A 258747-nucleotide genomic window follows, 5' to 3' on the forward strand; every position below is an offset into this window, starting at 1 on the left:
CCAAGAGTTAAATATCATTCACACTTTATCCCCCAAGAATTATATACCATTCACTGTGCATCCCCAAGAATTATATACCATTCAAACTGTATCCCCAAGAATTATATAGCATTCATTCTGTATCCCCAAGAGTTAAATATCATTCACACTTTATCCCCCAAGAATTATATACCATTCAAACTGTATCCCCAAGAATTATATACCATTCAAACTGTATCTCCAAGAGTTAAATATCATTCACACTTTATCCCCCAAGTATTATATACCATTCACTGTGCATCCCCAAGAATTATATACCATTCAAACTGTATCCCCAAGAATTATATAGCATTCACTCTGTATCCCCAAGAGTTAAATATCATTCACACTTTATCCCCCAAGAATTATATACCATTCACTGTGCATCCCCAAGAATTATATACCATTCAAACTGTATCTCCAAGAGTTAAATATCATTCACACTTTATCCCCCAAGAATTATATACCATTCAAACTGTATCTCCAAGAGTTAAATATCATTCACACTTTATCCCCCAAGAATTATATACCATTCAAACTGTATCCCCAAGAATTATATACCATTCAAACTGTATCTCCAAGAGTTAAATATCATTCACACTTTATCCCCCAAGTATTATATACCATTCACTGTGCATCCCCAAGAATTATATACCATTCAAACTGTATCCCCAAGAATTATATACCATTCAAACTGTATCTCCAAGAGTTAAATATCATTCACACTTTATCCCCCAAGTATTATATACTATTCACTGTGCATCCCCAAGAATTATATACCATTCAAACTGTATCCCCAAGAATTATATAGCATTCACTCTGTATCCCCAAGAGTTAAATATCATTCACACTTTATCCCCCAAGAATTATATACCATTCACTGTGCATCCCCAAGAATTATATACCATTCAAACTGTATCTCCAAGAGTTAAATATCATTCACACTTTATCCCCCAAGAATTATATACCATTCAAACTGTATCCCCAAGAATTATATACCATTCAAACTGTATCCCCAAGAATTATATAGCATTCACTCTGTATCCCCAAGAGTTATATATAATTCATACTATATGCCCAACAATTATATATCATTCATACTGTACCTCCAAGAATTCTATCATTTTCACTGTATCCCCAAGAATTATACACCATTCAGCCTGTGCCCTAAGAATTCCATACCATTCACTTTGTATCCCCAATAATATATACTATTCATTCTGTGTCTGAGAATTCTATACCATTCACACTGTATCATCAATAATATGTACCATTCACCATGTCCCCAAGAATTCTATACCATTTAATTTGTATCTCCAAGAATCATATACCATTCACACTGTATCCCCATTAATATTTACCATTCACACTGTATGCCCAATAATTATATATAATTCATACTGTACCTCCAAGAATTCTATCATTTTCACTGTATCCCCAAGAATTATACACCATTCACTGTATCCCCAATAATTATACACAGTCACACTGTATCCCCAATAATTATATATCATTCAGTGTTCCCAATAATATTCACCATTCACACTGTATCCCCAAGAATTATATATCATTCAAACTGTATTCCCAAGAATATGACCATTCACCTTGTATCCCCAAGAATTATACACCATTCACACTGTATCCCCAAGAAATATATACCATTCACACTGTATCCCCAATTATATACCATTCACTCTGTATCCCCAAGAATTCTACATCCTTCACTCTGTATCCCCAATAACATATATCATTTACACCATATCCCCAAGAATTATATACCATTCACTCTGTATCCTAATATTATTTACCAATCACACTGTATCCCCAATAGTACATACCATTCAGCCTGTGCCCTAAGAATTCTATACCATTCACTTTGTATCCCCAATAATATATACTATTCATTCTGTGTCTGAGAATTCTATACTGTTCACACTGTATCCTCAATAATATGTACCATTCACCATGCCCCCAAGAATTCTATACCATTTAATTTGTATCTCCAAGAATCATATACCATTCACACTGTATCCCCATTAATATTTATCATTCACACTGTATGCCCAATAATTATATCCATTCACACTGTATCCCCCAAAATTATATACCACTCACAATGTATCCCCAAAAGTGCAATACCATTCACTTCATCTCCCCAATAATTACATATCATCCATTCTGTATCCCCAATAATTCAATACTATTCACTCTATATCACCAATAATTCAATATCATTTACACTTTATCCGTAATAATTGCATACCATTTATGCTTTAGCCCCAATAATTCAATATCATTTACATTGCAGCATTATATTCCCAATAATTACATACCATTCACTCAGTAATGCTGATTCTCTATAAACTTTGAGTGGTGGGGATTGCACAATTCTAATGTGACTGGATTAGTAAGCCAGAACCCCAGAGTGTGTTCTATAGACATCAGTTTAAATCTGAACATGGCAGATGGTAACATTTTAATTAAATTTAAAAGTCTGAATGCAAAACTAGTCTTATGATGACCATGTAACCATTGTTAATGCCTGTTAAATCTCATTTAGGAAAGAAAATCTATCATCCTAACCTGACATCAGAGCCACAGTAATGCAGTTGACTCTCAACTGCTCCCTGAGTGATTACAGATGGGTTATAAACAATTGCTCAGCCATTGATGCCCTAAATGAATAAAAAAAAAGTGTACAAGTAATTTTAATGCATGGGGTGAGGAAAGAGATGCTTTGTGCAACTATTTAGTTGTGTTACCCATAAATCTGATTTTTGGTAAAATTCAATCCATTGGAAGTTCAAATAAAACTAAGTAAACTTTGCAATATTTACTTTCTGATTTAAAAAAAAATCCTTTTCCAATGCAAAAATTGGATTTTAAAGATGTGTAGAAAATGCACACTGTGAAGTAACAACTTTGAAGAAGATGCAATATTCCATAAAGTTTCCAATAAGTGCCTTGTAATTTCATTTTTAAAATGGAAAACTTTATCCAAACTGGCAAACTGAAATTTAAAAGAAAATAGAAAACTCGCCACTGTCAAATTAAACATTATAATAAACTTAGTGAAAGTTTACAACATGTATTTATTTGTGGTTCAAAATCAAAATCAAATGCTTTGCCAAGAGTGTGAATCTGAGTTGTTTCTGATAAAAAAACAGGAGTGTACATTGTCAGGTCAGAGCATGGAAAGGAGGGTTAATACCCTTGCATTCTCAATCAGATACAATCTACAATAAAAACAGAAAACATTAAACCAAATTTGAAAGTAAACAGTTAACTTTGAGTGTAACCTGAGATCTCCTGTGCACAAATTCTTATTTATCCTCTGGGAGCTGGAAAACTCATCTGACTTGTAAGTGTGATATTCCTATTGGATTAAATAAACGTCAATACACAAACAGGCCATTTGGCTCAGCCAGTCATTGTGAAGGTTTATTATTAAACAAGCAGCAGCGCTCCATGTGCTCATCTGTTTCTCCTATCCTGTTATTTATTCTCTTATCCTTCAACTACCTAACTAAGCAATTCTTGACATGCTGTTGATGTCAATCCTTAAATTTTGTAGTGCATTCCAGACCTTCATAATGCTCAACCTGAAAAAGGGTTCTACTGCTTTCTGTTAATTTTAACTTTTTTTTGTTCCCTCAGTCTCAATCTCTCAATTACTGGAAATAAATCTGTCTTTAATTTTACAAAATTTGCTAGATTCAGGTGTTTCCCATTAGTTTGGAAGATAATGAATGTAACTCCTTTATTCAAAAAAAAAGATGTAAACAGAAGCAGGAAACTGCAGGTAAGTTTGTTTAACATCTGTCAGAGGGAAAATGTTTGGACCTATTCTCAAACAGCAGTGCATTTAGAATGACTCAAAATTATCAGAGTCGACATGGTCATGAGGAAGGGAAATCATGTTTGTTGCAGTTCTTTGAAGAAGTAAAGGGTAGGCAAAGGCTTAGTACTGGATTAGGGGTGCTGGAAGAGCACAGCAGTTCAGGCAGCATCCAACGAGCAGCGAAATCGACGTTTCAGACAAAAGCCCTTCATCAGGAATAAGTGGCATTATCAATGGGCTGTAAATCCAGAGACCCAGGGAATATCGTGAGAACTCTGATTTGAATCCTGCTATGGCAAATGGCGGGATTTGAATTCAACAAATACCTGGAATTAAGAGTTTAATGATGACCATGAATCTATTGTCTATATTCAAGAAAATCCCATCCCAAATGTCCCATACGAAAGGAAACTGCCATCTTTACCTGGTCTGGCCTACACATGACTCCAGACCCACAGCAATTTGGATGACTCTTAACTGCCCTCTGGGCAATTAGAGATGGGTAATAAATGCTGGCCTAACCAGTGATGCCTGCATTCCGTGAATGAATTTTAAAAAGTAACTATGTCATGTGGGAATAAATGGAACCAGTGTATTTAGATTTCAGACATTGTATAGGATGTCATGCCAAAGGTTACAACAAAATTAAAAGTTCATGGTGTTGGGGATAACATGTGGCACAGATAGAACATTGGCAAAAGCAGAAAGTAGACATGAATCGGCCATTTTCTGGTTGGCAAGGTGTAACAAGTAATGTGTCACAGTTAACAGTACTGGGGCAACATTTTACAATTTTTATAAATGACATGTATGAAGAGATGGTATAGTTGCTAAATTTGCTGATGACACAGTTAGGCCAAAAATTTGGGAAGGTAAGGAAGGCATGAAGGGATAGATCAGTAAATTAAGTGAACGGGCAAAGATGTGGCTTATTGAGTATGAATTAAGAAAATATTAAATTGTGTATTTGGGCAGGAAGAATTAAAAGTAAATACATTATCTAAATGGTGAAAGATTGCAGAGCTCTGAGATGCAGAGAGATCCAAATGTGTCTGTGTGTGAATTGAAGAAAGTTTGTATGCAGGAACAGCACAGGTAATTGGAAAAGCTAGTAGAATATTATTGTTTATTGAGCATGGAATGAAATGCAAAACTAGGGAGATTACGCTTCAGTTTTAAAGAGCAATGGTGAGACCACATCAGGAATACTGTGCACAATATTGGCTACTTTGTTCAAGAAAGGATGTTAGTGTATTGTAACTAACTAAGAAAAGATGTATTTGACTAATATTTGGAATTGTTTTGTGACAAAAAGATGGATACGCTACACTCATATCCACTGCACTGAGAGGCAACTTGATTAAAAATATGCAGGATCTTGAGAGGTCTTGTCAATGTGGAGAAACCCTTTTGGAGAATTTACAACCAGGGGATTACAGTTTAGGCATCACTCATTTAAAACCGAGATTAGGTCAATTCTTTTCTCTCAGAGGGTCATGAGTCTTTGGAACTTTCCTCCTCAAAAGGCAGTGGAAACAGAGTCCATGAATATTTTTCAGGCAATGATAGATTCTTGGTAAGCAGGGGAAAGGTTATCAGGAGCTGAGAGTCTGGAGTTCAGGTTACAATCACATCAGCCAATATCTTCTCACATGGAGCAGATTGAAGGGGTCGAATGGCCAAATCCTGCTTCTAACTTAACTGTTTGTTTTAAGTTTGGAAGTTTATATCTCTATTGTACAATCCCTTCTTGATTTTAAATAACAAATCTCAACATATGTTCCCTATTCTAAGGAAAACCAGCCCCAATTTTCAATTATTTTACTGTGTTTGCATTTCCTTAGACCTTGCAGTATGTGGCAAGGCTTACACGATACAATGGGTTAAAAGTAAAGTTAAGTAGATTCACTGGCAACAATGCATCCATCCCTGATGAACTCAAAGCATTTCATGCTCATTTTGAACAGAACATCAATGAAATGATGTCACCTGCTCCGACAGCCTTGGGTGCCCTTGTACCCATGGTCACTGCCGCAGACGCCAAATCGGCCTTCTTGAGAGTGAACCCAAGGAAAGCAACTGAACTGGATGGAGTCCCCAACCATGCACTTAGATCCCATGCAGACCAGCTGGCAGGAGTATTTGCAGACATCTCTAACCTCTCCATACTCAAATGTGAGGTTCCCACATGCTTCAAGAAGACTACTATCATCCCAGTGTCAAAGAAAAATCAGATAGTGTGCCTCAATGACTAGCGCCCAGTGGTGCTGACAGCCATCATTATGAAACGCTTCAAGAAGTTAGTAATGGTACACCTCAACTTCAGCCTCAAAATTCCCCTGATCCACTACAATATACCCATCATCGCAATAGGTCCACAGTAGACACCATCTTCCTGGCCATACACTCTTCCTAGAACATCTGGATAAAAGGGTACCTATGTCAGAGACCTATTTATTGACTTTAGCTCCACCCTCAACACTATAATTCCAACTAAACTCACCTCCAAACTCCCACTTCTGCAACTGGATTCTTCACTTCCTAACCCGCAGATTGCAATCAGCGAGGATAGGTGACAACACCTACTCAACCATAATTCCCAATACCAGTGCCCTGCAAGGCTACATACTCAGCCAGCTACTATGCTCCTTAAATCCATAACTATGTGTCCAAATTCAGTTCTAACTCCATTTACAGATTTGCTGATGATTCCACCATTGTGGATCGGGTCTCAAATAACGACAAGAGCACAGAAAAGAAATAGCTTAGTAGTATGGTGTAAAGACAACATTCTCTCCCTCAATGTTATCAAAGTGAAGATGCTGGTGATTGACTTCAAGAAGTGGAGTGGAGGACGTGCCCCTGATTGTATCAATGGTCCTGAGGTGGAGATGGTATCAAGCTTCGAGGAGTAATATCATAAATAATCTGTCCAGGTCCATCTACATCGGAGCTACAACCAAGAAAGCACACCAATGTCTCTACTTCTTCAGAATGCTAAGGACATTCACCATGTCCATAATGATTCTTACGAATTTTTATAGATGCACCACAGAAAGTAACCTCTCTGGATCATCACAATTAAGTATGACAAATGCTCTGCCCAAGACCACAAGAAATTACAGAGAGTTGTGAATACAGCCCAGTCCATCACGAAAACTAGCCTTCCATCCATTGACTCTATCTACACTTCCGGTTTCCTCCAGAAAGCAGCCAACATAGCGAAAGAGCCCTCCCGCCCTGGGTATACTCTCTTCCACCCTCTTCCATTGGGCAGAAGATACAAAAGTTTGAAAATATATCCCTAAATATTCAAGAAGAACTTCTTCCCTGTTGTATTCAGACTTATGAATGGACCTCTCATATATTACAGTTGCTTTTTCTCTGCACCTTCTATGTGGCTGTAACACCATATTCTGCATTCTATCCTATTACCCTGATGTACTGATGTAAGGTATGATTTGTCTGGTTAACACACAAAACAATACTTTTCATTGTATCTCGGTACATGTGACAATAATAAATCAAATCAAATGAAATCTTAATTGCCTCACTGTGAACGAAAAGTTTTACATCATGGTCATTTTTATCCCTGCCAGTTCTTTAAGATTAATCCAATAGATCCCAACATTGTGATCTCTCCACATAACCTGCTATTGGTGACTTCAAACATCTATCTATGTTTCCTTTAAAAGATGGAATTACTGTTTCCAGTATCCACTGGGATTGTTCTCTAGGATTGTTCTATGTGAAAAGAAAATGATTACCAATGTTCACAAAGTAAGGTCACAGACAACAGTGAGCTGGATAAACAACAAATTTGATTTTGGTGGTATGATCAAGTTACAAAGAAAATTTCCAATTCTTCAGTCAACTGATGGTATCTATCTGAAACAAGGAAAGTAAAACTTGATGTAAATACATATTTCATCAATCATCAATTTGGAGCGGCACGGTGGCTCAGTGGTTAGCACTGCTGCCTCACAGTGCCAGGGACCCGGGTTCGATTCCAGCTTTGGGTGACCGTCTGTGTGGAGTGTGGACATTCTCCCCTTATCTGCGTGTGTTTCCTCCGGGTGCTCCGGTTTCCTCCCACAATCCAAAGATGCGCAGGTTAGGTAAGTTAGCCATGCTAAATTGCCCACAGTGTTCAGGGATGTGTAGGGTAGGGGAATGGGTCTGGGTGGGTTACTCTTGGAGAGTTGGTGTCAACGTTTGGGCCAAAGGGCCTGTTTCCACACTGTAGGGATTCTATGATTCAATCATTTGCGAATGAGTATGTTGGCCACCTAGGAGATTCTGAGTCACTGGTCATGGACTCCATGGATACTTGGGCCACTGATGAGCCTGATCCTAGAGCCACATCTGTGACCACATATTTGGCTGGTGTTTCCGGGAGATGGAATTGGCTCTTATCCTTGAGATTGTTGGTGTTCCTTCCTCCGGTTCCTTTTCTGTACTTCCCCTTGACTATAGGTGTTCTTAAAGAATTTTGTCTCTTCATACAGGAGCTTCCTCTAAATTGGCTTCTTCTGAACAAGGGTCTCCTACATGTTGACATCTATGTAGCAGTTCTTGAGGGAAGCTTTCAAAGAGTCTTTGAAACATTTCCTTTGTCCTCCTCTCCTTCAACTATTCATTCAGCAAATCAATTTTATATTGACTTTCACTGGATTGATTTTTGCTGCCTTTGAAAAATATAAACACTCTCAAGATCTTGACAAAATGAGCCAGAATGAAAGTTTGAATTTTAAGCTTTGAGAAGAAACGGTCTGATTTTCCACTGAAGGTTGTAGTGGCTGGTCATGAATCTCATTAGTGAGCAGAAAGGGGCTTATCCCTTCTTATTCTTATCTAACCTCACCACTCTTACATGCAGGTTGCTATTTTCCAGATACTGTAGTGGAGAGCAACTGGTCAACACCAAATCCCAACTTGAAAGTGGTTGCAGCTTGCCGGCACTTTCTCCATCTTAGCCGGCGTAGCCTCATAAGGTACACTCCTGGGCATTGCCTTTTGAGGAAGGAAATTCCAAAGACTTACAACCCTCTGGGGCTTTCACTGAATACAAGGTACTCATGAATAATTTTTTAGGGACAAGAACTATACCTGAAGACAAGAAAGTTTGCTAAAGGTGCCAAGTTTTCCTTTACAACAGATGTAGTCTTCAGAACCATGAATAGCAATTGGGATGATGGTCAAAGGACTGAAAACAGGGATCACATGATGAAGGAAATGCACTGAAGGTCAGGTAAAGTTATCTAACTCCCAGAGGACAATGGGATTGCTGTCATGTTAGAGATAGACAACTGGTGGTAGTTTAACAAGACATTCACCACATTTCAGGCAAGGGAGGAGATTGAGAAGGAGAGGCCTTTAGTGAAAGCTCAACTGATGTGGGAATTAAGCCCAAATTATTGGCATCACTGCGACACTGTTCAGCTAACTGAGACCTAAGATAAAGTTACTGTCGTCCTACCAGACTGGATGGCTGCTTTATCAGTACAGTGAGAAAACTGGTGGTGTCTCAACCTGAGAATCACAATGCCTCTGGTGAGAGGAGAGGTTGAGAAGAATTTGATTTGATTTATTGCTGTCACATCTGAGGAGTGTTTTTTTGCTTGTTCTATAAGCAGATTGTACCATACAAAGTACATCAGAATAGCAGAACAGATTGGAGAATACAGTGTTACAGCCGCAAAGACGGTGCAAGGACAGAGATCAACATTAACATTTGAGAGGTCAGATCAAAAGTCCGGTAGCAATGGGGAAGAAACTGTTCTTGAATCTGATCATATGTGTATTTAAACTTCTTCAACTTCTGTCTGATGAAGAGGGTGGAAGAGGGTATAACCGGACTGGGAGGGGTCATTGATTCTGTTGGTTGCTTTCCCGAGACAGTGGGAAGAATAGACAGAGTCAATGCATTGAAAGCTGATTTGTGTGATGAACTGGGCTGTGTTCATGACTCTGTAATTTCTTGTGATCTTGGGCAAAGCAGTTGCCATACCATGCTATGATGCATCCAGATAGGATGCTTTCTATAGTTTTTTTTAAAGAATGTATTCATTTGTGGGATTTGGGTGTCACTGGCTGGCCAGCATTGATAGCCTGTCTCTATTTGCCCTTGAGAAGGTGGTGGTGAGCTGCCTTCTTGAAACACTGCAGTCCACTTGCTGTGGGTTGACCCACAATGCCGGTAGAGAGGGAATTCCAGGATTTTGATTCAACAACTGTGAAGGAATGGAGATATATTTCCAAGTCAGGGTGGTGACTGGCTTGAAGGGGAACTTGCAGGTGTTGGTGTTCCCAAGAACCTGCTGCCCTTGTCCTTCTAGGTGGAAGTGGTCATGTGTTTGGAAGCTGCTGTCTAAGGATCTTTGGTGAATTTTTGCAGTGCATCTTGTAGATAGTAGACATTGCTGCTCCTGAGCACTAGAGGTGGAGGGATTGAGTGTTTGTAGATGTGGTGCCAATCAAGCGGGTTGCTTTGTCCTGGATGGTGTCAAGCTTCTTAAGTGATGTTGGAGCTGCACCCATCCAGGCAAGTAGGGAGTATTCCATCATACTCCTGATTTGTGTCTTGTAGATGGTGGGTAGACTTTGGGATGTCAGGAGGTGAGTTACTCATTGCAGTATCCATGGTCTCTGACCTGCTCTTTTAGCCACTGTGTTTATATGGAGAGTCCAGTTGAGTTTCTGGTCAATGGTGACAGTGGGGGATTCAGTGATGGTAATACCATTGAATGTCAAGGGGCGGTGGTTAGAGTGTCTCTTATTAGTGATGATCATTGTCTGCCATTTGTGTGGCACGAATGTTACTTGCCACTTGTTGGTCCAAGCCTGGATATTGTCCAGATCTTGTTCCATTTGCACACGCATCTGAGGAGTCGTGAATGATGCTGAACACTGTGCAATCATCGACAAACATCCCCACTTCTGACCTGATGACAGAGGAAGGTCATGGATGAAGCAGCTGAAGATTGTTGGGCCTATGACACTACCCTGAGGGACTCCTGCAGAGGTGTCCTAGAGCTGACCCTCCACAACCACAGCCATCTTCCTTTGTGCCAGGTATGCCTCTAAGCAGGGGAGTGTTTGCCATCTGATACCCATTGATTCTAGTTTTGCCAAGGCTCCTTGATGCCATACTCGGTCACATGCGACCTTGATGTCAAAGGCTGTCACTCTCACCTCACCTCTGGAATTCAGCTCTTCTGTCCATGTTTGAGCCAAGGCTGACATGAGATCAGGAGCTGAGTGACCCCAGCAAATCTTAAACTGGACTTCACTGAGCAGGGTATTGCTGAGCAGGTGCTACTTGATAGCCCTGTTGAGGACCCCTTCCATCACTTTATTGATGATCGAGAGTAGACTGATTGGACGGCAATTGGCCAGTTAGATTGGTCCTGCTTTCTGCGCACAGGACATGCTTGGGCAATTTCCCACATTATTGGGTAAATGCCAGTGTTGTAACTGTACTGGAAGAGCTTGGCTAGGGGAGCTGCAAGTTCTAGAGCACACGTCTTTAGTACTATTGCCAGAATGTTATGAGGGCCCATTGCTGTTGCAGTATCCAATATCTCCAGCTGTTTCTTGATATCATGTTGAGTGATTAAGGTTGGCTGGAAACTGGTATCTGTGATGCTGGGGACCACTGGAAGAGCCCGAGATGGGTCATCCATTCGGCACTTCTGACTGAAGATCGTTGCGAATGCATTAATCTGACCTTTTGCACTGATGTGCTGGGCTCCTTCATCATTGAGGATGGGAATATTTGTGGAGCCTCCTCCTCCTCCAGTGAGTTGTTTAATTGTCCACCAATAGTCACAACTGGATGTAGAAGGACTGCAGAGCTTAGATCTGATCCATTGGTTATGGGATTGTTTAGCTCTGTCTATCACTTGCTGTTTATGCATTTGGCATACAATTAATCCTGTTTGGTAGCTTCACCAGGTTTACACCCCATTTTTAGGTATGGCTGATGCTGCTCTTGGCATGCCCTCCTGCGCTCTCCATTGAACCAGGGTTGATCTCCTGGCTTGATGGTAATGGTTGAGTGGGGGCATATGCCTGGCCATGAGATTGCAGATTGTGCTGGAGTACGGTTCTGCTGCTGTTGATGGCCCACAGTGCCTCTTGGATGCCCAGTCTTGAGCTGCTAGATCAGCTTGAAGTCTGTCCCATTTAGCACGGTGCCACGCAACACGATGGAGGTTATTTGCAATGTGAAGGTGAGACTTCATCTCCACAAGGACAGTGTGGTGGTCACTTTTACCTATACTGTCATGGACAGATGCTTCTGCAGCCAGCAAATTAGTAAGGATGAGGTTAAGTACGTATTTTCCTCTAGGTGGTTCCTTCACCACCTGACGTAGACCCAGTCTAGCAGTTATATCCTTTAGGACCTGACTATCTCGATCAGTAATGCGGCTGCTGAGCTCCTGTTGGTGATGCACATTGAAACCCCCCACCCAGAGAACATTTTGCATCCTTGCCACCCTCAGTGTTTCCTCCAAGTGTTGTTCAACATGGAGGAGTACTGATTCATCAGCCAAAGGAGGAAGTTACATGGTAACCAGTAAGCGGTTTCCTTGCTCATGTTTAACCTGAAGCCATGAGACTTCATGGAGTCTGGAATCAATGTCAAGGACTCCCGGAGCAACTCCCTCCCGACTGTATACCACTGTGCTGCCTCCACTGCAGGTGAGACAGGACATATCCAGGGATGGTAATGGTGGTATCTGGTGTATTAACTGTAAGGTATGATTCCTTAAGGATGACTATGTCAGGTTGTTGCTTGACTAATCTGTGAGACAGCCCTCGCAATTTCAGCACTAGCTCCCAGATGTTGATAAGGAGCACCTTGCATGGGTGACAGGGCTGTTTGTGTTTTTGCCGTTGTCTTTTCCGATTCCAAGATTGATGCCAGGTGGTCCGTCTGGTTTCATTTCTTTGTTGTGACTTTCTAGCGATTGATGCAACTGAGTGGGTTGCCAGGCTATTTCAGAGTTTGAAGCGTGGAGAGATAAGCTAGAAGAGGGTGGGGGTGGGGAGAAAGTAGTATAGAGTACAATGGGTGAGTGGGGGAGGGGATGAAGGTGATAGGTCAGGGAGGAGAGGGTGGAGTGGATAGGTGGAAAAGGAGAAAGGCAGGTAGGACAAGTCCGGACAAGTCATGGGGACAGTGCTGAGCTGGAAGTTTGGAACTAGGGTGAGGTGGGGGAAGGGGAAATGAGCAAACTGTTGAAGTCCACATTGATGCCCTGGGGTTGAAGTGTTCCGAGTTGGAAGATGAGGCGTTCTTCCTCCAGGCGTCTGGTGGTGAGGGAGCGGCGGTGAAGGAGGCCCAGGACCTCCATGTCCTTGGCAGAGTGGGAGGGGGAGTTGAAATGTTGGGCAACAGGGCGGTGTGGTCGATTGGTGCGGGTGTCCCGGAGATGTTCCCTAAAGCGCTCTGCTAGGAAGCGCCCAGTCTCCCCAATGTAGAGGAGACCGCATCAGGAGCAACGGATATAATAAATGATATTAGTGCGATGTGCAAGTAAAACTTTGATGGATGTGGAAGGCTCCTTTAGGGCCTTGGATAGAGGTGAGGGAGGAGTTGTGGGCGCAGGTTTTACAGTTCCTGCGGTGGCAGGGGAAAGTGCCAGGATGGGAGGGTGGCCACATCCCGCACCTCCGCCCTCAGACTCCACCCTTCCAACCGTAACGAGGACAGAACACCCCTGGTGCTCACCTTCCACCCTACCAACCTTCGCATAAACCAAATCATCTGCCGACATTTCCGCCACCTCCAAACAAACTCCACCACCAGGAATATATTTCCCTCCCCACCCCTTTCCGCCTTCCGCAAAGACCGTTCCCTCAGTGACTACCTGGTCAGGTCCACGCCCCCTACAACCCACCCTCCCATCCTGGCACTTTCCCCTGCCACCGCAGGAACTGTAAAACCTGCGCCCACACCTCCTCCCTCACTTCTATCCAATGCCCTAAAGGAGCCTTCCACAGCCATCAAAGTTTTACTTGCACATCCACTAATATCAATTATTGTATCCGTTGCTCCCGATGCGGTCTCGTCTACATTGGGGAGACTGGGCGCTTCCTAGCAGAGCGCTTTAGGGAACATCTCCGGGACACCCGCACCAATCAACCACATCGACCCGTTGCCCAACATTTCAACTCCCCCTCCCACTCTGCCGAGGACATGGAGGTCCTGGGCCTCCTTCACCGCCGCTCCCTCACCACCAGACGCCTGGAGGAAGAACGCCTCATATTCCGCCTCGGAACACTTCAACCCCAGGGCACCAATGTGGACTTCAACAGTTTGCTCATTTCCCCTTCCCCCACCTCACCCTAGTTCCAAACTTCCAGCTCAGCACTGTCCTCATGACTTGTCCTACCTGCCTATCTCCTTTTCCATCTATCCACTCCACCCTCTCCTCCCTGACCTATCACCTTCATCCCCTCCCCCACTCACCCATTGTACTCTATGCTACTTTCTCCCCAACCCCACCCCTCCTCTAGCTTATCTCTCCACACTTCAGGCTCACTGCCTTTATTCCTGATGAAGGGCTTTTGCCCGAAACGTCGATTTCGAAGCTCTATGGATGCTGCCTGAACTGCTGTGCTCTTCCAGCACCACGAATCCAGAATCTGGTTTCCAGCATCTGCAGTCATTGTTTTTACCAGGCTATTTCAGAGGGCACTTGAGAGTTAACCACATTGCTGTGGCTCTGGATTCACATATAGGATGGCAAAATTCCTTCCCTAAAGGACATTAGTGAACCAGGTGGAATTTTCTGACAATGGTTTCATGGTCATCAGTCAACTCTTAATTGCAGATTTTTTAAAATTAGTGAATTCAAATTCCACCATCTACTTTGGCAGGATTCGAACCCAGGTCCCCAGAACATTATTCTGGGTTTCTAGATTAATAGTCGAGCGATGATACCACTGATCTTTGTAGACATGCTGAATTTCTTTCGCCTTCACAGTAACCTCAACTGGTCAGATGTCACATGACACCAGTTTATAGTCCAACAGGGTTATTTGCAATCACAAGCTTTCAGAGCGCTGCTCCTTTGTCAGGTGAAGTTACTGCGGACTTTGTCCACCCAGTCCATCAACAACATCTCCACATCACCTCAACTGGTTAGAGAATTGACCCTGTGTTGTTTGGCACACTCTGCATTACAAACCAGCCATCCAACCCACCCACCCACAGAACTAAGGATAAAAGATCATAGAAAAGGAACAGAGTGATTTCTGGAGAAGGGTCACGAAACATTAACTCTGTTTTCTCTGCTCACAGATGCTGCCAGATCTGCTGAGTTTCTCCAGCAATCTCTGTTTTTGATTCAGATTTCCAGCATCTGCATTGACTTACTTTACCAGAATGGTTTGCCTTTGAGAATTAAGGTCAATGTAGCCCAGGACTACAACTCCCATCGTGCCTCGGTTCTGGGTAATGTTTCCGGTGCCGACACGTTACTTCCGGCGGGGTGACCTTGCCCGAGGAGATGGAAATGGCGGCCGTTGTCAGGCTGAGTCTGATCTGTGGACGCGGCTTTAAGCGTGAGTGACCGTTCCACTACCCCCACTCCCACTCCCTCACTCCCACTCCCCTCACTCACTCTCACCCCCCCACTCACTCCCAACCCTCTCACTCCCACTCTCACTCTCACCCCCCCCTCACTCTCACCCCCCCCTCACTCCCACCCCCCCCTCACTCCCACCCCCCCCTCACTCCCACCCCCCCCTCACTCCCACCCACCCCTCACTCCCACCCACCCCCCACTCACTCCCAACCCTCTCACTCCCACTCCCACCCACCCCCCACTCACTCCCAACCCTCTCACTCCCACTCTCACTCCCACCCCCCCTCACTCCCACCCACCCCCCACTCACTCCCAACCCTCTCACTCCCACTCTCACTCCCACTCACTCCCACTCTCACTCCCACTCTCACTCTCACCCACCCTCACTCCCACCCACCCCCACTCCCACCCCCACCCACCCCCCCTCCAACTCCCACCCACCCCCCCTCCCACTCCCACCCACCCCCCTCACTCCCACTCACCCCCCTCACTCCCACTCACCCCCCTCACTCCCACTCACCCCCCTCACTCCCACTCACCCCCCCTCACTCCCACTCACCCCCCCTCACTCCCACTCACCCCCCCTCACTCCCACTCCCACTCTCACTCCCACCCACCCCCCCTCACTCCCACCCACCCCCCCTCACTCCCACCCACCCCCCACTCACTCCCACCCACCCCCCACTCACTCCCAACCCTCTCACTCCCACTCTCACTCCCACTCTCACTCCCACTCTCACTCCCACTCCCACCCACCCCCCCTCACTCCCACCCACCCCCCCTCACTCCCACTCACCCCCCCCCCACTCCCACTCCCCCCCCCCCACTCCCACTCCCACTCCCACTCCCACTCTCACTCTCACTCTCACTCTCACTCTCACTCCCACTCCCACCCACCCCCCCTCACTCTCACTCTCACTCTCACTCCCACCCACCCCCCCTCACTCCCACCCACCCCCCCTCACTCCCACTCTCACTCTCACCCCCCCCTCACTCCCACTCTCACCCCCCCCTCACTCTCACTCTCACCCCCCCCTCACTCCCACTCTCCCCCCCCCCTCACTCCCACTCTCCCCCCCCCCTCACTCCCACTCTCCCCCCCCCTCACTCCCACTCTCACTCTCACCCCCCCCCTCACTCCCACTCTTCCCCCCCCCTCACTCCCACTCCCACTCTCACCCCCCCCTCACTCCCACTCTTCCCCCCCCCCCCCTCACTCCCACTCTCACTCTCACCCCCCCCCCTCACTCCCACTCTCCCCCCCCCTCGCCCCCTCACTGTGGCTCGGGGAGGATGGAGAGTTTTCAGATGGGTTTGGGTTTAATGTGGTCTTGGTGTGCGCCGCCGGACTGAGAGTTTAATGTTAATTCCGAATCATGATGTGGCTGTGCTGGGAGCGGACAGAGTTAAAACTCACACAAACACGAGTAATGATGGTGGCTCAGTGGTTAGCACTACTGCCTCACAGCACCAGGGACCTGGGTTTGATTCTAGCGTTGGATGACTGTGTGACATTTGTAGTTCTTTTGCACTGGATGCTCTGGTTTCCTCCCACAGTCTAAAGGTATACAGGTTAGGTGGATTGACCATGCTAAGTTGCCCTGTAGTGCCCAGTGATGTGCGGACTAGGTGGGTTAGCCATGGGAAATGAAGGGATAGGATGCCACAGTGGGTCTGGGTCTGAGGTAGTTTGGACAGTTGGTGTCAAGTTGACGGGCTGCATGACCCTCCATGCTGTCGTAATTCTAAGAAGGGGCAGGGTAAGTGTGTATGTGGTGGGGTGGTGGGCATGGGGGATGGGGTGCTTGAAAGATGAGGGAGTAAGAGGGGTGGGGGTAGTGGGGTAAGAGTGGTGCTGTTGCAGTAAGAGAATGTTCCAGCATGAGGTGAAAGGGTGTATGTGAAGAGAGTTTGTAAAGAAGTGAAGAGGGGTTTCTTGCTGAGCAAGGTAATGAAAGAAGTCCTGTAATGGATCAAACAAATGAAACTTTTCATTGTAATAAAGCAAAGAGCTGCAGATGCTGAAGATCTGAAATAAAAATAGAAAATACTGGAGAAACTCAGCAGGTCTGGCAGTGTCTGTGGATAGAAAATGGAGTTAGTGTTTTGAGTCCAGTGACCTTCCAAACTACTTGGCGTTTGGAGTTTCCATCTGAGGAGTTGCTATTACTTTATCAGCACTCGGCTTGGCTTGAACTATTTGCACCTTGCAAAAGAATTGCCATTGTGTCAGCTGCATAATGATTTTGTCTGCATTTAGCTTGATCCCAGCTTTGCTGATTCTGTCTCTTAATGCAGGTAGTGGTCTGATCTCTTTTCACTCACATCATAGATCTGGGATATCATCAACTATGCTGTTTTCCTTTACATCGTCTCTCTTGTTTCATTTATTACTGGATCAATTGGATGGATCACTTTAAGGTCAAAAGATACTGGAGTGTGTATTGAATGTTAACAGCAAGATTCCTTATCGCGCTTCACGTTCTGCAGTTGCACTTCACAAAATGCTTGTTGTAGAAACGTGAAAGTACGATTTAAAAAAATATATTTTTAACTGTCAAAACACAGTCTTCAGATGAGTTAGAGCGAGAGATAAGGGTAATTGGACTCATGCATGCAGGTATAATTCACCCCTATTATATTTTATGTTATAAATTATAGACCCAGATTTATAACTGAGTTTTGTGACATAACCTCTCGGATGTATGCAGGTTTTTTCTGAGATTAAATAGAGTGCATTGTACATACATTATGAAGAAATTAGCAAGATGACTGTTCTGTTGAGGACATAGAACAGGTGTAGATCACTCAGCCCTTCAAGCCTGTTCTGCTGCTCGATGAGATCATGTCTGATCTGTGACCTAACTCCGTACACCTGTGTTGGGCCAGAGATGTGGTGCCCAGATTTACTGTCAGTTCTCCATGTGTGTTGTGACCAGGGTTTTATGTAGTGGCAGCATGATTCTATCATTAAGCTCTTGTGCTCTAGATGTAAAAGCCAGCATTCCATTAGCTACCTTGATTATTTATTGCGCCTGTTTGTGGGTTTTTAAAGATCTATGCACCTGGCTGCTCAAGTCTCTTTGGATATTCACTGTGTCATCTTGTTCCAGCCTCAGCTGAAGCAAAACGCTCAGAGACGGTACAGTATTACCTCCTTCGTCTTTATTCCGGGCCCTCGAGGGAGCGAGAACGATCGCCCATGTGCACAGAGACATGAGTTCTCTGTCTTCTCTCAAACATCAGTTTCTTAATGAATTATATAGTCATTTGCAGAGAGGAGCATCAGATAAGGCAACATGCATATTGATTGGGTGACCGTTTCAATCAGCGAGCGTCAATAGTAAAGATTAAGCCACCTGCTGTTACACAATAAATGTTCTTTACCTTGTTAACTGGCTTCACATCATGAATACTTTTCACCTTGTTAACTGACTTCACATACTGAATGCTTCTTCATCTTGTTAAATGGCTTTACATAATGAATGCTTTTCCACCTTGTTAATCCACTGCCCTTCACTCCAGCACCTCATTGTTTACTGCAAGCTCTTAGCTGATCCGAGTCATGCTAGCTGAACATTTTGTTTCACAAAAACTCAACTTAACTCTTTCCCCACCTGCTCCTACCCTATACACTTTCTCAACCATATTTAACTTCATGCCATCAAGAAAGTATGCTAATCTATAGCTTTTTGGTTTAAAATGGATTCCCTCACATTCTGTTGAACTCCATCTGCCAGAATTTTGCTCATTTATCTAGTCTCTCAATATCCCTTTGTAATTTTATGCTATCATCTGCACTGTCTACAATGCTGTCTAATTTTGTCATCAGCAAAATATGACTATGGCATTCTTCAAATCATTAATAAATAATGTGAATAATTGAGGCCCTGACGCATCCATCTGGGATGCCACTGGTCACATCCTGACAATCTGAGTAAGACCGTAAGAGACAGGAGCAGAAATTAGGCCATGCAGCCCATTGAGTCTGCTCTGCCATTCAATCCTGGCTGATAAGTTTCTGAACCCCATTCTCCCACTTTCTCCCCTTAAACTTTGATACCCTTGAATCTAAAGATCTATCTATCTCCGTGTTAAATATACTCAATGACCTGGCCTCCAGTCTTCTGTGGCAATGAATTCCATAGATTCATCACTCTCTCGCTGAAGAAGTTTCTCCTTAGCTCCATTCTGAAAGACCTTCCTTTTACTCTAAAGCTATGCCCTTGGGACCTAATCTCACCTACAAAAAGAAACATCTTCCCAACATCTACTCTGTCCAGGCCATTTAGTATTCTGTAAGTTTCAATTAGATCCCCATTATCCTTCTAAACTCGATCGAATATAAACCCAGAGTCTTCAAATGTTCCTCATACGTTAAGCTTTTCATTCCAGGGACCATTCTTGTAAACCCCCTCTGAACATGCTCCAGGGCCAGTACATCCATCCTGAGACATGGAGCCCAAAACTGCACAATATTCCAAATATGGTCTGACCAGAGCCTTAGAGCCTCAGCAGTACGTCCCTGCTTTTATATTCAAGTCCCCTCAAAATAACTGCCATCATTGCATTTGCCTTTCTAACTACTGACTCACACTTTGAGGAGGATCCTTCAGACTTCTGAATTTTCTCCCCATTTAGAAAATAGTCCATGCCTCTATTCTTCCTATCAAACTGCATAATCTCATACTTTCCCACATTGTACTCCATTTGCCACTTGTTTGCCCAGTCTCCTAACCTGCCTAAATCCTTTTGCAGCCTTCCTGCCACCTCAATTCTACCTGTCCCTCTACCTTTATTTCTGCAAGGTTAGCCCAAATGCTGTCAGTTCCTTCATCTAGATCATTAATGTATAAAGTGAAAAGGAGTGGTCCCAACACTGAGCCTTGAGGAACACCACTTGTCACCAGCTGCCATCCTGAGAAGGACCCTTTTATCCCCACTCTCTGCTTTCTGTCAGACAGCCAAGTTTCTATCCATGCTAGCACCTTGCCTCTAACACCATGGGCCATTAGCCACCTGTGTGGCACCTTGGCAAAGGCCTTTTTGAAGTCCAGGTGGATTATATCTGTTGGCTGTCCTTGGTCTAACCTGCATATTATGTTCCCAACTAATTCTAACAGATTTGTCAAGCATGACCTCCCCTTGATGAAACCATGCTGACTCTGCCCTATTTTACCGTACACTTCCAAATATTCAGAAATCTCACCCTTCATAATGGATTCCAGGATCTTACCTGTGACCAAGGTTAGGCTAATCGGTCTGTAATTTTCCATCTTTTGCCTTACTCCGTTTTCAAACAGGGATGTCACCTCAGCAATTTTCCAGTCCTCTGGGACCCTCCCTGATTGAAGCAATTCTTGAAAGATCACCACTAATGCCTCAGCTATCTCTTCAGATAGCTCCCTTAGAACTTTGGGAGTGTAGTCCATCTAGTCCAGGTGATTATTTCACTTTCCAACCATTCAGTTTCTCGAGCTCCTTCTCCTTGTTGATGGCTACCATACTCAGCTCTGCCCCCTCACACTCTCAAATTGTTTGGATGTTACTTCCACTGTGAAGACTGACACTAAGTTCCTCAGCCATTTCCTTGTTCTGCACTGCCGTCTCTCCAGCATCATTTTCCAGTGGCCCAATGCTCACTTTTGTCTCTTTTGCCCTTTATATATCTAAAGAAACTCTTACAATATTCCCTTATATTACTGGCTAGTTTACCCTAATATTTAATTTCCTCCCTCGTTATTTCTTTGTTGCCCGTTGTTGGTTTTTGTAAGCTTCCCAATCCTCTGCTTTCCCACTGCCCTTTGCCACATTATATGCTTTCTCTTTTGCCTTTATGCTATCCCTGATTTCCCTAGTCAGCCATGGTTGCCTCATCCTCCCCATAGTGTGCTGCTTTTTCCTCAGAATCAATCTCTGCTGTGTCTCCTGAATTACTCCCAGAAAGTCCTGTCTGCACTACAAGCTCATTTACCTTATTCCTTATACTGCGCGCATTCTGATATAACACCATTAGTTGTGTATTAACTGTCCCTCTTCTCATTGTCATTTGTTTGTCCAGTGTGCTTGAAGTTTGTTTGCTAACCCTTTCCATTCACTCTGTCCTATTTGTGTCTGTGCTGGAGATTTTGGTTTTCTAATTTCCCCTATTTTCAAATTCAAACCCATTTCTCCGACACCAGTCTATGAGCCACACATTTACCTGCTTAACCTTATTTAGCCTGTGCCAATTAGCTTGTGGTTCAAGTAGTAATCCAGAGATTATCTTTTTGAGTACTGACTCAGTATCCCTACTTTCTGCTGCCTGCCACTTAACCAGTTTCCCAGCTATGCCAGTAATGTGTCCTCAGTTATGTGGATTTCTACATTTTAGTTAACAATCTCTTATGTGAGACTTTATCGAATGCCTTCTGGAAGTCTGTAGACACTGTCTATCTGCTACCTTGTTATTTGTCTGGCACTATTATAGCACGCAGTTGTGTGCTCATGTGATGTTGACTCGTATGTTTGCCTGTTTTATTGATCAGAATCCTTATTTGTGCATGGTATCCTAGAGTGTTATTGGCAACTTACACTTGGAGTTAAGTATAGAGTCAATTCTGATCTCCTGATACAATCAGCATTATGTTAACATTATCCAAAGGTATAAGGTTTGGGGAGGTGTTAATCTGGCAAGCTTCCATCTGGCAAAGTAAGAAACAGGTCTTGCCTGCCTGCCAAGAAAAAAGTCACGTTCTATTCAGTGTAGTAGCAGCACACAGTTAGTCCTATCCTATGACTGCACTTTGAATCTGGTCCAGAAGGTGGGGCATTTCCACTAACTCTGAGGAAGGGTGACTCGACCAGAAACATTTACTGATTTCTGCCAGATGCTGCCAGACTTGCAGAGCTTTTCCAACAATTTTTGTTTCTGATTTACAGCATCCCCAGTATTTTACTTCATTTAAATGTAATTGCTAGCCACTCATTCTGATCCAGAAACCTGCTAGTTCAGAGTCCAGATAAGTTGCTGATTTTAAAAAGTTTCTTTATTTTATGTGTTGAATTTTTGCAGTCACACTGAGATTAACTTTGTGTTGTGTTAGAATAGCCTAGTCAGGAAGTGTCGATGTTCATACATTCGAAACATGAAAAAAGTCGATAGTTTTTGCAGGATAAAGAAGGGCAGTGGTAAGTTCAGGAAGGTGTTTGTTGTGACTCAGTTTTCTATGTTAGGTGTTGATGCTTTGATCCTATGCCTCCACTAACAACACAGTGCACCTGTAGGAGATTATTACAAACAACTTTACATGGATTGAGGAGAAATACAGAGCGGGTTGAGAGAAATAACAGTATAGGGATGATGCTAAGGTGCTGATGTTGGACTTGGTCAGACAAAGTCAAAAATCACGACACCGGGTTATAGTCCAACTGGTTTATTTGAAACTGCAAGCTTTCGGAGCCCCAACTCCTTCCTCATTCAGCTCGGGATATAAATGGAGACAATGAGCATAGTTCGAGTGATTTTGGAAAATTGACTGAAAGCTTGGTTGAGACATTAGGTTTTGAGAATTCTTTTACAGATAGTGTGGAGAAAGCAAGGGAGCTGTATATCATTAGAAAAGTGTTATTTCACAAAGGAAGAGAGATGGGGAAGGAGCAGATTAGTAGAGACTGAGCCCAGAGACAGAAAGAAAGTTAGGTGCACGAAGGGATGGGGTTGACAGTAAGCCAGTGGGAAAGAAAAGCTGATAATGGGGCCATGAGTGGGTGAAAATAGGTTGGCTGTGCAAGTGCTTATTTCATGGAGTTTGCTCATCAAGTGAGTCATGCTTGGACACTACTGGCTCATTTAGATCCTTTGAGCCTAGGTATTTTCTAATCCATCTGTTCAGAGATATTATTACACACTTGGTGGGATTTGAACCTGGACCACCTGGCTCAGAAATAGGGGCAGTATCACTGTGCCACAAGAACCCTTCTCCTTTGAACCTATCACCAGCATTATAGTTGGAAGCAGTTGTGATTCCCCTTTTTCCTCCATTCCAGAGCAAGTTTTGGTTACTCTCTTGGAAGCACAACTATTTATTTTGGGAATCTTCAGAAGAAAAGTTGAGTTGTTAGGTACTGCTCTTCAGCCACATCTGTAACCCTCTCCCTACAGCAACCTAAAACCAAGTATATTCAACATGTAACACTCATGTATAACTCTCTGTTTTGTTGATAGCAGATAGTAAACGGAGTTAAAATAGCTCAACTCCATTTAACTTTGTAAGCATCACAAAATCACTGAACCATGATATCATATTTGATTAAACTCTTGTGGCTTGTTTATCTATCCTAGAACAAGAACCACTCGAGTTAAATTATTTCCCTTAGCATGGCAATCTACCACAAGAGGGTGTATTTATTGGAATTCAGACCACTCGATGATGAGGTCAAAAACGTTTCTTCACCCCAAATAATGGTGGGAATGTGGAATTGCATCCCCAAAAAGCCATTGAGAGTGTGCGGATTTGTCAATTAAAATGATTAAAATCAAAATTTGGAGACTTTTGTTAGCTAAAGCTGTTGAAAGGTTTGAAACAAGGATGAATAAAGTCACAACAAAAGTAATCTAATTGAATGGCATGAGAAAATTGAGGGACTAACTAAAATTTACTGACAATATACATGTATTTCATTTCATCATTCCTTCAATCTAAAGAGGAATAACAAGTGGATAAGTAAAGTATGAAAGTGTCTTTAATTTTGCAGCTGGCATTAATGTATAGATTAATTTCCTGTTCCTCTTTGCTTCTCTCCAGCAATGATCTTCAGTAGATCATTAGTGGTTGGACCTCTGATTGCTTCCAGAAAGATCCATCAGCCTCCAGTGCTTCTGACGTCACAGATTCACACGTCTCCTAGCCATTTGAGTAAGTATTGTACCTGGATGGTTCTGTTATATCAGACGTAGTCAAGCCTTTTATCTTTAATAACTATTTCAGAGGCAGGAAGGGGAATCTGCATGTAGAATTTCTTCCCATGGCAATACAACTGTGGTGCAGACATGTGGAAAGTGAATGGGACATTTGTAGGTGGCACGTAGCTCAGTTGTTAGCACTGCTGCCTCGCAGCACTAGGAACCTGGTTTCATTTCCACTCTGTCTGTGTGGGTATCCCTTGGGTGTTCCGATTTCCTCCCACAGTCCAAAGATCTGTTGGTTAGGTGGATTGGCCACGCTAGAAGTTGCCTATAGTTTGTAAAGAGGTGTATGTTAGTTGGGTTAGCCGTGGTAAATGTGGGGTTACGGGGATAAGGTGGGTTGCCAAATCTGGGTGGAAGCTCTTCAGAGAGTCGGTACAGACTTGAAGACCGTAATGGCCACCTTTCTGCAATCTTGGGATTCTATGATGTTTGCTAGAAGTTGAGATCACGTTGGGGCTAGATAGCATTTGGGTTCATAAACTGCCCCCTACTTTGAGACAGCAATGGCACTTGTGAAGAGGTAACATTAGATCTATTGGATGAATGCCAAGAGCCCAACACACTTAGGAAGTGCTTCCAGTGGCACATACTGGGATGTTTGTGGATCAGCTTGGTGTGGGCATGCATAACTCTGTCCCTGGCTAAGTGCAGGAAAAAAACAGGTGGTCATTGTGGCTCAGCAGTGAAGATGAGTGGTTGCTTCACACTTTACTCTGTTTCTGAACGTGTGTGCTTGTTGCATAGGCTCCTTACCCCAGACTGACAACTCTGCTTCACAACATTGGTAAGGGTTGCTCTTACTGTGTTTGTGGAGGGGAGGGAGAAGGACTGATTACTGGGTGTACGAAGGAGGGGAAAGGGGCTTCACGTTTGTCAGGAATTAACAATAGTATATCTTGAACCTTTATCTGGCTCCATAAATGCTGCCTGACCAGATGGGTATTACCAAAACTGTTTTTATTTCATATTTCCAACATCTACAATATATTTTTTGAAATTGAAAGACCTGCTTGGGCAGATAGACTCAGTCCTTTACTGAAGAGTGCAGAGTAGTTAAGAGCATAAATTAAAAATAAGAGCCGGGCTGTTCAAGCGTGATTTTCAGAAGCACTTCTTCACAGAACGGGTAGCAAAAATCTTTTTTTAAAATTCATCATCCAAAAAAGCTTGATTGGGCACATTTGAAAATTTCAAGACGCTAATTTTTTTTATTCAATGAGGATATTAAGAGCTACCAAAACTAGACAGAGAGAATTAAGGTGGAGACCAGCCATGATCTAATTGAATGAAGAAACAGAATTAAGGGACTGCATTTCTGCCTCCTATTTCTATCTTGTTTCCTGTTTAGGAATCCGAAACACAACAAAACAAAATGTCAGCGCAATCGGCAGCTTTGGATAGAGCACATCAGGTCATTAGTGGAAAAACTTCCTTCAGAGAGTCCAACCTTATTAAGGATCCCCATTTTGTATGTCAGCATATGCATTTACTGAGCAGCTTTGATTTTATTTTATGCTTTTTCAGCTGCACTTTTCTGATTAAAACTGAAAAGATAAATGGTTGTGCAATCACAAAATAATTTGTAGCTAGGCAAAGTTCCCAATTATTTATTGTTGTTTAGTTTTCTATATTTTTATTCTTTCATGGATTGTGGACAAAGCAATACTGCCCGTAACCTTTTCTGGGGTGTAAACCCTTGTAGGCTGAAACTAGTCATCAATGCGTTGGAACACCGATTGGTGTGTGTGAAATCTTGGAGCAGCCACGTAGCTTCAAGGGAATACTCTTGCCAAGGACAGATGCTGCCCATCTCTACTTACTCTTGAACTCAGTTATTATTAGACCATTTGAGGGCAGGAAGAGTTAATCAGGTTACTGTGGGTCTGGAGTCGCATGTAGGCCAGAATACATGAGGGTGGCAGATTTTCATGAACCAGACAGACTTTATAATGTAATGGTCGAGTCACTAAGAGTAGCTTTCAGTTTCTGGTGTTTATTACCTGGATATAAATTCAACAGCCACTGTGGTGAGCTTTGAGCCCATGCCTTTGGGGCATTAGACTGAGCCTTTGCTTTGCTAATCAGCAACCCCCCAACAGTAGGTTTTATTGATGAGATCAAAGAACCTTTAAGTGAATTTACAATTTGAGATACTTGGGTGGAGTGTGTTGATGTTGTAAACAGCAGATGGCAATAGAAGCATTAAAATGAGCTGGTTTTAACAAGCAAGACTTGCATTTCTGTAGTTACACCTTTTCAAAAGATGTCATAGCACGGAAACAGATCTGACATCTTTAATGCAATGGAGGGGGATATAGAATATGTAACAAATGGCAAATGAAGTGAGATTGATGGGATTAACAGTGGAAACAGAATATTAATTTCTTTTTTCTTGGGATGTGGGCATTGCTGTCAATCCAGCATTTGATACCAATCTCTAATTGCCCTTGAACTGAGTGGCTTCCTTGACCATTAGGAAGGTAGTTAAGAATCAACAATTTTATTGTGGGTCTGGAGTCATGAGTGAACTGCATGAGTTTTACATGACCTTTTGATTTTTTTTATATTGCCCACTGTTTATTGATTTTAATGTAAATTCCACTAGCTGCCATGGTGGGATTTGAACCTGCATTCACACAGTAATAGCCTGGGCCTGCAGATTACTAGTCCAGGGATATTATCTCCTCCTGAGAGATGTTTTGAGGAGACTTATCCAAGGAACAGAGGTGAAAATGAGGAATTTTTGGAAGGAGAAATGTTGAGTGTTAAGCAAGAAATGGCTCATGCAGGGTTTTCCAGTAGCACCTTTTCTAACGTTTGTTAAAATTGTAGCAAGGTTTATAGCACAAAAAGAGGTCCATTCTCATCAACTAAAAAAAACTCATCCATAGTCCTAAAGTTACAGCTCCTTGAATGCATATCTGAGAGCTCTCTCTAATGAAATCAGGATTTCTGCTTCAATCACCCTTTCAAACAGTGAATTTTCTACCATTTACCATCCTCCAGGTGAAACAATTACTCAGAGGTATCCTCCATTTTTTCCACCAATTACTTGACCTGTCTGCTTGTGAAAATGGGTCATTTCAGTGCACCACATTTAGGCCCCTCATTTTTTTACACCTCAATTAAATCTTCAATTAACCACCTCTGTTTTAGAGAAAACATGCATCTTACTGGAGAGATGGTAGCATATTGGTAATGTCACTGGGTGAATAATGCAGAAGTCCAGACTATTAGGAGGGTAGTACTTAGGAGCGCAATTTGTCCATTCGATCCTTTTGAGTAATAGGATTCTAGGCGAGGGTCTTAGCTCCACTTCCTGTTGTGTGCACCTCCCGTAACTTCAACTTCCTTGACCCTTAACTAAGTGAAGAAATCTCAGTGCGAGTATGAGCATTAGCTTCACGACAAGTATTAGCAAAAAGAGGAAATGATATGATCATTAACAAAGATATTGTAACTTATTAAAATCTATTTGTAGGCCTTCAGATAAACTATAGCAATAGTGAGGGAATATTTGTTTATCCACAGTCTAAAAATAAATTTTTGCTTTTTGAGCATCCTACCTGATCTGCACTAACTTATTGACAATTATTGTTGTTATTTTAATTCTCTGGGGACCACTGATGCAAATCCTACCATAGCAACTGGTGTAATGTAAATTTAATTAAGAAAAGCTGTCTGAAATTGAAGTTCATCTTAGTGATGGTGACTGTCAAACATCATTGATGAACAAAATCCATCTGGTTCACTAATGAAAGGGAAGGAAATCCACTATCTTTACCTGTTCTGGCCTACGTGTGAATCCAGACCTATGGCAATATGCTTGACTCTTAACTGAAATGGCCAAACAAACCATTCTGTTGAAAGCAGTTAGTGATGGGTGACAATTGCTGGCCTTGTCAGCAATGCTCACATCCAACAAAAGAATAAAAATCTCAGTTAAAATTCCCATTTGTGGAAAACCTTTTTCAATCTCTTTTTTCTAAGGTGATCACATCTTCCTGTAATATTATGACCAGGGCTGAGTTGTGCTTTCTTAATAATATGTTCCTATTCCACTTACCCTAATGTGGTGGAGCCATTCATTTGGATCTTTTAGTGCTGTTACTTTCTACAGTGACTCTCTTTCTGTCAGCTCTGTTTCTTCAGGTCCATATCATTATTATAACGAGTTGTTTCTTAATTCTCCCTAAGTCATTCAACTGAGTAATGTATATAAATAACTCAGTGATGATCAAAACCTTTCTCTTCCCATCTTCATGTGAATTACTTCTGCTCAATGCCAATGGTAGTGGTATTGCTGCCAGGAGCAAACTCTGAGAATTAGGGAACTGAATCTATCATGTAATAAATGTATATTCTGCCTCTATTAATCTGCCCTAAACTGGGAATTGAGACAAGACGTTTAAACATATATCGGAATAGCATCTCCCCATACTCACAATTCGTTGTTGCAGATTTGCTTTTAATTGGTTTCTAAAGGCTTCTGTCTTGGCTGTTGATCTCTGCTGGGTGAGCAATTGGGACACTATGACACCTGGAAAATCAGTTAATGTTTCTACTGGAAAGGACAGATGTGGTTCAAGGAGGACACTGGCTTGGCTGTAATCTCGCACACAGTTTAATTGCCGTTTGCAACTCAGTCTGACTTACACAATGGTTCTTGTGTATGTATACTCAGCTAGGTTAGCATGACAAGAAGCAAATCCATTGCAGCAAAAGTATGATTGATTCCAATATAAACCACATTAACATGCCCCAACATAAAATAATGAGTTAGATCTGTTGCCATGGTTTCTAATGAGCTGAGCACCTGATCTCAAACAAGTATGGAGTGGCATCATATCGCAAACAGTTTTGTCCAACTTGTGTTCCCTGGGCCTCTATCTCACTGGATCAGCATTTCATTTAGTTTTTTTGTAACCTAATTCTCTTTTGTGACCCCTCTTTTTCCTCATGAATAATGATGATTCCTTTCTGACCTGCCTTTTTGATGGGTGGCATTTTCCATCAGTTAACCAATGAAAGTGCTTACTTTTTGTGTTCACCTAGGCAGTATGTATGGACCTTGTCGTCTTCTCTGATGCTTTCCTCCCAGAATAGCCAAGTCCCATTCAAAACCATGTAGGCCACCTTGTTGCTGACAGAGTTCCTGCACTTCCCATCTTCTTATCCTGTGCAAATTCCAATGTGCCTTAAAGTGAATACGCGATCGAAATTCCCTCTTCCACTGTCACCACGGCTGCTTGTTCTCTCTCCACCATCTGCTGTTTCCCCATCCTCAAACTGTGTGCTCACAACTGCTGCCACTCAACAGTTTAATTGCAGCTCCATGGATCATGAGTCTGGCCTCTGAATCAGGAAGTTTTAGGTTTTGGCTCACTGGACAAATATGAGCACTAAACTTGGGGAGTGCTGCACTGTTGGAGGTAGCATCTGCCAGAGATGACCTGAAAGGAAAGCTCTGTTTGCGCTCTCTCTATCTCTCCCTCTCTCTCTCTCTCTCTCTTTCTCTCTCTCTCTCTCTCTCTCGCTCGCTCGCCCTTTTTGCTTGTGCCCTTTCTTACTATCGTTCCCCATCTTCTCTCTCCAGCCCCCAAAATGTGTGTATAAACATCTGGTATCACTATTTTGAAGAACAGTGGAAGTGTTCTCTGTGATGCTCATTTATCCTTCCATCACCACTTAGAGGTTGTCTCTTGGTTAGCTTTTTGTGGTGAGTTTTCTTTGTGCAAATTGGCTGTCTCATTGTGTACACCACAGTGACACTTCAAAATGGTTTAACTCTTACGAAAGTGTTTTAGGATTCTCGGAGTCATTATGTAAATGTACGTCTGTTTTCCTATAGCACTGGAGTCTTCCTTGTCCCAAATTTTCAGTACTGTCCTCCATGGCCACAGTACCCAGTCTCCTGTTCTCTCTTCCAGTTTGCCATCTCTGTTACTATTTTCAGAAATGTACTTAAAACATGGCTGTAGGAGGAGTTTTAGATCACATACCCAATTCTGCTCATGTCTTCCTTTTTTCCTGTTGCTTCACTGTGTCGATGCACTTACCGTCAGTGAAAAGCTTTGAGTTAATTTTCTGTAAGAGAAGCTGGACAGAATACAATACATCGCACTGCATTTGTGTACTTTTGACATTTTTAAGAAAAAGAGGAAGCAATTCATTTCCATTCTACAGAGTGTGTTTCCAAGCAACCTAAACACTAGTTTCTAACTGACTTTAGAAACCACATCGGGGGAGAGAGAAAACAATTACCTTTAACCACAAAGAGGTGTAGGGTCTAGAATTTGTGATCATAAAAACACTACAGGTCATGCACACAACCATATTAACAGGAAATGGCATTAAGAGTCACAAATATACAACATGAAAGCATTCCCTTTGGTCCAACTCATCCATGCTGACCAGATATCCAAAATAAATCTAGTTCCACTTGTCAGCATTTGGTACATACCATTCCTATTCATATACCCATCCATATGTCTTTTAAATGTTGTAATTGTACCAGCCTCCATCATAGAGTCATAGAGATGTACAGCATGGAAACAGAACCTTCGGTCCAACTTGTCAATGCCGGCCAGATATCTAAACCTAATCTAGTTCCATTTGCGCACTTGGCTCATATCTCTCCAAACCCTTCCTATTTGTATACCCATCCAGATGCCTTTTAAATGTTGCAATTGTACCAGCTTCCACAACTTCCTCTGGCAGCTCATTCCATATATGCACCACCCTCTGCATGAAAACATTGCCTCTTAGGTCCCTTTTATATCTTTCCCCTCTCACCCTAAACCTATGCCCTCTAGATCTGGACTCCCCAACCCCAGGGAAAAGACTTTGTCTATTTACCATATCCATGCCACTCATGATTTTATAAACCTTTATGAGGTCACCCCTCAACTTCCAACACTCCAGGGAAAACAGCCCCAGCCTGTTCAGCTTCTCCCTGTAGCTCAAAGCCTCCAACCCTGGCAACATCCTTGTAAATCTTTTCTGAACCCTTTCAAGTCTCCCTTCTTTCCAATAGGAAGAAGACCAGAATTGCACACAGTATTCCAACAGAGGCCTAACCAATGTTCTGTACAGCCGCAACATGGCCTCCCAACTCCTATACTCAATACTCCTGACCAATAAAGGAAAGCATGTCAAACGCCCACCTTCACTATCCTATCTACCTGCGACTCCACTTTCAAGACGCTATGAACCTGCACTCCAAGGTCTCTTTGTTCAGCAACACTCCCTAGGACCTTACCATTAAGTGTATAAGTCCTGCTAAGATTTGTTTTCCCAAAATGCAGCACCTCGCATTTATCTGAATTAAACTCCATTTGCCACTTCTCAGCCCATTGGCCCATCTGATCCAGATCCTGTTGTAATCTGAGGTAACCCTCTTCGCTGTCCACTACACCTCCAATTTTAGTGTCATCTGCAAACTTGCTAACTGTAGTTCTTATGCTCACATCCAAATCATTTATGTAAATGACAAAAAGTAGAGGGCCCAGCACCGATCCTTGTGGCACTCCACTGGTCACAGGCCTCCAATTTAAATTGCAGATCACTTAAAATTCATTGCTGACCTGCAGAACACAAAATATTTTCCAAAAATTCTTTGAAGTTATATGAAAGGAATGGAGTTAAGAAAGTTAACTAAAAGCCACTTCGCTCATGAGTAGTGGGAGACTTTTTAGAACCATAAAGAAAGCCAACATTTGTAGACTGATAGTCATATGATAGGACTTGACAGTTTTTGTAGACTGAAACTTCAGTGCAATACTGCTCACCCTCTTTGGTGAATGTAAAGGATCTGATAGTACTATTTGCAAAGTGGTGGAGTTCTCCTAGTTTCTAGATAATATTTATGCCTCAGTTAAAAGCACTGGGACAGAGTACCTGACCAGTAACGGGAAAGTTGCTTGGGGACTTTGTTCTACACAAACTGGGTTCGACATTTGTCGATACTTTAACAATCGAAATTCCCATCATGCTGAATCCAAGGAAGGGCCTGAATTACAAGCTCAAATCTTGCAAGGGGATTTGAATACGCAACTTTCTAGTTTACAGGTAAGCTTACCTTCAATTGAGCAAAGCTAACACTAAGTGCAGGTAGGGTTTAGATCAGAGTGGGGCTGGAAAAGCACAGCAGGTCAGGAGGAGCAGGAAAATTGACATTTCGGCAAAAGTCCTTCATCAGGAAAGGTAAGTGCAGGTAGCCAAAACGTGGTATGGTTTCATGGATACGACAATTGTGCTTCTACAAACAGGATAGCCGGCAGACAGAGGGCGTTTTGACTATATTTGGTGTCTGTCATCAAAAGAAGTGTAACCATGTAGGAGACAGAAATCAAGATCATATCGGTTCACACATTCTCCTTCGCATAAGTGATGCTGCTGCAGTGGTTGCAACTTATATATGGCAGAAGCAGCAATTCTAATTTGAAATTTACAACTATTCTTCATCGTCGTCGTCGTCATCATCATCATCATCATCCCTCCCCGTCCTGTCCAGATACAACCAGACAACATCGAGGGGACATGGAAACAATAACCAGCAGAAATGTCGTTCCTTAATATACTTAGTGTCCGAGCCGGGAAATGATCCTTTATATCCCCAATACCAAAAAATATTAAGCAGCTTAAGAGAATCTTAAGATAAAGCAAAGTTAAAATTGTGAATCTCAAAAATTTCAATATTACCACTTCCTCTGGCAATTCAGTCCATACACACCTCACCTTCTGCGTGAAAAAGCTTCCCCTTCGATCCCTTTTACATTTTTCCCCTCGCCCTTTAAACCTATGTCCTCTAGTTTTGGACTCCTCTACTCTGGGGGGAAAAAAACAGTGGCTATTCACCCTGTATACATAGCACAGTAACATAATGTGAAGCCATGTTGTGTGAGCAAGAATATTCAGTCGTTGGTGCATTCCATTTTTTTGTTTATTTGGAAAGTTGGTCCTGTGGAAATACAAACGTCTGAAATTTAAAGTATAACTTGATCAAGGTAAAAAGGTGCTGACAAATTTAAACTGATACAGTTTTATAAAATTTTCTTCTCTTCTGGGTAGTTTCCTCAAATGGTTAATACAGCAGCTGAAATTAACACCTGAAAGTCCACATGAAATTCAAAAGTTGCACAATTTCTATGCAATGGCATATTTTCTGTTTGGGTCAGAAATAACTATAATCAATTGTGTTTTTCCATTCTAATTGTTTGATTGTTTTGCACAAAATCACTGATCTTATTAGGGTTTTTTTAACCCACTTCTGCAAATCAGGTTCTAATTTGCAAATTGAAATTGTGGGGCTATTCATGTTGCTTCTGTTGTACAGTTATATTAGTGTGATTTAGAGATTTTACCTGGTGTTATGCGTTATGTCATTTTATTCCTTTGTCAGATGGTTCAAAAGCTGCCTCGCTACATTGGACGAGTGAACGGATCCTAAGTGTCACCTTATTGGGACTTTTTCCTGCTGCGTATTTCTACCCAGGAACTGTCATGGATTACTCATTGGCTGCAGCTGTTACTCTCCATAGTCATTGGTACGGTCGCTTCTGATTGTAATTTACCTTCCATTAATTTTGTTTTAATTACTGGAACGGGGTAGACAATTTGGTTTGATAGATCTAATTGATAGGGGGTATGAAAGGCTTCAGTTATGTGAAGATATTAGAAAGTTGGGATTTTGGGTTTTGTCGTTCTTCAGTGGGATGTGGCTGTCACTGACATGGCCAGAATTTGACACCTATCTCAAACTGCCCCTGAACTAAGTAGCTTGCTTATAGTGAACAATGAAGAATGAGCCACATTGTTGTTTGTTCAAATGAAGCCCAGAGCAGGTTAGAATTTCCTTCCCTTCAAGGATATTATTGAACCATACTCAGTTGTTTTTAATGACATTTGACTATGAATATTATTGTCACCTTTGTATTAATGGAATGTAAAGTTTTACCACCTGCCACAATGGTATTTGAACCTGTGTGCCCAGAGCATTCGTCTTGCCTCTGGGTTACTTGTCTAATGACATCATCACTGCAGTACCATCTCTCCTCAATTGTTCTCTGTATGTTGGATCATTGGCTAGACTAGCATTTATTGCTCATCCCAGTTATTTGAAGGGCATCTTCCTGTGCTGTAGAACTCCTACTCCTGAGCAGGTGGCAGTGAGTTCCTTCTTGAACCATTGCAGCCCATGAGATGTGAAGCAAAGTAAAGTCACTGTAGTCTGAGAGCCATAGGACTGCTCTCACGTTAGACTGAGCTGACTGGTGGTGATTTTAATTTTAGGGGAGCCATGACTCCAGCGAGGTTGAGAAGGTAGGATCTTCGTGGTAACCAAGTCCATGCAATTCTAGGACATCCCTTCTAAACATCCATAGTGTTATTTGGAAGGGATCTCCTAGAATTTAGACCTAGTGACATTGAAGAAATGACAATATCTTCAAAGTTAAAAGGTTATGGATTATAGTGTTTTCTCTAGGTCTGCAACCCTTGTCCTTCTAGATGGTAGTGAATACTTGAGTTTTTGTATATAATCTTGTTAATAGTATACACTAGAGCTAGAAAATGGAATATTTAAGGTACCTTTGTTGGTAAAGGCAGAGACTGAGCTATTTGGAGTTGAGCATCTCTGGTTTCAATTTGTTTGCTGCTGCCTTTCTCAAATAAGGTAATGGTCCTCTGTCTGAAAGTACCACAGAGAAAGTTCAGCCAAACTTCCCGGGCCTGATTACTATTCAGGTCACTGCTTGAAGTGACTAACAGTATGCTTGTGGGAATTGGGTTAGAAGAAGTTTGATTGTGGTTGCAGTAGCATCAGGGTTCTTGTGAAATATGACCATTTGGCCAAGACAAAGCAAAATGGAGTTGTATCCTCAACACAGATCAGTGACCCTTGGAATAGCAGTGCAGAAACATGGAGGGAAAATGACGATGTCCAGTGTCTGTCTGAGCTCAGCACTGTATACTGAGGACGTCTATTCGCAGACTGTGCTTTGTCCACTAGAAACCAAGTGAATGTGGTGGATGATTTACTCCTGATCTGGTTGGGGTCAGAGTGGCTCACGTCTTCTTCTCAGCTCGTTTCATGATTATCTCAAATATTTTTGTTTTCAACCGTCTTTTATTGGTCAGTGTATTGAGTACAGGAGTTGGGAGGTCATGTTGCAGACGTTGGTTAAGCCACTGTTGGAATATTGCGTGCAATTCTGGTCTCCTTCCTATCAGAAAGATGGTGTGAAACTTGAAAGGGTTCAGAAAAGATTTACAAAGATGCTGCCAGGGTTGGAGGATTTGAGCTACAGGGAGAGGCTGAACAGGCTGTTTTCCCTGGAGTGTCGGAGGCTGAGGGGTGACCAATAGACCAGGTCTTTTCCCTGTGGTGGGGGAGTCCAGAACTAGAGGGCATAGGTTTAGGGTGAGAGGGGAAAGATATAAAAGAGACCAAAGGGGCAACATTTTCACGCAGAGGGTGATATGTGTATGGAATGAGCTGCCAGAGGAAGTGGTGGAGGCTGGTACAATTGCAACATTTAACAGGCATTTGGATGGGTATATGAATAGGGAGGGTTTGGAGGGATATGGGCCGGGTGCTGGCAGGGACTAGATTGGGTTGGGATATCTGTTCAGCATGGACGGGTTGGACCGAAGGGTTGGCTTCCATGCTGGACATCTCTATGATTCTGCTTTCCCTTTCTCTGCTTCCTCTCCACGCCCGCCCCCCCCCCCCCCCAAAAAAACAAAAACCAACATCACAGACCTCTTTCCTTTAAGTTGCTAATGAAAGCCTTCCTGTCTGGATAAATTCTTGGCCACCTGTTACAACATTTCCTTACATGGCTCAGAATCAAAGTTGGTTTGATAAAACAATTGCTGTGCTCAGAAACATTCATTGTGTTGTAAGAAACTGTATAAATGCACATTGTTATTTTTCTGCAAATTCAAATCATGTCACACATTGTGGCAGCTAACTGAACAATTTAAAAATGTAGTGGCTGATGCAATTTTCCTCCTGGTGTTGGCTGGAACATAACGGGAATTGCTAGCTAAATCTGTTTACAATAAATATACGTCTGTGATGTGGTGGCAGGAAAGAATTAGTTTATTTTACAAAGCCTGACCCAATATTACTCTGATCTTTGAGGCACTGATCTGAAACTAGACTTTGTTGAGGTTAACGCAGGCACCTACACATTTACTGAAAGATAATTGTCTGAGATTGTGTTTTGCTTAATTTCTTGGTTTGAAAAATGTTGAAAATAAATTCACCACCTGTTTTTCCGTTAGGGAAATTTGAGTTTACAGTAACTGGCTTAAAATAGCAGGGTGATCATCAGACAAGTCAGTTCTGAAGTCCGATTTGAACTCAAACCAATAACTCTGTTCCTGTCTCCACGTGATTTGGAGGTGCCAGGATTGGGCTGAGGTGTACAAAGTCAAAAATTCTTCCATCCTGAAGAAGGGCTTATGCCTGAAACGTTGATTCTCCTATTCCTTGGATGCTGCCTGACCTGCTGCGCTTTTCCAGCAACACATTTTTCAGCAAAGTTAAAAATCTCACAACACCATGTTATAGTCCAAAAGGTTTATTTGGAAGCACTAGCTTTCAGAGCATTGCTCCTTCAGGTGGTTGTGGAGTATAAGATTGTAAGACACAGAATTTATAGCAAAAGTTTATAGTGTGATGCAACTGAAATTATATATTGAAAAAGACCTAGATTGGTCTTTTGCTTTTATTGTTAGTCAAATGTTCCTTGCACGTGCAAGGGCAGGGTAAAGTGAGCAAAAGGGAAACTAAGATGTAAAAGCAAATGGGTGAGTTATGTTTGTGAGGTGACATTGGTTTACCCGTCACAATTTATTCTGTCCACCCTAGCAAATTGCGTGTGGGATCAGACTTGTTATCACCTTTGATTAAATGGCTTGACTCTGCTTGTTGTGTAGGCTTCCTTGCTGAACATATTCAATTGAGTAAGATGTCTTGACTCGGCTAGCTGAGGAAGAGTTGTTGTCAAACCTCAATTTGCATCTTTGGGATTGCAAGTATTGAAAGAAAAATTGAACAAAGAAATTTATGAGATGGAAACTGATTTGTAATTGATATGTTTGTGGCACATCTTGTTGAACGTTTTGGACAGACATGTGGTGTTGGGTGTTTTTTACATTTAAAAATAGATTTGTGGCCACCTGCTCGGAGATGTTTGCTGGGTTGATAAGCTGCCTGTACCCACACCCCACAACCTGTGATGCTTTTAGTTAGACTTGATAAACCACAAACGTTTTAATATCTAATGTCCTTTTGCAATTTTTTCATTCTGTATCCCTAGTCAAAAGATGTTGTATCCTTCATTTTGTCAACAAGGTGCAAGACTTGCAGGGAAGGATGAGAGTAAACTGAGGGACCTAAACTAACCTGGCAAGCAAAGGATTTCAGAATTGCAGCAGTGACATTTGTGTCTGATAACATTTAGGTCACAGTTGGAGATCTGCATACATCTTTGGATATCCCGTGGTAGAAGGGGCATAGGCTTATTTTCCATTTTTACTTAAAACGTGATGTGCTCAGGGCAGTGGAAGAAAGATAGAAACACTTCAAAGGAATGGAATCACTGCAGTTAAATGTGATCACTATAATATTACTTTGTGTGTTCCGATATCTAAACTCTGACTTTGATACTCAGTTTTAGTTTCTTAAAATTGTCTGGTGGTTAGTTCTGAAAGTACAGTATCACTCTAGATCATTCTTCAGATTTCCCCCTCTACTTGCTGTTGCATAATATTTTTGTTCACTCGAATCTTTCTGGTTTAATGTTGAATCAGTTGACTTAGATTTGTTGAAGATGGTTGCAAAAACATCTACGATTGTAAAAGTATTGGAATTGGTTGTTAAGAACATAGCAGAACATTTGGAAAATTATAATCTAAGCAAGTAGCCAGAGTAGCTTCGTGAAAGGAAAATTGTATCTAACTAATGTAGAGTTTGTTGAAAAAGTCTCATCCAGAGTGGACCGAGGGGAACCAGTAAATGTGTACTTCACAAAAGATTAATTTGTAAGTTAAGAGTCCGTGGTTTTGGAGGCACGGATAGAGAATTCAACTCATGGGTGGGAAACAGCAAGTGGGAATGAGGGGCTCTTTCCAGTTTGTGACCTATGACTAGTGGGGTTCCACTACTGGGGCCATAACTATCCACATTATATGGTAATGACTCGGAGAAGGAAATGAATATACTGTAGCCATATTTACAGACAACACAATAGATGGAAAGGTAGGTTGCAAGAGGGGTATAAACATCTTAGGGAGGTACTTGTTAGGTTAATAAAGTGGCCAAGAAGTTGGCAAATGGAGTATGATGGGGGAAAATACAAAGTTGAACATTGTGGAAGGAGAAGACAAGAATAATATTATTTAAATGGAGGAAAACTATAGAAACTTGCAGCACAAAGGCACTAGTGGGGACTTGTGCATGAAACACAGAAGCAGCAGGTAACCAGGAAGACTAATGGAACATTATTTTAAGGAGGTTGGAGTGTCAGAGTATGGAGATCTTATGTGTTGGTGAGAACACATCTGGAGTACTGTGAACAGTTTTGGTCCCCTTGTTAAAGGAAAGAATTTTACTGGAGGTGCTTCAGAGAAGGTTCACTAGGATTATCCCAGTATGGGAGATTGAACAGGCTGGTTCTCTACTGACTGGACTGAGAGGTGATCTCATTGAAACATAAGATTCTGAAGGGGTTTGAGAGGGTACATCCTGATTTTTTTTTCCCTTATGGGAGAGTTTAGGGTCAAAGGGCATCTCCAAATAAAGGGGTGCCAATTTAAGACTGGGATGAAGAGGAAGTCCTTCTGAGGATTGTGTGTCTTTGGAACTCATTGCCAAAGAGAGAATGGGCAGAATTATTGTGTATATATTTACAGCTGAGATAGATTCTCAATCGGTCAGAAATTCGAGCATTATGGGGAAGGGGCAGGGAAGTAGATGTTAGAAATGTCAGATCAGCCCTGATCCTATTGTGTTCTGGAGCAGACTCGAGGGGCTGAATGGCCTGTTCCTGTTCCTATTTCTTTTGGTTCCAAATTCCTACCAACATTTGCATGAAGGAACATTTCCTAATTTCCAAAAATATCTGACTGTTAAGTTTAATCATTGATCCCTAACATGCTAAATGTATTTATAGCAGCTTAATATCAGTCTGATTATGCTGAAGATTTCAAAAAATATTCATTTTCTTCATGGAGAGGAAGATGGTCACTGTTACACTTGGGGTGGTTGGACTGTTCATGGTCTTTGGCAAACATGGGCATTCACTGAGCAATGGTTTTGGATTTTGTGTGCAAGTTCACTGCCTTTTATCTGTTCTCTGTTCTCTTTCAGGGGTCTTGGACAAATACTCATAGATTACGTACACGGGGATACCAAGGTGAAGCTGGCCCAGGCAGGCCTCCATGTCCTGTCAGCAATCACTTTTGCTGGCCTGTGCTACTTCAATTACCACGATGTGGGAATCTGCAAGGCTATTGCAATGCTCTGGAGCCTCTAACACATTAACTGATTGTGGTAGCGTCCTTTCAGCTGAACCATTTCTGGGCTGACTTTGATTTTTAAACGTATATATTAATTTTCTTGACAAATCACTATTTCTTTCAAAAAGAGCTGACAGAATGGAAATGTTTTCCGAATGTATCTTTAAAATCCTTGTTTACACTGATTGTAGATGTTGCCTTATGTCAACCAGTCATACCACCAGCCTTGTAAATAAACCGTACTTCTGTGCTTTTCCACAGCCTCCATACCATTCTCCCCCATGTGTGCAAATTCCCATTGTATATAACTGCAATAATTTTCAAAATCCTGTCCAAAGGGGCTTGTTTTGCAAAAGTGTACAAACCAGTATTGATTTGATTCAGCTGTACAGATATCATCATTTATTGACCCCAAATTGTTTTATCACGCATTTACAACATAGCAGCTATTCGGTCCATTTGGTCAATGCTTGTTTATGCTGCGCACATGCCTCCTTCCAACCATTTCATCTTATTCTTGTAGTTATACAGTTTCCCATTAAATGCATCCTTGCTAAATGCCACAGCCAGTCCACATGAAAGTGAGTTCCACGTTTTAATTATCATGGTAAAGATGTTTCACAATTATTCATTTTTCACAATTTATTTTCATTTTTGTCTGATGGTAAAATTTCCCTTTTTGCTCCCTTATCACTTTGTCTTGTGAAGTCTGCTCATTACTGGAGACTAAAACCCACAAGTGTCTTTTTTATTGTTTAGCAACAGTTAATTACAACAGAATCCGAATGCTTTGTAAGGCGTGTTGCTGTTTCAAGTGATGAAACTTATTGATTTTCATCACTGGGATGTTTTTGATACAATGAGGATGTGTGAGTCAGCAATTCTTGTTTCATCATTGGATCCTGACAGGATGTGGGCAAACCAAAGTGGTACTCTTTCCACCTTGTGAGATGGCTTTGGCAAGGCCCACATTTCTCAATTTGTTGCAGTTCAGTGCTGATTAAAACAATTATTCCAATTCCCTTTCATTTTAACAAGCAATTAAAATGGGATGAGAGAGGATTACTGTGATGGGCAAGGGGATATCTGGTTGTTTGCTTGATCTGCAGGGGAGAGCCAGGTGATCTCTGTTTGGGGGCAGATGCATTGCAGAAAAAGTGAATTTTAGTCTCTACTTGGCACTGTCGCACCTGTTGAGCGAGTCTTTCTTTATAATATTTGAATACCAGAGCTAAATTATAAGATATACAATCTGCAACACTGACTTCACATGCTGTACACATTTCAATGAAAATATTTAAAGGGTGTTTGTATGATCAATTTTGAATTTAGTTTCTAAAAATAATTCTTAATTTACTAGTAGGTTATCTAATCATAAACAATGAGATTGTGGAAATCTGTTGATAGAAATTTAGGGTGTTGTAATTTCTATGCTACATCAACTTCAAAAGTATTTAATTGCATGCAGAGCCTTGTAATATCGGAACAGTGCTATAACAAGCAAGTCTTCCAGTATTAAAACTGAGGACAGAGGGTATATGCAGGCCAGGAATTCACCCATCCCCTTCTGTACCAGTAAAGCAGACTGCAGTCTATAGTCATCTACACAATTGACTGTCACAATAGAACCTGCTGCTAACATTAAAAAAAAAACCATTGTAGAATAAAATAATGTGGAGTATCAGCTGTCATTTTGGGAAATGGGGAGTGGACATCTTGAGCTTTCCTCCATACTTTTGAGTAGAGCTACAACATGTATCTGAGTCTTAACCAAGAGTGAAATTTTGTTTGGCTGTGATATTTTTCTGTAGTTGAGTGAGCAAATCATATCCCTGTCCAGGCAAATATTAGAAGAAAGATTTGGTTGAGGGGCATATCCTGGATTCATATCTGAGAACATTTCCCTTCCTTGCAAAGGATATGGATGTTTAAAATATGGTATTCCACCTTTATGATGCAGTGTTTGGAAATGGCACCCTTTGGGTCAGATACTAACCAGTTTCATTGTCATGTGTTGGGATGTTTTCTGTATCATTTAATTACAATAACACCTTATTGATTACCCCGTAAAAGCTGCCATGACTTGAAGTTTGAAAGTGGGGGACAGCCATGTAGCCTATAAAGTTTGCAGCACCATCTACCATGATCATGGCTGCTTATGCCTCAATTCTTCCGACCTGCTCCCATGTCCTTCGATTCCCAGCAAAAATCTATCTTCAGTGATGGACTATTCAAAACCTACTGGGAAGGAAATTCCAAAGATTTGCTATCTTTGAGTGATTTCTCCTCCTCTTGAGACGCTGATCCCATATTCGAGGTTCCTTTGCCCATGGGAAGCAGTCCCATCCGTGTGGCAGAATATCATTTCCGTTCTAGTGTGGTGCTACTGAATATAGCAAAAAAAACTTCTGGAAATAGATATCCAATTAGATGGTATAAATGATGGGTATAAGTAGCAAATTGGACTCGTAATTTCCGGTGTCATTCCAGTATAGATTACATTTGGTGCAATTCAATCCCTTGGTCCAATTGCACTGTATTTTTTCTGTCTTGAGAATCATCAGTCTTTCTAAGAGGTGCAGTCAAACTAGCTGCTCTTGATACATGGCTAAGTTTGAACAATTTCTTTTTCAATTTCTAGTGCTGCAGATTACAAAACTGCAAAAATGCTTCCACCATAATTCATTATAATTTAGAGGCTCAGCTGTTATTTCACTGTCCACTTTATGCCATCAGTGCTATGCATGTGGCAAAGCGGATTAGTAAATTTGCAGAGTTTGGTTTAGACTGACTTGCAATCTGTGATTTCAACATGCAGCACAAATGCTGTTAGCATTGGAGGGAATTGTGAGAAAGGAATGTGCCCCACCCCCTGAGTTCACAGCACACTCGCAGGGAACTTGTACCAATTGCTTTTTGCTGTGATATATTCTCCTCTTCCCCTGTGTTTGATACACAAGCAAACATCTGACTGCAGCCACTAGTTTTTTGAGTAGATCAGTGAATCTCAGGTGGTAGTGCTTGCAGTATGGCTAAGAGCGGTGAGTATTATAAGGATTGAAATTTTCCATAATGCGCAATCTATTGTTCTGCAGTGAAGCTGGAATAGTGAGACCTGGTATCTATAAGACTGTGCAATTGTACTCTCCAATTTGCAGTCTAAATTTAGAGGTCAATTAGATCCTAAAGACAAGCTTTTCTTATGCATTTAATGAAAAGACTATGATTGTGCCACTGAAGTATGACAGATATGTATCTCAAATATAAATGAATGAAAAGTCAGCAGTGAATACTGGTCAATACAGCATACATTTTCTATGTAGTGGGTCAGCTGAACTCTATGACTACATCATGACAAAGCCAGTGAAATCTCTATTCAATATTACCCTTCCTTCAATTGAATATAATCAGTTCCAACTGCAGTTTCCACAGATGCGCAATGCCATGTTGTACTGGAATCAAACTGGTCAAATTAAATTGCAAGCAGAGCAATTTCACTTTGCTTGTCTGAAGATGTGGGATTTGTTCAAATGTTATAACATTTTGTATATTGAGTACAGTCAGTATCTCAACCAGTGTAAGTGCATAGTATGTTCTTTTACAACTGTTTAAAAACAATTGTTTAAGTCATTACTATTTGTTAATATGTAATGATATAGAAATCAGCAATCCTGGATGTTTCAAATATTGAAGAATCTGTTTCAATGATGTTTATTATTGGACATTTCTACATTCATACAAATTGTTAATTTGTACATAATATGTAATTTACAGCTTTAAGCAATTACCTTAAGTAGTACTCTAGTAAAAGTTGAAACCTAGTTAGAATAAACCTATGCACTCAATTAAAACAAACGACTTTTTATTGCAGTGTTTTGGGTCAGGCCACGACTTGTAAAACTTTGCATGAGATATCCTTGAGTAACTTAGCTAAGAAGAACAACTAGTTTCCCATTTTTATTTCCTCCTCCCACCCTGCCCCCTGTAAAAACGCCATCCCATATTCCCAATTTCTTCGCCTCTGCCACATCCGCTCCCAGGAGGACCAATTCCAATACCGAACAACACAGATGGCCTCCTTCAAAGGTCGCAATTTCCCCTCAGACGTGTTTGACAATGCTGTCCACCGCATCTCCTCCACTTCCCGCTCCTCTGCCCTTGAACCCCGCCCCTCCAATCGCCACCAGGACAGAACCCCTCTGGTCCTCACCTATCACCCCGCCAACCTCTAGATACTTGTGCCCACCCCCCCCCCCCACTTCCCTCCAAGGCCCCAAGGGATCCTTCCATATCCGTCACAAATTCACCTGCACCTCCACACACACCATTTACTGCATCCGATGTGGCCTCCTATACATTGGAGAGACAGGCTGCCTACTTGCGGAACGTTTCAGAGAACACCTCTGGGACACCCGCACCAACCAACCCAACCGCCCCGTGGCTGAACACTTCAACTCCCCCTACCACTCCGCCAAGGACATGCAGGTCCTTGGCCTCCTCCATCGCCAGACCATGGCAACACGACACCTGGAGGAAGAGCGCCTCATCTTCCGCCTAGGAACCCTCCAACCACAAGGGATAAATGCAGATTTCTACAGCTTCCTCAGTTCCCCTCCCCCCCACCTTCTCTCAGTCCCAACCCTCGGCCTCCGCACCGCCTTCTTGACCTGCGATCTTCTTCCTGACCTCTCCGGCCTATCACCCTCCCCTTAACCTCCTTCCACCTATCGCATTCCCAACACCCTCTCCCCCAAGTCCCTCCTCCCTACCTTTTATCTTAGCCTTGGCACACCCCCCTCATTCCTGAAGAAGGGCTTATGCTCAAAACGTTGATTCTCTTGTTCCTTTGATGCTGCCTGACCTGCTGTGCTTTTCCAGCAACACATTTTTTTAGCTCTGATCTCCAGCATCTGCAGTCCTCACTTTCTCCTCCATTCTAGACAGACTAGTCAGTCCACTCTTGGTCCTCTGTTCCTTTGGCCTAAAATAGAAATAATACTCCTGACCCACTGGTCACTCTAAATAGAGATGACCCTCTCACTGGAAGGCAACCCAGTATTTAGAATCCATATTCTAGTCTTGACTTGCCTTGCCAGGACTGTCTGAAACAATATCAGTATTCATCAGCTTTTGACCGAGACATAATGTTACCACTAAACTAGACTCTCCACTCCAACCCAGCTCTCAAATCTACTTGAGGCTTTTTTTAATGAAACAGCAAGTTATTTGACAGCAAAAGTGTATTTTTGAACCCCTCGACACTGATAAAATATCACCTCAACCTGAAAAATTAACCTTTTGCAATCAAAGCTGAGAATTTCCAGAAATTTGTTTTATTTATATAATATATATGCATACATACTCGCCATTTGTTCTAATGAGCATGGAAACCAGATTCTTAGTTATAAACATTTTCCTTGATTGTTATTTTTGCCTCAAGAAATTTCAAAGTATTTACAGGTCTTAAATCCATCACAAACCACAGGGTGACAGCTGAAAATGTCTTGACCAGACTGCATTATAACAATCAAATGATAGGTTGTTTGCCCCTCTGTCACCCCTGCCTGGTCTCACCCAACAAACATGATTAGTTCAATCCAAAAATGTTACATGAGTATAGCGTTGGTTAGAGGACCTGACTATCTGTTATAAATGAATATCAATGATGAGGACACTTACTGTGTTGGAGGATTGTTACAGAAAAACCATGCTGGGTAGGGTTTATTGCCCCACACAAGGTTGCCAAAGGTAAAGGGTCCAGCTTCCCTGAGTAGACCTCAGTTTGAATCTATTTCAATTGCGTTTGAACAAATTTGAACAAGTATAAGTGACAGGCATCATAGATTTTTTTAAAAAAAAGTAATTCTGTAGCAGGTAAACCTACCTGCAAGTGTTTCCACAATGACAAAAGGATGGTAAAATGCACTAAATATAGTTAAGCAACTTTACAGGTAGATAAGCAACTTTGTTCCATATGTAAGAATAATTGTGCAACTCTCGATCTTCATCAGATCTGATTATTCAAACAAAATGTTAACTTGTTCCTTCTCTGCTTAAGCAACTATTTCTAAAAATATCCTTACACTCGTAAAGTTACAGATTAACCCCATAGCAAATCAAAACATTTGCTTGACTACATTTTCCCTGAGGCAACTACTCTATGTACATTTCTTTTTACAAACCACTGATAATTATAATCAATTTGGGGGGAAAATGGTGATGCAATGCCTAAAATAACTGCAGTGTGAATTAAAATGTACAGGTCACTAATGTAAAATGTCAGCTTAAAGTCATTCTCAATGTTGCACATTTTTAGGGGGGTGTGGGAGGCATCAGCTTAATTTTGGGGTTCTAGTTGGTCTGTTCTTCCCAGTATTCTATTTTTTGCTACACGGTGCCAACCTCAGCAGGGTTCCTTCGTCAACATCTACTTTCACCTCCTTCAATGCTAATTTATAAAGTCCCTTTTCATCTTCTGCACACAACCAGTAACCACGTGCCAACTCCGATTCAAACATTGAAAATTGTCCCTCGAGAACTTTCCTGTAGAATATGATGTTGCGTTTGCTCCTATCCACTATTTCTTCTGCTGTGGTATTCTGCTCCTGATTTTTAAAAAGAAAAGAAATAAAAATCAAAATTTGTCACAGCATATTTATTCTAGTAGTTTATTCTAAGTGCAATATTTCCCCTAAGAAACTAAACATAATAAGGAGCAAAGAAACCAGAGAATGCAGATACAGAAATTATTAAAATTCATGAAACAAGTTCTTACGGCCATAAAGGATACTGCGTTCACTTCCAGAGGAAGAGAATATTTCCTTTATTTTATAATGTTATACTTTGAGTACCTGGGAGTCTGAAATGACAAATGCCTACTGTGACCCTGTAAAGTCCTCCTTATGAACATCTGCCAAAACTTGGAGAGCTGTGGCTATACCAACACCACATGGACTGGTGCAGTTCAACAAGTGGTTTCCCATCACCCTCTTCCCTTACCAGTAGCATGTATCTCCCATGAATGAATTAAAAGACATGGATGTATTAAAGCTAAGGACGTGCAACCCATTGCTATGTGGAGTGGAAATTTGTGTTTCCTCAACTATATCTGCCTGAGAGGTTATTTTTGACTCCAAGTATTTTAAAAGCAATTGTAGCGCCCCATAGCCTATTAAATGTCAAGCTGAGCTTGAGACCCTTTTTGTACAGCTTTCCAGCTGGCTGCTGATCGTGAGTGAGAGAAGGGTAACATGTTCTGTTTCTCAACCTGTTATCCCTCCTGGTCAGTATGGGAAAGCATGCCTTGAGGTGAAGATTTATTATAATAATCTTAGAACTGCACTCACTAGAAATTCAATACATTTGGACTCGCTGCATGACATTTGATATGTCTTTGAGTTGTAATGAACTACAAAGGAGACTGGAAATGAATCCTTGAATCCACATGTTTTGCAGTTTGTTAACTCGTGGTAAATTACGTCAAACTTGATGCCTATGAAGAGGACAAAAACAAAGCATAAGCAATCATTTTTGTAACTTGAATCAAACTGGTCCCCGTGAACCTGGGAATGTACATATGCACAGAAGTTTAGGATATATTAGAATGCTGATTAACAAAAACATGCAAATCTTAACTTTATAAATAGAAGCACAGATTACAAAAGCAAGAAACTTAGGCTAGACCTTTATAGAAGTATGGTTGGGCCCTGACCAGAGCACTGTCCAATTTTGGCTTTGCATTGTTAGAAGGATGTCCAAGCTGTAATACGGAGAAGCTTTATTAGAATAGTGCCAGGTGAGAGACTTCAGTCATGTTGGGATGCTGGCAAATTTGAGATTGTTTCCCTTATATTAGAAAAGATTAAAATAAGATTTTATAGAGTTGTTCACAGTTCTGTAACATTTTGACATAGTAAGTCAGGAGTAACTTCTAAGTTTTAAAGGTCAGCACAGTTTAGACTAATTGAACTAAGTTAATTCCATCCCCCCAAAATGGAGAATTCATTATTTTAATATGATAACTTTTAAAAATCTTTACTCCCATCCAAAGATGTGCGGGTCAGGTGAACTGGCCATGCTAAATTGCCCGTAGTGTTAGGTAAGGGGTAGATGTAGGGGTATGGGTGGGTTTCGCTTCGGCGGGGCGGTGTGGACTTGTTGGGCCGAAGGGCCTGTTTCCACACTGTTAGTAATCTAATCTAATCTAATCACCAGCCATTCCACATTTTGCAATTACCCCTTCCATGAAGACGTGTTCATGAGGTGGTATTGAGATCTGGTTGAACTGTGATGCTTTTGCTGATCAAATTGCCCTTCTATATCAATGACCTAGGGTCAAATGCTATTTGGAAGAGATATTGGGGAGAGCCATGGAGCCAGTACAAACTGGCGTTAAGGCCTAGTTCTGGATGTAGGTTCTTTTTCAGACGTTTTATTACTATACTAGGTAACATCTTCAGTGAGCCTCCGGGCGGAGCTCAGTTTCAGATGTTAAGAAATTGGATCTGCTCTAAGATGTAGTATAATCTGACTTAGCTCAGATGCAAAATCACTCCCGTGTCCTACTTTGTGGGGCTCCACACCACCCCTAGATGGCAAAAGTTAGGACTGCAGGTACTGGAAATCAGAGTCTTGATTAGAGTGGTGCTGGAAAAACACAGCAGGTCAGGCAGCATCCGAGGAGCAGGAAAATCGATATTTCAGGCAAAAGTCCTTCATCAGGACTTTTGCCCAAAATATCGATCTTCCTGTTCCTCGGATGCTGCCTGACCTGCTGTGCTTTTCCAACACCACTCGAATCAAGACAACCCCTAGATGATGCAATTAGCCACAAAGCCATCAGGTTATCTGGTCAGTTTTAATCTCCTGCTCCAAATCAGCCCTAGGCAGGACTCCTGAGAGACAGAGAGTTAATTTTGATCTAACACACATGAGGTGTCACCAGTCTCGTGAGTTATGTTCTGCTAACTAATGATTGAAGTTTAAGAGAGCTGAAAGACCATCTTTCCCTTGAAAAGCCCAAATTTACTTTCTTGTTGAAAGTTAGTCACGAAGCTGCCTGGTACAATTGTAGACATTATTGTTTTTTATAAATGTGTTTGGCTATGTCATAACACGAGGAGAAAGTGAGGACTGCAGATGCTGGAGATCAGAGCTGAAAATGTGTTGGTGGAAAAGCGCAGCAGGTCAGACAGGAATCCTGAAGAAGGGCTCATGCCCGAAACGTCGATTCTCCTGCTCCTTGGATGCTGCCTGACCTGCGCTTTTCCAGCAACACATTTTCAGCTCTGTCATAACACCTCTGGAACAGGATGGGACTTGAATCTGGATTTTCTAACTCAGAGGTAGACACTACCACTATGCCACAAGAGCTTTAACCTTTGCCTTTTCACTGGGTTGATTTGCAAAGAAACCCTAAATGTTGCAGATTGGAGAATGACCACTTTCACAAAACTTCTAATTGTAATTTCTGTGTATTTCTAGATATTCAGTTCCGAATAACTTACCATTCACTAAGTTGTCAGGCCTCATTGCTGATCACAGAGGGATTTAAAAAAATCAAATTAGTGACTAAGAGTCAGCAGCTAATTTCTATCTAGTCACACCACCCTTCCATTTTATTATAATTAAATAATTATTTTGCAAATATGAGAGACTAGGTGAGGAGAAGATCAGAAGGAGTTGGGAGCTCAGATGCACAACTACTTAAAAACAACAGCAGAAATGTATTTGGTCAGATGAGAATGTAATAGAATCTCGGGTTTTCGAGCAAGTGTTTGGGTACAGAAACTTCATGATTTGTTCATGGCATTTTGACAGTCTAAGCAAGACCAGTGTTTATTGCTTATTCCTAATTGTCTCTTGAGAAGATGGTGATGAACAGGCTTCTTGAACTGTTATAGTCCAGGTAATGAAGGGACACTCTCAGTGCTGCTAGAAAGGGGATTCCATGATTTTTACCCCAGCAACAGATAAATGGACTCTGTGTCTCATGGCTGTCAGACAGGGATTGGGTGGGGTTTGTAATTGTAGAGTCTGTTGCCTGGCAAATCAGTACTGACATTAGGAGTTTGAGTTATCGGAGGGTAGAAGCAACTTTGGACAGTGGGCAGTGTAGCTGGGATAAGAATGAACCATGGCACAGGGAGTGAGTTAGCAGTGGCTATGGGATACGCGGCAAGTTTCATAATCAGCATTGTACCAACAAAGTTAGAGAATGAACAGGTGGGACTTTCTGACCCAAGTTACTCAACATTATTTGGATTGGTAAATGGTCACTTCTAGGCACCACAATTTAAGAAGAATTTAAAGGCATTCAGTTCTGTTTATAAACAGGAGTAGTTGGGACTATTTTCCTTAGAAAAGAGGATACTTGATAGATGTGTTCAAAACCATTATGAGGTTTTGTTGAGTAAGAAAGTGAGAAACTTCCCTATGGTGCAAAATTGATGATCAGAAGGAAAGAGGGAATGGTGATAGGAGGAAATGTTTTCATTGCAAAAGATGGTTCAGATCTGGAGGCCACTGCCTGAGATTGTGGTGCAGAGAGGGAGCTGGATCACCCATCTAACAAAGTCAAAATATATAGGTCCATGGGGAATGGGTTGGGAGTGTATGAGGAGGTGAATTCCTTTCCCACAGCCTCTTGCTATGCTGTAATCATTCTGCAGTTTTTTTTATACATTGACCCAATACAGCAAAACACTAAACCCAACAGGCACACAGTATGTGCTTTACCCTGTTAATTATAGATTCTATTGCAATTGCTCAGCCTCTTTCAGTACATACGTAAACATCTAACAAACAAGAAAATAAATTGAATCAGAACTTCAAAATGGCACATGTTCATTGATTATTCATTTGTTAAATTTCCCAACAAAAAAATACCATCAGCCTTTTCTTTCTTATTCAGATCACGAAATTTTGCTTCTCCGCAACTTTGTTTTCCTGTGAATACCAATAGTTTCTGATGAAAATCCTTCACAAACACACTGTCCTTGTGTGAAAATTCGAGACAGTCTTCCTCGAAATCTAAACAAAAATGAAGTATTTTACAGACAGGTGACAACATCAAAAAGGTCTTTTCTAAAATCACAATTCCCATAGAATTCGAAATAGGAACCTGCTCCTGAGCCTGTGACATCATCACAACCAATAACAATGGGAACACCATCACTTACGCAGATAACCTTCCTATGATAGTTCTGCACTGTGGAAATTATCAGAATGGAATTATGGCTCCACACTTTTGAAGGAATCTTGATTGGAATGTGTAGGGTTCTCACTTCTTGGAAAATCAGGCCCATAATTTAAAAACTTTAATGCATTATCAGAATTTTGGGATGGCATACTTCCTTAAAAGTCTTTCCACTGTTCCCTACATCCTTATCTCTAATAAATGTAAAAAGCTAGTGGTTTTGTTTATTACTCAGCTAGAGAGAACTGGGGTGACACTGGCTCAGTGGTTAGCACTGTTGCCTCACAGCACCATGGATCTGGGTTTGATTCCAGCGTCAGATAACTGTCTGTGTAGGTATCCTCTGGGTGCTCCAGTTTCCTTCCACAGTCCAAAGATGTGCAAGTTAGGTTGATTGGTCATGCTAAATTGACCCATAGTGTCCAGTGTTGTGCAGGTTGATGGGTTAGCCATAGTAAATGTGGGGTTATGGGGGTGGAGTGGGATGCTCTTCAGAAGGTCAGTGTAGACTCAATGGGCCAAATGGCCTCTTTCTGCACTGTATGGATTCTATGATTCTCTGACAAGTCATGAATTGTTCAAAATCTATCCCACTAAGTGCTGTAGTAGTGCCACACATCATGATGGAGGCATTCAGTGTGAAGATGGGATACTGACAGATGCATCTGTTACTAGTAGATTGGGACATCAAGAAATGTTTCCCTCACCACCAGCTACAGATCCAGTCTCACAATGTTTTCCTTTGGGACTCGGTTGTCTCAGTCAGTACTAGTGCTACTGAGTGTCTCTTGGTGGTGGAGTCCCCCACTCAGAGTACATTCTGTTCCTTAATGCCCTCAGTGCTTCTTGCAAGATGTGTTCAGATTCATCAGTCAAGAGGCAAGGGTTTGATATGTAGTAATCAGGAGAAGATTTCCTTGTCCATGTTTGACTTGATGTCATGAGACATCAATATTGCGGACTCCCAAGGCCACGCCCTCCTAACTGTATACCACTGTTATATCAATCTGTCCTGTCACATTAGCAGTACAGACCAAGTAATGGTGTTTGGGTCACCATCTGTAAGGTACAATTCCATGAGTATGGCTATTGCTTGACTAGTCAGTGAGAAGGTTCACCCTACCTTGGCTGTAGTCTGTGAGATAGTAAAGCCAATAATATTAAAAGCTAATAAGGTCAGCAGGGTTGAGTCTGTTGTCATCATTTCCAGTTTGGCTTCATTGCTTTGAGACTTTTGAGATGTTTACACAACTGGCCCTGCTGGGCCATTTTAGAGACCAATTAAGAGTCAACTGTATTGCTATGGGTCTGGAATCAAGATATTAGGTAAGGATGGCAGATTTCCTTCCTTAAGAAAGGCAGTAGTGAGCCAAATGGGTTTTACCACATCTAGCCAGATAGCCATTTAGTTTGCAATTTTTTTCAGTTTTAAAAAATTAAAAAATTTTGGAAGGCAATGAACCTGGGTCTCCAGAGAAATACCACAATCTCTGGAATACAAGTCCAGCAACAACAACTCAAATGTCATCACCTGCCTGGATTCTCTTTGCTGAAACTGTAATCTCTCCAGCATGCACCCCAGTTCTTTTAGCTTCTCAGTATCTCCTCACCAACGCTTGACTCCCTCCATCATTCCCTTAGCCATTCCCTGAATTGTCAGCTGTGGCTCAGTAGCTCTCCTCTTGGACCGAGAAGGTCATGACTTCTAATCCCACTTCAAAGCAAATGATCTTAGTTAGTGCTGTGCTGGCCAAACAGCTCTTTCGGATGAGCTGTCAAGCCAATGATCCTGTACACCCTCCCAGCAGAATGGTAAGGACTCTATAGGCACTATTCCAAACAATGGATTTAACATTAAAAAGCACAGATGATCCTGTCATTATCATACAGCCATTTGCAGGGACTTGCTGTGTATATATTGGTTGTCCTGCTTCATTTATTTCAGGGACTATGCTTCAATAGTATTTTAATGATGTCATGCAAGGTGCTATAGAAATGCAAGTTATTTTTTAAACGTATTTACACAAGGATTTAAATGGATCATCAACTGCATTACAATAGAGAAAAGAAACTTTATGCCGAGATGTCAAGGAGAGGGAAGGAAGTGTCTGACAGTATTGGAGAATGGAACCACAAAAATAGACTCTTCAACATTTAAATATTTGGAAGTTTCCATATCTTACCTCTTGGAGATTCTTCATGTTTCCGCACGGGTTATAAAAGAAAAGAAAGAATTAATTCTTGACTACTTGCTGTATTGGTTGTTATTGATAAGTATCATTCAAAAATTAATCATAAAATAAAACTGAGCTGTATATTGTCAGTTATGGATCAGTGGGTAGCACTTTCACCTCCTACTGAAAAGACTCCACCTCAGAGTATTGAGCTAGGCAGACACTTTTATTGCAGAGTGCTGCATTGTGTGGATTGCCATCTCTCAGATGTGATGTTAAACTGAGGCACCAACCAATAGTTCCAGTACTTCACTTTACAGTGCGGGGAAAGTCCTTCAGGCACTCAAGACTGTCTGCATTAATTCTGTCATAAGAGACTCCACGCCAAAAGTAAAAGGAACAGTAAAGTGTTTTGGGAATTTGTGAATAGCATTCAACATCCCATCTGAAAGACAGCATTCCCTCAGTCCTGGTTTCTGAGCTCAGCTCTGCTGAATGGGACTTGAACCCATGGCTTTTTGACCCGTAGTGTCACCCACAACTGATGGCTAAATATAAAGTTAACATCTCATATCATTTCCTGGGCTGAACTGATACTTAACACACCAGGCGAGTAGTGTTTAACCTACGCTGAGTATTCACGGAGTAGTGAGTACCTGACTGAGGTGTGCCACAACAAATTATTCAAAATTATCAGCATTGACTAAAAACAATTCTTTTAAGGAATGGTTTTTTTGGTCTTCTGAACCTTAAACAACATTTGGTGATCAATTTGCAAGATGTAAAGGTCTGAGATTGTTCAGTGGGTTTGTTCTTTGCATTCTGAGCAATGTTATGGCTCTTGCTGAATTACCACACCAGGAAGTCTGTGGGTTTATGTTTAAGAATTAGTCTGCTACCTAGTCACCAGAGAGCAGTTTGGTTATGCCTCAGACTTTGGGATGAGGGTATGGGAAATTAATAGTTGAAATTATGTCATCTATAACTTAAACCAAGGTTGATATCAGATTGTCCAAGAGAACTAACTGAAGGAAATGAGAAAATTAAATCCCTAATCATTTCAGATCCATATAATCCCTTAAAAAAGCCAAAAGAACCACAAATGCTGGAAATCAGAAGCAAAACAAAAAAGTTGTTGGAAAAACCCAGCAGGTCTAGACCTGCATTCATGAGAAGGGTCAATAGACCTGGAACGTTAATTTTGCTTTCTTTCCACAGATGCTGCCTGACAATTTCCAACAATTTCTGATTTTGATTCCATATAATGCCTTGGCCAGTTCAGAACAATGGATTGTATGTGGATGAGTACTAGAAATGTCATAACATTCAATGTTGGAACATAAGCCACGTGATGGAAAGTGAGATTAGTGTAGAAAGATCAGTGCAAAGTCGATAGGTCAGAAGGGACTCTCCTGTGTGGTATAATTTCAATTGTCCAAATAGCCAAAAATGCTCAAGCTACTGATCAAAAAGTTAAAATGTTTAATTTCAGTCTTAATGGAAACAGTTATGCCTCTCTATCTTCTCTCTATCTCTGAGCAGGTTAGATTTGTAGATAATCATATTTTTCCATTCACACCCAGCATCTGATCAGATATTGATATTTTCAAGAGCTGGGGCTTTTCAAAGTAAATTTCAATAGTTTTTCAGACTTGGTCATGTTCACATCCTGCATATGCAAAGTGGATAAGATTTCAATGTTCCAAAAGTTGTAATGTGTTAGTGGCTGCATGAAGGTCACTAAGGGCAGCACAAAGATGTAGAAGCAAGTTCTGGTTAAATTGTAAGGAGCCCCAGTTGCCCCCATGAGAATCTAACCTTCTGAATTTTTAACACGTATGGATGGCGATGTGTTACAGTTCACTGAGAATCCAAGTTATTGTGGTGACAAGTACCTTTAATTGCATGTTATAATCAACATTCCCTGAAATTTGAAACAAAACCAGAAATTGCTAGAGAAACTTGGCAGGTCTCACAGAACCTGTGGAGAGAGAGAGAGAAACAGATTTAATGTTTCAGTTCCAGTTCTGGAGAAGGGTCACTGGAACCAAAACATGAAATCTGGGACATCCCTACTGCTGAACTCAAATCCCTCTTGTACTGAAGGTACAGTATACCATTTGCCTTCCTAATTGCTTGATGCAGTTGCCTGTTATTTTCATTTACTGGTGTACAAGAAAACATAGATCATTTTGTGCTCTACACTCCCCAATATATTGCCATTTAAATACTTTATATTTCTTTTTTCCATACTAAACTTCACATCTAACCTTGTTGTACTGCATTTGTCATGTGTTTGCCCACCCACTCAACTTGTCTAAATCATGTTAAGACTCCTTGCATTTCGTGAAAACTCACAATCTTACCCTGTTTTGTGTCATCAGTAAACTTGGAAATGTTGCAGTTCTAGGTCATTAATATATAATGTGAATAGTGGGGTCTAAGTACCGATCCTTGCAGTACCCTACCAAACATTACGTGCCATTTAGAAAAGACCAATTTATTCCCACTCTGTTTCCTGTCTGTCAAACAATTCTTAATCCATGCCAATATATTACTCTGTATCCCATGTGCTTTAAGCTTGTCTCCTAAACTCTAATGAAGGAGCTTATCAAAAGCCCTCTGAAAATCTAAATGCATCTACTCTGGTAATTACATCCTCAAAGAATTCCAGTGGGTTTGTAAAGCATGATTTACCTTTCATCAATCCAGATCTCATTTAATGCGTTCAAAATGTTCTATTATCGCATCTTTTATTATAGGCTGTAGTATTTTCCCCATCTGTTAGTCTAACAGGTCTGTAATTGTCTGTTTTATTGCTTCTCTTTTTAAAATCGTGGTTAAAACAGCCACCGTTTAATCTGTAGGAATTCTCCAGTGTGTGTAGAACTTTGGAAGATGACAAGCAATATATCCAATATTTACAGGGCCACTTCCTTTAGTAGGAGAAAGTGAGGACTGCAGATGCTGGAGATCAGAGCTGAAAATGTGTTTCTGGAAAAGCGCAGCAGGTCAGGCAGCATCCAAGGAGCAGGAAAATCGACGTTTCGGGCATGAGCCCTTCTTCAGGAATGAGGAGAGTGTGCCAAGCAGGCTCAGATAAAAAGTAGGGAGGAGGGACTTGGGGGAGGGGCATTGGAAATGCGATAGGTAGAAGGAGGTTAAGGTGAGGGTGATAGGCCGGAGTGGGGGTGGGGGTGGAGAGGTCAGGAAGAAGATTGCAGGTTATGAAGGCGGTGCTGAGTTCGAGGGATTTGACTGAGACAAGGTGGGGGGAGGGGAAATAAGGAAACTGGAGAAATCTGAGTTCATCCCTTGTGGTTGGAGGGTTCCTAGGCGGAAGATGAGGCACTTTTCCTCCAACCGTCGTGTTGCCATGGTCTGGCGATGGAGGCGGCCAAGGACCTGCATGTCCTTGGCGGAGTGGGAGGGGGATTAAAGTGTTGAGCCACGGGGTGGTTGGGTTGGTTGGTCCGGGTGTCCCAGAGGTGTTCTCTGAAACGTTCAGCAAGTAGGCGGCCTGTCTCTCCAATACAGAGAAGGCCACATCGGGTGCAGTGGATGCAGTAAATTTGTGGCGGATATGGAAGGATATCTGCCACACATTTTCCAGCAACACATTTTCAGCACTTCCTTTCGTAGTCTTGGATGTAGATTATCAGGCCCTGGGGATTTGTCAGCCTTTAATCCCATTAATTTTCCGAAGAATTTTCTCACTAATACTGATTTTCATTAATTCTGTTCTCTCACTAGACCTAGACCTATTTCCAGGAGGTTATTTGTTCCCACTTTTGTGTTCAATTCTTGTTATTTCTTTGTTCCCCATTAAAATTTGACAGTGAGGGGCTTGTATTTGTCCTTAGTAATCATTTTCTCTTCTCATTTTTCTATAAGATTTTATGATCAGTTTCTATGTTCCCTGCAATTTTACTCTTGTCCTCTATTTCACCCCTCTTGTCGTTAGGCTTGCTAAATTTTGCAATTCTCCAAATCCTCAAACTTGCTACATATATGGGCAACTCTAAATGTCTCCTCTTTAAATCTGATATCCCAAATTTAATGTGTTTTATTTATTTTTATTACGTTTTATTTTTTATGTCAAACAGGAATTAATCATTGTTGTCTTTCATGCACATGTTTTTTTAAATACGCAGTGTTGCCAATTTGCTCTTAACCCCTGTAACACATTTCTGCAACCCATCCTTGCCAACCTGTGCCTCATACTCTGATGGTTCCTTTTTCTTCAAATTTAGGACCCTGTTTCAGCTATGACCATTTCAATAATTATGTTAAACCTGCATTGAACTTATGCAACACTTGGAACACTGTGTGGAGTTGTGTTATATTTATATTTAAAAGTTTATTTAGAGATGATAGGACAGTGTAGTAAAGGTTTTCAAGGATGATGCCTGAAATGTTTGGGAATGATTCAGTCTTTTCCCTTGAAAACAAAATAAGGCTGAGAGGTAATCTAATCGAGGTGAAGGGTTTTGGAAATTTATAATAGAGCTTGATAGAATGGAAACCAAGAGAACATTTTCTCTTGTGGATAAAACAACGCCACAGGGGCCGGTATCCTGTCACCAAGTCACCCTTTACTTAGAGAGTCATAGAGATGTACAGCATGGAAACAGACCCTTCGGTTCAACCCGTCCATGCCGACCAGATATCCCAACCCAATCTAGTCCCACCTGCCAGCACCCGGCCCATATCACTCCAAACCCTTCCAATTCATATACCCATCCAGATGCCTCTTAAATGTTGCAGTTGTACCAGCGTCCACCATTTCCTTTAGCAGCTCATTCCATACACGTACCACCCTCTGTGTGAAGAAGTTGCCCCTTAAGTTTCTTTTATCTTTCTCCTCTCACCCTAAACCTATGCCCTCTAGTTCTGGACTCCCCTACCCCAGGGAAAAGACTTTGTCTTTTTATCCTATTCATGCCCCTCAATTTTGTAAGCCTCTATAAGGTCACCCCTCAGCCTCCAACACTCCAGGGAAAACAGCCCCAGTCTGTTCAGCCTCTCCCTATAGCTCAAATCCTCCAACCCTGGCAACATCTTTGTAAATCTTTTCTGAACGCTTTCAAGTTTCACAAAATCTTTCCGATATGAAGGAGACCAGAATTGCACGCAATATTCCAACAGTGGCCTAACCTGTACAGCCGCAACATGACCTCTCAACTCCTGTACTCAATACTCTGACCAATAAAAGAAAGCATACCAAACGCCTTCTTTACTATCCTATCTACCTATGACTTCATTTTCAAGGAGCTATGAACCTGCACTCCAAGGTCTCTTTGTTCAGCAACACGCCCTAGGACCTTACCATTAAGTGTATAAGTCCTGCTAGGATTTGCTTTCCCAAAATGCAGCACCTCGCATTTATCGGAGTTAAACTTCATCTGCCACTTCTCGGCCCATTGGCCCATCTGGTGAAGTTCCTGTTGTAATCTGAGGTAACCCTCCAATTTTAGTGTCATCTGGAAACTTACTAATTGTACCTCTTATGCTCACATCCAAATCATTTATGTAGATGACAAAAAGTAGAGGACCCAGCACCGATCTTTGTGGCACTCCACTGGTCACAGGCCTCCAGTCTGAAAAACAACCCTCCACCACCACTTTGTCTTCTACCTTTGAGCCAGTTCTGTATCCTAATGGCTAGTTATCCCTTTTTTCCGTGAGACCTAACCTTGCTAACCAGTCTTCCATGGGGAACCTTGTAGAACGCCTTACTGAAGTCCAAATGGATCACATCTACTGCTCTGCCCTCATCAATTCCCCTTTGTTACTTCTTCAAAAACGCAATCAGGTTTGAGAGACATGATTTCCCATGCACAAAGCCATGTTGACTATCCCTCATCAGTCCTTGCCTTTCCAAATAACTGTACATCCTGTCCCTCAGGATTCCCTCCAGCAACTTGCCCATAACTGATGTCAGGCTCACTGGTCTATAGTTCCCTGGCTTGTCCTTACTCCCCTTCTTAAAGCATGGCACCACATTAGCCAACCTCCAGTCTTCCGGCACCTCACCTGTGACTATCGATGATACAAATATCTCAGCAAGAGGCCTAGCAATCGCTTCTCTAGCTTCTCACAGAGTTCTTGGGTACACCTGATCAGGTCCTGGGGATTTATCCACCTTTATGCATTTCAAGACATCCATCATTTCCTCCTCTGTAATATGGACATTTTGCAAGATGTCACCACCTATTTCACTACTTCCTATCTCTTTCATATCCTTTTCCACAGTAAATACTGATGCAAAATACTCGTTTAGTATCTCTCCCATTTTCTGCGGCTCCAGACAAAGGCCACCTTGCTGATCTTTGAGAGGTCCTATTCTCTCCCTAGTTATCCTTTTGTCCTTAATGTATTAGTAAAAACCCTTTGGATTCTCCTTAACTCTATTTGCCAAAGCTATCTCATGTCTCCTTTTTGCCCTCCTGATTTCCCTCTTAAGTATACTCCTGCTTCCTTTATACTCTTAAGGATTCACTCGATCTAGCCTGTCTATACCTGACATATGCTTCCTTCTTTTTCTTAACCAAACCCTCAATTTCTTTCGTCATCCAGCATTCTCTATATCTACCAGCCTTTCCTTTCACCCTGACAGGAAATTACTTTCTCTGGATTCTGGTTATCTCATTTACACATGGACAGTCCTTCACACTGATCCAGGTCCCTCAGTCTTTTTGTGTGTGTGTGTGTGTGTGTGTGTGTGTGTGTGTGTGTGTGTGTGTGTGTGTGTGTGTGTGTGTGTGTGTGTGTGTGTGTGTAGGACACAGTGAAGAACAATGAGTGTGTAAATCTTTATTTATATTCCACCACCAGGATGAAAGGAAACACACGAATGGCAAGTGCCCTTCTCAACAAAGGGCAATGCTGTGTGATCAAAAAGTAAAGGGTAGGGCAGGGATTAAATCAAAGACACTCCTGTTTTTTTTCCGGTTATGTCTTTCCCCCCTCTTTCTCTTTGCCCCCACACTACCACCTAACTGTGGTAGTGCTTATATTTTCCTCTGCACCCATGTTGTGTGTGTGTGCAGGTGTGAGACACAGTGAAAGACAGCAGGCGTACAATCTTCATATCAATTTCCACCAGCAGGAAGAAAGGAAATACCCGGGTGGCCAGTGACAAGCAGTGCCCTTCTCAACAAAGGGCAATGCTGCATGATCAAAAAGTGAAGGGGAGGGCAGGGATTAAATCAAAGACACTGCTGTTCTTTTTTTTTATGCCCTCAGGTCCTAGTCTCTCCTACCAATGGAAATATCTTCCCAACATCTAATCTGACGGGGCCATTCAGTATTCCGTATATTTCCATATGGACAGTCCTTGACTCTGGTGCAGCTCCCTCAGAGCCAGCTCTCAGATTGAACAGGATGTCTGACATTCCTGTTCTTTTTTCTTTTTTCTTCTTTTTTTTTGTGTGTGAGCAGGTGTGAGACACAGTGAGAGACACAAGGTGCACAAATCTTTATTCAGTTTCCACCACCAGGAAGAAAGGATACCCCCGAGTGGCCAGTGACAAGCAGTGCCCTTCTCAACAAAGGGCAATGCTGCATGATCAAAAAGTGAAGGGGAGGGCAGGGATTAAATCAAAGACACTGCTGTTCTTATCTATCAGCTACTGCTCTCTGATTGGACTGGATTAACAGCCCCAGTCAGACAATGCTTATTCTATGAGGTCCACCTGGGCTGAACTTGTCACAATTATTTAATTGGGGTAATTTTACATGAGGGAAAATATGAGGTATGAGTGGAGTATTATCACCCACATGCACGGGTTGGACCAAATGACTATTTCAGGTTGTATATCGTATATAACCAGAACTTTATCTCAATTCCTTCTAATTATTTTTTTCTGCTGCATAGTCCTCATGAAGCTATGCAGCTTAGAGGAAGATTATTTAACAATACAGTTCAATTGAGTTTAATTACATCTTCCAGATAAAGAACAGTCATTTCCATGGTTACATTCGAGCCTAAAGAAGAAGCACGCGGTGTCTACCAACACCCTCAACTGTTCAGGGAGAGGTGGGCGCCGCAGGGAGTGGAGAGTTTTATTTCCCCCTCTAACTCTATTTTGGTTTAATCCCTGCCCTCCCCTTCACTGTTTGATCATGCAACATTGCCCTTTGTTGAGAAGGGCATTACTTGTCACACTGACCACTCGGCAAGTGGAAAATGAATAAACATTTCTACACCTGTTGTCTTTCACTGCGTCTCACACCTGCATATACACACACACAGGTGCTGGGGCAAATTAGAAGCACTACCGCTGTGAGGTGGTTGTGTGGGGAAATAAGGGGGAAAAAGAGACAAAGGAAAAAAGAACAGGCATTTGCTAATTTGCCCCCAGCCTAATTTTCCATTAACTTTCAAAATTCTGCTCATTTTGCAATTCCAGCAAATGGAATATTAACACAAAACCCTCAGTACCAGATGAGAGGCTGTTGAATCTGTTTCTGCTAGCCTTCTCCTTGGAAGCAGATCCTCCCTCAATAAGGATGTGGTGAAATATTCACTCTGCAAATGAGACCACCTCACTGAGCCCTCATTGTGATTCAGTGAGTTTACTGAGTGGATAACTAACTCTGCCACATACTCCAGTGAGTGTGCAATCGGAGAACTGCAGCTGGCCCCCATGCCCCAGAATAGGAAAGGAAAATCAGTCAGGGTGCCTGATTCTGAAATAAAGAACAAAGAACTGCAAATGCTGGAAATCTGAAACAAAAACAAATTGCTGTAGAAACTCAGCAGGTCTGGCATCATCTTTGGGGACAGCAAAACAAATTTAATGTGTCTGTTCCAGCAACCCTTCTGCAGAACAAAAACATTAAATCTGTTTCTCTCTCCACAGGTGCTATCAGACCTGTTGAGCTTCTCCAGCAATTTCCATTCTTGTTTCAAATTACAGGGAACATGTACTTTTAAATGCATGTTGTAGTCAATGTCACCATAACAACTTAGATTCGGAGTGAACTGTAACACATCACCATCCACATGTGTTAAAATTGACAAAACTAAAACCCTCCAGACTGGGGAGAAGAACAGATTTGGAATTTAAACCCTATGTGCCCAAGACATTAATCTGGGACACTCGATTATTTGATCTGTGACAGTTTACTATGCCACCATTTCCCCCATTCTTGTTTCAAGAGAATTGAATTCAAGATTGAATTCAAGAGTCGTGAAGTGATGTTGCAGCTGTACAGGACTTTGGTTAGGCCACAGTTGGAGTACTGTGTGCAGTTCTGGTCGCCTCATTTTAGGAAAGATGTGGAAGTTTTGGAGAGGGTGCAGAGAAGATTTACCAGGATGTTGCCTGGAATGGAGAGTAGGTCGTACGAGGATAGGTTGAGAGTTCTCGGCCTTTTCTCGTTGGAACGGCGAAGGATGAGGGGTGACTTGATAGAGGTTTATAAGATGATCAGAGGAATAGATAGAGTAGACAGTCAGAAACTTTTTCCCCGGGTACAACAGAGTGTTACAAGGGGACATAAATTTAAGGTGAAGGGTGGAAGGTATAGGGGAGATGTCAGGGGTGGGTTCTTTACCCAGAGAGTGGTGGGGGCATGGAATGCGCTGCCCGTGGGAGTGGTAGAGTCAGAATCATTGGCGACCTTTAAGCGGCATTTGGATAGGTACATGGATGGGTGCTTAATCTAGGATAGAAGTTCGGCACAACATCGTGGGCCGAAGGGCCTGTTCTGTGCTGTATTGTTCTATGTTCTATGTTCTATTGTCTGTGTCTGGGTTTGTATGCTTGTGTTTGCACGTATGCACACATATTGCAGTCATCCAGCTTGTGTCTATGTTGATCTATGTTAGGTTAATTTTGTAAAAGAATAAAGAGCTTTGATGGAAGAGGCAAGAGAGTTAAGTCTGTGTGACTTCAAATTCCCCAGAATTCAGAGAGGGTGAACAGAGACCTCAATGAGTGGGGAGTTTTCTAATCCAACATTGGGTTCAGAATTTGCGTCTTTATTTTTCTTCCCAAATATCAAAAGTGAATCATTCAAAAAAGACCTACCTTCAAGCCACAAGATGCCATTCTCGAACTCAACTGGTCTCAGTTTCCGCCACTTTTCCATTTCTTGTAGGATAAGAGACTGAGGAATAACAACAATAAATCATGAAACTTATTTGCAAACGAGTCATTATATTATCAATTGAATGAAGAAACTGAGGGCAATCTGGCTAAGTTTGCAGACGATACAAAGATAGGTAGAGGGACAGGTGACATTGAGGAAGCAGGGAGGTTGCAAAAGGATTTGGACAGGTTAGGAGAGTGGACAAAGAAGTGGCAGATGGAGTACACCGTGGGAAATTGTGAGGTCATGCACTTTGGTAGGAAGAATAGAGGCATGGACTTTTTTGTAAATGGGGAGAAAATTTAGAAATCTGAAATGCAAAGTGACTTGGGAGTTCTCATCCAGGATTCTCTCAAGGTAAACTTGCAGATTGAGTCAGTAGTTAGGAAGGCAAATCCAATGATAGCGTTTATTTTGAGAGGACTTGAATGTATTAGCAGGGATGTACTTCTGAGGCTCTGGAAGGCTCTGGTTAGACCACATTTGAAGTATTGTGCACAGTTTTGGGTCCCATACCTCAGGAAGAATGTACTGGTCCTGCAGCATGTTCAGAAGAAGTTCACAAGAATGGTCTTGGGAATGAAAAGCTTAACATATGAGGCGTGTTTGAGGACTGGGTCTATACTCAATGGAGTTTAGAAGGGACCTAATTGAAACTTGCAGAATACTCAATGGCTTGGACAGAGTAGATGTTGGGAAGATGTTTCCATTGGTAGAGATTAGGACCTGAGGGCACAGCCTTCGAGTAAAGGGAAGGCTTTTTAGAATGGAGATAAGGAGAAACTTCTTCAGCCAGAGAGTGGGGAATCTGTGGAATTCATTGCTACAGGAGACTGTGGAGGCCAGGTCATTGAGTATATTTAAGACTGAGAGATTGGTTCTTGAATATCAAGGCAACCAAGGGTTACAGGGAGAAAGCAAGAGAATGGGGTTGAGAAACTTATCAGCCATGATTGAATGGCAGAACAGACCTGATGGGCTGAATGGCCTAATTTCTGCTCCCATGTCTTATGGTCTTAATCAGTTACCAGTCCAGATTACTTCCCCCAGGGATCACCTGTCCTGGAATCATCCAAAGTGTGTCTAATAATTCCCGACAGGACACCAATTTTATCAATAAAAATATCAAAATATCCCAACCTGAGGAGTCAACATACCAATAATTAGCCAAAGTCAAAAATAATTATGGACAATGGTTTTATGATCACAGGGACTTGGTTGAAGGAAGAGCATGATTGGCAACTAAATGTTGCAGGATATAGATGCTTCAGACAGGACAGGGAGGGAAGTAAGGGGAGGGTTAGGAGTTGCATTGCTGGTCACGGATGATATCAGACTGTGCTAAAGGTGGACAATATGGAGGGCTTGAGCAGTGAGGCATTATGGGTAGAACTTAGAAATAAGGGTGCAGTTACATTGGTGGGGCTGTATTACAGGCCTCCCAACAACAAGGGACATGCCAATCCTGCACTATCTTCAACCTAGCTTTTTAAAGCCTCCCACATATCAAAATGTGGACTTTCCTTCAAATAGCTGTGTACAATCCCCATTTCCCAGCTCCTACCTAATTTTGATATAATTGGCCTTGGCCTAGTTTAGTACTTGTCCCTAGAAGAACAAATAGGTAAACAGATTATGGAAAGCGGTAGAGGCAACAGGGTGGTGGTGATGGGAGATTTTAATTTTCCCAACATTGACTGGGATACACTTAGGTGTCAGAGTTCTGGATGGGACAGCATCCAGGAGTTTTCTAGAGCAGTAGGTCAATAGTTCGACGAGAGAAGGAGCCATATTGGACCTGGTACTGGGGAAATAGCCAGGACAGGTGGTAGAAGTTGCAGTGAGGGATTTCTTTGGGAATAGTGATTACAATTCTATAAGTTTTAGAATACTCGTAGACAACGATGAGAGTGGTCCTAAGGGACAAGTACTAAACCAGGCCAAGGCCAATTATATCAAAATTAGACAGGAGCTGGGAAATGGGGATTGGACACAGCTATTTGAAGGAAAGTCCACATTTGATATGTGGGAGGCTTTAAAGAGCTAGGTTGAAGATAGTGCAGGATAGGCATGTCCCTTTCAAAACAAGGGAGAGGAAAGGCAAGGTTTGTGAACCGTGGATGACAGGAGAAATTGTGTGACTAGCCAAGAGGAAAAGGGAAGCGTACATAGGTCCAGGCAGCTAAGAACAGGATGGGCCCTGGAGGAATATTAGGAGAGTAGGACCAATCTTAAGTGAGGAATCAAGTGGTCTAAAAGGGGTCATGAAATAACTTTAGTGAGCAGAATTAAGGAGAATCCCAAGGCCTTTTATTCTTATATAAGGAGAAAGATGGTAACCAGAGTAAGGGTTGGTCCACTAAAAGATAAGGAAGGAAGGTTGTGTGTCAAACCTGAGAAAACGGGTGAGATTCTCAATGATTACTTTGCATCAATGTTCATTGAAGAGTGGGAGGTGATGAATGCTGAGATTAGAGATAAAAATTTGTTTACTCTGGATCATGTTGACATAAGGAGGGAAGATGTTTTGGGTAGGCTAAAGGATATTAAGGTGAACAAATTCCCAGGACCAGATGGGATCTATCCCAGGTTGCTGAGGGAGGAGAAAGAGGAAATAGCTGGGGCCCTGACAGATATCTTTGTAGCATCCTTAAACACAGGTGAAGTGCCAGAGGACTAGAGGGTTGCTCATGTTGTCTGCCTGCACAAGAAGGATAGTAGGAATATTCTAGGTAACTAAGACCAGTGAGCCTGACGTCAGTGGTGGGGAAGTTGCTGGAGAAGGTACTGAGTTATAAAATCTATTTATATTTGGAAAAGAATGAGCTTATCAGTGATAGGCAACATGGTTTTATGTGGTGTAGATTGTGCCTTATCAACTTAGAGTTCTTTGAGGAAATGACCAAGTTGATAGATGAAGGAATGGCTGTAGATGTCATATGTTAAAATTGGTTCAACCGCATTTAGAATATTGTGTGCAGTTCTGATCACCACATTACCAAAAGGATGTGGCTGCTTGAAGAGGGTGCAGAGAAGGTTTACAAGGATGTTGCCTGGTATGGAAGATGCTAGCTATGAAGAGAGGTTGAGTCGATTAGAATTATTTTCATTAGAAAACATGGAGATTGAGGGGGAACCTGATTGAGGTCTACAAAATCATGAAGGGTATAGACAGGGTAGATAGAGATAAGCTTTTTCCCCCAGGGTGAGGGGTTCAATAACAAGAGGTCATGCATTCAAGATTAAAGGTGAAAAGTTTAAGGAGATGTACACAGCAAGTACTTTACACAGAGGGTGATAGGTGCCTGGAACGCGTTGCCAGCAGAGGTAGTAGAAGCAGGCACAGTAGATTCATTTAAGGTGCGTTTGAATAGTTGCATGAGTAGGTGGGGAGCAGAGGGATACAGATACTTAGGAATTGGGCAAAAGGTCTAGACAGTGGATTTGGATCAGTTCAAGCTTGGAGGGCCGAAGGGCCTGTTCCTGGGGAGTAAATTTTCTTTGTTCTTTACCTGTTTCACAGATGTAGTGAGGTCTTTTATAAATCCTAGTGTTTAGCTTATTTCTTCTTGGTGTGTCGAACTTGATTGGATGTTAATTTTCTCATCTGAATTATTTTCAGTATTCTTTCTGGCTCAATAAACACAGTCAGCATTGATCCACAGGACAATGGGGAATAAAAACCCACAGTCTCACCCAAAAGAACACGCTTTCAACAGTGTATTATTCCTTCAGGACTGCATTGACAATCTCAGTCTGGATGATGGACACAAGAGCTGGGCTGAACACCTTCTGGCTCAAAGACAGAGATTTCGAAGCTACTTGGATGCTGCCTGAACTGCTGTGCTCTTCCAGCACCACTAATCCAGAATCTGGTTTCCAGCATCTGCAGTCATTGTTTTTACCTTGCTATTCAGCAGAGAAGAGTTCTGAAGAAGTCATATCAGACTTGAAACACTGTTTGTCTCTACAGATGCTGCCAGACCTGCTGAGTTTCTTCAGCTGTTTTTATTTCAGATTTATTTTGTTTTTATGCTATATAATCAACTTTGCCTGAGAACAGAGGGCAGAGGCTGAATGACCATTGGACACCTCAGACCTGAATCCACCTTTGGTTCCTGTGTTTCATTAAACTCATCACAGAAACTTAAGTCTAGTAGCTATCAGCATAAGTACATTTTCTAATACATGAGAAATGAGAATGTGGATCTTGCTGTTACAGAGGAAGTGGGTGAAGTTAATCATTTCAATGTATTTTAAGGGGAAGCTGGGCAGACGACTCAGGTAACTCATGGTTTGCAATGCAGGATGATACCAACTGTGTGGTTTGGGTAGATTGGCCTTGCTAAATTTCCCATATTGTTCAGGGATGTGCAGGGTAGGTGGATTAGCCATGGTAAAAACCCTCATGTAGGGTTACAGGGATGGGGTGGGTATGGGTGAGATGTTCTTTGGAGATCAGTGCCTCTTCTTACACTGTAGGGATTCTGTGATTCTCTATGGAGAGAATGAGACTCAGATAGTCTACTCCTGCCCCTCATTGCTATGTTTTGTCAGATTGTGGGTTGGGACCTATCAGAAGAGGGTGGAGCCTGGTCCCTTCAGGGACACCTTGCCTTTCACAGAATGTTTTTCTTGTCTAGTCGTAGGTTTGGTGTCTAATGTTAGTGAGACTTGTACATTCAATTATGGTGATTTTTACAGCACAGAAAGGCCAGAAGACATAGGAGCAGAAATTAGGCCATTCAGCCCATCAAGTCTGCTTTAGCATTCGATCATGACTGATCAGTTTTTCAACCCCATTTTCCCCACTTTCTCCCCATAACCTTTGATCCCCTGGGCAATTATCCATCTCTGTTTTAAATATACTCAGTGACCTGGCCTTCACAGCCTTCAGTGGCTAGCTGAAGAAGTTTCTCCTTATCTCCCTTTACCCCAAGGCTGTGCTCTCAAATCCTAGTCTCTCCTGCCAACAGGAACACCTTCACAACATCCACTCTGTCTCGGCCATCTGCTCCATAGTGGTGCTAATGCTGCACATAAACCTCTTCCCAATCTCACCCCAACATCAGCATAATGCTTTCTCCCTCATAGTTTAACCAGATTTTCCTTGATATTCACTACTGGCTGTGGGAGCGAGTTCTATACTCGCCACACTCTCTGGGTGAAGACATTTCTCCTGAATTCCAAATAGGATTCATCAGTGGTTATTGCGTTTCCCAGCTTCGGTCAGCTGCCCACCACACAGGTGGAAATATATTTACTATATTGACTCCTGTATTCCCTCCAAGCTGCACAGTAGCAGGAAACATGAGAGGAAACTTAGGTTGAACCGATCAAAATTTTCCAGAAATGTAAACACTTTCAGTAGATCAATCCTCCGGCATAAAGAGTATCAGCCTAACTCTAGCTGGGTGTGTACGCCAAACTCCAATCCTGTAATACCTATGTATTCTTTTTTGTCAAAGTAGATCTGTTTCACAATTTAGCGGTAGTCTAACCAAGAGTCACCTAATCAGCCTCCTATTCGCTTCCATCACTTCAGAAATAAACATGAACGTTAATTATTAGAAAACCAAAAAAAAAACACTTACTTTAGTGAGAATCACTCTGGTGACCAAGTCCACCCTCCACCTTGCAAACACAGATTGTGTATTCTGCTGCTTCTGTACAAGCTGAGCTTTTTATCCACCCACAGCTGACAGATGATTCATTTCCTTCAGTGATGTCATTTATTGCACTTTCTCCCTCGGCATATTTCTAAATTTGAAGGAAGTGCGATCACGGGTTAAACCAGTATTTATTACCCAGACCTAATTACTCTCGAGGCAGTAGTGTTGAGCTGCAGCCTTGGAGACAGCCGGACAAAGTGTCAGGATTTCGGCAGAAGTTTTATCAGCTTTCAAACTCTTCATTGACTGTTTCAAGTGAGATTGATCCGACCAGCCTCCACCACTCAGACACTGCCCTCACCTCACCTCCCACCACACCTCCACCCCGAACACACCCCGAACACAACCCCAACCCCTCATCCACTCCCTCTAAATGCTCTAAACCCGCTCCCCCATCCTTCATGCACTCATTACACTCTGTGAGATCTCATATTCTTAATGAGAGTCCGAGTCTTTATTGCGATTTACATATCAGGTATAGCACAGCAAAAAGCTTCACAATGTCTTATATAAGTTAGAGTGCACACATCAACAACCCCACCTTGTTCAAATACAGTTGGTCAGCAGCCCGCGGCACTGAATTACCCCTCTGTCATCAGCTTACAGCATCTTATACCATTTAAACTTGCCTCAGCAAAACGACAGAGATTGACACGCTTGTGGTCCACCCCCCAAATCACTCCTGATGTTTTCCAGACTGTCATCTCCTTTTTTGAGGCTTTTCACAATGGATACTGTATTCAAATAACATTTGTCAACTGCATGTGTTAACTGCCAATTAATTAGATATTGCCTATCACTTCAGGAACTGTTTAAATCCCTCACTACAGGAAATACAAAGGGATATTAATTTTTGATCAGATCCAACAAAGTTATGTGGTTATTAATGTTGAATTCTTTAGAAATTGTTTGGAATGTGGATTGAATAAACACATTAAGAATGTCTGCTAATCTCTGTATTCATTTCTCCCTGTAATGATAAGGGGTTGCTTTTATTGTCCGAAACCGGATTGGATATTTCTCTTCAATGCTTTGAGTGCTATGACTAATTTGGAATCTAGATCTATAAATTATTGATTAAACAATTAGTTAGTGTATTATGCATTAACTGCAATCTTGTGTTGCTATTGTTATTAAATGAGAAATCTATGTCTTAGCACATTCAACACCCTTGAGTAAATATTAGTCAGCTGTGTTCTGCTGTACTAACCATGGGAGCTGTCAGTCATTTTGTGCTGCTGAGTCAAAGGGAGACCTAACACACAACACTCCCCACCCATCACCCCATCCCTCTCACACTCCCCAACTCCTCAGACACACCCCCCCATGTCTCACACACCCCCCATCCCTCACAGTCTCTCACACCCCCCCCAACCCTCACACCCTCCCACACACTCTCCATCCCTCACACAATACCCCACAGCTACACCCCCAAAGAACCTGCATCACACATACCCCCGTGACCTATGCCTGTTATCGTGCACCTGCCTCACACACACACTGGGTGGTGTAGTCAGGAGTTATAATTCAGCATATGTCCTGGACACATGGGGAATCCCACTGTGGCAAATGGGGAAATTTTTATTTGGTAGGGGAATAGCATTTAAGAGTCACTGAGTCATAGAGATGTACAGCACGGAAACAGACCCTTTGGTCCAACTCGTCCATGTCGACCAGATATCCCAACGCAATCTAGTCCCACCTGCCAGCACCTGGCCATATCCCTCCAAACCCTTCCTATTCATATACCCATCCAAATGCCTCTTAAATGTTGCAATTGTACTCGCCTCCACCACTTCCTCTGGCAGCTCATTCCATACATGGACCACCCTCTGAGTGAAAAAGGTGTCCCTTAGGTCTCTTTTATATATTTCCCCTCTAACCCTAAACCTATGCCCTCTAGTTCTGGATTCCCTGACCCCAAGGAAAAGACTTTGTATTTATCCTATCCATGCCCCTCATGATTTAAAAAACCTCTATAAGGCCACCCCTCAACCTTCAACGTTCCAGGGAAAAAAGGGTTCAGAAAAGATTTACAAGGATGTTGCCAGGGTTGGAGGATTTGAGCTACAGGGAGAGGCTGAACAGACTGGGGCTGTTTTCCCTGGAGCGTCGGAGGCTGAGGGGTGACCTTATAGAGGTTGACAAAATCATGACAAATAGACAACATCATTTCCCTGGGGTCGGGGAGTCCAGAACTAGAGGGCATAGGTTTAGGGTGAGAGGGGAAAGATACAAAAGAGACCTAAGGGGCAACTTTTTCATGCAGAGGGTGGTACGTGTACGGAATGAGCTGACAGAGAAAGTGGTGGAGGCTGGTACAATTGCAACATTTAAAAGGCATTTGGATGGGTATATGAATAGGAAAGGTTTGGAGGGATATGGACCGGGTACTGGCAGGTGGGACTAGATTGGGTTCGGATATCTGGTCGGCATGGACGGATTGGATTGAAGGGTCTGTTTCCATGCTGTACATCTCTATGACTCTATGGCTATTCCTGCTCCTATATTTCATGGCTTTGAGAGCAATGAGCCTTTAAGATCCACATGCTCATCAAACTCCAGGCTTCACGCTGTGCACCTCTTCATCACCTTTTCAAGTGCAACTAGAGACAGGTCGTAAAAATGCTCACCCAGCTAGCAATGCCCACGTCCCATGAATGAATAAAAATGAACTTAAGCAGGAGCCAGTGAGGGTCAGCCAGACTTGGATGATAAAGAAGAGGGACTTGAGGGCAAGTTAAAACACAGGCAGCAGATCTTTGGCTGACCTCAAGTTTATGAGGTTTTCATATCCTCGAGTTTCCATAAGCCCCAATCTCACAAACGCTGATGAGCAGGAGAGGATATGAATGTGTCCTACCCTCAGGGGACAGCAGGAGGTGTTGGACCAACTAGTTTCATGTTGTCAATGGGTCTGGGGCAAACATATTGGGCTGAATGGCCTCCTCCTGCAATACGAGATGTGATGATTTTATGAACAGGAGTCCATTGGAAGAAGCTTCCTGCATAGAGTCAACGTAACCTCAGCCCAAGATATGTACCTGGTTTAAACCAGGCATCGTCTGAGATGTATGTTTTACAAACACAAAAATAATAGTGCAGAGAAACAAGGCTGTTCAGACAATTGTGTCTGATTCAGTTCATTGAGGATTCCATTCAATTAGGCCCACTTCCCCATTTCATATGCACAACCCTGCAACGTTTCCCCCTTCAAGTATTCTATTGAAAGCTTCCACTGAATCTTTCTCCATAAGAGCATAAAATGCTGAAGCAAAAGTAGGCCACTCAGCCCCTCAGGTCTGTTCTACCATTCAGTGACACCTGGACTGATCTGTGGCCTAACTCCACACCCCTCCCTTTGGCCCATATCCTTTCATATATTTGCTTAACAAAAAAATTTTATCTCAGAGTTAAAGTCCAATGCCATTTGTGAAAAAATGTTTCAAACGTTGACCAGCCTTTGTGTATAGCAGCATTCTTAACATCTCTCCTGAATGGTCTGGCCCTAATACTCACACTTTGTCCCCTGGTGCTAGAATTCCCATCTTCTAGAAATAGCTAATCTTTATCTACCCTGTCTTTTCTTGTTACTACCTTGAAGACTTTGATTAGATTAGCACTTAGCTGTCTAAATTCTACAGAAAACAGGCCTAGTTTGTATTATCTCTACTGGTAACTCAACCACTGATGTACAGAAATCATTCATGTAAACCTACTTTGTATTCCTTCCAATGCCAATATACCTTTCTTGTGAAGTGTTACCGTGAGCTGCCAACAGTCCTCTAAATGGGGTCAAACCAGAGTTTTGTGTAGCTGCAGCATAACCTCTGCATTCTTGAACTCCAATCCTCTGAATATAAAGGCCAGCATTTCATTAGTCATCTTGATTATTTTCTGCATTTGATCATGGCATTATAACAACCTATGCATCTGAACCCCCAAGTCTCTTTGGACAGCCACTGTAGTTTACTTCACACCACCTAGAAACTACCCTGATCTATCCTTGCTTACTCCAATAGATAACCTCACACTTGGTTACACTGAATTCCATCTGCCACAGTTTTGCCTATTCACCCGATCTATCAACATCCCTTTGTAATTATATTCAATCGCTATCAACAATGCTGCCCAACACTGTGTCATCAACAAATTTGGATTTATGACCTTCTATGTGCTTATCCAAGTCTTTAATAAATAATGTAAATAATTTAAGCCCTAACACAGATCCTTTGGGGCACCATTGACCATACCCTGCCAACTTGAGTAGCTGTCCATTATCCCTATTTCCTGTCACCTGCCACTCAGCCGATTTCCAAGCCATGTCAGTAATTTGCCCTCAATTCCATGCGCTTCTACCTTAGGTAACAATCTCTTGTATGAGACTTTATCAAATGCCTTCTGAAACTCCAAATGCACAACATCTAAAGACATTCCCCTGTCCACTACCTTAGTCACCTCTTCAAAAAATTCACTAAGGTCTTGTCAGGAATGACCTACCTGTCACAAATCCATGCTGGCTCTCCCATTCTCAAGGTGTTCAATTACCCATCCTTGGTTATAGACTACAACAATCTCATCACCACAGATGTAAAGCCAACTGATCTCTAATTCCCTGGTTTTTCACTTTCACCCTTTTAAAAGGCAGAGTGTGTGTTAATTTCCAAACCAGAAGGACAAATATCTGGGCAGCTCTGAAAGATGATAGTAAGGGCTCTATAATGTGCTGCGCTACTTCCTTTAACACCCCTCGGATGGAAACCATCAGATCATAGTCACAGAGTCATGGAGATGTACAGCACAGAAACAGACCCTTCGGTCCAACCTGTCCATGCCGACCAGATATCCCAACCCAATTCAGTCCCACCTGCCAGCACCCAGCCCATATCCCTCCAAACCCTTCCTATTCATATACCCATCCAGATGCCTTTTAAATGTTGCAATTGTACCAGCCTCCATCACTTCCTCTGGCAGCTCATTTCATACACATACTACCCTCTGTATGAAAAGGTTGCCTCTTAGTTCTCTTTTATATCTTTCCCCTCTCACTCTAAACCTATGCCCTCTAGTTCTGGACTCCCTCACCCCAGGGAAAAGACTTTGTCTATTTATCCTATCCGTGCCCCTCATAATTTTGTAAACCTGTATAAGGTCACCCCTCAGCCTCCGATGTTCCAGGGAAAACAGCCTTAGCCTATTCAACTCCCCCCTCCTCCCCAAAAAATCAAATCCTCCAACCCTGGCAACATGCTTGTAAATCTTTTCTGAACCCTTTCAAGTTTCACAACATCTTTCTGATGGGAAGGAGACCAGAATTGCACGCAGTATTCCAACAGTGGCCTTACCACTTTGTCTTGGGGCTTTATCACTCTTTAGTTCCATTCATTTCCTCATTATCAATATTGTCCTGACATTAAATTTATTCAGTCTCTGCCTGTGATCGTCCAATAATTTTCTCAGGATTTTGAGCAAGCAATCTTCCTTATCTACAATAATACTATAAATAAATACTAAATCCTCAACTCCACTTTCCTGCCTTTGCCCTTGATTCCCTTACTAATTAAATATTTGTCCATTGCAGCCCTCAATATACCAAATGACCCAACCTCAACAGCTCTCTGTGGTAAAGAGTTCCACATATTCACTGCCTTCTTCCTCAGCTCTGTCTTAAAAATGTAACCCAATCGTATGAGCATATTCCTTTTGGTCAGGGACTCTCCCACAACCGGCATCAACCCTGTCAAATCCCCAAAAAATCTTATCTGTTAAAATTAGGTTACCGCTCACTCTTCTAAACCTTAACAAGTACAAGACCAACCTACGCAATCTTTCCTCGTAAGCCAGTTCATCTATAACTCAGATCAACTGAGTGAACCTCCTCTGGGCTGCCAGTAAGTCTTTGCTTAGATAGGACCTCAAAATTGTTCATAGTATTCCAGAAAATCACTATGGAAAACAAACTTTTCTCATCTCTCTCGCTGGTTCTTTTGCTGATAATCATAATTCTCTGTGTCACACCCTGGTTTCCAACCCACCAACAAGTCAATTTGATATTTAGTTTATCAAAGCCTATTACAAGGTGCAAGTGCTCTAACAATTATGAAAGGACAGTGAAGTGTAAGTTCCATCCAGTTAATCCTCATCCCACCCCTTTCCCCATCTTCTTTATTCACTCGTGGGTGTCGTTGGCTGGCCCAGTGTTTATTGCCCGTCCCTAGTTGCCCCTTGAGAAGGTGAGAGTGAGCTGCCTTCTTGAACTGCTGCAGTCCTCCTGCTGTGAGTTGACCCATAATGCCCTTATGGAGGGAATTCCAGGATTTTGACCCAGCGACAGTGAAGGAACGCTAACATATTTCCTAGTCAGAATGGTGAAGGGCTTGGAGGGGAACTTGCAGTGGCTGGTGTTCCCATGTATCTGTTGCCCTTGTCCTTCTAGATGGAAGTGGTCGTGGGTTTAGAAGCTGCGGTCTGAAGATCTTTCGTGAATTTCTGCAGTACATCTTGTAGATAATGCACACTGCTGCTACTGAGTATCGGTGGCTGGACATTCCAAAGCAATCTCCCCCTCGTCCCAGGAACTAATTTAGTGAACTTTTGTTGTACAGCCTGCAATGCAGATGAACATACAAATTAATGGTGAGAGTAGGTGTTTGTGGACGTAGTGCCAATCATGCAGCCACTTTGTCCTGGATGCTGTTGAGCTTCTTGAGTGTTGTTGGAGCTACACTCATCCAGGCAAGTGGGGAGTAGTCCATTCACACTCCTGATTCGTGTTTTGTAGGGGGTAGTCAGGCTTTGGAGAGTAGCTCGCTGCAGTTTTCCGACCTACTTTGTAGCCACCATGTTTCTGTGATGAAATCCAGTTCAATTTCTGACCAATACTAATCCCCAGAGTTTTGATAGTGGGAAATTTAGCAACGGTAACACCATTGAATATCAAGGGCCATTTCCCCTTCAAGTATTTATCCAACTCTCTTTTGGAAGTTACTGTTGAACCTGCTTCCATTGTTCTTTCAGGCAACACGTTCCAAACTCTGCCAACTCACAGCATCCTCTCTGTTGTTATTATTGCATTGGGTGATGACTGACCCTCTTTCAAACAGAAACTTTCTCTCTTTCTTTATATTATCACAACTCAGCTTGCCACAAGGTGCATTCATTCAATATATCAACCAGATATTCAGAGGTTTGAAGAGAGTTTTACCCTTTGTTTCCATTTTCTCTTGTATCGTGCTTGTGTTTGTACTCTGTGGATGAGGTCACATATCCCACTGATCATATCATTCCTCAATCTATTAGACCATAAGACACAGTAGTGGACGTAAGGCCATTCAGCCCATCGAGTCCACTCCATCATTTAATCGTGGCTGATGGGCATTTCCACTTACCCGCACTCTCCCCGTATCCCTTAATTCCTTGCAAGATTAAGAATTTATCAATCTCTGACTTGAAGACATTTAACATCCCGGCCTTCACTGTGCTCCGTGGCAATGAATTCCAAGGCCCACCACTCTCTGGCTGAAGGAATGTCTCATCATTTCCGTTCTAAATTTGGCCCCTCTAACTCTAAGGCTGTGCCCTAGTCTCCTCGCCTAACGGAAACAACTTTCCAGCGTCCACCCTTTTTAAGCCATGTATTATTTTGTAAGTTTCTATTAGATCTCCCCTCAACCTTCTAAACTCTAATGAATACAATCCCAGGATCCTCAGCTGTTCATCATATGTTAGGACCATTCCAGGGATCATCCGTGTGAATCTCCGCTGGACACGCTCCAGTGCCACTATGTCCTTCCTGAGGCGTGGGGCCCAAAATTGGACACAGTATTCTAAATGGAGCCTAACTAGAGCTTTATAAAGTCTCAGAAGCACATTACTGCTTTTATTATTCAACCCTCATGAGATAAATGACAACATTACATTCGCTTTCTTAATCATGGATTCAACATGCAAGTTGACCTTTAGAGAATCCTGGACTAGCACTCCCAGATCCCTTTGTACTTTGGCTTTATGAATTTTCTCACTGTTTAGAAAATAGTCCATGTCTGTATTCTTTTTTCCAAAATGCAAGACCTCACATTTGCTCACATTGAATTTCATTGGCCTTTTCCTGGACCACTCTCCTAAACTGTCTAAATCTTTCTGCAGCCTCCCCACCTCCTCAGTACTACCTGCCTGTCCACCTAACTTTGTACCATTGGCGATCTTCACCAGAATGCCCCCAGTCTCTTCATCCAGATCATTAATATATAAAGTGAACAGCTGTAGTCCCAACACTGAACCGTGCAGAACACCACTTGTCACTGGCTGCCATTCCAAAAAAAAACCTTTTATCCCAACTCTCTGCCTTCTGTCAGCCAATCCTCAGTCCATGCCAGTAGCTCACCTTGAACACCAGGGGCCGTCATCTACTCAGCAGCCTCCTGTGAGGCACCTTATCAAAGGCCTTTTGGAAGTCTGGATGGAAAACATCCACTGGGGTTCCCTGGTCTAACCTACTTGTTACCTCTTCAAAGAATTCGAACAGGTTTGTTGGACATGATCTCCCCTTACTAAATCCATGCTGACTTGTTCTAACCTGACCCTGCACTTCCAAGAATTTAGAAATCTCATCCTTGATGATGGATTCTAGAATTTTATCTACAACCGAGGTTAGGCTAATCGGCCTATAATTTTCCATCTTTTGTCTTGATCCTGTCTTGAGCAAGGGTATTACAATAAGTCAATAAAGTGAGAAGGGAAAGATTTAAAAGGGACCTAAAGGGCAACTCTTTCACACCTGTATGAAATGAGCTGCCAGAGGAAGTGTTGGAGGCTGGTACAATTACAACATTTAAAAGGCATCTGGATGGGTATATGAATAGGAAGGGTTTAGAGGGATATAGGCCAAGTGCTGGCAAATGGGATTAGATTAATTTAAGACATCTGCTCGGCATAGACAGGTTGGACCAAAGGATCTGTTTCCGTGCTGTACATCTGTATCACTCTACTAATCTATAATAGTCGTACGGATTATCCTCACTGAGGCCTGAGGAAATTGCTGCACAAACCTTTCTCACAACTTTCCATGGGCCTTCTCAGAAAAAGACAGCACTTGTTCCACATCCCCCATCTCCCCACACCACATGGTAGAAATATTGGCTGGAGCAGATGCCCAGTTTTGGGAACATTGCTGGATGAATCATTCCTCGTCTTTCAGAATTCCCTCTTTTTAGCTGGACGTCACAAGAATACCCTGAGTGCCATCTGCTGGAGAGCCAAAAAAACTGCAGATGCTGGAATCCAAAATCCTGCCTTTGTATCTGCTTGGAGAGCTGCAGAATGGCTCAGGCCCAATCTATTTACAGAGGAGGATTAGACATTTAAAACTTTAATTCCTGGGGTATGGGTGTCACCAACCGGGCCACCATTTATAGCCCATCCCTAATTGCGCCTTGAAAAGGTGGCCATGAGCTGCCTCCTTGAACCGCTGCAGTCTCTGTGCTCTAGGTTGACCTCCAGTGGTAATGCAGGGGGAATTGCAGGATTTTGACCCAGCAACATATAAGTCAGGATGGTGAGTGGCTCAGAGGGGAACTTGCAGGTGATGGTGTTCCCATGTGAGGAGGGGAGGCAGCGGAAATAATCTGGATGTCATTGTGCCTGCACCATCACCCACTGACCCCTACAAAAAATGGATTCCAGATGGTGCTGACACCGGGTGACTCTGTGAACTCTGACAGCAAATTTTATTCTAACATTTCTTATGATCATTCTGCACTTTTAAACTTAATCTTGCTTTGCGCACCTTCTTTGCAGCTGTAACCTATATGTCTCTCTCTCGAAGCACCCTATGATCTGTGGGTCCTTGTTTGCTATGATCTACCTGCACTGCTTGCAAAATAAAGCTTTTCACTGTACTTAGGTACATGTGACTACAATAAATCAAGCAAATCTTATTTAGATGGCTTTTGGAGTCGAGATTGAGGAGGAGGAACCCATCCTGAGCACCCATAGCCCATCACCAGTAACTGGAGAGTATCAGAGTTTCTGGCAACTTAAATGGAGTGGTACATCAGCGCTGGCAATCTGTTCAAGACTGGCACAGGAATCCATCAGCCCCATGTCTGAGTATATCATTCCTGAAGAAGGGCTCATGCCCGAAACATCGATTCTCCTGCTCCTTGGATGCTGCCTGATCTGCTGCGCTTTTCCAGCAACACATTTTCAGCCCATGTCTGAGGACGCCAACCAAGGGGTAGCCGTGGCTCAGACGGGAAGATTACCACCCTGGAACAGAAGGTAATGGGTTCAATCCAAGCCTAAACCGTCAGGCTGACACTCAGTGATGAGTGCGTGCTGCACTGCTGAAGACGCCAACAGTGACGATGATAAATGATGGCCCAACTGCTTCTTCAGTAAATATGAACGGTCCCGGCGCAATGTTTCACAGAAGAGTGTTTGCCCAGACCAAAGTATACATCACTGCTCATTAGCACACTGCTGTTTGTGCCATTCAGCTATGCACATGATGACTGCACTTCCAAAGTACATACTTGGTTGTAACTATGGCTGGATTAGACATACTGAGCCCTTAAACGATGCCGAGTTTAAGGGACCCCATAGCATTACTAAACAACAGTATTATATTTGCTTAATTATGTAGAGAAAAGCACAGTTAGAAGTGTCTAAATGGATCTTGTGACTGTCGGAAGTTCACAGACTGGGGGCAGCACTGCAGAGAGGTTTTGATCTGTGACATTGTGGCTACAGTTCACCAGCGAGAGACACAGGAGCCTGGCAGTTAGGGTCCATTTCCTGGGAGTAAATCAAAGTTTTCTGACTGTGTTTAATACTGTGTTGCCTTACAGGTATATCTGAGGTATATTAAAACAAAAGTGCTGATTTAGGGAGTCTTTGTTCCCGGCCTCATTTATTTTTCAAACAATTATGTAAAACTTGAAATTTAAATGATTTGTTTTCATGCTTAGATTTCCTTGACAGTAGGAAGTACTTAAGTATCGCTTTCACAGCTGATACCTAAATCTGCACTTGATGTATTGGACAATGAGATGTGCTGAGAATGTGAAGGATGCCATATAAATGCAAGTCGATGGGAAAAGGGTCTTCTGGAAATGGCACTCTTCACCAAAGGATTCATTATCCCTGTCCTCACATTCTCTTGTAATGAAGATTTGGAGATGCTGGTGTTGGACTGGGGTGTACAAAGTTAAAAATCACACAACACCAGGTTATAGTCCAACAGGAATTGGAAGCACTAGCTTTCGGAGTGCACAACCACCTGATGAAGGAGCAGCGCTCCGAAAGCTAGTGCTTCCAAATAAACCTGTTGGACTGTAAGCTGCTGTTGTAAAGAAGGTTATCAATCCAATAGCCTTCCTCACAAGCTTCCTTCTCTGTCAGTTATCATTCAGTGACTTATTGATAAGGACACATAAATCCCTTTGCATATCTGTACATTCCAATCTCTCATCATTTCATACTCTGTACATCTGTTTCTCCTACTAAAGTGAGTAACCTCATATTTTTCCACATTGTCATCCATCTGCTGTGTTCTTGCCCAATCACTGAGCCTGTCAGATTCTTCTGAAAACATTCAATGTTTTCCTCAGATTCTCACTTAGCTTTGATCATCTGCAAATTTAGAAATCTTATGTTTGTCCTCAATCCTAATTTTATATATACATGTGTGAACAGTTGGGGACAAGTACTGATCCTTCTGGTACCCACACTAGTGACAGCCTGCCAATCTGAGAGTGACCCACTTATTCCTATGCTTTGTTTTCTGTTTGTTAGCCAATCATTAACCCACACCAGGACATTACCTCCTATCCCATGTGTTTTAGATTAGATTAGATTAGATTAGATTACTTACAGTGTGGAAACAGGCCCTTCGGCCCAACAAGTCCACACCGCCCCGCCGAAGCGCAACCCACCCATACCCCTACATCTTACCCCTTACCTAACACTACGGGCAATTTAGCATGGCCAATTCACCTGACCTGCACATCTTTGGACTGTGGGAGGAAACCGGAGCACCCGGACAAAACCCACGCAGACACGGGGAGAACGTGCAAACTCCACACAGTCAGTCGCCTGAGGCGGGAATTGAACCCGGGTCTCTGGCGCTGTGAGGCAGCAGTGCTAACCACTGTGCCACCGTGCCACCGTTTTACTAATCTTCTGTGGGGGACTTTATCAAAATTCTCATCAAAAATACAAATAGGATTAGATTACTTACAGTGTGGAAACAAGTCCACACTGACCCTCCGAATAGCAACCCACCCAGACCCATTCCCCTACACCTAACAGTATGGGCAATTTTGCATGGCCAATTCACCTAACCTGCACATCTTTGGACTGTGGGAGGAAACCAGAGCACCTGGAGGAAACCCACGCAGACAAAGTGCAAACTCCACACAGACAATTGCCTGAGGCAGGAATTGAACCCGGGTCTCTGATTCTATGAGGCAGCAGTGCTAACTACTGTGCCGCCCCACTACTTTCAACTCCCATTTATCAATTTTGTGAGTACATTTTCAAAACACTCTGACGCATTTGTCAAACATGATTTTCCATTCAAAACTCCTTGCTGACTATGTCCAATCAGATCCCTTTTATCCAAGTGTCAAAGTAAATATTTCACACAAGTGCAATGTTAATGCTGAGCCACTATGACACCAGGACAGATGACAAAAAGCTTGGCCACAGAGATTGGTCTAAAAGAGCTTCTTAAAGGTGGAGAAACATGTGGAGAATTGGACAGGTTCAGGGAGGGAATTCCAGAGCTAATGGTCAAAGCAGTGACCAGGAAAGTAAGAAGCAGTGAAAAACAATGGCAGGGATTTTGGGGTAAAGTGTTAGAGAGAAGGTCATGACAAGGGGCAATAGGATATAAGGAAGGCAGCGGAGAGAAGGGGCTGAACAGGATCAAGGGGAATGAAAGATGAAAGGTTAAACATACTTCTAGTTCACAAGGTTGAATAGAACTTTCCAGGCCACATTTCCTCATTCCTCAGTTCACATTCCAGCATCTAGATTGTGCAGAAGATGGGGATACAGTGGTTGTACAAGACCAGTGCTCACCTCACAGGGGAAAAAAAATTCATACAATTGCAGAATGGCTACAGCACAGATGGAGGTCATTTAGCTCATCAAGTCCATTTTGACTCTGCAAGAGTGATTCAGCTAGTCTCTATCCTCCACTATTTCTAATTCTGGAATTGTATTCTCTTCAGACACTAATCCATTTCTCTAGTAGGACAAGGGCAGCAGATACATGGGAGCACCGCCACCTGCAAATTTCACCCCCCCCAGCCACTCACTGACTTGGAAATCCTGACTTGGAAATATATCACCATTTGTTTAGTGTTGCCGGGTCAAAATCCTGGCATTCCCTCTCCAAAGGCATTGTCAATGTACCATAGAGGTTCAGGAAGGCAGCTCAAGGGCAACATGAAATGGGCAATAAAGGCTAGACCAGCCAGCAACACCCATCTCCCATGAGTGAATTTAAAAAGTCCTACTTGTTTAGAATTGCTCATTGATTTAGAACAGAGCCTACACTTCCCTCAGGTTTTAGCACCACCAGTAAATATTACAATATTGATAAAACAATACAATACTTACAATCCTGACAAAACTTATAGTTTTTAATAATACCAGTTACTGATTTATCATGTGATATTATGAACTTCAGAATTTTAGGAACGGTTCATAAATTGAATAAATCGACAAAATATAAATTGTTACACATCAGAAGCAGCAGCAATAGTTCTGCCTGGAATAAACTATTAAAGTCAGGGACAAATTTATACAGGAATTGAAAGCAATTAGCCATGCTTGGGAGTTGAAATTGTTTTGCTATTTACTTAATAACTGGATGCCACAGGACATATGATTGTCCAGCAAAAGAATTTAAGGAGTTAACTGTAGGAAAGCTGTGTCTTTAAATAGATATTTAAGGCCAAATGTAACAAAGAATAGGGAAGCTACTTCTGATAGGAAGATAAGCTGCAGATTTGCAATCATTTGGATGAAAGGACTTTTTAAAAAAGCATCAATAATATCACACATATACCTGAAAGATGAAAATTTGTATAAGAATCGAACACCAGAACTCCCCCTTTAGCAGAACTTCGAAGAACAACTTTGCATAAGGATCGAACACTGGACATATCCAAAGACAGGCACTCAAGTGAGAATGCAGCTGAGTTCCAACATTAATTGCATAATAGCCAAGTTGAGTTGTGAGGCTTAACCTGCTTACTTGAGGTATCTTACTATACTTGCTACATGCAATAAAGTTGAATTATGGTTTTGGTACTGGACTGTCTGTGAGATTTCTTAACACGTAGCCAAATTAAAGATTACTTGTGGTGACTTACCCACAGTAATCTGCTCCTTCGGCTGTACAAAAGTAGAAATTAAATGCTTGAGAGAGAGAAAAGATTAGCAGAGAAAAACACCTCCTGCCAACCCTTCACTAACACAAACCCTTGAATTCTCCACTCAGCCCAATTTACATATTGCAGTAAATCTTATTTAGAACACTTCTTTATCCCTCTGTGCCAAATTCTCATTTGGAACCAAATTTCTAGATGCTAACTCAGCCTTTTCTCAGTCAGGTCAATTCTCCCTCGCACTGATTATATGTCCTTAAACTATGTCACTATTATTACGCTGTGGCCGGGCCAAAATCCTGCAACGGTTTGAGAACACAGCTCACCACCACCTTCTTGAGGGCAATTAGCAAAGGGCAATAAGTGCTTGCCCAGTCAGCAATACCCACACTCCATAAATTAATATTAAAAAGTCCCTTACTACCAACCTCCAAACTCACCGGGGCGGGGGGGGGGGGCAGCACAAGTTCCAGCCCCGGGTTACTGAGTCAAACTCAAACTTCTCAAGGGCAATTAGGTATGGGAAACTCTATTCCCAAAACCAAACAAAACACACAAGGGGTCCAGGTTCTTTGAGACTCTGAGGGAATGGTACAGGAGCAGAAAGAAAAGCTACTGGATGAGATTCTGATTTTAATTCAATGTGTCAGAATAATGGATCAAGATGAGGTCAGCGCCACCAACTGGTGAAGCTTTGAAGGAGATGTTATGGTTCAAATAGTGCCATTGGTTGCAGACAGGTTAAGAAGGAAGGGTAAGTTTATAGAGTCAAGAGTATTTCAGTATGGGAAGAGGCCCTTGGGCCATTACACACTGTATAGCTATACTTCAGCCCATTGTGCCCATGCTGGTCAATCCATTTCCCAGCACTTGGGTAGCCTGAGTGTATGGTATTTCAAATGCTCATCAAAAAGCTTCTTCAATGTTTTCATTTTTCATGTTTCTACCATCCTTTCAGGCAGTAACTTCCTCTTTCCTAAACCTCCTACCCTTTACCTTAAATATGTTGTCTAATAATTTACTCTCTATTAAAAGGTAAAGTTCCTTCCTATTGATTCTATCTGTACCCCTCATTATTTTGTACACTTTGATGAGGTCCCCTCTCATCCAAGGAGAACAACCTCAAGCCTATCTCACCTCTCTTCACAGTTTCCAGCCCAAGCAATGCCTTGGTGAATCTCCTCTGTATTTATTTTACTCGGTTCAGTGATTCTAATACCCACCTCCGGAGCAGGTGGGACTTGAACCAAGGCCTCCTGGCTCAGAGGTAGGGACACTGCCTCTTTACTACAGAAGCTCCTGAATTGCCTCTGTACCCTCTCTAGTGCAGAGAGCTGTGGCTGTGATCAGGATGAAGTTGTGAGTGAACTGGTCTTTTCCTGTTTCGACTAGACCTTACAGTGTGGCACCAAAAGAGGGCTCCCCAATCCACATTAAAGTGATCTCTGTGCTGAGTTCTGTCACTGACAACTCTGGGCTTCACCTCCTCATTCTGCCCCTGAATGTGGCTTTAGCTCCAAGTCTGGTTTATCTACCAAGTGTGACATGTAGCTGACAAAGCAGTTTGCACTATCTGGAGCGAGGTAAGTGAGGGTGAAACCTGCTGTCTGTGGACTTGTACTGAACATGCTGGGAAGGGGGGTGGGGGGGGGAAGGTGATCATATAGACAGAGAAATAGGTTGCAGAGAACAGGCTTATAATCCCCCCCGAGTACAGAAGATTAAAGAATGCTTTAGTTGAGACGCGCAGAATCACAGAATTCTTACAGCACAGAGGAATGCCATTCAGCCCATCATGCCTGCAACAGCACGGTAAATGAGCATCTTTACCTTGTGGCACTCCCCTGCCTTTTCTCCACACCCTTGCACATTATTTTTATCCAAATAATCATGGAATACCCTCACAAATGCCTCAATTTAACTTGCTTCCACTACATGTCAAGTTGTGCCTAAATGCTTGCTGTGTGAAAATACTTGTTTGATGTCTGACATCACCCTTGCTTCACTTGCAAACCACTTTAAATCAATGCCCTCTCGGTCTTGATCTTTTTACGAATGAGAACAGGTTCTACCTATTTACTCTGTCTAGCCTGCTCATGATTTTACAAAGCTCTATCAGATCTCCTCTCAGTCTTCAGCTCTCCAATGAGATAAGTTCCAACTTCTTTAATCTATCCTCATCACTGAAGATCTGCATTCCTGGACCATTCTTGAGTGCTGCTTTTGCACTTTCTCCAGTGCATTTACATCTAGTACACAATACTCCAGCTGAGATCTAAGATTACTAAAGAATTTATGAATGCAAATTTATAATTATAAATTTTAGCGTCTTTTGGCCGTGTTTTGGTTTCCTTACCCCTGGGCTAGAAGATCTGGGTTCAAGTCCTACCTGCCACAGACACTCAGCATTTGATGATGATTCAAATATCTTTATATACAGTGTGAGTGACTGGAATGCACTCAGCTTCTAGCTTCTGGGTAGGGTTGACTACATACACATTGTGCTGAGCCCCTGGTTTGTGCACAAATATGGAATAGGTGATGAGGGGAATCTGGGTGATTATGGGCCATGTTCATTAAAACATTCCAGCTGATAGACAGGTTGGGTAATCTATATCTGACCCCAATGATTAATCAGTGATGTGAGCATGCTGCAAGGAATGCCCTTTCCTCTGTAGAACTGTCATTGATCTTACTGTCTGCATGTCACTGAAAATAAATGTGTGGGTGCAGGGGGTAGTAAAAAAGGCAAATTGTATGTTGGCCTTGATAGTATTTGAATACAAGAACAAGAATGTCTTAAAATATTGTGTGCAGTTTTGGTCTCTTTATCTGAGGAAGGATGTTCTTGCTATACAGGGAGTGTCACAAAGGTTTACCAAGTTGATTTCTGGGATGGCGGGGCTGACGTATAAAGAGAGATTGGATTGGTTAAAACTATATTCAGTGGAGTTTTGAAGAACGAGGAGGGAGGATATCATAGAAAACTATAAAATTCTAACAGGACTAGACAGATTAGATGGAGGAGGGATGTTCTGATAGTGAAGGAATCCAGAACCAGGGGTCACAGTTTAAGGATAAGGGGTAAACCTTTGCAGACTGAGATGATGAGAGATATCTTTGCCCAGAGAGTGGTGAGCATGTGGAATTCACTCTCATTGAAAGTGGTTGAGGCCAAAACATTGTGTTTTCAAGAAAGAGTTAGATACAGCTCATGCAACTAAAGGAATCAAGGGATATGGGTGGAGGGTGGGATTAGGGTATTGAGCTTGATGATCAGCCATGATTATATTGAACGGCAGAACAGGCTTGAAGGATCGAATGATCTACTCCTGTGTTTCTCTGAATGGAAATGGCAGGGACTCGAGGAGCACCTTTCACAATCCCAAGATTCCCAAAGTGCTTTATAGTGTGTGTGTGTGTGCGCTGTTCTCAGTATCAGGGATGAGTCAATATTGACAATGTCTTTTAAACAGCAGGGAGGGTATGGCCAAAGAACAACAGAGAAGAGATGAGTGAGCCCTGGAACATAGGAACAAGATGAGGCTATTCACCCCATTGAGCCTGTTCTGCCCCTCAGTGGCAGATTGCAACCTAACTCTGTATTGCCTACAACCCACTTTGTCTTATATTCCTTGAGGCTGTTGGTTATATTAATCCCTGATTTAAAATGGACGCTTGGTCCATCATCATTTACCACAAAGACACATTTTTTGCATGTTCTGTTTTCTGCTAGCTAGCAAATTATCTTTCCATGCTAATGTTACCCACTACAATGTGAGCTTGCACAATAACCGTCTGATGTGGCACCTTTATCGATTCACTTACCCATACTATTCTCTTCTACCCTGTAATTCTTTGTTCCTTTCTCCTGCTCCCATTTGAATGGCTTTCCGTACTATGGTGCCATGATCAGTTTGCTCATCTACCCTGCAGGCCTGCTGTCATTTGAACAAACTCAGAGAACCTCAAACTTGTTGGACAACTGCAGAGGCTGATACTTCTGCTGTCTGTGTTCCCTTATCTACATCACTTGTAGCCATGCATTCCTGCCCCTACTACTGACCAGATGACTCTCTCCTAAGTGGTCTGACTGTCTCCGAATACAAAGACTCTACTAATTCTCTCTCACAGTGTCTGACTTAGCTTCCCTCTCAAACTTTGAGCCAGACTTGCATAAAGTTCAAACACTTGCTGCCGATATTATTGCCCTGGATCATGATGGTTTCCATAAGTTTTCACATGCTGCGGCCTTGATACATCACCTTTCCTAAGTGAGTTTTAGTTAACTATTATTCACTTCATAGAATCATAGAATCCCTACAGTGTGGAAACAGGTCATTCGGCCCAACAGGTCCAGACTGACCCTCCGAAGAGTAACCCACTCAGACTCATTCCCACTACCCTAATACTCTACATTTGCCCCTGATGCATGCACCTAACCCACGCTATGGGCAATTTAGCATGGCCAATTCATCTGACCTGCACATCTTTGGACTGTGGCAGTAAACCAGAGGAAACCCACGCAGACACGGGGAAAATGAGCAAACACCACACACACAGTTGCCCGAGGCTGGAATTGAACCTGAGTCCCTGGCACAGTGAGGTAGCAGTGCTAATCACTGAGCCACCGTAACTTATTTAAGTTTTTATATATTAACTTTACCATCAATTTGTAGACCGTTAAATCACTGAGACCTGAACCACTTGCCAAATACACAATAAATGGTTATCTCCTTTTCATAAATCGAGCAACAGCACACATTAATTGTTCAAAGAAATCCAATAACCTCATCAAGTGTGTCTCAGACCAGAAGGCACAAGTTTCAGGTGAGGAGTAAATGGTTTAGAGGAGATTTGAGGAAAACTGTTTTCACCAGAAGGTGGTAGGAATATGGAATGCCTGCCTGAGAGGGTGATGGAGGCATATACTCTCTCAACATTTAAGAAGCATCTGGATGAGCACTTAAAATACCAGGGCATGTTAGTTATGGACTAAATGCAGGTAGTTTGGTGTTCATTGGTTGGCATAGACATGGTTGGCTGAAGGGCCTGTTTCTGTGCTGTATGACTCTAATCTACTTGCAGAATAAGATTCCAATATACTCCCATCCTGTTGAAGTTTTCTTTCTATGTTTTCCTCTATAGTTTATGTTTTAATAGCCCCAGTCAAAGATTTACCAGGATGCTATCAGGACTGAAGGATTTGATTAATAAAGGGAGGCTGGATCAGCTGGGAATTTTTTCACTGGAGCATAGGAGATTGAGGGGTGACCTTACAGAAGTTTATAAAATCAGGAGGGGCATACATACAGTGAATGGCAAAGGTATTTTCCCTAGGGTAAGGGAGTTCAAAACTAGAGACCATATTTTTAAAGTGAGAGGGAGCTGAGGATCAACTTTTTCACACAGAGTGTGGAAAGAACAATCAGAGGAAGTAGTGGATGCAAGTACAGTTACAACATTTAAAAGATACTTGAATAGGTACATGCATAGGAAAAATGTAGAGGAATATGGGCCAAACACAGGCAAGAGGGATTAGTTTAGTTTGGGAAACTTGGTTGACGAGGACAATTTGGACCAAAGGGTCTGTTTCCATGCTGTATGACTCTAGTCCTAGATTTCTCAAACAGATTTCTCCTTAGAAACCCTGATTGTTTCCCCCTCAATAACTTGAAATTTTTAATCGGATCGCCCTTGACTTTCTAAAGTCCCTAACTGTGTAATTATGCCCCATGATTTAATGCCTTGTTAAATCTATTGCGGTGAAGGGGTTTTAATCAAGATGGTCACAGCCTGTCCAATGATTTGCTGAGAATGTCCGGGTACTGGAGTGTGGACAGGAGGGAAATCAATGCAGAAGTGTTCAGCCTCCATACTCACACCTGTCGAATTGGCCTCTCAAATGAGGGTCCTTTAGGTGCTGACAGACAGTGATATTAGATGCTAAGTCAGTGCCGTCAGAGATGGGATTGTTCGGCATACATCACACCCAGTGCTCCTAATCTATTGCTCCACGTGTGGGCATCACTCAGGAATGGCAAGTAGCTGACTGCCACCCCACCCATCCCCAGTTGATTCAATCCCATTCTGCTTTATGGAACCAAAATAATGAAGGAAAAGTTATTGGAGACACAGTGAGGGTTTTATTTAGTTTTATTGGAATGGTCAATAGTGAAGGATCAAGGAACAGAGACAATAATGAAAAGAAATAAAGAAGAACTTGCATTTCTATAGTGGCCTTCATAATCTCAAGTAATCCAAATGGACCTCAGCAATGAAGTAATTTTTGAAATGTTGCTCATAAATGCACCCGCCTGATTGAGCATAGCAAGCTCCCACTAATGGATGAATGACCCGAAGTTCTATATCACAGATATTGGCCAGGACATCTTGAAAAATCCTCTCCCCATCAAGCTTTCACACTGCTCTTCCCACAGCTCTTCTTCAAGTGCAGCTTAACAAAGAGTTTGATACATTTTTAGATGTTCAAAGCATCAAACACTATGGAGCGAAAGCACAAATATGGTATTAAGACAGTGAATTAACCATGATCATACTGAATAGTGGAGCAGGCTTGAAGGACTGAATGGTCTACTCCTGCTCCGAGGCAGCTCACTACTACCTTCTCAAGAGCAACTAAGAATGGGCAATAAATGCTGGCCTAGCCAGCAATGTCCACATCCCACAAAAGAACAACTAAAGTATTTTTCTATGTTTCTATATGTATAAGAGAGCAGGAATCCTTCATAGTTAAGGAGAAGCCAAAGGGATTTTATAAATACATTCAGGACTAAAGGGTAACTAGGAAGAGAATAGGACCCCTCAAAGATCAGCAAGGCAGCCTATTTGTGGAACTGCGGGAGATGGGCAAGATAATAAATGAGTAATTTGCATCAGTGTTTACTGTGGAGGAGGACATGGGGAAATAGATGGTGATATTTTGAAAATGTCCATATTATAGAGGAGGTGGTACTGGACGTTTTAAAACACATAAAGGTGGATAAATCCCCAGGACCTGTTCAGGTGTACCGTAGAACTCTGTGGGAAGCCAGCGAAGTGATTGCTGGGCCCCTTACTGAGATATTTGGATCATCGATAGTCACAGGTGAGGTGTTGGAAGACTGGAGGTTGGCTAACATGGTGCCACTCTTTAAGAAAGGTGGTAAGGAAAAGCCAGGGAACTATAGACCAGTGAGCCTGACATTGGTGGTGGGAAAGTTGTTGGAGGGAATCCTGAGGGAGGGGTTTTACATGTATTTGGATAAGCAAGGACAGATTAGGGATAGTCAACATGTCTTTGTGTGTGGGAAATCATGTCTCAATAACTTGATTGAGTTTTTTGAAGAAGTAACAAAGAAGACTGATGAGGGCAGAGTGGGAGAAGTGATCTATATGGACTTCAGTAAGGCATTTGACAAGGTTCCTCATGGTAGATGGTTAGCAAGTTTATATCTCATGGAATACAGGGAGAACTAGCCATTTGGATACAGAACTGGCTCAAAGGTAATAGACAGAGGGTGGTGGTGGTGGAGGGTTGTTTTTTAGACTGGAGGCCTGTGACCAGTGGAGTGTCACAAGGATCGGTGCTGAGTCCACTGCTTTTCATCATTTATATAAATTTTTTGGATATGAACATAGTAGGTATAGTTAGTAAGTTTATGTATGACATCAAAATTGGAGGTGTAGTGGACAGCCAAGATGGTTACCTCAGAATACAATGGGGTCTTGATTAGATGGGCCAATGGGCCAAGGAGTGGCAGGTGGATTTTAATTTAAATAAATGTGAGGTGCTGCATCTTGGAAAGGCAAATCAGGGCAAGGCTTATGCACTTAAATGGTAAGGCCCTGGAGAGTGTTGCTGAATAAACAGACCTTGGAGTGTAGGTACATGGTTCCTTGAAAGCAGAGTCTCAGGTAGATAGGATAGTGAAGAAGGCATTTAGTATACTTTCCTTATTGGTCTGAGCATTGAGTATAGGAGTTGGGAGGTCATGTTGCAGCTGTACAGGACATTGTTTCGGCCACTTTTGGAATATTGCGTGCAATTCTGGTCTCCCTCCTATATGAAGGATGTTGTAAAACTTGAAAGGGTTCAGAAAAGATGTACAAGGATGTTGCCAGGTTGGAGAATTTGAGCTATAGTGAGAGGCTGAATAGGCTGGGGCTGTTTTCCCTGAAGTATCGGAGGCTGAAGGGTGACTTTATAGAGATATAAAGGGCATAGATTGGGCATAGAATAGACAAGATCTTTTCCCCGGGTTGGGGGGAGTCCAGAACTAGAGGGCACAGCTTTAGATGAGAGGGGAAAGATTTAAAAAGGACATAAGGGGCAACTTTTTCATGCAGAGGATGGTGCATATATGGAATGAGCTGTTAGAGGAAGCGGTGGAGGCTGGTACAATTATAACATTTAAAAGGCACCTGGATGGTTATATGAATAGGAAGGGTTTGAAGGGATATGGACTCAGTGCTGGCAAATGGGGCTAGATTAATTTAGGATATCTGGTCAGCATGGACGAGTTGGACTATTTCCGTGCTGTACATCTCTATGGCTCTATGATTCTATGCAAAAGTCAGTATTGCACTGGAAGGTATCAGTATTTTTGTTCAAGCTTCTAGAGTGGATCAAGAAGCCATAAGCTTCAAGCTCAGGTGTGAAAATGATAAGTTTTGAGTTATGAGAGACCCTGCCAGGAAACAAGGCAAAATGAAGAGGAGAAAAACCTGTTGAGGGTTGTGGTGAGAAAGAGAAGATTCAGTTCACTGGTTGTTAATTACAAGAGGAGGGGAAGAGGGACAGAAACATCAAAACATAGGAAATAGGATCAGGAGCAGGCCATCCAGCCCTTTGAGCCTGCTCCACCATTTAATATGATCATGGCCGATCATCCAACTCAATTGAGAGTGTGGTGCTAGAAAAGCACAGCAGGTCAGGCAGCATCCGAGGAGCAGAAAAATCAATATTTCAGGTCAGAGAAAATTCCTGATGAAGGGCTCCGGCCCGAAACGTCAATTCTCCTGCTCCTTGGATGCTGCCTGACCGACTGTGCTTTTCCAGCAACACCCTCTCAACTCTGATCTCCAGCATCTGCAGACCTCACTGTCTCCAAGTTGATCATCCAACTCAGTCCCCTGTTCCTGCTTTCTCTTCATACCCTTTGATCTCTTTAACTCGAAGAACTAGAAGGGAAGCAAATAGGTGTAAGCTCATCCAAAATGTCATCACTAACTTGTATTCACCCATCACCTAATGCTCACTCATTAATAGTGGCTCCCTGTACAACAACGCCTTGACTGAAAAATTCTTATATTTGTTCTGAAATACTTCCATTCCTTCAAACCCTTCCAGTCTGTGTAGTTCCCTCCACCTTCACATCCCTTTAAGGTCTCTGCAATGCTCCTCTGGCCTCTTGCACATTCCCAGTTTTAGCTGATCTTCCTTTAGCAATTGTGCTTTCAGCTGCCTGGGCCCTAAACTCTGGAATTCCCTCGCTAAACCACTCTGTGTCTCTCTCTCTGTTTTTAAGAGGCTCCTTAAGACCAAAGTGATTTGGTTTTTGATCCTATTATCTCTTTGTGTGACTTGGCATTGAAGTCTGTTGAATAACCTCAGCCTGTGAAGTGAGACCCTGGAAACTCTTCATTACATTAAAGGTGTTATGAAAATTCAGACAGTTGTTGTTTGAAGAGAGTTGACTGATTGATTGAATGCTCATAATTTGAGCTAAAACATGGATTACATCAGAAAGATACTGGCAGATTGTCAGCAACTAGAAACTTCATACTACCTTCATGAGAAGAAGAAAAATTGGGAGAGAGCAGATGTGTGAACTGATCAGAATATTGAATTATAGAGCTGACCCAGGTATGAAAGGCTGAATGGTCTTCTCCTGTTCTGTAAGGTTCCCTGATTGTATTAATTGCTAAAGTAGGAAGGTGGGAAAACAGTGGGTGGTATGTTTGATACCATGTCTCCCTCTAATACAAGGCCATGGAGCTTGGAGCTTTTCTCATCTCCCAGTTCAGTGTCACTGTGATATGGAAGGTGGTGCAAGAAGCAGTGGAAATTATTGTGCATGTGACCGTGGATTGGAAAGAACCTGCTGAGCGGAGCTGTTTCACAGGAAGGTCTGTGTGAGGACTTGAATTTATTGGCAGGCATTTGACCACAGCACATGGCCCAGTGTTTATCCATTTACTGAAACAGCTGGGGAGAAGTAACAGCAGCAGCTGCCTTTCTCAATATGGCAAATAAATAATAGCATTAAAGGGGCAGTGTGACATTGGAATAGGACGTCAGCAGCACAAAGAAAGGAATAAAGAGAGACTTGTGCCTTATTGTCTCATTCAGTAATAATTCACAGAGTTTCACATCTCTTCAATTGAATAGACATAAAACAACTGCTGTGATGAAGACAGGAAACTGATGAATGTGCAATGAGAATGGAACTGTAGAGCCTCTTGCGTTTTTATAATGGGTGGGATCTATAGAGCTGAACAGCCTCGATTTTAGCATCTACAACAGGACAGGAAGAAAACCGATGGAGAGAGACAGGATGAACAGTATCTTTGTGCTGTGTGTAGGTTCTTTGTGTAATTCTTATTGTCTGATGATTGTTGATGGTTCACGCCATAAGAAAAATAACGACGGAGGGGCCCAAGAATCACCTTCGCAGAGCCAAGGATTACACCTGTCCTGTCAGTGCTCTTTTGCATTACATTTCAGTCATCTAGCCAAGACTTTTGTAAATGCTCAGTGACAAAGTGTCTAAATCCAGGACCAATCTAGCCCTGTGCCCATTCAGTTGAGGCTTGTATGTTAGAGACACAATATGTTTCTCACCAGCTGCTTCTGCAATAATTATAGAACTACAAAAGGACAGCCCTCCTCTAATGTGAACATACCCTTCACAATCTCTTGACATCCAGAGCACTTTACAGTGAACCCACAAGCTACGAATCAGATCTAAGCTCTGCAGTCCTGCCATACTCAGTCATAACCAAAATACAAGGCTGCATCAAAACTTAACTCTTTAACTGTGGGAGAGCCTAGCACCTCAGAGCAAAAGACAGGCTGAATCATTTGTATCCATCTTCAGCCAGAAGTGCTGGATGGATGATCCATCTTAACATCTTCCAGGGATCCCCAGTATCACAGGTGCTTGTCTTTAGCTGATCCAATTCACGCTACATGATATCAAAAAACATCTGGAGGCTCTGGATATTGCAAAGGTTATGGACCCTGACAACATTCTAGCAATAGTATTGAAGAGTTATGTTCCAGAGGTAGCTGTGCCTCTAGCCAATCTGCTTTGGTACAGCTACAACACTGATAATCTACCTGACAATATGAATTTGATTCATGCAACAATATACTATATTCATAAAATATCTAATATTTCAAAGCATTACAAATTTGACATTATTGTAATTGCATTAAAATTCAACTTTTGTCCATTGAATTCTTTTGCCTTATTCCAACTGAAACACACATGGAATTTATTCTATACATTCAGCCACAAGCATCCAGCCTGAGAGATTCTGTGGGTTTCCAGTGTCTTGTTACATTATGGCAAAAAGACCTTAGGAGCTGGTCTTTCCCGTTGCACTTCTGCAATGACTGTTCCAAGTTTTAGCACATCCCTCAGTATATAGTCCTGAACCTTGAAATTTTAGATTAGATTTAGATTTTTTAGATTAGATTTACATTACAGTGTGGAAACAGGCCCTTCGGCCCAACAAGTCCACACCGAAGCGCAACCCACCCATACCCCTACATTTACCCCTTACCTAACACTACGGGCAATTTAGCATGGCCAATTCACCTGCACATCTTTGGACTGTGGGAGGAAACCGGAGCACCCGGAGGAAACCGGAGCACCCGGAGGAAACCCACGCAGACACGGGGAGAACGTGCAAACTCCACACAGTCAGTCGCCTGAGGCGGGAATTGAACTCGGGTCTCCGGCGTTGTGAGGCAGCAGTGCTAACCACTGTACCACCGTGCCGCCCACAAATGTGCCAGTCTGCATTGTGTCCTCTACTTTTTGTCATTTACATAAACAATTGGGTGTGAGCATAAGAGGTACAGTTAGTAAGTTTGCAGATGACACCAAAATTGGAGGTGTAGTGGACAGTGAAGTGGACCTCAGATTACAATGGGATCTTCACCAGATGGGCCAATGGGCTGAGAAGTAGCAGATGGAATTTAATTCAGATAAATGCAAGGTGCTGCATTTTGGGAAAACAAATCTTAGCAGGACTTATACACTTAATGGTAAGGTCCTAGGGAGTGTTGCTGAACAAAGAGACCTTGGAGTGCAGGTTCATAGCTCCTTGAAAGTGGAGTCTCAGGTGGATAGGATAGTGAAGAAGGTGTTTGGTATGCTTTCCTTTATTGGTCAGAGTATTGAGTACAGGAGTAGGGATGTCATGTTGCGGCTGTACAGGACATTGGTTAGGCCATTGTTGGAATATTACATGCAATTCTGGTCTCCTTACTATCAGAAAGATGTTGTGAAACTTGAAAGGGTTCAGAAAAGATTTACAAGGATGTGGCCAGGGTTGGAGGATTTGAGCTACAGGGAGAGGCTGAACAGGCTGGGGCTATTTTCCCTGGAGCGTCGGAGGCTGAGGGGTGACCTTATAGAGGTTTACAAAATTATGAGGGGCATGGATAGGATAAATAGGCAAAGTCTTTTCCCTGGGGTTGGGGATTCCAGAACTAGAGGGCATAGGTTTAGGGTGAGAGGGGAAAGATATAAAAGAGACCTACAGGGCAACTTTTTAGCATAGAGGGTGGGATGTGTATGGAATGAGCTGCCAGAGGAAGTGATGGAGGCTGGTACAATTGCAACATTTAAAAGGCATCTGGATGGGTATATGAATAGGAAGGATTTGGAGGGATATGGGCCGAGTGCTGGCAGGTGGGACTAGATTGGGTTGGGATATCTGGTCAGCATGGATAGGTTGGACCAAAGGGTCTGTTTCCACGCTGTACATCTCTGTGACTCTATGACTCAGTCAAGGATAAGTCTGTGGACTGGAAGACAAGCAGGTTTCAGGCAGTCTTTTACAGAAGTCATGTCCTTACAGTTTGTATCCCTGGTAAAAATTACCCAGGTATGACCTGTCCACAAGAAAGCAAGCAAATCCAATCCCACCAAATATCACCCCATCAGTCTCCTCTGAAGCATCAGCGAAGTCATAGAAAGTATCAACTTTTTTTTGTATTTTTTAATGGGATGTGAGTTTTGCTGGCTGGGCATTTATTAGCCATCCTTCATTTCCCCGTGACAAGATGACGACGAGGTGCCTCTTTAAGCCACTGCAGTTCATCAGCGTATGACTTGGATGGAAACTTGCAGTGGTGTTCCTATGTACATGCTGTCCTTGTCTTTCTAGATGGCGCTTTCGAGTGGCATTTAAGCAGTAAAATCCTTATTCAATTATGGCATCAAGGAGCTCAAGCAAAGAGGAGTGAATAGGAAATGAAGGAATTCTGTATTCTGAAGAAATGCCACTGAACCTGAAAGGATAACTCTGCTTTCTCTCTGCAGATGCTGCCAGACCTGCTGAGTTTTCCCAGGAATTTCTGATTTTGTTTCTGATTTCCAGCATCTGCAGGTCTTTGAGGTTTTTTTGGGTAAAATTCTAAGCTTCTGACCTGTTCTTATAACCGCATCATTTATGTATCTGGCCTAATTTAATTCCTCTTCAATGACAACCCCTAGGATGTTGATGGTGGGGAATTCAGCAATCGTAATACCATTGAATATCAAGTGGGCAAGGTTAGTTTCTCTCTTGTTTTGGATTCTGGGTAATCCAAGATGGAGGATGGGAAAAATTTCTGGCTGTAAGAGCTGCTCCTTTTTTTTGAGGTATTTTAGGTGCTGGAGGTGATTTCCTCGAATTCCAGGAGCAGCAATTACTGTTTTATATGCTGGTGCATTGTTTTGGAACTTTGGAAAAAAAAAGTCAAAACAACAGCAGTTTTAAAAGGGAGAAGAGCAGACAAAGGAAGCATATGGTGAGGACAGTGCAGGAGACAGAGAGAGAGAGAGAGAGAGAACCTGCACAGTTACCGCCTTTGCTGTTTGAATTTGTGTATCGCTGGACATCGGAGTACATCTGGGAAAATTAACAAACAGTGACGTGTATGGAATGAGCTGCCAGAGGATGTGGTGGAGACTGGTACAATTGCAACATTTAAAGGCATTTGGATGGGTATATGAATAGGAAGGGTTTGGAGGGATATGGGCCGGGTGCTGGCAGGTGGGACTAGATTGGGTTGGGATATCTGGTCGACATGGACGGGTTGGACCGAAGGGTCTGTTTCCATGCCATACATCTCTATGACTCTATGACTCTTGTTTGGATTAGTCATTGCCTATACAAATGTAGAACCTTGCATAGAGTGAATATATCTTGGCATTTATTTATCCAAGCCTGAATGTTGTCCAAGTCTTATTGCATATGGACTGCTTCAGTTTCTGAAGTATTGCAAATGATGTTGAACACTTTGCAATCACCTGTGAACATTGCAATGTCTGACCTTATGTTTGAAAGGAAGCACATTAATGAAGCAGCTGAAGAAAGTTGGGCCAAGGACACATACCTGAGGAACTCCTACAGTGATGTCTGACATCTCAGCTAATTGGCCTCTGAGAACAACAAGTTTTGTATGAGGAATGATTTCAACCAATAAAGTGTTTTTCTTCAATTTCCAGTGACTCCTCTTTTGCTGGGATTCCTTGGTGCCATAAATGAATAAGTGCTGCCTTGATGTGAAGGGCGATCATTCTCACCTCACCTGTGGAGTTTAGCCCTTTTGTTCATGTTTACACAGGACTATAATGAATTGCCCTGGTGGATTTCAAACTCAGCTTCAATAACCAGGATCTTAAGAAGGGTCACTTGACCCAAAACATTAATTCTGTTTTCTGTCCCTGCAGACCTGCTGAGTTTTTCTCGCAAATTCTGATTTTGGAATTTTATGTCATGTAACTCAACTCTTAACTCCCCCAAACCTGTCTACCCTCCCCCAGGCACAAGTCAGGAGTGTGAGAAAATTCTCCCCACTTGCCTGGATGGGGTGCAGCTCCAACAACACTCAAGAATTTGACATGATCAAATTTGACTGGCACTCTATCCACCAACTTAAATATTCACTCCATTCACCATTGATGCTCTGTAGCAGAGAGTTCACTATCTACAAGATGCATTGCAGTAACTCATCAAGGCTCCCTTCACAACTTGTTCCAAACCTGCAACCTCCAATACCAAGAAGAATAAGGGCAACGGACACGCGGGAACACAACCACCTATAAGTATCTGCATACAGCATTTTGACTTGGAACTGTATCACCATTTCTTCACTTGGGGAAGTTGCTGAGTCAAAATTATGCTCCGTACCTACACAACATGGAAAGCAGTGGATCACAATGGCATCTCACCACCATTATTATTCCCCTAAAAATATAATTTATTCATAAAAGTCATAAAGATTTTAGAAAATTATTTTGACTTGGATATACAATCCTATTGCACTCAATAGGATTGTATTAGATTTAATACTTACAAAATGCATTCCACGTCAAATATACAGCCCAGGGATGAAAACATTTCAAATAGGAAATTAGAGAAAGTGTAAAAGTTGCAAAATTACCCTCAATCCACTATTGTTCACTCTGAGGTGCATCAATACATTGCCAATACTCTTAATTTACTTTCTTTGTAAGGCACACAGCCTAAGGATTTATGCAGTTCCAATTCAATTAGTATAAAGTGCTTAAAATGCTTTAATCTGCAAACTATCCCCATTACACCTTTGTGGTGGCTGCCCCAAGCTTTAATGCAACCCTCAGTGTTGTCACCTGCCTTCTCAACGGCCATTAGCAACGGGTAATAAAATGTTAGTCATGCCAACAATGTTCATATCCCACCAAGGAATTAACAAAAAGAGGTCAGAGGCTAGGAATCCTGCAATGAGCAACTCACCTCTTGACTCACGAAAACCTTTCCACCATCTACATGACACAAGGCAGGTATTCTGTACTTGACTTTCAATTCAGCTCCAAAAATACTCAAAGGGCTCAACACCATCCAGGACAAAGCAGCTCGCTTGATTGGCACCACATCCACAAACATTTACTTCCTCCACCATGGAGGCTCAGTAGCAGCAATGTGTGCTATCTACAACCTAGACAGCACTGACCATATCACAACCACTTCCATCGAGAAGGACAAGGGCAGCAGGTAATGGGAATACCACTAACTACAAGTTCCCCTCCACACCACTCACCATCCTGACTTGGAAATATATCTCCTTTCCTTCAGTGTCACTTGGACAGAATCATGGAATTCCCTCCCTAAGGACATTGTGGGTCCATCTACAGCACATGGAATATGTGGTTCAAGAAAACAACTTACCACCATCTTTGGGGGCAACTAGGGATTGACAGTAAATGCTGGCCGAAACAGTGACACTTATGCCCACAACTGAAGAAAGAAAGCGCCTTCAAAATGCTATGACTGTAGCAATGTGACAAAATTCAACCAAATTGCTTACAAGCTGTTTACATACGTTGTTAGCAGATAATGAAGGAACAAGGCACCAGAGACCTTTACCCTGCTCTGTTTCAGATAGTGTTGATAAAGTGTGGCCAACGGGGCAGGCAGCATCTGAGGAGCAAAAGAATCCTGATGAAGGGTTAAGCCCGAAATGTCAATTCCCTTGCTCCTCAGATGTTGCCTGACCTGCGCCACACTTCATCCACTCTGACTTCTCCAGCATCTGTCGTCCTCATTATCTCCTTTTTCAGATAGTCCCATGGGATCTGAGACTGTAAAACAGGCCTCAGTTTTTACATTTTAACACATCCAAAAAACCGCATGTCTGACTGTGCAGCACTCCTTCAGTTTTTCCAGAACTAGAGGGCATAGGTTTAGGGTGAGAGGGGAAAGATATAAAAGGGGCAACTTTTTCACTTGGATGTGAAAAGGGTGGTATGTGTATGGAATGAGCTGCCAGAGGAAGTGGTGGAGGCTGATACAATTGCAACATTTAAGAGGCATTTGGATGGGTATATGAATAGGAAGGGTTTGGAGGGATATGGGCCAGGTGCTGGCAGGTGGAACTAGATAGAACATAGAGAACATAGAACATAGAACAATACAGCACAGAACAGACCCTTCGGCCCACGATGTTGTGCCGAACTTCTATCCTAGATTAAGCACCCATCCATGTACCTATCCAAATGCCGCTTAAAGGTCGCCAATGAATCTGACTCTACCACTCCCTCGGGCAGCGCATTCCATGCCCCCACCACTCTCTGGGTAAAGAACCCACCCCTGACATCTCCCCTATACCTTCCACCCTTCACCTTAAATTTATGTCCCCTTGTAACACTCTGTTGTACCCGGGGAAAAAGTTTCTGACTGTCTACTCTATCTATTCCTCTGATCATCTTATAAACCTCGATCAAGTCACCCCTCATCCTTCGCCGTTCCAACGAGAAAAGGCCGAGAACTCTCAACCTATCCTCGTACGACCTACTCTCCATTCCAGGCAACATCCTGGTAAATCTTCTCTGCACCCTCTCCAAAGCTTCCACATCTTTCCTAAAGTGAGGCGACCAGAACTGCACACAGTACTCCAAATGTGGCCTAACCAAAGTCCTGTACAGCTGCAACATCACCTCACGACTCTTGAATTCAATCCCTCTGCTAATGAACGATAATACTCCATAGGCCTTCTTACAAACTCTATCCACCTGAGTGGCAACCTTCAAAGATCTATGTACATAGACCCCAAGATCCCTCTGTTCCTCCACCTGACCAAGAACCCTACCATTAACCCTGTATTCCGCATTCTGATTTGTTCTTCCAAAATGGACAACCTCACACTTGGCAGGGTTGAACTCCATCTGCCACTCCTCAGCCCAGCTCTGCATCCTATCTAAGTCCCTCTGCAGCCGACAACAGCCCTCCTCACTGTCCACAACTCCACCTATCTTTGTATCATCTGCAAATTTACTGACCCACCCTTCGACTCCCTCCTCTAAGTCATTAATAAAAATTACAAACAGCAGAGGACCCAGAACTGATCCCTGCGGAACTCCACTTGTAACTGGACTCCATGCTGAATATTTACCATCTACCACCACTCTCTGACTTCTACCGGTTAGCCAGTTTTCTATCCAATTGGCCAAATTTCCCTCTATCCCATGCCTCCTGACTTTCCGCATAACCCTACCATGGGGAACCTTATCAAATGCCTTACTAAAATCCATGTACTCTACCCTCATCCACATGCTTGGTCACCTCCTCGAAGAATTCAATAAGACTTGTAAGGCAAGACCTACCCTTCACAAATCCGTGCTGGCTGTCCCTAATCAAGCAGTGTCTTTCCAGATACTCGTAAATCCTATCCCTCAGTACCCTTTCCATTACTTTGCCTGCCACAGAAGTAAGACTAACTGGCCTGTAATTCCCGGGGTTATCCCTATTCCCTTTTTTGAACAGGGGCACAACATTCGCTACTCTCCAGTCCCCTGGTACCACCCCAGTTGCCAGTGAAGACGAGAAGATCATTGCCAACGGTACTGCAATTTCCTCTCTTGCTTCCCACATAATCCTAGGATATATCCCGTCAGGCCCGGGGGACTTGTCTATCCTCAAGTTGTTCAAAATGTCCAACACATCTTCCTTCCTAACAGGTATCTCTTCTAGCTTATCAGTCCGTTTCACACTCTCCTCTTCAACAATACGGTCCCTCTCGTTCGTAAATACTGAAGAGAAGTACTTGTTCAAGACCTCTCCTATCTCTTCCGACTCAATACACAGTCTCCCACCACTGTCCTTGATCGGACCTACCCTCGTTCTCGTCATTCTCAGGTTTCTCACATACGCATAGAATGCCTTGGGGTTATCCTTGATCCTATCCGCCAGGGATTTTTCATGCCCTCTCTTAGCTCTCCTAATCCCTTTCTTCAGGTCCCTTCTGGCTATCCTGTATCCCTCCACTGCTCTGTCTGAACCTTGTTTCCTCAACCTTATGTAAGCCTCCTTCTTCCTCTTTACTAGACATTCAACCTCCCTCGTCAACCAAGGCTCCCTCACACGACCATTTCTTCCCTGCCTGATCGGTACATACATATCAAGGACACGTCGTATCTGCTCCTTGAAAAAGTCCCACATTTCCACCACATCCTTCCCTAACAGCCTATGCTCCCAACGTATGCTCCTCAAATCCTGTCTTACAGCATCGTAATTTCCCTTCCCCCAATTGTAAAATCTACCTTGTTGTGCGCACCTATCTCTCTCCATAACCAAGGTGAAAGTCACAGAATTGTGGTCGCCATCACCAAAATGTTCACCCACCAACAAGCCCACCACTTGTCCCGGTTCGTTACCGAGTACCAAATCCAATATGGCCTCCCCTCTGGTTGGACAATCTACATACTGCGTTAGAAAAGCTTCCTGGACACACTGCACAAACACCGCCCCATCCAATCTACTTGATCTAAAGAGCTTCCAATCAATATTTGGGAAGTTGAAGTCGCCCATGACTACGACCCTGTGGCTTCTGCACCTTTCCAAAATCTGTTTCCCAATCTGTTTCTCCACATCTCTGCTGCTATTGGGGGGCCTATAATAAACACCCAATAAGGTGACTGCACCTTTCCTATTTCTGACTTCAGCCCATACTACCTCCAGAGGCAGATCCCCCTCAAACTTCCTTTCTGCAGCCGTTATACCATTTCTAATTAGCAATGCCACCCCCCCTCCTTTTTTACCACCCTCCCTAATCTTACTGAAACATCTGTAACCAGGAACCTCCAACAGCCATTCCTGTCCCTCATCTATCCATGTTTCCGTGATGGCCACAACATCGTAGTCCCAGGTACCGATCCACGCCTTAAGTTCACCCACCTTATTTCTGATACTCCTTGCATTGAAGTATACGCACTTGAGCCCATCTCTGTGTCCGCAAGTAGTCCCTGTCAGTGCTACCTTCTCCACAGCCTCCCTACAGTCTTGGACATCCTGACACACAGCTAGCTTACTTGCTGGACTACAAGTCCGGATCCCATCCCCCTACCAAATTAGTTTAAACCCCCCCAAAGAGTGCTAGCAAACCTACCCCCCAGGATATTGGTGCCCTTCTGGTTCAGGTGCAACCCGTCCTGTTTATACAGGTCCCACCTTCCCCAGAATGCAGTCCAATTGTCCAAATATCTGAAGCCCTCCCTCCTACACCATCCTTGCAGCCACGTGTTCAACTGCACTCTCTCCCTATTCTTTGCCTCTCTGTCACGTGGCACCGGCAACAACCCAGAGATGACGACTCTGTCTGTCCTAGCTTTTAGCTTCCAGCCTAACTCCTTGAGCTCTTGAATGACCTCTTGAATGATTGGTTTGGGATATCTGGTCGGCATGGACGGGTTGGACCGAAGGGTCTGTTTCCATGCTGTACATCTCTATGACTCTATGCTGCACTTTGTGCTGAAATCTCTGGCATGGGATCTGAACTCAGTCCCAGATGCTTCATTTTGAAACCCATTCAAACAGCCTCCATGAGCTCAATTCACTATTGAAAAATGTATGCAAAAACGTTCATAGCATTAAATTGTTAATAAACTCATCCGGAATAGTCCAGGGATTTTTTGTTAAATCAAAACTTCATGTCTTAATGGATAGGTGGTTAATTAATGCTCCTGAACTTTTCTCTAAGATCCAGATCCGGCAGCGTGGGTTGGGAGCTCCATATAAGGGAGAGAGGGAGGGAAGCTGATTATACTGTCCCAGACCCATTCATAAATTAGTCAGTCACAGAGCAGACTCCAATTCGAGTGCTACAGTAGCAGCGTTTTCTTGTTGCTTCCATGCTCGCTTGTGTAATATTTTAAGGAGGGGATGGTTAGACTTCCGACCGACGTGTGCTTGAAGTGAAAATCGCCTGAGTGACTTTAGATCCTGTGTATGTACCAGGAAGTCGATTCTTTACGTTGTTGAGCTGTGGTTCTGTGAAACACGCTGTCTGCATTCTGTAGGACGGATTTATCTGGAATGGCACTTTGATCTCGCATACAATGGCCACTAAAGAAGAGCTTTACAGCAAAGTTGTGCCCCGAAAGAATAGGCAGAACCGACCCGGGACCGTTAAACATGGATCAACACTCGAGGTCTTCTTATCAATGGGATTCCCTAAAGCTCGGGCGTAAGTTGGATGAGTTCAGATGTATTTATTTATTTCTTTGTTTCCTTTTATTTTGTAGCTTCCCACATTGTTACTGTATCTAAATGGCGTTTGCTCTGATTGTGTGTGTTTCCATTCTATGTAACGTTTCTTTCTATAACAGATCTTGCTACATTGTTGAAGAGGGAGTTGTCACATGGCCTAGAAATTCAAAATATGTTTAAAACAGGGAATAGTGTTTGTTCAAAACGCCCGGTGTTCAGTAGGGATATGACAGGCGAACGTTTCACGGTCTATCCCTCCTTCGTATTTAAGACAAAAAAAAATATAAACGCGCCACACTCACCCTTTCACACACACAATAACACAACTGCAGTGTAAGGCCTGCAGGCTGGAAGGTGGGTGATGGTCCGGGTTTGTTCTGGAACTGAATGGAGTGGTTCCGTTGCAGTTTTATTGTCGGTCACCCAAAGGCTGCGGAATGGTTTTAGAAAGTAAACAGTCCCGGGGCTGTGAGGATTTCCCAATTGGGGATGTGTCTGTTTCAGTCACATTCCTTTCCCCCTCCCATTTTTGTAAAAAGACTGATTGAAAGCTGCTTTTTTAAAAAAAAAATCAAGCGTGAAATTTTAACAAAGCAAACATATTGCTGTAAGTGTAACAGAAAATGCTGTAAATACTTAGATTGGCAGCATCTAAGGAGAGAAAGTAGAGTGAATATTTTCAGGTGTCGATGACCTTTCATGAACCCCCTGCGTACTTCTAATATATTTGTTTTTTTACAATGAGCTGGCTCTGCATTCGGTCCAGAATGAACATACAACCCCGTGCACGGTACTGTTTTCCTAAACCACTAATGGAAGCCACTTTCTCTCTCTCTCTCTCTCTCTCCCCCCGCAAGCCGCTCTTACAAAGGTGAATGCGGCAAAATCCTTTTCCCTAACTGGACACGATTTTCTAAAGCAAACACTCTTGAGTACATAGCACAGAAAGGCTCCTTTACTCTTATTTTACTGTGTTACAGAACAACGCGTTGACGTCCTGTACTAATATTCCCTATACTAAAATTCAATTTTAAAAAATTAGACTGTTTCTCTCCCCTCCCTGTATTATTCTGGAATACCACTACTTTTTTATAATTATCCTCAAATGGAGAACTTTGTTGGTGTGCTTCATTGTGGTCATGTCCATAGACTGTTAGAGACTGTTTCCACTGGCAGGAGAGTCAGTAACCAGATCATTCAAGTCAAAAGCGCCGAGGGGAGGAAAAACATTTTGAAATATAGTAAGTTACAATCTGGAATGTGTTGTCTTTTTTTTTAAAAAAGTGATAGTAGCAGATTATTCAATTTTCAGAACTGGAGGTGGGGAGAGACAACTGCAGGGGAGAGAGTCCAATTGCCCAGACTCAGCACAAACTAGATGGACTGAATGGCCTCATTCTCTGCTACAAAGGCAGAATTTTTTTCTAATGTTACCAGTTATTGAGCTTGCATTCTGTGATTATATCCAATCATTTATTTCAGTGGAAAACTGAAAACAAATGCCTTTGCCTGAGCAAGAAGGAACAAACTTATTTTTCTACAACATCCGGCATTACTTTTAGAATGCCCCTATTTCATAATTATTGATTCAATTTTTTAAAATTAAAAATGCAGTCACTGTGGTAATGGGATTTTTTTTGTCTGCTGACCAGCTTTGTTGGGTACAATCACAACTCCATTGACCTTAATTTCCCTGTTTGGAGTATTTTGGTGTAGGTTTAGTGCATCCTCTGTTTGTAACAAGGGACGTGAAGCTGCAATCATACAGCTTCTGCAGAATTTGGAATCCCATTGGGACTTCAGTCAGATAGATATTTAGAGGAAGGCAGCATTATTTATCCATCATAGAATAATAAGATCACCACTGTGTGGCAGAAGGCCACTCAGCCCATCAAGTCCACACTCACCCTCTGAACAGCATCCCACCCAGACCTAACCCCCCTACCATATCCCTGTTACCCTGCATTTCCTATGGCTAATCCACCTAACCTGCACATCTTTGGACTGTGGAAGAAAACCAGAGCACCCGGAGGAAACCACGCAGACATTAGGAGAATGTGCAAACTCCACATGGACAATCGCCTGAGGGTGGAATCGAATCCAGGTCCCTGGCACTGTAAGTCAGCAGCACTGAGCCATCATGCCACCTCCAGTTTTTCAGTTTTTTGATTAGTTTTTTTTTTGATGAGGTAACAGAGGGTTGGTGAGAGCAATACAGTTGCTCCAAAAGGTTTTTGATAAAGTGCCACATTAATGTTGTCAACAAAGTTGAAATCCATGGAAGTAAGGGGACAGTGATAACCTGGATATGTGGTTGATTGAGTGACAGAGAACAGGACCCTGTAAATGAATGTTTTTGGACTGGAGGACTGTATTAAGTGGAGTTCCCTAGGGATCAGTGATTAGGATTATTGCTTTTCTTGATGTATATAAATGATTTAGATTTGGATGAGCGCAGCTTGATGATACAGAATTTGGAATGATTGTGAACTGTGAGGAGGGCAGTGATACTCTTCAAGGGTCTGGAGATAACAATTACTTGTTGCACCAGTTTTTGAGATTAATTTAATGCAGGCAATAGGAAGAAATGCATTTGGTAGGATAGGATAGGAAAATATTAGAATACAATTCTTTAAAAAGGGTGCAGGAGCAGGGGGTCCTGGGCATATATTGAATACAAATCAATGAAGGTGGCGAGGCAGGTCGAGAAAACAGTTAAGCAATACATTTTCTGCAGAGAGCTCTGTCAGGTGGACCTCAAAAATCCCATGACACTATCCTAAAGAAGATCAGCGGAACTTTTCCAGCACCTAGCTGACATTTACCTTTCAAACCGAATCAATTTTTTTTATGATTGCAAGAACTTGCCTTTAATTGCCTGTCAGAGAACCAGCGCCATTTTAAATGTAGCCACTTGATCATTTCCATATTGCTGTATGTGGAAGCTTGCTGTGTGCAAGTTTAGCTGAGCTTTATAAATAGAGACATTTAAGTATAAACACAATAAATTTATGGTGAACCTTTGTATAAAACACTGGTTCAGCCTTAACTAGAGTATTGTCCAATTTTGGGCAGCACACTTTAGGAAGGACATGAAGATATAGAGAGGATGCAAAAAAAATTTACCAGAATGATTCCAGTTTTGTGGACAGATTGGAAAAGTGGAAGCTGCTTTTTAGAAAAGAGAAAGTGGAGAGGAGATTTGATTGAGGTGTTAAAAATCATGAGAAGTCTTGAATGTGTAGGCAGGGTAAAACTGTTCCCATTGACAAGAGGATTAATACCAGAAAGCACCAATTAAACGTGATTTGCAAAGGAAGCAATGGCGACATGAGGAAAGACCTTATCATGTTGCAAATGATTAGGGTCTGGAATGCACAGCCTGAGAATGTGGTAGAAACTTTCAAAAGGAAATTATAAACAATCACCTGAAAAAATAATGTGTAGGGTTACTGTGAAAGGGCCAGGAATGACTTGAGCTGTGTGACTCCTACAGAGAGCCACCAGCATGGCTACAAGCATTCAGCTCCCCTCACTTTTTTGAGCTGTATAAATTCCATAATAAAGAAAAAGGAGTTAGTTTCCCCTCATAGCAGTGCACCTGTCAAGGCAAGCTAAAGATTATTAGCTCAGGGTACAGGGAGTCATGGAGGTCTATAGCACAGAAAAAGGTCCTTTGGCCCAATGAATCTGCACTGGTCAAAAACAACTGCCTAACCAATCTAATCCTGTTTTCCAGCACTTGGCCCATAGCCTTGTATGCCTTGGCATCACAAATGCACATCTAAATACTTCTTAAATATTATGAGGGTTTCTACATCTACCACCCTTACATGCAGTGAGTTCCAGATTTCCACTATACTCTGAAAATATTTTTCCTTGCATCTCGTCTAAACTTCCTGTACCTTACCCCCAGTCATTGGTCCTTCCAGCAAGGGGTAAAGTTCCATTCTGTCTATGCCCCTCATAATTTTAGACATTTTAATCACATGCCCCTCAGTCGTCTTTGAAGCAACAAAAACAATACCAGTCTGTCCAATCCCTCTTCAGAACTACAATTTTCCAATGCAAGCAAACTCCTGGTAAATTTTCATCTTCACTGTGTCACTTGCAATCACATAGCTCCTATAATGTGGATTTCAGGACTATCAAATACAATCTTTTGGCTTGGTTACATCTCAGTACCAGTCTCACCTCCTGAATCAGAAGGTTCTGTGTTCAAGTCCCACTCCAGAGGCTTGAGCACAAGATTTAGGATGACATTCCTACTGCAGTACTGAGGGAGTGCTTCATTACCATATGAACCCTGTTTCAGGTGCAGCTTTAAACCAGCCCCCCTCAGATGGACCTCAAAAATCACATGGCACACAAGAACAGGAGAATTTCTCCCTACTGCCTGTGTGGTATTTATATTTTTAACCAGTGTCACTTAAAATCAAATCATTTTCAGGTTTGTGGGAGCTTCCTGTGTGTAAATTAGCTACTGCCATTTCTGTTATAGCAGTGATAATATTTAATTATCTGTAAAGCACTTCGGAAAATTCTGTGGTGATCAAATACACTATAGAAATGTGAGTCTTTTTCACTTCTGAGAGTGATGTGTATTTATGATCTCCTATAACTAGCCAGCCCAAAAACTGTATTGGAAAGATTGCACTTAAACCAATGCATTCGCTGCACTCTCTCAATCTTTGTGATGCTGCTAATGCATTAATTTTAAACTGCTCCCAGTGCTTATAGCTCTTGCACTTCACATTGACAATATACAGCTCAAAATTCTTCTTGCTAGATTACAACCCAAGGTTACTGGGGTAAAATCTAAATTGGGTACTGCAGCAGGTTTTTTTTTGGCAATCAAGTGGCTTGCATTTCATGTAAAAACTGACATCCCACTGACACCATTGATGTGTCGACATGAAAGCATGAATATTCTTAATACATGCAGTGGCTGAAGAACTTTCTGGCACTCGATTGCATATTAATTGCAGCAAAAAAAAAGTCAGCTCTATTTGAATCTTTCAGCATGAATGTCATCAAACATCAAGAGTGCTACAGGCCCAAAACCAAGTAAGACCAAAATGAAACATTTACGTACACAAGAAAGAAATGAGCAATTTTTGTGGGAGAATTGCAAGTATGGGTACTGGAAATAAATCTAAGCAGCAACTCCAGAATGATAGGAACAGCAGGTTTATCAGCCTTGGAGAAATAATAGACTGAATGGTGTCTTCCTGTCTGATGCTACGTGAAATATACTTTAATGAGAGGTATTTGGCCCCTCAATTTGTTATTTTGACATTGGTTATAATCCTCCATTTTGTTTCTAGCTCTTCCAAATAAAAAATTCATTTTTTTTTTTGCAAAGGAAGTACGATGATCATGGCACATATCAATATGTCGCACAGAACATCAATCAGAAAACTTAATGGAATGCAGGCTGGTATCTCAATGGAGCTGGAATGCAAAGTGGAGGAAACTGTGCTCTAGTTCTCCAAAGCCTTGATTACATCCCATTGGAGTAGTGTTCTGTTCTGCTCACTGAGCCTCAGAATATACCAGTGTAACAGATTCACCAGAATGAAACCAGGCACAAGGTTTTAAAAAAAAATTGGCAAAAGACTAGGGATTAATTGAAACTTTCTTATGCACTGAAGTATTAAGATCTGCTTTGCCAATCTCTTGGAGAGTTAGAATCTGATTCCTTGGAAGATTTCAAAAGGCAGTTGGTCGTGGAGTTAAAGACTAATATGCAGAGTTAAAGAGAAAAAGCCAGACTGTATGGCTAATTGGATAGCTTTTTCCAATTGTAAGCACAGAAGAGATGGGCACAATTATCACCTTCAGTGCTATACAATTCTATGACTCAATAGAAGGATTAATTTGAGGCTGAATGAGACTTGATTAGGAAATTAAGGGGTGAGCTAATAACGATGTTTAAAATTTTGGTGATGCGGTAGGTACAAAGGAATCCTTTCCTGTAATATTTTGGGGGCAAACACTTTAAAATTAAAGCTAGTCCATCTTGAAATGAATCCAGGAGACATTCTTCAATGAGAACCAGAATTTTAGAATTCTTTTCTCCCTAAAGACTGTGAATGTTAGATCAATTAACATTTTAAGACTGAAGTTGATAGTTTTATTCTTAGTTAAGGATCATCCATGATCTAATAGAGTGGAAGAACCATTTCAAGAGGCTGAATTATATTGGGGGTTATAGAACAAAGAAAGTTATTATATGGAGGTGGGCCATTGATCAGCCATAGTCTCATTAAGTGGCAAAATAGACTCAAAAGACTGAATGGCTACCTCTTGATCCTAGATTCCAATACTTAATCTTTGCTCTCCCTTCCTTCTGCAGTATTTTAAATACAAATTGATGCCCCTGAATCAATTACTGGTATCTTTACCTCTCCATATTTAGAGTCTTTTTAATACATAGTCATCCCACTAACCTTCCAACATGCTACATAGAGAAAGTTTGGCTTCCCTGCTCTGTTGAACCAGTTCTTTCTCACAGTGGTTACAGCCAGGGAGAGAGACTAACAATTGTATTTTGTAACTATTGAGGTGTGCAGATATTTCTGTCAAAATGTGACAGCCAGCAAGGAAGTTGTTTAAAGTGAGGGGTACCAAATGGAGGATGTACATCAAGCAGATCAGTTCTTGAGTAATGGAAATCCTGTTTCCATTGCTCTGACATCAGTGATTTGCCTTAGTGATGTAGCAAAACAACAGGACTGAAATTATTTGTTTAAACAAAAAGAAAATTTGGCTTTAAAAATGAGGAGCTTTTGTTGAACATCCTCCCATGTTTATAAATGGAGTTGTAGCCTCCATAACAAGGGTGCAATTGCCATGTAGTGCAATGGTAGTGTCTCTACCTCCTGAGAGAGGAAGCCTGGATGTACATCCTTCCTGCTCCAGAGGTGTGTCATGTCATCTCTGAATAGGTTGATGATAAAATACTTTTTTTTGTAATTGCCATTAGTCGAATAATGAGGGCTATGTCATAATAATATGCATGAGAATAGATTTCATTAAATAGGCTACCATTTTGAATCTGTTCTTAATAACAGATTACATTTAATACCATATTAAATACAAACTGCTCCATGGGTGACAATCCACATCTTGACTTCTGAATAAGAAGTTCCAGCACGTTCAATGGAGATGACTGGGAAGTATTAGAAATGCATGTTGTATATTTAACAGCCCTGAATTAATACTTTACAGCTATGCTGAAGAAGAAATTGTTTTACATTTAATAAGTAAAACAGAATGCTTATCAGGTATTTGTAGTTTTAAAATAATCATCTTTGCTACAAACTTTCTCCACGGCTTCACCCCTTACCAACTCTGGGAAGTCTGGTTTCAATTCTGGCTCCTCCAGCATCAACAATCTTTAATCAGACCATTATTAGAAGCTGTGTCTTCAGCTGCCTGATTTAATCCTGGTGTGCATTAGCTTTTGGAGATTTTGTTATATTAAAGGTATTAGGTAAACACAAGTTCTTGTTATAATGAAAAAGGAATGTTAATATTTAGTTTTTGATCACTGCCCAGAATCATGAATGCTTCTGGTGCAGAATATTTATCGTTTTTTGAACAGTTTCTAAGCAGTTGGTGTTTTTGTAGAGTTTTCTACATGTGATCTGGATCTTCACTTGCCTTTCTTATGATTCATCCATGGAATATAGGGATTGATCGTTTGGCCAGCATTTATTGCCCATCACTAATCAGCCTGGAAAAGGCGGTGGTGAGTAGCCTTCTTGAATTGTGACGGTCCTTCGGATGTAGGTACACCCACAGTGCTGTTAGGGAGTGAGTTCTAGGATTTTGACCCAGTAGCATTGAAGGAATGGTAATATATCTCCAAGTCAGAATGGTGAGTGGCTTGGAGGGGAACTTGCAGGAGATAGTGTTCTTGTGTATCTGCTGCCCTTGTCCTTCTCTGTGATTAAAGTCTGCAAGTTTAGAGGGTACTGTCAAAGGGCCCTTGGTGAGTTGTTACAGTACATGTTGAAGATGATACACCCAGCTGCCACTGTGCATTATGCTGAAGAGTAAATGTTGAAGGTAGTGGATATGGTTTCAATTAATGGGTTGCTTTGTCCTGAATGGTTTTGGGTTTCTTGAGTTATTCAGACAAAAGAAACATTCTATCACACTCCTGGCTTGTGGATTTGTGGACAGGCTTTGGCGATTCAGACGATGAGTTGTATGTTCCTGATCAGCATTTGTAGCCACAGTATTTGTATGACTGGTCCAGTTCTGCATCTGGTCAGTGGTAACTCCAGGATCAAGAGTGTGGTGCTGGAAAAGCACAGCTGGTCAGGCAGCATCCATGGAGCAGGAGAATTGATGTTTCATGCATCAGCCCTTCATCAGGCTTATGACTGAAACGTCAGTTCTCCTGCTCCTTGGATGCTGCCTGACCTGCTGTGCTTTTCTAGCACCACACTCTCGACTCTGATCTCCTGCATCTGCAGTCCTCACTTTTTTTCCTAGGTAACTCCAGGATGTTGATGGTGAGGGATTCAGTGGTAGTAACGCCAATGAATGCAAAGGAGAGACAGTTAGAAAATGTCTTGTTGGAGATGGTAATTGCCTGGCACTGTGTCATTATTAGCCCAGGTCTGTATGTTGTCATGGACTGTTTACTTGGGCTGTTTCAGTAGTTTTTAACATTGTGTTTGAACTACCTTTTAACTGTCTTAATACAATTTGCATTCCTTCGCGATGGTAAAAGTTTGTGAACTGCAGCATTAACTTTTGTGTTTCTCAGCAACCAGCTGCATATTATCATTTGTTTCGTGTAAAGTAATTTAACACCATTGTTACCTTTGAAACATGGGCATCATTGTGTTGCACCTTCTGGTCTCAGTTATGACTCAGCGGGTGGCGGTCTTGTCTCCAAATGTAAACATTGCGGGTTCCAATCCCATTGTGGAAACCTGAGTACCACATCCAAGCTGAGACTTCAGTGGAGAACTGAAAGAATGTTGTAGCATTTGAGATATAGTTTTTCAAATGGGATATTAAACTGAGGCCCAGTCTATAAATGATCCCATGATGCTGTTACAAAATCGAACACACTACTGATTGTAATTTTGCTATGTGCAAATTGGCTGCCACTTTTGCAATGCATAGGTACTTTATTAGTTTAGATTAGATTACTTACAGTGTGGAAACAGGCCCTTCGGTCCAACAAGTCCACACCGACCCGCCGAAGCGCGACCCACCCATACCCCTACGTTTACCCCTTACCTAACACTACAGGCAATTTAGCATGGCCAATTCACCTGACCTGCACATCTTTGGACTGTGGGAGGAAACCGGAGCACCCGGAGGAAACCCACGCAGACACGGGGAGAATGTGTAAACTCCACACAGTCAGTCGCCTGAGGCGGGAAATGAACCCGGGTCTCTGGTGCTGTGAGGCAGCAGTGCTAACCACTGTGCCACCGTGCCGCCCACACTAGTTATAGTGTATTTTGAATGTTGATTTTGAAATGTAAGACTTTTTTAAAAAAAGTACATCAAATAAATGTTTTCAGTGCTTCAGGTGTCACGCATCCAGAATTCCCTATTTGGAATAGGTAACAACTGAAGAGGAAGGGAAATGTAAAAATGAACCACCAAGAAAGGAGGTAGAGAACCTGTTTTTTTTTTGAGGAAAGACGAAAGATGTCAATAAATATAAAGAGATTGAGGAATGAAAGATCATTGTTGCCCACAGGCAAGGCTGCATCGGTTTAGTTTTGTGAATGTTTTATAAATAAAGCATGTTTTCTTAAGGAACACATTTAAAATTACAGGTGATTTAGCAAATGAGCCTTGAAGTTAAACTTTTTTTGGCTAACAAGTATAATTGCAGAAGTATTTGACAAAGCTGAGGAGATGCAAGTTACATTTATACAAAATATAGTTTTAATTATAAATTAATCGAGTAAAGAAGTTGATGTAAATTGAGTCATCAAATCTCCAGGATTCTTCAAGAAATCGGTGTCAGCAAAACCTGGAGATAGTCAGAGACATTTTTTATTTCGATACATTTTCATTTTTGCTTCAAATGTTTTAATTTATTGTTTACTAAATTATTGGAGGTGGGATTAAAAGGGTAGGTTTAATCAAGCATCGTTAAAAGACTGTGATTATGATTCCAATTAGTTGTGGTTACAAGCTTTACATTCCAAGCTGGGTATATTGGTGGGAGCAACCTGCTCACTTTCATCTCTCGTGGAATATTTATCTGCTGTCCTCACCAGATTTGTGTCAGTGTGACATTTTTTTCCAAAAATTTTTTCAGCTACAGATGATTTATGCTCAATATATGGATTGTTAAGTGGACTTATTCCCACTAGGGGATATTTTGAAACTTGCCGGGTTTAATTCATTCTCAATTAAATTGTAACAATGACTAAATATTTGGTTGACAGCTTAATGTCTCCTATTGCATAGTATTGAAACTACAAATTACCTTGAGACATTTGACCTTAGTAAAGTGACTAAGCAAATGCAAGTTTTTGTGATTGGGTTAACCTTTTGGAAAGAATATTTGGAACTGGGACAGATTCAGACTCCACTTTTGGGTTCCACATCTACAATGGAAATATCACATTGAAACACTCCGTCTCAACACACACAGGAAAAATGGCAACGGGAGAACTGCTTGTGGAAGGCAACTTGAGAATTTTGTTTTGGGATGTGGCATTAAGTTAAAGGTATAATTAAAGGTTTTTTTGTGAAGAACCTGTGACATTCTATATATGTTAAATATGTAACATAAATGCAAATTGTTCAGAACAAGGAATCAAATTTTTGGACAAAGTAATAATTTACAAAAGTGTATTAATAAGTGGAGATGCACAAAATTGATTCAAATTATTTTTATCTTTTGGATAATGTATTTGCTGCAAACTTGACATTTAAAACATGTTGTCAGGAGTTACTGATTTCCGTTTTCTCCCCCACATCCCCCTCCTTCCCTGCCATCTTGCTAATTCAGGAACAATGTTGTTGATCCGACTTCCTTGAAATCCATTGAGCTGGTTTCAGACTGCATTGTGCATCCTGTTTGAATTGTATTCAAAGCCCAATCCCCACCTACCTGGCCCCATTTCCCCTCCCTCCTAGTTGCTCTGCTGTTGAATTCCTGCCATGCTGTAGATACACATTGACTCCAGACAGAAAGAGAGCAGAAGTGAGGAAGCTAACACTGCCATCTACATCCTAATAAACCTTTAAGTGGCAACATTAGTACAGCTTGTTCAGTGGACTGCATGCCCACGTTCCAACCCAAGACATTTCATTGAGTTACTCGGAGAAAGTGAGGACTGCAGATGCTGGAGATCAGAGATTAAAAATGTGTTGCTGGAAAAGCGCAGCAGGTCAGGCAGCATCAAAGGAGCAGGAGAATCGACGTTTCGGGCATAAGCCCTTCTTCAGGAATTTCATTGAGTTACAACAAGTCCACAATGATGTTAAGTTTGGCACGCCAATGATCTGGGTCTTCTGAATATTTCTTCAACATCTTCCTCCAGTCTTGAAAAGGAAATTCTCAACCTGTATTTATACAGTGCTTTTTGTGACTTCAAGATATCACAAGATGCGCTCCAGTCAGTTAAATTTTTTTTAAAGTTTTAGAAATCTAGAGATTCGAGAGCAAATTTGCGCAAACACAATTCCTAGTTGACGGTTAAATCTTATCCCAAGGACACGGGGAAGAACTCAGTTGCTTTTATTCTTTTGGATAGGAACCATGGGGTCTTTTACTGTACAAGACATTCACTGTTCCAGAGTACATATACCCTATCCTCATGAACAAAAATGGCAAATTATGGACAGCCTTTTTAATGCTCACGCATGAACTGTTGGAACAGGTTGCAGCAACAGCTTGTATTTTGCTGTTTGACATGAAATTACTTTGACAATACTGTGCTGCTGGAAATGGGAAACAGTATTTTGTTGCTCTGTAATAGTCTGCAAACAGCATTGTCACTTTGTGTTCAAGATTCAGATGCATTGAGAAATCTGTAGGAAGGATAACCCAGAGAATTAGGGGTTTAGCTCAATGCTGTGCTCGTATGGTGCTGACTCTCCAGTAAGCCTACAAAACTATAATACAAACTGCAACATGCTACATTTTCCAGCAGTGTCTTTAATGAAGATATCCTCTCCAAACATTTATAAAAGGATAAAGGTAAAGGGTTAGATGCCACACCATGTTGAGATAGTCATAGAGTCTCCTGAAATTGAAGGTTGACCTCCAGTTTACTACTGTAAACCATTTTAAAAATAAGCCATTGAGCTGTTTTACTTTTGAAAATGTGCATTAATTTAGTTGACACCCCCACTTGTTAAAGGTGAAAAACATACTTAATTTCACAGATGCAAAACATCCTGAAGTGTTTACAGTCCAAGACTAACTTCTGAAATGTAGCCAAAGCTGTCCTATTTGGTTGGGGGTTGGGCGGGGAATCACATTTCAAGACGGTGGTAAATGATGATAGAAGAGAGACTTGAGCACACAACTGGAGTTGGCATGTCAGTGCAGTATTGATAGAATGCTACACAGTTAGATGTATGCTGTCTTTTGGCTGGTACGTTTCCTTCTCCTGTGGATATACAAGATCCAAAGGCACTATTTTGAAGAAGATTTAAGGGTGTTCTCCTCAGTGTTCTGGTCAATATTTATTTGTGAACTGTCATAATTAAAATGGTTTGGCTATTATGACATTCCTTCTCTGGGGAGCTTGCTGTGCACAAATTGCTGCATTTCCTGAATAGCACTGTCTCTGCTTCAGAATTATATATACCATGAAAGATGCTGTATAAATACCAGTTCTTTTTCATATATCTTCCCTCAAATGCAATTCAACAAAGGAAATGCCATTTGCCCTCTGGTCACCTGGTTTTTCTGGGAGGCTGAATGTCCTGACCAGTGCCTTACATTTCTGTAGTTCTGATTTATATAAGGTTTTTCCCAAAAAAAACTGAAAATAACATTCTGCAGCTGTGCACCTGTTGTACTGATTGGAACTGAGAGGAAAAAATATCGAAGGAATTGAATTACATCTAAAGATGGCAGTGTCTGTGCTGCAAGTGCTCCTCATTGAGCCACTGCAGGGAGCTGGTCAGACCTGGGTAGAGAACCTCTGGGCGCATCCTGCGTCACTGGAAAGAGATACATTTCTGAAACTGATGACTGATTTTCTCCCTAACATGCTTCAGTGATTAGGAAGACTCTGACCACTCATCACTTAATCATCATACATCTTCTACAGAAACGCAATGGGATGTTTGAAATAATTTGCATAAAATAAAGCATTTAAATTAGAATGTCTAGTTGTCAGATAAGTGATTAATTTTTCTCATAAATCACTCTCTCTCTTTCTCTCATCATTTTTTTTTCTCTCTTTCCTTTTTTTTGTCTTTTTCAATAACCAACACTGGCCATTCTCCATTTCGAATGAACTCTCTTGTCCCTCCAGTGCTTCACATTCTTCATCTTCTCAGAGTTTAAACCAGGGATTTACTTCAATGCATTCATTCACATTTCACTCTCAAGCTATGGAAATCCATCCATCTTTTTTGGTTTCAAAACTCGGACTTTATGTCATTGAACCATTACTTCTCCCTGACTCTTTCTAACTCTGGTGGCCTGGTCTGTGGTTCTGAACAGTTTTTTTTTAAAACAAAGGCAACATGGGCCATTTTGTGTCACTCTGTGACTATTTCCAAAGGGAAGAAATGTTTCACTGACCACAGTAATGCCAGCTCTACCAAAAAATATTTTGGACTAAACTTGTTCACGGTCTAGGCAAAAGTGAGGATTCCTGATGAAGGGCTTTTGCCTGAAACGTCAATTTTCCTGCTCCTCGGATGCTGCCTGACCTGCTGTGCTTTTCCAGCACCACTCTGATCTAAACCCTTATTTACAGTCTGTCTGCATTGCAAACCCTTGGAAACTCCCTAATCTAAGATCCTTGACACCCCCATGAGATAACAGTTGTCCTGGGAGACTTTGACAATAGTCAAGTGTCAGAGAAACAGTGGGGTAATGGAAATGTTACTGGACTAGTAACTGAGCATCCCAGTAAAGCTCTGGGAACATGGGTTCAAGTCTTACTATGGTAGATGGCAAAATTTGAAGTCAACTGGTCTAATGGTGACCCTGACTGTCAATTGCCATAAAATTCCATCTGGTTCACTAATGCCCTTTTAGGGAAAGAAATCTGCCATCCTTACCTGGTCTGATCAAGATCCACAGTAAATCAAACTCTGGATGGTTAGGGGTGGCCTATAAAAATATAAATTGAAAGCGAATTTAGCCCAGAACTATTCTATCTCATGTTGTATTGAGGGCTTCTTCTATGATCTTAACCTATTTAAGAAACTTTCCAGGCAGCCTCTGCTTAAATCAAGCACAAGGAGGCACTGCATGTGGAAGGTGATCCGGGGGACTTCATTTGGGTCAAGTGTAAGGGTTGGCTGGATAATGGAGTTGTGTGTGGGCTTGGATTTGTGCATGAATGAATCAGCTATCTTAACCAAGGGAGTGCCAGGGATTAGCGAAAGCTTTGGTTTAACATTACAACATCAATCTCCTTAGCCAGTGACTGAGTTGTCTGACCTCATTTGAGGCCTCAAGAATTTTCAGCTAAAAGGATAGAAAAACGGAGTTATTTTTGGTGTTATCCAGTGGTCTGATTCCATAATGAATTGACTGAAATTAAAACAGGACATGCTGGAGAAACTCAGCACATCTGGCAGCATCCAATGTGGCAATTTCCAAGGTACTTTTAAAAAAAAATAGATTTACTGTGACTTTTCCCATGACTAAACGTACCATTGACCTCACTCCATATTGCTTCATCTAGAAAAGGGTCATCACTTACAGGAGAGTTAACTGTATTGTACCTGTGAAATTGTAGTCAATCAAGCATCGAGATATTTCAGGCAAAATCATCTGTGTATATTTTGGGTGGAATTTTCTAAGATCCTGTGCTGGTAACATACTGGAAAATAAGAAGCATACTGCCTACAATTATCCCTTGACTTGAATCAATGGATAGAACATCCCTGGGAAGTGCTACTGTCATTTCTAAGCTGCTTGCTGCCTGTAAAATCCCAGCAGTGGTATAGAATCTCAAATTTCAAGCTGTAGCCCATCCCCAGATGAAGTAGTCATTTTTCTTTTCCAAACAAAACAAATGATTATCTGTCTGCAAATGATGTGCTGACCCATATCACCCTTAATCCATGTCACTCTATAACAAATGCTACATTGCCAAATATTCAGCACAGGCCATTGCAATATGGCCCTTTTGTGTTTTGGAATTTGTCTGTGGTAATTTCCAAGGTACTTTTTTTTAAATGAAGGTGGATATGGATGGAGTGTGACAGGCAGCAGGAAGGCTAGCCAAGAGGCAGCACTCCTCCCGAAGGATTTTCCCTTCTTTTGTCAGTGACGTACAGGACTCCTCTTGAAGGGGTGATTATTTTACTCATTGGTTTGAGGTGTCAGTGGCTAGCATTTATTATCCATCGCTAATGACCCAGAAGGCAGTTAAGAGTAAACAACATTTGCTGTGCGTCTGAAGGCACTAAAGATGACAGATTTCCTTCTCTAAAACATTAGTGAATTGGATGGATTTTTATGACAATCAATAGTGGTTGCCTGGCCACCATTTTTTTTTGGATAAAATTTCCACTTTTGCCAGGATGGGATTCAAACCCATGTCTCCAGAACATTAGCCTGGGTTCTGGGTTACTAGTCCATTGACATTACCACTATACCACTGCCACCTGAAGTTCATAACTTTTGGAGTTCTGAATAAAATTTGTATCATGCTCGCAATATTAACTCTGTTCTTCTCTCTCTAAATGCTGTAAGACTTTCTTCACTTTAAACCAGTGAGGAAATTCAGGAGAAATTTCTTTAGCCTGTGTTGCACAATCTTTGCCTGTTGTTTTCCTGCTTGGGGTTAAGAAACTGAGTTCAGTGGAGAATTGAGCTAGCTGTATTAGAATCAGAGATTGCTGTCTTTCACAGGAGCATGACTGTACTGCACATGGTTTATTTAATCTCCGCCTTAAGAGAGGCCTGACCCATAATGTCACAACCTCTACCATATCTGGTACAAGGAGGCAGGTACTGAATGCAGGCAGAATGGGTGTTGAACCCTGTACTGTTGGCTCAACTGATCTATGCCAGCTGCTTGACTGAGCCAGTCACCTCCAAAATAGCTCATTCATGTTGCTGTGCCAACTGATACTTTTACGTGCACGCGGCCTGGAGCTCTGAATAATGATGGTAGATGCTCCAATTGTCTTTCCATCACATGGCTGACTAAGAATCAAAAAGGGATTGGAAACCTGGAAGTTTTCGTCATCTCCAGAAGTCTGATAGTAGGGTGTGGGGCCCCAATTGCAAGTTTCATTACTGTTATTAATACTCATAGCAAACTAAAATCTATCAAAAGTTATAGAATAAAGGCAATAGATAAAGTGGAGAGACTTTATTTCAGTTAGATCACAGCTGAAAATGCTGGACGGGCTGAATATACCCACACGCCTAGCTATACCAGATTTGTATAAAGGGCAACTTATTTGGAAACTCCTACTAGTTGGTAGAAGTGTTTTTTCTGAAATTCATAGGTCAAAAGCATGAAGCCACTGTACCTAGAATTGTACACAATCATTCTTAGGAGGTTAAAAAAGATTTTGGATCTGCAATGAGGAGCAGATGATACACAGCCTTGTTACCAGATTGCTCACTTACTGTTCATTTAAAGGCTGCATTGCCTCCTCCTGTTTCTTCAAGCCTGACAGCCAGTCAATGGGATAACAGCTGATCTCTACCTTAATTCCATATACCTGTCCTTTTTCATATTAATTAGGAAAGGTATCAATGTTGAAGTCTCCACCGGTCTGGATCTTTTGAAAGCATTTATGTTGTACTTTGTGAATTCTGTCCTAAATGTTCTTCCTCAAAATTTAATCCTGTCATCTTGTTTTTCAATTCCTACCAAAGGAAACAAATTATTACTAAACAAATCCTACATCTTACACATCATGATCAGATCACCCCATCATTTTTTTTACACCTCAAAGGTAATAAAATCCACGTTTTTGCAACATTTTCACGTTGCTGTTTTACTAGGGGTTAGATTACTTTGTTTGTAACAGTTCCATTTAGTCATATACACCCACATTGTTACATGATCCTTGCACACTTCACAGAAGTGACTTGTATTCCCCAACAGGAAGGGAGCTCCCCGTATTACTAAAACAACCACGGGGGCTATTCAGATGCAGAACTAAAACTGCTCACTTACTCTTTTGTGGTTGAGTGATTCTTTACTTTCATTTCCACTGTAGGTTCTATCGTATTGAGCTCTGGGTGGTTGAGGTGTTGTACTTCTACCATTCCTCTTTTCTGCTCTTTTAAACATCAAATTAAGAAATGGTTAAAAGTAATAAAAATACAAAATCAATCAACAGAAATCAAAATAATATTGTCCAGGATGATGCACCCCAGTCCCTGCGGTGCCTACTGGTCTCTAAAGGCCTTTATCATATCGGACATCACATACTCCCCTCCCCCTCCATTCTGTTCCAAGCCTCAGGGCCTGCCTAATTATCAGTGATAGAGGATAGGCCACTGGTGAGTCTCAATGAGAAGAAGCACTTGCCTTACATAAAAGGAGGCAGTTTTTTGAACAATAGCAATAGGTACAAGTTACATTGCCTTACATAAGTCCAACAAGGCAATCAAAGAGCTGGAGATCTTGTGTCTGCCTCCACTGGGATCTTGAGCTCACCTGCCTGATCCTCCATGCAAGACTGTGTGACATCTTCAGACTGGATGGAGCTTATAACAACTTAAACATTAATTCTTTCATAATCATTACCATATATAGCAGTAAAGTAAAAACAGAAAGTCCTGGAGAAGCTCAACAGATCTGGCAACATCTGTGGAGAGAGGCAAACAGAGTTAATATTTTGTGTTCAATATGTCTCTTCTTTGAAATATCCAAATGATCCTTTCATTCATTAAGAGTCTAGCTGGTGTACTGATTACCAGGCCCCCTTTATGAGCTGTGAGTGCAGGTTTGTTGCTTTCCAGTAGCACAGGAGAGGAACCAAAGAAGTACAGAATTAGTATATTTGTGCTAATTTAATACTAGTACCTGGTATCCCAGCCCTTCACACCTTTCTGAAGAATGTTAACAATTGACAACTGTTTCATAGTTGGGATTAAGAGTCTAAAATTAACTATGGCAAATAGTGGAATTTGAACCCAGAACATTAACCTGGGTCTCTAGATTAATAATCTAGCAATAATACCGCTAGGCCATGTTGATGAACAAGATCAGGAGAGGGGAACTTATTGGGCAGTTTTTCAAGGAGCTAGCATCAGTTCAATGGGTCAAATGGACTCCTCTATGGTCTTTATAGCAAGCCAAGAAATGACTGTCAAGATGTTTATGAATGAAGAAACTTAACAGAATCATGTGACATAGTTAGTCCACTCTTTAATGGTTGGAAGTCCCTGCTTAAACAAAAAGAGTTTTTTTCTTTTATTCATTCACAGGATGAAAGTGTTGCTGGCTAGGCAGCATTCATTGCCCATCCCTAATTGCCCAGAGGGCAGTTAAGAGTCAACCACATGGCTGTGGGTCTGGAGTTGTATGTAGGCCAGACCAGGTAAGGATGGCAGCTTCCTTCCCTGAAGGACGTTAGTGATCCAAATGGGTTTTTCCAACAATCGACAATGGATTCATGGTCATTATTAGACTCTTAATTCCAGATTTTTAAAAAATTGAATTCAAATTCCACTATCTGCTTTGGCGGGATTTGAACCCAGGTCCCCAGAACATTACCTTGGGTCTCTAGATTAACAGTCCAGCAGTAATACCACTCAGCCATCACCTCCCCTCAGGTTAATGTTAAAATATTGGGCAGAGGACGAGGAGTGCCCTAGAAAGGGATTTATGCATTTCTGATAGTGGGTTCCATGCTTTCTACTTTATTAAAAATAAACAAACAATAGTATTTAGATGACCCCTAATGGGGCATTGTAACAAAGCAATCAAAAGGTCAATGAAAATTTCCGAATGCTTTCTATTTCACAGTGATTTTATAAATTGTGTTCATCCTCTAAAGGAACATTGTTTTTACCATGATTGCAGATGCTGGAAACCAGATTCTAGATTAGACTGGTGCTGGAAAAGCACAGCAGTTCAGGCAGCATCCGAGAAGCAGGAAAATCGACGTTTTGGGCAAAAGCCTGTCATCAGGAATAGAGGCAGAGTGCCTGCAGGGTGGAGAGATAAATTAGAGGAGGGTGGGGAGAAAGTAGCATAGAGTACAATAGGTGAATGGGGGTGGGGATGGAGGTGATAGGTTAGAGAGGAGCGTGGAGTGGATCGGTGGAAAGGAAGATAGGCAGGTAGGACAAGTCATGGGGACAGCGCTGAGCTGGAAGTTTGGAACTGGGGTGAGGTGGGGGAAGGGGAAATGAGGAAACTGTTGAAGTCCACATTGATGCCCTGGGGTGAAGTGTTCTGAGGCAGAAGATGAGGTGTTCTAAAGGAACATGGGTAAACCTGTCCTCCATTGGCATGGCTCTGACTTTGCCTGACTACAGCAGTAGCAAGAGTGTTGTTGAAGCACTTGGAACCATATGCAATGTTGACTGTAGTGTATGCCAGACCCAAAATGCTGAAGGATTCCTGTGACAACTATTTAGTAAATACGTCTGCAACTAAATGGGACCAGCTGCTGCCATGTACAGTTGATGACTGTTCTTTAGGCTCATGGGTCCAGGATATAAATAGATCTCAATTTCTATCGCTGTACTTTTGATGTCGAAATGTTTCTGTTTGTGGTTGCAGTTAGTAAATGGCATTTGATTAAAGTTTGCTGGTTGGCTAACTCTGTAATGACCATTGAAGACTTTGCTTGTTGTTTACACCTAATTAAGGGAGATTTACTGGTATTTTGTAGAAGGATAAATATAGGTATCAACAACACAAGTGATGATACTGGACTAATTGGCAGAAGGAACAAAGTTTCTAAACAATTGCCCCAATGCCCTTTTGAGACCTAAGGGCAGCAATGGAAACAGTGCACAGCCTGATCCTACATTTACCCCAATGCTCCTTATAGCTAGCTATTGAGAAATATCAGTGATCTGTTTCCTGTCTATGATTGGAAGGTGTCAGGCCCTCTGTTCACTACTTCTCCCTCAATGTTATTCACAAAGAGTAGAACAGGATTGAAATTGAACCACTGCCATATGGGGAACCAATAGTTCAGAGGGAACAGTGATGATGGGTGAATGGGACTTAGTGCAGTTTAGGATTTGAACAGCAATTTTAAATGAGCTCAAGGATATGGATGAGAGAGAAGGTGAGACACTAGCCAGGAATAATTGAGTCTAATGGGTTGAGGTTTTTGCAGCAGATGACCTGACATTGGACAGAATCGGGCCGAATCACAGAAGCAGAAGTAGGAAATTTTTATGATGACATGAATGTGTGGTTGGCAGCTCATCTTAAGACTAAATATGATAAGATTGCAAAATGTCTGATTCATCCTTCAAAACTTACACTGGGTATTTAAGTTTCTGAGTTAAGAATCAAAGAATGAACTGGCACAAAGGAGACTATACTGCCTGGGCTAGCGCTTTTTTTAAAGAGCTATCCAGTTGGTCCTATTCCCCTGTTCTTTCACCATTGAGTTGAGTAATTTCTCTTTATGGTGGTCTCCTTATGATGAAAGGAGATTTAAATTTTAGTTGAGCATCTGAGCCAGATAAACCTTAAAAACTGCAGGGGAAGCAGGAGGATGAACTTAATCAATAGGCTATGATATTAGTTAAGGTTTTACATGCTCGGTGGGAGAAAAGAAGTATTCGATTTAAATGTTGGAAAGGATAATTGTATTTAACAGTTCAAATAGTCCAGGAACTAACTTTAAGTCTCTCGTCATATTATGGTCTTCTTTATTCAACGTAATCAATATCAAGGGAGATTCACTCGTTCCTTTGCAGTACATCAGATGACAATTACTTATTGCCCTTTTTACCATTGTTTGTCTATTAATTATTAACTTTCTAATCATTATTTATCTATTAATTATTGACTTTCCAATATCAATGTTGCATTTTTCCCACGTTTTGGGCTTACCTTACATTTTGCTATTCCCATTTGTTAACCAGGGATAGAATTGTTGTTGTGAAAGGAATTACTGTACTGCACGCCTGAGAAAACCCAAACACTATCTTAATTGTAGATGAAACAAAGAATGATGGGGTGAGATTTCCTCCAAGTACACACTCTCTTCAGATTGACTTTTTGCATGTCACTCATCAGGAGTTTAAGATGAATCTCCCAAAGTTTCCATTGTGAGTGGAACATTACACAGCATTTACACCACAGAAATAGTTGATACAAATGGTTACCCTCATAATTGGAACATAGAGTCGTAGAGATGTACAGCATGGAAACAGACTCTTCGGTCCAACCTGTCCATGCCGACCGGATATCCCAACCCAATCCAGTCCCACCTGCCAGCACCTGGCCCATATCCCTCCAAACCTTTCCTATTCATATACCCATCCAAATGCCTCTTAAATGTTGCAATTGTACCAGCCTCCACCACATCCTCTGGCAACTCATTCCATACACATACCACCCTCTGTGTGAAAATGTTGCCCCTTAGGTCTCTTTTATATCGTTCCCCTCTCACCCTAAACCTATGCCATCTAGTTCTGGACTCTCCAACCCCAGGGAAAACACTTTGTCTATTTATCCTATCCATGCCCCTCATAATTTTGTAAACCTCTATAAGGTCACCCCTCAGCCTCCGACACACCGGGGAAAACAGCCTCAGCCTGTTCAGCCTCTCCCTATAGCTCAAATCCTCCAACCCTGGCAACATCCTTGTAAATCTTTTCCGAACCCTTTCAAGTTTCACAACATCTTTTCGATAGGAAGGAGACCAGAATTGCACGCAATATTCCAACAGTGGCCTAACCAATGTCCTGTACAGCCGCAACATGACCTCCCAACTCCTGTACTCAATACTGTGACCAATAAAGGAAAGCGTACTAAATGCCTTCTTCACTATCCTATCTACCTGTGACTCCACTTTCAAGGAGCTATGAACCTGCACTCCAAGGTCTCTCTGTTCAGCAACACTCCCTAGGACCTTACCATTAAGTGTATAAGTCCTGCTAAGCTTTGCTTTCCCAAAATGCAGCACCTCGCATTTATCTGAATTAAACTCCATCTGCCACTTCTCAGCCCATTGGCCCATCTGGTCCAGATCCTGTTGTAATCTGAGGTAACCCTCTTTGCTGTACACTACACCTCCAATTTTGGTGTCATCTGCAAACTTACTAACTGTATCTCTTATGCTCGCATCCAAATCATTTATGTAAATGACAAAACGTAGAGGACCCAGCACCGATCCTTGTGGCACTCCACTGGTCACAGACCTCCAGTGAGAAAAACAACCCTCCACCGCCACCCTCTGTCTTCTACCTTTGAGCCAGTTCTCTATCCAAATGGCTAGTTCTCCATGTATTCCATGAGATCTAACCTTGCTAACCAGTTTCCAATGGGGGACCTTGTCGAACGCCTTACTGAAGTCCATATAGATCACATCTACTGCTCTGCCCTCATCAATCTTCTTTGTTAGTTCTTCAAAAACTCAATTATGTTTTCTACCTCTAGCCTATCGCACTCCTCCATCTTCTAGCCCTTCATCATTTACATCTCCTCTTTTATTGTTCAGAAAAGGAACTGCAGCCTCTTCAGCTATTTGATCATTTAAAACATCACACAGTTCTAGTGTTGTCTTTTTGCATTTACTATCGAATCATTTGAGCACAATATCCAACTGTGGTCAGGTTAACATTCTAAGTTTAACAATACAAACATCTTGTGGGAGGCACATGTTCAGATGTCTGCCTTCAGGAGCATAGTAAGCTCGACAGTAAAAAACATGGGAGACAAAAATTTGCTCCAGTTTCAGTATTATCTGAGGGTAAGTAATGCAACATTCAGATTTAGTCTGTGTTAATGTGCAGTTATAGATTATGTGAGCATGTTGTTGTTATTATTTAATTGGCTAGTGTTGACCCTATCCTATCTGAACCAGGTATCTACATAGTGTACAATTGAGAGAAGGTCATTTTGGTCCTTCAGCCTATTCTGCTATTCAATTAGGTCATGGCTGATGTATGTCATTCACTCTACCTAGCCATCTTCATTGTATAACCTTAATGCTCAATAATGATTTGTCCATCTCAATGTTGACATTTTTACTTAACTCCTGATCTCTCACATTTTGGATCTGAAAAACTATCAGCAGTGAGAACTCATAATGATGTTTTCCCTCAACAGGAAGGATACTTGTCCAATTTTGACACGTTCACTGCCATTATCAGATGGGTCAGAAGATGTATATTGTTTTGTCAGAAGCCTAATGTTTCTCAACCAACAGGAAAGAAACCATATTTACATTCCCTTTGCCTCATCAGAGGGTTGCAGGACTGTTGAATCTGCACAATTTCATGTGGAAATGGGATGGGAGAATAGGAGGTGTGAGTCCTGGACACGATAAGCTCGGCATTAGAGAAGGTTTAAATAGTGCTGTTAAAACTCTGGTTTGGAGGAAACATGATGAATATTTAGCTTTGGTAAGTGCAGGAAAGGCAAGCATATGACAATGACAGCTGGCTGCAGGTCATGATCCAATAGGTTGCTGTTCAATTGCAATTCTGCAGGAAGTATAGCTGTGATCCATTAAAAGGCCAAAGTGGCTGGAAGGGCTGAATATCATCCATCTATTCCTGTGAGGGTTGAATTTGGAGTTAATGCATGAGAGGGAAGGAAAGAAGTGGTCAGGAGTCAGGAGCACAGTTATGAGATTTACCTTGCTTGCTTTCTTCTGTGTCATCTGTGTTTTATTTCAGGAACCTTCCACAATGTAGGATAGATCCTAATCCACAGAGAGAGAGAGAGATCTTAGACTCTTTGCCTTTACAAAGATGACAGCTTACTAAAAAATATGCAATCTGTTCAACTGCATTAGGAATGACTTATCAAAAGTGAATTCTGATGGTTCTGGGAAATAAGTGTTCAATAACTGGGTCATTAGCTGCCCTGGGCTGCTTCAAACCACACAGTCTTGGTCTTAATGTTGCCTTGGTGATGGTAATTTATTAATGCTGCCTTGTTCTCACTATTCTGTCACTCCTGTGAATAATGCATAGAACTTAGAACAGTACAGCACAGAACAGGCCCTTCAGCCCACGATGTTGTGCCGACCACTGATCCTCATGTATGCACCCTTAAATTTCTGTGACCATATGCATGTCCAGGAGTCTCTTAAATGTCCCCAGTGACCCTGCCTCCACAACTGCTGCTGGCAATGCATTCCATGCTCTCTCAATTCTCTGTGTAAAGAACCTGCCTCTGACATCCCCTCTATACTTTCCTCCAACCAGCTTAAAACGATGACCCCTCGTGTTAGTCATTTCTGCCCTGGGAAATAGTCTCTGGCTATCAACTCTATGCCTCTCATAATCTTGTATACCTCAATTAGGTCCCCTCTTCTCCTCCTTTTCTCCAATGAAAAAACTCCGAGCTCAGTCAACCTCTCCTCATTAAGATAAGCCTTCCAGTCCAGGCAGCATCCTGGTAAACCTCCTCTGAACCCTCTCCAAAGCATCCACATCTTTCTTATAATAGGGTGACCAGAACTGTACGCAGTATTCCAAGTGTGGTCTAACCAAAGTTTTATAGAGCTGCAACAAGATCTCACAATTCTTAAACTCAGTACCCCTGTTAATGAAAGCCAAAACACCATATGCTTTCTTAACAACCCTGTCCACTTGGGTGCCATTTTAAGGGATCTATGTACTTGCACCCCAAGATCCCTCTGTTCCTCCAAACTGCCAAGAATCCTATCCTTAATCCTGTACTCAGCTTTCAAATTCGACCTTCCAAAATGCATCACCTCGCAGAACATATTATGTATAGCTTTTTTGATTAGCAGTGATTTGTAGTGTAAGAAGCTGGTTGATGAACAGCTATGTTTGACAGAGAAGACACAGGGACCTGAATATCCTTCTGCTCCCATCTCTCATGTTACTACTGTCCAACTCAACACTTTTTATTAGAGCTGGGGAGCTGTGCATTTTCTCCTAAATCATAGGGGCAATAAAAATATACTGAATAACTTTTATTTTTTCAAAATTCTTTTTGTCACTTGGAGAACAACTGTGATAGGCAAAAGAAAGACTGAATGATTCTTAGCTATTAAAAAACAATCAGATGAATCAGGTTTTTGATTGACCATGGGAAATTGGCATATCAGTTGAGCAATGGGAAAGATTGAAGTGAAGTATGCAGGGTAGTAGGAGGGAGGTCCTTATGATGAAACTGCTACATTGCATCCAGTCAGAGTTGGTAACCTGGTCTCTGATATATACAAAGTGTGGCTTGAGTGTATGTGAATACAAACCCTCATGGGTGTCCATATCTATGCTAGGAGATGAAGAGAGGGAATGAGTTAACATTAAAAAAAACTGGATGGAAAATACTTGAAATAATCTCATCGCTGAAGGTTGTTCTGCATGTTGACGAGGCTGTTATTTTTAAAACAGCAAAAACAGTACGTGGCTATATTTCCAGAGAAATAGAATTGAAAAATTGGAACAGAAACATAGCAATTAGAAGCAGGAGTAGGTTATTCAGCCCTTTGAGCCTATTCCACCATTCAGTATGATATGACTGATCCTCTATCTCAAAACCATATTCTCAATTTCTCCACATCCCTTTTAAATCTAAAGTTTTTATCTAACTCTTTCTTGAATATTTTCAGTGACTTGACCTCCAGTCTTCTATGGTAGACAATCCCACAGGTTCACTGCTTTCTGAACGAAGAAATGTTTCATCTCGGTCCTCAATAACATACCCTGTATCCTGAGACTATGCCACCTGGTTTTAGACTTCTCAATCAAGGGAAACCTGCTCCCTGCATCTCGTCTGTTTAGAGCTGTTACAATTTTGTGTTTCAATCAGAACTCCTCTCGTCCTTCTAAACCCTAATGAATACGGGCCCAGTTGAACAATGTCTCCTTATTGGACATTCACACTATCCCCAGTATTAGATAAGCAACCTTCCACTGTACTCCTCTCAGGTAAGTATATCCTCTCTTATATAGAGACACCAAATTGCACAAATTACTCTCCTCTAGCTGTAGCCTCACCAAGGCTCTCCTTCTGAACTCCAATCCCTCTTGCACTGGAGGCCGGTACCATTTGCCTTCCTAATTGCCTGATGCAGCTGCCTGTCAATTTTAACTTACTGGTGTACAAGAACACCCAGATCTTTCTGTGCTCCACACTCCCCAATATATCACTATTTAAATAATAATCTGTATTTCTTTCTTCCACACTAAATATCACACTTAATCATGTTGAACTGCATTTGTCATGTTTTTGTCTACTCGTGCAACTTGTCCAAATCACTTTTAAGTTTTCTTGCATCTTCCTGACAAGTCACAATCTTGCCTTATTTTGTGTCATCAGTAAATTTTGAAGTGTTGCATTTGGTTCTGTCATCCAAGCCACTTATATATAATGTGAGTAGCTGAGGCCTAAGAACTGACCTTTGCAGTATCTTACCAATCATTGCTTGCCATTTAGAAAAAGGCCAATTTATTCCCACTCTGTTTCCTGTCTGTCAAACATTTCTTAATCCATGCCAATATATTACTCTGTATCCCATGTGCTTTAACTTTAACGAGCATGATTTACAGATAGTGAGAACTGCAGATGCTGGAGAATCAGAATGGATAAAGAATTGAGTTGGAAAAAGTACAGCAGGTCAAGCAGCATCAGAGGAGAAGGGGAGTCAACATTTCAGGTCGGAACCTTTCATCAGAACCTGACGTTCATCCAATATCACTTAATGCTTTCTAAATGTTCTGTTATCACACCTTTTATTATAGGCTTTAGCACTTTTCCCACTACTGATATTCTAACTGGTCTGTAATTGTCTGTTTTATCGATCCTTCTTTTTTTTTAAATACACTAGTGGGTTACATCAGCCACCCTTCAATCTGTAGGAACTGCTCCAGTGTGTGTAGCATTTTAGAAGATGACAACCAATACACCCAATATTTACAGGGCCACTTCCTTTAGTAGTCTCGGATGTAGATTATCAGGCCTTGGGAATTTGTCCGCCTATAACCCCATTAATTTTCTGAAGCACCATTTTCTTACTAATACTGATTTTTATTAATTGTGCTCTCTCACGAGACCTAGATCTATTTCTAGGAGGTTGTTTCCTCTTTTGTGAAGACCGAACCAAAGAGTGTTCAATTCTTTGTTCCCCATTATAATTTCCCCAGCTTCTGACTGTGAGAGGCTTGTATTTGTCTTTAGTAATCATTTTCTCTTATGTTTACAGAAGATTTTATGATCTGTTTCCATGTTTCCTGCAAATTTATTCTCATCCTCTATATCCCCCCCTCTTGATCAAACTTTTTGTCCTCAGGCTTGCTAATTTTTACAATTCTCCAAATCCTCAGGCTTGCTGCTTTTACGGTCGACTCGACATGTCTCCTCTTTTGATCCGATATTATTGCAAATTTCTTTTGTAAGCCATGGTTGAGCCACCTTTTATTTTTTTGTCAGACAGGAATTAATCGTTGTTGTAATTAAAACACATGTTCTTTAAATATGAACTGTTGCCAATTTGCTCTTAACCCCTGTAGCAAATTTCTCCAACCCATCCCTGCCAACCTGTGCCTCATACACTCATAGTTCCTTTTAAATCAAATTCAGGACCCTGTTTCCGATATGACCACTTCAAAGATTGTTAAACCTGCATTGAACTTTTCTTATGCGACACTTGAAATATTGTGTGGAGTTGTGTTATATTTATATTTAAAAGTTTATTTAGAGATGATAGGACAGTGTAGTAAAGGTTTTCAAGGATGATGCCTGAAATGTCTGGGAATGATTCCGTCTTTTCCCTTGAAAACAAAATTAAGGCTAAGAGGTAATCTAATCGAGGTGAAGGGTTTTGGAAATTTGCAATAGGTTTTAATAGAATGGAAACCAAGAGAATGTTTTCTTTTCTGGGTGTAACAACTCCACAGAGGCTGGTATCCTGTCACCAAGTCACCCCTTACTAATACATGGAGAGTCCTTCATACTCATCCAGGTCCCTCCGAGCCAGGTCTCAGAGTGAACAGAATGTCTGACACTCCTGTTCTTATCTGTTAGCCAATGCTCTCTGACTGGACTGGATTAACAGCCCTAGTCAGAGAACATGTATTCTATGAAGTCCACCTGGCTGAACTCATCACAATCACTACATGGGTGATTTTACATGAGTGGAGCATTATCACCAGCATGCACTGTTTGGACTGAATGGCTTTTTCTTGTTGTGTATTGTATATCACCAGAACCTTATCTCGATCCTTTCTAACTTTTTTTCTGCTGCACAGTCCTCATGTAGTCATTAGAGGAAGATTGCTCTGCATAACAGTACACTACAGTTGAGTTTAATTAAATCTTCCCGATAAAGAACAGGCATTTGCTAATTTGCCCCCAGCCTAATTTTCCATTAACTTTCAAAATTCTGCTCATTTTGCAATTCCAGCAAATGGAATATTAACACAAAACCCTCAGTATCAGATGAGAAGCTGTTGAATCTGTTTCTGCTAGCCTTCTCCTTGGAAGCAGATCCTCCCTCAATAAGGATGTGGCGAAATATTCACTCTGCAAATGAGACCACCTCACTGAGCCCTCATTATGATTCAGTGAGTTTACTGAGTGGATAACTAACTCTGCCACATACTCCAGTGAGTGTGCAATCTGAGAACTGCAGCTGGCCCCCATGCCCCAGAATAGGAAAGGAAAATCAGTCAGGGTGCCTGATTCTGAAATAAAACAAAGAACTGCAAATGCTGGAAATCTGAAACAAAAATAGAAATTGCTGTAGAAACTCCAGCAGGTCTGGCAGCATCAGTGGGGAGAGAAGGCAGAGTTAATCTTGTGAGCCCAGTGATCCAATTTCTGTTTTTGTACCTGTTTCTGATTATTTGCAATGATCATGGTCTCTCTGTCCATACTGGGACATGATCAGGTGCCTCTCTGGCTGTCTTTGCAGCACTGTACTTTTGTACATGTGTAAAGAGTTTTTTTTAAGGACTACGATGTGTGGAACTATTCCCCTACAGTCTGACCACATCTAGTAGTGAATGGTGGTGGACAATTAAATAAGACACTGGAGGAGGAGGCTCCACTTCCTCACTGCTGGAAGAATGACACATAATTGTAAAAGACAAGACTAAAACTTTCGCAGCAATTTTCATCCAGAAGTACTGAGCGGATGATCCGTGTTGGCCTCCTCCATTGTTCCTAGCATCACAGATACTGTTTGATTCCCTCAATGTGATATGAAGAAATAGCTGAAGGCACTAGATATAGCCAAGGCTATGGGCCCTGATAACATTCTGGCAATACTACTGAAGTTGTGTGCTGCAGAGTTGGCCACTCCTCTAGCCAAGCTGTTCCAGTACAGTTACAACATTGGTATCAACTGGACAATGTGGAAAATTGCTCAGTTACATCCTGTACATAAAAAGCAGGATAAATTTAACCCAGCCAATTAATGCCTCATCAATCTTCTCTTGATTATCAGTAAATAGAAGATGTCATCAACAGTGCTATCAAGCAGCATCTGCTCAGCAATGACCTGCTCAGTGGTGCCCAGTTTGGGTTCCACCAGGACCACTCTGCTCCTGACCTCCTTACAGTCTTAGTTCAAATGTGGACAGAAGGTTGAATTCCAGAGATGAGGTGAGAATCACAGCCCTTGGCATCAAGGTTGCATTCAACCAGTTGTGGCATCAAGGAGCTCTAGCAAAACTGGAATCAGTGGGAATTAGGGGGCAAACTCTCCATTGGATTGAATTATTCCTGGCACAAAGGAAGATGTGTGAAGCTGCTGAAGGTCAGTCATCTTAGCTCTAAAACATCTCTGCAGGACTTCCTCAGGTTAGTGTCCTAGGCCCAACCATCTTCAGCTGCTTCATCAATGACCTTCCCACCATCATAAGGTTAGAAGTGAGCTTGCTCACTGATGATTGCAAATTATTCAGCACCAGTTATGACTCAGACTGAAGAAGTCTGGATCCAAATGCAACAAGATCTGGACAATATCCAGGTTTGGGCTGGCAAATGTCAAGTAAAATATGTGCCACACAAGTACCAGGTAATGAACATCACCAATAAGAAATAATCTGACCACTGTCTCATGACATTCAAGGTCTTATCATCACTGAATCTCCCTCTCTCAACATATTTGGGTTACTGTTGATCTGAAACTCAACTAGACTATCCACATACACACAGTGGATACAAGAGCAGGCCAGAGGCAAGTAACTCACCTCCTGACACCCCAAAGCCTGTCCATCAACTACAAGACACAAGTCAGGAGTGTGATGGAACACTCTCCAGTTGCCTGGATGAGTGCAGTTCCAACAACACCCAAGAGGCTTAGCACTATCCAGGACATCAACAAACATTCACTCCCTCCACCACTGATGCTGAGTAGCTGCAGGGTATACTACTTACTAGATGCACTGTAGGATTTCACCAAAGATCCTTACAGCATACCTTCCAAGCTCATGATCACTTTCATCTTGAAAAACGTGGGCAGTATAAATGGGAACACCACTACCTACAAGCCACTCACAATCCTGACTTGGAAATATATCACTGATCCTTCATTGTTGCTGGGTCAAATTCCTGCAGTTTGCTCCCTGAGAGCATTGTGGGTCAATCCACAGCACATAGACTGCAGCGGTTCAAGAAGGCAACTCGCCATCTCCTTCTCAAGGGATGATAAATGTTGGCCCAGCCAGTGACACCCAAGACCCACAAATTAATTTTTAGACATCTGATTGGGGGGAATAGAATTTTTCTAAAACCAACTATTCCCATATTTTTGCTCAACTGAATTACTCATGACTTGGGTAGCTTCCTACATCATTTCAAGAGGCAGTCATGAGTCAAACATGTTGCTGAGGGTCTGGAGTAACACATTGGCCAGAAAAGATAAGGATGCCACATTCCCTTCCCAAAGGAGTTTAGTGAAACAAACTATCACAGCCACCATCACCAAGACTAGTTTTCAATTTCAATTTTTACTAAATTCAATTTCCATTCCAGTGGAATCTGAACCCATGTCCCAGTACATTTGGCTATCCTTCTAGATCACAAGTCCAGTGACATTACCAGTGCCTGGGTGGATGTTAGGATCTGCCTTTTCACTATTATTCCTCAATTGTTAAGCAACTCAGTTGCCTTTTCCTTTCCCACTTACCACTTCTTTTTGAAATTAAAGGGATTTAGTCAGAGTATGTGTAAGGCAGCCAGAACCTGGGAAACATCCATTAAGCAAGCAAGCAGATACGGAACAGTTCACAGTTCCACGAAAACCACTGGTGTCATCTAGCCAGTGAACACATGAAATTCTTCCGTGATTTAATGCTGAGTTAATGGAGAAACCAAACCAGCATATTAAATGTCAAACTGCATCATCCTGAGAAATTGGTACAGAGGAACATTTGTTCTTTGAACTTAGCCTTAAGGGGTGCCGGGGATGAGTACAAAGAGCCCTTTGAGTTAGGTTGAAAGAATTAGTCTACCAGTTAGCGGGGCTGGGTGTGTTGTTTTCTTGCAATGTAGTAGGGCCCTTGCCATCTAGACTCTGCTAAGTCATTTGTTTTTAAAAGCTTTTTCAAAAAAAGTCTAATTGTAGCTTTTTTAAAACAAGGCCCTTTATATAACCCAGACAATCTTGTGCCATTTGGTCTGGTGATTATGAACATAATCCTCTTCTTGTATGGTTTACTGTGTCTTTCCTAACTCATTGATCACTCCACTCAACTCCTCAAGTAGGTGCTCAAGACCTACTTTGACTCCTGGTTCAATATCACATCACAAAACGATTTTAAAAAAATGTCATCCATGTTTACAATTCAATTTATAATCTCTCCCTGTGTGATCTCTTCCAGTCACCCTTTGAGATTTCTGCACTCCTAATTCAGGCATCTTCCCCATCTCTAACTTTGATCATTCTATCATTGTTGTCTATACCTTCAACTATCTGATGTTAACTTCGAAGGTTTCTTACCTAAACCTCTCCAGCTCCTGTTTGCAGTTTGTTAAGACATGCTTGAGAGGCAACGCTTTGACCAATTTTTTTCTCATATCCCCTTGTATGGCTTGCTGTCAGATTTTGCTTGATACATATTGGTGTGAGGCTCTTTGAGGTGCGTTACCACATTTAAAGGATTTATAGAAATGCAAACTCAATATCAGTAATTTTGCAGATAATGAGGCATAGGAATCTTATTCAACATTGTTATGAAATAATTGCTTAATTTTACAATTAATCAATGTTTGAAATGTCTGATAGAAGTAACTCTGAAGATGGATGAGGGAGATCCAGTAGATGTAGTGTACGTGGGCTTTCAGAAAGCTTTTGATAAAGTCCCACGTAGGAGGTTAGTGAGCAAAATTAGGGCACATGGTATTGGGGACAAAGTACTAACTTGGATTGAAAGTTGGTTGGCTGATAGGAAACAGTAGTGATAAACGGCTCCATTTCGGAATGGCAGGCAGTGACTAGTGGGGTACCGCAGGAATCCGTACTGGGACCGCAGCTTTTTAACAATATATGTTAATGATATAGAAGATGGTATTAGTAATAACATTAGCAAATTTGCTGATGATACTAAGCTGGGTGGCAGGGTGAAATGTGATGAGGATGTTAGGAGATTACAGGGTGACCTGGACAAGTTAGGTGAGTGGTCAGATGTGTGGCAGATGCAGTTTAATGTGGATAAATGTATGGTTATCCACTTTGGTGGCAAGAACAGGAAGGCAGATTACCATCTAAATGGAATCAATTTAAGTAAAGGGGCAGTTCCGAGAGATCTGGGTGTTCTTGTACACCAGTCAATGAAGGTAAGCAGGTAGTGAAGAAGGCTAATAGCACGCTGGCCTTCATAACAAGAGGGATTGAGTATAGAAGCAAAGAGGTGCTTCTGCAGCTGTACAGGGCCCTGGTGAGACCACCCCTGGAGTACTGTGTGCAGTTTTGGTCTCCAAATTTGAGGAAAGACATTCTGGCTATTGAGGGAGTGCAGCGTAGGTTCGCGAGGTCAATTCCTGGAATGGAGGGATTATCTTACACTGAAAGATTGGAGTGACTGGGCTTGTATACCATTGAGTTTAGAAGACTGAGAGGGGATCTGAGTGAGACATACAAGATTATTAAAGGATTGGACACTCTGGCAGCAGAAAACATGTTTCCGCTGATGGGTGAGTGCCAAACCAGAGGACACAGCTTAAAAATACGGGGTAGACCATTTAGGACAGAGATGAGGAGAAACTTCTTCACCCAGAGAGTGGTGGCTGTGTAGAATGCTCTGCCCCAGAGGGCAGTGGAGGCCCAGTCTCTGGATTCATTAAAGAAAGAGTTGGATCGAGCTGTCAAGGATTGTGGAATCAAGGGTTATGGAGATAAGGCAGGAACAGGATACTGATTTAATATGATCATGGCTGATCATCCTTAATGGTGGTGCAAGCTCGAAGGGCAGAATGGCCTACTCCTGCACTTATTGTCTATTGTATCTATTGTAAGTAAGTCATCATATCAGATACTAAAGATTTTACATCTCTCATCTCTCCATTATTAAATGATTCAATTATAAATTTCCCTGTTTACATGTCCTTTGTAAACATGTCATATTGTGGTTTCACCATCTGACTTAATGATGGTGCTATTTTATCTTCACTTTGGAACATTCGCATTGAAGCTGGAAGATGCAGAGAAACTCTGAACCAGGGTTTTGTATAGCAGTGCAACTTCTATCCTGTTGTACTTTCCAGGCAGAAAAGCCACTAATTCTATGAGTCTTTCTTATTATTTTCCATCCCCTGTTCATGGCATTTTAATGATCTAGATGAACACCTACGTCTCTTTAGAACTCTGCTTTTTCTAGCTTTTTACTATTTCGAATGTCTGACGTGGATGAACACATTCATGCCTATATTAAAATCTGTTTTGCCTCTTCATTTAATTTATTCATATTGATTTGTAATTTTATGTTTTTACACTGTTTATAATGCTACTTCTCCTTGTGTCATTGACAAATTTTGTTATATGGCTTTCTGTCTAATTAGCTAAGTTATTAACTAATGCAGGGAATAGTTGAGGCCCCAACACCGATCCCTCTCCAATTAGTCATATCCTGACAATTGAGAACCTGTCTATGATCCACATGCTGTTTCCTGCCACTCAACCAATTTCTTAGTGATGATAATAATTTGCCTTCGATTCCAATTTAGAAGTTTCTTACAAGGAACTTCATCAGTTATCTTCTAGGTGTCCTTATAAATAACATTTAGAGATTCCTGTGCCAGCCACATTGAATTTTTTGAAGAAATCATTGATCTGATCTAATGGTGTCATCTTCTAATTTCAAATTTGTTGCTGGTTCTGCTGCTGATCATTGTTTCCAGAGCCTCTAATCCAGTATGGGGGTGTGTCAAACAGCCTATTAGTCAAAGCAGTGCAGCATGTTTTAAGATATAAGTCTAGCATTTTGAGTGCCCCATCTTCTGAGCCGAGTCAGTAATTCCAGAACAATGATGGTGATATTATCTGATTTATAGTCAGCCTGCTGGTCAGTTTGTCACGTTGTAAAATTGGATACTTCAAATCCTGAGAAAGACAGCCAGGGTTGGAGCTGTTTTGTTTTCCCACTGTTGGCTAATGGTTAACCTTTAATTGGGAGAGTTACATATTGCATTTGGGTATTGTATGGGACTGAATTGCAGTTGGTTATTGAAATAACTCCACAGAGGCCAGTATCCTGTCATCAAGTCACCCTTTATTTACATGTGGGGAGTCCTTGACACTGATCCAGCTTCCTCAGAGCCAGCTCTGAGTCAACTGAATATCTGATACTCCTGTTCTTATATGTCAGCCAGGACTCCCTGATTGAACCAGATTAACATTCCCAATCATGGAACTCATTCCATGACATCCACCTGGCTGACCGTCCATCTTCCATAGTTACACAGGCACCACTCCCCACCTCTTCCTCCGCTACATTGATGACTGCATCGGTACCACCTCGTGCTCTTGCGAGGAGGTTGAGCAGTTCATCAACTTCACCAACACATTCCACCCTGACCTTAAATTTACCTGGACCATCTCTGACACCTCCCTTCCCTTCCTGGACCTCTCCATCTCTATCAATGATGACCAACTTGACACTTACATCTCTTACAAATCCACTGAGTCCCACAGCTACCTGGATTACACCTCTGCCCACCCTAGCTCCTGCAAAAATGATATCCTGTATTCCCAATTCCTCCGCCTCCACCATATCTGCTCCCAAGAGGACCAGTTCCACCACAGAACACACCAGATGGCTTCCTTCTTTAAAGACCGCAATTTCCCTTCCCATGTGGTTGAAGATGCCCTCCAATGCATCTCATCCACGTCCCGCACCTCCGCCCTCAAACCTCAGCCATCCAGTGTAACAAGGACAGTTACATTGGGGAGACTGGACGCCTTCTCTTAGAACGTTTCAGGGAACATCTCCGGGACACCTGTACCAACCAACCCCACTGCTCTGTGTCCCAACACTCCCCCTCCCACTCTGCCGAGGACATGCAGGTCCTGGGCCTCCTCCATCACCACTCCCTCACCACCTGGAGGAAGAACGCCTCCTCTTCCACTTCAGAACACTTCAACCCAAGGGCATCAATGTGGACTTCACCAGTTTCCTCATTTCTCCTCCCTCCACCTTCCCCCAATTCCAACCTTCCAGCTCAGCACCATACTCATGACCTATACTACCTGCCAATCTTCCTTCCCACCTATCCACTCCACCCTCCTCTCTGACCTATCAGCTTTCCCCCCCCCACCCCCATCCACCTATTGTACTCTTTGCTACCTTCTGTCCAGCCCCACACCCCCTCCCATTTATCTTTCCACCCTAGAGGCTCTCTGCCTTCATTCCTGATGAAGGGCATTTGCCCGAAACATCGATTTTCCTGCTCATCGGATGCTGCCTGACCTGCTGTGCTTTTCCAGCACCATTCTAATGTAGACTCTGATTTCCAGCATCTGCAGTCCTCACTTTTTTGCCTTGTTACAATCACTACATCTTTGATAATCCCAGGGTACAGTAGTATTCCCAGTTCTAACTGAAAGATGTAATCATAAAAAGTGATCTCTAGGGATCAGCTGTTCATACTTTCACAGGAGAAGAGATTGGAAGTAAGGCAGGAGACTCATAAAAATCCAAAATGACTGCTTTTATGCTGCTCGTCTTGCGGTTTATAACTTTATTGATTTGTTAAGACATGAATGGGAGAGAGAGACTGGGTTATGTAATTCTGTAGATTTTCAGGTGTTGGAAAGGGAACAAGTGAGACAAGGAGATGATGTGACGAGTCTTGCTTTCAACATAGCAAGCATGCAAGAGTTAAGAAGAGTGTATGTGATGCTTCAGTGAATGGAGTTTTGATCTATAAACTGTAGAGAAACCAGGCCAATCAGAGGTGATGTTGCTGAGACTCACCAGGGTCAGAAATGATCTTGGAGTCACTTGTCTAAACTACCAATCTTTTATTGTCTGACTAGATTTGGAAGAGAATCAAAGGTGAGCTTTGCCACTCATCTATTGAGTTTAGGATTTGGTATGTTAATTTTTATATTTAAAATAATTTGGACCATTCCTTTAATTCATTTTAAATTTGACTGTAATCATTCTAATCATATTCACAACATCAGTTTGGTAATGGTGCAATTGGTCTTTAAAATAATTTCCATTAAAATTAGGAGTTGCAATTTTTCACTTTTGTTAAAACTGTGATCTTTTTATGTGTAATTTCACATAACGAGTGCACATGAGTGAGGGTCAGTACCTCTACTGGAAATGATGAGGTACATTATGAAAACTCCTTTTGTAAATTGTTTTATTTTTGTTCTAATCTTGTGAATGATGTGAGCATATTTCTCTACACTTGCTGAAGCTTCTGCATCAAGATTGGAGGTGCAGCTTAAACAACAGTTTATAGAGATTTCCTGAGTTTTCTCTCACTCTGTTAGTGAGCTATTATCTTTAAGGCACTGTGGTCAGGATGCAGCGTTATCAGGGCTAGTCTCTGAAAGTCTTTTCGAAACAGACATGATCTGCACCAACTTTAACCAGAGTGAATGCTCCTTTAACTAAGTTGCATTTATTTAATAGCTCACAACTTTCCTTTACAGCCAGTGAAGTACTTTTTAAAGTTTTCGTGTTGTTACATAATTGAAAGTTGGAGCAGGAGCGGGCTTTCAGCCCTTGTCAACATTCAATATGTTCATTATTGCATGATCATAAATGGGACACCAGGCAGCCAATTTTTAAGTAGCAAGATCTTAGAGACAGCAATGTTGTGATGGCCAGCTCTGTTTCTTTGAGAGATTAAGTATTTGGCCAGGACACTGAAGAGAATCTCCCACATGCTCTCCTTTGGAACAGTACTGAGTAATTGGAAGATCAAATGGGACCTTGCCTTAATATTTTTCAGTCTTGATTTTTGGTCCAGTCTTTGGAGTAGGACTTGGACCCATGTCTTTCTTGGTGGGAGATCAGTGTGCTACTTACTGAGCTGTAGCTGACAGACAAGGCCAATCAGACAGCTTTCTACATTAATTAAGTTCAAGTGAAGTCACTTTTGTTGGTTCACCAATGAAGTCTTGGCTATGTTCTAAGACTCACACCTCCAACTGCAGTGACTTATCTGTCTTTAACTGAAACTATTCAACTGCCATTAGGTTTAATGAATCCCCCTCATTACAACACACCAGTGGCTGATTTACCATTTCGTTGACAGTGTAGGGCAGCAGAGTTGAAGAGAGTAGTACTGGAAGAGCACAGCCAGTAAGGCAGCATCCAAGGAGCAGGACAGTCGAAGTTTTGAGCATGAGTTCTTCATCAGGAATATGCTTATGCTTGAAACATCGACTCTTCTGCTCCTCGGATGCTGCCTGACTGTCTGTGTTTTTCCATCATCACACTTTTCGACTCTGATCTCCAGCATCTGCTGTCCTCACTTTCTCATGGAGTAGAGCAGCACGGTCATTTGAGAGGTTATTGTCTCTTGTGTGTCTCCCCATGCTCAGGTTTACAAGCCATGGCCAATAGTTTCAACCAAGCAGTGGATATTTTGTGGTGATGACAGAAGGGCTAGAGGGACAGCAACTGCTTACAGGCCAAGAATACACTGACGAGAGGACGTGGGATTCATTTTAACACAAGGAACGCATCAAGGAAAACATCTCCTGTATTGCTCATCCTTGTTGTAAAACTAATTTAAAGTGGAAAATGTGACGCTGTTGTCAGTGGTTGGAAAGGCAAGCATTGGATTGTAAGACATGCAGAGCTCCTGTCCTTGGGCAGACACTACTAGAGGCGAAAGTGAGGACTGCAGATGCTGGAAATCACAGTCAAGATTAGAGTGGTGCTGGAAAAGCACAGCAGGTCAGGCAGTATCCAAGGAGCAGGAAAGATGAAGGGCTTTTGCCCAAAACGTCAATTTTCCTGCTTCTCGGATGCTGCCAGACACTACTAGAGGTCTGGGGGAGAAGGGGGGATTACACTCCTTTCCTCTCCTCCTGCTCTGAAAATAGTGTCTAACACTGGAAACCCTTGTGAATGAAAAGGGTAAAAGTAGAGTTTTCTAAAACCTCTGAGTATCATCTCCAGGGTTTAATAGGAAATAGAAATGTTGGTTTGATACACAACTATCTGTGGCTTTGATAGGATCCCTGTCACTTAAAAGATTGCAGGTTCAAGAATCATTCCAGAGACCTGAACACAAAATTCAAGCTGACACTCCCATTGCAGGATAGAGACAATGCTGCTTGTAAGAAGTTCTGATTTTCAGATGAAATATGAAACTATGGCCTACACTCTTGATGCGAAAAGGTTGCATGGCACTTTTTTGAGACAGGGGAATTCACCTTGATATCTTGGACAATAATTATCCCTCAACAAATATCACTGAAACAGATGACATGCTTACTTTCACATTGGTAAAAACAATGACTGCAGATGCTGAAAACCAAATACTGGATTAGTGGTGCTGGAAGAGCACAGCAGTTCAGGCAGCATCCAACGAGCAGCGAAATCGACGTTTCGGGCAAAAGCCCTTCATCAGGAATAAAGGCAGTGAGCCTGAAGCGTGGAGAGATAAGCTAGAGGAGGGTGGGGGTGGGGAGAGAGTAACATAGAGTACAATGGGTGAGTGGGGGAGGAGACGAAGGCGATAGGTCAAGGAGGAGAAGGTGGAAAAGAAGATAGGCAGGTCGGACAAGTCAAGGAGACAGTAACTGAGCTGGCAGTTTGAAACTAGGATGAGGTGGGGGAAGGGGAAATGAGGAAGCTGTTGAAGTCCACATTGATGCCCTGGGGTTGAAGTGTTCCGAGGCGGAAGATGAGGCGTTCTTCCTCCAGGCGTCTGGTGGTGAGGGAGCGGCGGTGAAGGAGGCCCAGGACCTCCATGTCCTCGGCAGAGTGGGAGGGGGAGTTGAAATGTTGGGCCACGGGGCGGTTTGGTTGATTGGTGCGGGTGTCTCGGAGATGTTCCCTAAAGCGCTCTGCAAGGAGGCGCCCAGTCTCCCCAATGTAGAGGAGACCGCATTGGGAGCAACGGATACAATAAATGATATTGGTGGATGTGCAGGTGAAACTTTGATGGATGTGGAAGGCTCCTTTAGGGCCTTGGATAGAGGTGAGGGAGGAGGTGTGGGCACAGGTTTTACTTTCACATTGCCATTTCTTAGAGATTCCCACATGCCAATTGACCACTACAGTACTTTTCCTACATTACAATAGTGACTACACTTTTTGAGACTTTACATTGTTGTGAGAGACATAATATAGACAAGTTTTTTTCCTAGAACAGATGCAATGGGTTGAATAGCCTCTTTCTGTACCCCAACTTGACTATAGTTTCATATGCAACAGTGCTCTTGACTGAATTAGTGATAGTTGTGGAGCTTCAATTAGTGCCACCCAGAGACAGTACGATCACTGCTAGATAAGGTGCTGTTGAGGTGCCAGATAACGGCATGATAGCACATGGCTGTCCCTTTGCTGGCGTAGCAATAACCATCAGGATGAACAGTGTTTTGTATGTGTTTATCAGCAGATTAGAACTGCACACTAACAAGTCATGTCTTCAGAAAACCAGAGAGTGTCTTCAAGCAGGTGAGAATGTAATTAAAATGATCTGTCTGCAGCTGAGAAAATGATTTCATTGAAACATTCAAATTATTGATAATTAATCACCATATATGTAAAAGTGACTCACTGACACCTTTTGAAATAAAGCATACTTGAACAGATGAAAAGTTGTTACTCCTCACTTTCTCAGGCATTCTTTCACATTTAGAGTTTGAACCAAATTCACCCTGGGGTGGGTGTGGGAGAAAAGAGTTGCAGAGGAAAATGGAGTTGAGGCCATAATCAGATCAACAATTAAGTGGACGAGCAACTCCGTGGGTTGGATGGCCCTATGTTTCTACAGACAAAAGGAAGCATTTACAAATGGGTCCCTAGCAGTGGAATATGGCTTTAAAAGGAACATCTAAGTAGGGGACAGATGGAGGAATCCTGAAGGAAGGGAAACTAGGTAAAAAGACACTCTCAGCTCAGCCTTTTTAAAGAATGAATAGAATGCTCATGTTAAGATAGCCAATATGTTAAGGGTGGGTTCAGGCTGCAGGATTTGGCTGTGGTGATGCAGTTGAAGAGATGGGTAAAGAGGGTTATTTGTTGTAAGCAACTGAAATTTATGATTTTAGTTTTCTGGAGTTTGGAAAAAAGATTTTTTTTGAAACACTAGATTTTGAGATAAATGGTTGTGCTCATCTCCACGGTGATAGTCATAGTTGGCAGTTGCAGTTTTTTTTTGAGTTTCTCCAAGCTTGTAATTTTTTAATGGTATCATAGAGGATTCAGATCCTGAAATGGAAGGAACTCCAAAGCTGATGCCAGAGGCACTGGACGGTGCTGATAATCAACTCCTTTGTCTGAATTTTACAGAACTCAAAATGCACAAACTGAGTCCGTTCTCCCCCAACACTCCAGCGAACAGGTAACTCTGATTTATTCAGAAACTGTTTCCCCTTTCCATTTCCAACTGAACTGTTTGGTCAGACAGGGAAGTACAAAATATATTGCCAGAGATGGTGGATAAAATGACAACATTTTAAAAGGCATGATGGGTACATGAATAGGAAGCATTTAGAGGGATGTGGGCCAAAAGCTGGCAAATGGGACTAGATCGGTTTAGGATTTCTGGTTGGCATGGACAAGTTGGACTAAAAAATCTGTTTCTGTGCCTTATGATTCTATGCTGTGCCAGTTACCTTTTTAATAAGAATCGTTTATAAGGATATAAATGTTCTTGCTTGTAAATGTACAAAATGACCTTTTTCTTTGACCTGTTGAGATCCACAGATTCACCTTTTGCACATTCTTGATTCATTTATTGCTAATTCATATGTCAATTCTGGATGAATTTAATGTTTACCTTTTTTTCAGTTCCTCAACATCCCACGAGAGGCTCCTTTTGATGAGGTTGCTTTTAAATTGTTTGCCAAATATTAAATGAATAATGTAGAATGGAGTCTAGTGGTATTATCACTGGACGATTAATACAGAGACACCCAAGTAATATCCTGGAGGCCCTGATTCAAATCCCATTATAAATGGTGGAATTTGAATTCAATCTGAAAAAGATTTGGAATTATTAGTCCAATGATGACCATTAAACCACTGTCAATTGTTGGAAAAACCCATCTGGTCCTTTAGGAAAGGAAACTGTTGTCCTTAACCCATCTGGCCAGCATGTGACTCCAGACCCACAGCAGACTCTTTACTGCCATCTGGGCAATTAGGTAATAAATGCTGGCCTAGTCAGCAATGCCCACATCCTGTGAATGAATAAAAATATCTACAGAGCCTATTCGTGCCATGGCACAATGCAAAAGTTGCCTCGACCAACTGCTGCAGACTGGCCCACTCAAAGGTCATTGCACTTAAGGTTGGCAGCTGCTGCAGAGACACACTGGGGGGGGGGGGAAGGTCACTACCTAAGACCTTTCAACCATAGTATACTGAGAGGGCTGGAAACTATAGTACCTTTCCGACCGTGTACAATGTACAAAGAATGTACTTTGTAAGTCAAGACAATTGAAAGTGAATTGAGGCATCTCCGACTGGGATTGGTGTGTAGAGGAAATCTTTATATCTCTTGCAATTTGTGTTGAAATGTTTTGCTGTTGGGTTATATACTTGATAGAGAATGTATTCTGTAAATGTTAACGCTGTTACAGTCGTATAAAATGGACCATGCTATATTGGGACAAGTTGAATTTACTTGCAAATTCTGTAATGTTCAAGTTAGATGACTTTGTCTATAAATTGTACGAATAAAGTACATTTTTTGGAAAACAAAGGTTTAGTATATCAGCCATTGTGTAGAAGAAGGTGATATAACTAAGTTGACAATTTGCATGTTTCCTACTGAATTGAATGAAAATCTCACTCTCGCACAGGAAACTGCAATCCGTTCAACAGCAACATAAAATAGCAAACTAATGCCATTTAAAATTACACACAGCTTTTGTGACCTCAGGATGATCTAAACTGCTTCAGAGCCAATGAAATACGTTTTGCTTGCGGTTACTGGTACAGGAAACATGACAGTCCACTTTTGGACAGTAAGGTTCCACAAACAGCAATGTAATGTTGACCAAATAAGGTCCTTCATTTTTGGCTTTTGGGCAACCCTGATCTTCACCACTTTGCAATTTGCCATTAGCTCCTGGGCTTGAGTTGCCAACCCTCCAGGATTCCCCTGGAGCATTTATGAATTGAAGATTAATCTTCTGCAAAAAATAAAAACACAAAAGAACTGCAGGTGGTGGAAATCAGAAATCAGCATCTGTAGCGGGAAACCAGAGTTGACATCTTGGGTCTAGTGACCCTTCTGCAGAACTGATGGTAAATCTATGATTTAATTTTCTGCTCACTGCTGTCAATAGCCTAGGAATTATCTTTCGCTTTCTTAGCAATGGAGATGTGGCAGAAAAAATGGAGTTGAGATGGAAACAGGAATAAACCATTCAGCTTGGTCTACCATTCAATGAGATCATTGTTGATCTGTAGCCTAACTCCATATACCTGCCTTTGGCCTATATCCATTATTACTTGTGCTTAACAAAATTTTCAATCTGAAATTGATAAATTAACAACTGATCCAGCATCCAGTGCTGTTTGTGGAAAAGAGTTCCAAATCTCTGTGACCTTTTGCTTGTCAAAGTGCTTCCTAACATCTGTCTGGAATGGTGTGCTCCTAATTTTCAAACTTTACTCCCATTCTAGAATGCTGAACCAATGGGAATTGTTTATCCCTATCTACTCTGTCTTTTAATTTGAAGACTTAGATCAGATTATGTCTTAACTTTCTAAATTAGGCCTAATTTGTATAATCTCCCCACGTAACTTAACCACTGAAGTCCAGTTGTCATTCTTGTAAATCTACATTTTACTCCCTCCAAGACCAATATATCCTTCCTATGGTGTGGTGCACAGATCTGCTCACAGTACTCCCAAGTGGAGTTGAACTAGGGTTTTGTATAACTTCTGTTCTTGTACTCCCATCGTCTAGACATAAAAGCCTGCTTTCCATCAGCTGTGTTGATTATTTTCTACACTTTTTTTTTTCATGGCATTATAAAGACCTATGCATCTATAAAGACCTCTGAACTCCCAAGTCTCTTTGAACATCCATTGTCATTAACTTCATAGTGTCTAATAAATACCCTGATCTATCCTTTCTCAGTCCAAAATGCAGAACACACTTGATGGTGGTGTGGTTGGGGTCAGGTTTGTGATTAAAACCTCCCCGGAATCTATCCAAACAGCATGAGCTGCTCTATCCTTAAGCTTTGGAATTCCCACCCTTAAAATACTCTCTTCTCTCTCTCTTCTTTTATAAAATAATCTTTTTGACCAAGCTTTTTGGTCCTGTCCTACAATCTCGTTTTATGTGGCTTGGTGCTGTGTTTTATCTGATGGTTGTCCTATGAAGTGCCTTATTTTATTACATTAGGGTAGCTTCAATGCAATTGTTTGAATGATATTGCTTGAGAGAAAATGTATGTTTAATTTCTTTTCGTGGGTGATTTGGGTGTCACTGGCATAGCCTGTATTTGTTGGCCATCCCTAATTACTCTTGAACCGAGTGGCCTTTTGGACCATTTCAGAGAGCAATTAAAAGTCCACCACATTTGAGTCTGTTTGGAGTTACATAAAAGGCAGACTTGGCAAAAACTCAGCAGATTTCCCTCCCGAAAGACCTTGGTGAACCTAGATGGGTTTTTACAACATCCCAATTTTTGTCATATGACATCCCTGTGACTAACTTTAGATTTTGATATCAAAGTGGAATTTCACTAGCTGCTGTGGTGGGATTTGAATCCATGTCCCTAAACATTAGCCTGGGCCTCTGGATTTCTAGTAACACTACATGACCACCTCCACCTACTCCTCATGTTAGGGGTCAAAGAAAAAGACCCAGTGCTCAACAGATGCAGTCTGACCTCAAACTGTAAACAGGAATTCACATTTGGCAACACTCATTTTCTGGGGTAGGCATTTTAAAAAAGTTTAGAATCACAGAATCATTACAGAACAGAAGAAAGTTATTAACCCATCATGTCCATGCTAATCCTCCTGAGGAGCAATTCACTTATTACTCTCCTCTTCACAATCCTCCTCTTCAGGTGTTTAGAATATTCAGAAAACATGCAAATATTGACAGCACATAAGGAAGCCACTTTGCTCATTGTGTTTGTGTAGCTTAAAAATGTGCCTCCCAGCCTAATCGCAGTTCCAGCACTTCGTCCATATCCCACTAAGTTATTAGACTTCAGTTGCATATACAGACACCTTTTCAATGAGTTGTGATTCTGTCTCTACAATCCTTTTCAGTCAGTGAGCTACAGATCTCTCAACTTTAAGGTGAAGAAGCCTTTCTTTATCTTCACCTTATTGGAAGGAAGGGGTGGAGGAAGGAAGGAAGGAAGGATGGAAGGAAGGAAGAAGTGGCAAAATGGAGGAACGAAGCAAGGAAGGAAGGAAGAAAGGAATGGAGGAAGGAAGGAAGTTCCCTAGTCATTGATCTCTCTGCTAAGGGAAATAAATCCTTCCAATCCATCTCAGCCTTGCATACCTCAATCAAATTTCCCCTCAGCATGCTCTGTTCCAAGGAAAAGAAACACAGTCTACCCAACCTTTCTTCATAGGACTGCATTTTTCCAGTCCTGGCAACATCTGTGTAAATTTCTTCTGTACCTACTCTAATGCAATTGTATTCTGTGTTATGAGGTGGCCAGGATTGCACACACTGATGTGAATTTGTCTCCAACATGATTTTTTTACCTGATGAGGCAACACTTATGTTATTTCTTGTAATATAATAAATGAGAAATGGATATCATATTATTGAAGAATCCAATGGGAATGTGTTACAAATATGTATAGAAATGTCCAGGCTAATAGGAAATTAGGTTACTACAGAGGAGATTAGTTCTAGCAGAATGTCATGTTTCAAGTGATCTGGGATATGACTGAATTTGATAGATACTTTTTATACCCTGGGGTCACATGCTATGATATAGTGATGAGATCAAGAGCATATCTCTTTTAAAGACATGCAGACATACTTCCCATAACACATAATACAACACACAACCTGAGGTCTAACTAGGGTTTATATGTCTCTAGCATAACCTCCTTGCTCTTGTATTCAGTACCAACCCACTGAAAAGGGAAATAAATCTTTTTCACCCTGTCATAAAATCAGCACTTTCAACTGGAAATTGAAATTTTTATCACACATTATAAAATATGAATCCTCTGGTGTTGAGCAGCACCAAGTCTCTTGTAAACCTGTGTACTTACTATGTGTTTTTCTTTCCCTTCCTGTGGTCACCACAGAGGTCACATTGTCTATTATCTCTGCCAATTGCTGATTCTAAAGCCATTTCCTTAGAGTCTGGTAGTTATCTTTATTCTTGAGCTTTCATTTGATGTTAAAATTTGAAATTGATTTGTGTAGGCTGATGAGAAAGAAGCTGTGTGTGAGATATCATGGTAGCCCCTGTGTTTGACCAATTTTGTGTGGGTGGTATTTAAGAATTTGATCTATATCTGCACAGCATCTCTTGTCTAAAGCAACTCTCTTTGAAACCAAACAGCAAATGTCCAAATTTGTTTTTGTTTATACTGAGTTGTGGTTTATTGAATTTGATGTCATCTGGAAGCCACCTGAAGCCTATCCACATTGGGAAAGTTAATGCTTGTTGTGACATACAAAGTTCAGATTGGCTTGGCATTACGTTGTTTCCCAATATTCTGTGGATTGTGGGGAGCACACTGCAATTGAGCTGATCTTGTCCTCACTGTTTGTACAGCTTTGCAATGCACATGGATGGTGTTCAATTTTATACTGCCTTCACCAGGCTGCAAGAAACTTCAAATTCACCCTAAACTTGGTCGACTCCATTCCATTCTGCTCTATGTCCTGTTCGCTGCTTCTGCATCTGAGGGTTCAGAGGGGGTTTACCAGGATGCTGCTGGACTGGAGGGCTTATCTTATGAAGAGAAGTTGACTGAGCTCTGACTTTTTTCATTGGAGAAAAGGAGGAGGAGAGGGGACCTAATTGAGGTGTACAAGATAATGAGAGGCATAGAGTTGATAGCCAGAGACTATTTCCCAGGGCAGAAATGACTAACACGAGGGGTCATCGTTTTAAGCTGGTTGGAGGAAAGTATAGAGGGGATGTCAGAGGCGGGTTCTTTACACACAGAATTGTGAGAGCATGGAATGCATTGCCAGCAGCAGTTGTGGAAGCAGGGTCATTGGAGACATTTAAGAGACTCCTGGACATGCATATGGTCACAGAAATTTGAGGGTGCATACATGAGGATCAATGGTCGGCACAACATCGTGGGCTGAAGGGCCTGTTCTGTGCTGTACTGTTCTATGTTCTATCTCTGTGCTTGCCTCCGCTGGTCACTCAGCCTCAAATGCAATGAATTCAAAATCTTAATTCCTGTTTACAGATTGCGTCCAGATTCTGTGTTGTCTTTAGCTCAATAGCAAAAGGGTAACTAGGGAGAGAATAGGGCCCCTTCAAGATCAGCAAGGCCACTAATGTGTGGAACCACAGGAGATGGGGGAGATACTAAATGAGTATTTTGCATCAGTGTTTACTGTAGAGAAGAATATGGAAGGTAGAGAACTTGGGGAACTAAATAGTGACATTGAAAAATGTCCATTACAGAGGAGGAGGTACTGGATTTCTTCAAACGCTTAAACGTGGATAAATCTATGAGAACTGATCAGGTGTACCTTAAAACTTTGTGGGAGGCTCGGGAAATGATTGCTGGGCACCTTATTTGTATTATTGATAGATTAGATGCTGGAAGGCTGTGTGTTGGCTAATGTGGTGCCACTATTAAAGAAAGGTGGTAAGGAAAAGCTAGTGATTGATAGACCGGTGAACCTGATATGGGCAAGTTGTTGGAAGGGATTCTGAGGGACAGGAATTATATGTATTTGGAAAAGCAAGGATTGATAGGGATAGTCAACATAGCTTTGTGCGTGGGAAATCATGCCTCGCTAGCATAATTGAATTTTTTTTTGAAGAAGCAGTTTAAATGATTGATGAAGGCAGAGTAGTGTACGTGATCTATATGGACTTCAATAAAGCATTTGACAAGATTCCTAAGCTAGACTAGTTAGCAAGGTGGTGGTGTAGAGCTGAAAAATGTGTTGCTGGAAAAGCGCAGCAGGTCAGGCAGCATCCAAGAAGCAGGAGAATCGACATTTCGGGCATAAGCCCTTCAGGAATGAGGAGGGTGTGCCAAGCAGGCTAAGATAAAAGGTAGGGAGGAGGGACTTGGGGGAGGGGCATTGGGAATGCGATAGGTGGAAGGAGGTTAAGGTGAGGGTGAGAGGCCGGAGAGGGGGTGGGGGCGGAGAGGTCAGGAAGAAGATTGCAGGTCGAGAAGGCGGTGCTGAGTCCGAGGGTTGGGACTGAGATAAGGTGGGGGGAGGGGAAATGAGGAAGCTGGAGAAATCTGCATTCATCCAAACAGAAATATATCCAAACAGACCCCACCACCAAGGATATAGGTCCCTCCACTCCCCTATCAGTGTTCCGGAAAGACCACTCCCTCCGCGACTCCCTCGTCAGGTCCACACCCCCCACCAACCCAACCTGCACTCCCGGCACCTTCCCCTGCAACCGCAAGAAATGCAAAACTTGCGCCCACACCTCCCCCCTCACTTCCCTCCAAGGCCCCAAGGGATCCTTCCATATCCATCACAAATTCACCTGCACTTCCACACACATCATTTACTGCACCCACTGCACCCGATGTGGCCTCCTATACATTGGGGAGACAGGCCGCCTACTTGCGGAACATTTCAGAGAACACCTCTGGGATACTTGCACCAACCAACCCAACCGCCCCGTGGCTGAACACTTTAACTCCCCCTCCCACTCCACCAAGGACATGCAAGTCCTTGACCTCCTCAATCGCCAGACCATGGCAACACGACGCCCGGAGGAAGAGCGCCTCATCTTCCACCTAGGAACCCTCCAACCACAAGGGATGAATGCAGATTTCTCCAGCTTCCTCATTTCCCCTCCCCCCCCCCCCCCCCCCCCCATCTTATCTCAGTCCCAACCCGACTCAGCACTGCCTTCTTGACCTGCAATCATCTTCCCGACCTCTCCGCCCCCAACCCCACTCCGGCCTATCACCCTCACCTTAACCTCCTTCCACCTATCGCATTCCCAACGCCCCTCCCCCAAGTCCCTCCTCCCTACCTTTTATCTTCGCCTGCTTGGCACATCCTCCTCATTCCTGAAGAAGGGCTTATGCCCGAAACATCGATTCTCCTGCTCCTTGGATGCTGCCTGACCTGCTGCGCTTTTCCAGCAACACATTTTTCAGCTCTGATCTCCAGTATCTGCAGTCCTCACTTTCTCCAAGGTGGTGGTGTAGTGGACAGCCAAAAAGGTGACCCAAGAATACAACAAGAGCTTGATCAGATGGGTTGATGGGCCAAGGAGTGGCAAGTAGAGTTTAATTTGGATAAATGTGAGGTGCTGCATTTTGGAAAGGCAAATCAGGGCAGGACTTGTACACTTAATGGTAAGGTCCTGGGGAGTGTTGTAGAACAAAGAGACCTTGGAGTCCGGGTTCATAGTTCCTTCAAAGTAGAGTTGCAGGTAGACAGGATAGTGAAGAAGGTGTTTGGCATGTTCTGTTTTATTGGTCGGTCCATTGACTATAGGAGTTTGGAGGTCATGTGACTACACAGGGCATTGGTTAAGCCACTTTTGGAACACTGCATTCAATTTTGGTCTCCTTCCTGAAATCTTCAGAATAAGATTGACAAGAATGTTGCCAGGATTGGAGGGTTTGAGCTATAGGGAGAGACTGAATAGGCTGGGGCTATTTTTGCTGGTGCGCTGGTGGCTGAGGGTGAACTTCAAGAAGTTTATAAAATCATGAGGGGCATAAACAGTGTGAGTAGCCAAGGTCGTTTCCCCAGGGTAGGGGAGTTTAAAACCAATGGGCACATGTTAAAGGGGAAAGATTTAAAATGGATCGAAGGGGCAACGTTTTCATGCAGAGGGTAGTGTATGTGTGTGGAATGAACTGCCGGAGGAAGTGGTGGAGGCTGGTACAATTATAACTGTTGAAAGGCATCTGGATGGGTATATGAATAAGAAGGATTTAGAGGTATGGGGGGCCAAATGCTGGCAAATGGGACTAGATTAATTTAGGAATCTGGTCAGCATGGACAAGTTAGACCGAATGGTTCATTCCCGTGCTGTACAATTCTATGACTCTAAGTACATAAAAACAAAAGGAGTAGGAGGAGGCCATACAATCTCCTTGAGTCAGTTTACTACAAGTATCCTGATCTTTGTCAACACTTTTCTTTTCTCTCTGCTACTTGGAAAGCTCTAAAGTTCATTGTATTCTATCAACCAACTTAAACAATGGCCTTTTAATTTTCATTTTGGGCCCTGCGAAGTTGCAGTGTAGTGTTAGCGTCAGCCTTCATTTCTATGCTGAGTATGAGGGCCTTCATTAACAAGAAAAAGCACTTGTCCAACATTTCAAGAGGTAATTTACTGCATGATGGCAATAGCTAAAGGTAACTTTGATTAGGTATGCATAATAATTGAAGACTATTGGGAACCAGAGATAACACCTGTCTCTCCATCATGACATGACACTAGACTGTTTCTTCTCAACCCAAAGACTTTGTCACATCATCAGATTGAGTACAAAGTATTGCAACTTCAACATGAATTATTTCAAAATCATTAATCACTACAACAGTATACTCCTGCCCTCAATTGCAGTTTTGGGAGCCTTTAGCCATGTTGTCCCAACACATCATCTTCCCTCCAATTCCAACTCCAATTCTCCCCTCATCTTCACACTCTTCAATTCACTGTCTGATTACTAGAAAATGTTGGCGCAATTATTGAAGTTGAAACTGAAGTGAGCAAAGGATCAGGCTGTGCTATAATAATCCCTCGTGACTGATTAGAGTTGTCTTAATATGCTTTTATTAAAAAAAACTGCTATTTCCTGTGAAACCTCTGTGAGTCAGTACCTTCAGGAGAAAAAAAATTAAGAGCAAGTAAAGATGTATTATCTGTAGTATTTATATCTATTTTATAATTAATTTTAGACTTTTTCCATTCTCAAACCACAATATGGTGGATGGAAAAGCCTCTCTGGCTAAAAAGAGTTCAACTGTGTTTGAGTGATGTAGATAACCTCAATATGAACCACTTGGTGCAGCTGTGCACCCTGCTTGTGTATACTCTCTTGGATCTAGACCAATTTTTCTTTGTAATTTTCCACTTTCTGAAGTAAATTCTTTATTTGCAAAATCTGAATGGAATTCTTTTGCTGGAAATATTTGGGACCCAGTGCTTACTTCTCTCCACCTCACATCTCACTGGAAGGAAGCTGCTGCAAGGGGATGGTAGGAAATGTTAATGCTGGCTCTGGTTTGCCATCTTTGTTCTGAAATAGAAGTATTTCCTAACATGTTGACATGTTGACTTGACCCCAGTGGTCAGAAGAGAATGTCCCTCTTGACACTTACTATCAAGGGGGCAGACAATTGACCAGAAAACTCCCCGAGATGATGGTTTCATTTCTACTGAAGCATTTCTACTCCATGCTTGACGTAGAAAAAAACAGAAAAACACAGCCTTTCTGTAAATATATCAAGGCAACTAAATAAACACAGCATGAGCTTAATAGGCCACAATTTTCAATTTATTTGTCCATCTTCTAATCACCCTTCCCATCCCACTAATGTTTGGAAGTTGCAGTCAAAGCTCCCCTTTTTTTAGTTGTGCATGCATTTGCGTGCATAGTACCTTGTTTTGCGTGGCTGCATGGTTATGGTATTTTCAAGGGGACAATCTGTAAGCACCCTGCACAGACTGCTGGAACTGCCTGTGTGTTTAGCTAACTGGGATCTTGGTTGAGTTGTCGGCAAAACTGTGTAGGCGTGTTTGCACACAGCAAGATCCCACAAACACATTGTGATAATGGCCAGTTTCCATGATGTGGGATGGGGAATGGGGGATGGATTTTGGGCGGGATGCAGCCCAGAACATGCCTCTCATTCTTCACAATCTTTTATGTCTAGCTGATCTTTAGCACATTTCAAGTTTTTTTTCAAAACTCTCACCATTTCTCTTTCCCTGTGACATTGACTCTTTGCTATGAAAGAAGGCAAACTGAATATGTGACAGGACGGTTGCATTTTCAGCTCATCCTGTCTAAAGCAGCCCTCCAAAATGAGCAATTTTTTAAAATAGAGTTGTTACAGTGCCGAGCAAAACTGTTACAGTGGGGAACTGGAGGGAGGGGATTAAATAAGTCAGAAGGCCTTTTTCAAATTTTTGACTTTCCTGCTGTTGTGTTGCCAAACAGAATTGTGTTTTTTATATGTTATCCTCCGAGTGTGACTCCTACTTTAGCAACTGGTGTTAAAGGGGTTGTAGCTGCTTTGAGAAGAATGTGGTGATAATGAGGAAGATGGAAGCTATCTTGGGGAAAAAAAGTCAACAGAATAAAGTTTAATTCCCAGTCTGATATATTTGATGTTTTATACAATTCATGTGTTTGCACAAGCAAGGTTATTAATTGTGTGAACCACTGTATTGGGCTCCTCCCCTGAATTTGTTTTTTGTATTGGAACAACTTAATGGAAATTGTTTAATGGAGTTTGTAAACAACAGATTACGTGATTGACATTGGCCGACCTGTGTCAACGATCCAGTTTGTGCAGACATGGCCCAGGGGGATATGGCTGAAATTTGAATGGTGTAAAAATGAGTGGGTGTTTTTCTCTTGCAATGACAAAATAAGAGAGAACACGGCCTTGTTTCGGAATTTATCTCTGCCCCACCACAACAAGCCTCATGTTTTAATCAGGCATATTCTGAATATTAGATGAGAGTCTAAAATTGTACAGCCTGAAACTATTAAAACAGAATCTGCTCATGTTATCTTCTCACACTCTGAATTCTCACCTTCTAGAATCTTTCTTTAAACTGTGGCTCTTCTGCAGAGTGACCACTCAAGTAGTGTCGAACCTCAGAGATATGTCAGCCAGTGTTGAATTACATTTGTGCAACTCAGCAACCTTTTCAGTACTTTCCACGGTACCTTTTGGTCTGTTTTGTTTTGTGCCTGTCTGACATTGGCTTCAGCCATTAAGCTACCACAAGTGTCAGTGTTCATTGACTCAGGCACTACACTCAAAGCTCTGAAAGGTTTGGGCTCAATTCCCAAACCAGAGTCTTTGAGAATGTGAGCTAAGCTGCTAGGCCCCAGTGCAATATTGAAGTAGTACCAAACCTTCAGGGGCACCATCCTTCAGGTGAGATGTTAATCAACTGGATGACTACAATATTCGAAGATGAGCAGGGGAGTTCCTCCTAGCCATTGTTTATCTCTCAACACCGCTAAAAAAACAGAACTTCTGTGTTCTTATCGTCTTGCTGTTTATGGGAGCTGACTGACTGTTGCGTTTTATAATAGTGACTGCACTTTAAAGAAGACTTCACTGGATACGACGTGCATTGAGATGTTGTAAGGCTGCAAATGGTGGCTATAGAAATGCAAGATCTTTACTTTCCTCTTTCTAAATACTTCTGCTTTCTCTGGAACACTCATCTGGATTTATATTCACAAGATGGTTGTGCAAATTGATTGGGTAATTTTCATGTAAACGGCAGAGGAATTTCACAGCATGATCTGTGTAATTGTCTTGTTGGTAAGGGCCACAATTTACTGAAACTTCCTTTTTAACCTATTGCAGCACTTATCAGTCAATTTTCGAACATCCTTCCTCACATGTTTGTGGTTTAATTTTTTTCTTTTACTGAAGGGATTATGAATCTTTTAGGAATCCTCTACCCTAGAGAGTTGTGGATGCTCCATCATTGAATGGATTGAAGACGAGGTTAGAAAGATTTTTGGACTCCAAGGAATTGAGGGATATGGGAATAGGCAGGAAAGTGGAGTTGAAACCTAAGGTCAGTCAAGATCATACTGAATAGATGAACAGGCTTTACTCCTGTCTGTATTTCTTTTGTTTGTGTTCTGCATTTGGACTCCTAATCCTGAACCTGAATGTACCAGTGAATGAAAGGTCTAATTCCACGACATTAGTTTGAAAATTTAAAATCAAAAACTGCCATCAGTAATATTGATCTTTGAAGCTGTGATTTCTGGAAAATAGAAATTCTATTTGTGGATGCGGTTTGTTGTCTTTGCACAGAGTGTGTGTCCTGTTGAGTGGACACCCCTGTGGTGGGAAATGAGAACCTTTTGGGTAGTTCACCATTTTTAACTAATGTTATCACTTTGTCACAGGCAGCAATTTACTTAGATTTATCAAACAAATAACCAATGGCTCAAAAGGGCTCATCACCATCTTCTTTGGGGCAACTAGCGATGGGCAGTAAATTTTGGCCTTGCCAGTGACACCCACATTTGAGAATTAAATTTTGTTACCAGTACACACTACTTTATAGTGGCTTTGCACTGTTTTGATCTATCACCTCTTCTGATAATTCATGACCAATTTAGAGTGATAGAGTCATAGAGATGTACAGCACGGAAACAGACCCTTCAGTCTAACCCGTCCACGCCGACCAGATATCCCAACCCAATCGAGTCCCACCTGCCAGCACCTGGCCCATATCCCTCCAAACCCTTCCTATTCATATACCCATCCAAATGCCTCTTAAATGTTGCAATTATACCAGCCTCCACCACATCCTCTGGCAGCTCATTCCATACACGTACCACCCTCTGTGTGGAAAAAGTTGCCCCGTAGGTCTCTTTTATATCTTTCCCCTCTCCCCTCTCACCCTAAACCTATGCCCTCTAGTTCTGGACTCCCTGACCACAGGGAAAAGACTTTGCATATTTACCCTATCCATGCCCCTCATAATTTTGTTAATCTCTATAAGGTAACCCCTCAGCTTCCAACGCTCCAGGGAAAACAGCCCCAGCCTGTTCAGCCTCTCCCTATAGCTCAAATCCTCCAACCCTGGCAACATTCTTGTAAATCTTTTCTGAACCCTTTCAAGTTTCACAACATCTTTCTGATAGGAAAGAGACAAGAACTGCACACAATATTCCAACAGTAGCCTAACCAATGTCCTGTACAGCCGCAACATGACCTCCCAACTCCTGTACTCAATACTCTGACCAATAAAAGCAAGCATACCAAATGCATTCTTCACTATCCTATCTACCTGCGACTCCACTTTCAAGGAGCTATGAACCTGCACTCCAAGGTCTCTTTGTTCAGCAACACTCCCTAGGACCTTACCATTAAGTGTATAAGTCCTGCTAAGATTTGCTTTCCCAAAATGCAGCACCTCACATTTATCTGAATTAAACTCCATCTGCTACTTCTCAGCCCAATGGCTCATCTGGTCAAGATCCTGTTGTAATCTGAGGTAACCTTCTTCGCTGTCTGCTACACCTCCAATTTTGGTGTCATCTGCAAACTTACTAACTGTACCTCTTATGCTCACATCCAAATCATTTATGTAAATGACAAAAAGTAGAGGGCCCAGCACCGATCCTTGTGGCACTCCACTTGTCACAGGTCTCCAGTCTGAAAAACAACCCTCCACCAGCACCCTCTGTCTTCTACCTTTGAGCCAGTTCTGTATCCAAATGGCTAGTTCTCCCTGTATTCCGTGAGATCTAACCTTGCTAATCAGTCTCCCATGGGGAACCTTGTCGAACGCCTTACTGAAGTTCATATAGATTACATCTACGACTCTGCCCTCATCAATCCTCTTTGTTACTTCCTCAAAAAACTCAATCAAATTTGTGAGACATAATTTTCCACACACAAAGCCATGTTGACTATCCCTAATCTAGAGAAGTGATTGCTGGGCCTCTTGCTGAGATATTTGTATCACCAACTTGTGCAGATTAGAAAGCAGGATGTGTTTTGAACTTGGGTGACATTTCTGTTTGCTATCCGTTCAGTCAAGCCTTAGATTGCAAATACGTCACCTGGAATAGGACAATAGACACTCGGTGTAGGTGCATGAGCAGGCCATTCGGCCCTTCGAGCCAGCACCACCATTCATTATGATCATGGCTGATCATCCACAATCAGTATCTTGTTCCTACCTTATCCCATAACCCTTTATTCCACTGTCTTTAAGAGCTCCACCCATCTCTTTCTTGAAAGTATCCAGAGCCTTGGCCTCCACTGCCCTCTGGGGCAGAGCATTCCATATATCCACCACTCTCTGGGTGAAGAGGTTTCTCCTCAACTCTGTTCTAAGTGGTCTACCCCTTATTTTTAAATTGTGTCCTCTGGTAGGAGCAGTGTTGATCACTGGTAATAAAGACGTTGGAAATGCTAATGTGAACTGAGACGTTAGCAAACGATGTTAACCATTCCTTGCAAATTTAGGAAGAGTTTGGAAATCATCTCCAATTAGCAAGCTGCTAATTTTTAGTGTAAAGTCAGTGAAATATTACTGAATGATCAATTCTGTCATTTGGTTCATTTTTCTTTATTTCTCCTTTCTTCTTTTCCCTGCCCATCTTTCATTTCATTTTATCCTGATTTGAGATTCCATTGCAACTTTCAAAGCATAAATGGGTAAACAGTTGAAAAGAAGAACTTCAAGATCAGGAGTGTGGGATAAATTAGATACCTCATTCACCAATCCAGTAGTGACTCGATGGGCTAAATATGCTCCAACTTTGTTGTGTGAACTCACTCAGCACTGAGCAATGATTTGAATCTGAGATCTTGATGTCTTGAGTATCTTGTGAATTGACTCTTCTTGAGCACACTGAGAGACATCAACAATCAGATCAAAGGTTTTGGCAATCAATTATCTTATTTTTGTAATATTCTCTAAGCAGGAAGGATGTTGAGATATATATTTCTAAAAATGAGTCCCTGTCAGTAGTACAGCACAGCTGGTTCCCTACCTGCTAGCAAGACTTTTACAGCTGGTCATACTTAATTAAACACCAGAGAAATCAGAGTCATGTCCACCTCCACTCATGGCATTTTTCTGGATTTATTGGTAAACCAGATATGGCAAATTTCCAACAAGAACTGTTTCACTTAACTGTCTCTGGCTATCGAGGGCAGTTCATTGCACTTGTCAGTGGGAAGCTTGAACCAGAAGAGAGCAAACTGTCCACGCTGGATGAGGGAGTACTGACTGCAAACTGGACTTTGCAGTTATTCTGAGCAAACTTATTTTCTTTATCCCTGACTCCTACAAACATCCTAATAATTTAGCCATAAATTTGCAAAAAATTCTCAATGCACTGAGATATCCTGGAGACCATTTATCATTTTAAAAAATATGATTTGTATTACTTAAATCTTTCCTAACCATTTAGCCGCCAGAAAGGCCTCTACCCATATGCATATAATTTTTTCTTCTGACTACTGAGTTTTAAGACGGTGTCACTGACTTGAAGTCAGTCTTTAGTAAAGGAATAGGAGGAGACCATTTATTTCCTCGAGCCAGATGCACTTAAATCATGGCTGATTTGCATCATATTATTGAGTTTTAAGAAAGTGTTACTGATGAGGCTGAATGTAGGCAGACTTGATGGGCTGAATGGCCTAATTCTGCTCCTATGTCTTATTGTCTTATGGTGTCTTGACTCCATCAGTCGTCCTAACCCTTAATAGTCTTAATAACAAAATTCAAGCTTTGCCATTGGGCTTTCCTTCTCATTGAACAAACTTCTTATTGAATTAGTCTCAGATTATTAAGGACACCTTTTAGAGTTTATTTTGTCTTCAGCTTCCTCTTGTAGAGATAGGTGAAACCATGGCCCTAGTTATTAATGACTACCCTCTCCCCAACACCAAGGCCATTACAATGGGTGGGGTGAATGAGGAATATCACTATAATTTCAGTCATAATGAAGGGACGTAGAAAATATGCACTACTGAGAAATTGTTTTGATATTGGGAAGACTTCCTTGCCATGGGGTATTTATTAGATTGGGTTGCTGGAGGCCTAACTTTGGAAGACAAAGTTAAATAGTATCTGAGAGCATTAGGATACCAGAGACAAACTTTCATTGATCTCTTTAGGTCCTTTAATTTCCTCCATGGTCTTGCATAACTCTTCACCAGTGTAGGAAGCCCCAGGGGATATTTTTGTACTCAACCTATCTGATCAGGATGTTCTTGATGTCCAAATTGTCTCAGAAAAAAATGACAAGTGCTAGAATTAGTTTTCAAATGTTGGCCAATCTGTTCCAACTGGGTTGGATTATTTCACTGACCAAATGTAAAAGTAGAAATTGCAGACAGGGCAGTGAGTGACGACCAGAAGTGGATAAAAGTCTTTTGTGTGATGTGTAATTTGTGTTCCTTCTCCTTTTCTGCTAATGATTGTTTGATAATTCTTTTGATTAACAGCAAAATGTGATTGTATCTAATCAGGGCTCAATAACAATCATTGTGTTAAATGTCAGAAGATCATCCATACATATCAAAATAATAAAGTTCCTGAGTTTGAGGATTTCTCCAGTTTCCAAGTAACATGGTTAAGTGGGCAGTACTCTCGCTGTGAGTCAAAAGTTTTGGGTTTAAGCCCCACTGGAGAAACTTGCCATAATAATACAGATTGCCACTCCCAGTGCAGTCTGAGAGAGGGTTACACTGTTATTGGTGCCATCTTTAAACTAGGATGTTGTATTGACACCCTATGCTGTCTCGTGAGGATGTAAAAGACCCCTTGCCACTATTACAAACAAATCCAGGAGAATTCTCCCTTTTTCTTCCGATGAATATTTATCCTTCCATCAATATCGCTAAAGGAACAGTTATCAATTTATTCATCACACTCTGCTGTTTGTGGAAGATCGGTGGGTGTAATTGGCTGATGTGTTTTCTATATTACAACAGTGATTATACTGGTTCTTTGAGATGTCTTGAAGTTGTGAAGGTTGCTATATAAATGGAGTCACTACATAAATACAATAAATATAAAAACATTAAGGTGTTCAGAATGAGCAGAAGGCACTTAGCCAATGAATTGCACCCCATTCAGAGACAATGCACATTATTCTACCCCAAAAATGCCTCCCGCACCACATCCTTCTTATGTTTAGATGCCACCCATTTCCTTTTCTGTTCTGTTCTCTTCTCTCCCCACCCACTGGAGGGTTTGTGTTAGGAAATGCTAGGAAATCCTGTTAAAGTATCAGTGCAATTTCCTAGTCAGCAGCTATCAAGCTTGACTTTGCCATTTGAACCAGGCTTTGCAACAGGTGAACCCGGGTAAAGCTTTCTGTATAAACTGGGATTAGATTTAAAGTAAAGCTCTTTCTAACTGTCCCCATCAAATCGTCCTGGGGCAGGTACATCACGGAAATAAAAACAGAAATGCAGCAGAAACTCAATAAATCCACCAACATCTGTAAAGAGAAAAACAAAGGTAACATTTTAAGTCTAGTGACTCTTTTCTGCAGTTCTGCAGAAGAGTGATATCAGACTCAAACTGTTACTATGTTTCTGTCTCTGCAGATGCTGCCAAACCTGCTGAGTTTCTCCTGCAATTTCTGTTCTTTTCTCAGCATCTATAATATTTTGCTTTTATAACAGGTACAGAGTAGACTACACTCCTGTGTGTCTTGCACTGTCTGTATGCGTCTCTTGCCTTCTAAAAACCACATACTTCTGCATTGATGAAGCACAGCATGTTGGTTTTGATCCCAGTGACCCAGAGACGGATTTCAGTAACCACAGCTGGTTTGTTGGCTGTATTTGACCTTCAGAGTGAGCTTGAATCCACCAGCCTGCTGCATTCAGTGTAGTTCTAACAACCCACTTCCATCTTCAGAGACTTGTCTTTTAATTAACATATCCAGATATTTTTGGTTATAATATTTTTGTTAGACATTTGAGTTAGTACAGCATTTAAGTTTTCCCTTTTTAGAAAAAGAAGTGAATTTTACAGTTTTTTTTAAAATCCAGCTTGTATTTTCCCTGTCTCTTTCTGTTGTGTTTTAACTTTTTTTTAAACAAGGTAGTGTAGATACATTTCTTGATTATTGGTCAATGCCCCCCCCCCCATCCCTAATATATAGGTTTACAGCAGCTGCATTTGAGTTGGGCTGGGGGAAGCATGTGACTATGAAGAGGTCTGTAACAGTGCACTGGGGAACTACAGGCCACATGTTACTTCCTTAATGGTACAACACTGTGTTATGAGCCATACCCTTCATTCCTTGATGGTGTTGAATCAGCAATGTGATCTTCATGGGCTATTTTGTGTTGTCTATCTTTTTAAATGGAAAAAAATTTGAATTGATAGTTAAAATCCACCCCTCCTGCTCACCAGTGGCTCTTTTTCTGTTAGTCCTATGTGAGATATGTGTGCGTTTAATCTGTTTGTATTCCCAGTGCTGCAATGAGGGAATGCTGTAGTGTCTGTAGTGCTGCCTTTAAAAGGGCATAGAAGATCCCATGACAGAATTCAAGAGGAGGAAGGCATTTAGCTCCCATTGTCCCAGCCAAAATCTATCCCTTTCTATTTTTCTTTATTTTGGATTGTGCACCAAAAATGGGAAAAAGATGCTTTTTTAAACCAAGAACTTTTGAAAGAACTATTGCAGTTTTAAGATGAGTTACTGGAATTGATCATGTTGCCATGTTCAAGCAGTGGGGGAAAACATTGGAGATCCATCAGTGCTGTGAATGAGAGTTCAGGGCAGTTTACCTCAATAGGCTGTTCATTAGTTTTTCAATTAGAATCAGTTATGTGGGTCAAGAGTGCTCAGCTATCAACAGCTCTCTGATTGGCTTCTGAGTAGGTGGGCAGCCTGTGAGTATGCAATTGACAGCAGAAAGCCCCCAATTTCTTATCGTTATAAGAGATGAATAATTGGAAGATAGTTAATTATTCTCACTCACTAGTTGCCAATAAACTACTGTCTCTAATCAGTGATTGAGAGACTGAACAATTAGTGAACCAATCAACTAGAGAGTTCAGTAAAGAATTGAGGGGACTTGGGATGAAGAAGATTGGAGGTAGGAAGGACATAGAGGAAGAAAAATAACACCTCATTTAATCCTGTTGATTGGTGCTATTGAACTGTGCTCCCTTAAATTTTTTTTTCTGCTCATAACATATGTGTTTTTTTTTGTTTGCCTTTGTCTGTCTGTCTGCATATGTGTTTAGGGTTTAAGGGCAGAGTTTAAGTTAGAGAGTTATAAGTTATTTTCTTTACCTGTGCTTAGAATTTATTTTATTTGTAATAAACAGAAGTTTCTTGTGTACAGGAATTTGTTCAGTGTTTTCTATTGACCTGAATCAGGCAGGTAAACTGATGATTTTGAGCAATTTGATTAAACGTTTAATATTCCAAAATTTTGGGGGTCAAGTAATGATACCTTAATGAACTACTAAAGGAAAGCTTCATTCCTTCATTACTTCCTTGTAGTCTGTGATAACTTGCATTGCATAAATTCAATTTATTAATGTTATAATCATGACATCACTTCATTGGCTGTATACCTTTTGGGATGTTGTGAAATGCATGCAGTGCTAATCTTTATTATCAAATAGTTGATGGGGATGTTAACTATGCTTGGAATGTCCTCGTTCAGTTCTGGCCTTTTCTACATCCTGACTTTCCTTTGCTCCACTAGACAACCCGTTCAACTGCCTGGGCCCTAAATTCTGGAACGCCCTCCCTTAACCTCTCCACCACCTTCTCTGTCTCCTTTTAAGATCGTCCTTAGAATCTACATCTTTGACTAAGCTTTTAATCATTTGCCCTAGTAGCTCCTGATGGGAGTCAATGTGATTTTTCTCTTTGTCCTTTCAATGCTTCTATAAGGATTGTAAATTGTGAATGTACGTTCTGTCTTTGATCATGGGAGAAGCAGCATATGCATAGTGGTAACAGCAGACAGCAAAGGTTATATGAGAAATAGGACCTTCTTCAGACATTTGTTCTCAAATATTCCAAACAAATGCTTATCTCTTTTTGAAGACCCTTTCATCAGGAAATTACTTGAACTGGAGTTGACTGGGGCTGGGGGAAGGCGATGGCCGCGTGGTATTATCGCTAGGGTATTAATCTAGAAACTCAGCTAATGTTCTGGGGATCTGGGTTTGATGGCAGATGGTGTAATTTGAATTCAATACAAAATAGCTGGAATTAAATATCTACTGATGACCATAAAATTATTATTGATAGTTGGAAAAAATCCATCTGTTCACTACTGTCTTTCAGGGAAGGAAATCTACCATCCTCCCCTGGTCTAGCCCACCTGTGACTCCAGACCAACAACAATGTGATTAACTTTTAACTGGTCTCTGAAATGGCCTAGCAAGCCACTCGGTTGTCTCAATTATTCAACCTACAGCATTTGGACTGCAGCAGTTCAAGTCGGCAGTTTGCCACCATCTTCATAAAAGGCAACTAAAGACCAGCAATAAATACTGGCTAGCCAGCAACTCCCATGTCCCATAACTGAGTTTAAAAAAAAAGTGTTAAAAATAACAGTTGAGCAGGTAGGGGATGAACAAAATATTAGTTAATCAACATTGAGAGGATGTTGGATTCTAATTTACACCTGGAATGTTCTCTTTCACTGCTGGCCTGTGTTACATCCATAATTTCTTCCATTCAGTGAGGCTGTTGCTTCAACTTTCTGGGTCCTAACTCTGGAATACCCTCCCTAAATCTCTCCAACCCCTCTCTCACCCCTTCCCTGTTTTATAGACTCCTTAACACCTGCCTCTTTGACCAAGCTTTTGGCCACTTGCCCTAATATTTCTGTATATGCCATTTTATTTTGCCCTTTTAATGCTCCTATGAAACACATTGAACTTCATATAATATGATATTTGTTTTGTGATTATTAATGTTTCCAAAACCAATTCAAATTTGGATTGAAATTGCTCACTTGCCATATCTCCTCCCCACCCTATAAACATTTATGACCTTAATGTTTATCACGTTCTCTGATGCTGAGCCAGATTTTATTCACTACTAGTTTCCACCCACAGTTTCTGAGACTGCTGAGCTGGGCAGAGGGTGAGATTAGTTGTTTGATGACTTGAGTGGAAAGTAATAATCATCTTTATTAATACTACCTTTCTAGAACATTCCACTCTAATCTAACACATGCATGTTAAGATCCTGACACAGGCTCCTTTGGTCTTTTGCTTGAAGAGAGCGAAATTTTTTTTTAAATTGCTGTTTTCTACAATGATTCTGAGCTGTTGTTTCCATCTCACTCTGAGACCCATGGCAGCATGTACGTATGTTGATGTCTATCAAACTCACAAAGTAGCCATTTTAACACCGACGTCTTACAGACTGTGTATCTTCCTGGCTATTTCTGTGATGATATTCTAAACATAATCTAGGTTTTTTTTTTAACAGTTGTGTTTTCTTTACAAACTCTGGCCCCGCTCTGCATCTTCTGAGTTTCTTTGCTTCCATCATTAGCAGTTGTGCATTTAGCTGTTTGGACCCGAGCTCTGGAATTATGCCCTCAAACCATACCATTTCTTTCTTGTCTCTTTTTAGAAACACTCCTTAAAGCCTACTACTTTGACCAAAGATTGGATCCTCTCTTAGTATCTCCTTTATCAGGTTCCGTATGAATTCTGTTTGATAACATGCTGAATATGTCAGTGCTATCTGAATGCAAGTTTATTTGTTCTATGGTTACAAGTTTGTATTAGAATTAAGTGTTTATACCTGATTCATGGTGAGATAATCCAGGGTGAGATTTGCATGCCTCTCTCAATTCTGACTGTAACGCCATGTCATTTTTGATTCACATTCTGCTCACTTTTCTCACTTCTATCTCTGAAAGACAATACTGAAAATGGCGTGGATAAGTTTCAATTACAGTGATGGAAATGTGTACTCTTGTCAGTTACTCTGTAAAGTGAAGTCAATTCAGCTGGAGTTCATAAATTGATACCTTTTCTGGTAAAGACGTGAGGTTGTTCATTAATGATTTAAATTGATATTGATGCATTTTCCAAAACCTTCTGTTATAATATAAGAAAACCAGATCATTTGAATCTTTCTCAAATTAAACAGAAGGTTTGGGCATGGAGTTGTATATGCCATTTTGTGAGGGATTTACAGTTCAGGCCTGTGTGCAGCATCAGACATTCCCAGGGCAACTACAGCACAGGGTTAGATATGTTAAAGCTCCCTCTAATCTTCGAAACTAAAAGTAGAGCTCCCTCTATGTGGTTCTCATCAACCGCTCCCAGGACAGGGATAGCATTGGGTTTGACTGAGTGAAGCTTTCAGCTGGCCTACCCTATTAAATGCCCTTAGCCACAATCTAAGTGGTTAGAGAAGTGTTTCCTGTTGTTACAATGCAACATTTTCCACCCCAGCTATCATTATACACTGACTATTAGTGTGCACTTGTACTACAGGTACAAATTTGAGATTATTAACCTTTTTTCTATTTGATCATGTGATGTGGACCTTGCTGGCTGGGCCAACACTTATTGCCTGAAACAAGAATGCTGCAGACGTTGGAAATCTGAAATATAAACTGAAGATGCAGGAGAAGCTCATTGAGTTCAACAACTTCACAACATGACTTCTATCCTTCGTTGTGATTTATAGACTCCCCCTACCCCACCCACCATGAATTGTTAGTGTCTTGTTGGCTTTGCTGTCAGCATCAGTGGACCCATTTTTTTCCTTTTCACGTCTATCACTTACACCTATTTTAAATCTCTACCACTCTTCTACTATCTTTAATGCTCCCTTTGTCTTTTGTTATGCCCCCTCCACCATATTTTTCCACTAGCTCCTCCTCCCCACTTGTCAACAGCATAAAACCATTTCCCAGTCCCTTTCAGGCCTGAATAAAAGTCCTCTCAGAATCAAAATGTCAACTCCGTTTCACTCTCCACAGATGTTGCCAGATTTGCTGAGCTTCTCCAACAATTTGTTTTTATTCCAGTATTTATTGTCTGCCCCCAATTGCTGTTGAGAACGTGGTGATGAGTTGCTTTATTAACCGTTGAAGTCCTTAGTTGTGTATACTTCCAGTATGCTATTAGGAAGGCATTTCTAGGATTTTGTCCTGGTGGCAACCATGATGATACAACAATTTCATTTAAAGTCAGGATTTTATTGAGCTTGGGGTGGGGGGAGCTGTTTAAGGGACTTGCAGAGCCAGTTATTTTGTGAAAATACTGCCAATTCACATTACTCTCTAGTTAGAAAGCATGTAGCTGCTTCCACCAATATAGAAGTAGCTGGCATAGCCCCACTGGAGCATAGGGCTGCTCTCATTAGAGAAATGTCTGGTGGTAAGTTTTAACCTGAGGTCATACCTCAGGGCAGGGGTGCATCAAAAAAGTGGGACCATCATGGTAACCTCAGTTGGTGTAGGAGTTGAACCCATGCCGTTTACATCACTCTGCATTGCAAATCAGCTATCCAACCAACTGAGCTAACCAATAACTCCCCACCCCAAAGTACATGATGAATTGAAGAAATAATAGGGTAAATAGCTTCTTTCATAATATCACAGGTGAATACGTTTTAACTTTCAGCAGAATTTAGTTGTCCTCTGAATCTTATTTGACTCTTGGTGCAACAATGAAAGAGCTGTCTATGTGCTGTTGTATAAAGCTGAATTGTCAGGAATGAAAACAGTGCTGCTGACACATTGAAGTGTAATAGCTTCACACCATTTTGTAACACATTTGTAAACATAATCTTTCAATGGTTACTGTTAGCGCTGAACAATGCAAATCGTCTTCTTTTTCATACAGCATTCAAGATGGGATACTGTATATCTGACTGACTCTGACTCTGTGCTGTCCATGTCCTAGGAGTGTTTGCTGGGGAGAGTGTAGAGAGAGCTTTACTCTGTCTTCATTTAATGTTTGTTGTAAGCCATCTACTATTTACAGAAATATTAAGTGACTTTTGAGAAAGGCAAACAAAGCTCTCAAGGAGGTAGGAGATGGAATTCATGGCCCTTAATTAATTACTGGGAGATCCTGGTTTTGAAAAGACTAAGGGGACATTTATGCTAATGGTTGCCTAGTAGCCCTTTCTGGATTTGGTTCTGTTTTTTCAGTCCTAAGTGGTCAGGAGGATAAAACCTCCAAGGCTTGCAGTAAAAGCAAGTCGCAGTTTCCTAAAATTACTTTCTCAGTAGACATTCATGGCAACCTGGGCCTGAGGGATAACTTTTCACACAGAGGGTGGTGTGTGTATGGAATGAGCTGCCAGAGGATTGATGGAGGTTGTTACAATTACAACATTTAAAAGGCATCTGGCTGGGTCTATGAATAGGAAGGGGTTAGAGGATTTGGCCAAATGCTGACAAATGGGACTGGGTCTGATTGGGATATCTGGTTGGCATGGACAATTTGGACTGAAAGGTGTTTCTGTTCTGTATGACTCAATGACTCTATGAATCTACTTAACACTCACCTGGGAGTGTTTGTTGGGGACAGTGTAGAGGTAACTTTACACTGCATTCAGGTTCTCATATACGTATTGCATTGTATTTCCTTCTGTATGGAAATATTTTATTTCCTTGATTTCTTTATGTAGACTCTGACTGAATCTCGAAATTCATGCACAGAGGTACATTCATCCGATTGTCTACCAAGGAGCCATCCAACTTATAACATAGAACATTACAGCGCAGTACAGGCCCTTCGACACACAATGTTGCACCGACCTGTGAAACCAATCAGAAGCCCATTAAACCTACACTATTCCATTTTCATCCATATGTTTATCCAATGACCATTTAAATGCCCTTAAAGTTCGCGAGTCTACTACTGTTGCAGGTAGTGCGTTCCATGCCCCTACTACTCTCTGAGTAAAGAAACTCCCTCTGACATCTGTCCTATATCTATCACTCCTCAATTTAAAGCTATGTCCCCTTGTGCTAGCCATCGCTATCTGAGGAAAAAGGCTCTCACTGTCCAACCTAACTAACCCTCTGATTATCTTTTAAGGCTCAATTAAGTCACCTCTCAACCTCCTTCTCTCAAATGAAAGCAGCATCGAGTCCCTTAGCCTTTCCTCGTAAGACCTTCCCTCCATCCCAGGCAACCTGGGTGGCAACTTTTAAGGATCTATGTACCTGGACAACTGAGATCTTTCTGTTCATCTACACTACCAAGAATCAAAGCCTAATCCTGTTTCTCAACTCTTGGTCCATTTCCAAATTGTTTGCAGCATTTCAAGTGCCATCTGAGTATATTTTTAAATTGCAAATAGGGTTTTTGCCTCCAACAACCTTTTTCATGCAGTGAGATCCAGACCCTTGTGGATGAAAAGAATTCTGCTCAAGTCCCCTCTAATTCTTTTGCCGATTATTTTAACTCTATTCTTCTTGAGGTTACCATGAAGTTCCACCTTCTCAATCTTTCCTGTCACCTGAAGTGTGGTGATCCTTAGGTCCATCTGCCACCAGTCATCTCTGCCTCTCAGAGAGGAGCCCCATGCTCCTCTGGGATTATGGCCACTTCATCTTACTTTCTACCTTTTATTCTCTCTAGTTACTGATCTCTCTTCTAAGGGAGGTACGTACTTTCAAAAGGGGGGGGGGGGGGGAGGTGATGGTGTGGGTGGGAAGATCTTTGGAGAGTCATTGTGGACTTGATGGTCTGAATGGACTCAATGGGCTGAATGGCCTGCTTCCTACTGTGGGAATTCTTTGATCCTTTGGTTTAATCCCAGTGCTTCCAGTCCCTCCATTTAGCATTGCTGTTCTGTTGATATTTCCATGTTGCCAACACACAACAATCACCTACCAATGTATGTCTTTGGGCAGCATTATTATTGTTGTCAGACCCCAGACATTCCTTCCATGAAAAACACTAGTTACAGGCACTTCCCAGTAAATATATTTGCACCTGTATGCTGTAGATCTTGAGTAGCCCAAGAGTTTGTGTGACTGTTTCACCTAAATGTCTTTTCATGTTTGAATGTGTGATCAATCCTGCCAATGTCAAAAAATTAATGACACCATGTTATAGTCCAACAGGTTTATTTGAAAACACAAGCTTTTGGAGCCTCACTCCTCCTTCAGGTGTTGGTAAGAAAGCTTGTGTTTTCAAATAAACCAGTGTCGTGTGATTTTTTGATGTTATCCACCTCAGACCAATACTGGTACCTCCACATCAATTCTGCCAATGACAAGTGACTTCAACTCTCTCTCTCAATCTGACCGAAGCTGAGTTCCAAGCTTCAAACAATGAATAACAAAGAAAATTACAGCTCAGCAACAGGCTCTTCGGCCCTCCAAGCCTGCATTGACCTAGATCCTCTATCTAAACCTGTCGCCTATTCTCTAAGGGTCTGTAACTCCTTGTTCCCTGCCCATTCATGTGTTTGTTCAGATAAATCTTAAATGACGCTATTGTGCCTGCCTCTACTACCTCTGCTGGTAACGCATTCCAGGCACCTAACACCCTATGTATAAAGATCCTTGCATGCATATCTTCCCTAAACCTTTCCCCTTTCACTTTGAACTCATGACTCCCAGTAATTGAGTCCCCAACTCTGGGGGGGGTAAAAAGCTTCTTTCTATCCACTCTGTCTATACCTCTCATGATTTTGTAGACCTCAATCTGGTCTCCCCTCAATTTCTGTCTTTCTAATGAAAATGATCGTGATCTACTCAACCTCTCTTCTTAGCTAGCGCCCTCCGTACCAGGCAACATCCTAGTGAACCTCCTCTGCACCCTCTCCAAAGCATCCACATACTAAACGCAGTATTCCAAATGTGGCCAAACCAAAGTTTTATGCAACTGTAACATAACCTGTTAACTCTTGTACTCAATGCCCCGTCCAATGAAGGAAAGTATACCATATTCCTTCTTGACCACTCTACTGACCTGCGTTGCCACCTTCAGGGAACAATGGACCTGAACACCAGATCCCTTTGTACATCAATTTTCCCCAGGACTTTTCCATTTACTGTATAGTTCGTACTTGATTTGGCTCTTCCAAAAAGCATCACCTCACATTTGCCTGGATTGAACTTCATCAGCCATTTCTCTGCCCAACTCTCCAATCTATGTATATTCTGACAGTTGCCTTTTCTTTGCAAAATTTTTATTGAGAAAAAGGTTTTGAATTTTTTTAAAAATTAGAAAATTACTACAAAAAAGCACAGCAATCTTTTAACGTAACAACAATAACAGTAAACAAACTACTACTCTACTCCACAAACAATTTAGAAGAAAAAAAGAATAAAGAGAAAAAAACCTACGCAAACTACAATTCAACAAATAACTGAATCAAAAAAAAGATACTAAATTAAACCAAATTGAATCAAGGCAAATTAAATTAAATTAAGTTACAACAGTCAGGAAATATCACCAAAACTCACCACCACCAGGAACATCAGTTGGCATACCCGTATTTGTTTGGAGTTATTTCTTCCAAGAGCCCCTTGGAAGCCCTCATAGCTACACAAAAAGGCCCTGATCAATATAGCTGACAAGTTTGTGTCTGTATATTGCAGAAAAGGCTGCCATGTCCTATAAAAGAGTTCTGTTTTCTGATGCAACATACTTGTAAGGAAGTCCAGAGGGATGTGCTCCATTACTAACCTATGCCACCCTGAGAGTCCTTGGGGGATTTTTCGACACCCAGCTCATCAGGATGTTCTTCCTCGCACAAAATGAAAGAATATTAAACAGTTTCTTCCCATGTGCATCCAAAGAGGGGACATTAGGCAAACCCAAGAGGAGGGACACCGGATCTACCTTGACAGTCCTCTTCACTATCTGCTACTCCACCAATCTTAGTGTCATCTGCAAACTTGCTAATCAGACTACCTATACCTTCCTCCAAATCATTTATGTATATCACAAACAACAGTGGTTCCAGGTTGGATCTCTGTAGAACACCACTGGTCAAAGTTCTCTATTTTGAGAAACTCTCTTGGACTACTACTCTCTGACTCCTGATGTCAAGAAATGGTTGGAGACATTGGGTACTGCAAGGGCTATGGGCCCTGACAATATTCTAGCAATGGTACTGAAGACATGTGCTTCAGAACTTGTTGCATCTCTAGCCAAGCTCTTCCAGTACAGTTATAATACTGGCATCTACCTGAAAATGTGAAAAATTGTCCATGTATGTACACAAAAAGTAGGAGAAATCTAAGTTGGCCAATTACTGCCCCATCAGTGTACTCTTGATCATCAGTAAAATGGTGGAAGATGTTATTGACAGTGCTATTAAACAAGCAGCACCAGCACAGCAATGACCTTCTCAGTGATGCCAAGGCGGGAGGCTGGAAGAACACAACAAGCCAGACAGCATCAGGAGGTGGAGAAGTCGGCATTTCAGGTGCAACCCATTTTCAGGACTGGGGGTGGGTGTCGGGGGAGCTGCAGATAAAGGGGATTTTGGGGGCAAGGTGGTGAGGTGGGGATAGGGGAAGACCGATAGCGGGTATGACCTGGTTGGTCAATGGAAGGAATAATCCAGTAGGTGGCTGAGAGGATTGGAAGGGAGGGGGAGGGGGCTGGGAAGGGAGTCCGGGGGATCGGAAGAGAGGTTAACTTTTTTCACCCCTTGTCAAAGTGGCTGATACCTTATTCAAAGTCTGTGAGCTCCTAGGTCGAGACTCTCCAGTCCAGGGGACAATGTTTTAACAACTTCCTTGTCCACTTAAGAATTCTTTTTATGTTAAACAGTGAAATCGTTATGTGAAGTGTACTTGCTATGATGTCTCAAGTTTGATTATAGTATTTTTGTATAAGTTTGTGGCTTTTGTGTCTTGGACTCATGGAATTGTTTTATGCACCTGTTTGTCTTTCAGAGCCTAACTGAAATGATTTTTGTATGAATGAAATGTTTTTGCCTCTTTACAGCTGATTTTTAAAAAAGTATTTATAGATTATTCATTCCATTGACAAACTCCTCCATGATGATACTTGATCTGATACTTGACTTCTTTAAATTTAGATATTCCTCCTTCACCCTGTTTTGTTCATTGTAATGGAGTGGCTCATTTCTTCTTCAGTTGTGTGAAAGTAATAACATCTGAATGTGTTAATTCCCCTCTCGTTTTCCTCAGATGCCTGTATTTCAATCATTTTCTGTTTCAGGTGTTCAACGCTTGGCAGTACTGTACTTGTTTTTTTTAACACAGGGTATTGGCTATATCACCTTTTTGAATGTGTTGTGTTATGCCTTATGGGCAGTTTGCCAGTGTAGCTTTTTAAAGGTGCATGCTCATGATATCGTCACTGTATCATAGCTAATGACTCGAGGATACAAAAGGTCTCAAACACCATCTTCCCTCTGATCTCTTGAAATATGTCACTCTACTGGAAGTATGCTCCTCTGTTGTAACTTAATATCTTAATGTTAGCCCAAACACTAATGTGTCTGAATGTGATATTTGTACATATTAGTGAATATTAATAAATATCAGTTGGATTCTTTAGTCCAATGTTATTCAAGTAAGTTGATATAATTTGCACCATTATTTATTTTTCTATCATAATAAAATTTTACTTAGAAAGTAATAATAGAGCTGTGTTTGTTGAGTGTGATTAAAAAAGCTTCTGTACATTCCAATTTATTTAACATTCTTTCACTGGATGTGTGCATCACTGGCTATACCAGCACTTATTTCTCATTCTTAATTGCCCAGAAGACTGTTAATAGTTGACCACATTGCTGTGAGTCTGGAATTATGTGTAAGGCAGACCAGGTAGGGATGGCAGATTTCCTTTCCTAAAGGACATTAGTCCACCAAATGGGTTTTTATGACAGTCAATTGTGATTATATGGTTACCATTAGGCTAGCTTGTTATTACAGATTTTTAAAAAATTAAATGCGAATTTCATTATCCATCAAAGTGGGTTTTAAACATATCTATCAAGGACATTAGCCTGGGGTTCTGGACAGCTAGACCAGTAACATTGTCATTATGCTATTGCCTCCCCGAGGTGTAATTTTCTTCTTGAAATCTCTGTCACACTAAACACTTGGCACAATTTGATCTAGACCACTTTATTTCTGAATTGCACAATACACTTTATATTTATGTGAAGCCAAAAGTGCTGTCCATTGATGTAGCAGATATTGTAAACACACTGTATACCAGTGATCAGTTTATGAAAAGTGATGGTCAGAGACTTCTTTAGGAACTGGATGGCAGAAGTTCCAAACTCATTTCGTTGTAGAGTGGGTGTCTTATTAACTTATCATTCTTGATTAGGCCTTCACTCAATTTCACAATATTCTTTGCCTCCTCAATATAAGTAACCCACAGAACTAAGGGATTTACACAATCCTGCACAATAGCATTAAGTGTTTCCAAGTCTTGCAATTTACAGTTGGTTGCAGAGTTATTCCTTTAACTCTGCTGCAGTTGAGTTGCTAACTCTGGATGTACTCCTGGAGGTTTCACCACATGACTTCCTGAACTTGTGCTTTCACTACATGTCCATCTTTATAGGCACTCAAATGTGACCGATTGGAAAGTGATCAGATTATTTGTTGCCTGATTGGACGATTCCTGATGATCAGTTAAAAAGCTTTCCTCCCACTTGTCTTTCCCAATATGTTTAACATTCATAACCTGTGAGCAATAGCGCCCTAGATTTTCATCCTTTAATTCCTGGAGATATGGGAACCCTATGGTTACGATATTTCCAAATCTAACTAGTGAAGAGCAGTCACTGTTGAATCAATAACTTATAAAGAGGAAAAATGTAGGATTGATGTAGCTCTAGCCTTTTCTGATTGACAATGATGTTTTGTACATGAACTCAGTTGACATAGGACCTCTGACACGCAGAGAGAGGCTTCTAACCTCTCTTTACTAATTCCATGTTGGTGAGAAAACTGTATGCTGAAATATTTGCTGATTTTAATCCTTTTTTGATTTCATTTCCTTCCAGGAAAAGATGCTATATCTCTGTTTAGATTTCTAATTGCAGAGTACAAGTAGAATATGAATGATAAAAAAGAAACAGCTTGCTTCATTTCAATGATATTAATCCAGTTTATAGACTGGGCAATCCAGCAAGCTTGGATATCCATTTGCCATCTTGGTCATTTTTATTTTTGTTTATTCCCTTACTCTTGAATAACATCTTGGAAAGTGTCATGTTCTATAGAGTGTTTGGTTGTCTGTTTACTTCTGGCTGTTGGCACTTATTTATTGAAATGGCCTAGAATTTTCTGGAGCAGTTCACCATGTTCTGTCAGTTAAATTGTTTATGTTGTAATATGCTGGAAGTTAGCGCTGATAATGGCATGAAGTTAATAATGAGCCATCTGGGATGTTGTGAATATTGGGACTAACAGTCTTCAATCAGTGAATTTTAAGGACTGAGGGAAAAACTGCAGAAATGTTGCAGAAGAAAATTGGGTGACTTAGAACCAAATCAGGTACAGAAAGAGGAAAAGAAATAGAGGGAAAGAAAGTGTGGGTTGAGAAAGGAATTAGTTTCAGGCTAAGTTCTGAAGAAGTGTTGTATTAGATTCAAAATATCTACTCTTGTTTCCCTCACCACAGACTTGCCAGACTTGCTGTGTTTCACAAGTATTCTGTGTTTGTTCAAACTGTAGTACTCTACAGAGAGCTGGCTTGAAATTGGTGGGCTGAATGGTCTCCTTTCATGTTGTTTATAGCTCTATGAATCTTTATCCCATAGGCTACTGACTGGCGGATGCTGGGATACAGTTCATTTTCTACCAGCAACCTTGTGAAACTTTGAAGAGGAAACATTCACCAACATATCTTGGCAGGGATTTAATAAGATCGGTTCACACAATAGGGTTAGGTTCACACAGTTGAGTTCACCAATGGTTTTGGTTACCTAGCCAAGTACGTACTTCAATGGCTCAGTATGAAACTTTCTTTGATAATGGCTCCTGTGAAATACCTTGAATAGTTGCTATACTGAAAACATTACAAATTACATGTTGTTGGTTAGAAACCAAAATTGTAACTTTTTTTTAGATCCCCTTATCCCCTTCATTAACCCAGGACCATTGGTGGCAGGTCCCTATCCAAAGTTTTGGCTGTACTTCAATGTCTCGACAAAGATTGTAACCAAAGCAGGGCTCTTCTGGCCTGTAGAGTCCAATACTGGCTGAAACTGTGGCTTATAAGGAATTTTTGTTGGCATATTAAGATTCTTCCCTGCTTAAGTTATGAACACTAGTACAAAACTGATTTTTTTCTTATTGTTTGCTCATCAATGGAGTTTGTTGGGCCAGTGCACAAACCAGGACATCTGTTGTTGGGAAAATATTACAGTCAGTTACAAAGGATGTAATAGCAGTGCAGTGCAGTTAGAAATCCATAATCTAATTAAGATGAGTCAACATGGTTCCACGAAGGAGAAATCATACCTGACAAATTTATTAGAATCCTTTTGAGAAGGTAACAAGCAGTTCAATAAAGGGGAGGCAGTAGATGTGATATATTTGGATTCCTAAAAGATTAGATTAGATTCCCTACAGTGTGGAAACAGACCCCTTGGCCCAATCAGTCCACACAGTCAGAAAGGTACTGCACATAAAGCTACTTAATAGGAGCTCATGGCTTTGCAGGGAATTTATGAACATGAATGAGTAGGGCTCTTGAGGCACAGGAGTAATGTCCCTATCTCTGGATCAGATGTTCTAAATTCAAGTCCCATTTGCCCCAGATATGTGTTATAATGTATATGAATTGGTTACTTAAAAATATCTATTAGCATGATTTGAGAATTAGCAAACTAATAGAAAACAGAGTTTGATAGGGGAGAACATTTTCATGATGGCAATCCCTAACTATTAGAATACTGCAGGAATCGGTGCTGAGGTCATAATTGTTTGCAATATATATTAATAACTTGGATAAGGAAAGTGAATATACTATAGACCTATTTGTGACTGACACAAAAATAGCTAGAAAGGCAAGTGAGGGTGACACAAACAGTCCTTGGAGTAATTATAAACTGGTTAAATGAGATTGCATCTGACAAGTGTTTGCACAATAATGTGGAAAAGTGTGAGGTTATGCACTTTGGCAGAAAGAATAGAAGAGATGAATGTTATTTCAGTGGAGAAAGCCTGCAGAAAGCTGCAGCTTAGGTTCCTGTGAATAAATGACAAAAAACTAGCATCCAAATTCATCAGTTAATAGGGAAGACAAATGGAATGTTGGCCTTTATTTCAAAGGAAAAAGAGTATAAAATTGGGAAAATCTTACCAGAACTATACAACTACACTGGCTTCTGCAGTTTCTGATGCCAAAACAGTGAAGGCTGTGAGCTAAGTGCTGAAAAATCGGATTAGGAAAATCCAGTGGATGTTTTTAACTGGTGCAGACTTGATGGGCCGAAGTCCTTTTTTTCTGTGCTATAGATATCTATGGCTTTAAGGCACTAGCTAAACTATACCTAGAATACTGTGAACAGTTTAATCCCCTTATCTAAAGAAAGATGTACTTACATTGGAGGCAGTCCAGAGAACGGTTTATTTGGTTAATCCCAGATATGCAGGGTTTTTTTTTAGTATGAGAAGAGGTTGACAAAATTGTGCTCATTGGAATTTAAGAGAATGAGAAATGGCCTTATTGAAACATAAGAGATTCTTGACCAGGTAGATTTTGAGAAGTTGTTTCCCTTGTGAAAGAGTCTAATACAAGAGGGAATAATCTCGGAGTGGGGCGGGGGGGGGGGGGGGGGGGGGTCATTAATTTAAAACAAATGAGGAGGAATCTCTTCTGAGAGGTGTGATTCTGTAAAGTTATTTGTTACGGATGGTTGGAATAGCTGGGTAGTTAAGTATATTTAAGGCTGAGATAGGCAGATTTTTAACCAGTAAGGGAATTGAGGGTTGTGGGGAATAGGCAGGAAAGTGGAATTACAGACTATCAAATCAGCCATGATCTCACTTTTTCTCCAAGATCTTACAGTTTTGCCAATGTGGATATGGTTTCTCATCTGGATTGATAAACAATCATGTTTGTTACCATAATTAATTTCAACCACTGCTTGGGAAAAGCAAAGTCAGTGACATTTCTGCTCCTGACTTACTGTCAGAATCACTAGCAGGGATACATTCAAGGGGAAACTAGATAGATAAGTGAGGGAGGAAAGAATACAAGGGTATATTGATAAGAGTGAGATAAAGTAAGAGACTTGTATGGGCATTGAGAAGTTGGATTGAATGGCTAGTTATGACACCATACACTTAGTATCTTTAAGTCATTACACAGAAAGACAATCAGTTGAGACAAATATCAAGTATGGATATATTTTCTCCATTTCTTTCTTCCTCAGGTTTATTCAGTTTATTCTCACACCTGAACCACACACAGGCCTTTCTTCTTTAAAAGGGTATGGCAAGTTTAAGGTTATAGGTATGGGTTCTGCCTCATAAATATAAAACTTCCTTTTATATTTAGTGAATGCAAAGAGTTAACCTGGCTTGTTTAAAATTGAACAAAGTTTGGCATTTAACTACTAATCATCAACCAGTCATCTGGGATATTCACCATGGCAAGGACACTTACAACCCGAGTCAATTTGCCAACCAATCAGCACTGTCCTCTTATACAGTATAAATATTGTTTTCCCAATACTTTGGTATTTCCTGAGAATTGTGTCAATAATTGCAAGGTGAACAGTTTTGACAAAATGTATTTTCAACAACACTCCAGTTCTGTACTATAGAACAATGATATCCTGTATTTGTGGATTGCATGGTTACATTTCAGTTTAGTACCACAAAAAAATTAAGATTGTGCCTTTTGACACAGTGTAAAAACGGCCAAAGGAATGTTAAATAAAAAGGTGGAGGAGAAAGGAGGAGCTAAACGGTTCTTGTTGGGAGAAATAGACAAAATTATTGATTCTGAAATATTCTCAGGGCAGAGAGAATATGAACAGTTTTAGATGGTAGGGTGGCTAAAGCTCACATGGTAAAACCTCCGGAAGGATGTCTGAGCAGAGTTGACTAAAGAGTTTAGGAGTTTAGGAAAGAGAGGTGCAAAGGGATGTGGTTAGATCTCTGGTGTGCAAATTCCACCTCTGGAAAAAGGTGGACTTTTGCCAAACGATTTTCTCCTGTTCCAAAATGCTTGTTATTAGCCTTGGGTATTGCAGACTGATGGGATGGATTTTATTTTCAATGTTATGTTTTCCTGAAGGTGATGAGTCTGACAGATGGTTGGTTTGTCAATCCTGTATCAGTCGTCCACTATTTCATGGTTACAAGCCAATAACTGAAGCAGTTAAGAGGATCCAGTCCTTGATTTAAGATTTTGTGCTGTTAACCTTGACGTTGCTGGCTGCTACTCAATATTCATAGGGTCAGAATGTGGTCCTTCAGCTCTTTGAGCATTCATTTGGCTCACTGGTGATCTGATTGTTAACTTCTGCCTGCCTCGGTTGCAACTCTTCATGTACTGAACAACAAATCCTATCCGTTTTGAATTAAACCCCAGCCTTGATAGCCTTTTGGAAAAATGGACCAGAGTTCTAATACCTTTTTCTGTGATTAAATGCTTCTTGACATCACCCCTGAATTTTGATGTTGGCCCTCTTCTTGATTCCCTTCATCAGAGGGAATAATTTCACTTGTTCACTTCTCCATTCATCATCTGAAATGACCCATTTTAAACTCATTCTATATTTGAACCCACTGCCTCCTGCTTCATTTCTTTGTATTTCCCTGCACCCACCCCATTCTCCATGTGTACATATAGTAATGCTGGCTCTGGGAGCTATGCAAGCCCAAGGCAGGGTTCACATATTTTCTTTCTCACTGTGCAGAAGAACCTCCTGTTCCATCTGTTCAAGGACTCTGGCAGCTGGCCCAGGTGAGGTCAGAAAATTGTCACTGCGGGTGGTCGGTCAAAGCAAAGATGACTGTGACCTTCAGCTTGGCAGTCAATGTAACTGGGAGTCAATGCCCCAGTGATCAATCTGTGGAGAAGTTGGTGCATTTGCTGGTTAATCTCACCCTGTGAAAGTTTAAATTATCGGAAGTGAAGCCGAATCTGACTGTTATCTGTTTCAAATTAAAGACCCAGAGAGACGACAACTTTCTTTTGAGAAATGTAATTTATTAAATGATTTGATGCTTCTAATCATATACACCCCATTAATTTTCAGGCATTTAATGCAAATTGTCAGTACTGAAGAGTTAGAGGCCTGTGGGTTTTTCAGTCAAATTTCTTACTCTCTTGAACTCAACTCCCAACTAGACAGTGCACTTCAATTTCTGTGCACATGACACCAGATTAGTAACCAAAAGGAGCGGTTAATGAGCTGAGGTGCAGGTTCAAATCTTGCCACAACTGCTGTAATTTAAAATCAACAAAATTCAGAATTGAAAGCTAGGTCAGTAATGGTGACAATGAAATTATCAATGATTGTAATAAAAATCCATCTCATTCACAAATGCCCTTTTGGAAAAAGCATCCAGAAAAATCTGCAGTCTTTACCTTGTCTAGCCTACATCTGACTATAGTCCTACAGTAACTCTTAACTGTCCTCTGAAGTAGAATTGCAAATCCATTCTGTTCAAAGGCATTTAGGGATGGGTAACAAATACTGGTCTTTCCAGTCGCACCCCCATCCCAAAGACGCATATGGTTTGTGGTCGGGAGCAGATCACTTAACTGTATTTTTGTATCCAGTGGTATGGTGGTTGGCTATAGATAAAGCTTCCTGTATCTAAATTGCTGTGCCACTTTGGTCCTCACCCTGAACCTCAAGTTTGTAGCTGTCCCTGTTTTAGTGTAGAGTTTTTGCCTCTGTTTTATCTCAAGATCGGGGTGTGTTTGGATAAATATCTTTATACCTTGTCATATTGATATGACCTCTGAGGTCATTTCATGTAAATAAGAATTTTGCGCTGTAGCGAGTTTCTGCTCCGTGAGGACATGCATTTGCTGAATTAAGGTGCTGACATTATTTTATTCTATTGACATTAACAGTAAAACTCAACTCGTGGGAGGGGGGTCGGATAACACGCTAGCGCATTGTCGACCATCATAGATCACTTCTAAATTTATTGTACCTTGAATCAAGGCTGGAATATGCATTCATTTGCCTTTCCAACAAATACTTGCTGTGAATTATTACATTATAAATCTAACATTCAAAATTCTGAAAGTAACTTTTTTGAGGAACTAATTAGATTACAATAAAACTAAATTTAGGTGCAGTTTGAAGCATAATTTTCTGTCCTGAATTATGCTGTTCACAGATTTTTCTTTTCTCTCTCAAGAGGATTTTGTGAAACAATGACCTTTTACACCCCTTCCCCTGACTTGGGCTTCGGCTGTTGGGTTTACTTATGTTTAACGCTTGACATTTGGACAAGGAAGTAGCGTTTAAGCAAGAGATAGTGGCGTTTGGTATTTATCAAACGTATCATTTGAAAGATTTGACTTTCAAATTATCGTATATGAAACGAAAAAGGGGGAGCCGTTAAAACAAATGTCTACAGAGAAATACTGAGCAAAAGATTCAGTCCTGAATCCTTTTACCTAGCAATAGTTATGTGTACGTTTCTTTTTCCGAGCATTAAGCTGAATTAAATATTTCACTAAACTGGTTGGTTTGTAGAAAAAAGAACTGCGGATGCTGGAAATCAGAAACAAAAACAGAAATCGCTGGAAAAACTCAGTCCCTAAAACGTTAACTCTGCTTTCTCTATACAGATACTGCCATATTCGCAATTTCCAGAAATTTTTGCTTTTGTTTCTGTCAATAGTTTATAAGGGCATTGAATCGATCATGCATCTCAAACATTCAATGAATTATCTTGAGCTCATGATAATTTTTTGGGAGGATCCTTATTAACCTCTGGTAAAGATGTCCCTACGTGGCTCCGTGTTACTTTTGTCTGGTTACGTTGCTTGGAAAGGGTATTGGAAAATTTAGCGTTAAAAGGGCAACTTGTTGTGATAGACAAATTCAGCAGTCCATTTTCTTGTTATCAAGATGTTGCAAACAATAATGGAATAGAACTAGTTAATCTAATTTTTGTATTTTTTCCTCGAAGTTACAACGTTGATGAAACACAGGTTTTGTAAGATACATTCACATGTCTTTCTTTGGTGAGGAACTGTCTGATGCAGTTTAGAGTTCCAGAAAGTGGTTGTTACGGTTTATTATAGTGAGGAAGTGGTCTTAGGTTTCTCACAAGTTCTTCCTGTTACTTGTCAGAAAAATGTCTCAGTTCACTGGGACACAGAATAACCACAGTCTCTCTGGGTGAGGATGAATGGAGAGAGTGGTATTGCTTCTTTTGACGGTCACGATCAGCTGTTCAAAGTCGGATACTTATGTCTGGCATGCCACATTCATGTTCAACATAATGTGTCTCAGACCACTGGAAGTATGAGAAACTTAACATTTTTATCATTAAGATCACCTTTTGATTAGTGTGATTTTTCCACCTCAGGAAGATTGGACTATCCACCCACACTCCTTTCAGAATCTACAATCACTATATATTCTTTATTTCTTTTCTTTCACCTCCCAATTGTGTTAGATTTTTCACTTACACTCATTGGTTTAGGTGTTAGTGCTTGATGCTTGATTAATGTAATCAATATATTAGTGTAGTTATACAGTAACTGGAGAACATGATAGAAAATCATAGATGTTTCAGAAGGAAGCCATTCAACTGATTATACCTGTAGCTTATACCTGTTTATTAAGTATAAATAAAATGAAGCCATTTGGTTCCTCTAACCTAGTCTTTCATTCAATGGTAGTATGGCTGATTTACATTCAAATTCATCTTAACTTCACATCTATTAATACCTTTTTAGTTAACAAAAATATATCAATCCTAGTTTTGAAATTAACAATTGCTCTAAGGTCAATTACTATTTTCAGAAGAGAGTTTTAAATTTTAAACAAATTTTGTGTGAAGATTTTTCAAATTTTACAGTTGGGAAGTTCTGATTTTAATTTTTTGATAACAATCACTAGTCCTAGATTTTCTGACTAATGGAAGTATTTTCTCCCAACCTACCCTCTTAATATATAGAAAATTTGATTGTATGAACTCTTAACCTTCCAAATTAGAGGGAAATGAAGCACTGTTTATTCAATTTCGCTTTATAGCTTAATACTAGTTTAATGCTAATTTAACTTAATGTTTAAATCCAGGTACCATTCTATTAAACCTACACAGTACTTCAACCAAGGCAAAAATATCTTTTCAAATATGAACTGAACACCGCATCCTCCCAATTCCCAGGTGTTGACTGACCAGAGCTTTGTAAAGCTAAAACATTGCTAACCCATTTGAATTCTAAGTGTTTACCTAGTTCTCTCTTAAGTTCCATTGCCAATAGTTTGCTGGGCACTGAATAAAGTATTCCATTGTTTTGTAGTTGTTTTGCGTGAATATATTTTTGAACTCTCCTTATCAGTACTAATAATTGAACACCCTTCGTTCTGGTTGATGTGATAAAACCATCTGTTGGAGAAGGAGGGGAAATGTCCACTTGCGATGCTGTAGTTTCATGAATAGTCAAAATCATAGGTCAGGTTGATGAAGTCAGTTTTTGTTGACATTCTTCTTGCATCTATCTGAACAAGTATGGAATGAACTGCCAGAGGAAGTGGTAGATGCAGGTACAGTTACAATATTTAAAGAACATTTGGACAGGTACATGAATAGGAAAGGCTTAGAGGGTATGGGCCAAATGCAGACAAATGGGACTAGTTTAGTTTGGGAAACCTGATCGGTATGGATGAGTTGGACCGAAGGATCTTGGATGGGTGGCTGATTTTTCATGCCTGTGCACAATTTTAGTTTGTAATTTCACAGACCAGAAAACATTTGGGCAATTGCTACATTTGATGTTTTGGACCCCAAGAAATAGCAGGGAGGGGAACGCAATAAAGATCAATGCTGCTGTGCTAGAGAATAAAGCTGCAGGAGAAATGTTCTGTTCCTGATTTAAAAACCAATATTGCTGGAAAATGCAGAAGCAGAGCAACTTTGAAGAATGGTCACTGGACTTGAAACGTTAACTCTGCTTTCCCTCTACAGATCCTGCCAGATCTGTTAAGTTTCTTCAACAACTTGTTTTTGTTTCAGATCTTCAGCATTCACAGTTCTTTGTTTTATGTTATTGTTCTGTTCCTGATTGTGTAGTAGTGAATGCTGTATGTGTTGTAATTGTCTGATGAGGACAGATTGTGGAACAGTTGTGATCCCCTCCACAATGGTTTTCTGGCAGTTTCCGAGATATTGAATAGCTGGTGGAATGCTGAAGGAGAGGTGTCTTTGAATCAATACACTATGTTACACCTTTTATTAGAGGAGAGAAAATCGGCATCTCCTTATTTTTCCACTTGTTATAAGTGTAAATTTCTGCCCCGTGTCCACGTTATTATTGCTATATATTATTAGGAGGAGGGGCCACTTGTGGCATTGCTTAACATGTTACGGGATGATACAGTAGCTACTTCACCTGGTCGCTCTGCATTTTGTGTAATTTCATTTAGCACCCTGGTCTGTTTATTTAAATGTTTTTAAGATTTAGAGAGTAGCACTTTTTCATACCTCCAGGATGTTCCCAAATACTTTACTTCCCAGTATAGCCACCATTGTAGTGGAGTAAAATGAGATGGGCGGTGCATGGCAGGATCCTACACATTTTAATGGCCTAAATAATTAAGTAGTGGTGCAAAAACAAATTGTTGGAGGAACTCAGCAGTCTGGCAACAACTGTGGTGGCAGAAAGCAGAGTTCATGTTTTGAGTCCAGTGACCTTTCTGAAGATCTATTGATGCTATCAGACCTGCTGAGTTTCTCCAGCAATTTTATTTCAGATTTTCAGCATCCATTGTTCTTTTTTTAAATCGGGTAAAGGATATTTAGTTGAGGGATGTAGTTGGTGGGGATATTAGGGAGTACTCTTCTTCTTAATTGTGGCTTGGGATCTTTCTCAACATCTGAGAGCCCAGACAGGGTCTTGATTTAATTTCTCAGCTGAAAAGTGGTACCTCCAAAAGTGCCACACTGGGAGTGTTGGTCTCCAGGCTTAAGTTTGTGGAGTGAGGCACAAAACCACAATCTTCTCACTCCAAGACATAAATGTGCTACTCACTGAACCACAGCCTCAGTGTACAGTGCAAATACATGTTGCAGCCGTCAGTAGAACTCCGAGTGAATATTAGGGTTGAAGTCATGCATTTTAGCCTCACTGTGGAAAATGGCTTATAGAACTGTGGAATGAGGTCAGAGGTCAGTGGTCAGTTATGTGACTGTGATGTACCACTTCATTTCCTCAAATACAGTTTTTATTTTTGTCTTGTTCCTTCTTTTTATTCCTCTTTCATGGTCACTGACAAACTTATAGGGTAACATCATTTTCGAGGGTGGAGGATGTTGGCACCTCTGAATGTCACAAAAAAAACTTTTATCTTAAAGTAATACTTTTTTTTATTTTGCAATTTACAGAAAATATTAATTTCTTTGAGACTAACCTCGATGTTTACACTTCATGGCTGGATAGCAAGTGCCTTTATCTCTCAAACTCACAAAAGAAAATAGGATTAGGGAAGGAGTTGAGATAGTGAGTTTTACGCTTTTCAAAAAATGAATTGGAGTGTTCATTACATGGGAACAATTCCTGCTAGTCATTGCATCAGTTGCATGACACTTTGATCTTTTATTATAACTTCTCTGTCCTATGATCCTGCCCCACTAACTATCTGATGAAGGAGCAGTGCTCTGAAAGCTTGTATTTCCAAATAAACCCGTTGGACTATAACCTGGCGTTGTGTGATTTTTTAAAACTTTGTCCACCCCAGTCCAACAGCAGCACCTCCAAATCATGTGAGTCTATTGCCATTCAACAGAAATCTCTTATTTCCACAAATGTCCAACAGCACCCTGTATTAATATTGCAGCTCCTAATGTAGTAAAAACATCCCAGGGCATTTTACAGTTGTCACCGGACAAAAATGGACAGAAACAAAGACTTTAGGACAGCCAGCCAAACAGAATGAAAGGTTTTGAAATGATTAACACTGAACAGTGCCTTAAGCACCATTTATTATGTTACGGTCATATAGACTTATGGGTGTAACACTTTAGGACCTCTAATTAGTGAGACCTAACATTTGGTAACATCATTGTAACAATATCTATCACATCAATGTAACCTGTAACTAATTGCTAATGTCTTATAAATCATATCTTGGTCAATTGAAAAGCTTCTTTTAGTTAGACAATTAGGTGGTTTTCCTTTATTACAACAGACCATGCAGAACCAGTTGATCCATCCATTTGAAGAGGAGCAGCCGCAAACCTACCACATGGTGAGCTGCAAACTTGGTCTGTTGCATATACAATAGAACATTTTTGGAGAGGGTCTTAAAGGAAGAGAGGGCGAAGTAGAAACATTTACGAAGGAATTTTAATAGCTTCAGATTGAAACTGCTGACAGCACCGTGACAAGAGGTCGAATGAAAGAAATGGGGAATGCAAACGTGCATGATGAAGTCATTCAGGGCATTACAGCCTCACTTCCTAGACACTTGCTTGGTGAATTTACCATGTGCTTTCTCTGTCTCACCCCGATTTCAGGGGAACAAACACGAGAGAGATGAATGTGTGAGATTGGGTACTGCTGACATATGTATGTTTCACACCTGCTGTGCAGTTTGTTACACTCTTGTTATAAGCTCTCAGTATAAACTTTAGCAGCATACTGGAACCTCAATGTGAACTGTTTCTCGGTTTTCTAATAAATATTGTGAGAGTGGGGGCTTGCCACATTGCATGGGTGGCAATGATAAGCATATTCAGTTTCTCATTGGGGGAGCAAGGAGGCAATGACTACAGTTACATTCAGAAACATGTTTTTCAGATCAAACAGTTTTGGGTTTGATCTCCAACCACCAAGAATAACTTTAAACTGCTCTTCATTCTTACAAGTGCAAAACAAAAAGAAAGAGGTTACATTTCTAAAGCACGTTTAAATTGTCAGGGCATCGAAAACCACTTTACAGCCAATGTTCTATTGTTCTAATGTATGAAATATGACAGACTTTTTTTTTGTTCATTCTGGTTTGAATGATGCTAACTTTATTGTTGGATGTACAAAATGTGAGATCACAAGATAGATTTTGACCAAAACTATTCCTCTGTCCATCTGAACTCCTTCTTTAAGAGGGATTCTCATTATACAATCCAATTGATTCATAAAGGGACCTGTCAATGGCAGCTATTGAATACCTTGTGCATCAATATATCTTGCTGCCTGTATTCCTTTACTTAAGTCCACATTGATTTACTCCTCTAAAACATTCTGTCAGAGCTGTCTCATCCGTAACATTCCCAACTGTCCTTGAACATCCCGGAGACTTTAGGAATGAAAGATTAACATCCTCCCTAATCAGGTCTGTCTTTACTCAGCTGTCTAAATTTGAAATTAGATTGTTTCGCCTAGAAATGCAGCAGGAACTATGTGCAACCAGTAAGCGTCCTCTTGTTTTATGGATCGGTGTCCCTTTTTAAGTTTGGTTTCTTGCATCCCAGTCCAGATGAGTGCAAGACAATATTTTGCCTTTGTTACATACAATCATGTGAATTAGGAACATGAGGTAGTCATTCAATTCTCAAACCTGCTCTGCCTTAACCAATATGATCATGGCCTAACTGATAACTTCAAACTGCCACATGACTACAATAACCTTTGCTTTTCAAGAATCTAATCAGCTCTGACTTCAAATATTCAAGAACTGCTTCCCCCACTTTTTTGAGGAAGAGAATTTGAAAGACTTATGACCCTCTGTCAGAAAAAAAAGTTATACCTCCTCCTCATCCTGACTCCACCTCCAGCATTATCTACCAAGCTTTTCCAAGCTACAGTCAGTTCTGAAGAAAGGTCACTGGACCCAAAACATTAACTCTGCTTTCTCTCCATAGATGTTGCCATTCCTACTGAGTTTCTCCAGCAATTTCTGTTTTGTTACTCTCATTTATCTTTGAGTCATTGGCAAATTTAGCAACTTTACCTTCAGTCCCTTAATCCAAGACTTTTATATAAATTTTAAAAAGTTGATGCCCAGCACTGATCCCTGTGACACACGATTCATTACATTTTGCCATCCAGAAAATGACCCTTCTATGGCCATTCTGTTTTTTTGTTAGCCAGCTGATCTTCTATCTATGCCAATATATTAACCCTCACACCATGAACTTTTATTTTCCACAATGACCTTTGTGGCATCCCAATGAAATTTCTTCTGGAATCTAAGTACAATACATCTACTGGTCTCCCTTTATATAAAACATGTGTTACCTCCTCAAAGAACGCCAAAAGAATTGATTAGACATGATTTCCCATTCACAACACCATGTTGACTCTGCCTGATTACCTTGAAGTTTGCTAACTGTCCTGCTGTAATGTATTTAATAATAGCTTCTAACATCTTTTCTGTGATAGACGTTTGTAATTTTTGTTTTCTGTCTTCCTCCATTTTTGAATAAAGGAGTTACATTCACTATTTTCTAATTAAATAGAACCTTATCCCAAATCTACGGAATTTTGGAAAATTAAAAGCAACATGACGACAACTTGCTCACTAGTCATTTTTTTTTTAAAGACTGTAGGTTAAAGTCCATCAAGACCTGTGGACTTGTCAGACCCTGGTTCCAATAATTTGATCAGTATCATTTCCCTCATGACCATAATTGTCCCGAGTTCTTCCCACTGTTCCATTTCTGATTTGCAGCCATTTCTGAATATTACTTGTATTCTCTTCAGTGAAGACAGATGCAAAATACCTGCTCAATCTTCATATTTTCTATTAATAATTCTTCTAACTACTTGCTATGGGACTAATGCTTACTTTGTTAACTGTATTATAATTTGAATACCTATAGAAGCTCATACTGGCTTTTTTATTATATTTGTGACAAGCATTCTCTTGTGCTATAGGTCTTCCCTTTATCAATTTGTTTTGTTATTCTTTGCTTTTTTTATATATTCTGTTCAATTGTTCATATGGTATCTAATTTTAACAATGTTGATGATTAGCTTAATTGCTACAAGTTAAGTTAATGCTTTCAGAAAAATCATTGAAGAATTTAAATTTTTTAAATATTAATTTGTTTACTTTGTTATAATAATTGTTTGGCTTACGTTCATACTTATACGGAATCCTGGAAGTGTTAATATTTACAAGCGGGTCCCAGAATGCACTAATATTTATGACGGTGTCGCTGGAGTGTGTTAGTGGATTTTTAGCATATTCATTTCAAGAGATCTCAGAAATCACATTTCCTTTTCTCATCCTTCTACCTGCTGTGTTGATGCAAGTGACTGATGTTAGTTCCTGCCACCTCTCCCTTTGTTCCACTTTAGCATCCCATCTGGAATTTTGTCCTGTTTGCCTGTTGTTTTTTTGAACAACTGAAGATGAAGCCTATCTGTATTTTATATTTACACTGAATTATATAGTGATAAGTGTCTAAACAAAAGCCATATGATTTTCATGCTAAACACAACAAAAATATGACGTGGAGGAGCCGGTGTTGGACTGGGGTGGACAAAGTTAAAAATCACACAACACCAGGTTATAGTCCAACAGATTTATTTGGAAGCACTAGCTTTAGGCAACTACTGATGAAGGAGCAGTGCTCTGAAAGCTAGTGCTTCCAAATAAACCTGTTGGACTATAATCTGGTGTTGTGTGGTTTTTAACAACAAAATTAGTGATCATTATTTTTGCTGTGATTCCACCAGCAATCTACACCATTCCCCCATCACCAATCCTCAACCTCACTCACTTAAAATAAAGACGGTTCCCTGAGCAGACTGCCAAACTCACTTGGGAAAATGCCATTTTGAACAAGTGGCTAGATGTTGGACATTGGTGAGAAGGACACCACTGTCAGATCTTTCATGTATGCTCAGACTCTGTCACTGTACTGAGGCAGCTACAATGATGAAGGGACTGTTGCACATATGTGCCTTTGCAAAGAAGCCCGGGAGAATGATGCAGTGATTTATCTTGTGGTTCATCTTGAACAGTTCTGTGACACAGGACTCTGTGCTCTGTCCCCTGGGATGCACATTGAGACAAACATCAATTGTGCCTGGAGGTCCATCAATTCAGTGAAAGACACTTTTGGGTCTGCTTGAAACTGAGTGTTGTAGACTGGCACATTTCGAGGTCCTGAACTACATGCTGACTGATGCACTAAAACTTGGGGCAGCTGCTGTCTTGATGCAGTGGGGAATGTAAATAATTTCTGGTCATATTTAATAAATAATCCTATTTTGCATTTGGATGGAGATAACCTAGGAGTGCAATGCTCAAATGGAAATATATTTTTATTGTATTTTTTTGTAATGTTCTATTTGAACTGTTTTATAATTTACACATATAATTTGTGAATAGAATATATGTTTGCTAAATGTATGGAAGTGTTTTTTAAAATGACTTCTATTAATATATATCCCCAAATTCTTTACAGCTGTTGAAGTCCTACTGAAATATAATTCCTCACTTCCTTCTCACGCTGACGCTGTTGGGTGTGAATTGTGGCAAATTTATCAGGGTGATTATACAAAATACAGTACTTGCTTCCATGCATGTGCAGCTGTGGCCAGTGATGTCAGTAGTTTGCAGGAGAACATGCACTGATGATGTCATCACAATCTCTGTGCACTGATGTTATCATCAGTGTGTGTAGAGGGATGGGGTTGGGGAGGCTGGGAGGCCCTCTACATTATTGCCTTGCACCCCCTGCCCCCTTGTTCACACATATTTACATGTTCAGAAGTGCCAATTCCTTTTGTCATTTCTGTAATGCTGAGTTGTGATGGAGCGCATACAATAAACACACCTTTTAAATTATATTGCAGGGTACGGACACTGAGACTGTAACCCCCTGATTCTCTACCTGGACAGCATTCTTCTTGTATACGTCTTGAATTAAACTCCACTCTCAGTGTGGGAGTCACAGATTATCCAAAATTGGCAGTTGAGAATTTGTATGAGTTTAAGGTAGTTTTATAATAACCCTTTACTGACTCTGGAGGACAAAAGGATGGATGGCACAGTATGTGTTATCTCCAACATCTGGCAGCAAATCTCTGCTCAGTTGCTGAGGGAAGTTCTTCCCCTGATCTTTCTCCCATTTGAAGAAGACAAATACTTGATGAGGACAGCCCCTGTCTTCATGAATATACTTTCATTTAGGTCCTCTCTTTTTACCCTGTGTTAATTACCTGTTTGAATTGCTCTAGCTGAAAACTGCAGGACTCTAATCCTCGGTGTGATCCTGCCTGTCCGTTACTTTAGTTCAAGTTCCCCCTTAACTTTAACTCGTACTAAAAATCTTTCAATAACCTTTGCCAGACCATGTACAAGACACTGTTCTATTAACATGAAAGCCTGAACTAGCACACCTTGACATTTCCAGCATCTGTTAATATTTTTCTCAAGAGAGGAAGAAGGAGAAGAGAATCTACTTTTCTGCCAGTGACTTCTTGCTTGCCTGCTAACACCATTAAAAAATCCTAGAGTCTGCAAAGTGCTATTTTTTGCAAGGCCCAATGCAGTGCTCAACTGAACACAAGCCAGGCACAAATATGTGTGTGAGCAGATTCAAAGTTCCAAAATAAGACTAGGGAAATATATGAGCTGCTTTTCCTCTAATGGATTGGAACTAAAACATAATGCTGGCTAGTTTTCCCATCTCCTAGTATAAGGCTTTGGGATCTACTATCATGTAGCTATCATACGGTTGTCCAGCACAAACTTACAATCAAACCAAGGATGGGCATTGTGGTGATCCCATTGTATCAAGAGGGTGAATTGGGGAAAAAAATATAAAATCATTAAACCAAATGAAGCTCAGCCACATCAATCTTTCCATTAGAGCAGGACCTATCTACTGCAATACAGTCTTTTACTGTGCACTTCTTTTCCTGATGTTTAAACCTCCTGCGACTGTAGTGAGCTTCTCAATGTTTGACACACACACATTAATTTAAAGTATAGTGTTTTATGTAGAAATAGGTCTCCCCGCCCAGCAGGTATTTTCTCCAAATAAACCACCTCCCTTGACACCCTGTCAGCACTGACCTCTTTTTTTTTTTTCCTTATGTATTTTTTCCAGCTTCTCCTCTGTTATAGTAGTCCTAATCTGTGCCAGGGCAGATCCTCTAATCATTTCTCCATACCTCGCAGTCTTGTGCTTTCTGCCTCAATTGCTGTTAGGAGGACTCTTCCCATGGTTAGTTTTGATGAACCAAATAATTAAGGAAAATAAATGATTTTCCCATTGCCTGCCTCATGTTTACTTGAAGGGATTAAAAGCCCTCTTCCTGAAAGCATTTTGGAATATTCTGGGATGGATAAGATTTTATATACATTTCAGAATTTCTTTTTTGAAAGGCTATCAAGTACCTTCCGCACTCTTTAATCAGAAAGTCCATTGCCTTCTTGGCCAAGGCTCTGTCTCCTGCCAAGATCTCTTAACTGGTGTCTTAAGTGAATCATTCACTGATGTGGAGCTTAATGGGCTGTTTATGAGCTGGGTAGTAATGAATGAGATCAATGCATACTAATATCATAAGAAGGGAAAAGAGGAAACCGGACTTAATGGGACAACAATTGAGGTCCATTATTTGTGACCTAGCCCTCATTTCCCTTGGAGACCGTGTCCATTTTTGGTGGATTGGAAGGTTGTTGTTAACCCTCTGAGTGACTGTTTTCTTTTTTTCCACTGTCCACAGTCGCATTTTCATTCTTTTGTTTGGTGTTTACAGGCCTCTGAGAATCCAATCAACATTTATGTTTTGCTTTCATAAATAGCTGTTATAGGTCGTCAGGAGGAACCGATGACTGAGTAGATCATCCATTTCTATATCTTACTCAGTTCTGGGCAAGTGATAAACTTGTCTGATGGGCCACCTGTCTCTTACTTCCAGTTCAATAACACCTCTCATTTGCTTGTCATGATGATAACTCATTGATCTATTTCTTGGTAAATACCTACCACCTTGTGTTACCAGTTTGCAGTTAAGTACAGGAATCTTGATCCTTACCCATCCTTTTATTAGTCTACAGTCCCTGAAGCAAGTTGTATTGTTCCCATCACTGTCCGGGGCTAAGTACAACTAGGAATTTTTGAGATGATTAGCAGATTTCTATTGTGTACAAGGTGCAGAGATACTCGAGAATTTTGCTTTGCACTTCACTGGGGAAGATAGGGGTTAATAATCCATTCATCGACATCAAAAGTATCCCAGGACATACTGGGAAGTTAGAGAGGAACTGCAGGGCCCCTAGCAGAAATATTTATATCATCAATAAACACAGGTGAGGTACCAAAGGACTGGGAGTCATTAATGTTGTGCTATTATTTAAGAAAGGTTGTGAAGAGAAGACTGGAAACTACAGACCTGTGAGTTTGTCATTGATGCGGTTAAGTTGTTGGAGGTGATTCTGAAGGATAGGATTTACATGCATTTGAAGAGGCAAGGATTAATTAGGGATAGTCAGCATAGTTTTGTGTAAGGAAAATTTGATTTGAGTTTTTTAATGAAGTAACCAAAAAGACTGAGGGCAGATTGGTAGATGTTGTTTACTTTGAGTTTAGTAATGCCTTTGACAAAGTTCCACATGGTAGACTAATTAGTAAAGTTAGATCATATGGCATTCAGGATGAGCTTGCCAATTGGATACAAAATGTGCTTTATAGTAGGAGACAGAGGTTGGTGGGGGAAGAGTTTTTTTTGGATTGGAGGCTTGTGACCAGTGTAGTTACACAGGAATTAGTGCTGAGTCCACTTTTGTTTGTCATTTATATAAATGGTTTGGACGAGAATATAGGAAGCATGCTAAGTTTGCAGATGACATCAAAATTGGTGGTATAATGGGCAGTGAAGGTTATTTAAGGTTATAAAGAGATCTTGATCAACTAGGTCAATGGGCTGAGTAGTGGCAGATGAAGTTTAATTTGGATAAATATGAGGTATTACATTTTAGTAATACAAACAAGGACATAACTTATACAATAGATGGGACGGCCCTGGGTAGTGTTGTAGAACAGAGAGACCTAGGGGTTCAGGTATATAATTCTTTAAAATTTGCATCATAGGTAGAGAGATTGGTTGGTTAAGAAGGTGTTTAGCATTCTTGCCTTCATTGCCTAGACTTCTGAGTATATCACTTGGGATGTCATGTTGGGGTTGTACAGGACTTTGGAGAGGCCTCTTCTAGAGTACTGCATGCAGTTCTGGTTGCCCTGTTATAGAAAGGATATTAATAAATTGGAGAAGGTTCAGAAAAGATTTAGACAATAGACAATAGACAATAGACAATAGATGCAGGAGTAGGCCATTCTGCCCTTCGAGCCTGCACCGCCATTCAATATGATCATGGCTGATCATTCCTAATTAGTATCCTGTTCCAGCCTTATCTCCATACCCCTTGACTCCACTATCTTTAAGAGCTCTATCCAATTCTTTCTTAAAAGAATCCAGAGACTGGGCCTCCACTGCCCTCTGGGGCAGAGCATTCCACACAGCCACCACTCTCTGTGTGAAGTAGTTTCTCCTCATCTCTGTCCTAAATGGTCTACCCCGTATTTTTAAGTTGTGTCCTCTGGTTCGGCACTCCCCCATCAACGGAAATATGTTCCCTCCTGCCAGAGTGTCCAGTCCTTTCATAAGCCTATACGTTTCAATCAGATCCCCTCTCAGTCTTCTAAACTCAAGGGTATACAAGCCCAGTCGCTTCAGTCTTTCCGTGTAAGGCAATCCTGCCATTCCAGGAATTGACCTCGTGAACCTACGCTGCACTCCCTCAATAGCCAGAATGTCTTTCCTCAAATTTGGAGACCAGAACTGTACACAGTACTCCAGGTGTGGTCTCACCAGGGCCCTGTACAGCTGCAGAAGCACCTCTTTGCTTCTATACTCAATCCCTCTTGTTATGAAGGCCAGCATGCTATTAGCCTTCTTCACGACCTGCTGTACCTGCATGCTTGCCTTCATTGACTGGTGGACAAGAACACCCAGATCTCTCTGAACAGCCCCTTTACCTAATTTGATACCATTGAGGTAGTAATCTGCCTTCCTGTTCTTGCCACCAAAGTGGATAACCAGACATTTATCCACATTAAACTGCATCTGCCATGCATCTGCCCACTCACCTAACTTGTCCAGGTCACCCTGTAATCCCCTAACATCCTCATCACATTTCACCCTACCACCTAGCTTTGTGTCATCAGCAAATTTGCTAATGTTATTGCTGATACCATCTTCTACACCAAGACATTGCCAGGAATTGAGGGCTTGAGATAGAAAAATAAACTGAAAAGACTAGGACTTTTTTCACTGGAGTGTAGGAGGTTAATGGATGATCTTATTGAGGTTTATAGATTAATAAGGGCCACAGATGAGGTGCACGATGAGGGTCTTTTTTTCATAGGGTGGTGTAGTTCAAAACTAGGGGTCATGTCTTTCAGGTGATAGGAGAAAACTTTAAAAAAGACACAAAGTAACTTTTTTTTTAGAGAGAGTGGATTGTTTGTGGAATGGACTGCCAGAGAAAGTGGTGGATGTAGGTACAATTATAATTTTTTAAAGACATTTGGATAGATTCATGAGTAGGAAAGGTTTGGAGGGATATGGGTCAAGAACAGACAGGTGGGACAAAGTTAATTTGGGAACATGTTCCGCGTGGACTAGTTGGAGCAAAGGTTCTGCTGCCATGCAACATGACTGTATGACTTAAAGTGATGCAGTGTGAATGGTTGTGAGGCCTCTAGAATTGGTTCTTTCAGAGCAGGAGTTCAGTGTGTGGGTGATGGTCTGCCTTTGATGATCACAGTCACATTTCGAGCTGTTCCTGCTGTTCCATTTGTGGAGCAAGCAGCCACATTTTCCCAGCTTGACGTTAAGCTGTTGAGGGTTGCCCAACGTTTCCATAGATGGTTTAGTGTTGGACTTTACTGCTCAGATCAGTTATTAGATTGTGATACTTGTCACCCATGAGGTGAGCCATCAAGAAGCAGAGCTGTTGTAAGTTGTAGAGTGTGAAGTGTGTTCCAGTAGGTGCTGTGGATTTCAGACAGGTGCGTGGGTTTTACTGTGACAGTAATTTTTAGTTCTTAAAGCTGACTACTGGAAAAATACTTATACACTTAAATGTTTTAAATGGGTAACAAAATCCCAACAGAGAATTTCATAATTACCTCTGACTCTGATACCACAACTTCCTGCCTTTAAAAAAAACCACTCTGTTTCCTGCCTTGCTTCCAGTGGTCTTATTCAAACAATAGAGAATTTTTATTTTCCAAAAACAGAATGTGCAACCACAGGCCCCACCCAAATTTAGTTAGAATAGGCCTAAGTAACTGGAAAGTGCTTGTGGAAAAATTAAACTACTAACCTTAGCTGCTGTTCTACAATCAGGGAAGTTGGAGTTGTGTGTGGCACTGTTGAGGAGCACCAAAATACATTTTCATGCTATTGCCAGCAGCATAATTGGTCAAAAACAAAATGAGTCATTTAGATTATTGGTTAAGAGTCCAAAACCATGGTCAAAGAGGTAGGTGGGTTTTAAGGTAAATTTTAAGAAGGAGATAGAGGTTAAGAGATTTAGGGAGGGTATTTCGGCCCCAAGCATAGCTGCCAATCGTACAGTGTTTAAAAGAGCTGAAGCTCATGAGGACAAAATGGGAGGAGCACAGCAATCTGTAAGTTGTTAAGGGTTGGAGGATATTATATAGGGAAGGAGGGATGATGCTTTGGATGGCTTTGAGCATAAGAATAAGATTTTAAAATTAAGGCTTAACCATATCAAAAATCAATGTAGGTCACAGGTAATGGATGAAAATTACACAGTGGGTGTTCTTTGTAACATAATAAGTCCATAATTAGGCCTGACTGTGCTTTGGTCTTTGCACTCCCTGTAATGTGACAGGCTAATTGAATTGGATTTTATGATTGGTCTGATTGCTCACAGCTTGATTGAACTATGCTAATGCTGCTGACTAGAGTCCTATCATTATTATCTTTGTAGCATCTAATGACAGAGATGGATATAGGATCTTCCTACAGACCCCTTTGCTTTACTTTTTTGCAGTTCTGCTCTACTTTGTGTGACTTTATTAAAAACTGTTTTTTCTTACCTATACAAATGCAAAATATTCCAAGTCCTGGGGGTCTGAAATAAAAGTTAGAGAGGCAATGGCTTAGCGGTATTATTGCTGGACTATTAATCCAGAAACCTAGGTAATGCTCTGGAGACCTAGGTTTGAATCCTGTTAGAATAAGCCTAGCGAGCGACACCCTCATCCTGTGAATGAATTTGTTTTTAAAATGCTGGAAATACTCACTAAATCAGGCAGTATCTGTGGAGACAAACAGTGGGTGAGTGGGATCCTACATTATAGAGTTGATGCTTGGTTTTGACCGTGCAAGTGACCATCATTTGCTCTTGGAATAGGCCAGCTCCTCTAATGCAGTCAAATGATTCTCCTTTCATTACATGTATCTTTGTAAGTAAATCCTTCCCCCTCGCCAGTACCTTTTGGGGTCAAATGTCCTGCTGCCCTTCACTCACTTTCTGTAAACTAGGAGTGTCACACTTCTTTTGGAATGGGCAATAAACATTCTACACACTCTTTCCCCAGTCAGCTAGCCAGCCAATTTCAGTCACCCTGACTAGTGCACATTATCCTCTAGTCTCACTTATCTTTCATGCCCAATGCAACTTCTTCACTACTCAATCACAATCATGGCATGGCATGGATGAATGCTTCCCAAATAGGATAAAGCAGCAGTTACTCCCTCTATTGTCCAGTGAGTCAAGTACCTAGCTGGCATGCATACCTCATATGCATCCATATATGGGAAAGCATATGTTACTTATTTACGATAGACATATTAGGACAGGGAACTTAGTACTTAGTGAGATGATTTTTCATAGAACATAGAACATAGAACATTACAGCGCAGTACAGGCCCTTCGGCCCTCGATGTTGCGCCGATCAAAGCACCCCTAACCTACACTAAGCCACTATCCTGCATATACCTATCCAATGCCCGCTTAAATACCCATAAAGAGGGAGAGTCCACTACTGCTACTGGCAGGGCATTCCATGAACTTACGACTCGCTGAGTGAAGAACCTACCCCTAACATCAGTCCTATATCTACCCCCCCTTAATTTAAAGCTATGCCCCCTTGTAATAGCTGACTCCATACGTGGAAAAAGGTTCTCACTGTCAACCCGATCTAACCCCCTAATCATCTTGTACACCTCTATCAAATCACCCCTAAACCTTCTTTTCTCCAATGAAAACAACCCCAAGTGCCTCAGCCTTTCCTCATAGGATTTTCCTACCATACCAGGCAACATCCTGGTAAACTTCCTCTGCACCCGTTCCAGTGCCTCCACATCCTTCCTATAGTATGGCGACCAAAACTGCACACAATATTCCAGATGCGGCCGCACCAGAGTCTTATACAACTGCAGCATGACCTCAGGACTCCGGAACTCAATTCCTCTACCAATAAAAGCCAGTACGCCATATGCCTTCTTCACTGCACTATTTACCTGGGTGGCAACTTTCAGAGATCTGTGTACATGGACACCAAGATCCCTCTGCTCTTCCACACTACCAAGTAGTCTACCATTAGCCCAGTAATCCATCTTTTTATTACTCTTACCAAAGTGAATCACTTCACACTTAGCTACATTGAACTCCATTTGCCACCTTTCTGCCCAGCTCTGCAGCTTCTCTATATCCCGCTGTAACCTGCCATATCCTTCCTCACTGTCTACAACTCCTCCGACTTTCGTATCATCCGCAAACTTGCTCACCCAACCTTCTAACCCTTCCTCCAGGTCATTTATAAAAATGACAAACAGCAATGGTCCCAAAACAGATCCTTGCGGAACACCGCTAGTGACGGCACTCCAAGATGAACCTTTGCCATCAACTACTACCCTCTGTCTTCTTCCAGAGAGCCAATTCCTAATCCAAACCTCCAACTCACCTTCAATGCCATATCTCTGTATTTTCTGCAGTAGCCTACCATGGGGGACCTTATCAAACGCCTTACTAAAATCCATATATACCACATCTACCGCTTTCCCCTCATCTACCTCCTTAGTCACCTTCTCAAAGAATTCAATAAGGTTTGTGAGGCACGACCTGCCCTTCACAAAACCATGCTGACTATCCTTGATCACATCACGCTTATCCAGATGTGCATAAATCCTATCCCTTACAATTCTCTCTAAGACTTTGCCCACAACAGAAGTGAGACTCACTGGCCTATAGTTACTAGGATTATCCCTACTCCCCATCTTGAACAAGGGAACCACGTTTGCTAGCCTCCAGTCCTCTGGCACTACTCCTGTCGACAAAGAGGACACAAAAATCAAGGCCAATGGCTCTGCAATCTCCTCCCTTGCTTCCCAGAGAATCCTAGGATAAATACCATCAGGCCCAGGGGACTTATCTATTTTCACCCTTGCCAGAATTTCCAACACCTCTTCTCTACATATCTCAAAGCCATCCATTCTACTTATTCGTGCCTCAGTATTTATATCGACAACAATGTCCTGTTCCTGAGTGAATACTGACGAAAAGTATTCATTCAGCGCCTCCCCAATCTCTTCAGCCTCCACACGCAACTTCCCATTACTATCCTTGATTGGACCTATTCCTTCCCTTGTCATTCTTTTATTCCTAACATACCTATAGAAAGCCTTAGGGTTTTCCCTAATCCTACCAACTAAGGACCTTTCATGTCCCCTCCTTGCTGCTCTTAGCTCTAAAATATGCAAATACATGCAAAAGGACCTCTTGACATTTACTGTTGGGAAACTAGTCTGCCTTTTAAAGTTCAGAGAACTTGATTGCAAATACTCATTCAGCTGTAAGGATTCTGAGTTTTGGCCTCCTGCAAAATTAAGTTTTTCTGTCGACCTCTGTTCCTGCTCTTGGGAGCAGCACAAAGTTCCTATAGGGTGTTTCTGGTAAATGATCATTCTCAAACCAACAATGGGTAGAAATGGAGAACATAGAACAGTACAACACAACCACAAGCTCGTCGGCTGATTTACAAGGATGTTGCCACGGTTGGAGCATTTGAGCTATAGGGAGAGGTTTAATGGGGTGGGGCTATTTTCTCGGAAGCATCGGAGGCTGAGGGGTGACCTCACAAAAGTTTATAAAATCATGAAGGGCATGGATGAGCTAAATAGACAGGGTCTTTTCCTTGGGGTGGGGGAGTCCAGAACTAGACAGCATAGGTTTAAGGTCAGAGGGGAAAGATTTAAAAGGCTCCTAAGAGGCAATGTTTTCACGCAGAGGGTAGTGTGTGTATGGAATGAACTGCCAGAGGAAATGGTGGAGACTGGTACAACTACAACATTTAAAAGGCATCTGGATGGGTATAAGAATAGGAAGGATTTAGAGAGCTATGGGCCAAGTGCAGGCAAATGGGACTAGATTAATTTAGGATATCTGATCGGCATGGACAGGTTGGACCGAAGGGTCTGTTTCTGTGCTTACATCTCTTTGACTCTATGTCTTCACTGACCATGATACCATTCTAAACTAATCCCATTTGCCTACATATCGACCATATCCCTTGATTCCCTGCCTGTTCATGTGTCTATCTAAATGCCCCTTAAACATTGCTATCATATCTGCTTCTTCCACCTCCCCTGGGAGTGTTTTAGGCACCTATCAACCTTTTGTGTAAAAAAACAACTTGCCTCGCGCATCTCCTTTAAACTTTTCCCCTCTCACCTTAAACCTATGCCCCCTATTATTTGACATTTCCACCCTGGGGAAAAGATACTGACTATCCACACTATCTATGCCTCTCATAATTTTATACACCTCTATTAGGTTGCCCCTCCACCTCTAACACTCTAGTGAAAGCAATCCAAGTTTGTCCAACCGCTCCTTATAGCTAATACAGTATACCCCAACCCAAGCAACATACTAATAAATGTTTTTTTTGCACCCTCTCCAAAACCTCCACATACTTCCTATAATGTGTGACCAGAATAGCAAATGACACACCAAATGTGGACTAACTAAAGCTTTATACAGCTGCAACCTGACTTGTCAACTTTTATATTCATTGCTCCAACGTATGACGGTAAGCATACCACGTGCGTTTTTGACCACCTTATATACTTGTTGCCACTTTGCGGGAGATATAGACGTGTACCCCAACATCTCTCTGTATGTCAATGCTCCTAAGTTCTAGCCATTTACAGTATTCTTTCCTCTTGCATTTCACTTTCCAAAATACGTCACCTCATGTTTGTCTGGATTAAACTCCAGCTGCGTTTTCTCTGCCCATCTTCTCAGCTGAGCTATATCTCGCTGTGTCCTTTGATAACCTTCCTAATTATCCACAACTCCATCAACTTTTGTGTTGCCTGCAAACTTACTAATCAGAACACCTACATTTTCATCCAAATCATTTATATATATATAGATATATTATAAACACAGAGGTCCCAACATTGATCCTTGTGGACATCAATGGTTACAGACCACCAGTCAGACTGCCTCGAGAACTACCCTCTGTCTTCTATGCCCAATCCAATTTTGTATTCAACTTAACAACTCACTGTTGATCCTGTGTGACCTAATATTCTAGACCAGCTTACCAGCCTGTCAAATAATTTAGTAAAGTCCATGTAGACAATATCCACTACCCTACTTTCATCAATCATCTTCGTCACTTCAAAAACCTCAATCAAATTTAGTGAGACTGAGAGTAGGCTTCTGAATCTAAAAGGAAGAAACTGTGATGGTATGAGTTAGCAAAAAAGATTGGGGGAATGTTACTCAAAGGAATGGTGGTGGAAAGGGAATGGCAAACATTCAAAGAGCGCATGGGTGAACTGGGATAATTGTTCAGAAAATTGACCAAACTGTAACTTACAAGGGAAATTAGAGATAGTATTAGATCCAACAAAGAGGTATAAAAATTGGCATGAAATCAGATCCAACAAAGAGCCATACAACTTGGCATGAGAAAATAACAGACCTGAGGAGTCCAGATAGTTTAGAATTCAGCAAAAGAAAACATAGGGATTGGTAAAGAAAGGGAAAATAGAATTTTGAGAGTAAGATGGCAGTGAACATAAAGATTGATAGTACACTATAGCTATGTGAAGAGGAGAATATTGATGAACACAAATGTAGGTCTCTTACAGTCAAAAACAGGGAAATTTATAACAGGAAAACAAAGAAATGGCTGACCAACTAAATACATTCTTTGATTCTGTGTTCACAAGGGAGGTCACAAATGACAAACAAGAAATGTTGAGGAGCACAGGAATTAATCAGAAGGAGAAACTGAAGGAAATCAGCATTAGTAGGGAAATGGTGTTAGGAAGTTGATGGGATGGAGTGAATCCAATGAATCCTGATAACTATATCCCAGAGTACTTAAGGAAGTCAGTCTAGAAATATTGGTTGCATTGATTGTCAATTTCCAAGATTCTCCAGACTTTGGAACAGTTTCAACAGATTGGAGGGGCTTGCTAATCTAACCCCTCTACCTATTTAAGAAGGGAGGCAAGGAGAAAACTAGGAATTGCAGACCATTTAATCTGATGCATATTGGGGAAATTTTAAGGGTCTATTATAAAAAGATTAACTCAGCATTTGGAAACCAATGACAGGATCAGACAGAATCTTCGCTGACTTACAAAAGGAATACATGCTTGACAAATCTACTGGAATTCTTCAAGGATGTAAGAGTTGATGAAAGGAATCCAGTGGTGGCTTATTTGGACTTTCAAAAGGCTTTAGACAAAGTCCCACTTAAGATCAGTGTGTAAAATTAAAGTACACAGGATTGGGGTAGTGTATCGAGATGGATAGGAAATTGGTTGGAAGACAGGAAACTAAGGGTAGAAATAAAATTTTCTCAATGGCAGGCAGTGAATAGTGGGATACAGCAAGGATCAGTGCTGGATCCCCATATTTATTAATGATTTTGATGAGGGAACCAAATGTAATACCTCCAAATTTGTAGATTTCACAAAGGTGGGTGGGAGGGTGAGTTGCGATGAGGATGTTTCAGTGTGATTTGGACAAGCTGAATGTGAAGCCAAATGCATGAAGGATGCAGTAGAATGTGGACAAATATGAGGGTATCCACTTTGGTAGCAAATACAGGAAGGCAGATTATTACCTGAATAGCTATAAGTTAAGATTTAACACATCAAACTGAAATGTTAATTATACCTCTGTCACCACTGATGTTGCCTGACTCCTGGTTAATTCAGCATTTACTGTGTTTATTTTTCTCTGCTCTGTCAGCCTTTCTTCTGTTGAGTTCATTTTTTTCTTGCCTTGGACTTTGAGGGTCTGGTTTCTGCACAAAACCTGAGGGAGTGCAACACTGTGCAATCTTTTGGGTGTGATTTTAAACATGGGTAGTCTTAAAAGATTACATAGCACTATTTTGAAGATGAGCAACACAATTCTCCCAGATGACCTGGCCAATACACATCCCTCAACTAATACCTCTCAAAACAGATGGATGTGGTTGTCTACACCGTCCTGATTGTTGGATCTTGCTGTGTCAAATTGCCTGCTATTTTTACTTTATTAGAAAATTTACTTATTTTTAAAGGTGTTTAATTGGCAGTAAAATGTTTTGGGATGTGTTGAGGTCCTGCATTGTCTCTAAAAAAATTCTATAATCTACAGGTGATGGTTCTTTGCTCATGAACAGCTATGCTTAGTAGGGGAATGGGATGGGACGTGGTTGAGAAAGAAGTTTGTGGGTTTGTTAGTAGTCTGTGACATGGGTGAAAGGAAGCTGCAAGGATAATTAACAATATTTATCTAATGTTTTCTCCAATACAAAGCACTGCCCAGTACAGTAAAAGATGACTCATTTAACAGGAGGATAAAGTAAGTAACTTTGAGAAAATCGATGGGAGAAAGCTGGGGTATGTTTTGTTTGATCCACTTGCAGATACTGGACCTACAGTCTCCACTCTCTCCAAGGTTCAGTGGGTAATATATTAACCTGGACCACTGATCATTTCTTTCTAGCACAGAATGACACAAAAGATTCACTGCATTCTAGGCGTGCTTTCTATATATTCTGAAATATTGCAGGATCGATGTTAAAATTCATCAGAAAATTCAGTTCCTGCTGTGAGGAAGAGCTGGATACTATTTTGAACACAAGCTTTTTGAGGTTATTTTCTTCATGCTTGTAACAGGACTGAATGTTTCAGCACTGACTGGTTGTGGCAGGAATTGGACCATTCTGCTTGCCGTTTTGATGACCTGTTTCAGTGCTGCTTAACTAAGGAATAGAATCAGTATTCAGTAACCATTTGCTTTTGTCCAGGTGGAATCTGCATGGACTGCAATGTGCCAGTAACTGATTGCAGAAATCGAGAGAATTCATCCAATACCCAGTGTGTTAACAATTCTCTTTCGTCTTTTTCTTCCAGACTAAAGGCGTTAGCATCCACAGGCGGGAAGAGTGTCCAGGCAGCTTGTGATTGGTTGGTATGAGATTAATATCTACAAATGCAGCTGGTTGTTTTTTTTCTTGCAGCTTTAACTTGTACTGTGATATGATAATTCCTTTCTGTAATTTATTAATTTCTAGAGTCAATTGATGGTACTTGCACTCTCATTGCAAACCTAGATTTAAGGTGAATTGAACATTATGGAAGTGGACTCCCTTCTTTTCACTTGGGTTCCCCTGACCAGAAACTCCGCATGAACTCCAACTAAAGGTTCTCCGGAAAAGGGGAAGGGTGTAATCCTATATCACCACACAATAATGAACAAATGGTATCACCACAATTAGGGAATTAGATTGCGTGGCTATGGTAAAAATATTTCCAATGGCGAGGGAACCTAGAACTGGGTGACAAGATCTTAAACTTGGAGCCAGGTCAACAGAAAAGTCAGAAAGCACTTTTTCCACACGTGGGCAGTGGCAGAAATCTGGAATTCCCTTTTTTCCAAAAGGGTGGGGATATTGGGGCACGATTGGAGTCATGAAGGGTAATCTACTCTACAGTTGTAAGAAAACACCAATAATTCCTGGTAACTAGACATGTCTCTTTATAGATTTTAATGTTAAATGTAGAATGATATAGCACAAAAGGTGGCCAGTTGACTGTACACAACCACTGGAACAAATACTTTCATTGGATGTGAAACCAATACTCTTCTATCTGGAGCTTTCTATAGTGAGGCCTGAACCTAAATCTTTCTGACCTATTTTCCTAGGGCACTGTGTTTTGGAAACACTCACTAAAGCTCTCTGAAGGGTTTCAGGGCCAAGTATATAAAAGGCACACTTACATACACATTGTTGTGAGAAAGCAGTTACTCTAACTGGATACAAGCCACAGATAAAAATAGACCCAGCATTACACCCATGTTCTACTTTCTACTGAAGATGGGTCTGAGTACATTGTCTAGAGGTAGCATTGCTCAGGTCTCTGGAGGTTGTGGACAATAGACCTATAAAAGGTGAGAAATGTCTTTAGGCAACACGGTGGCTCAGTGTTTAGCACTGCAGCCTCTCAGCACCAGGGAATCAGGTTTGATTCCAGCCTTGGGTGACTGTCTGTCTGTCTGTCTGTCTGTGTGGAGTTTGCACGTCCTCCCTGTGTGTGCGTGGGTTTCCTCCCACAGTCCAAAGATGTGCAGGTCAGGTGAATTGGCTATGCTAAATTGCCCATAGTGTTAGGTGCATTAGTCAGAGGGAAATGGGTCTGGGTGGGTTACTCTTCGGAGTGTCGGTGTGGGCCTGTTGGTCTGAAAGGCCTGTTTCCACACTGTAGGGAATCTAATCTAATCTAAAATTGAATGAGGTGTGTTCAATTTTGCCCTTAACTGAAACTATATTAGAAATATGAGCTGCTCCAAAAAAAAAGAGAGGCTAATTAGCATGGAAGAAGATGGCAAAAAATTAAAAAATCTAAATTGAGGGAAGGAGAGAAGAAACAAATCATTTCTGGTGCTATTGCATAATACATTTCTAGGTATAACCCTTGCTAATACCACTATTGATTTGAGGCAATGTAATAGCACTAACCAGGCCAACCCAAGCTACTAAGTGTTTCCTGCTTTGCCGACTTCAGTTTTGTACTCAGGGGATCCCTTAACTGTCTACAATTACTGCATCTCTACTCACCAGGATGTGGCTAGTGTGGTTAGCCCTGTGTGTGTTTCTCTCTAAGGTGGCAGGTGCTGTGTAAAAGAAAATGCAGAGTAGAACATTTTTGCCAAGAAAGGCTTTTTAAAAAAGAAAACTTTCATCTGTTCTGTGTGTGCTGAATCGCTTTGTCGTCTGGCTATTACAGTGCTTTACATTAATGACTTAGTGTAAAATCTACTGTAGTAATGTGTTCTTAGAGTCTACAAGTAGACACTTTCACCTTCAGCCTTTATTAATTAGACTTTCTGTCAAAAGGTCACACAAAAATCCCGATCAAAATCCTGCAAATAAATCATTGAATTAAACCTGAGACTGCGTGAGACCACTACCTCAATCATGTCTTTTTTGACAATTTTATTTTTCCCCAATGTTATTGTATTGATCTTAAAGGAGACAGTAACTTTGGGAGATGAATGTTCAAAGTGATGTGTCTTTCCTATGTTATTCCTTTATCACCAACAATTTCCTGCTCTTCTGTCAAAAGCTTTTATTTCTCTTCATTCTTTCATGTGATGTGCTCTTCTTAACCAGGCCAGCATTTGTTACCCATTCCTCATTGCCCTGGAGAAGATGTTAGTAAGTTGCTTTCTTGAACCACTGCAGTCCTTGAGTTTTAGGGACATCCAGATTGCTGTTAGGAAGGGAATGCCAGGACTTTGACACAATGACATTAGCACTGCACCCACCATCTTTTTCTGTTATGGATTATTCTTCAGTTCTGATTCTGTGGGAGGTGGCAACTTTTCACCTCTTGTCAACCTTTTGGATAAATGGTGGCAGCTTAGGAAAAGATGATTTAGATTTTTGAATTTTTTTGCCATGGTAGAACAGGTGCAGCAGGCAGTGAGGAGAGCTAATGGCATGCTCCCCTTCATAGGGAGAGGATTTGAGTGTCAGAGTAAGGATGCCTTGCTGCAGTTATATAGGGCCTTGGTGAAGCCACACCTTGAGTATTATGTGAAATTTTGGTCTCCTAGTCTGAGGAAGAACATTCTTGCTATTGAGGGAGTCCAGCGAAAGTTCACCAGACTGATTTCCAGGATGGTAGGACTGACATACAAGGAAAGGTTGCATCGACTGGGCTTGTATTCGCTGGAATTTAAAAGAATGAGGGGGGATCTAATAGAAACATATAAAATCCTCATGGGACTGGACAGACGAGATGCAGGATGGATATTTCCAATGTTGGGGAAGTCCAGAACAAAGTGTCACAGTCTAAGAATAAGGGGTAAACCATTCAGGACTGAGATGAGGAAGAATTTCTTCACTCAAAGTTGTGAACCTGTGGAATTCTTTCCCACAAAAAGCTGTTGGGGTCAGTTCATTAGATATATTCAAGAGGGAGCTAGACGTGGCCCTTGCAGCTAAAGGGATCAAGGGTTACGGGAAGAGGGTGGAAATGGAATACTGAGATTGCATAATCAACGTGATTATATTGAATAGTGGTGGAGGCTCAAAGGGCTGAATGGCCCACTCCTGCACCAATTTTCTATGTTTCTATAAGTCCAGAGTGTCAGCATGTTCTTTGAATATGAATAGAACTTTATCATAGCCAATCCCAAATTTGGATTTCTGCATATACATTTTCTTGAGAGCCCAGAGATGCTTTAAGGTCCCTAATCTATGGGGCTGAAATGAAACATGGCACGCGTATGCGCACACACACACACACCTGCAACCCCCTCTCCCCACTCCCTTCTCCAGTTATTCAGCACAGATATGGGTGGACAAGGAGAGTGGGGAGGGTGACTAGTCTCTCCCAACACCTCAGATGAATACCCTCTACTTTACAGTTTTGTCTATTCAAAAGTTTTCATAAGGTGACCATGAGCTATGTTCTCTTCAAGGAGAACAGCAGACTTAAGTTTGCTACCAAATGACCATGACCAAAGTATTAATCAAATGCTTTCTACCTGGTTTTCCTCCCTCAAATAAACCAGTTTGAGTTTTGTACTTGGCAATCCAGCAAATTTAGATGTTTCTTATGTGCAAGTTCAGATTAATTACTTTCAGTTTTTGAATTTCCCATGACCACCCTGCTGGTGAATCCATTGAACAATGGAATTGGTCAAGAGCGACCAGCAATGGTTGGATTACTGGATCCAAGAAACATAGAAGGAATATTTAACAAGGTGATTGTTTAAGTCCTTGCTCAATGAGGTGAGGTGATCTTTCACTTATTGTAATGACCAATAATTTAAAGTTGAGAATTTCAATTCATTATGGAAATGCATATTTAAATCTTATAGTATCTAGTTAGGCATCAGCAGACTATGAAAATCTGCTAAATTGTCAACACACACAACTGACTCACCGATGCCCTTGAGGGAAGTGGACTGAATATTCCAAACACAGTTTGCTTGACTCCATGTGACACCTGTTCCACACTATGGTCAGAATCTTTCATTCAACAGTCCACGTTTGTCAGCAGATTGGAAGTATGTGTCACTTCCAGGAGACAAGTTAGCTTTTCTTGCATGATTAGGGGGTTCTCAGATCATTACATGTGCACCCATGAGAGCACAGTGAATCTTGTGGTGAGGGTATCAGGAAATCAATGCCCCACAGTTACCATACAGAATTGGAGATCCTAGCATCACATTTAAAGGACAGCAGGACAGGTATAAACTGTCTATAAGCCAGGAACATCACTCAGATTCTCAGAGTGGATCCCTGCAGCTAAACAATCTGACCTTTCTACCCTTCCCAGGTCAGCTGGTCTTCCTTGTCCAGACAAATTTCTATCTTTTACCTATCAGTTATGACATGGTATTGATGAATGCTCTCCAAAGGGGACAAAGCAGTGGCTACTAACCCTAATGTCCACCAATAGAATGCTGCATGGCTCTTCTAAGCAATTGGGAATTGGAAAGTATGCATTGCAGAGAATTTAATTGGGAAAATAATTTAATTCTGGTGAGCTTGCCTTTTAACGAGCAAGCAAAGTATGCAAAAGAGCTTCCTAATTCCTGTTGTTGGGAAGTTTGACCTGCTTTTATAAAATTCTGAGAACTTACTTGCAACTTTCTTCACTGTGCCATGACAAAACATAGTTTTGGACATTTTACACAATTAAAACCTCCTACTTGCCTTGCTTCCCACTGTATATTCTTGATTCTTAATAACCATCATTGCAACTTGGAATACTGCCTACAGTCCAACGTAGAACTAGAGAGAGACCTGCAGCTCCATTCAACCTATTCTACCATTCTTTTAAATCATGGCTATATGACGATAGGATGTAGGAAGAAAAGTAGGCCATTTGGCCCATTGAGTTTGCTTCGCTAACCAACAAAATCAAGGCTGATCTGATAATCCTCAACTCCACTTTCCTGCCTTTCCCCCATTACCGCTGATTTGTTTACAGATAAAAGAAAGTCTGTCTATCTTGGCCTTGAATAAACAAAATGGTCTAGCATCTACAGTCCATTGCAGTAAAGAATTCCACAGATTGAATACCCTCAATAGAAGAAATTTCTCCTCATCTCTGCCTTAAGTGGGTGACCCCTTATTCTGAGACTGTGCCCCCTGCCCTCTGGTCGTAGACTCTCCAACAATACGTGATAACCTTTTTGCATCCACCCTGCCAAGCCTCCTGAGAATCCTGTATGTTTCAATAAAGTCTCCTCTCATTTTTCTGAAGTCCAGTGAATACGATCCCAAGCTCCTCAACTTCTCCTCTGATGTCAATATACCTTTCCTTAGATAAAAAGACCAAAACTGCAGGTTTGGTCTGCATCGTGCCTTGATAGTTTTAACGTGTCTTCCATACCCTTTATATTCCATTCCCTTTGAAATAAGGTCCAATAATGCCAATTGCCTTCCCTATTACCTGCTGAAACTGAATGCTTTTTTTGCAATTCAAACATGACAGCCCCAAATCCATCTGTGCTGCAGCTATATGCAGTCTTTCCCCATTTAACTAATATTCTGCTCTTCTAATTTTTTCCAAAGTCGATAACGTCACATTTTCCTACATTATATTATCATGTCAATTTTTTGCCCACATATTTAAACTGTCTAAATCCATCTTTTGACTCTTTTTTTTGTATCATCTTTGCTCATCAAGCAGGCTGTTTTGTCCTGGCTGGTGTCAAGCTTATTGAGTGCTGTTGATGCCCACCCATCCAGGCAAGTGGGGAATATTCCATCACACTAATGTTTTGTGCATTGTAGATTTTTTTTTGGGAAGGGAGGTCAGGAGTTATTGTTGCAGTCTTCCGAGCTTTTGTAGCCACTGTATTTATATAGCGAGTCCAGTTGAGTTTCTTGTCAATGGTAACCCTAAGGACGTTGATAGTAGGGGATTAAGTGATGGTAACACCATTGAATGTCATGGAGCGGTAGTGAGATTTTCTGTTATGGGCTATTACCTGCCATTTGTGTGGTGCGAATGTTACTTTCCACTTTTCAGCCCAAGGCTAGATATTGTCTAGATCTTTGTTGCCTTTGACCGTGAACTGCTTCAGTATCTGATGAGTCACGTATGGCACTGCACATTGTACAATCATCAGCAAATATCCCCACTTCTGACCTTATGATGAAAGAAATGGCATTGATGAAGCAGCTGAAGATGGCTAGGCCTGGGACACCTAGCCTGAGGAACTCCTGAAATGATGTCCTGGAGCTGGGATGATTAACTACCAACAACTGCAACTGTCTTCCTATGTGCCAGGTATGACTCCAACCACTGGAGTGTTTCCCTCTGATACCCATTGATTCCAGTTTTGCTAGAGCCCTTTGATGTCACATTCTGTCAAATGCGGCCTTGATGTCAAAGGCTGTCACTCTTGCCTCATCCCTGGAATTCAGCTCTTTTGTCGATGTTTAACTAAGCTGCAATGAGGTCAGGAGCTGTGTGGTTCTGTAGAAACCCAAACTGGAATTAGAATTCGATTTTGATTTTATCATCACTTTGCTCAAATATAAGAATATATGAGTATAGTGAAAAGTGTACAAAGTCACCATTCTCCGGTGCCAACTTGATTACAAAACCAGGATTTAAAACAAAACAGCAGAAGTAAAAGAAACCCAAAAAGTAAGTAGAATGTCCAGATCTTAAAGTCTAAGTCTTCTCTCCATAAATCTCTTTGGAACCACCGATGCAGGCTTCTGGGCCTAGTCACAGCCTGGGGTCTCGCATTGATCACCAGGAGGATTAGCAGGTTATTGCTGAGCAGGTGCTGCCTGAAAACACTAGTCATGACAACTTCCATCACTTTACTGATGATTGAGAGTAGACTGTTGAAGCTGTAATTGGCTGGGTTGGATTTGTCTGCTTTTTGTGTACAGGACATACCTGGACAATTTTCCGCATTGTTGGGGAGATGTCAGTGTTGTAACTGTACTGGTAGAGCTTGGCTACAGAAGTAGCATGTTCTGGAGCACAAGTCTTCAGTACTATTGCTGGAATGTTGTAAGGGCTCTTAGCGTTTGCAGTATCCAATGCCTCCAATTTTTCTTGAAATCATCTGGAGTGAATTGAATTGGCAGAAAACATGTATTTATGAACCACTGGAGGAAGCCAAAATGGAATCATCCACTTAGCATTTCTGGCAAATTCTTCAGCCTTATCTTTTGCATTGACTGACATGCTGGGTTCTTCCATCGTTGAGGTTGGGGATATTTGTGGAACCACCTCTTCTTCCGGTGAGTTGTTTAATTCTACACCACCATTCATGACCAGCTGTAGCAGGACTGCAGAGCTTAGATCTGACCCATTGGTTGTAGAATTGCTTGGCTCTGTCTACCACTTGCTTTTTATGCTGTTTGACATGCAAGTAATCCTGTTTGGTAGCATCACCAGGTTGACATTTCATGGTTGGGTATGCCTGGTGCTGCTCCATTGAACCAATGCTTTTTCCATTGAACCAGGGTTGATCCCCTGACTTGATGGTAATGATTGAGTTGGGATATGCTACGATTGTATACTATATTGAAAGTACACTCTGTTGCTGTTGATGGCCAACAGTCCTTTATGAATGCCCAGACTTAAGTAGCTAAATCTGTTTGAAGTGTGTCCCATTTAGCATGGTGATAGTGCAATACAACACTATGGAAGGTATTCTCAGTCTGAAAGTGGGACTTCGTCTCCACAAGGACTGTGCAGTAGTCACTCTCACTCATACAGGCATAATTGATGACTCAGGACACACATGGATGGAGATGAACCACTCTGATTCAGTTTTCTTTAGCCAAGGACAGGATTCATGAAAATTTGAAAGCAACCTTCGCACTTACTGAGGCTCCTGTAAAGAGGATTACCACATGATTGATTGTCTTGTGTTTTACACACTGAAACAGGAAGATATGTTGAGACAGACTGTTGCCAAATTGATTGACTGCTCCATGAATTCCCCAGTGCTTGTGTACAACCAGGAAGTTTGTTTCTCCACAGTCCTCCTCCCCCCCCACCCCCACCCCAGCTAATGGTTTTCATTCTTTTCTGTTCTAGTACAACAATTGATTTTGTTTGGAGGGGGAGGATGTGGTGAGTCAGTCCTGACTGAGAATTGACTGAAGAGCACCACATTGATTTTTCTTCTCAGTCTGTGTGTGAATCTGACAACTGATTGTTTAAAGTAGTGTGGCATGGCTGTGCGTTAAAGTGACAGTTGCAATATGCCATCTCTTATGTAAGAAAACTCTTTTCAACTTCTTTTCTACCCTTTCCTTCACAATAGGCTGTTTTCACATGTGGATGACCCCTTTCTGGATGACCCTCTTCCTCGGGAATATGTTCTTTACCTGCGTCCCACTGGACCTTTGGCCAACAAGCTTTTTGAGTACTGGCATCAGTCACGGCAAGTGTGTGGCAAAAACAAGGCGCACAACATCTTCCCTCACATCACCCTCTGCCAATTCTTCATGGTGAGTGATTTGGGTTTTCAGAGCCAGTTTCTGAGGAGGGTTAGGTGTTAAAGTGCAGGATCAAATAGTTCAGCAGAAGGTCATTCAGTCCACCCCGTATCTGTGCTGAAAATAGGTCATTTGACATTGAGCGGAGGGAGTTAAAGTTATTTTTTCTCACTTGTCTAGCTCATGTTGGGTTGCAGATTTCCAGAGGCATCAACTGCCCCGTGATGTAAAGTTTGTGTGCCCCATGTTTGAAATTGAGCAGGGTATTTGGTGTCACACATAGCAATCACCTCCACATATGATCACTATTTGAGGTCTTTGTGATTGACTTTGCTTTCACCTCTCCCAATGCTAGCTAGGAATGCGGAAGCTGGTTATAATACCCCAGCTTCTTTGACTTGGGCATTTCAGCACTGACCTATGGTCTTTTGGGCTCAGTGTTGTATGATAGTGCTATAATCCATGTCGGCATTGGAAACACTATTGTGAATAAAGCAGAAGATGTAACTATTAAAAGCATAAAATGTTTGTGGTATGAGGTGTGTTCATTGGGTTCAATGGCAATGAGTGTAATGTGTCACTGGGTTCCATAGCAGTGTGAGTGTAATGTGTCACTGGGTTTGATAACAGTGCAGAAGTAGTGGTGGAGGGGAGTGGGTATTTGGTGCTCAATGCCCAGGATCTGATAGTAAGTAGACTGACACTGGTTGCTGTTGTTCCTGTTTCAGTGTGAGGACAGTAAAGTAGATGGTCTCTGTGAAGCTTTGCAGAACACAGTGAGTCGCTGGAAAGAGACCTTTCCTCTTCCCCTTCCCCTGGAGCTATACACTTCATCAAACTTTATCGGCCTCTTTGTGGAGGAGCAGAGCGCAGAAATCATCAAGAAATTTGCTGCAGATTTTGCATCAGAAGCTGCAAGTAAAGCAGGTGGGAAATCTACCCATTAAACATTGTGTTACCAAAGACAATGAAAGTGAAATTGAACTTGAGCAGCATACAAAAGTACTTTTTCTGTTTTTACAACCAGCTGAGGAAGGGCAAATTCGCTCCTCTCTTTTTAACCCTCTTTTGATCGGTTACAATGAGTTTTGTTTTTAATGTGCAGTTCAAGAGTAGTTTGCTAGAATATGAAGAAGCCAAGTACTAAGATTTTCTTGAGTGAACAAAAGAGGGATTTTGTTACCTACTAACCTGGAAAGAAAGTAATAATAAAATGCAACATCAAAATAAATACACAAACACATGTAATTAGTTTTAAAAAAAGGTGTGGGGAAGGTATGTAGTACAAACAAGAAGATGAAAACAAATTCAGTTTGTTCTTTGTAGGGCCCTTGAGTCCTGATTGTGAAAGCTAAGTTCAGCACTGTTTAGCTATTGTCTTGCTTCCTTGGCAATAGTGAGATTTGTAGAATTCTGGAGTTCATAGAATAGAATTCTATAGTGTGGAAACAGGCCCTTCAGCCCAACAATCCACACTGACCCTCTGAAGAGTAACCCGCCAAGATCCATTCCCCTGTCCTGTTACTATACATTTACCCCAGACTAATTCACCTAACCTGCACATCTTTGGATTGTAGGAGGAAACATGGGGACATGCAGACATGGGGAGAATGTGCAAACTCCACACAGACAGTGGCCCGAGGCTCGAATTGAACCTGGGTCCCTGGTACTGTGAAGCAGCAGTGCTAACCACTGAGCCATCGTGCTGCCACAGTGAATGATTGATTGTTTTTACAAGTGACCTTTATAATGGACACTGAATTCAGATGGTGAGAGAAAGCAAAAGGAAGAGAGAGAACAAACCTTCCAAGTTCTGTTGTTATAAATCCATATTTCCCTTTCTTTCGGCTGTGGTAAACAAACTTCTGAAATATGGTCTGTTTGTATATTCCCAAGTTGAGTTCTACTGTTTTTTTCCAAGCTGAATATACCATAGGCAACCTTTCATTTCCCAATATGTGAGATTATCATGCATGAGAATTTTTTTAATTGTCTGGCTTTATTGTTTTTGGACAAAATTGTAATTTTAACATATCTGGTTTAGTTTGTTCAATATATATTCCCTGAACTTGCCTCAATCTATGGTCAGCTAATTACAGTAGCCATTTTAGGTCACAATTTGTTTATTTTAAAAATCGCTTGAGTCCAGGCCATCTCCATTATTACAATCAGGCAATTGGAATTGAATATTAATTGTCCATATTCACCACAATCATAGCACTGTCAACCAGAGCTCAGTGGGCAACATATTCACCTCTGTGTCAGAGAGTTGTAGGTCCAAGTCAGGGTGGAGAACAAATACTGGTGTTACCAATGACACTCACATCCCACAAATGAGTTTTTTTAAGAAGTCTTGTTTCAGAGATTTGACTTCAGAAGCCAGGCTGAAATTCCAAATCCAATACTGAGAGGTAAATATAAACTATTTTGAAGGTGAGCAGGGGAGCTTTCTGCAGTGTTCTGAGGATTGAATTTAACCTGTGATCAATATATTTAAAAACAGATAATCTGATCACCATCATATTGACTGTGAGATCTTCCTGTATACAGAATGTTTGTTGCATTTTCCATATTACAACACTGACAACACATCCAAAATACTTCATTAGCTGTAAGTGTGTTGGCATGTCCTGGAATTGTGAAAGGTGTTATAAAATACAAGTTCTTGGAATTTTTTTTCTCTTTGTATTTCTCTATTTCCCATGGACCTCTTACTCTTGGCCTCTTGTATGTGACCTGCTAAGTGCATCTACAGATACACTGTTGGCTAGTCAAGGACATTAGGTGATATGGAACCAAGGCAAGTGAATATGGTTATGAGATAGATCAGCCATGATTTTCTTCTGTGGTGAGATAGGCTGAAGGAGCTGAATGGCTTCCTCCTGTTCCTATAGAAATAATTTCTGGTCCATTAATTAACATTTGTGCTTTTTTCTTCCTCTTTATTCTCTTTGTCTCTCTTTCTCCATCATTCTTTTGTAGATGTGCAAGTGGAACCCCACAAGAAGCAGCTTCATGTCACGCTTGCCTATCATTTCCAGCCCAATCACCTGGCCACACTGGAGAAATTAGCTCGCATTGTAGACCTGAAGTTGGGCTGTGATTGGGTAGCTGCTCTTTATTCCCGTGATATTCGATTTGCTAACCATGAGGTAAATAATCTTACACAGAAGAGTCTGAGTATAGGCAAGTGCAAGCTTATAGTTACTCTTTATTGAAGGTTAAGGGGTGATCTGATTAAGATGGTTCAGAATAATTAAATGATTCAATAACGAGGATAGAGAAAAACTGTAATCTCTGATTGGAAAATCCAGAACAAAAAGTCTTAACATTGGAATTAAAGCTTGGAGTGATGTTAGGAAGAACATTTTTACATAAGGGGTGGTGGACTTGTGGAATGCTTTCCCACTGCCCCCTCACCCCCCCCCCCCCCCCCCCTTCAAAAAGAAAAGCATTTGATGCTGCAAAATCAATTAAACATTCAAAGTTTATGAGAAGATTTGTAGCTCAGGTGCTCGTTGTTGTGGTTCTTTTCAACGAGCTGGGAATTTGTGTTGCAGACGTTTCGCCCCCTGTCTAGGTGACATCCTCAGTGCTTGGGAGCCTCCTGTGAAGTGCTTCTGTGATCTTTCCTCCGGCATTTGTAGTGGTTTGAATCTGCCGCTTCTGGTTGTCAATTTCCAGCTGTCCGCTGCAGTGGTCGGTATATTGGGTCCAGGTCGATGTGCTTATTGATTGAATCTGTGGGTGAGTGCCATGGCCCTCAGAATTCCCTGGCTGTTCTCTGTTTGGCTTGTCCTATAATAGTAGTGTTGTCCCAATCGCATTCATGTTGCTTGTCATCTGTGTGTGTGGCTACTAAGGATAGCTGGTCGTGTCGTTTCATGGCTAGTTGGTGTTCATGGATGCAGATCGTTAGCTGTCTTCCTGTTTGTCCTATGTAGTGTTTTGTGCAGCCCTTGCATGGGATTGTTGTTGAATGTGTTGTGAGGCACAGGTCCAGTAGTTTGAGTATGCTGTCTTTGTTGGTAGGTTCCCATGCAACGACTGCACAAAACACTACATAGGACAAATAGGAAGACAGCTAACGATCCGCATCCATGAACACCAACTAGCCACGAAACGACACGACCAGCTATCCTTAGTAGCCACACACGCAGATGACAAGCAACATGAATTCGACTGGGACAACTATTATAGGACAAGCCAAACACAGAACAGCCAGGGAATTCCTAGAGGCATGGCACTCATCCACAGATTCAATCAATAAGCACATCGACCTGGACCCAATATACCAACCACTGCAGCGGACAGCTGGAACTGACAACCGGAAGCGGCAGATTGAAACCACTACAAATGCCGGAGGAAAGATCACAGAAGCGCTTCACAGGAGGCTCCCACGCACTGAGGATGTCACCTAGACAGGGGATGAAACGTCTGCAACACAAATTCCCAGCTCGGCGAACAGAACCACAACATCAATTAAACATGCTTGATAACTTTTTAGTTGACATGACTGGACAATTATAGAAAATAAAGGTGGGTAGATGGGGTCTAAGATACAGATCAGCTATGGACTTTTTGAATTAAGGAGATGTTGTGATTAAGTGGTACAGTCAGTGGGGTAGTAATACGGAACTCTAGGCTAATATTCTGAAGGCATGGGTTTAAATCACACCATGGTGAAAGTTGCATTCAATAATAGTTTTAAAATATGGCTTATAAAGCTAGGCTAATGATGACCATTTAACCACTGACAACTGGTCCCCCAGTGTCTTTTGGGAAAGAAATCCATCTGGCTGACAGGTGTCCAGATCCACACACTGTGGTTGACTCTTAACTAATCTCTTGGATGGACGATAAATGCTGCCCTAACCAGAAATGTCCACATGAACAAATATATAATAAAATGATAGAATAGGCTCTTCCTATGTTCCTGCTACATGATATGCTGAAGAGTGGGGATGATATAAACAAAGGAGCCATATTTACTTTCTTCAATTCTTTCACAGGATGTGGGTGCTGCAGAATCAGCATTTGTTGTCCATCCTTAATTGCTTTTAAACTGCATTGTTTGCTAGGCGATTTCAGAGGGCAAGTATATGTTAACCACATTGCGTTGGGTCTGGAGTAACATGTAGATCATATTGGGTAAGCATGGCAGATTGACATTAGTGAACGAGGTGGTTGTTTATGGTCATCAGTATGAAGACCAGCTTTTTGGACTTAAATTCCACTATTAGAGGTGGGATCTGAACCAATGTCCTCAAAGCATTATCGTTGTGTTCTTGATTGGTAGTGTAGTGCCACTGTACCACACTCTCTCAATATAAATTCGTATTCCAGAACCAGAAGGGGTTACTGCTCCACCTTCAGTGAACTGATTTCATTGCTGAATACAACAATCAAACCAACAGGTTATTTTTAATTGGACAATAATCTGGAGTTTGTTGTTAATTGATCTGTCTGTAAAAAGTTCTAACAGAAAACCACACTCCAAATATTGCCTCCAAATATGATTGACAGGAGGATTACCCAACCATCTCCCTTGTGGCTGGGACTTGTGCACCTGAGTATGCAACTTTTAGGTGAGGAAAGAGATGGGTTTATCTTGGTTGTGCTTTGGATAAAATATAAACAATTATTTTTAATTTTTTTGTGTGGATGGGTTTGTCATGGCTTGTTGGCTTGACCTACAACATTTATAACCTGTTTTGATTCCATTTTCCTTTATGTTCTTTATTAGACTCTGCGAGTGATGTACCCATACACACCCCAGAATGACGATGAGTTGGAATTGGTGCAGGGCGATTATATATTCATGTCCCCAATTGAACAGAGTAGCACGAGTGAGGGCTGGATATATGGCACCTCCCTAGCAACAGGCTGCTCAGGGCTACTTCCAGAGAACTACATAGCCAAAGCGGATGAATCTGATACATGGGTCTTCCATAGGTAAGTGACATATTGCTGACTGTGTTGCAAAGAATAATGATGATGTAATATTGCCATGGTACAGGCATCAGGAGGAGAATGAAAACCTTCTAAACCCATAACCACTACCATCTAGGAGAACAAGAGCAAAAGGTACATGGGAAAATACCCACCTGCATGTTCCCCTCCAAGCCACACTCATTCCTGATTTGGAATCCTCTTCATTCTTTCTTTGTGCTGGGTCAAAACTACTACAAACAATGTCAAGAGCAACTTAAGTGATCTAAATGGGGAAGAAAGAACAATGAATTAGAGTCAACAATACACATGACTTTTATCTTTATGGCACCTTTAACTTGCTTGGGTCTAGGCAACTCAATTCATAGCCACTAATAATGGAGCAATTGAAATGCATAAGAAGCTGGAATTAGAGAACTGCAGATATGTTCAAGGGTTGTAGAGCTGGAGGGCATTACAGAGTGATGGAAAATTGAAGCCTTGGAGAGAAATGAAAACCAGGGCTTGAACAAGCATAATTTGGCATGCACAAGAGTTATAGGGAATTAGAATGTGCTGCAAATAAAGACACTGGTAGCATGTTTTGGATGATCTCCAGTTTATAGAGGGTAGAATATGGAAGAGCAGTCAGGAGTGAATTGTAATGGTCAAGTCGATGATGAGGGTTTCAGCTGAAGATGAGCTGAATAGTCAGGGAATGTTGTTGGTGCTTGAGTTTTAAAAACAATAATTCATCAGATAATATGGTAACCTCCAGTTTAGGAGGTTGTATTTATTTTTGACAGGTCTAGACGCTTTGTAACATCACTTCTTCCTTTGCTATGCTATTCTTGGGATGATCTCTTAGAGTCCTGGCATAGCTAAACTTATTCCAGCAAATTACCTGGTCATGATCCCATTATTGTATTTGTGTAAATTGGCTGCATCTTCTATGTTATAACAATGACTATATTGCAAAAGGGACTTCCTTAGCTGTAAAATACTTTGAATATCCCAATTCCCTGAAAGGTGCTTGAGAAATAAAGTCTGTCTGTCTTTACTATATTTGAGAATTGATTATATTTTTGAAGTTTTAATACTTGAGGGAGAACATTCTCTTGATACAAAAGGATAGATGATTCCAGGACCTTTTGTACAAAGTCCCTTCCCAATTTATTGTGCTTTCCAAATTGTAGTTTTCTTTACCTTTTACATATCTGAAAATATTGAAGTACATTCAAGACACTGATCAAGAGCTTTTTGGGAACAAAGGTAATTGAAGAATACTGGCATAGCATGGGAGAAGAGGAGTTGAGATAGAAGATCAGATATGATCTTGTTGAAGGGCAGACCAGAATCCAGCGGGACAAATGGCCTGTGGATTGTCCAATAGAGATACAGTGCCAGATATTGAAGGGGATATTTCAGAATATACAGCATAGTTACAATGCAACTATAAAGAAAAAAATTACTGTGCTTTAGCAAGAAAAGTTAAAGATAGTATCAAACTTAAAGAACAAGCATATAATTGTGCGAAGATGGTGGTAAGTCAGAAGATTGGACAGAATATAAAAAGCAACAAAGAATGACTAAAAGATAATTAGGGAGGGAAAAGAAACTAGCACAAGAGAAAACTAGTGATAATATAATAATAGATGTAAAGAATTTATGTTGATGATTTTTAAAAATGGGTTAACAAAATTAGTATAAATAAAATCTCAGCAAAACTAAATAAGAGGGAAGGGGAGGCATTCCAGAAAATTACACTATCAGGGAAGTGTTACTAAGCAAATTGTTGAAGGAGCAAATTACTGCAGATGCTGGAATCTGAACTGAAAACACAAATGCTGATCCAGGTCCTAGAATCTCAAAAGAAATGGCTAGTGAGATAGTTATAGATAGAGTCATAGAGATGTACAGTATGGAATCAGATCTTTCGGTCCAACTCGTCCATGTCGATCAGATATTCCAACCCAATCTAGTCCTACCTGCCAGCACCTGGCCCATATCCCTCCAAAACCTTCTTATTCATATACCCATCCCAAATGCCTTTTAAATGTTGCAATTGTACTAGCCTCCACCGCTTCCTCTGGTAGCTCATTCCACACACGCACCACCCTCTGCGTGAAAACGTTGCCCCATGGGTATCTCTTCTATCTTTCCACTTTCACCCTAAACCTATGCTCTTTTGTTCTGGACTCTCCCCAGCGCAGGGAAGAGACTTTGTCCACTTATCCTATCCATGCCCCTTCATGATTTTATAAATCTCTATATGGTCACCCCTTAGCCTCCAATGCTTCAGGGAAAACAGCCCCAACATATTGAACCTCTCCATATAGCTCAACTCCTCCAACCCTGGCAACATCCTTGTAAATCTTTTCTGAATCCTTTCAAGTTTCACAACATCCTTTCTATAGGAGGGAGAACCAAAATTGCACACAATATTCCAAAAGTGGCCTAATCAATGTCCTGTGCAGTGCAACATGACCTTTCAACTCCTGTACTCAATACTCTGACCAATAAAAGAAAGCATACCAAATGCCGCCTTCATGATCCTATCTACCTGCAAGTCTACTTTCAAGGAGCTATGAACCTGCACACCAAGGTCTCTTTGTTCAGCAACACTCCCTAGCATCTTACCATTAAGTGTATAAGTCCTGTTAAGATTTGCTTTCCCAAAATGCTGCACCTCGCATTTATCTGAATTAAACTCTATCTGTCACTTCTCAGCCCATTGGCCCATCTGATCAAGGTCCCATTGTAATCTGAGGTAACCATCTTCGCTGTCCATTACACCTCCAATTTTGGTGTCATCTTCAAATTTACTAACTATACCTCTTGTGCTCACATCCAAATCATTTATATAATGATGAAAAGTAGTGGACCCAGCACCGATCCTTGTGGCACATCACTGGTCACAGGTCTCCAGTCTGAAAAACAACCCTCCTCCACCACCTTCTGTTTTCTACCTTTTGAGCCAGTTTTGTATCCAAATGGCTGGTTCTTCCTGTATTCCATGTTGATACATGGTTATAATTTTCGAAAACTTCCTTGATTCAGAGAAGGTTCTATTAGATTGGAAACTAGAGAATGCAACTCATTTATTCAAAAAGGGAGATGAACAGCAAATGTTACAACACTAAAGATGTTACAGCAGAACATCTTGGAAATATTCAAGATAATCAAGCAGGGTTAACATGGTTTTGTGAACCTGCTCTTAATTTGTATGTTCGTAGTTCTGCTTATATTAGGCAATTTGGCCCCTCTAGCCTGTTCCACCCTTCAATAAGATCATGGCTGATCTGATTGTGATTTTAACACCACATTCCTGTCTATCCCTGATATCTTTAGACTCTTTGTTAGTCAAGAATCTTTATATTCTTAATGGCTTTGTTGGTAACTCATTAATGTTTACACTTTGATAACATATCTTCTTGTGTCAGTGATGTTCCTGCACTTTGAGAGGTGCTACATTATTGTGCTTTGACTTATCTATCTGGTGACACTTATCATCTCTCCCTTTTTGTTTGCTTAGCTCTAATTCATTTTTAACAGCGACTGCCTCTGCTGGTGCCAGTCTATGCGACAGGGTTTTTCGAAGGAGATGCCAGGAGGAGCAAGGACCGGGCGAGGCTCTGTCATTGCCAACCAATGTCATCTGTCAACCAATGCCAGTAAGCTCCATTCTAAAGAGTGAATGTGAAATCCCGGTGTTGGGGAAGATCCCCATGAGATACAATTCTGAATCCAAGTGGCAGTTACACACTTTGAACAAATCAGATGTTGAGGGAAGGAAATTGATCCTCATAAATCAGGCAGAATCAAAGAAGGAAACCATTCAGCTCATCATGCCTGTGGACTCTTGGACAAGGTTATCAAGTTAATCCCAGGCCTTTGCTTTCTCTCCACAAACATGATAATATATTCCCTTCCAGTCTTTTTTTTAAACTCCCTCTTCAAAGTTACTTGTTAAATCTGCTTTCAGATCATTGTTCAAGAATTTTTAAAAAATCTCTTGATCTTGCTTCTTTTGTCAAATACTTAAATCTCTGGTATTGAGCCATCTGACTGTTCTCTGCTGTTCCCTTCATCCCTGGTACCATTCTAATAAATCTCTTCTGCATCTTCCTAGTGTTTTCAGACCAACTGGAATTCAACCTTAACATTTGTAAGAAGAATTGGGTCAAAATGAAGAACTTTTGACCTCCCCAATTCTTTGATACAAAATGTGCACAGTACACCCTCTGCTGGACAATATGGGCCAAATTCTTTTCCCCTCATCAGAGCATCTTCACATAATTTCCATGAGGGGCTGTTGCGTGGAATTAATAACGCACTTCTAGAACCACCCACTACCGATCTAAGTCAGCTTCCAAAAGAACAATGCTGCCATTTGAAAATAAACATTAATGAAAAACAACAGAAAACCAGCAACGAATACAGATATGTCTCGATTGCACATTGTCAGATGCCCCTGCTCAACCGCCCTCTCCCCTATTCAAAGTCTCACAGGGGCCCAGGATCAATAACATGAAATCTGTGGAATGAACGTTCGACATTTTGGGAAGGTGAGAGGCACTGAGAGATGAGTGGATGAGGGTACAAGGAGGGATAGGAGTTTACCTCCAACTCCAAGAGGAAGAATCAGGCTCATTTTGCAAGTATGTCAATCAAACCATTAAGGCAAATTCACTCTCCTTCACCCATGAGAGGCCCACTCAGGCTATTTTGCTCATTCCCACAGGCCAGTGGCCAGAGCAAGTTCAGCTGTCCACTAGAATTCTTACTGACAGTGTTCATTGGACCTAGATGCAAAGTTACTAAATCCTTTGTGTTTTTTAATAGCCTCCCCATTGCCCAATTTTAACTATTCACCTTCTCAGCAAAGCTCTGGCACAAATGACAGAAAACTAACAGGTGGCATTACCTGTCTCTTCACAAACCAGAGCATATCACAGTGGGAAAACTGAAAAAATTCACAAAGCATTTCACTCCAGATCTATTGGGAAATTGCATTTAGGTCAAATTGGAATCTGGGGCAGAACGTGGAGGCCAAACTATACTTTTTAATTCATGTGTGTCATCTTTAACTGGGTCAATCCACAAGCAGATCACTGAAATATCTTTGTGTGAAAGGGGACCCAGATAAAAATCACATTATTTCTTGCAGCAAAGAAGGTCAGAAAAGCTTTTGCATTCCTGCTGTATTTTTTGATTGAATTGCTGGTTGTCTTGAACTGTCATTGAGAAATGGTAATGTGTTTTGTCTGTCACAGATGGTGTCCAAAAACTCCCGGTCCTGTCCGCAAAAGCGGGATCTGTATGTCTGCCGACATGGGGAGAGGATGGATGTGGTTTTTGGAAAACACTGGCTGACTCAGTGCTTCGATGCAAAAGGTCTGTCCTGTCCTTGTGCTGTGGCAGCATGGACAGTCAAACCCTTTCATTTCTCCAGTCATTCCATTTTCTCCAATCCTTTTGACTTGAGTCAGGCTAACACACCTCAGTGTAGTATCAGAAGTGCTGCATTGTGAGCAGCTGAGATATCTTTTGCTGAGATATTAAACAAAGTCCTGGTGTGCTCTTTCAATTGGACACAAAAGATCACAGGGTATTATTTGAAAAAAATTGGGAAGTTTTCTGAATGCGCTGTCAAAATAAAACCCTTAGCTAATATAACTCAGACAGATTATTTAGTCATTATTAAATTGCTATTTGTGGGAGCTTGCTGTGCACAGATTGGCTGTTTATTTTTACATTCCAACTGAGACCACACCTACAAAGTGCTTGACTGATTGTTCAAGCACTTTAGAACATCCTGAGGTTGTGAAAGGTGTATGAAAGGGCAAGAGTTTTCCTTTCCAGGGAAACAGTTCCACAAGTGACTCTTCATGTGGCATGAGTACTTAGGCAAGTTATTAAACCATTGTGAACATGCCTGCTGATCATAAATCCATACCTGCTTAGTGTTCATGTGCACATTTTATGATGGGTGTTTTTGGGTTACAATCAGCAATGGAAATGTTGACTAATTTTCTTCATTTTCCCCAGATACTGGGGCATACGTTATTTTCTTTGCATCCTTACTGTCAATATAAATTGAAACACACAGGAAATGCAAATGGATCAATCTGATTGCTCAAGATAATCTGCATAACCTTTGATGCTGCCCTTCTGCTGATTGCCATCTATTTACGACTAGCAGCCATGCCTTCAGTTGCCTAGGGTCAGGGATTCTTCTTAAAATCTATCTGTGACCCAGCTTTTGGCCATCTGACAATTATTTCCTGATTGCATTTGTGCAAAATTTTGTTTGGTAATGCCCCTGTGGAGTACATTGACACTTCTTATTATGTGAAAGGTGCAATTTAAATGCAGGTTCACTATTGTGCTACCTGTTACCCCTTGCTTGAGTTGCAATGACACAAATGAAAATTTACCAAGTGACATCGGCATAGCTGTGATAGGACAGCTGATGGCAAGGTTTTGCGCAAACATGAGTGATTGATGGAGTTCCTTTAATACATTGTTGATGACTGTCAACTTTGTACCCAAAGGCCAGAGGACTGAAATGCTGTCAGTTGGCTTTTAGACTGCCGATCTTCATGAATGTTATTGGATCTTATTAAACCTCCTTCCTTAAGGCAATATCCAGCACATTGCAATGTTTCTTCTTTGTTTTGTTAACCAACAGTGTTAGTCACTGAGGACTCTGACTTGCAGCTGTTGATTCATGGTTAATGTGGGGGTTGGTAAGCTCAGTCAGCTGGTTGGTGATATACAATGACGCCAACAGCATTGGTTCAATTTCTGTGCAAGTTAAGGTTACCACGAAGGTTTCTCCTTCTGAACCTCACCCTTACCTGACGTGTGGTGACACTCAGGTTAAACCACTGCTAATTGTCTCTCTCTTTCTCTCCCTCTAATGAAAGAGCAGGACCCTAAGGAGTTCAAAACTAGAGGGGTTAGTTTTAAGGTGAGAGGAGAAAGATTAAAATGGATCCGAGGGGCAATGATAGGGATATGGGCCAACTGCAGGCACATGGGACTAATTTAGTTTGGGAAATCTGGTAGGCATGGATGAGTTGGATTGAAGAGTCTGTTTTCATGCTGTATGATTCTATGACTCTGGGTCTATGGTTAACATAGCACTAATTTCCCTTCAGAGTTACGAATGTGCAAGTTCTGATTTAGCTGCAGGGATTTTGTTCATAGCTGTGAAGAGTTATTTTGCTGACATTTACTTTTGAAATAGGTAATTACATACGGTCCAATTTGAATATGCCACCAATTCTACCTCAGAGAAGTGGTGGATACCGGGACTATGAGAAAGATGCTCCCATCACTGTGTTCGGCTGTGCACAGGCTAGGCTTGTTGGTGAGTTAATTTTGTCAACACTTGTGAACCATTTTTAACATATTAGTGTTGTTTGTTTAATGGTTTGCTCATTGTCCCTAATCATATTAGCTCTCCTATGCCATTTTAACTTCTTGGTGGTGCAACAACAGAGTAAGTCTGGAAATGTTATTCTCTGCCCCCATTACATTTTCCTCGAGGCAGTTGTGTTACAAAGAGAAAGAAATTATGCTTCAATTGCACTGAGCCTTGCTCTGATCCCATTCAGTTTTGGTTCGTGTATTTAAAGATAGATATATTTGCCTCAGAGTGAAAACAATTCTCCTCCACTTCCATCTAATTCTTCTGGCAGTTACTTTAAATCTGTGCCTCCTGTTTTTTTGCCTCTGTGCTTTTTTTAACTCCATCTTGCCCCCTCATAACTTTATACACCTCAATTATCTCTCTTCAGCCTTCTCTGTTTCAAAGAAGACAATGACATAACAGACTCAGTCAGTGCTCTTAATCAGATTTCAACCAAGGAAGATGCAGTGATTTTAACGATTGAGAGAAAAAGACTTTATTGCCTACTTACTCTCAGGACAACTAAAATGGGAAAATTGATTCCTTTGGGGTATTTTATAACTGTAATGATTCTCATTGGAAATGCTGATGCATCCTATCTTTTGGGAGCTTGTGAAAGATTTATGATTTTAATTGATTTTAAATAAAATGAGTGGCCCATCTTCATGAATAAATTGTTTAATACTCTCACTGTTACAGTGACTTCACATGTCATGAGAGGTGGACAAAATAATAGACCCGACTGTTAGATTACATATCAGTGTCAATGAATGGGTCTAATTGGTAGATCTTTCAGAGACCATGTACAGGTATGATGGTCTGAATTGTCCGGGCTCTAGCAGTGAAAGATCCCAAAAGAATTGGTCTAAATGTTTCAATTCAATCTCTTTTTTTTTTAAATTTTGAGGAACAAGAGGGCGGTAAATTCAAAGGCAAGCCTTGATGATCAATAGGTTCAGAGACATGGTCTCTTCATATTTTACAAATGCTGAGTCATCTTCCTGCTTCTTGAATTATTTAATCAATACCCATCACAGCCAGTTTAATAATTTAACATCATAGAATCATACAGCACAGAAGAAGGCAATTCTGTTCATCATGTCTGCCCTGGTTATATTGCAATATTCTATCTAATTAGTCTCAAATTAGTCACTGCACTTTAGATAGATCTGAAAAATTTTCCTCTCCCAGTATTACTTCAGTAATCCAATATTTATCCAAACCTTTGTTTGTTAACGCCCCTGTGGAGTGCATCAAGGCTTTTTGTTATGTGAAAAGCTGTATAAATGCAGCTTCACAATTGTGTTGCCTGTTACCTCTTACCGGGGTTGCAGTGGCACAAATGATTCGAAATGTTCCACGTGACTGAAGCAATGTCGGGCAGGTGGATCTCATAGAATCTGAGTTCCCTGATTGGGGTTATTAACCTGTCCCAATCAGGGAGTCCTGGCTGACAGATATAAACAGGAGTCAAGGGTTCTGTTCTGGGCTAGTTAGATTAGCATTATGTATTATGCACATGTAAATAAAGGGTGACATGGTGGTGGAATACTGGCCTTCGTGGAGTTATTTCAGTGACATCTGCATAACTGTGATAGGACAGTTGATGGCAAAGCTTTGCACAAACATGAGTGACTGATGGAGTTATTGTGATACATTGTTGATGAGTATCCACTTTGTACCCAAAAGCCAGAAACTGAAAGAAGTGTCAGTCTTGTAGGCTGTGGACCTTTATCAATCTTCTTATCCTCCTTCCTTAAGGCAATAACTAGCACATTGCAAAACTCTCAGTTGACAGTTACTATTGGTTCTGAATCTCTCGCACTTTAGGTAGCACATTCTGTGTCATATAACTCCTCTCTCCAAACCTCTCATGATTTTGATTTTTTTTGCTTTGAGATGTGGGCACCACTGGCAAGGCCAGCATATGCTTTCACCTCAAGTCTCTCTGTAGCTTAGTGAGTCTCTAGGCCACTTCAGGGGTCAGTTAATAGTCAACCACATCACTGTGAGTCAGGAGTCATATGTAGACCAGACAAGGTAAGGAAGGCAGATTTAATTTCTTAAATGATATTAGGGAACCAGATGGGTTTTTACGAAAATGGTTACATGTGCGCCATTGGTCAAGCTTTTAATTTCAGATTATTATTGAATCAAATTTCATTATGTCACAGTGGGATCTGGATTACAAGGCCAAATGACAATACCACTATACCATCATCTTCCCTTGAATACCTCTACTTTGTTCTCTTGGAACTTACCAAAACTTAGAGTCATCGAGTTATAGAGATGTACAGCACGGAAACATACCCTTCAGTCCAACTTGTCCATGCCAACCAGACATCTTAAATTAATCTAGTCCCATTTGCCAGCATTTGGCCCATATCACTCTAAACCCTTCCTATTCATGCACCTTTGCAGATACCTTTTAAATGTAACTGCATCAGCCTTCATCACTTCCTCTGACAGTTCATTCCATACATGCCCCACCCTCTGCGTTAAAACGTTGCCCCTTCGGTCTCTTCTAAATCTTGCCCCTCTCATCTTAAATCTATGCCCTCTAGTTTTGGACTCTCCTACCCTGGCGAAATGACCCTGACTCTTCATCCTAACCATGCCTGTCATGATTTTATAAACTTCAATCAGGTCACCCCTCAGCCTCTGGCGCTCCAGCGAAAATTGCCCTTGCCCCATTCAGTCTTTCATAACATCATAGAATCCATACAGTGTGGAAACAGACCATTTGGCCTAACAGGTCCACACCAACCATCTGAAGAGTAACTCACCCAGACCCATTCCCCTACCCTATTACTCTACATTTACACCTCACTAATACACCTAACATACACATCTCTGGACACACTCTGGGGCAATTTAGCATGGCCAGTTCACCTAACCTGCACATATTTGGATTGTGGGAGGAAGCCAGAGTACCCAGAGGAAACGCATGTAAATACGGAGAGAATGTGCAAACTCCACACAGACAGTTGCCCGAGGCTGGAATTGAACCCAGATCCCTAGCGCTGTGAGGCAGCAGTGCTAACCCTATAGCTCAAACCCTCCATCCTTGACAACATTTCTCGAAATCTTTTCTGAACCCTTTCAAGTTTCACAACATCTTTCCTATAGCAGGGGTCATAGAATTGAGTGCAGTGTCCTAACTCCTATACTCAATGCACTGACCAATAAAGGTAAGTATACCAAACGCCTTTTTCACTGCCTTGTACATTTGCATCTCCACTTTCAAGGAACTATGCATCTACACTCCAAGGTCTCTTTGTTTGGCAACACTCCCAGGGATTTATTATTAAGTTCTACATCCTTGGTATTATTCTCCTCGTTTCTAAGGCCTGGCACCCTTCCTGAACTTCAGCAGAATTAGACAAACTATTCCAATTGTGGTCTAACCTGTGTTTTATGAAGTGTTTAGGAAACTTCTTTAGTTTTGTACTTTCTGTGCTTGTTTGTAAAGCCTTGTCTCTAACTCTTTTTCAATATGTCCTGTCACTTTCAAAGATTTAAGTACATACACTCCCAGATCCCTTGGTTCTTAGATGTTCTTTAAAATTGTACCAATTGATCCCCTCCAAGCCACTCCACATTCTAACTTGGAAATATGTTGCTGTTCCTTCAATGTTGCTGGGTCAAAATCCTGCAATTCCTTCCTTCACTGTAGGTCTACCTACAACATAAGGACTGCACCAGTTCAAGAAGGCAGCTCATCGACACCTTCTCAAGGGCATCTGTGGACAAGCAATAAATGCTGACCAGCCAGTGATTTCCACGTCCCACAAGAGAATAAGAACAAATTATGTTGTCTCTTGGTTTTAAATGCAAATTTGACTTAATTACCTGAACTGTAAGTATCAGATTTCTGGTGCACTTTGTGCAGTCTGAGGCAGATTGATCACTTATATCCTCAGTCATTATAGGAGCAACCAGGTAACTTAAAGAAGTCACAAACAGCCCAAAAATGGAGCAACTAAATGTACAACATTAGCTGAAATTGGCTAATTCAGTACTGACCTGGCTAATGAAGAGACAGCATTGTGATGCTCTGGTTAAGTACCACAGCTGCACTTACATCCCATTAATGGGGAAGCTCCATTACAAACCACTCCAGTTCAGGGTAATGAGGTGAAAGTAGAGGAAACCCAAGAAAAGGCTTCCTATTCAGAGTTGATCTTAGATGAATCTGATTGTTGGATGTTATTGACTTGCAGGTGAGGCTTTACTGGAGAGTAAATCAAGCATTGATTATGTATATTGCTCACCATCACTACGCTGCGTGCAGACAGCATTCAACATACTGAAAGGTAATGTAACACCCTCCTATGTTCACAAAACCTATCGTTGCCTCCCCCTGTACAGACTCTCCACATTTCTCTTGGTATAAAGAAGAAAATGAAACTTTCTGCTCTGCCGCATTAGAACTTATGAATTCACCTGATTTTCCATTCTCTTTTTCACTATGACCAAGTCTTCAGACTCAATGCCCTTGCACCCTTAAATTGTCTTCCCATTCTTCTTGGCTTTGGTGCATCTGTTTCGCATCCCACTCCCGACTTTTCAACAGAACTGCTCAAAACATATCCACAGGCCTCTTAAGCACAGATACTCAAACCCAGGGAGAGTTGGTGTTTGTGTGGAACTGCACCACAGGGAGAGTTGGTCTGTATATGAAACTGTATCCCAGGGATAGTCAGAATGTGGAACTGTACCCCAGAGAAAGTCAGTGTATGTAGAACTGTACCCCAGGGAGAGTTGGTGTGTGTGTGTGTGAAATTGTACATAGAACATAGAACAATACAGTGCAGATCAGGCCGTTCGGCCCTTGATGTTGCATCAACCTGTGGACTAATCTAAGCCCATCCCCCTACGCTATCCCATCATCGTCCATATGCTTATCGAAGGACTGTTTAAATGCCCTTAATGTGGCTGAGTTAACTACATTGGCAGGCAGGACATTCCATGCCCTTACAACTCTCTCTGAGTAAAGAACCTGTCTCTGATATCTATCTTAAATCTATCGCCCCTCAATTTGCAGCTATGCCCCCTCATACAACCTGACGTCGTCATCCTAGGAAAAAGACTCTCACTGCCCACACTCTCCATTCTCTGATCATCTTGTATGTCTCTACTAAACCCCTTCTTAACCTTTTTCTCTTCAATGAGGACAGACCTAAGTCCCTCAGCCTTTCCTCATGAGACCTTCCCTTCAGACCAGGAAACATCCTGGTAAATCTCCTTTGCAATCTTTTCAATGCTTCCACATCCTCCCTGTAATGGGGCAACCAGAACTGTACACAATATTCCACTAGAATTTTGTACAGTTGCAGCATGACATCACATCTCCGAAACTCAATCCCTCTACCAATAAAACCTAACACACCGTATGCCTTCTTAACAGCACTATCAACCTGGGTGGCAACTTTCAGGGATCTATGTACATGAACACCAAGATCCCTCTGCACATCCACACTACCAAGAATCTTTCCATTGACCCATATTCTGCCTTCCTGTTATTCTTCCCATCGTGAATCACCTCACATTTATCTGCATTGGACTCCATTTGCCACCTCTCAGCCCAATTCTGCAGTTTATCCAAATCCCCCTGCAACATTCTTCCACACTGTCCACAACTCCACTGACTTTAGTGTCATCTGCAAACTTACTAACCCATTCACCTATGCCTGCATCCAAGTCATTTATAAAAATAACAAAAGCAGTGGTCCCAAAACAGATCTTTGTGGCACACTACTAATAGCCAGACTTCAGGCTGAATATTTTCCATCAACCACTACTCGCTGTCTTCTTACAGAAAGGCAGTTTCTAGTCCAAACTGCTAAAACACCCTCTATTCCATGCCTCCGCATTTTCTCCAAAGGCCTACGAAGTGGAACTTTATCAAACACTTTACTGGAGTCCATGAACACCACATCAACCTACCCTACCTGCTTGGTCACCTTAAAAAAATTCAGTGATGCTTGTGATACATGAACTGCCCTTGACAAAACCACGTTAACTATCTCCAATCAAATTATTACTTGCTAGATGATTATAAATCCTATCTCTTATAATCCTTTACAAAACTTTTTCTACAACAGATCTAAGGCTCATTCGTCTATAATTACCTGGGCCATGTCTACTGCCTTCTTGAACAAGGGCACAACATTTGCAATTTTCCAGTCCTCTGTAGACAATGACGACTCAAAGATCAAGGCCAAAGGCTCCGCCATCTCCTCCATGGCCGAGGGAGGTTGGTGTGTATGTGGAACTGTACCCAAGGAGAGTCAGTGTGTGCGGAACTGTACTCCTAGGCATGTTAGTGTACTACAGGAAGATTCAGCACCTTCAGGAGTAATGTTGATAAAGTTTTATGATCGCAAGCCCATGGTTTATGTACCCCTAATTTGAAGAGGCTCCTTTAATTGAATACTAAGGTTATCGCCTGTAGAGAGAAGAGTTAATGTTTTGAGTCCATTGACACTTTGTCAGAAATGAAGAAGGGCATTACTGGACTCAATATCTTATGTGCTTTTCTCTCTACAGATGCTGCCAGACCTGCTTGAGTTTCTCCAGAATTTTCTGTTTATGTTTCATGTCTCCAGCATTCGCAGTTCTTTGTTTTGTTTTATTTTATTCTACTAATCTGTTCAAAGCATAAGCATATCTCTGAATTTTCAGTTGATTTTGACTCTATGCTCCACTTCACAAACAACACTTCATCAATCTTTGTCCTGTGTCACTGTATCTTCAATTTATTTACAGGACTTCAGCAGGAAAACAAGATAAAACTTCGGGTGGAGCCTGGGTTGTTCGAGTGGACTAAGTGGGTCTCTGGAAATACCTTGCCTGCATGGATGTCAACAGAGGAGCTTGCAGCAGCAAACCTGGGAACTGATACGACCTACAGGTAGGAATTGGCACAGGAAGTGCTCACTAAACACTAATGTTTAAATGAGACACTTCCCCTTTGAATGGATTAAATTGTTTGGTCATGAATCATTTTATGGGAAGTATTCCAATCCTTTTGAGACTGTGGGTACGTCTATAAAACCATCGAATGACATAGCACAGGAGGAGGCTATTTGGTTTATATTTGCATGCTAGGGCACTTAGAATCTGTACCACTATTAGTGGGACATACTTGAGGTTAAAGTTACTATTCTACAGTTTGTATTGTGTCTAACCACGTTTAAGTTCCATGTGATTATTGGGAAAGATTGGATAAGGAGAAATGTCTTATGAATACTTAGAGTTAATTCCCCACAAGGGCTTTGGATGCAGTGTAATTGGGTATATTATGATTGTGTTTTTGTACACTGCAGGCCACATTTTCCGGTGAGCAAACTGGGTATTTCAGAATCCTACGAGACATACATTAGCAGGAGTTGCCAGGTGATGAGGGATATCCTGGCTGAATGTAAAGTCAAAGGTAACTGCAAGACTTGGCTGCTCCTTATCATGGTGCTATTTGAGAGATTTTGTTTGCAAATCAGCTGCTAGGTGTCATTCTTAATGGTAATACTGATGCTGATTAGGGCTCTTGTGGTGCAGTGGTTGTGCACATATCTCTGAAACAGGAGGCCTGGGTTCAAGTCCCACCTGTTGCAGAAATGTGTCATAACATCTCTTAGTCGGCTGATTAGAAAATATTGAATGCTGAGTGAATGATGGAACAGGCTCAAGGGGTGTCTTAGAACCATAGAAATGATACAGCACAGAATGGGGCCACTCAGCCAATCTTGTCCAAATGCACTTAGAGACCCTTTCTAATCCCACCAGATACCCTTTTCTATGTGCTGCTACTCATTAATAAGATGCTCTTTTTTTGTTGCTTTTAACTTGCTGTGGCTCCTCTAAGGAAGCTTTTCTATCAGGGAGTCCTTTTTCAGTCAAGAACCTGTTTGATAAGGATATCTGTTTCTTATCACATTGCTGTTTGTGGGAGTTTGCTAGTGCATAAATGGCAGCTATACTTCTTGCATTCCAATAGCAGTTAAATTTTAAATGCACTTCATCAATTGTAAAACAACTTGGGACATCTGAGGCTGTCAAAGGCACTACATTAGATGAATGCAAGTTATCTTCCTCATGCTGAATTGTGAACTGAAATGATTGTTGGCTTCTTTTTGCCTTTTAGGTACCAGTGTCCTGATTGTAGCACATGCCTCCTCCCTTGAGGCTTGCACTCGGCAGCTCCAGGGTCTTTCTGCACGCAATTCCAAGGACTTTGTTCAAGTGGTTCGAAAGGTCAGTGTGTTGTGTGTCCTCTCACTGAAACAGAGAGTACTACTGTGGGATGGGAATGGGAAATATGTTTTCAACTATGACCAAAGAATGGTTAAAGATCAGAAGGAGGCCGTTGTGTCTGCTGTGTATGTGCTCTGAAGAAACATTTTACCTAAAGCCACTCCCCAATAATCTCCCCACAACCCTGCACATTCCTCCTTTTTAGATAATGATCCAATTTCCACTGGAATACCTCAAATGAACCTCCAGTATACTCTTGGGTACCACATTCCAAATCCTAACCAGTTTATGACAGTGAAGGTTTTTGTCATTGGTCCTAACTTGTTCCCAATCATTTGATGGCTGTGAAAATAATTTAGAAGTGAAATGACTATTTTTCACCTACAGTCACACACGCTATTGAAAGCTGAAACTTTGTAAGATTAGCAATACTCTGTTTTCAGGATTTATTTCTTTTAAATTAATCTCTGCAACTGTCAGATCAGGCAGCATCCAAGGAGCAGGAGAATTGATGTTTTGGGCATAAGCCCTTCTTCAGATTCCTGAAGAAGGGCTTATGCCCGAAACGTCGATTCTCCTGCTCCTTGGATGCTGCCTGACATGCTGCGCTTTTCCAGCAACACATTTTTCAGCTCTGATCTCCAGCATCTGCAGTCCTCACTTTCTCCTAACTGTCAGATCAGGTCAGACCTACTGCAATGAAGCAAAGGAATTAATTATTTACACATCTAATACCTCTTTGCTCAGTGAGATGCCTGACACATAGAAAATCTCAACACTGCATTTAACAGATTTGGTGACAGTACTTCTGAATTTTTTTTCATAAACATGCATACCTGGAGGTGATGAAGGGTGTTGATATTAACTAGAAGTGAGTATATGTTGGGTGAGGTAGGGTGGTGATTTTAGCGATATGAAGGGAGGAGGCAGTTTGAGGCTTTGCAAGTTTCAATTGCCATGTCTTGTTTTGACTCCACTGGCCAAATGAGAAAGCTGGAAATGGGCAGCAGGCCAACTCTGGACAGATCAAAAGTCTTGGGCCTACTGGCAGCTCACCTACACTTAGGTAAACATTGAAGGAATGGGCTAACAAATGGGAACATTGAAGTCATTTCATGAGTTGAAAGGGGTCCCTGGGCAGCAGAAAAGCACAGTTAATACTGATTACATTATAAGAAAAGAAATTTCAAAGTGTATTCCCTCCATGCAGAGTGGTAACTGGAATTATCTGGCAGAGTAATCACCCAGGAGGGAAAGGGAAAGGAACAGTTTGAAATCGTAGTTGACTGGAGTAATAGAGTTCTAGGAAGGGGAAATATGATTGGCCCTTTCCTTATCTGTAAATCAGTTCACAGAATCATGGAATCCCTACAGTGTAGAAGCAGGCCATTCAACCCATTGAGTTTGCACTGTATTACCCTGTGTATTTTCCATGGCTAATCCACCTAACCAAGACATCCCTGAACAGTATGGGCAATTTAGCACAGCCAATCCACCTAACCACATCTTTGGACTGCGAGAGGAAACCCACAGAATGTGCAAACACCACACAGACAGTCAATCAAGGGTGGAATCGAACCCAGCTCCCCAGTCCTATGACACAGCAGTCCTAACCAATGAGCCATCGTGCCTTAAGTTGTTTTAAAGATAATCAAAAGAAATTCAATGATTCACAGCCGATTTCCCTCCATTAAGTTTTCTGTTGTAACTTGTGTTCCGGCTAATTTAGTATAATTTCTAATGCATCAGTTCATATTTCACAAATTAATATAATGTATTAAGAATGAGAAAAGACAGTAACAAATTATTTGGAACAATTTACATTGGAGTTAGGATTATAGAGAAGCAAAATAAATTATGTTACAACTGTTAAGACCCAACATTCCATGCTTCAAAGGTTGGTGGGAATGGATTCAATAGCAGCTTCCACAAAGGAACTGGGCACAATATATGTTTTGAAAAAAAAATGCCATGATATGAGAAAAGAGAACAGGAATGAGTAGCTCTTCAAAATACTTGGCACTGGCATAACAGACTAAATGTTTTCCCTATGTGTTGTTTGATTCCACTATCAAAATGTATTTTTTATTTTCGCATGGAATGTGAATATCATCAGCAAGGCTGCATTTGTTGCCTGTCCTTAGTTGGCCTTGAACTGTAGGCATTTCAGAGGACAGTTAAAAGTGAATCACATTATAGAAATAAGAGATCAGCTTGAACTTTTTCAAAGTGCAAAAGTCATTCTTTTATAGAATTGGAAGCAATCAGGAAAATGCATCCAATTACTGTAGAATTGAGTAATTGCATTTAAAAGATATGTTTCTGGAGAAAGAATGTGATATGAAGACGGGTTTCAGATTAGTCTTTTTGGTCCAAATAGTTCTTACAGTAGTGGAACTGAATGGCTCTTTTGAAGAGCCAGCATAGGTATGATGGACTGAATGGCCTTTTCCTGTTCTGAATGAATTTATGATTTATGTTTTCTTTCCTTCCCACAGATCCCATATTTGGGTTTCTGCGCCTGTGAAGAGTTAGAAGATGCGGGTATATGGCAATTGGTAGATCCTCCAATCCTACCACTCACACATGGTCCCAATCACAGTTTTAGCTGGAGGGACATCTTATACCAGGACTGAAATAAAAGAAGAGAAGCCCATCCATCACTGGAAGATAGAGCCATTAATAGCATGTGCTTCCACTAACTACTTCATCTCTTTTCCACATACTTGTACAGCAGGTTCATTCCACTGCCACACTCAGTATAATGTGTGATTCAACAACCATCTGAGGCCCTGTAGTTTTAATTAATTAATTGTCTTATATGCCTGTACAATACTTTTGTGTTTTGACAGGAATGTTTTTCATTCATCTAATTATATTATGAATGATTTATATTATTTGGTGCCAAATATATTTAGATAAGAACATGACAAAGTTCTGAGGTCTAGTTTGAATGGAACTTTAGTGAATATTTTAAAATGAAAACGTAGTTGACGGATCTTGTGGTTGCTGTAGGTCTACAATATATTTTTGAAAGATGTGTGACATGGTTTTACTGAAGCCTGTGGTGTATAGGAGTCATAATTGCGGCATAGGATTCTATACAGTTAGCTTCACAAGCAACAATGGATAACTTAATGCATTTCATGGAGCAACGCTGACTGGGATTCCTGCTTCATGTAAATGGATTCATGAGATTTTACTTATCTCAGATTCTTGGGACAGTCAAGTGATTTTTGTTCTTTTCCTTGCTGATTTAACTGAAGCCAAATAACGAAGTATTTTGTGAATTTAAGCCAAAGGTATGGCTCATGAGATATTACTGAAATCAAGTTCACAATCAGATACTTAAAGTATAGTGAACTTTCACCCTTAGTTACTAGATTACAATTAAGAGATCCTATTTATTGCATGTAATGTTAGACTAATCTGCTTTAATGATTGTCCTGGAAACACAATCATGTGAAATGTTTTGGCAGCAGAGAATTTTCAATTTTTGATTTGGAACAGGGAGCCTACTCTCAAATGCAATGTGGCTTAGAGACTAGCTACAACATTGATAGCCTTTAATTCTACCATTGATGTTCCATGCAAGCAGGATTCTGTACTGTGAGTGCAGGATTGGGAATCAGTCCAAATGTTCTAACTGAGATCACATATTAAAGGTGAGGTATGACTAAAGGAAGCCTCAGAAATATGCAGTCATGCATCTGAGCCCCCTTCATAGTTAATTCCTTATTCCATTACTCAAATATAGGCTTGATCCTTCTCCCTTCATTCAGCAGAACTCTTCAATGTGAACACATTCATCCTCCTTGCACTGTGCTTCACATATATAATTTTAAGAAAGGCATGTCATAGCTGAGAACCTTTATAGTATGTTGACCTTTTCTGACCAATCTCAATTTCTAATGAATAGCTTTATTTTCCTCAGGGTAGAGATTTCCAGCCTGATTTGTTCCTCATCTGAAAAGGGAAGGTAATTTTTGTCTTTAATAATGTGTGATTGTTGTATAGCAGCCCTCTATATTATCTCTATTATAGTAACAGTTCAATTTCCATCCAAATTGTTTAAATGGGATGAAGAGAAAGATAAGTTTCACACTGGGTTTTCAAGTACTAGAGCTGAAAATGTGTTGCTGGAAATGCGCAGCAGGTCAGGCAGCATCCAAGGAACAGGACAATCGACGTTTCGGGCAGAAGCCCTTCTTCAGGAATGAGGAAAGTGTGTCCAGCAGGCTAAGATAAAAGGTAGGGAGGAGGGGCTTGGGGGAGGGGCGTTGGAAATGCGATAGATGGAAGGAGGTCAAGGTGAGGGTGATAGGCCGGAGTGGGGTGGGGGCGGAGAGGTCAGGAAGAAGATTGCAGGTTAGGAAGGTGGTGCTGAGTTCGAGGGATTTGACTGAGACAAGGTGGGGGGAGGGGAAATGAGGAAACTGGAGAAATCTGAGTCAAATCCCCCAAACACAGCACCGCCTTCCTAATCTGCAATCTTCTTCCTGACCTCTCCGCCCCCACCCCACTCCGGCCTATCACCCTCACCTTGACCTCTTTCCACCTATCGCATTTCCAACGCCCCTCCCCCAAGACCCTCCTCCCTACCTTTTATCTTAGCCTGCTGGACACACTTTCCTCATTCCTGAAGAAGGGCTGATGCCCGAAACGTCGATTCTCCTGTTCCTTGGATGCTGCCTGACCTGCTGTGCTTTTCCAGCAACACATTTTCTGCTCTGATCTCCAGCATCTGCAGTCCTCCCTTTCTCCTCATTTTCAAGTACTAACATGACATCGCCTGGTGGTGGTGGTGGTGGGGAAGAATGGTAAAATCTATCCCCTTGTGATTTTTATTTTAGATATTGCCTATGTCCTCCCTCTAGAAGATTGTTCTGTGAGTTTCTTCAGTCACACTATAAGGGTTAAAATAGCAAAAGTGATTTTGTTTTTGTTTTATGGGTAAAGGGGGGCTAGAGAGAAATGATTACCACTTTGAAATTTCTGGACAATCATTTTGATTCTCAAACCAAAACTGGCCGTTTATTTGATAACATTCCATCTGTGAAAAATTAAGCTGTTGCATGTGGATATTTGGATAATTTGGGAACAAGGCACTGCCACGTGCACTGATGCCTCAGACTGCCAGGGACCTGGGTTCAATTCCAGCCTCAGGTGACTGTCTGTTTAGAGTTTGCACATTCTCCCTGTGTCAGCATGGGATTCCTCCCACAGTCCAAAGATATGCAAGTTAGGTGGATTGGCCACACTAAGTTGCCCATAGTGTCCAGAGATGTGCAGGCTAGGTGGTTAGCCATAATTAGGGTATGTGGGGTACTCTTTGGAGGGTCAGTGTGGACTTGATAAGCCAAATGGCCTGCTTCCATACTGTAGGAATTGTATGATTTGATGATTCTATGATGGATGATGATGGGATAGTGTAGGGGGACGAGCTGAGAATAGTTCACAGGTCGGCGCAACATCGAAGGCCGAAGGGCTTATTCTGTGCTGTATTGTTCTATGTTCTATGTCCTATGATTTGTTCTTTGTGCAGATACCACCTCACAAATCATAATCATTTCAGCAGCATGAAGAATATTAAACTGTTGCCCACTATTTTGTCCCTTAACATCACATTCTCTAAGGAGATCGTTAAGACTTGATTGAATCTCTTGAAGTGGTGTAATGCATTTTTGCACATCTTCTCTCTCAAGCAAGCGTTAAAATAACATACGATAATAACAAATCATTCAATCACAATTCTTTGGGCATAACTTTAATGCAGAAAAGCAAACAAATGTCAGTGGCATGGAGAATTTGGGACCATGATCTATGAATGTTGAGCGATCCTTCCATCTTGTTCAAGTGACACTAGGCTTTTAGGGTGTGGGCTGGACATTTATAGCTTCCAAGGTTGTGATATCCTTTATTTGTGTCAATTTGCAGTTGAAATTCTCTCAGTCGAGCCTGTCTACTTCAAGTTATACTTAATGAGCTACTTGTGTAGGGGAGATATGTTTGTGGCTGAGGAATTGAAGATTCAGGAATGGATAAGCAGAATATGCTTTCAGAAATTCCAACTGCTTCTCCTTCAGTAATTAGATAAATATTGTCTAAAAAGTTGCTGTTTCACACAGACCATGGAAATCCCAGGTTTGTTTATTTGACCAGTTTTGTAACATTTGATGTTAACTGGGCTATAGTGGGGATGAGTAGCTAAAACTTGCCCCTTGAGAATATGAAATTTATTCTAGACTTAAGTCATTATGATGCACAAGAAATTGAACAATTTATTGCCATACTGGTAAAACACGAACATGAACACAATGGATGAGAGGAAGATATAGGTAGATAACTGCAATTATAATCCAGCAATAGGTCAATAGCTAGAGGAGGGAAGGCACTGTAACTTTGGTGAACCTCCAAACACAACCACACAATCAGTAAAACCACCCACTTCCTACCATTGTAACATTTCCCAACTCCACACCTGTATCAGCATATCTGTTGTGAAACTCTTATCCATCTCTTTTCTGTCTCTAGACTTGACCATTTTAATGCACTGCTGGTCAGCCTCCAACATTCTACATTTCATAAACTTGAGATAATCAAAACTCTGTTGACTGTGTCTTAACCCCTACCATGTCTTTCTCACTGCTCTGCTGGATGAACTACATTGGGTTCCATTTAAGCAACCCCTTGATTTTTAAAAAAACATTTCGGCCTTTTTTTAAACCATTTCCTCCAAATCTACTATCTGTCCAATGACTTATAGTCCCAAAAACCCTCAGAGATATCGGCACTCTTCCAATTTTGACCAATCGAGTATCCCTTACTTTAATTCATTGGTGGTTGTGCTTTCAGATGACTAAGACAATATTTACAATAAATTGAAGGTATTGGACAGGGTTTAAACGTGATGGTGCGCTCAATCCTTGGTCTTCCACCTGGCAAGGTAATTTACAATTTCTTATGTTCCAATGTCTTTCTTCCTCCAATCTAGCCAGCATCGAAGAGGTGAGGCTGAGGGAGGGAGGGAGGAGGTTGTTCAAGAATTTTCTCATTCTAAATGTTACAATTCTATGTGAAATAACATTGGTCATCCTGTTGAGTGTTTATTGAAATTAATGTGCAGTGTAAAACGCAGTCATCTGTAATTTGAAAAGCTCTGTACAGACATCAGATTAAGTTTTGCAGAGTTGTATCACTGAACCAAATGAAGAGTACTAATTAAAAAGAAAACCATGCAGCATTAGAAAATCACAGCGCAGTTAACTCATCCCATCACAAAAAGTTGACCTTCACCAAATGGTTATTAATATTTTTGTCCTGTTTCCATTTGCATAATTTTGGCATTTCTTTGTGGTCATTCATTTATTTAGTCAACTCCATGTTGACACATTATAAGCAATGAACTGATATGCAAAATCAATTCTTTCAGCACATTGTGATACCTTGCTTTTGCTTTCTACTGCAAGTTCAGTACAACTTTGTTTGCTAAATTATCACAAGTCCAGAGAAAACAGTGAGAACTATAGACTCCAACAGGCCCACTCGTACCCAGTAATGGAATACAATTATAAATATGGAGAGGGTTCCTCATGGGTCATGGTTTCATCCTTGAGATTAATTCAAAGATTAGCAATAGCCTGGGAATTGATGAAATTCTGATGGTCATTTTTTTTGATGCATTTCCTTTCTGTTGTCATCAGTTGAAGAACAAATGGAGCATCCAAAGTCCCTAAACAATTCATTGTACAAAAACATCCAAGTCCATTCAACTAACCATTTTTTTCTTTAGATGGATCCTATTTACTTTGCATTTTAAGAGCAGAAATATCAAAAAAAAGCCTCCTGTTTTGTGAAAAGACTGTGAGGCGAGTGAAATTTAGCTTGGGTGGTACATAAAAGCCTCCTGCTTTTCCTGCCAGTTAAGCATTGTGGTTTGCTATCCAGTTCCTTTTATTTTAATGAAAATAAACATTGCCGACGGTAGGCAATTAGTGGAAAATGTGGTGCCAACAATATTTTCTCCTCACCCAAGTTCAGTTTCACCTTCAGAATTTTCCATGAATGACAGAGTGGATCTTCTTATAAATGGTCTGCTATCAAGCATTACATTAGCTTGTGGAAGGCATTCTTCAGTGGGAGGGAGAATCAACTGAAGGGCACAACATTTCAAAGGATGTCCATTCATGACAGAACAACTTGTTTGTACAATTAAACATGGCCTCTTAAGCAATTATAAACAAGTTCTGACTAAAATAAAACAAAGAATTCCGGATGCTGGAAATCTGAATCAAGAATAGATATTGTTGGAGAACCTCAGCAGTTCTGGCAATATCTGTGGAGAGAAAGCTTAGTTGGTGTGTCATGTGTTCTGAAGAAGGGCCACTGGACTCGAAATATTAACTCTGCTTGCTGCCAGACCTGCTGAGTTTCTTCAGCAATTCCTGTTTTTTGTGACAAAATGTTCTTGCTGGTTAGATTCAGGAGGATTTGTACATCCTAGCTTTCAGCTGGAAAATCTATAAAACTCTTTTCTCCCCAATTCCTCTCTGATTTTGAACATCTTTGAAGTCATACCACAATGACATCAATCTTCCATTCTTCCTATAATCCCCAGGTCTTTACAAGCTTGGGGTCAATTAACCACACCTTCCTGGTTTTGTACCTTCTTCTTTCATCTTTAATATTTGCATTGTACTGCATTATGGGCCCTTGGTTTATATTTAACTAAATATTGCTTGACACAAAACTGATTGCCTGTAAATTCTTCTTCACTATGCCTATAACTAGAAACTTAAATAATCTAATTTTTAGGAAAAAACTTAAATAGCAATTGATGTATTTACACTGTTGCTCACTCAAGGATTGCAACAACTATTTCATTTTTATGGGGATATGCTGTTAGTCTGTCCACCTTTGTGCAGCTTTTTCACTCATTGTTTATCTGACTATTTTATATTTCCTTTCAATTTCTCTCCCTTTTAAAACTCACTCCCTCATTGCATTCTCATGCATTCTGTTTTACAGCATTACAATTTCTGCATCTACCATCTAGGTGAATGTGATCACTTGCATTGCTGTTGTCTACAAACTATGCATGCATTATTATTTCATGTTTTTGCTAAGCACTACAATGACGTACCAACTCTGTCAGCAGGATTATTCTGATATTAATACTTCCTGCAGAAAAGTCTGTTTTAAATTATTGGAGCTTGGTTTTATTAAACAAAAAATATCTAACTATCCAATTCAAGTAGATCAGAATAAATGGTATTTAAAACTACTTAACTAAACATCTTTATTTCAGGAACAATCAAGTTCAAGGTGAACTTCATCTCCTTTATTGTTTTGAAAATGGGGTATGTTGAAGACCAATCAAAACACCACAAAAATTCCCAGCCAAATTCCAAGGGTTAATTACCTTTGCCTATTACTTAAATCTGCTTAACTTTTGATGGAACAATGACACTTGCTACCATGTAGGTGTGGGACCGGGATGTGCCTGTTGGAATCCAATCCTAACTCTGTCACCATAGGATGAGAATAAGCCTTACCAATTCTTGTAAAATGACATTGTCTACAGCTTGGCGAGGGTTCACCACCTGACCTCTTAGTTGTCAAAAGATCAAGTTAAAGGAAAAGTTTGCACCTTTGGCAAAATAAAACTTCCAAAGACTGTCTTCTACTGGATGAGCTGAGCCTTGTTTTGGAGATTGGTCCCCAGTCAAAGAAATTAATTATTGGGTTGCAACTGCACCAGCTGCTCTAGCACAGCTGTCAGGGCCAACTCGTACCTTATATTTGGTCAAAGATTGAGAAGTTGAATAAACCAGAGCCAAAGAAACAAATAAAATTGGCTTAAAAATAAACTTAAAGCCTTGTAAAATAGCATTTCCAGCAGAAATGTGTTCAGTTCACATCAATCAAGCATTAGATTGCATTTCTTCTTTAACAATGTAAACCTTACAGTATACGTTTTCCACATTAGTTTTGTGTCAGAATTGTGAGTCTCGAGTTGACCCTGGTTGTGTCTTGGATCTTGTGGTCCCTACTTTTCTCTTATTTGTAGGCAATATACATAAGCAGACTATAAATAAATTAAGAAAGAATATATTAAATTAAATATACACACTCTATTAAAAAAAGCCTGGTGCTTTCATGATTATATGGTGGGGGGGTAGGGGGAAACGCTAGTTTTTGGCATGTCATTTAGTAGTAATTTGTTTTAGCTCTAACAGGCACACCTCAATTCAAATGTCAAGTCTCTGTTCTTCTAACAAATGCTTTATGTATTTAAATTATTGTTCCATTTTATATATTCAGAAGTGTTTTCAAGAATGTGCAATTTTTTTGTTATAAATGTCTGCCTCGACAATTATTTACTGCTTCCTACTGTGTAAATTATGTTGCAAAATAAATGTTTCATTAGCGTTCAATATCACCATTTCTTTGGAGTATATTTTCAGGTTGTTTCAACTGTTTACTTGGTATAGTGAGTGTGTAATCATTGTGAGTCACTGCTCTATCAAGGAATTAATAAATAGGCAAGAAAGTTAGACTGAGTTATTGCTGGAATTTCGTTCAAATATAATGTTGGGTGTCAGAAAATTTCATACTGAGCTCTTGAAAATCAGCCAACAGGAGAGTTATGAATTGTTTCCTTCCAAACCTGAGTTGTGTGGAAGGAGGTCCATGAGCTGGGTGATACCACAATGAATCAACGCTGGGAACAGATCCATTGTTGATGCTAGTGCTGATGGAGACAATTTATAGTAGTAAATTAACAGTGGCAGACAGGCAATCTTTACACAACATTAAAGTGCCTTAACATGTATGAAACCTTGTCTATTGAGTATTACAATACATTAAACATTGTCCCAAAGCTGAACGTATTTATTGCTGCAAATTCAGAGTCTTTTCCTCACCAGTTAAGAAGGATTATACCAAAAGAGAAGGATTTACAGTGCACAATTTCAGGAGATCACCTACTAGCAATCAAGTCATGTACTGAAGTACTTTTGAAAGATGGTCAGAGTTACAATGTAGAAAACATGGCAGCCAATTTGTCCACAGCTAGCTCCAATCAACAGCAATAAGCTAAATTTAAAATTAATAATAAAATAATAAGAGAATTGGATATTTAACTGAAAAGAAATTTTCAGAGCTATGGGAAAATGCAGAGAATGCAACTAAATGAATTGCTATTGCTAAGAGTTAGCAAAGACACAACAGGCTGAAAGATCTCCACTGTAGCTGTTTTCTGATATACAATTATGTAGTCATATTAATAAGAAATAAGTTTTGGTGAAAGACACTGGGAAGAATTCCACTGCTATCCTTAAACATGCCATGCAATCTTCGACATCCACCTTTACCGGGTAGATGGGGCCTAGATTTAATCTCACACGTAAAGGTCAACACCTACAACTGCACAACACTCTCAACCTAGATTATGCGGTCTCTCCAGTGGGACGTGATGCCATGATATTATGACTAAAGTAAGAGTACTAAACCATAGCTGATTTAGCTTCAGACATTCAGTATCAAAAAATCTCGACTGGTGAGTACCTGGTAAAGTATATACAACAGATGTCTTGGCCCCCTTGTCAAGGAGGGGAATAGATAATTAACCGAGGTTCCCACCGGCGATCATTCGGCACTCATGTTGTTTGGAAAGTATATTTGGGATTGAGTATAGCTTTGACTGCCCTTCTGTTTCCGGAAAGCTCAAGGTATGCTTTATAATGCTGAATATAACGCAATTTTAAAGTCTGAAAAATTACTCATTTTAAACATGGATGAGTGTTTTAGGTAATCCACTAAATTTTCATACTAACAAACTCTGCTGATTTAGGATTGGAGTGGACCCTTCGCAACATGCACGCTCCCGTCACCAACAGTGCGCGCGTCTGCGGCTTGATTCAATCAGGAGCGAAATTCGAGTACATGCACACGCACCCAACTGTCACTATGTCAGAGAGCAATAACTGCAGGTAATATCATTTAAACTGTTAGTCCAGAAATGGATGAGACTACAGAGAATACTTACTAGATTGCCTTTTTAAAAAATAACATTAAGGTTTTGTCATACCTCATTTAGTTTGTGCAGCTTTTTTTTCATGGTCACCGATTTATTCTGTTAAGATTAGAGGATTGACCATTTTAAAATGTTCAATTTCTTATGGTGTCCCTCCCAACATTTCAATTGAAAATAGGTGGGAAATTTTGGGTGTGCTTCCTGTCTAAAATTGCAAAGGTTCACATAATTTTCCAACTCCTTTCAATTCTGAAGAGGAGTCATATTAGACTCGAGAGGTTAACTCGGTTTCTCTCTCAGATGCTGCCAGACCTGTTGAGCTTTTTCAGCACTTTGTTTTTATTTCAGGTTTCCAGCATCTGCATTATTTTACTTTTATTTATTAGTGAATCAGATAGGTATTTACAACAATTGATTTCAATGTTACCATTAGGTTATTTTTTTAAGTTCAAATTTCACCATCTGTCACACCCATGTCCCCGAAACATTAGTCTGGATACCCACTTCAACATGGGCTTGCAGTTGCCTACCAGTTCAACATATCCTCATGTTCCCCAGCAGACTTTTCTGTCTCAGGCTTGTTGCAATGCTCCAGCAAGGCTCAGTGCAAGCTAGAAGAACAGCATTATTCCCCAGTTATGGATCCTGCGGAATCAGGACTCGGTATCGAGTTCAATAATTTTAGAGCCCAAATACTTCCTTCCACGTCCTTTACCCACCCCACACCCAAGGCCCTGTCATGACCTGAGTTGCTTTCAGCACAACCAACCCATTTTCACCTATTCATTGCCCACATTATCAGCTTTTCTCCTTCCTGGCATACCATTATCTATCTCTTTCTTAACTTTCTTTCTCTCCCTCTGGGCTCCATCTCTACCTATTTACTCACTCCTTTCCCCCTGAACTCCTGTCATCACCATATAACCAATCTTTTCTTAACTACTATGAGTTCTGAAGAAGGGTCACTGGACTTGAAACATTAGCACTACCTTCTCTTTACAGATGCTGCCAGATAATCACAGAATCATAGATATTCAGCACAGAAACAGACCCTTTGGTCCAACTTGTCCGCGTCAACCAGACATCCCAATCTGACTGAGTCCCATTTGCCAGCATTTGCTTGTATCCCTCTAAATCCTTCCTATTCATGTACCCATCCAGATGCCTTTTAAATACTGTAATTGTACATGTCTCCAACTACTTCCTCTGGCAGCTTGTTGTGTACATGCACCACCGTTTGCATTAAAATGTTGCCCCTCAGGTCCCTTTAAAATTTTTCTCCCCTTACTTTAAAGCTATGCCCTCTAGTTTTGGACTCCCTTATCAAAGAAAAAAGACCTTGGCAATTTACCCTATCCATGCCCCATATGATTTTATAAACCTCTATAAGGTCATTTCTCAGCATCCAACCCTTCAGGGAAGAAAGACCCAGCCTATTCAACATTTCCCAGTAGCTCAAACCCTCAATTCTGACAACATCCTTGAACCTTTTCTGCACTCTTTCAAGTTTAACAACATTCTTCCAACAGCAGAGAAACCATAACTGAATGCAGTATTATAAAAGTGGCTTCTGTACAGATCTGCTGAGTTCCTTTCACAATTCCTGTTTTTGTTTCAGATCTTCAGCATCTGCAGTTCTTTGTTTTATATTAGTCTAGATCACCAGTCCGGTGACAATATTACTGTGTCATTGCCTTCCCAAATTGCACAGCAGGAATAGGCTGGGAGAGGAACTTTGTTTTTACAGACTCTTAGCCTTAACCTCAAACTCTCATATGGCTTTGTGAATACATGGACAATGGCTTAGAGCTCAGCCTCTGAATGTGTATTCATACTGCAATATGATGACAGACAGTGGGGTGGTCTTGCTCCTGGACTGGGTGGTAGGGTCAGGGTGAGAATTGAAAGGTTTCTCCCTTGTTCTGAAGCTCCATTCCAATAGGACGCTTCATGAAGTATTGCGATTAAGAAGATGGAGAACAGCATTTGTGTAATGACAACCTAGCTTGACCCATTTTGCCACAGATTGGATCAGTGGTGAATTAGTTGATGAGGATCATAGCTTACATGTTGTCATGTGGCAGGTGAAATTAGTGACACGTTTTTGTGGACTGCTAAATTTGAGGAGAATGCCTCAGAAATTTCTCTCTTACCGGAGAAGCACTGCATGAGGTCAAAGAAGGCCATGTGTTGCTGCTGCTTTCTGCATTTTGATGGACTTGTCTTATTGTGCAGCTCTATTGTACAGCCCTTGTACATCTCGAGAGACAGCATTCGCAATTTGATTCTGATGGGAGCCACTGGAGAATGTAACTGAAGAGGATTTTTCCAATGGATTTCCTTGGTCAGCAGTGAGATGTCTCTGAAGTTAGCACAATTAGTTTTACTTCCTTTCTTAAAGATGGTCAACGTTACAGTGCCATGCTCACCACATTCTAGACTAGAGAAATGAGGCATGTATTCGTACCAAGAGAGCTCCTGTGCCATACTTCAGAATTTCAGTAAAGATTCTGTCTGTGCTGGCATCCTTGTTCGCTCTCAGCTGGAGATTGCTTGTTCAACTTGTGTCAGGCTAATATTATGCTCATGGTGATAGGTGGCAATCTGTGGGATGTGGTGGAGGTCACCTTTATCAAGGGCTGAGTTTTGGTTAAGGAGATCCACGAAGTGCTCCTTCCAATGAACACACAGTGTTTCTCTGTGTTCGGTGAGCATAGCTCCATCCTTAGCTCTCAGCACAGTAGATCCTTGGTGGTTAATTTGCAGGTCGTCTTGACTGCACTGAAGAATCTGTGCACATCACAGGGGTCAGCTAGTTGCTGAATTTCCTGCACTCTTTCTATCCACCATTTGTTCCTTAGGTCACAAGTTTTTTTTTGTTTGACTGTAGCTTTGATTTTCTGTATAGACCTGATTTCTTTCCTTCGAGCTCTGCAGTTCCTGGATCTCCCAGTCATCCTAGTGAAATTAGTCTTGATATTTCCTTAAAGAGAAACATACAGTCTTTTTGAATGTGTTGTATGTGACAGATTTAAGAACAGACCTGGTGCTGTGGACATTGAGGTTCCCATTTGTTGAGCATTGTCAGGTTGGCTGAGAGGTATGAGTGAGTAGGTATCTGTTCACAGAGACCTTGTGTGCATCAGCAAGGGTGCTGCCATGGTGATTTGTCTTTGATGAAATAGTGTCTTCATTTTGATCAGACAATGCTCAGAAGGAGGACTCCATTAGGGCTTTCCTTCTCTATACCTTCCTTACCAATCACAAGTTTCTAGAGGTTTGTGTCCTTCCCAACTCTGGCATTCAAATCACTTCAACTCCCTTTGGGACGGGGGGGGGGGGGCAATAACTGATCACAGTAGGAGTCAGATTCCTCTTTGGTCTTATCTGGTGTTTCCAGGGTTGGGATATGAGGTGATTGGGACCAGGTGGGACCTTGTTGACTATGAGGTTCTTGATTGGGGTTGTTAACCTGGGTCAATCAGGAACTTTGGAGTCACTGAGGTCCATCTGGTCCTAATCACTACATGACTGAGGTGCACGGCTTCTAGGTTTGGGTGAGACAAATAGTAATGAGGTACTTGTTTTCTCACCAGGGATCCTCATTAAAATGGTCAACTAGTTTATTTTTTAATCATAAAACTAACCTCATGGAATTGACATTCTTCCTCAAACATATCTGCCATCTTGTTCTTTGAACTGAGCTTCTCCTATCACAATGTTTCACTTTGGACAGTGACATCAATATCATAGCACCAGAGTTCCCAGTTTGTAATTGCCATTCAACATTCAGGTCTTTCACTGCTGGGGCTGTCCATGAGGGTCATGATTTTCCAGGTCCCAAATTACATTTGTAGGAGTAAAAGGTGCCTCTGTGAGGGTAAGTCTTATGTGGAGTGGCCATTGCACTCGAATTACCAAACGGTTCTGCTGGAGCAAAGTCTTTGTCCAATGGCAGAATAACTAAGACAGTGGAGATCATGCTTTGTGACAAGGATGGGGACTAAAACAAAGGGACAGTTGTAGAGAGTATATTGAAACCCATTGGTTTATTTTCTGATGCACGATTATCCTTATTATACATCCTTGATCTTTACCTTGTCCTTGTGTATGATCTCGCCTTTCTGATCCATGTCAGTTTCTGTTGCCCAATGATTCATTTTAAATTCCTTATTCTGTGTTTATCTTCATTCTAACATATTACAGATTCTGTCATCGGTTGTCTAAGTCCCATCCTCCCATCTCTCCTCACTCTTCACTCCTCATGCCTCTCCACCCACTTCTTTGGCTTTAACAATCTCTTCGATACCAATCACTGACAAGGCTTTATGGTCACTCTTCATTTTCTGATCCAGGGCTGTTTTTCTCATTTGCAGTTCTGTTCAGAGTTTTGAGATTTTTCTATATTAAGGTTTATATTAATTTATGTTGTATGTAAAAATGCCTGGTAATACAGAACTTAAACATTGCTATAAGGAGATTATAACAATAATCAAGAATAATGGGATGAATAGAATAAGAGAAATAGAATCAGCATACTAATGTATGTTAACAAAGTTTTTGGTTTTGTGTCTCTTTCATTCCACAGTCAACTGAGACTTGGCCAACTATGATCTTTTCCAGCCATGGTTAACAAAGATACTCTGGTTTCAGTAAGTCATAGAACTTGTACCATGGTCTTTGCTCTGCTGTTATTTCTAGGTATGTCGTGGGCATATCTGGCAGGATTCCAGCTCCTCTTAAATGGTTATAAACTCATTTCGCTTGGGGTTTGTGGCTCTCTGATCATTATCCACCTCTTCCTTCAAACAGTCTTTGCCTTATTTGAGTGCAGCACAACAAAAGATAATGTCTTGCATCGCAGTAGCGCCAAGTCGGTAGCCATAATCATACCTGCTTATCAGGAAGACCCTTTGTACTTGACACAGTGCCTTAACTCTGTGAAGAACATTGAGTATCCAAGTCACGAGCTGAGAATCATCATGGTTATTGATGGGAACTCAAAAGAAGACCAATACATGATGGACATGTTCAAGGAGGTTTTCTGCAAGGAAGATATTGGGACGTATGTGTGGGAAGGCAATTATCACTCAAGAAACTTTAATAGAGTTATTCAGAATAAAGAGGAGGATAACAACAAGCGACCATACAGAGACCCTGTCAATTTGTTTTATGGGGAGTCATGTATTGGAAATCCAGAGAGATTAGATGTGGAGTCACTAATCAGGAACAAACATTTTGTTTGCATCATGCAGAAACGGGGAGGAAAAAGAGAAGTAATGTATACAGCCTTCAAAGCTGTTGGGAATTTGGTGGATTATATACAGGTATGTCTCTAATTTAGCCTTTATACAGGTGAGAGTCAATCTTCTGCATCAAATAAATGCCAGTTTGTTCCAGCACTATCAAGTTAAAAGTTGAATTGAATTTCTGTCTGACCTACACTGTTCCTTGTCTTCAGTTTCTGGTCACTTCCAGTGGTTGAGAATCTATGACCTCAACTTTCCCAGAGAACTCTAAAGCATAGATTTTTAAAATAGTGTTCTCAGGATGTGGTAATTACTGATAAAGCTGATTTTTTTTTCCCATCCATGGCTGTCTTGACATGATAGTGGTTAGCTTACATCTTGAGCTGCCAATGGAATACTGATGCAACTGAGCAGCTTGCTAGGTAATTTCAGAGTGGACTTAATGATTATTTCCATATTTAGCTAAATCCTCCTCTTGGTTATTGGTTCAATAACATAACAGCTACGTTATAGTATGCATATTGGCCCATAAATTCAAAGTTCACATAGAGACAACCTATCACTGTTTTGGCTGAGATACCAACGAAAAGATACTAAATGCAAGGTGTGCAAAGATTCTCCGCAAATACTGAGTTGGCTTCTACTGCTCTGGCTCACCCCCTAGTGACGAGTTCCACAATGACAACACAACAACAAATCACAGGCCTTATAGGAAACAAGGCAAGAGAGGGGAAAAAAATGAAAATCAGTGCTGGAAACAAAGTTCTATTTAAAGTAAATAAAATCCTGATCAAAGATACCATTCTAGTTCCCCAGTTTATTGATGCTTTTTTTTATACAATGAACAGACATTTGTGCAATTGCTGAAGTCTAAGAAAGCAGAAATTATCAGCTTGATGTTATAATTTTACTAAAATACAAACTGTACTCAATGTACAAGTTCTGGATGGAAGAATCGAGCCTCTTATTTGTTTTTTGCTTTGTTTTCAAGAGTCCCATCCCAGCATGACAGTTTTCATATAAGCCCATAGGAAAATTACAATGCAGAAAGAAACCATTTAGCTCATTGTGTCATTTGGACCAGCGGGCTTATCTGTAGTTTGGCAAGTTACAATGCTTCATGTGCAGATCCAGATTCCTTTTAAATTAATTAATTAATTAATGGTTTCCACCTCAGCCATAGGAAATTCTAGACACACGTCACTGAATGAAAAGATTTTTCCTCAAGTTTCTCTAGTCCTTCTACCAGTCATCTGAGATCTGTGCCCCCACTAATTGACCTCTCTGCTCAGGGAAACAAGTCTTCCCTGTCAACTCTACCCAAACCCCTCATTATTTTTTATATCGCAATTAAATCACCCCTCAGCTTCCTCTGTTCTCAGGAAAAACTCTAGTCTATCCAATCTTTTGACATTGCTACAATTTTCAAGCCCTAGCAAACCATTATTGTAAATCTCCTCTGTTCTCTCTCTACAGCAGTAATATGTTGACTGAAACTGTACACAAAACTCCAGCTGTGGCCTAACCAGTGTCTTACATAATTTTTAAAAATTAATTTATGGGATATGGGCATCGCTGGCTGGCCAGCATTTATTGCCCATTCATATTTGCCCTTGAGAAGGTGGTGGGAAGCTGCCTTCTTGAACCGCTGTAATCCATGTGCTTTGTGTTGACCCACAATGCCCTTACAGAGGGAATTCCACGATTTTGATCCAGCAACAGTGATGTAATGACGAAATATTTCCAAGTCAGGATGGTGAATGGCTTGGAGAGAACTTGGTGGCGGTATTCCCATGTATCTGCTGTCCTCGTCCTTCTAGATGGAGGTGGTCATGGGTTTGCCTGAGGATCTTTGATAAATTTCTGCAGTGAATACTGCTGCTACTGAGCATCGGTGGTGGAGGGAGTGGATGCTTGAGGATGTGGTGCTAATCAAGCAGGCTGCTTTGTTCTGGATGGAGTCAAGCTTCTTGAGTGTTGTTGGAGCTGTACTCATCTAGGAAAGTATGGAGTATTCCATCACACTCCTGACTTCTGCCTTGAAGATGGTGGATAGCCTTTGGGAAGTCAGAAGGTGAGTTACTGCTCTTGTTGTCACTGTGTTTATGTGGCGAGTTCAGTTGAGTTTCTGATCAATGATAACCTCCAGGATGTTGATAGCAAGGGAATCGGTGATGGTAATACCATTGATTGCCAAGGGGCAGTGATTAGATTGTCTCTTATTCATCATGGTCATAGCCCTGGCATTTCTGGTGCAATGTTACTTGGCACTTGTCAGCCTAAGTATGGATGATATCCAGATCTTGTTGCATTTGAACATGGACTGCTTCAGTATCTGAAGAGTCATGAATGGTGCTGAACATTGTGCAATTGTCGGTGAGCATCCCCACTTCTGACCTTATGATGGCGGGAAGGTCATTGATGAAGCAGCTGAAGGTGGTTGGGCCTAGGATACTACCTTAAGGAATTCCTGCAGAGATGTCCTGAAGCTGAAATGACTGACCTCCAACAACTACAACCATCTTCCTATGTGCCAGGTATGACTCTGACCACCGGAGAATTTGCCGCCGATACCCATTGATTCCAGTTTTGCTCAGGCTCCTTGATGCCACAATTGGTCAAACGCAGCCTTGATGTCAAGGGCTGTCACTCTTACCTCACCTCTGGAATTCAGCTCTTTTATCCATGTTTGATCCAAGATTGTAATAAGGTGCTGAGTGACCCTAGCGGAACCCAAACTGGGCATCACTGAGCAGGTTATTGCTGAGCAAGTGTTGCTCGATAGTGCTGGTGATGACACTTTCCTTCACTTTACTGACGATTAAGAGTAGACTGATGGGGTGGTATTTGGCTGGTTTGGATTTGTCCTGCTTTTTATGTACAGGGCATACCTGGGCAATGTTCCACATTGTTGGATAGATGCCAGCATTGTAACTGTACTGGAAGAGCTTGGCTAGGGGAGCAATAAGTTCTGGAGCATATCTTCAATACTATTGCCAGAATGTTGTCAGAGCCCATAGCTTTTGCAGTATCCAGAGTCTCCAACCATTTCTTGATATCATGTGGACTGGATTGAATTGACTGAAGACTGGTATCTGATTGTGGAATCACTGGAGGAGATCAAGATGGATCATCCACTTGGCACTTCTGGCTAAAGATTGCTGCAAAAGCTTCAACTTTGTCTTTTGCACTGATGTGCTGGGCTTTTCCATCCTCGAGGATAGGGATATTTGTAGAGCCTCCTGCTCCAGTGAGTTGTTTAATTGTCCACCATCATTCATGACTGCATGTGGCAGGTCTGTAGAGCTTAGATCTGATCCTTTGGTTGTGGGGTGACTTAGTTCTGTTATTTGCTGTTTGCCATGCAATTCCAGGATTGTATCCCTGGTCTTGCTTTCAATACTCTGTCCAATGAGAGCATCTCCTTCAGTGACCTTGGACATGCACTCCAGGATCTCTCACCTCCACTATCTCTCTCAATACCCTCCCTTTTCATATGGATTCCCTTGCTTTGTTTGTCCGTCCAAGTGCTTTGTCGTTTGCCGGTTTGAATTCTGTTTGTTCCCATTCAACGAAACCATCATTCTGCAGTTGACCTCTTCACTATCAACAATCCAGACTATTGTGCCATCCACAAATTTCCCAAACATAGCTCCTACATTTAATTTCAAATCATATTAATATATGTCACAAACAGTGAAGTCTATAGCAGATGCCATCTCCCTGGCCCTATACTCATCCCTGGAACATCTGGATAACAAGAATACTTGCTCATTAACTACAGCTCTGCATTCAACACTGTAATTCCAACCAAACTAATCTCCAAACTTTGCTACCTAGGCCTCTGCTCCACCCTCTGCAAGTGAATCCTTGACTTCCTGACCCACAGACGCAATCAGTGAGAATAGGTAACAGCACTTGTTCCAAGACTATCCTTAACACTGGCGTCCTGCAATGCTGAATACTCAGCTCCTTATTATATTCTCTGTACACTCATGACAGTGTAGCCAATTTTCATCCTAACTCCATCTACAAGTTCGCTGATGACACCAATGTTATCGGCCGGATGTCAAACAGTTACACAACAGAATACATGAAAGAGATAGAGTACTTGGTGGTGTGGTGTAAAAAAACAATTTTTCCCTCAATGTCAGCAAAATGAAAGAGTCAGTCATTGACTTCA

General features: G+C 41.3%; 4 protein-coding genes across 6 annotated transcripts in view; 3 read left to right on the plus strand and 1 right to left on the minus strand.

Annotated features, from left to right (window-relative positions):
* The first annotated feature begins 15353 nt into the window (after positions 1–15353).
* On the plus strand, positions 15354–43437 carry sdhdb (succinate dehydrogenase complex, subunit D, integral membrane protein b). Its single transcript, XM_072593452.1, has 4 exons — positions 15354–15436; positions 24246–24356; positions 33813–33957; positions 39792–43437. The coding sequence occupies exons 1-4, from the start codon at positions 15382–15384 to the stop codon at positions 39955–39957; spliced, it is 477 nt and encodes a 158-aa protein (XP_072449553.1). The 5' UTR covers positions 15354–15381; the 3' UTR covers positions 39958–43437.
* Positions 43438–44204: 767 nt separating this feature from the next.
* LOC140494232 (interleukin-18-like) lies at positions 44205–66966 on the minus strand. The gene is made up of 7 exons (XM_072593450.1): positions 66925–66966; positions 63352–63430; positions 53321–53332; positions 50828–50971; positions 49447–49473; positions 47287–47432; positions 44205–46545 (listed from the first exon to the last, which is right to left on the minus strand). Exons 2-7 carry the CDS (start codon positions 63410–63412, stop codon positions 46318–46320), a joined length of 618 nt encoding a protein of 205 aa, XP_072449551.1. The 5' UTR covers positions 63413–63430; positions 66925–66966; the 3' UTR covers positions 44205–46317.
* A 37347-nt stretch (positions 66967–104313) lies between these two features.
* On the plus strand, positions 104314–241536 carry LOC140494231 (ubiquitin-associated and SH3 domain-containing protein B-like). Of its 3 annotated transcripts, XM_072593449.1 has the most exons (15): positions 104637–104709; positions 168136–168201; positions 207084–207141; positions 215497–215683; positions 216400–216598; positions 218654–218823; positions 221418–221626; positions 225138–225276; positions 226879–226999; positions 228858–228980; positions 233246–233338; positions 235794–235938; positions 236354–236460; positions 237169–237278; positions 239777–241536. In XM_072593449.1, exons 4-15 carry the CDS (start codon positions 215681–215683, stop codon positions 239912–239914), a joined length of 1557 nt encoding a protein of 518 aa, XP_072449550.1. In that variant the 5' UTR covers positions 104637–104709; positions 168136–168201; positions 207084–207141; positions 215497–215680; the 3' UTR covers positions 239915–241536. The 3 variants fall into 3 exon arrangements, with proteins under 3 accessions (XP_072449548.1, XP_072449549.1, XP_072449550.1); XM_072593447.1 differs by lacking the exon at positions 168136–168201 and having other exon boundaries at positions 104314–104709; positions 207084–207137; XM_072593448.1 differs by lacking the exons at positions 168136–168201; positions 207084–207141 and having other exon boundaries at positions 104314–104709.
* A 12452-nt stretch (positions 241537–253988) lies between these two features.
* LOC140494015 (hyaluronan synthase 1-like) overlaps positions 253989–258747 on the plus strand; it is a 12236-nt gene continuing 7477 nt past the window's right edge. The window contains exon 1 of the mRNA XM_072592948.1: positions 253989–254642. Coding sequence (XP_072449049.1) covers positions 253989–254642 — 654 coding nt within the window. The remainder of the gene's footprint in view (positions 254643–258747) is intronic.

The sequence above is a fragment of the Chiloscyllium punctatum genome, chromosome 23 (genome assembly GCF_047496795.1).
Source record: "Chiloscyllium punctatum isolate Juve2018m chromosome 23, sChiPun1.3, whole genome shotgun sequence".
Lineage (NCBI taxonomy): Eukaryota > Metazoa > Chordata > Chondrichthyes > Orectolobiformes > Hemiscylliidae > Chiloscyllium > Chiloscyllium punctatum.

Bases quoted from the DNA above. Each gene is read 5' to 3' on its own strand.
- LOC140494232 (XM_072593450.1), bottom strand. From the start codon at position 63,412: ATGGAAAAGTGGCGGAAACTGAGACCAGTTGAGTTCGAGAATGGCATC. The intron at 47,433-49,446 runs GTAAGTTATTCG...TCCTCTTCATAG, and splicing joins GCCTGACAACTTAGTGAATG to GCATCAAGTTTGACGTAATT. The intron at 46,546-47,286 runs GTGAGTGCAGTT...TTTAAAAATCAG, and splicing joins CCAAATGTATTGAATTTCTA to GAGCAGAATACCACAGCAGA.
- LOC140494231 (XM_072593447.1), top strand. From the start codon at position 104,582: ATGGCCACTAAAGAAGAGCTTTACAGCAAAGTTGTGCCCCGAAAGAAT. The intron at 233,339-235,793 runs GTAATGTAACAC...ATTTATTTACAG, and splicing joins AGCATTCAACATACTGAAAG to GACTTCAGCAGGAAAACAAG. The intron at 237,279-239,776 runs GTCAGTGTGTTG...TCCTTCCCACAG, and splicing joins TTGTTCAAGTGGTTCGAAAG to ATCCCATATTTGGGTTTCTG.
- sdhdb (XM_072593452.1), top strand. From the start codon at position 15,382: ATGGAAATGGCGGCCGTTGTCAGGCTGAGTCTGATCTGTGGACGCGGC. The intron at 15,437-24,245 runs GTGAGTGACCGT...GCTTCTCTCCAG, and splicing joins CTGTGGACGCGGCTTTAAGC to CAATGATCTTCAGTAGATCA. The intron at 24,357-33,812 runs GTAAGTATTGTA...TTCCTTTGTCAG, and splicing joins CACGTCTCCTAGCCATTTGA to ATGGTTCAAAAGCTGCCTCG.